This window comes from Heterocephalus glaber, unplaced genomic scaffold (assembly GCF_053883595.1).
Source record: "Heterocephalus glaber isolate CG9 unplaced genomic scaffold, H.glaber_assembly_v1.0 deba00000901, whole genome shotgun sequence".
Taxonomy (NCBI): Eukaryota; Metazoa; Chordata; class Mammalia; order Rodentia; family Bathyergidae; genus Heterocephalus; species Heterocephalus glaber.
Window position 1 is genome coordinate 3,419,734 of NW_028258171.1, and position 288,358 is coordinate 3,708,091.

The 288,358-nt window shown below is 33.8% G+C and overlaps 1 pseudogene; it reads left to right on the forward strand.

The window, feature by feature from the left end:
* Nucleotides 1–165,171: 165,171 nt before the first annotated feature.
* LOC101718527 (non-histone chromosomal protein HMG-14 pseudogene) lies at nucleotides 165,172–165,958 on the forward strand (annotated as a pseudogene).
* The last annotated feature ends 122,400 nt before the right edge of the window (nucleotides 165,959–288,358 follow it).

A 288,358-nucleotide genomic window follows, 5' to 3' on the forward strand; every position in this document is an offset into this window, starting at 1 on the left:
CCCAACAGAAGAACAAAATTCTACAAGCAGTGAGAGAAAAGAAACAAATCACATAAAAGGAAAGACCATCAAAATCACAGCAGACTTCTCAATGCAAACCCTCAAGGCAAAAAGAGCTTGGAGTGATGTTTTTCAAGCCCTAAAGGAAAACAGCCTCCAACCCAGATTGATGTACCCTGCAAAACTATCTTTCAAAATTGATGGAGAAATAAGATACTTTCGTGATAAAGAGAACCTTAGAGACTTCATGAATACCAAACCAGCATTCCAAAAAATTTTAGACAATATCCTAGGAAAAGACAATGAGGATCACAACCCCAGGAAGCCCAGCAGAATGAATCCATTGGGCGTGACAAATTAAATGCAAAGGGGGAGAATCCAACAAAAAGAAAAAGTCATGATAAAGCTTTTAAAACTTTTAATTTTAATTATACACTTTTAATTATATACTAATCTCCCTAATGAGTGTATAATTCAATCTTGTTATTGTACTGATTAGTATTTTTCTGATTCTAGTGTTGCATACCTTTCCTTGTGCTGTATTGGCTATTTATCATCTTATGTCTACTTTTTAATTGGGTTGTCTATTAATGAGGTGTAAGAGTTCTTTATATATTCTGGTCATAGGTTATATGCATTGTAAATATGGTCTGTTTAAGGACTACTTTTCATTTTAATGATGTCATTTAAAGTTCTAAAGTTTGATGGAATCTCATTTATCAATTTTTTTCTTTTATACATCATGTTTTTTGTATCCTAGGAAGTTCTTGCCTACCCTGAATTCATTAACTTTTTCCCTTTTAATTTCATCTTAAAGTTTTATAGTTTTAGTCTTTCATATTTAGGTTCTTAGATCCTTTCAAGTTATTTTTATGTGTGGAAATAAAAGGTTGAGGTTAATATTTTATATACGGATACCAGGTGTTCTAGGACCATTTGCTGCAAAACACTATCTTTTCCTCGTCTCTTGAATTGAGTTTATATTCTATAAAATGTTAATGTTAAATAATCTTTCAAAACTCAGTGGACCATATATGTGTGGTTCTATTTCTAGATTCTCTGTTTTATTCCAATGATCTATAGTCTTTTCTTACACCAACACTGCCTTGATTACTGTAGCTTTACAGGAAGTTTTAAAACTAGGTACTAAACGTCTTCCAACACTTTTTTTTCTTTTTCTTTTTACTTTTTAGGTCCTTTGTGCTCTACATAACTTTTAAATTTCAATATTCAATTCTTCATTTATATGAAGTATACAAGTATACACAGACCTGAATTTTTATATATACCTTGTGTGTTCTAATCCTGCTAAATTCAAACACAAGTTCTAGGGGCTCCCAGAGATTTCTTAGTATTTTCTCTGTAGATGATCATTTCATCTACATATAAAGATTTTGTTTCTACCTTGAAAGTCCTATCCTAATTGTGTCATTTTATTACCAGACTGTTTTGGTTTAGGCCTATGTTTCAAATTTAATGGACAGATGAAGAGTAGGCATATCTGTCCTTGTTCTCCACCTTAGGGAGAAAGCATTGTATCTTCTCCATTCATATAAGGCGTTTTTGCTGAAATTATGGAGTACATGTCTTTAATCTGTTGAGAAGGTTCTGTTCTACTTCTAGTCTCCTGATAGCTTTTACCATGAACAGCTGTAGAATTTAGTATGACACCTTTTCTCCAACTAGTGACAGGATCATATGGTTTTTTACTTTCCACTGTTAAAATGATGACTTTTGGAGGTGGGTCTTCCAGTGCTGAACCAACACTGCCATCCCTGTAATAAAACCACTTTGTACATTCTGCCAGATCTGACTTCTAATAGTTTGTTTTGTTAAACAAATTTCTATCTATGTTCATACTTTTTTCTTCTTTTATCTTTATCCAGTTTTAGTATTATTACAATGTCGATTTCCTAAAATGAGAGGAGACGTATTTCTTCTTTTTTCTGCTTTAAATGTTTGATATAATTTATCAGTTAAAATGTATATGAGCCTGTTGTTTTCATATAGGTAGGTTTTCAAGGTAAAAATATACTTTCTTTAATAGGTGCTATTCAAATTTTATATTTCCTCCTCCAGAGTTAGTTTCATTAATTTGTCTTCCAAGGTACTTCTTAGAAGTTGTCAAATTTATTTCGAAACATTTTTGTAATATGCTTTCTATATCCTTTTAAATTCTGTAAAATCTTTAAAAAATTATTACAGGAGCAAAAATATATCAACTATTTTCCAACATGCTTTAGATTTTAAGTGTTGTTTGGACAGTTCTAGCTTTAACTTGGACCAATATGGATTGTTAGTTTTCCCTTTTTCTCTACCCAAGTTTTCTTTTGGAAGCATCACAAATCTTCTTTGTTGATAAATGAGCCTTTGCTATCATTCCTGTTCTAATTCTCTAAAACCCTAGATATAAATGTCTTCCCTCATTTTCTCCACATACTTTCTTTTGAGGAATTTCAGATTCTGTATTTCTTTCAAAATTGCTTGAAGTTATGAGTTCTCATAGTCACTGGACATCTACTTTTCAGGGAAATGTTCTATGATTGTTCATACATAGAAAATTTCAAAAGTATTGTTCTTCACATCGATATTGTGAGCAGAAGGCTTAACCAGGAGTGGGTTTTTCTTTTGCCTTCTTGTTTGTTTTTCCTTGAAAGGATTTGATCCTGTAGGAAATGCAGAAACTTTTGGTTTGTTTTTTAAAAATTAGAACTTCTGTAATGCTTTTTTGCAATCTCATATTTCCTTGCCTATTTGGAGCCATTAAGAAGAATGCCTTGGTCCTGATCTTCAACTGAAGAGACTTGGGACTCTCCTGTCCCCTGTTGATTGTTTTCTTGAGTTCTCAAAGACCTGTGGCCAGCCCTATCTATCTATCTATCTATCTATCTATCTATCTATCTATCTATCTATCATCTATCCATCCATCTATCTTAAAGTCGTCTGTTTCTCTCTAATTGCATCAACTTGCACACTGATGTCTAACTATGTAGTATTTAGAACTCTTTTCAAATTCTTTTTGAACCATCATTGCCTATAATTTCTCAGCTTTTCCTTGGTTTCCTTATAGGAGCTCATCTGGCAAGGAAATGCAGCTAGCTTGCCCTCTCTCCATATTGGACCATCTACATCAGTATTCTAACTCTTCCCTAATGATCTCTGAGATCTGGAGACTATTACACCAGACTCAGTAGTTACTCTTAAGCAATTTTTAGGTGGAGTTGGTCCTATTAGGAAGAGAATTTTGATGTCAGCTTCCTTATCATCAAAGCAGGTTCCTTCCCTTGAAGTTTTTAATTCTTTGAAAACTTGATACTCTTTCAGCTGAAAAATTAGCAAGATTATTAAAAAGTTAAGTGGTGCTATTGAAGATGCTGAAGAGTAGTTGGAAACTACATTGGATAATTGTGACTTTCAGTTCTGTATCAGTTTAATTTTTGTGCTCTTTTCCCCGTGTACATAGTGGTTCTATTTCTCTTCAATAAAACTTTTATTTAAAAAAGAAAAAAAAAGAAAGATTATCTTAAATTGGTGCTATTATCTACTAGTAGTAACAATGGTCTCTAAACAATTCCAATTTTGTAGCATGCATGTCAATTTTTATTATAAGGCACATTTTAATTATTAGAACATATCACAAATACATAAATTAAAGTTGGGATATGTAGGCAGGAATGGACTTTCCACATATCACATTATTTTCGTAAATCCCTACAAATAGTTAAGCGATACCAGAGACCTCTGCAGTAGGTTACCATCTCCTGCTTGGTGCTATGGTGCAAGGCTGAGAGAAAAACCAAAAGATAGAACTAAAGAGACAGACAAACTGGGAACCAGGACAGCCAATGCTTCTCAACCAGCAAAGGCATGGGTCAGTCTAAGCCATTGATTTTTATTGGCAATCAAATTGGGGTAAAGGCAAACTACATGTGAGGACATGCAATTGTGCAGTTGCTATGGGTACTAATGCAGACAAGACTTGTAAAAGAAAAAAAATCCAAAGCATTCTCAAATTAGGAACAGAATAAACAAAATATTGATTTATAATTAGAACCTTGTCCTTCTAGTTAAGATTTTAGTCATGGGAATGGAATTTGGGTGGGAGTTACTCCCATCTCGGCCACTATATTATCTCATGTTGAAGTGTTTCTATGAGTCACATAAGCTTCAATTGGACTCACTTCTTAAAATGAACCAACTGTGGGGTTAACTCTTTACAACCTGAGGCAAGCTCAGGGGCTTTCGTCTTGCTACCCAGAGCAGCGCTGATCAGGCCCAAAGCTCAGCTGCTTCTCCAAGTCTCAGTTTTTCTACCTTTCCTGTATAATACATAAGTTAATTTGCCTTGTGCTGCTGTGGCTTGCAGGAGACTAGGACTCACTGCAGAGGTTCTGGTAACGTCCCCTTTCCCTGTTCCCTACAGACTGGTATACACTTTGCTGTATTTGATTACATTGGGCTAGAGCACCTTAATCTAGGGTGTATGATATATAACCTTACCTCAGACCCAAAAGCATAACCTATAATGAGAAATTGATGGAAAGCAATTAGATTTTTTCATTTAAGTAACAAAATGTTACAATATTGTATGAAATATCTAATGTATGAAGGAAGCTTGAAATATCTGTAAGCATATTAAATTTATGAAGAGCCAACTAAGTAAGTTGATGCAGTCACACAGAATGAGAACAAGGAAATGGACAAGGAAAGGAGGAATCAAAACCCATGATAGTAAAGTGACACACACGCAAATATATTTAGCCAGATACCCCTTGGTACTATAAAAATTAGCCACTTAATGTTGACATTATTTGGACTTCAGACATGAGTAATAGGCTCCTTTATATAATGAATTGACATTCACTTTAAAAAATTGAAAACTATATTAAATAAACTTCTCGATGAAAAATAACATTCTTTTAAGCCTTTTCTGAGATATATTGTTTCAGAAGGTGTTTATTTCTTTCAACAGTCTTTGCACATTGCCATATCATTTAGCTTATTCTTGACATTCTGACCTTTTCTGATTTTGTAACACTCATCAGTATAGTAACAACTTCATGTCAATGCTTTCCCTGCAACAATACCAGAAAAATTTAAGTGAAAGTTTGATTGTTTTGAGAATAGTCACAATTATCTAAATAATATAAATCTTACATTTTCATTCATGAAGTAATGTTGTTTGTCCAAGGTAATATTTCTAGTTAAGAATATTCAAAACTAAAAGTCTCTTAACAAATGTCAGAATACTCTTCATGCTCTGTATTTTGCTACGGATTCTTTACATCAGTTTTTTGTTTTGTTTTGTTTTTCTCATGGCTAAAAGTAGTCCTTGTGAAACAATGGCCATTTTATAAGAAAAAAATTATAATTTTCTTGTTATTATTAAGAAAATTATCAATGCAGGTGTTAATAGATTGGAGAAGCTATAATGCTCAATATAGTTTATCCTACTCTTTAACATATCTGCTAACAGATACATTTAAAATATAAGAATACAAATTCATAGAATAATATAACAAAACCTTACTCTAACTTCAATATTTAAGGATGTGTAAATTACTTTAATTATTAATTATTAGTTACCCCAATTATTTAATTACTATTAATTACTTTAATTATTATGTGTAAATTACTTTAGTTATTTAATTTGAAAATATACATGTAATAAAACTAATTCAGTATAGCAAAGTATCAGAATACAGGCATGGGCAGTAGGAACAGATGAGAGGCTTACCTCTCTTCCTTGCTCCAGGTCAGAGACCTAGTGCCTTTTTCAGAATCTAGGAAATCACAGTTTAGCTAAGGAATGCATCAGCCTGATGTTTGCCCAGATCATCTTACATAAGAAACCATAAAAATATCACAATAATCCTAGAGCATCATGTGAATGAAAGATAAGAAAAAAGGTTTTTGCTAAACTTTATGTGAATTTTCAGAATATTAGAATAAAAATAATAAAAGGAAAGAACCAATTCCAACAAAAAATATGTTATGAAAAGAAAAGATAAAATTTTCTGATGAGTTGACCTATCAAAGGTTAAACTAGTATGAAAGTTACGGATATCAATAATTATATTCAATATTTAGAAATTTAATTTAGAGGTAAAACATTCCCCAGCATAAAATAATCATAGTGCTGACTACAAATAAAACTTAACTGCAGATTTCTCATCCCTAATAAATCAGTCTAGGAATAGATTGTTGTTTTTAGAAAGATCTTTTATAATAGAGTCTGATATTCAAGCAAAAGAGCATTCAAATATAAAAATGAAATTAAAACAATGGATCATACAGTGATATAAAAATATAATTTACAGTTATGGTTTAAAATATTGCTTGTGAAACAAATGGCCATTTTATAGAAAAAAATTACAATTTTTTCATTGTTAATTATTACTATTTGAAAGAAAATTTCTAGAACACGTAGCAAAATAAAATAGTTGACTAAGTAATCGGAAAAAAGAAAGCAGAAGACATGAGGGAAAACAAGGATTAGAATGCAAAAACATATAATTTACATGAATAATTTTTTATCTCCAGTGAGAATTCAGTAGAGACTGGTACTAAAATAACAGAAGAGAAAGCACAAAAGGAAGAAAAAAGAAGTGATTGTATACTAAAGTTTATGTCTTATTTTTGGCAATATATAAATTCTGGATAAAATTCTATTAAACTATTTTTGAAGCAAAACTTCTATTTGTACAGTTTAGAGATACATAATGATAACATTCATCATAGGAAATTTGTACCTATACATGATATATCATGCTTCTTTTTTTTTCCATCCCTCCCTTTGATCCCTCTCCCTCTCCTTCTTTACAAAAGCTTTTTTTCCATTTTTTCCTTCTATTCTTTTTTTCTTGTTCCTTCTTTCATTTCCCCTTTCTCCCTCCCTGTTCTCTTTTTCATTTTAACACTCTCTTCCCATTTCCCAATATCTGTTATATATTTTGGCCCTTATTTACACTTTCTCTTTCTCACACCAGAGAAACAATGCGATATTTAAACATACTTGTCCAATCTATTTCACTTAAGAGTATGGGTCTCAAGGTGGACCCATTTACCTATAAATGCCTCCTTTATCCTTCTTTATGGCAGAGAAATACTCTATTGTATGAAAATATCACATCTTTTTTATCCATTCATCCATTGATGGGCATTTGGGCTGTTTCCAAGATTTAGCTATTACAAATTGTTCTATTATAAAACATGGGTGTGAATATATCACTGTGGTATGATGCTTTTAATTCTTTTGGGAAGATACGTGAAGAGAGAAAAGGAGGAAGGGAAAAGAAAAAATAGAGAATAGAAGGAAAAAAATGGAAACAGCTTTTGTAAATAAGGAGGGGGAGAGAGGTTGAAAGGAGGGGAGGAGACTGGGGGAAAAAAGAAGAATCAAGATATATTATGCACAAATACAAATTCTTGATGATGAATGTGATCATTATATGTATCTAAAATATACTAATAAAATTAACAAAAATTAAAATTTCTCTTCTGAGGGATAAAAAGACAAAAACCCAAATATATTCTCCTTTGACTATTCACCCCATTGGATTGCTGGTTGGCCCCTAAAGCCTCAGGTAGCTCCAAGCCTATGGCTCTGATGGGCTGAACTCACACACCGAGTCTCACAAGTGGAATTTCAACACGCACGGTGCTCGCTTCAGCAGCACATATACTAAAATTGGGATTTCACATGCACGGCAATCCCAGGCTACCCAGGCTGGGGCATCTGGCTTGGCCTTGCCATACAGCTTCACTAGGTGTAGTGGGAACTCTGCATGGAACCCTGCTGCTGTGAATGCTCTCTACAGCATCAAATCTAGGTAGATGCAGCCTCACCTCCATGGAAGAAGCTTCAGCACTTTCTGCTTGGAGAATTGGCATTATGTTTATTCCTTCGTGGTTTATGGCTGATACTTTCTTGAGCATTGGGTTAAACTGCACCTGAGCCCAGTAAGCCCAGGTAGGGTACTAAGCCCAAGCACAGAGAATAGCCATTTGAGTCAGGAAAGGACAGGAATTTTGAAGTCCCATGTGACCTATGGGGCCTGTCTCTAAAAACCTTTCTGATCTTAAGGCCCTGGCACCATTTAGCGAAGTTCTTTGTCTCTATATAACAAGGATGGCCTTTCCTCCAGTTTCCAGTAATTTATTTTCATTTTTGTCTGAGATCTCTGTAGAATTTTCTTTACTATTCACTTTTCTATTAGCTTCCTGATCACAGCCACACAAGTAATCTCTAATACATTTAGACTTTTTCTACAGGTCTCTACCTCTCTACCTTCATCCGATTAACTTTTAATTTCTGTTAGGTCAATATAGGCTTTTTCAATCTAAATTCTCCAAATTCTAGTGTCTCCCTAACACCAGTTCCAAAACCACTTTACATGTTTAGGTACATTTATAGCAACACCCACTTCTTTCACACCTATTTCTCTCTCATTCTCTTTTGCACTACTATAAACAGAAAACATAAGACAGGGTAAACTATAATAAACACAAGTCTATGATGGACCATACAGGACAGAAGGAAGCAAGGCAAAGAGACAAAAGAGGGCCAAACATGGCCTTTTGTAATGGCACTAATCCCACCTATAAGGCTGGAGTCATCATAATTTATCAGTTTCCAAAGACCACACCTCCTATCACTGCTACAAAAGCAACCAAATGTTAACATGAGTTTTGGATGGAAGAAACAATCTATAGCAGGCTCTTCTTTTATCATTATTATTGTGAGTCAAGTTCTTCCTAAATTGCCAAATTGCCCAGGTTGATCTTGAACTTAAAACACTCCTGTTTCAGCCTCTTAGAACATAAGGATTACAGATGTATGCCACTATGCCCAGTGAGAATCATTCTTATGGGAAAAATTACTTTAAAAATATCAGGGCAGTAAAATCTTTTTTCCATTTCCTTGGCTAATAAATTTAGAGTTAAAATATGTAAAAGAAGAAGAAAGAAGAGGAGAAGGGGGAGGAGGAGGAAGGAGGAGAAGAAAAAGAAAAAAAGAAAAGAGAGGAAAAAAGAAAATGAAAAGAAATGCTCCTGAAGTTACAGCAAAAATTACCCAGAGATAAACTGCTCTGATAGTTCTATCAACAATGCACATTGTACAGTATACAACTCCTGTGTATATTAATTGAAAAGCAGAAATAATATGACTTAGGATGTTATAAAATTAATATCTTTTATTCTATATTTCTATTTATTTTGGTATATTTATATTTTATTTCTACTGCTATGATCACCAGTTCAGTGAATTCATTGCTCACTCCTCATACAATACTTAATCCCTTGGAAACTAAGACCTCTGAATTGGGTTTCTATTGTTGTGCAATATATGACCATAAAGTTGGAAACTTACACTACCCATTTATTATCACAGGTTTGTATATGAGAAGTCTATCATGGCTTGACTGTTCTCTATTTGAGGTTTTCCAATGCTAAAATCCGGGTGTCAGCCAAGCTCTTACATAGAGGATCCTGGGAAAGAAACATGTTCAGGCTTTTTTTCAACTCATCAAAGTGTGTTGTCTACAGCCCAGTATTGCTATGTCAGTGGGGTAGGTTTCCCAGAGGCAAAAGAAAATATATGAAGGTGGTTTGTGAGAGGTAAAACTTATTGGACTTAATAAGAGGTACTAATGATAAGCATTGGGTTAATTGATACAAGGAATGGCTCCAAAGTGTGTACATGTCCAAGACTGCTACTCAGAATGTCTACAAGGGTGAGTACTCTTCAATCCCAACCCCTGGAAAAATCCCAGGAGGGTGCATGCCCAACAAAAGCATTCCTCATCAAAACCCATGAAGGATGCTCCCTCAGCAAGAGTATCACTCAGCAAGTTCACAAGGGGTGATTACTTAAAAATACTATAGACTGAGAAGCCCAGAGGTAAAAGGCTGGGAAATGAACTATCCACAGTACTCAGTTTCTCACCTGGCTACAGCAGGGGAGGGGCTTTATAGATTCAACCACATAGCAGTGACATCAATAACTGTCTTTGTTCTGTGTGACCAGCCTTTCTGAAATAGCTGACTTAGCATATGGGCAGTGTTATGGCTTGTGTTTAGATGCTCCTCCAAAACCTCATGCTTTTTCAGAGGTAGTTGAGTTTAGAGTGTGAGGTTGATGCACGGTGGGGCTAGGCCTGAAGGCACTGGGATTAAGGGTGTGAGTGCTACAAGCCCTAAGAAGTCTGAATAGGATAAAAGGGACAGGAAGATACTGGTATGGCTCTCTTGTTGCTTTTGCTCTCTTCCACTGCCATGAACTGTTGCCCCTCTTCCACCCTGCTTTGGAGCCAGCTGATTATGGACTGATCCCTCTACGAACTGTAAGCCAAAGAAATCTCTTCCCCTTTAACTTTGGGTGTCAGGTATTTTGTCTCAGCAATGAGAGAATAAAGGAAGACAGTTTCTACAGATAATACTAGTTTTCTCAGTTCTCATTGTTCCATACATAATACTTATTATGTTCCTCATCCACTAAAATGTCTCCTTGACTTAGCAGGAGTCTTGGAAACACAAAAAGGTTGTTTCAGGGACATGGTAGTAAATGTCTTATTTTTTGTCAGTGATCATGTAGGAAAAACATGATTTTTTATTGTTTCAGGGTTGAGATTCCCATTTCCTGAGTTGATCAGAGGCTGGGTCCATCTTCCAGTGGCCACCTCATCTCCTTTTCACATGGCCTCTTCTATCCTCCAAGTCAGAAAAATGTATTGCATTTGTCAGATTTTGCTGCTAATTTTTAAAAATATACTTTATTGGATTAGTTATATTCATATAATCATTATATCTCAAAACCAACAGATGTGAGATATTAATTATGTCACACAATAATTTCTCCACAGAAGTGCTTTAACATTGCTCGAATAACCAGGAAAAAAATAAGCCTGAGTGGTGTTACCTTCAAAAGGTTGTCTACCACCTTTTGAATTACAGGGTTCAAAGTTTTAAACAATTGTATTATTTTATAATTATGAAAGGTAGTACTACCAGTTCCATCTTTCTAATCCTAGATCTAAAAAAAAGATTATGAGAAAATCAAGCCAACATTTTGATTATTGATCATAGAATACGCTATGCCAAGGAAGACATCTCAGCCCTATGGTTACAGCACCAATTTGGTATCATATCTAATTCTGGAAATGATCATTCCACCATTTCATAGGGTAATATACAAACTAATAAGATTAGTGAATTTCACAATCAGGACTTCATTAACACACTGCATTTTATAAAAACTGACTTCCCTGACAAAAATTATATTGAGAAAACATAATTTAATAAGATTTTGAAATGCAGTAACAACCAGAACATATTAAGTTTATATATGTATAATTGATAGAAATATTCAAAACTGAGAAAGGAAAATGATATCTAAACTAAATTATCTTTTTCAGTGAGAAGAGATCACTCCAGCTTCCATTATAGAATTGACCTAGTGTGGTCACAATGTCCTTTCTGGGGAATGGTGGTGTAAGTTTCCCTCAAAATTAGTCTCTGTCATGGCAGGCTTTGCTCTCTGTAGTTCTTACAATATGACTGAGGCAGGAGAATAGGGTGTGGCTAAAACTAGCTAGAAAAGAAGGTGTGACAAGTTGATTACAAACTCCGGGGAGACATGTGCAGAGCAGTTCCCAAAGCCCCAGGTTTAAGACAGGATTGCCCAGATCAGAAATCAGCCTGAGGAATGGAAGATACAAAAAGGACAGTTGACGGGGAACTCTGTGCTATGGTGTTCTCTCACTATAGTCTGGGCTTTCCTGTAGGGTATATTTACTTCTTTTTTTACAATTTGCTCTGCAGAGCCTCTTTTATCTTTAATAAATGCAAAACTTTATTGCCATTTGAGCTTGTCTTGACAAATTCTTTGTTCAGAACAGAAAGGACCTAGAAACCACTTCTACAAGATAACTCCGGCACCTCAAAACTTACAACACAATGACTGTGGGGTGGGGGATGTGAGCTGAAGTCTTTGTTGGGGAGCCCATGTGTAACTTCCATCTCTGTTCTCATGATTACTTTAATCATGAGCCCATCAAACAAGGAGAATGATGACTTGGGAAAAGACTAATTAACATTCAAGATACTATTCACCTTGTCCACCTGATTATTACAATTCACTTTAATTTTTTTTTGAGGCATTATCATGGAGCACAGATATCTTTACAGTAAGTCCCTGAGAATGTTCAAAACTTGGATTCATTTGTAAGTCCAACAAAATGAATCTAATACAGTATTAGAAATACTTGTTTACATACCACTTTACTGTTTTTCAACAGTTTTCTAGTTATATTCCTTCTAAGATTTTTACCTCTCAAGCAAAAATGTTACCCATTGCCTGTGGGACTGTACAGATCTGAAATTCTGGTCATTTTTCCTCCTAGTACAAATTAACAACAATGGTGACTCCTTGTTAGGATTTTCTCTGAAAACTGGTTCAGAGCTACCTTTCAGTGATGGGACTCTAATACTGGAGATATTCACTATCAAGTGCTGAATTATTTGTAGACCAAAGTTTTTTTCCTATGTAAACTGGCTACAAGGAACTCTTCATGGACCATAATGCTGGATCAGATGGGGCAACAATATAAAGGCAGTAGGCTTCCCAGAGATCTGCTAACTTTTTCATGCAACTTGTGCTTTCAGTAGCTGCCAGAGTCTTATATGTTTTACTCACCCATTTGATGACTGATTCCTGCTGGTCACACCGCTGCTATGGGCTTATGGGTGAGATTATATCCAGTTTGACTGATATCTTGAATTTCAAGGTAAATTGGTGCCTGAAATAAAATGTTAGTCTTCTCAGAGAAAGCACAAAGCTGCTTCTCCACAGACAAAACTATCTGGAAAGGATAGTGCAAATTAACTCCAAAATCACAAAAGTATAGAGTGTAATTCAACCTCAGGATTACTATATATTCCAGTTATTCCCCAACTTCAAATAACGTCATATCTTCTTGGTCATATGGACAAGTGGCAGAGAAGCTTGCACTCAGTAAAGAATCTGTTCCCTGCATACCACTCAAAACCAGAACACTTTCAGCTAATTAGGCAAATGAATGGGATGGCATGCTCAAATGAAGTACATGTTACTTCCAAAATTTAACTGACAGTGTTTCTCTCTTAAAGGTAGGACATGTTATTATTAAAATCTATAAGCTTAATTGATACCTTTTTAAAAATTGCCGGCATAGTGTTTGCCAGAATACATGACAGGGGCCTCCTTTTCTTTTACCTCTAATAATGGTTCCCTCATTTATCTTTCAGCATCCACTAATCCCAAGGCCCATCCAACTTGCACCTGAAAGCTGGTCACAAAACTGATGCCACATGTTTCAATTTGTTGTCACTTCTGGAACCAATATCCATTTAGGTTATCTGTGCCACATGACAAACCCATTCTAAATTTTAATGGGTCAAACAACAATCCTTTTATTATCTCTCAAGTTTTTATTTGTTGAATGAAGCACAACTGGAGGTTCTTTTGTCCCATGTGATTGTCATCTGGTGTCACAGGTATCTACTTTGTGTCTCTAATGGGCTATAGTGCTTAAGACAGCTCACCTCTGTGGTTTTCATTTATTTTAGTTGTTGACTGGAGCCTCTGTCATGAATGTTGATGAGACCAAAAGTTTTGTGCATTGTGACCTCTCCATGAGGCTTGTACTTTTAAGACCCTGGTGGCAGGTTTCTAAGAAAAGAGGGGAGACTCTACTATTGTTGAATACTAGAAAGTCTCCCTCATTAAATCCCATCTCTGTAGACTAGATACAATATATTTCAAAATGTGTGCATCAAATAGACACAATATTAGTACTCCAAATTCCCTCATCTTGAGTACCACAGCAAAGGGACACTACTTGTCCCTTTTATTAGTTCCATTCTGTCAGATCCTTATTATTTACTGCTCTTAGAATGTTCTGTGTAAACACAAAACATGTTTCTTTCCACTGCTTAACACCATAGAATGACCCCTTCAGATTTTGAATAATATTTATGCTTTATATCTTACAATATTATTTATATATCCCTAAATCAGTGCTTTATAATACTATACAAATGGGTGAATGATAAATGAAGTGTGATATAGTGAAGAATTTTCTAAATGGCAATTTAAGTTTTTAATTTCAAGAAGATATATTAAATTTCTCTACTTTACTTAGGAAAAAATATATCTAATATCCATAAGAAGTTCACAGTGTGTGTAGGAAGAAAGTCATATATGAAAGGAGTAAGGAAAGCACAAAATGGTCAATGTAAGAAAAATATTTTAATATATGTTTAATAGATTAAAAGGAGAATAGTTTAAAAGCATGAGAAAAAAGATGCAGATATTTCTTAAATCTCAAAATTATAATTTTCTTTGAGGACATATTTTTACGTTAAGAATGAAAATTGGATAGACGGATAAGCAAGAATTATTTTATATCATCTATTTACACAAGAATTAATAATTAATGTAGAAATCAAATAGATTAATTTTCATCACATTGGTCAACTGCACATGTTAGTTTCTGTCAGCAAAATAATTATCACTATAATTATTTTGCTACTGTAATGTATACATCTTGTTATCTGAATTAATTTTATCTACACTTCTTAAAAAACAATATTTTGGGCTGGATGTGGTGGCACACACCTCTAATTCCGCATTTAAGAGGTTTAGACAGAAGTATCTCTGCAAGTTCAAGGCGAGCCTGGGCTGCATAGTGAGTGCAAAGCCAGCCAGACTGCAGAGTGAGATGTTGTCTCAAAAGAAAATTAAATAAATAAATAAATAAATAATAATAAATAAATAAATAAGAAAGAAAAAAGATATTGGCTTGCTCTCTGTACAATGTGTTCTAAATATATAACAGGGAGAAAATTTCAAACCTCAACTGAATTCAACAAACTAATTTGTTGAGTTGATGACTTTTCTTAGGAAGTTTATTTAAAAATGATTAGAATGAATAATCAATAATGTAAAATAGGAAGAAAAGGTCCAAATGGGTAGGGGTAGTGGGAGGGGCAGGGGAAAGGAAAGAAGGGAAAGGAAAAATGATGAGAAATGGAAAAAATGGAAATAAAGTCTTTGTAAATAGGGAAGGGTGGAGGGCGTGAAGGGAGGGCTAGGAATGGGGAAAAAATAAGAACCAAGATGCATTATGTAAAGGTACAATTCCCAAAGAGAAATGTAATTGTGTTGTATACCTACAATGTACCAATAAAAGAATTTAATACAAAAAAAATGATTTCTTACTTGCTCCCATTACGTGAAGTTTGAAGTCTTCATTCTTGCGTTTATTTTGTCACTTGAAATGATATGGCTTCATGCTCTAATATCTTATGAGATATTATTTTGGAAAGAGTGAAAAAGAGTTAATCTGATCTGCATGCTGCCTTCTAGACTGAGTTTTAAAACCACCCCTCCAAGATGAACTGCACATATTTTAGATGCACTTAATGCTAGTATTAGAGAACTAAGATAATGCTTTTCCATCTAGATTTTACATGCTGCAGTAATATTTATATATGTGCACAGTCATGGAAACATGACTAACTTCTATACAATCTGGTGAACTAGACTTACTTCAGAAATTATACCATACTATACATTAACTTCTATCTGAGGTAAAGTTTACTTAAGCTCAAAACGCAGATGTGTCTGTGGTCATGTACATGCTCAATGTTGGTATTTTTCCCTTTTTTTACAGATGAGAACTTTTCTTATAATCTTCTAACCACTTACCAGCTCCACTCTCTACTAAATGAACCATATTAACAATGAAATACGTATTATTTCAAATTTTTCTTTTGTGTTCATAGAATAAAAAAGGGAATGCAGACATCAAAGGGCATTCTCTCTAGCACATTAAAACTGTAAATAAGTAGAGTTTAATGCCTTTATGGAATCAAGAGGTAAGTATGGAAATATAACTGAAATGATCTCACCAAAAGGCACAAGAGAAATTGGATCTTTGCCCACTTGCTCCCATCTATCACCAGATGAGCACTGTTGCTCAGAGCATCATTACTGGGTAGCACTTTCAGCCTGCTGTTTGTAGACAGATGGGTTTATATTTATTTCTAAATGTCAAACAAAGCCCTCAGGCAAGTGATGCAGACTCTGGTAATGGAAGCTGGGATAAAATATAGCGTGTTGTTAACTTTCGTGAGGCTGTGAATGGGGCAATGGGAACATCTTCCAATAGAGAAAGCTGGGAAGTAACCTCTTGGCGATGGCAGACTCTTAGGCTGTGTTCCAGAACAACTCTGTGAGACCCCCACACGAGCTGTGCATTGGGTTATACTAGATGGAGAAATACAACCGTAGATGGTAAAGAATGGAGATTAGAGGGTTCACATGGTACAGCAACGATAACAATAACTGGCATTTTTGACTAAAAAACATTCTAAAGATGACCATAGTTTGTTTTTTACAAATATAAACCCAAATTAATTGTACAAATGAATGAAATTTATTGTGATATTTGAATATATGTATATATCATGCATTGAAGATGACATATTTATCTTATTTAAGTCTTATTATTGGTCTATGTGTGGAATACACAATAATCACATCCATCCTGGGGGATTGGCACATATACAGGGGGCGTCTTGATCTTTTGTCCTTCAGCTCATCCACACCCATCCACCCCTTCCCCAGACATTCTTAAAGACCCTGTTCTTTCACTGGAAACCAGAACTCTATCGGCTCCATTTAAAATAGCTTATATAATATTTTCAAAAAACATACAAATAGTCTGTGTAACTCTCATCCTGCATTTCCTTGGAACAGTGCATAAAAATTATCATATGATTTATTTTCATTATGAAAATTTCTTGCTTCTTAATGTATTAAAAGAATCATAAGAACTTTTGAATCTGCACATATCCTCATTAATCACTAAGATGTCAATAAGCCTCATAAATGAACACTTAAATAGAAATATGTTATTTTTAATGACTTAGTCACCTCTTTCAAAATCAATTTAACAAGAAATTTTAAGATGCTCTAACCATTAATGTATGAAAAATCATGAAAATTGAGATCTTAAGGTCTTAAAATATGGAAGATTCTTAGTGACTTTTTCTTTTTTTTTTACTATTTTATGTTTTAATTAATTTTATTAGTGCACTTTAGGTATAAAATATAATGACATTCATCATTGGAAGTTTGCACCTTTACATAATCAATCTTTGTTCTTAATTTTCCCCATTCCCCTGCCCTCCTTTCAACCCCTCCACCCATCCCTATTCACAAAGACTTTGTTTCCATTTTTTCATTTTCTCATATTAATTCCATTCCCTTCTTTCCTGTCCCCTACCCTTCCCACTTCCCCTTCCCCTTTGCCCCTTTTCTTCCTATTTCACATTTTCTATTATACCTTTTAGTCCTTATGTACACTTTCAGTTTCTCACACCAGAGAAACTATTTGGTATTTAAACATGTGTGTCCTATTTAATTCATTTAAGGATACCAACTCAATGTGCATCCATTTGGCCATAAATGTCTCTAGTTTCTCATTTTTTATGGCTAAGTAGTACTCAGTTTTATAAAAAAATCCACATTTTCATTATCCAGTCTCCAGTTGATGGGCAATTGGGCTGCTTCCAAGTTTTAGCTATTACAAACTGTGCTGCTATGAACATGGGTGAGCATATGTCACTGAGGTATGACGCTTTCAATTCTTTCGGGAAGATACCCAGCAGGGGAAGAGCTGAGTCAAATGGGACTTCCAGTCCTAGTTCTTTGAGGTATCTCCATACTGATTTCCACAGTGCTTGCACCAGTCTACACTCTAACCAGCAGTTCAGCAGTGTTTCTCTTTCCCCACAGCCTCACCAGCATTTGTTATTGGTTGATTTCATGACAGCAGCCATTCTTTCCGGGGTGTGTTAGAATCACAGCATTGTTTTCATTTGCAAATCTTGAATGACCAGTGATGTTGAACATTCTTTCATGTTTATTTGCTATTTCTACTTCTTTGTCTGAGAAATGTCTGTTCATTTCAGATGCCCATTTTTGGGTTGAGTCTTTAAATTTAGGAGGTCTGATTTTTTTAAGTTCTTTATAGATTCTAGACAGTAGACCTTTGTCTGAGGAAGAGCAGGTGAAAATTTTTTCCCACATAGTAGGTTGTCTCTTCACACTTGGTGTTTTCTCTTGCTGTGCAGAAGCTTTTTAATAAGAAGAGATCCTACATGTTGATTGTTTGTGCTAGTTCCTGGGCAATGGAGGCTTTGTTCATAAAATCTTTTCGCACACCAATGTCTTCAAGAGTTCTACCTAATCTCTATTCCAACCAGATCAGCATTTCTGTTTTAATATTAGATCTTTAATCCATTTTGATTTTAGTTTAGTGCATGGTGAGAGATATAGGTCTAGTTTTAATCTTTGACGAGTTGAAACCCAATTTTTCCAGCACAATTTATTAAAGAGGATATCTTTCCTCCAAGGAGGGTGGTTGGCTACTTTATCAAAGATGAGGTGGCTGAGTGTGTCTGGAGTTATTTCTACATCTTCTAATCTGTTTCACTGGTCCTCAGGTCTGTTTCTTTGCCAGTACATGCTGTTTATATCACAGTAGCTTTGTAGTATAGTTTCAAGTTGGGGATTGTGATACCCCCTGCCATGTCTCTGTTACCTAGAATTGCTTTTGTTATCCTAGATCTCTTCTGGTTCCAAATGAATTTTTGGATTGTTTTCTGAAGGTCTGTGAAGTATGCTGGTGGAATTTCAATTGAGATTGCATTGAATCTATATAGCAGTTTGGGGAGTATGGCCATTTTCACTATGTTGATTCTTCCTACCTAGACGCAAGGGATGTCTTTCCATTTTCTGATATCATCTTCAATCTCTCTTTTCTGAGTGCAATAGTTTTCAGAGAAGAGATCTTTGATGTCTTTTGTTAGGTTGATGTCTAGGTATTTCAGTATTTTGTATGGTATTTGAAAGGAATTGTTTGTCCTATTTCTCTCTGTGAGTCTGTTGTTTGTGTAGAGGAAAGCTATTGATTTTTGTCTGTTGACCTTGTATCCAACCCCTTGACTGAATTTGGTTATTAAGTCTAGAAGACTTTTGGTGGGGTTCTTGGGGTCTTCTATATAGAGTATCATGTCATCTGCAAATAATGACAATTTGACTTCTTCATTTTCTATCTTTATTACTTTTATTTCTTTCTCTTGTCTAATTGCCATGGCTAATGCTTCCAAAACTATATTGAACAGGAGTGTTGATAGTGGACATCTTTGTCTTGTTCTTGATTTTAGTGTGAAGGATTTCAGTTTTTGACCATTTACTATGATATTGGCTATTGGTTTTTCACAGATGGCTTTTATCAGATCAAGGTAGATATGGTCTATTCCAAATTTTTGTAGGGTTTTTATCATAAATGCATGTTGGATTTCATCAAATGCTTTTTCTGCATCTATTGAGATGATCATATGGTTTTTATCCTTGGCGCTATTGATATAGTGTATTATATTGATTTGATTTGCGTATGTTGAACTATCCCTGCATCCCTGGGATGAATCCCACTTGCTCAAGGTGTATGATCTTCTTGATGATCTTCTGCATTCTATTTGCCAGTATCTTATCAAGGATTTTTGCATCTATGTTCATTAGTGAGATTCCCCTGTAATTGTCTTTTTCAGATGGGTCTTTCTCTGCTTTGGAGTTAAAGGTGATGCTTGCTTCCAGGAATGAATTTGGGGGTATTACTTCCCTTACAATTTCATTGAAGAGTTTAAACAGTAGTGGCAGTAGTTTTTCTCCAAATGTCTTGGAGAATTAAGCAGTGAAGCCATCAGGACCTGGGCTTTTCTTAGTTGTTAAGTTTTTAATTACATTTTCAATTGCATTGATTTATATTGCATTGTTTACAATTTTTAGGTCTTCTTTGTTCAACTTTGATGATTCACATGCATCTAGGAATCTGTCCTTTTCTTCTGTGTTTTCCATCTTATTGGTGTATAGATTCTCAAAGTAGGTATTGATGATCCTCTGTATTTCTGTGGAGTCCCTTGTAATTTCATCCTTTTCATTCCTAACTGCATGGATTTGGGCCTTTTCTTTCCTTTTTTTGATAATATTGGCTAAGGGTTTGTCAATTTTGTTTATTTTTTCAAAGAACCAACTCTTGGCTTCATTGATTTTTTGTGTTGCATTGATGGTTATATGTTGATTTTTATTTTTAATAAAGGTCTCTCTTGAGGGAGACCTGGAATCCCGGAAAGCACTGACTTTTAAAGAAAGAAAAGGAGACAGCCTGGGGGATGAGCAGCAGTTTAATTCCTCTGGCGCTATTTGACAATCACAAAGGAAAGAAGCAAGGCTTTTATACATGTAGGAAGGCAGCTTAGTTATTCTGGCTATTGTCTTTCTGATTTTCACCTCTGATGATAACCAGTGACTTTAAGTGACTCATAAAAGCTACAGGAGAATTCACAAGTCCCCTGTTTTCATTCACCAGTACCGTACATCAAAAGAGCACACCACAGCCCTCTTCTTGTCAGATAGTATCAAGAGAGCAGGACGACTTTAGCCAAAAATCAAGCCCACCGGCCCACCATAAACATCACAGATGTGCATAGTGAGTCATATGGATTCATTCTGCTGGGCTTCCTGGAGTTGCGATCCTGATTGTCTTTTCCTAGGATATTGTCTAAAATTTTTTGGAGTGGTGGTTTGCTATTCATGAAGTTCTTAAGGTACTCTTTGTCATGAAAGTATCTTATTTCTCCATCAATTTTGAAAGATAGTTTTGCAGGGTACATCAATGTAGGTTGGAGGCTGTTTTCCTTTGGGGCTTGAAATATGTCACTCCAAGCTCTTCTTGCCTTGAGGGTTTGCATGGAGAAGTCTGCTGTGATTCTGATGGTCTTTCCTTTGTATGTGATTTGTTTCTTTTCTCTCACTGCTTGTTGAATTTTGTTCTTCTGTTGGGTTTCTGGAATCCTAACTATTATATGCCTATGTATATATATTTTTTGATCAAGGCTAGTTGGAGTCCTATATGCCTCACTTATCTGTATGTTAAGTTCTTTTCCCTTACTTGGGAAGTTTTCTGCCATCACTTCTGTGAACAGTTTTTTTATGTCATCTGCACTCTCTCCTGTTTCTTCATTGACTCCAATCAGTCTTATGTTATTCTTTTTTGCATCATCTAGCAGCTACTCGATTGATTTCTCATGGTCCCTTACTGTTTTAAAGCAATTTTTTTTTCCTGGTCACTAATTGCAATCTTATCTTCTATATCTGAAATTCTGCCCTCACATTGTCTCATCGTGCTGTGTAAACATGCAATGGAGTTTTTAGTCTCTTAGAAATCTGTTTGCATCTGTTTTATGGATTTCATTTCTTTATTATGTTGAGATTCCATCATGTTCCTGAGCGCTTCTATTTTTTTTTATCTGTGTCCACTCTAGATTTATTAATCATGTCTTGCACTATGGGCACAATCTCTGCTGTTACCTGACAAGTTATTTCTGATTTCATTTTTTCCAGATCCTCTTTTGTTGCCAGTTCAGGGCATCCAGGTGTTTGAATATCAGATTGTTCTGTCTCATTTCCCTTTGGGCTTACTTTAGGTGATCTGGAAGTCTGATTTTTAGGCTTGTTTATGTGTCTTCTCATTTAAATTGGAGTCCATGTGCTGCTGGCACCAGTGTGGCTCACCTACTCAGTGCTGGGGGAGCTCTGCTCCTTGGTGCTGGGGATGGTGGTCCTTAGTGACTTTTTATCAACTGAATTTGTAGTACTTCCTATGACTTGTTGACCTTCTTTGCAGTTTTACTTAATTTTTCCATGGTAAGGTTATTTATAAGGCTATTTTCTCCCCCTTTCTTTCTTTGATTGCCTATTCATAAATTCAAATCCAGTAAAATTCTAGATTTTGATTATTATCTTCCTCCTACATTTTCATAAGAATTGGCCACCTAAACATAGAAAACTAAAGCCAACAAGATTTGTAATATATATATATACCAGGGTTTGAACTTGGGTCCTTCTGCTTGTGAGGCAGGTGGTGGAACCACTGAGCTAAATCCCCAGCCCACACTTTATGTATTTTAATCATCAAAAATGCCCTGTAATGCAGGCACTGGTATTTTGATTTGTAGATTAAAATGTGAAAGCTTAGACATATCTGATGCCAAAGATTTCAAAATAGTATGTGACAAAGTGAAGTTTAATGCAAATCTGGGTAGACTAGTACATTCCCTATCATATAGCTACGCCATCACTGTAATTGTTTTATAAGGTGCCTGATGCCTGTTACTGAAAATAAAAAAAGATTTGGAATCCATAATGTAAAGCATTGTTTCAGATACATATAACTGACTTCAAAGTTTAAGAATGTTTTCTAATATTGAATACATTAATTTGTGGAAATTCCCATTTATTTGCATCACCTATGTTAATTTACATCTATAACAAACTGATCAAAAACAAACTGATAAATGAAAAAATTAGCATTATCATGTGTGTTGTCCCAAGATTATAAAAAGGTAAACCATTTGCCATTAGTAATTTATTCTAAGTCTGAATCTGTGGTTATGAAAAACCACATACACATATTTGGCAGAATCCTCTATTTGTTGTTATCTGAAGAAATTCATTAATTTCAAATGTGTGGCATGTTTGAGTAAAGTAAGAAAAAATAATTAATGTAGTGCAACAACATTGTGTGGGATTTACTCACATTACTGCCAAGATTTGAGCAGAATGTAAGAAATTAGCATTGATCATCGGTGTCTCACAATTTCTTTCATCAAGCTAAATCACAGTCACATCTGGAGTCTTTAATTGTGCCTTACAAATAGTTTACAGTGCTGTAAGTGCCAATTAAAAGAGTTGGGAAAGGCAACCTGAGGGTAAGCAATTTCATGAAATAATATATTTCTCACCTACTAGTAGCATACACAATTAGTTAAAAAATTACACTTTCACTTCCATTTCCTTGTAGTTAGAAATATGAATGCAATAAATAGTCCACTAAATAGACATCTTCTCACTTTTTGCTTTTTCATTACTTCAGTGTCATTTTTTAAGCTCTTATTTTTTAAACTCATAATCTGTATTTACATTGTACTTTCTCACATCATTCGTTTTTCTGCTTAAAGAACAAATTCTCAGATGCAGCAAAACATGGTGCAGAAGTTTCCACATTGTTTTTTTTGCTTAAATTCTTTTATTGGTACCTTTTAGGTATACAATACATTTATATTTATCATTGGGTGCTTGTACCTGTACATGATGTATCTTGGTTCTTATTTTTCCCCCCATTACATGTGGACCCTTCCCTATTTACATAGTCTTTGTTTCCATTTTTTCCTTTTCTCATAATTTTTCCTTTCCCTTCTTTCCTTTCCCCTCCCCCTCCCAACTCTCCTACCCCTTTTGATATTTTCTTCCTATTTCAAATTATCAATTATTCATTTTAATCATTTTAATCCCAAAATGATTAAAATAATCATACCACAGTGATATATGTGCACCCACGTTTATAGGGGCACAGTTTGTAATAGCTAAATCTTGGAAAGAGCCCAAGTGCCCATCAACTGGAAACTGGATAAAGGAGATGTGGTTTTTTAATAAAATGGAGTAATACTCACCCATAAAGAATGAGAAACTAGAGACATTTATAGCTAAATGGATGCATATTGAGCCCATACTCTTAAGTGAAATAAATAGGACACACATGTGTAAATACCAAATAGTTTCTCTAGTGTGAGAAACTGAAAGTGTAAATAAGGAAATTTCCACATTTTGGCATGTATTATCTGGGTTATTTTTTTATTCCAAATAGTTATGTATTTTGATAAGTTGCAAATTTTAGTACTCTAGAATAGATATTTTAGTTCCACAACTGGAGAGAGGAACCAGAAAACTGAATTTTAATAAAAAATGGTGAATCTGATTGAAGTAATTTCATATTGAAAAATCATTTTTATAGATTACAAGAATAAAAGATTTCAAAAAAAAATTATTGAAGAGAACCTGAGTTGTGAGTCTGTACTTTTGCCATAGATAGCTGGTGCCTAAGACTTCATGTTTCCTTGAGTTCCAGTGGGTCTGATGTCAGCATGTGACCTTTACTAAAAAAGTCTTTGCTTTGCTGAAACTATGGAATAGACAGCTATTTCTGTCAGTTCCCAGTAATTCCAGCAGTCTTTGCAACTATCAGCCTATCTCATTTCCTCTTACGGCCAGTGGTGATCTCTGGAAAGTCCACAGGATAGTGATGCTCTTCGTCTTGCTTAGAACAGGAAGGCCAGGCACCTCACGTGTCCAGAACCATCCTCAGATTGTTGATTGGTACAGTGGAATGGAAGATTCAAGTATATTGTGAACAGAAGGTGAAAATTAGCTTTACTGGTTATAAACTAATAGCTCTTCATATATATAGGGTAGTATCTTCATTGTGTATTTAACAGTACTGTATTCCTAAATCCAAATGGTAACATTGGATCTAATCATGTCACAGGGTTCTTGCATTGTACTTAACACATTTCTCTTTTTCTAAAGTAGAATTTTATTTTCAGGGGATATAAATAAATACTTTTCTGAAGAACTAATCATCAGAATTTATTTTATATACCTTAAATATGGATTAGCATATGATGAGAGCTTTATATCTTCATTTGATTGTCCATACTGATGCTTCATAATCATGATTCATTGATCAGAAGAATCATCCAGTGACCATACTGCCAACTTTGATTAAGTTCTTGCTAAATAATATAGATATTGTTTGGAAATCTCTTTGATGAATCTTTAATGTAAAAACTTTTGCAGTTATGAAAAACCTTTATTGATATTGACTAATGCTCTTTATAAAGTGCTACAATTTTGGACAGCATTGTTTCTAAACCATAGCATGAAACGTGGCACTTATTATGTATAAGATTGTTTTCCTTTTTTAAATAGTGAAGCATTTATTAAAATACTATAATTTAAAAAACTTAAATAGTATAAACTAAACTGGTTATATTGTTATATGTATCAAACAATAGTCAATGTTTTCTTAGTAGTATGCTTTAGCTAATTTATTATCTATAGCACATAAAAGGCAACAGCTTGAAAAAAAACTTCCTTTTTTGTAAGTCCCTTGTTGAGGATTTTTGCATCTATGTTCACTGAGGAAACTGGTGTGTAGTTTCCTTTTCTTGCTGTTGTTGATCCATTGTCCAGTTTTGGTATCAGGGTGATGCTAACTTGAAGGAATGAGTCCAGCAGTGCTCTGCCCCTTTCAGTTTCATGGAAGAGTTTGAGGAGTACTGTTGTCAGTTTTCCCCTGATGTTTTGGTAAAACTGAGTGTTAAATCCAACAGGTCCTGGACTTTTCTTAGATGGTAAGGTTTTTATTACTGCCTCTATTTTTTCTGTTATTGGTCTACGTGGGATTTTTATATCTTCTTGAATCAATTTTGATAATTCGTATGTGTCTAAGATTTCTTGATTCAATTGTGGTAATTCATATGTGTCTAAGATTTCTTGTAGATTTTCCAACTCATTGGAATAGTTTCTTATCATCCTCTGGATTTCAGTAGTGTCTGATGAGATTTCTCCTTTTCATTTCTAATTGCATTGATATGAATCTTTTCTTTTCAGAAGTTTAGCTAAGGGTTTATTAATCTTGTTTATGTATTTAAAGAGCTAGCTGTGTTATTCATTAATATTTTGTATTTTTTAGATTGATTTCATTAATTTCTGCTATAATGTTTTTAATTCCTTTCCTTCTACAAAATTTGGATTTGGAGTGCTCTTGTTTTTCTAGTACCTTGAGATGTATTGAGAGTTTATTTACTTGGGATGATTCTATTCTTGTAAGCAGGCATTCCCTGCTATAAACTTTCCCCTTATAAGTCCTTTCATTTTGTCCTGTAAGTTTTGGATATGTTGTTCTGCCACTATCATTTTATCCTGAGAAGTTTTTCATTTCTTCTCTGATTTCACCTATAACCCATTGATAATTTCAGAATGTATTATACATTCTCCACATGTTTGTATAGTTTCTGTGGTTTATTTTGCTATTGATTTCTAGTTTCACTTTGCTATGATCCAATAATGTAAGAGATTATTTCAACTATTTTGCATTCACTTAAGCATACTTTATTAAGGTCTCTTTGGAGAAACTGCTCTGTGTTCTGTGAAAAATGTGCATCAGATCTTGTCATATAACATCATTATAGAACAATTTTGCCTTTCTTCTCTTCCTTAAATATGCAATATAATATGCATATAGGAATATGTATGATTTAATTAAAATAATGAAGTGAAGACTCATACAAACTCCAATACTAGATCAAGAAATTAAATTTCAGCACACTTATGTGTGACTCCTTTTTAAATAATTTCATCTCTCTTTCCAACTTAAATATTCTGAATTTTTTTTTTTTATACCAGGGATTGAACTCGGGTCCTTGCACTTGCGAGGTAAATGGGGGAACCACTGAGCTAAATCCTTGGCAACTATTCTGAATTTCATGATAATCACTTTTCATAGCTTTGTTGCTCATGAATTTATCTGGAAAGAACAGTTTGGATTTTCATATCTGTGCCTTTTATTCATTTATTTTATTGATTTTATTTTGGGGATTGAACACAGGACATTTGTACAGAGGTATATAACATATTCAGCCCAGACTAGGCTTGAAGTGTAACTTTTATTATTATTCATATATTTGGTAAATTTCAGATGTACAGATATTTCCCAAGTGGTGAGTTTCTTCAAATGCTTCAACTAAACTAAGTTTTGACAGTTGGCCACAGTTATGCTATTTCAACCTCTTCCCTTTTCTCTTTCTCATTCTCTATATGCTAAATTTTGTCACTGGTTTATCTTGCTTAACATTATAAATTTTGTGAGATATGTCCACATGGTTGCATTAGCTTAATTATTTTCATTGCTTTATAGTAACTCACTTTTGAAAATTCTATTATTATATTATATTCTATAATTCAAAAGTAGTATTTTTTTCATTCTTCTGTTAGTTAAAGATTAGGACTATTTCCATCTTCTAGCTACTGCTATTAGTATCTCAATGGGTATTTTTATATATGATGATAGGGGCACGTGAACATGATTTTATATTGAGCATAGAAATACAACTTCATTAAAAGTTTGTTTCAGTCAAATGTGGTGGCATATGCCTGTAATCCCAGAACTTGGGCAATTTAGCAATTTAGTGAGACTGTCTCAAACAAATTTTAAAAGGACTGGAGGTGTAATTCAATGTAAATGCCCTGGTTTTAGTATCTAATAACACACACACACAGAGTTTATTTCTATAGTTTTTTTTTTTTTTTTTTTTTTTTTTTTGTACCAGGGATTGAACTCGGGTCCTTGTGCTTGCACAGCAGGTGGCGAAACCACTGACCTAAATCCCCGGCCCCTCTATAGTGTTTTAAAAAATAAATTTAATAAATATGGCATATTTTTCTTATATGATGAAGCTTTCATTTGTGAAAATATATGCTGCGTACCCAAGATTTATTTCCCTGGAATTGAATGTAATATACTAATTCATTAGTTTGATTCAGGTTACAATTTTTCAATTTGATAAACATTTATATAATGTGTTGCCTACTGCACTTACAGTGATCAATTTTGAGATCCAGATCGTATTTTTCTCATTTGTATAACCATTTTAGCCATTGTTCCTGCCACTGGTTTATGAGTATGAAAGAAAGAGGCCTAAAAGAAGAATTTTGGTAAAGCAGGTATTAACTTGCTTCTCTCATATTTCTGAAGAGATTCCAAAGTGTCAAAGTAAAGAAGACTTTGAGCAAAATATTGTTCCAAATCAAGGCAGCAAGACGCACCCATATAAAAAAATCTTATTGGACGCCCCCGGGCACACACACCAGCTGACGGCTGGGCCGAACAGAGCTGTCAGGGCCGAGTGGGAACGAGCGGTTGCAGGCTGACCGGGACCTGCTTGCTCTGGCTTGCTCCACCAGCTTTCCAGCAGCCACCAGGACAGGGTGAGGAGGACTTCCCCGGGCAGGCCCAACAGCTGACGGCTGGGGCACGAGGGCGCCTCCAACAATTCCCCCCCCCCCCGGCCTCTGGCCTTTTGGGTGTGTAGCTACTTGGTTACACACTGCAGAGGCACAGGGGGACAAAAGCCATTGTCCTGAGCTCCAGAAGTGAACAACAGAGAGAGGGCCTGTCTCAGGCTCCCTGATGCAAACAAGCCCAATGGAAAAGTGAAGGAAATCTCTGCAATAAAGGCACACCAGAACACTGTGATTGGTAAATTGGAGGGATTATTAGCTCCCATTGGAAACTGGACTTTCTTCAGGGGAAAAGCAGCTGAAACCTGCAGTAGAAATTTGCAGACTGCAACCCTGCAGAAGGACAGGGAGCTCAACTTGGGACTTGCAACCAGAAATCTGTCTGAATCTCACGGGTCTGGGACTAGCTTACTGAGACTCATTGGCTTATATAACTGCACACTGCTGCCCACATTGTCTATTGTGACAGTAGAGACACACCTTGAAGGAGGCCCTTTATTTTTTAAAGGTGATAGATTAATAACTACCACAATTTGTCATTCTTTAAGAGGTATTTGATGCTATGGTGTTGCTGATTGTATGACTTGGGCTAAGATGTTGTGATTGATCTAGACAGTTTTCCTTTCTGGTATAATGAAAATGAGATAGCCTCAGAGTCATTAGAGACTCAAAACCTAAAGACCAGCTATATCTGGTAGACACCTCGGAGAGGCAATCATTCCATAAGGGTTTTAAATAGACCAACAAAGATGCTTACAATAAACAACTTCATAATATCAACCCAGGAACTAAACCAGGGACAGTACCAAAAGAAAAAAATGAGAAGGCATTTAAGCAAGTCACAAACCCAGACTTCCATCTCACAAAAGGCAATTTCTAGGGAAAATGAGGTGCAAAAGTCTGATAATCAACTACCTGGATACCCTGAACTGATAGCACAGGAAGTAACAAAACAGATGAATGAGGCTCTAGAAAAATTCAAAGCAGAAATAATCTCCAAGATAACTACAGAGATGGTGAGCAGAGTGAAAGACATCATTAGAGGCTCTAGAACAGAAATTGATAAAAAAAATAGATGAACTCAGAAACATGCTGGAAGCCAGGAATGCACAGCATAAGAAAGGAATGGAAACCATGATTGCCCAACATAAGAAAGAAATGGAATCCATGAAACATATTCAAACAGATATTCAGGAGATTAAAAACTCCATTGAAAGCATGTAGAACAGATTAAGAGAATCTGAAGATAGAATATCAGATATAGAAGACAGAATTGCTGTGAAGGACCATGAAAACAGAGATTTCTTAAAAATAGTAAGGGACCATGAGAAATCAATTCAACAGCTGCTGGATGATGCAAAGAAAAAGAAAATAGGACTGATAGGAGTCCATGGAAAAACAGGAGAAAGTACAATTGACATAAAAAAAAAAAAGTTCACAGAAGTAATAGTAGAAAACTTCCCAGACAGAGATAGAGAATTGGACATACAGATAAGCAAGGCATATAGAACTCCACCCAGCCATGATCAAAAAAAATCTACACCTAGACATAAAATAGTCAAGATCCCAGATACCCAACAGAAGAACAAAATCCCACAGGCAGTTAGAGAAAAGAAACAAATCAACTATACAGGAAGCCCATCAGAATCAGGGCAGACTTCTCAACACAAACCCTCAACTCAAGGAGAGCCTGGAGTGAAGTATTTCAAGCCCTAAAAGAAAATAACTTCCAACCTAGACTGTTGTATCCTGCAAAATTATCTTTCAAAATTGATGGAGAAATTAGATACTTCGATGACAAAGAACACCTAAGAAATTTCATGAACACCAAACGAGCACTCCAAACAATTATAAGCAATATTCTAGAAAAAGGCAACAAAGGTCACACCTCCATGAGGCTCAACAGAGGGAAGCCACCAGACAAGGTAAGAAACTAAAGGGAAAGGGGGAAAAAGAAATAAGAGCCAACAACAGTAAAACATCATGACAAGGATGAGTCAATATGTCTCAATTATAACTATCAATGTTAATGGCCTCAATTCATCAATCAAAAGAAGTAGACTGACAGAATGGATTAAGAAGCAAAATCCAGCAATATGCTGTATACAAGAAACACACCTAACTCAAAAAGAAATTCATAGACTGAAAGTAAAAGGATGGAAAATGGCTCTCCACATGACAGGAACCCAGAAAAAAGCAGGGGTAGCAGTATTATTTGCAGACAAAGTAGATTTCAAACCAAAACTAATTAAGAGAGACAAAGATGGTCACTACATCCTTGTGAAGGGAACAATCCAAGAGGAAGAGATGACAGTCATAAATATATATGCACCAAGTACGAATGCCTCCAACTATACAAAACAAATATTAATGGACATGAAAAACTAAATAAGCACTAATACAGTTGTATTGAGAGACCTCAATACCCCAATATCACAAATAGACAGATCATCTAGACAAAAAATTAACAACAAAATTCTAGAACTAAACCAAGCTATTGAACAAATGGACTTAATAGATATTTACAGAGTGTTCCACCCCACAAAATCAGAATACACATTCTTTTCATCTGCACACGGGTCATTCTCCAAAATAGACCACATGCTAGCTCATAGGACATGTCTAAGTCAATGGAAAAGAATTGAAATTACACCCTGTATATTATCAGACCACAGTGCAATAAAATTGGAGATCAATAACATGAGAAACTGCAAAACTCCCACAAACACCCGGAAATTGAATAACACCCTCCTGAACAACCAATGGGTCACAGAGGAAATTAAAGAAGAAATTAGTTTCTACAAGTAAATGAAAATGCCAGTACAATATTTAGAAATCTATGGGACACAATGAAAGCAGTTCTATGCAGGAAATTCATAGCAGTGAATGTCCATATTAGGAAAACAGAGAGAACTCAGATAAATAATCTAATGCAGAACCTCAAACTCCTAGAAAAAGAAGAGAATAACAAACCCAAAGCCCACACAAGAGAGGAAATCAGAAAGATCAGAGCAGAAATCAATGCAACGGAGACTAAGAGAACAATACAAAAAAATCAATGAATCAAAGAGTTGGTTTTTTGAAAGAATAAATAAAATCGATAAACCTTTAGCCAACCTTATCAAAAAAAGGAAAGAGAAGACTCAAACTCATCCAATTAAGATGAAGATGGGGAAGTCACAACAGAAGCAGCAGAAATCCAGAGGATCATCAATACATACTTCAAGAACCTGTACTCTAATAAAATGGAAAACACAGAAGAAATGGACAGGTTCCTAAATACATATGAATTGCCAAAGTTAAATTAAGAAGATATAGAAATTCTAAACACCCCGATTACAATGAGTGAAATTGAAAATGTAATAAAATATTTACCAACAAAGAAAAGCCCAGGTCCAGATGTCTTCACTGCTGAATTCTATAAGACATTTAAAGAAGAACTAATGCCATTACTCTTTAAACTCATCAAGGAAATTGAAAGGGAAGCAATACTTCCAAATTCATTCCTGGAAGCAAGTGCTACTTTGATTCCAAACCAGGTAAAGACCCAACCGAAAAAGAGAACTACAGGCCAATCTCCCTAATGAACATAGATGCAAAAATCTTCAACAAGACACTGGCAAACAGAATACAGAGGGTCATCAAGAAGATCATACATCCTGACCAAGTCAGATTTATCCCAGGGATACAAAGATAGTTCAACATCCATAAATCAATAAATGTAATACACTATATTAACAGAGTCAAGGACAAAAACCATATGATCATATCAATAGATACAGAAAAGGCATTCGACAAATTCCAACACCCATTCATGATAAAAACCCTACAGAAAATTGGAATAGAAGGTCTTTCTCTCAACCTGATTAAGGCTATCTATGAAAAACCAACAGCCAACATCATACTAAATGGTCAAAAACTGAAAACTTTCATGCTAAAATCGGGAACAAGACAAGGATGCCCACTATCACCACTACTGTTCAATATAGTTCTGGAAACATTAGCCACAGCAATTAAAAAAGAGAAAGAAATAAAAGGAATAAAGATAGGAAAGGAAGAAATTAAACTCTCATTATTTGCTGATGATATGATACTTTACATAGAAGACCCAAAAAGCTCTACCAAAAGACTTCTAGACTTAATTGACAGATTCAGTAGAGTAGCTGGATATAAGGTCAATTCTCAAAAAACAATAGCCTTCTTATACACAAATAACAGACTCCTTGAGAGAGAAATTAGGAAAACAATTCCTTTTGCAATAGCATCCAAAAAAATGAAATATCTAGGAATCAATCTAACAAAGGAAGCAAAAGACCTCTACACTGAAAACTATAGCACCCTGAAAAAGGAGATCGAGGAGAATATGAAAAAATGGAAAGACATCCCTTGTTCCTGGGTAGGAAGAATCTATATAGTGAAAATGGCCATACTTCAAAACTGCTATATAGAGTTAATGCAATGCCGATTGAAATTCCAATAATATACTTTACAGAGCTAGAGAAAACAATCAAAATTTCGTTTGGAACCAGAAGAGACCTAGAATAGCATAAGAAATTCTAGGCAACAGAGTCATGGCTGAGGGTATCGCAATACCCAACTTGAAGCTTTACTACAAAGCTACTGTGATAAAAACAACATGGTACTGGAAAAGATACAGACCTGAGGATCAGTGAAATAGATTAGAAGATGCAAAAACAACTTCAGACATACTCAGCCACCTCATCTTTAACAAAGGAGCCAACCACCCTCATTGGAGGAAAAATAGCCTATTTAATAAATGGTGTTGGAAAAACTGGATTTCGACCTGTCAGAGATTAAAACTAGACCTATATCTATTACCATGCACTAAACTGAGATCTAAGTGGATTAAAGATCTAAATATTAAGACGGAAACACTAAACTTGCTGGAAGATAAGTTAGGTAGAACTCTTAAAGATATTGGCATAGGAAAAGACTTTATGAACAAAACCTCAGTAGCACGGGAACTAGCAGAAAGAATCAACAAGTGGGATTTCATCTTATTGAAAAGCTTTTGCACTGCAAGAGAAACCACCAACAGAGCTAACAGAAAACCTACAATGTGGGAAAACAATTTTAGCAGCTGTTAGACAAAGGGCTACTATCTAGAATATATAAAGAACTGAGAAAAATCAGACCCCCCAAATTGAAAGACCCAATTCAAAAATGGGCATCTGAAATGAACAGACATTTCTCAGACAAAGAAATAAAAGCAACCAATAAACATATGAAAAAATGTTCAACATCACTGGTCATTTGAGAGATGCAGATGAAAACAACACTGAGATTCCACTTCACCCCAGAAAGAATGGCTGCTATCAAGAAATCAACCAATAACAAATGCTGGCGGGGGTGTGGGGAGAAAGGAACCCTTCTCCATTGTTGGTGGGAGTGCAGACTGGTGCAACCACTATGGAGATCAGTGTGGAAATACCTCAGAGAACTAGGGCTGGAGGTCCCATTTGACCCAGCTATTTCCCTGTTGGGTATTTTCCCAACAGAATTAAAAGAATCATACCACAGTGATATATGTGCACTTATGTTTATTGCAGCACAGTTTGTAATAGCTAAAGCTTGGAAACAGCCCAAGTGCCCATCAACTGGAAACTGGATAAAGAAGATGTGTTTTTTTTATAAAACGGAATACTACTCAGCCATAAAGAATGTGAAACTAGAGTCATTCATAGCTAATTTGATGTATATTGAGGCCATACTCTTAAGTGAAATAAATAAGACACATATGTGTAAATACCAAATAGTTTTTCTAGTGTGAGAAACTGAGAGTGTAAATAAGGACTAAAAGGATTAATAACTAATAAGTGATACTTTGAAATAGGAAAAGGTCCAAAGGGGTAGTGGTGGTGGGAGGGGAAGGGGAAAGGAAAGAATGGAAAGAAAAATTATGAGAAAAGAAAAAAAAATGGAAATGAAGTCTGTAAATAGGAAAGGGTTGAGGGGTGAAGGGCGCACAGGTAATGGGGAAAAAAATGAGAACCAGATACATCATGTACAGGTACAAGAACCCGAAGATAAATGTAAATGTATTGTATACCTACAATGTACCAATAAAAGAATTTAAGAAAAAAAATCTTATTAACTTGCTTCAAATATCTAGGAAAATATATTGCTCCTTTATGAGAATCCAGGTGTCCAACATATGGTCTAAATTAGTTAGCAACTTACCTGAAAATCTTAGTTATAGCACTTTTGAAAGTGTAAGCAAATACAAAATTATCCAATTAGTTAATATACATGTATACGCAAATCAGAAATTTCCCCAAAGCTACCTGCTACTACTTATTGCTGCCAGTTTTGGGGTCGTAATTTACATGAATTTGATTAAGTATTAATTAAATTTGAAACTACATGTAATTTGCTATATGATGAAAATATTTACTCACTTCCTTCCACTAATATGTTAGCACATAAAAGCTTTTATTGATTACTGATACATATTTGAATACTGTGGTCATGTTGTTTCAAAAATTATATAACTTGATACTCATAAAAGGTCAGTCTCAATTGTCTCACCACTCTTACCAATTAAAGATGTCATAAAGTCAATGTTTTGATACTCATTATACAATATTTAGAAAAGAAAAACTAAAGTTCATAAAGCGCAAGTGTGTATCTCTTGCTCAAGGAAGATAATTTCTATTAAGACCTTTACTTACCACATTCAATCACCTGGTAGTTACACTGAAGAATCAGGATGTGAGAACATGGAGCCAGTTAATGATGCAACTGTTGCTGTTCAGGACATGCACTACAAAATCATAACCTTTTGACATTTGAGAAAAGAGTAGAAGCAGAAAGATAACACTCATCTTTCTCCCTTCTTCCAGGAAACATGATAAAAACCTAAGGAGAGTAGCTCTCTGATATTCTTCCACCATTTTCCTCTGAAGCAGATCATAAAACCCTTATTCAAAAGCTACACTTTCTATACACAGAGGCAAAAAGACAAATAGAGACACCAGGAACAATTTCAACTAACAAGCCTTGCTAAGTTCCCACAGATTTACCATCAGATAGTACACTTTTGTCTTCTAATCACACTGTTACACAGCTGTTTATTCTTCATCAATTCTAAACATAAAAATCCTCATATTTACCTGTTTTTTTGTGTCTTTATTTTGTAATAAAATTTCTTTTGTTGGGTAAACTAATATGAAATCAGTTGGCATACCTTCCTCTTCTTAATCTGTCTTAAAGACCTTAGTCTTATAATCCCTACACAGTATTATGAGAATTTAATAAAATTTCTTACTAAGGTAGCTATCACCATTTGTGAATGGACAATTTAATATTAAATTTAAAGAAATCTTAAGGATGTTGCCCATGTGACGGTCACAGCAGTAATATGATTTAATCTTTGTAATCCATATGAATTGTGCCATGTGTCCTGACCACTTATAAACAATTTAAATAACTCAGCAAGTGCGTATAAATTCTCAGGGTTCAAGTCTAAACAATGAGATTTTAATGTAGATTAAGTGCTTACAATGTATACTTGTTAGACAGTATACATAGTTATTCAAATTGTAGTAATCACAAAATATCTACTATAGTTTTACAGTTTATAAAATGATACAGAATTTCATCAATGATCATTTTGCAAAATACATAATCCAGATATTTTCTATTGCAAAAGCTCAACAAATACTCAATAAATTTAATGATCATTTTAATACCCTATCTGAATGTATAAGAAAGAGAACTCTTGGAAATAAGTGTCAAAGAGGAAAATTTAAACAAAAACACTACAAAAATAAAATTTGGCCAATTTTGAGGTAAGGTTGCCTAGTATAATGTTTTAGGGGAAAATGTTTCCCATGGTCTTGTAAATATGGGAAAGAAAGCCTTGAGTAGAAGCTAATGCCATGACTAGAAGCTAGTTGGAGAATGGGAAATGACAGTCCTGAATAAACTCATTGTCCTATGAGAATTACATATTCATGTTAAAGTTTCTAGCAGAGGCAAACAAACAAGTGTCTGTCTGTGGCAGATAATGTGAACAAAGCAGACTGCCTTATACTAGTTTTGAGTGGAAATTTTAAAAAGTTTTTCTTGAGAAATTCTAACAACAAATTTTCTGTGAGGCATGTTTGGGATTTGATTTGCACCCCACTAACTTGAAATAGTACTCTGAACCATGATATCCCTGAAGTGACAAAAAGAAAGAAACACAAACTTATTGGAGAGGGATAGGCTCTTAAATCTCAAGGGAATACTTGTTTTCTATATTACAATAAGTTCAAATTCCAAAATGACATATTTTACCAAGAAAGTGAGCCAGCATGAATCATAATTAGCAGAAAAAATTAGAATTAGACTTTTAAATATAAACTGCATCTGTTATATACAGTTAATAGAAATCAAATATTTAATGAAAATAATTTGTTATTAAAAATGTTCATTTATAAACAACCCAGAATCTTAAAGTAGTAAACAAAATTGTGGTTTCAAAATATTTTAGGGAATGGAAACAGCAGCAGCCAGGCACATTGACCCTCGATCAAATCCATACCCATCAATTTTGTGCCCTGGTCTTAGTCAGTAGCTAACTCTGATCCAGCTCTACATTTTGTTTCTCTTTAGCATGGGGCAGCAGAGGTGCCAACAAACTGACCAACCCATTCCTGAAAGGACACTGCCCAGGGAGGGAAGTCAAGCTCAGAGGGTCAGCAGACCCAGGGAGAAAGTCCTGACCTGGCCATTGCTAGCCCCTAGAAAAATTGATAGCTATTGTAAACTACAAAAACAGTGTGGAGTTTCATGCTGGAAAGTGACTTCTTCATGGTAGGCTAAAATTGGAAAATAAATCCCAGTGCAGTGGGTTTCCAGAGAGTGTTGAATCAGGTGCCATTTGGGGAAAGGGTTTATCCTTTGAAATGGTGCCCCAACTAGAGAACAACTTCACTTAAAGGTCTCCAGCATTTTCCACCCACAGTGACTGGGTGAAAGACAGAAAAGAGTGGGAGGAAGCTGCAGAGAGTGTGTGGGTGAGACATAGACTCTCTGATAAGTTTAAACTGAGGTTAGAAAGGACAATGGGCTTGCCTCCTATAGTGAGGAACCAGGCCTGGTGAGTGTGGCTTTTTGAGGAGGCTGAATGTGAAAATGTTGCCAGTAAATCTAACAGTATGCTTGAAGCCCTTCCTCATGGCCTACATCCAGCAGACATCAGAGGGCTGTTTTTATCATATACCAATGCAAGCAAACACACACTTCAGCTCTTTAATGAAATTAAAAGAGAAAGAATACTCCCAGAGTCTTTTCTGGAAGTAAATATTCCCCTAATTGCAAACTATATAAGGATCCAAGCAAAAGAGAAAATTGTAGACCAATTTCTTCAATGAATATAGATACAAAATCCTCCACAAGATACTGACAAACAAAATTCAACAAATTATAAAAAAAGATTGCATATCATGACCTAGTAAGTTTCATACCAGGAAGCAAGGATGATTCAGCATATGTATAACAATAAACATAATCCATCACAAGGGACTAGTTGTAGAATGGGAAAAATATTTGTTGGTTTGCCTCAGAAGACTAATAGCTAGAATATATAAAAATCTTCAAACATCATACTCCAAATAAAAAACTGAATCAAATAAATTGTCCTCTTAAATGAATACACCCTTCTCAGAGGATGTACAAATGGTTAATAAATACATTAAAAAATGTTCAACATCTCTGACCATTTGAGACATGTAAATTAAAATAATACTGATAATCCATCTTACTCCAGAAAGAATGACTATCATTATAAAATCAAATAATAACATACACTAATGAGGCTGTGGGAAAAAAGGAACATGTCTAATTGTTGTTGGGATTATAAACTACTGTAAGCACTATGGAAGTCAATATGGAAGTTTCTCAAAAACTAAAACTTTATCCTGATAAGTCTTAAAGATACCATATTACAGTCTTACATGTATACTATGTTTATAGCAACACAACTCATAATAGCTAGATATTGGAAGCAGTCTATATATCTATCAACAGATGAGTGGATAAAATTGTGCTGGTCTTACACAGTGGAGTACTACTCTGGCATAAATATAGATAAATTTGAGTCATTTGTAAGAAAACAGATTCACCTTGAGATCATATTTTTAAGTGAAATAAATCAGACACACAAGATTAAATAACACATAGTCTCTCTTCTATAGGAAACCTAAAATATAAATAAAGGCCAAAATATAAGATAGGTAATAGGAAGCAGAAAGATAGATCTTTTGTAAAAAAGGAAGAAAACAGAGATGGAGTGAAGTGGTAGGGGGCTGAGAGAGGAGGGAAAGGATGAAAATAATTGGATATATTATGTTCATGTACCAATTCTCCTTGAGAAATGTAATCACTATGTACTGCAAGCATGTGTTAATAAAAATAAAAATTGAAAAACAATATTTTAGCAAATAATGCCTACAAGTAAAAGAAAAAATTCAATAAATACATTGTGTGTGTGGGGGGATCATAACACAAGTTTGAACATGTGATACAGCAAGAAGAAGAAGACACACCCATGCAAAACTGCAGTAATAAAATGTAATATACCTATCGCTACTGCACTTATCAAAAGCTTAAAGATGATGTTATTAACAACTGTAAGCCACTATCTTTGAAACTTCAGAGGAACTATGTGAATGCTTTAAAAACCTAAATCACTAAAAACTGATTCAAAGAGGAATAAGAAACATAATTATTCTTATAACTCTTAAAGATATGGGGGAAGCAGCTAAAACTATTATCTTACAATAAAAGAAATCAAGGACTTTAACCAGGTCTAGAAGACATTATTCATACTTGTTTTAAAATCATAAAGAAAGACATATTTCTACTACTATCCAAATTATTCCAGATAATTTTAAATAAGAATATTTTTGTCTCATGTGAAACAAGAATCTCTTTGATACCATATTCAAAATGAAAGTTGATAGAATTTTATAGATATGATTTCTAAAAAATAAAGGTTTCACCTGCTAAATCTTGAAATCAGTAAAAAAGAAGCAACAGAAAATTATAATTAACACTAGAAAGGTAATGATATATTGTTTCCTAATGTGTTATATGTAAACTATAGAAAAAGACAAAAAATCATTTTGATATAAAGTCATCTTGAAAGGCAGTAGAAGAGATTTCAACAATTATAAAATATGAGGAAATACTTAGCAATATTGATTATAAGCAAATTCAGAAGTGTAAAAATAAAGTTTCAGTTTTGTTTTAGTTATCCAATGTGTCTCTGAAGAAATATTAGAATTATGTTTTGATTTTTTCACAATAATAAAATAACATAACTGAAATTGCTCATATGCCCTGCAAATTGTAGCTGAAATATTTTATTGACTTTTTATTATAACTATGTTTGATCTTTGAGGGTTTGCACTTTGCTTTTGTAATAGTAATATCCCAGAAATCAGAAATCATTAAATACTTAAAATAACATTAAGAATGTGTATATCCTTTATCTATATACCTGCCTAACAGTTACTATTTAAATTTTATCATAGCTACTGTCCATAAGAAAACCAAACACAGACTCATCACAGCCTGCTTGACTTTTTCAAATACATTTGTAGATTTTATGAAATTAGCTCATATTTTAGCCAAAAGAGCTACACTTATAATGCTGACATTAATTACAATAACTTTGAACGCATACAATATTGTGTATGTGTGTAAGGGATCGAGAGAACATACAAAATCAATGCATCAATTATTTATACTCATAGGTAAAGTATATGTCCATTTTTTATTATTTTAAATAAATTAAATTTCAGCACATAAATTAGATATTTAAAATTGGCATTTTTGATTTTAAAGGAAAGAAACACCTTTTAATATGTCAAAGAGCACAAAAACAAGAATAATAACTATGAATTATCCAGTCCACCAAAGGCAAAAGGCTCCAAGAAATGTATTCTTATTCTAGAAATTTTCTACACATGTGAAGGCAATATTCTCAGTATGATTTTTCATCTTTGTAGTATCTCATTTTTATTTTAGTTCTTATATTTTATGACACATTATTGTTAAATTAGAGCACATACACGGAGAAGAACACAGTCTGAGAGACATTTTCATGAAGTGAACGTACGTGGTTGACACTGCGTACATAGAGAACCAGAATGTTGCTAGCACTTAGAGGTGTGGCCAACTAAAGCTCTGATAGTGCTTTTGAGGGAGCTGTTCAATGTCATTACTGTGCAGTTGTTTGGACCCCATGCATGGAAAGTCAGAGTCAGAACAGCTAATGGTATCGGTTATAGAGAGTGAGGGTGCACAAAAGAAGAAAATGGGATTGCTGCTAAAGTCAAAGGAGAGTGACAAGCAGGTATAGAACTGAGGGTACCCTGCTCATCTACCCAGTGAAAAATCATATTTACTCTAAAGAGACCAAACTGCCAACACCCTGAAATTTTAGAAAGAAGGTCATGTCACCAAATAAATAAACATCTCAAAAGCCAAAAAAGTTGTGGAAAGAAATGAGAATGTTAGATAGATACATGGAATTGCAGATTAAAAATACTGACAATGACTTGTTGATCAGTTTCAAAAATCCAACATCTACCTAAATATAATTTAGGCATTCTAACTAATTTTTGCCTGCCTTTTTCCAACTTCCCACCACTGTTTTATAAAGGATGCTTAGTGAGACTTAAATTCAAATTAAGCTCATAAGAAATGTTACACTGAGAAAGAATTTTGGGGAAACTACAAAAAACAAAGAGGCAAGACACCAGATAAAATGGCATACAATGTTTAAAAATAAAGGAATAGAAACACACAGAGAAAGCATATTTAAGTGAAAATAAAAGAATTGGCAGCAGTAACATAAAATATGTCATAATTTCCTTAAGAAAATTGCTTTGTATTCCTCATAGTTCAAATTCATAATGCAGCCCAAAGTGCACTTTAATCTGTCAAACAGCATATTTAAATGTGAACTCACATTGTAGACAGAATAATCCTCCAGTCCTAGTCCATGCAATTCCATCTGCAGGCAGGCCATTGTTGAGCTGTCCAGTGGGCCTCCTTCAGCGTCTGCGGCCTAACACAGTCATCCACCACTTGCCTGCACTGTACTTACTGAGACCTGTGGAGCTCCTACTACTCCTGTCTTTCCTTCTACTTTTTACTGCATTAGTTACAGCCCTGTAAAACCAAAAGCTTAGCTAAGAAAGGCTGGTGACTTCAGTGCTGAAACCTATACTGTATATTGTCCACTGTTCTGTAAGTTGCCCTATTTACCCACCAGTGAGTCCTTCTTTGGGTTGTTGACACTCTCTCAATTCAGAGGCGAATATTTCTTGTATGTCTCTCTGGGAAATTCATGAAACAAACAAGTAGGCTATCAGTAGAAAGACATATTTGTGAATACTATAAAGGTGTAGTGATCTGTTTTTGTTTAAATGGACATTAAATTGAACCACCATCATTGGTTATAAAAAATACCATTTTCCCATATATTTCCATGTCATAAATTATATGATTTTATATCTTAGTCTTCTGCTGCTGCTATAACAAAACACCTGAGAATGGTCATTTATGAAATAAACTGCATTCAGAAGCTTTCTGTTGTTATAACAAAGTACCTAGTGTGGAACTGCAAAACCTTGTAATCTTAGAATTCTTGTAACCCTGACTGCAATTAAATGTGAGCTAATGATTAAGAAGCTTGTTAGTTCTGGGAAGCTAGATAAAATTTGTAACAGACATAGAGTTTTAAAGGTAAATTACTCAACTCCTTGTTTGCCCGGAGAACGGACGTTCCTGGACCCACTATCTGTAGGACAATCCATCAATGTGTCTGCCGACCATCAGTATGGGACAGTCGACCACTAACCCTTGTTTCTTTTCTCTTAAATCTACATGTTAACCTCCCCCTCAACCCCCTATAAAAACAGCCCCAGACTCTGAGCCAGTTGCCTCTCTAAGCTATTTTGCTTTGGGAGTGCCGTCTGGCCAGACTAATAAAGGTCTGTTTTACTTTCCAACTTGTCCGGTGTGTTCCCTCCCGGGTGTTCTTCGCTGCAGTCAGCTCCTCGGAGCGTTTGGTAAGGCCCACGGTCTTACACCTAGAAAATTAATTCATAAGGAAGAAGATTTATTTATTTATTTATTTATCTATCTATATAATTTGGCTAATAGTTTCAGACATTTTGGTCCATGCTGAGCCAGCTTCTTCACTTTGGAGCCTGTAATGAGGCAGACTATTTTGATGGGGAAAATGTGGTTGGAGCAAAGCTACTCAACTCATAGCCACTGAGAAGCAAAAAGATAGAAGGGGCTTAGGTTCCAACGTCTCCTTCGGGGAAAGCCCTCAGTAACTTCATTTCCTTCTACCAGGCCCAGTGGAAGAGCCTTAAAAGTTCCAACACCTCCTAACAGGAATATCAGCTGGGGACCAAGACTCCAACATGTGGCCTTAGGGGGACATTTAAAACCCAAACCATAACAAACATAAATTCGTTTCTTACAGTTGTGGAGGCTGAATTCCAAGATCAAGGCATAGTGAACTCAATATTTGATGAGGGTTTGGTCTCTGTTTCTGAGAAGACACCATCTTGATATGCTCTCTGGAGGGGACACTGTGTTCTCACAGGACAGAAGGTATAAAAGGCAAAAGGGGAAATGTGGCACACCCACCACTTCCACCCCACTAATTCCACCCATAAAACTGGAGCCCTCCTGACCTAATCAACCAAAGATTCTACCTCTTGACACAGTTTCTTTGGGGATTAAGTTTAAACATGAAATTTGTAGGGACACAAACTTTCAAACCATAGCACCTGACATGAAGATTAGCAGGTCTACTTCTTATCCTTCTACCATTTTATATTGGCCAACTAGTATCCCATTTCCCCCACAACACACTTCCTTAAGTATTATAGTTTGTAACAATTCAATTGACAGTGAGTCCCCTGCTGTTTTTTTTCTGTAAACGCATAGTGCCTAGTCTATATATTTATATTTCTACATAAATATAAGAATAAACTTTTAAATTTTCACAAAAAGGTTTTCAGATTTAGTTTTTTTATAATACAGATCATTCTGAGAAAAATTAATATCTGACTCTATTAGTTCTTGCCATTTATTTACAAGGCATACCTTCTTATGTATTTAAGACTTTTTCATCTTCAAAGGTTTTTCAGTACTTGTGGAACTGCACAGGGTCACCAGAACAACATTGGCAAGGATGAATTATTCCTTTCAATATAAACTTACTTTTTTGAGCATTGTTGCTTTTCTGCTTATTTTTTTTCCCCAAACTGACTGGAGAACAGCATGTCTTATATTTAGCATAAAAATTTCTATATCATATAAGAAATTAATTTAGATTTCTATTATTATTAGTGTATTTGTATATTAGTTTATTTCTAACACTATTTTGGGAGGATCTTTTAAGAGAAACTATATTCATTTTTGCATTCATAATCAGAACAAGCTATTATTTCAAAGTATTTTATATTTTCTCTCTTAGTCCATGTGTGACTGTTTTTCAGTGAAATAGTAGGAAATATTAATTCCAGTTACCTACATTATTGGAAATTTCAAATATCTATATACCTATTTATTTATTTTTCCTCTCTTGTTTCCATATGAATTTTAAAATGTCAAATTCCAAGTTATTTAGACTGTTGGGACTTCCTAATTTCACAATGAAGATATCATTTCCTTAAACCATTTTTATTTCCTCAAATCACAATTTCTTAAAATTAGTGAATCTGAATATTTTTGGCACTTGCTGTATATATATTATTCATGTCATGTTTATCTGTACTTATAAAAACCAACAATCTCAGTGAGAATAATAAAATATTATCATAAAGTACTATATATTATGTACAATTGCTGCTGAATGTTGAAAATATCTTTTGGCAATTGTTATGAACCTTTTAGTGATTTAAAAGTACCTTATCTCTTTAAACAGATTAGAATGCATGTAATGATATAAGATTTCATTTTTGGTCCGTATCAAAGTGAAATAAGAATACTTGGCAAAAATTACCATTGCTTTATTTTATCTAACTTATATAATATGCATGATTTTTAATCAAGACACTTTATCTTTGGCAATGTCTGAATGCAAGGTTTGATACTCATCATTAGTATATCTTTTCTGAGCATTTCAACACCTGGGGTGAATTATGATAATTAAGTTCTATATCATTATGCTCTTACTTTTCCTTTCCAGCCCCTACTGTGAAAATTCAATTTCCAGATGCTTTTGATGTTTCTAGTTTAAAGGTGTAAAAGAGATTTGCCTTTGCTAAGTTCTCAGGTTTGTCATGTTATAGCTTCCCTTTAGAGCACTCTTTTAGTACTTTCTCAGTTCTATGCCCAAAATAATACAAGAATTTTTTTCAGGGGAAAGAATAGTTTCTGCATTTAGAGAATGGATTTTGGTGACTGAATTTTAATATTCAACCTTTCCTAGTTAATAATTATGAGAAGACAAGTAAGCATGTATAGTTTAAAGTACATTACATTTATTGTCTGAACATAATAAAATTACATACTGTTTTATACTGTTATTTAATGAAATGGAAATAATACCTTCTGAAAATAAATGTAATGTTTATTAAATGAGATAAACAATATAATACTGTTGAATTATCAACATGTAAAATACATACCTGCATACAAGTATTGAGGTAATGCTGCTATTACTGCAATTATAATTACTTTTTTAAAAAAGATGTTCTTAACTTGATCTCTGGTATAGAAAAAGCATATTATTGGGGTAGTTTAGTTTTGGAAAATAGACAAAGGAAATTATGTGTAGATGATAAGGAAGAAGCAAAGTATAAACTATTCTAAGATTTTAATTAGTTAAAAAGTTATTTAATTTTCTTAATGTGCTCTTCATTTTCAGAGCAAATAACATTATTTTGATTTGTCTACAAATTTCTTGGGTTTATAAACATGACACTTTGAATGCAAATAATAATTTATAATCATATGGATAAATAAATGTGTTACTTTGTGTTCTGGAATTCCAGAAACAAAACATAATCGACAGCAAAATAATTCTAATTTGTTTGCTACAACAAAACACTTTAATGGAAAGAAAGTCACTACTTCACAGTTTGAGGGTGGTGAGTCCACAATATTTGGTGGCCCCACAAATCTGGCTTCTGGTGAGAGCCTCCTCACTGTATCACTGCATGGAGGACAGGATGTCAGACACTGGGAAAGGGACAGTTTTGCTCTGGTCATAACCACTCATTCTCATATGTACTGTGTAAGACCAGGAGTAATCTCTTGCAAGGACAGTGTCCTCAATGCTCTAACCACCTTCAATTAGACACAACTTCTTAAAATTTGTCTGTCAGTACTACTAGACCATGGTGGTGAACCTATGCACACGTGCTGCAGTGGGCCTACAGAGCACTCACTCTCACCTGGGAGCTGCGTCACCCCAGCATCGGCCCAGCAGCCCAGCATTGGGTCACAGCATGCACAGGGGCCATGTGCATGCTCTGAAAGGAGTGCCAGCACCAGGCGATGATATCACAAGCAGTTTGGGCACATGGTATTTAAAAGGTTCACCACCACTGTACTAGACTATGGACCAATTTTCTATCACATAAACCTTTCAGGAACAAAGCACATCCAAACCATAACAGATACAATCCATGGGTTCTTTCTGTTCTTAAGAATGACATTTTGGCAATTATTTATAATTTGTCTATAGGCTGAAGAGTTTGAGATGGCTGTCAATATTTATAATATAATTTGGAAATTTTATGACAAAAAGTACAGTGATAAACTATAGCAACGGGGATTTAGAATTATTATTTAGTGTGGACATTTAGAAAAAGACAAAAATTCAAAAAGAACCAGATATAAGAGCAAATATTAATGTCACTTCCAGGCAAATATTAACCTCACTCTTCCTGTTCATTTGAGAGAAGTAATGATTAAGTACAATAGCAAAGACTTTGGAGTCAGATTGTTGCTAAAACTCATTTCCATTATATTCAATTGTGTATCCTTGCACATCTAACCTTTCTGTATATTAATTTCTAGTCATCAAATGAGGCTCAATTTAAATAAATTTATATAGGCTCTGTACAAGATAAGATATACTGCCAATCTTTCAGAATTTAACTTATTTTGAATGTTGTGCAAATAAAATTATGCTACATTTATGCTAAACTATTGTTTAATATATCTAACAGAATGGATAAGCCAAAAAAGTTTCATCTAAAAAGATTCACCTAAAGAGTCTATGACTGAAGACCGTAGGTAAACATCAGGGCTGTAGAGTTATTTTGTGTCAACAATTACAGTTATTGAATACTTATGTGATCCTGTTTAGCTCAGGAACTATGTTAAGATTAATCAGTTAATTCAGGGAACAACATGATTCTTCTGTGTTAGAGTTTTATTTTTCCTTCCTGAAGAAAACATAAATTCTAGGAAGTATGTGTGTGACACCTTATGGCCATAAGATTTCCCATTAATTTATTAGGCAAAAGTTTTTACCATCTGTTGATTATTATTGACTTAATTGCAAGTCATAAAACAGTAATATACTCAAATGAGTTTAGAATAACTTCACTGAATATAAATATATAATATCTTCCAACTTCATGTTTAACAGTCTCAATAAATATATTTAAGGAGATGTTAAAAATTATGCAATGTTTGGAGGCTTGTATATACTTTCTCTGAAATTAGTAGGTCAAGCAAACAAACAAATGAAGCAAAAACCAGCTTTTAAAGCATAAATCTTATCTTAGCCATAAACATTAATGAACTATATGAATAAGTTAAGATATATATTATTTCCAAGCACATGTAAGATATTTGTAAATACTGACCATACTAAAAATGTTGACATGAATATAAGAGTTTTTTAATTGTTTCTGTTTTAATTTTTGAACCACAATTACCCTATGATTTTTCTGGCTTACTAGTTTGTCAGCTGTATATCTTGAGATTGATTAGCCTCCACGTTTGCAACAAGAAATTCAATAAAATAAACCTATGTATCATCCACTTAATCTATATACATTCTATTGACTGCTGCTTGGTAGAATCCTGATGTGCTTGTAACAAAAATAAAATGTTTTCTCCACAAAGCAAAAACAAAAATACATACATATGACAAAATAATATTTAAAAATAAAAAAGGAAGGTATACATCAATAATTAAAGAAATGAAACCTATAAGTTATATAGATATATACTGATGCATAAGATTACATTCAACTGTGCAGACATTAGAAATATTGGGTATGAATTTTATAAAAATCTTTTGCAAACAAATTTTTATATAATTACCTAAAATGTAATTTCTTCAAATATATTGATAAAAATGTGTAAAACAGAAAACTAAACAGTATTATAATAATTTTACTTTGCCTGAGGATTTAAATATCTTCCAACAAAGAAAACATCATGCCCACATAGACATGGAGGCTAACTCTTCCAAATAATCCAAAAATAGATTATGTTAATCTTACAGTCTTTACTTTGGAGTTGAGATAAAGAACATCATCTACTGAAACTATTTTTAAAGTGTGATTTTAATTAAATATTATAAACAAATATAAGAATAATTTAAAAACAAAACATGTTTCAAATATTTCTGTTGACTCATTTTAATCCTTATTTACACTTTGAAATAGGAAGAAAAGGTCCAAAGGGGTAGGGAAAGTGGGAGGGGAAGGGGAAAGGAAAGAAGGGGAAAGAAAAAATTCTGAGAAAAGAAAAAAAATGGAAATAAAGTCTTTGTAAATAGGGAAGGGTGGAGGGGGTGAAGGGAGGGCTAGGAATGGGGAAAAAATAAGAACCAAGATACATCATGCACAGGTGATAAATGTAAATGTATTGTATACCTAAAATGTACCAATAAAATTATTTAAGCAAAAAAAAAATTTCTGTTGACTCAAATGAGAAAATAGCAACCACGTGTTGTGGTTTAGATGTGAAACTCCCTCACGAAGCTTCATGTGTTAAGAAGTGGGCTGTTAGACGGTGGTTGGATCGTGAGGCACTGTTCTCCACTGTGGAGCTCAGGCTGAGTGCGGTGTTGGGACAGGGTCAGGTCAGAAGCAAGATGTTTAGATAAAATAATACACACACATATGTATGTATTGTTAATTTTCAACAAAAAAGAAAATAGAATATAAAGGGAGATGCATTTCCTTCACAAGGTTTAAAGATAAACAAGAGCTACATATCTGGATAAAATTATTTAAATCAATATGAATTAAAGAAGAAAATTAAGTCACATTTTGTGATAGGAAAAAGGGAATATTTAAACATTTTTGATCCATAATTCACCTAAAATCCATTAAAATGTCTACCTACTTTGGGTGTTTCATAGAATTTGACATAAATTTCCCAAAACATATTTTATATAACAAATATGATTAAATATTTAAGTCATTATTTTCAGAAAGTCTGATTTGATGTCAGATTTATGAATACAGATTAAGGTAGAAAAAATGATTTGTATTTTAATTTTATTTCAATACATTTTCCATTTAAAACATTTTCTCAAGGTACAGTGGTACCTTGGTTTACAAACTTAATTAGTTTTACACTTTAGAGAAAGGTGGCTGTTTTCGTGTTTGTGTGGGTAAGATGGCCATGGTCGTGTTTGTCACTTGCTGTGGAGTTTGTGAACAGAAGTAGAATTTTGTCAAACACTTTGTGAACTCAATGGTTTGTTCATGAACCCAGGTATTGCTCTATTTTGTTTTTTTTATATTCTTTTATGTCAAATTAAAATATCACCTAATATTTTAAAACTTACCTTTTGACATCAATATTTGTTATGAATTATATCTAAAAATGTATCCCAAAACGCTCATGTATTCAGAAAAAAGGCTTTTGGAATGTGATTAAATCATGGAGTTTTACACTCTGAAATGGATTAATCCATTGTTCAGCTGATAGCTGAATGTGCTATTAGGATGTGACCTAAGTGATGAGTCACTGTAGTTACTGGAAGGGTATGTTCTTGTCCTCATCTTTTTCTTTCTCTCTCTATTTTTTGTCTGTCATGGGGTTGAATAGCTTTTGTCTGTCATACCCTTCCACCGTCTGTTTCTGCTTTGAGCCTGCCAACAATGGACTGAAACATCTGAAACCATAAACCAAAATAAACATCTTTTCCTCTATGTCATGCATCAAGTATTTTGTGCCAAAGATAGGAACACGACTAATACAGAAAATTGGTACTGAGATTAGGGTTATTACTGTGACTGCACCTGACCACATGGTTCAGATACTTTTGGAATTTGTCAGAGGAATTTTAAAAATCTTGGAGATTCAAGATGAGAAGCCCTAAAATGTAATCAGTGCTTGATAGGCAATACTTGTCAGAACTCAGTAGAGCAGAATACTAACAGGAATGCATAAGGGCTGGACTTAGCAGGTTTCAGATATGAATGAGAAATCTATTGGAAATTGGATTAGGGACAATTCATTTCACATTCTGGCCAAGAGTTTGTCTATATTTTGCTTATGTCCTTAGATTTTGTATGAGGCTAAATTTAAAGATGGAAAACTAATTAATTTGGCAGAGAAAATTTCATGATAGACCAATATTCAGGCTGTGGTATGAATACTGCTGGTTGTTTTTTAAGCCAGATCTGTAATGAGAATCAAGAGCAAAAGCAGAGCCTCAAAATATAAAAAAAAAATTGCAATTTTCCCAGAAAGAAAATATATGTAAATTTGGGGCCTAGCCGAGGATGGTTGCTGAAAATATTGATGTCATTACAAACAAAACAAAACAAAACAAAGCAAAAAGTATTTTCCACCAGGACAGTAGGAAAGATGGTTGAGGGCACGTCAGTAATTATCCAGACCCCACTATCACAGACTCAAAGATCTCAAATGTTAAACTCCTTTCAAAGATTTTGTTTTGAGAAAAGAGCTAGTGGGCTCCCAGCTCATTCAAGACTTCCTAAGAAAGTGTAGCTCTAAATTTACACATGCACGTCATGGTCCGTGCAGGTCAGGCTTCTGTTCCAGCAGGCAACAGATCCTGGTGTCATCCACATGGTGCTGGTTTTTAAGGCATACAGAATTCAAGAATTGTGGCATCATAAAATCTTACACCCATATTTCAAAGGAAGACATGGCAGGCCAATCAACCAATGTGCCCCTGAGAAGGCAACACATGAAGCTGTTAATGTAAAGCTGGAGTAGCAGGACATTGGAGACTCAGGACATTGGAGAGACTAAGAATTTTACCAAGTCAGCTGAGGAAAGCTGCAGACACCGAGCTGAGGCATGCCAAGAAGGAAGCTATATGAGCTGTACCATCAAGGCCATAAGGGGTGTGTTGCATAACCCCTTTGAAGCTCACATCTCACCACACAATTCTGTGGGTGCTGACATTTAATGACAAGATTTAATGTTTGTCCTGCTGAGTTTTAGTCTTCTTTAGGTCTGTTTTCTGTCTACTCCTCTATTTTTCCCTTTTAGATTGGGAGTGTTTACCTCAAATGCTATTGTTTGTTGGGTGTGTGAAAGTTTCGATTTTTCCATGGGCTCATAACTAAGAGTTTGCTTTGAGTTTCAGAAGAGATTTTGTACTTGGACTTTTAAAAAATGCTAAAACTCTTAAGATTTTAGTGACTTTTAGAGATGGATTGAATGCATGTCACACTTTGGGGGCCAGGGGTAGAATGTTATGGTTTAGATACAAAACGTCACCCAAAGTCTCATGTTCTTGCCAGGTGACTGGGTCGTGGGAGAATTATACTCATCAGTTGATTCATCCATTGATGAGTTTGATAGCTAAATGCACAGTTTGGAAATAGGGCCTACTTGAAGGGGGGATATTGGGGAATGACCTGTAAAGATGTTTCTTTTCCTTAGCATTTCTGTTTCCACTTTTGCTCCTAGCTGCCATGGTTGAGTAGGTTTTATTTGCTAGGTTCTTCCAGCATGTCATTTCTCCTTTGGGGCCAATCACCCTTGCACTAAACCCTCTGAACCCTGAGCCAAAATAAAGCTCTCCTTTCATTATTGAGTGTCAGCAATTTTGTCTCAGTTACTAGAAATACAATATTATGTACAAATTTAAGTAAAATATCTCATATAATTCAGATACTATTAAGTTTCACAGGCATAACATAATGATGAAAGGTATTTGTATAGGCACTAATGTAGATAAAAGCACAGAAATGTCACAAACTCACTATAAAATCACAATTTATGTTATAATGATAAAAAAGTTTATCTGCAATCTGTCATTAATGTATAGCAAATTTATATTTTATAGACTTTAATATCTACATCAATGTGTCAAAAATCCTTCTGTATATTAAGATATTTCAGAAATTAATACACTAAAGAATGCTAATGGCTTTACAAAATTACTAACAGAGTCACCATAGTTTTATGAAGTTAAGGAATGTTATAGGATTACTACATTTGGTCAAAATGAGCTACTTATTATTTTAGTTTCCTCCTTTAATTATGTTTAGTTTCCATGGAGATTTAATTAAAATCATATACTTGGAAAATATTTGTTCTCAAGTATACTGTAAGTTAAAAATAACAAAATATTCTTTGATTTTTAATTTTAGAAAGTAAGTTACAACAAAATAGCATTAATTTTGAAGTTAGATATTAAGAAAGTTGCCTTTTAAAAAATAAGTGGCATATCTATATCTACTTAAAAATCAAATCCCTGTCTTTTATCAAGAGTAACAAAAAATCATCAAAATTCTAGAAAATTACTTATTACTTTTGAGACAGTTTTGCTTCATGAATAAATGTGAGTTATAAAATAGTCCTAATATACTACTATTATTGAATATCACTAATTTATTTCCTGTTTAATTATCTATGGTGATTAATCATTATATTGAACTTAAAAGACTTTTTCTTCTGCTAGCAAGCTATAAATAGTAACTACTATTCACATATAATTATAAGAATTTCATTCCATCACGGTGATATTTTTTTATTACCATCAGTTCTAAGGCATATTATACCTACTGTTTATGAGTGTACTTAGAACCTGAATTTGAAATTTTTTCCTTCAATGCCAAAGTCCTAAAGACTGAACTTTACATGGAAAACTTATACATTAAATATATTTAACTAACTTTAATTCATATAAATTTCCTATTCATGCACAAGCTCATTGTGTGTGTCTGTTTATACATATATGTTATTTCCTAATCAGTTTTGATAAATTAGAGTTTGCAAATATAAAACATGATAATAAAATGGGTTTATCATTCAAAATATATTTTTCCTAGGTGTATATACAAATATATTTTGGTCAGAGCAATTATGTAAATTTATGTAGTGAAATTATTTCATTAAGTGATTTAGTCATCAAAGCAGAAATTTTTGTTATCACAATATAAATATAAAATTGATTAGAAATCATCAAGGTAGAGCTATTTGCAATGGAAATGTAATTGAGATCATAAGATGAGAAAATTAATGTTGTGCTAAATGAAGTTATTCCAAACACTTTAAGTTGTGATTACATTATTTTAAATTTCACTTTCATTTGAAGAATTTAAATATGTGACAAGATGATCCTTAAGTGATTTTTATTTTTGTGACATTTCTAAAATTTTAAATAAAACATATCTCCAATCAACTTCTTTTTGTGAAACATAACCAAGTGTTAATTTGTAAGAAGAATTTGCACTTAGTTGTGTTGCAATTGTGTTTCTCCACAATAATATCTATACTGTCCTCATAGAAAACTTGAGACAAATCCGCACACTTCCATGATCTCAGCTCAACAATTTATTACTATAAGGTAAAGCCAAATTGTCTTAATATGGCCTCAAGAAACTTCATAAATTAACTTTCTTTTATTTTTTTACATGATGCACCCTTGCCTCACTTTACAATTTATGTAGTAATTTTTTTTCATTTATTCACTACATATTTACTAATGCTCCCTTTATTCTTTGCTTGAAACTGCTTTTGCGCTATGGTTATTCAGCAAATATATTTATTGTCATTATGAAGTGTTTACCTTATCTCTACTAAACCCCTAACTCCCTGAATTTAACATGCTGTTTCATACCTTAATGCATTTGCTGAAGTTTTCCTTCTCTCTACTAGCATACGCTTTACTCTTTACCGTCATACTCACTTGTCAAATCTTCCATAAATTATTCATAACTGGCCAGACATAAAAGCTGTGAAGCTTTTCCTAAGAGAATACAGTATTCACAGGCGTGCATTAATTTCTTGATTTTATGTATACGTACCTAGCCTAAATGGCTCCAGTTCATTGCGACTTTAAGCATAAAAATCTATCTAGGGGGGAAAAAAACACTATTGTAAAGCTGAGTTTCTTCTTCTTAGGGACATATACAACTAAAAGTTTTCAAATTTACTACAGAAAAGAGAGAAAAATCCCTATTGTCCATCATTGTACTATAGTTGCTGCAGCAATTGTTTACTCATGACACACAGTATTATTGTTGTATGTGGTCTTCCTATCTTTGACCAGAAAATCATAGCCCCACAGAGCTAAATCCTGCAGATCCAACTGCCAGCATAGGTCAGTGTGGTGAGTTAGAGAAGACAAACACCACTAAAGATGCTTCCCCTACAGTGGGACACTCTACACAATATGTTCATACCTGAGTTTATTAGTCCATACTTCTAAGGCAATACGATCTTTTCAGTGATTTGTATACACATTGTCTTTTGAGACTCCAACACAAAAAGTGTAGACCCTAAAGTAGTTGAAATGTCTGGCTTTACTAAAATCAGTGCACACTTCCCTGGTTCCAGGTTCTGGATCCCAGCAAGATTTGGGTGGGTTTGCTTTTCAGTCCAAGCAATCCAAAAGGATTGCTACAATTTTCCCACTCCAAACAAGTGCTTCATTTCTCAATTGGAGCCAAAAACGTTTGAAAACCAGTATTATTTTGGCTTGTTTTGGCGTATTTACCTTTACAAAATAATTTTCCTTTTGCCAAGTCACTAAAAGAAGAGGTGATTTTTTTTTAGGCCTTATGTGCCTTATTGTACTCTATTCATGTACCCCCTGAGATACAATCTATGTGTTGGGAAAATTTAAATATGAATCTATATTTTATATATATTTATAACAGACCCATAACCTCACATAGGTAACCAAGTTAACAACTTTGCTATATTAGACAGAAAGAAAAGGTAAATTCCATAGATGTTTAATCTACAAGGCTCCATTATGATATGGATATTTCTGGTTTGTAAATAACAGTTTGAATTGTGTGTTTACGTGCCTAATCATCCTTCTCCAGTTTGAGGCCTTTCTAGCTAGGAGCCACATTTTCTTCATCATTCTATATCATAATGCAGTCATTCATTGTATTGAGAATTATTACTATTTTTCTTCTCTTATTTTATTCATTTTATGGTTAGTCTATCATTATAGGTGCATTAGAAATATTGTTATCAAACTCAGAAGTTTAGATTCCAAATTCATATTTCAGAATGATAGGAACATACATATGATTTAAATTTATTTCTATTGATGAAATAAATATGATGTCAACATCAGTAGAATTAAAAGACAAAGAGGGTCTTGTGAAGCAACAGCTGTGAAAGGAATTTAAGATCCAGGAGAAAATACTGAGTTAGTAATCTTGATAAAATCATGTTTAAAAATGCTGCAGCAGTTGAAATTAATGAAAACTGTTAAGGTAAACAACCAAAGATGCTCAATTTGGCATGTAAGATTCTGTCATAAATATTCAGAGATATACAATAAAAAGTCTGGAAAATATTTTAAGGGACCAAAGTATGACAGACATTAGTAAAATGAAAGAAGCAAAGGAGAACACAAGAAGAATAATTTTAAGCAGGAATCTGAAGAAATACAAAGGTCAGGAAAATGATGTTCTCAGTATGTTACGAATAGAAATTTGCCATTCATGGGAACTTTCCAAGCCCATATCCTTGCTGATAGGGAATAACGTTTTATATATTGCACTACCCATTCCACAGTTATGTCTGATTTCCTCACAGGCAGGAATCAAATATAAAGGAATTCAGTGCTTTTAGTTTTACAGAGAATTTTCACTTCTCTAGACTCACAAAGAGCTCCAGTAAGTAAACTCTTTCTTGAAACGTGAGGTAAACTCTAGGAGACAGCAAAGTAAAACACTGCAGGACGGAACGTCAGGGCACAGAAACTATAAGAGAACAGTGGCTCCTTGTCATCAGGGAGAACAACAACAACACAAATATGTGACCATTGTAAGCTATAATTGGAGTAACCCAGAGGAGCAGATTGTTGTCCTTGGAGAAGAGATTTTTCTTTGGAAGTTTTTGTTTCAGTCTTGCTCAGTCATTAAGAGTAAATTAGTTTGTAACAATTAAGGTAATGCTTATTTCTCTGGAATTGTTTTATTTTTATTTTCATTTACTTTGTTTTTTCCAAAAAGGCCCCAGACACAGTAAGTTATAAATCCACTTAAAAATTCATTTCATTGCTGCCTTAAATATTAGAAATATTATCTAAAGTCACATAAAGGTAGATAGGAGCAGTACACAGATACATGCAGAATATAGGGCAATATAGTCTATAAAAATATGGTATATTTACCCTCCAAAATCAAAAGATGCCTAAAAATATTTTCAGACTTTTTCATAGTAAGCAGTAGGAATGGCAGAATCTTTCAATTCACCTTGGTAAATAAATATCAATATATTCCGAATCAAAGAACTAGAAACTTTATTGATATTAAAATACCCTTGAATTTGGTCAGATTTATATTTAACTGTTTATTTCATATAAGTCTTACTAATTTATTTAATTATTCTGGCTTTCTAACATGCAAATATGCATTATATCATCAATGCAGTGGGCTAATGGTTCAGGTTTTTTAATTTTAAGGTGATAGAAATCTCTGGAGATCATTGCTACATCTAAGACTGCAGATAAAATCTAAAACAACTGTTCAACATTTAATTTCACATATTCAAGGATATGGATATCTGTGGGGGGGGGAACCAACTGAATACATCCTGATATTCCCATAAATTCCCATTTGGAGAGTGTTTTATCTGCATTCCATCTAGTTTTCATTATTCCATGAAAGTGAGAACTTTCCTTTGACTGACACTCTTGTCCCATTTACCGAGATGCAAAATGATCATACTGTTTCCAATAAGTTTAAATGTATCTCAGAAGAAAACTCAATGTATTGGTAAGGATAGGAAATTTTCCACTACTGTACTTCTTCCAGCTGTGATGGATCTGTACAGCTCTCTCAATGTACGGATTGCTTCTCTCTAATGCTCTGTTTGCAGCATCTAGATTCTTTGAGCTCCCAAGGGTTCTCTCATAGCTCAACTCTCTGGTTTGGTTTCCACTTACTTTGCCACAGTAAGAGAACCCATTATACATCATACAAAGAAGGACAATGATCCTCGAAAAACAAGAAAAATTGCTGTGAGATCTAAATTGTCCCAGTTTATTGTCTAGAGAGACATGGTGTTGGAAATAATCCTTTCACCATTACTTAGAAATAAAAACCTTACAATTCATAGAATATTAAGTAACAAGAAAAATTTTTGCCTTGGTAGCCAAGAAATTAATTAGATTAAATAGATTAAACATTGCTTTGGCTCTACTTAACAAATCTTAAAAACTGAAAGACTGAATTATATCCACATAATGCATGACTGACCAAATCTTAAGAATATTTTTAGGAGTGAAAAAATATCCAACATCCAACAATGCATAAATTACTACGTCATCTACTAAAAAATTACCTGTCATTTAAATGCGCAATAAACTATAACTCATAGGAGTAGAATTCATCAATTGTAGGCAACAAAAAATGACACAGATGGTAGATTAATTATATAATTACAGTTAGACAGTTACTATTGCTATCATCCATATGTTCACAAAGTGAAAGGACAGATTGGATACATTAAAAGGAAGTTTTAAAGCTGTAACAACAATCCAGTTGAACTTCTGGACACAAAAATACAGTGTATAGAATAAAATGTTTTATATAGGAATAATGATAGAATAGACATTGCAAATAGTAAAATTAATTAATTAAAATGCATAACAAATAAAATTACCCAACTGAACAAACAAAATATGGCTGAAAATAGTTAGAATATAATTAAGCTGTGAGACAGCTTTAGTCAGCCTAATGTATGTATAACTGGAATCCACAAAGAAATTAAACCAAGTTAAACTACACCAAATGTTAAAAAATCATGTATTTGAATAAGCGATGGCTGAAAATTTTCCAAATATAATGTAAACTATAAACTCTTATTAGTACTCTAGATAAACGGAATCAATAGGAGAAATATATAAAGATACAGCTGAGCAGATATAAGTAGGTATGAGAGAGAAAGAAAGAGAAATTGACCCAAGTAACTGTGAGTACTGGCACGATCAAAGTAGGTGGGATGTTCTGATAACCTAGAAACTGAGACATGAGTTGATTTTAGAGTCCTGAGCCCATAATTGGCAGGATGTGCTAGCAGACAAAGACACACAGTTATTCCTGCTTTTGTCTTTATGCAGAATTTCTGCCTCTCTGAGAAATATCAACTTTTGCTCCTCAGGGCTTCAAATGATTAGATAAAGTCCCTTCTCCCAGTGTTATCAAGGGTAATCTCATTTACATATAAACTCAGTTCAGATGTTTGCTGCATCTCCAAAATACTTTCATAGCATCATTTGTGTTAATTCTGATTATATAACGAGGACTATAGTTTAGCCAGGTTTGACACAAAAATTAAATGTCAATATAAATATTTAAGCAACAAGCCCAGTGTAATAAATATGAATAAAAATTCAAGATGAATAGTTATGAAACATTAAAATAAGTAATAAGGAGAAAATGTAAACATAATACAGAAATAAAAATAAAAAGGAAACATTGCAGAAGTAGATATTAAGAATGATTTATTTTCAGAAACAATTAAAGACAGATTATTATCAGAAACCATCAAAATCTCAAGTTTGTGGAGAAAAAGATTTAACATACAGAAAGGAGAAAAAACGACTGTAGAATTTTATCTCTATCCAAACATTTTTTAAAAGTAAATATGAAAGAACAATTTTTCAGAAATACATAAACTGAAATAATCCTTTACCAGGTAAGTATATGTTAATGAAAAAGTAATTTAAGCATATTTAAAAGGTGAAGGAAAAGATAGAAATCTATACCTGCTTAAAAATGAAGCACTTTGGAAATTTCTTTTATAAATAAGCACAACTCAATTTTTATTTATTAAAACATTTAAAACAAAATGTAGTGTTCTGTAAAACCAATGACCATGTGTTTGGCATTTATCAAAATGTGGGTTTAGTCAATGATATATGTCATGAAACCTGAAAAGACAGAAAGGGAAGCATGATGTTTTAAGATTTTAACACTAAATGTCAAATAGTAGAATATTATACTGTAACAAAAGGCCAAAGCTAGGGAAGATTAAAAGACAAGAAGCAGATTCAGATTCAAATCTAAAAGAAACAAAATTATTTAAAAAAACAGATGGGATAGAGAACAATCAGAAATAGAAAAATGGTAGATTAAATACACAAAACCTTAGCTATAATTACATTAGATATAAACATTCTAAACACCAAGTTAAAAGGTAGACATTATCTGATTGGTAAAAATGCAGACCTAACTTTATTCTGCATATAAGAAAATGACTTTTCTTTTGAAAATAAAAAGTTATATGTAAAGGATGAAATAAAAGTTATGCCTTTGCATTACTGAGCTTTCAGTTACCATAAGGAAACACATGACCCAAGTTATTTATAAAGTCACAAGGTTTACTGATCTCACACTTCTCAAGTTTCAAAGTTCAGACTGCATACTTAGGCTTTGTAAAATGGTTCCTGGCAGATGGTGGGTGGAAGAGTGCATGTAGGAGGAGAGTTGTGTCTCAAAGGGCAGGAGACTGAGTGGGGCCAGTCTTGCTTATTTTATAGCAACAGCCTTGGGAGAACTCAAGTAATCACATGAAAACTACCTTGTAAGAGCACATCACCTATGATAGAAGGCTCTCTCACTAGGTAGGGTACATCTTTGAAAAGTTCCACAGCATGTCCTAATACCTCCATCCTGTTTACTAAGCTTTCAATCCATGTTGATTGTTGGCAGACACTTGAACCATATCCAAACCACTTCAAACATACTACACCCAACTGAAAAAAAATACTCAGTGACTACATTAACCACACAAAGTCAACTGCAAAGCTAAAAACTATTAACAGGAATAAAGAAATAAATTTATAATGAGAGGGACAGTAGTTCACCAAAAAATTACAGAAACTCAAGTTTTTTATATCTAATAATAGAATACCAAAATGCAAAAATAGAAATCTGATATACTTCAATGTAGAGACAGAAACATTCACAATATTAGTTGAATATTCAAACACCCAATTTCAATAATTGATACAACATGCAAATAGAAAGGGCCACAGGAAGAACAGTAAACGACATTATCAACTGACTTCAGCAAACTGACTTTTAGTGAAATTCTTGGTGCAACAGCAGAAAACACATTACTGTTAAGAGCACATGGTACATTTACAAAGACATTCCATGTTTTCTGCCATTAAAAATACTCATAATAATTTAAAAGCATTTAAATTCTCAGAACCAACGAAATATATTCTCAGACTGCAATATAATTAAAAAACAACAAAATATAGTCCAATATTGGACTAACATATTCTAAATACTCAATGGGACATTGATGAAAGACAAATTAGGAAATATTTTTAACTAAAACAAATTAAAATACAACATGATGACTTATTTCAATTAAAATAATGGCTTCTAGTTTCCTCCCTTCTCCTCCAAATAAGATGTTATTTTTTTAAGGCTAGGTATTGTCCCACTCTATTTTTTTCAAGATTTTTGGTTTGGTTTTCTGATATTTTTATATAATATCCCTAGGTGTAATATTTTTGTTTCGTTTTTACTTCTTTATTGTTTACTTCTTTATTGTTCTCTGAGCTTCTAGGATATGTTGTTCAGTATCAGCCATTAATTTTGGGAAATTAGTGGATATTATTATTTCAAATAATTTGTTTCATTCTTCTGATTCTGACATTTCAATTAGTTTAATGTTATTCTTTTACATATTTTTCCACTATCTTTGCATATTCTGTCCTGGCATTAATTTTTTTCTCTTTGCATTTTTTTTAACAAGCATTAAATTTTATTTATATTTTGCAGTACTTTAAAAATTTATTTTATTTTTTATTTATGTTTTTGTTTATTTTAGTTTAAAAAATTTTTATTTTGGTATAATACAAGTAGATATTAATAAAGAAAATATAAAAGCCATTCTATGAAAAACTAACTTTTCATAACAAAAAGTATTAGAGAGTAACAATGGCAAATACACTGTGTATCATGATCTAAAAAGAATATATTTTCATTTACTGAACTCTCAGCTCATTTCCTAACAATATACCTTTTTTGCATAAAATATTTTAAGTATTCGGAAAGTATCTCACATTGTTTATAATTTTGATCAATTTCTTCCTATTTCACTCTATTTATTATTCTTTTTGGTCTTTATTTTCACTTTTAGCTTCTCACAGCAGAGGGACAATTCAATATTTACATATGTGTGTTTGATTTATTTCATTTAAGAGTATGTTCTCGAGATACATTGATTTACTTAGAAATGTCTCAAGTTTGTCCTTCTTTATGGCTGAATAGTACTGCATTACATTAAAAAAAACACATCTTTTTCATCTATTCATCAATTGATGGGTATTTGGGTTGTTTCCAAGATTTAACTATTACAAACTGTGTGTTATGAGCATGGGTGCACATATATCACAGTGGTATGATTCTTTTAATTCTTTTGGAGAGATACACAGCAGGGAAATAGCTGAGTCAAGTGGAACCTCTAGTCCTAGTTCTTTGAGGTATCTCCATACTGATTTCCACAGTGGTTGCACCAGTCTATACTCCCACCAACAGTGAAGAAGGGTTCCTTTCTCTTCATAGCCCTACCAGAATTTGTTGTTATTTGATTTCATTATAGCAGCCATTCTTTCTGGAGTGAAACGGAATCTCAAGGTTGTTTTAATCTGCATCTCTCGAATGACCATTGATTTTGAACATTTTTTCATGTATTTATTTGCTGTGTACTTCTTCATCTGAGAAGTGTGCATTCATCTCAGATGCCCATTTTTGAATTGAATTTTTAAATTTGGGTAGACTGATTTTTTTCAATTCTTTATATGTTCTATATATTAGTCTTTCGTCTGAGGAACTGTGTTTTAATTTCGGAAGTTTCTAGTGACCAATAATCAAGCTGACTAATTCCTTTATTGGCTGTATATAGTCAATAGGACTGATGACTTTATTAAAGGTATCTTTATTTTCATTAAAGTGGTTGAGACCTGGTGTTTCCTAGAATTTCCATATCTCTGCTTACATATTCTTTTGTTCTAGAATGTCACCTACTTTTTATACTAGACAATGTAACATGTTAAACATAGTTGCTTTATATTCCATCTCTGGAATTCTTCATATGGTATTTCTCAGTATAGTTTTATTATTTGCTTAGTCTCTTCAGACAATTGTCCCTTAACTTTAGCATGAGTTGTATATATTTATATGTGTATGTATACATACATGTACACACACATATGTACATAAAGTTTTATAAGCCAAATATGAGGTAGTAATAGGAAAATACATAGATTTGTGTTTAGTGTAAGATTCTGTGTTAATGTGGCTAAGTTTTGGGTTGTGTTAAATGTTTGCTGTAGTTGTTAGTGCTGAGTATTTCAAATCCCATCAGTGTCTCTTCTTCTGTCTTCCCTATTGATTTAGAGCTTCCTAAAGTGTTCCTCAGAGAAAGTCCTCATTGTGGAGTACTTTCAATTGAATCCATTGAAATTATATTACCTCACTTTTCCCTTGCACTCCAAATTATATTAGGATCCAGAGAGTGAACAAGTATCAAGAAATGAGAAGTTTTCTGTAGTATTGTGATTAAATCTGATTTCTTCTTCACATACTTCTGAGATGGACCCTCACAAGTGCTTCCCTATTGATACAGCTGTTGTTTCCTCTGTAGGTTTTGTGGCCAAGAAGGCTCCTGGGGCTGCAGTGGGAGCCATGCTCTTACCTGGTATAAGTCTCTGTTTATGAGGTTATGGCTTTAGCCCTGGAAAGTAACCTTTGTTGTGGAGAGTGCATTAGGATATTTCAAAATGATTATTCTTTCCTTTCCCTGCCAGTAGGGCAGAAAGATTTTTCTTAAATGTACTTGTGAGAGATGCAGAGGTGCCAACTGATAAAACTCATGAAAATTTTGGGAGTCCACCACCCTAGACTGGCACCAGCAGTTTCATAACTCTCTTGCTCAACCACACCCAGAGCCTTCTTTTCCAGCTTCTACAACACACACATTATATTTCTGACTTGTATTTTAACCATGATCTCTTGAATTGATTTTAATTGTATATATCTATGTTTATTCATTTTCAGCTTTCAAACTGATATTTCCAAGCAACTTCATTTTTTTACTTTGAAAATATAATTACATTATTAATTACCAAAGAAGCCAAAAACTCCTACTTCATATCTTATTGAAATCTTTTGCTTCTCATGTTCAATTAATTAAAACCCCATAATACCAGAACATCTTTTTATATGTGAAAACAGTCTATTGTAATGCATCATCTTCTTCCCCCCCCCATTAACTTTATTGGTGCATTTTAGGTATAAAATACAGTTACATTCATCATTGGGATCTTGTACCATTACATGAGTATCTTAGTTTTTATTTTTTTCCCCTTCCCTTACCCTCTGTTCACCCCCTCCACCCTTCCCTATTTGCAAAGACCTTGTTTCCATTCTTTTCCTCTTCTCATATTTTTTCCTTCCCCTTTTTTCCCTTCCCCTACCCCTCCCAATTCCCCTGCTCTTTTAGACCTTTTCTTCCTGTTACACAATATCAGTTATACATTTTTTAAATTACAATATTAAGATCTAGGAGACATTACCACAGATTTTACAGAATTTAAAAGGATATAGAAAGCATATTACAAAAATCTTTTTTGAAATAAATTTGACAACTTCTAAGAAGTAACTTAGAAGACAAATTAATGAAACTAACTCTGGAGGAAATATAAGATTTGAATAGCACCTATAAAAGAAAGTATATTCCTAGCTTGAAAACCTACCTATATGACAACAGCAGGCTCATAAACATTTTAACTGATAAATTATATCAAGCATTTGAAGCAGAAAAAAGAAGGAACACGTCTCCCCTCATTTTAGGAAATCAACCTTGTGTTAATCCTAAAACTGGAAAAAGATATTAGAAGAAAAAAGTATGAACATAGATAGAAATTTGTTTAACAAAACATACTATTAGAAGTCAGATCTGGCAGTATGTAGAAAGTGGTTTTATTATAGGGATGGCAGTGTTGGTTCAGCATTGGAAGATCCACCCCCAAAAGTAATCATTTTAACAGAGGAAAGGAGAAAGCCATATGATCCTGTCACTAGTTGGAGAAAAAGTATTGGACTAAATTCTACAGCTGTTCATGGTAAAAGCTATCAGGAGACTAAAAGTAGAACAGAACCTTCTCAACAGATCAAAGACATGTACTCCATACTTCCAACAAAAACTCCTTGTATGAATGGAGATGATACAATGCTTTCTCCCCTAAAGTGGGGAACAAGGGCATATATGCCTACTGTTCATCTGTTCCTTAGACTTTGAAACATAGGTCTAAACCAAAATAGTCTGGCAATAAAATGGCACAACTAGGATAGGATTGGCATGGCAGAAGCAAAATCTTTATAAGTAGATGAAATGATCATCTACAGAGAAAATATTAAGAAATCTCTGGGAGCCCCTAGAACTTGTACTTGAATTTAGCAGGATTAGAAAACACAAGGTATATATAAAAATTCAGGTCTGTGTATACTTGCTATAAATGAAGAACTGGATATTGAAATTTAAAAGTTATGTAGGAGTACAAAGGACCCAGAAAAGCCAAAAACAAAAACAAAAACATTGTTGGAATATGTTTAGCACCCAATTTTAAGACTTCCTCTAAAGCTACAGTAAAGACCTGTAGATCATTTGAATAAAACAGAGAATCTAGAAATAGAACCACACATATATGGTCCACTGAGTTTTGAAAGATTATTTAACATTAACATTTTATAGAATATAAACTTGATTCAAGAGCCAAGGAAGAGATAGTGTTTTCAGCAAACAGCACTAGAACACCTGGTATCCATATATAAAAAATTAACCTCAACCCTTTTTTTCCATACATGAAAATAACTTGAAGGGATCCATGAACCTAAATAAGAAAGCCTAAAAGTATAAAACTTTAAGAAGAAATTATAAGGGAAAATATTTATGAATTCAGGGTAGGCAAGAACTACCTAGGATACAAAAAACATGATGTATAAAAGAAAAAAATTGATAAATGAGATTCCATCAAAATTTAGAACTTTAAATGACATCATTAAAATGAAAAGTAGTCCTTAAACAGACCATATTTACAATGCATATAACCTATGACCAGAATATATAATGAATTCTTAGAGCTCATTAATAGACAACCCAATTAAAATGTAGACATAAGAAGATGATAAATAGCCAGTATAGCACATGGAATGGTGTGCAACTCTAGAATCAGAAAAACACTAATCAGTACAATAATAAGATTGAATTATACACTCATTAGGGAGATGAAGTCAAAAGTTTTAAAAGCCTTGTCATGTCTTTTTCTTTTTGTTGGATTCTCCCCCTTTACATTTAATTTGTCACACCCAATGGATTCATTCTGCTGGGTTTCCTGGGGTTGTGATCCTCATTGTCTTTTCCTAGGAGGGTATTGTCCAAAATTTTTTTGGAGTGCCAGTTTGGTATTCATGAAGTTCCTGAGGTGCTCTTTATCATGAAAGTATCTTATTTCTCCATCCATTTTGAAAGATAGTTTTGCAGGGTATATCAATCTCGGTTGGAGGCTGTTTTCCTTTAGGGCTTGAAATACATCTCTCCAAGCTCTTCTTGCCTTGAGGGTTTGCATGGAGAAGTCTGCTGTGATTCTGATGGGCTTTCCTTTGTATGTGATTTGTTTCTTTTCTCTCACTGCTTGTAGAATTTTGTTCTTCTGTTGGATTTCTGGAATCCTAACTATTATATGCCTATGTGTAGATTTTTTTTGATTAAGCCTAGCTGGAGTCCTATATGCCTCACTTATCTGTATGTCAAGTTCTTTTCCCATCCTTGGGAAGTTTTCTGCCGTCACTTCTGTGAACAGTTTTTTTATGTCATCTGAACTCTCTCCTCTTTCTTCATTGACTCCAATCAGTCTTGTGTTATTCTTCTTTGCATCGTCTAACAGCTGCTGGATTGATTTCTCATGTTCTCTTACAATTTTAAAGCAATTTTTCTTTTCCTCCTCACTAATTGCAATCTTATTTTCTATATCTGAAATTCTATCCTCATATTGGTTCATTCTGCTGAGCAGACTTTCAATGGAGTTTTTAATCTCTTGGAAATCTGTTTGTATCTGTTTTATGGATTCCATTTGTTTCCTATATTGGGATTCCATCATGTTCCTCAGATCCTCCATTTTTTTTTATCTGTGTCCTCTCTAGATTTATTAATCATGTCTTGCACCATGAGCAAAATCTTTGCTGTTATCTGAGTAATTATTTCTGATTTCATTTTTCCCAGATCCTCTTTTGTTGCCAGTTCAGAGAGTCCAGGTGGTTGAGTATCAGATTGTTCCATCTAATTTCCCTTTGGGGTTGCTGTAGGTGATCTGGAAGTCTGTTTTTGAGGTTTGTTTATGTGTCTTCTCATTTCCACGGTGGGGGGGGGTGCTTCTGGCACCCGCTTGACTCACCTTCTCTGCCCTAGGAGCTTGGGATAGCAGCGGGGGAGCTTCCTTTCAGGTGCTGGGACCGACTGAGCTTCTCTGCCCTAGGAGCTTGGGATGGTGGTGGGGAGCTTCATTCTGGGTGCTGGGACTGGCTCACCTCGGCCCTAGAAGCCTGGGATGGCAGCAGGGGAGCTTCCTTCCAGGTGCTGGGACCAGCTGAGCTTCACTGCCCTAGGAGCCTGGGATGTAGGCAGGCAGCTTCTTTCCAGGTGCTGGGACCAGCTGAGCTTCACTCTGTAATGCATCATCTTAGTACTGTGTACTTTACAATTTAAATGAAAGCCAAAATAATTGCATTTAGACTTCATTTTTCTTCTATTAGTTCGTTATTGATATTATTTTCTTGGTAGTACTAATTTATTTTATATACTACTGTGATATTGCAAAGAGTTAGACCAACTATAAGATGAGAGAACAAAAATCTCAAATATTTCTCTGATGACACATGAATAATAAATTAAAATTCTCTATCAAATATATCAGAATTCAATTCCATTGTAGCATTTGAAATCTACTTCTAGAGATTCCATGGGGATATCAAGTTTAAAAACAATTCATTATTGAAAACATAAGAGCATTTTCATTTTGAAATTTGCACAGGATTTCATTAAATTTATATTTACATTTGTTTGGTTTATTTCAAATTTATTTTCTAAAAGTGGCTGGTGACTTTTGCCTTTAAAACATGGTTTTATATTCTTTATTCCTCATATTAATGTGACTTTTAAGGAAATGAAATAACTTCCTTAAATATTTTTCTATTTTGTCAAAAAAGAAGATTAGTAGAAATGACAACTTAACAATGAAGACCCTGCAGGGAGAGGGAGGTATCCGCACCAGGTGTAACCCTCAGGGAGACAGCGGAGTCTTCTGCTGATGGTGCAGCTATATGTGGGATAAGGGAGTCAGAATGGAGCATAAAGGGAAGTTGAGTCAAAGTGGAGATGAAAGCCTGGCTACATATGGAGATTGAATAAATGAAAAAATAAGGTAGTATTTATATTTATGTACACAATATTTTTAGCTCTGTCCACTGAAGCATTCTAGGAATAGCAAAATTCCAAGATAAATAAGTAGACCAGCAGACATAAGTCTTACTTTCCAAATACCATGCTTTCACTAGACAAGCCAGGTCACCTTGAAAAATGTCTGATTTGAAGGCAGAAGTAATGTAATCGCTGGATGAACGGAGGATCTTGTTCTTCCAGGAAGTGTGCAAAAGGAGGACATCATCACAAAGTGACACAGAAAGCTTCTACTCATCAAATCTGGGAAGTTTAAACAAAAAATTAATAATTTTAACTTGTTATAATTCATGGCTTACAATATAAAACCACAAATCTATTCTGAAATAATGAATAATTTAGAGTTTGATAAAGAACAAAATATAATTCCACGGTGTTTCCCACAAAGTAATAAATCACAAAGGAGGAGAAAGAATAACTTCATAATGGAAAAACATTTCAGGCTTCACCTTAATGAAGTAATCAAAATCAACCTCATCAGTGTGAGGCCAGATTGAAACCTCACCATCTGTTCAGATGCTATAAGAATGGAGAAAAGCACAGTGGTCTTCCTGCTAAATATACACTCCCTCAATCAAATCCAGAGAAAACACTAACACACATGTAAATTGATCAGCATCCACAAAATAAATCTTCTACGACCTTATAATGGTCTCAAAATCAAGGAAAACTGGGAATGATTCCAGACTGCAGGTGGTTGGAGTGCAATGCAGCATTCTGAAGTGAGTTCATTGAGATTGTTGAAATTTGTCCCCATATGTAGGGGTTCAGAAGATCCTACCCTACTATAGTCAAGCACACCAGAGCCTAAAAATCTTCCCTGATACTGCCCTTCTCCTCATTCATGCAGTCAGTTGGCCATTAACTACTCACTGTCATCTACCTTCTCTTCTCCATTGTGCGTGTTGAATTCTAATTAATTAAATTAATCTACCTTTTCTCATTAATTAAATCTATTCTATATCTTGTTTGCTAAATTCTGAAGTGAGATTTTTTAACCTAATTTTTTCATTATTGCATTAATTTTTAGCTGTTATCTCAAGCTCTGAGATACCCTGTATTCTGAGTCAGATTATACAGCACTGCATGACAATTATCCTGAAATATAAACACAAGCATTGCAGTCCATTTATTAAAATTTCTTAATGAATCCTTACACAAATAATAAATTTTGCTGTCCTCATAAATCCAAGAACATCTTTAGTAATGTCTCTTATGTACTCATCCATTCCTACATTTTATAATGTCAATGGATGTTATGAGGAAAGCCTGAAGGAGACGATACATCTATGAATTAATCCTTGATTTTTCAAAAAATTAAAATGGCAAAACATCTCCATGGTAAGGAAACATTTGGGATGAAACCAGAACCCACTGAGGTTCTGAGCCATGTGAATATAGGAGAAAGAAATAACAGTTTTTTCTAGTATAAACAACAGCCTTCACCACCACTTCTTAATGTTCTGCCATTGTTTGTTTGTTTGTTTGATTGTGGTACCAGGGATCAAACTCAGGACCTCACACTTGCCAGGCAGGTGCTGTTCCACTGAGCTAAGTCCCTAGACTTCTGCCATCATTTGACATTGCAGATACCTTAAACTTCCTCAAGTTATAGTAACATAGATTGAATACCTTCAATCTCTTCAATAGAATGTTTTCTTTACCACCAAGTTCTACTCAACTCCTATGTTAATAACAACAAACTCATACTCAATCTTATGCAGACATACTCATGTGACTGGTATCTTAAATAAAAACAAAAACAAGAACAATTCAGGTGGCCCACTATGGTCATTAACGTACCTAGAATCTATGTTCTATGCCATGGGTTAGCTTTGGCTGTTGTTGAATTTCATATGAATGGAGTAATATAGCATTCAGTCTTTTGAACTTGCCTTTTTTGGCTAAACATTAATTATCTGAGTCTCATCTGTACTGCTATGTGTAGTGTTATTCTATCATTCTCACTGCTATTTGTTCCTATGTATGAATTAAAATTTCACAGCAAAGATGTTAAACTGTAAAGACAGAGTAAAACATGATTATCTTTTCTTGTCTGCTTTCATCTAATTTTAATGTTAGATTTACAATATTCTTTTAAGAAAATGTGAGTAACTTCCTTTCTTTTTCTTTTTTCCAGAACACTTGTGTACCACGAATCTCTGCTGGTTTGGAATGGTGACTAAGTTACAGCAAGCTACTGATAAAGCATATTTGACCTAGATAAACTGATGTGCTTTGACTTAGCATAATGTAATTAGTAGAATACTTCAAACTTAAAATATTCATTTGGCAAGAGGTACTATCAAATCACTACCTTTAAAATAAATTTATACTGTATTTTGGAATATTGGATATTTCACTTTACACAAACCTTTGTCAAAATTTCTTGCAACTTTAAAAATAATTAATGTTCATAATGAATTTTTCTTGATGGTATTTTATATCCTGAAAATAATAACAGAGGAACTTCAGGAAAAATAAATTTTACAATTATTCCTTGCAGACATCTATAAAATAAATGACATTACTGATAACTTCAAGTTGAATTTTCACAGGTTTTTGTAATTGTGAGAAATGAATTTTTAATATCTGACTGGTGTATCTTAAAGACTTATTCATTCGTCTGCTTTAACTTCAAATATGCTTTTGATATTTGACATGAATCATAAAAACCAATGACAATTTACATTTTCTTATACACAATTTAACACATTTTTTACTACAGTTTTGTTTTCCATTTCAATGGCTTGGCACTTAGATTATCATATGATTGAATTCAAGAAAGAAATGTTAAAACAGAGTAGGTTCTCACTAGACTTTTTAATAAATAAAGATAATGCGGTCAAAAAAAGATAAATTACAGATATTTAGGTTTTACCTGATTTTTTCACACTCTTAAAATCATTTTTATTATTTATTCATATTTTTAAATTTGTGATTTAATCATTTCGTTTACTTTTAGGGATGTTCATGTTAAATTTCAAGTTTCTAAATATTTTTATTTTCCAATTGTTCTTAATTTACTCTGAGATTGTTTTCTCTTCATTACAAACCTTTAATGGAGTATTGATGTCAATAATTAAATTTATTTCAGAAATTATTCTGGATGTAATTGACATCTATCTCAAATTTTGCTTAAAATCAAAGTTTACAGTTATCTTGGAAGCATGACCTAAAGATTATCATTTATATTTTATGATTTGCCATAATGTGTATCAACTTAGGTAGAAAATAATGAAAACTTGATATAAGGATATATTTTAAGTAACTGTATACAGCACTATTTATTATTATAATAAAAACTGACCATATAACATTTACATAAAATTTAAAATTAATAGTTAACCACTAAAAATTAGCTTAAAGAAACTTCTCATTTTGGTCAAATATTTTCCTTTTTTTTTTTTTTTGTACTGGGGATCAAACTCTGGACATTGTATTTGTGAGGCAGGTGGCGAAGCCACTGAGCTAAATCCCCAGCCCCTATTTTGCTTATTAGTTTAACATTTAGACAACTACTAAGACATACTTCAAAATATGATTGGATTAAGGAACATAAACAGTAAAACTGAAACTAAATTTTCAAAACCCAATTTCCATTTTATAATTACAGCACAACTAAATTTGGACTATTCCCATTTCAAGTATTCAGCACTCACATGTGCTTTGTTGGTTAGCCCTTCTGTACTGGACAATATGGTATAAAATAGGGATCCTTAGAGCATCAGCCTCATGCTTTGGAAATCCAACTTCCAAGGTGTTAAAAGTCAGATACAAGATAATAAAAGATCGAGAGCCAGTCAATTTTTTGGAAGATGGATCAGCATTTGTTGGATCTAACCATATATGTAAGATTTCCAAGTATTCATGGTAGCAAAGCTGTAGTTAAAGAGCACAGACATTTGAGTAAGATTTTAGCTTCACAAGAGAGGTAAAAATATAAAATGTGTGTGTGCTTGTAGGTATGTGTGTCTCTGTACAGTTCTAATATTGTTCTCATTTAAATAAGAGACCTAAGCCTTAAAGAAAGCACAATATCCTTGATATCACATATATAATCACTTTTAAAGCCACATATGTCATTTTTAATATATTTTCTCCAAAGACAGTATTCTTAACAATTGCATTAAATTATTATTACATTATTATAGTTCCTAAAATTCCTCTTTAAGATTGGAAAATTGGAAAGAAGTCAAATTTACTACTGATTTTGATGAATCCATTTTGTGGAAGAAAATGAAGTATATGATATAGGCCTTAGTGATTATGCTACATATTATTCTGATACATTGTGTATTTTCTTTTGTCTTCTTGTTCACTATTATTTAATTATAATATTCATTTCAATATTAATCATATAATTTAGTCCCAATTCTATTGTTTACTTTCAGGAGATTTTGGAATGTTTCACATTTTTGTGCATATGATTCCATTGTGTAATAAACCATATATTTTAAATTTAATGACAGAAACAACTCATATATCTAAATCTTGAAAGTGACCTTTATGTCCATCAACAGATGAATGGATAAAGTAAATGTGGCATTTATACACATTGGAGTACTACTCTGCAATAAAGAGGGATAAACTTGAGTCATATATAGAAAAATGGATACACTTTGACACCACAATGTTAAATGAAATAAATCAGACAAGCTTAAATACTGCATGGTGGTTATATGATAAACCCAAAATATAGATAAAGAATAAAATAAAAGATGCTAACATGATATGAGGAGATGTTTTGCAAAAGAACAGGAGACTAAGAGATGGAGGGATAACAAAGAATTAAGATAGGTTATGTACATGTATCAACTAACTACAAGGAATGTAATCATTATGTACTGCAAACTTGTACCAATAAAAATTTTAAAAGTTTAATGAGATAATGATAACAACAAAAATGTTACATGTAAGTATTTATGTGCATGCATATATGCACATACTATTATTCTTCAAATTATAACTGCATATGAACAATATGCATTTAGATAAATTGATATAATTAAAATTAATTTAAGCCAATTTATAAAGAGCAGTGTGTAGATTAGGCTACTGTTCTGCTATTATATCAATGGGTAGTATAACTAAAAAAGATATGAGAAAAACACATAAGCAAATCTATATAAACAAGTCATATTTACTAGCTTTTCTGGTTTAATATGAAAGATAATTTTTAAGTTTAAACCATCTGGATAATATTCTTTGATATTTTCTTTAAAAAATGCATTTTAAATAGATATGAAAATGTTAAAATATTAATCTTAATATATGCCTGCAAAATAGCTATCTTAGAATGAGCTCTCTGTTAACTTTTAAAATGGTCTTGAATTATTTAATGTATTTCTAAGATCTTCAGTGAATCATAGCACAATAATTTTTTTATGAGCTCAGTCATCACAAAGGTAGAATACTAAGACTTTACATTTTATTCTCTTCTTAGTATAAAGGAGAACAAATAATTTCTCATTTCTAAATTGATAGGAGTATATAATGATTATGATAATGTCTATGATATCACAGTTTTATGTACAAATATGAAGTTATAATATGTTAAACATAAAAAGTGAGAATTTTCTGTTTACTCTTTTAGCTGATGAATTGAAGCAGAAAAAGAAAAGCATATTAATCTAGACAAGAAATCACTTCAAAACCCTATGACCTATAACCAAAGCAAACTTCACAAAAACGTAAAGGGTATCTATGAGATTGTTCAGGGACTTATTCATGGAAAATACTTTGTACCACACTGGCACTGGAAGTTGTGCTTTACCTTTTAAGTCCTCAGTTTACATGACAGTCCTTTCAAGATTTTTATTCCAGTATGTAGTATATGGTTATTGAATCTTGCAGAAATATTAGAACACAGCCACTGATATCCGAGTCACTAATAATTTAAGAAGCAAACAAAACATATCCTAAAGGTAAGAAGCAGAAAGGAATGACTTGTGCTGAGACAAAGTGGTTTAAAAGTACTCAGAAGGAGAGAGAAGATGTATTTTTCTAGGGGCTAAATGGATGTGTTGGGGATAGATCTCAGTCATTATCAAAAGGAACTTCACTCAAGAGACTCTGCATTGTGTTTATGTTGTTGTCTGGATATGTGTTACAGGGGATTGTTCTTGGAACTTTAGGATAATGAAAGTAAAGATAAAGTAATTTTGTATTTCTGCTGTACCCAGAGCTAGCAAATGTCAGATTACCTCAGCCATAGCACGTTCTCAACTTTTCTGTAATTCTTCTGTCCATTGACCTTGTCACCAGAGTTCTAAAATCATACCTGAAAATAAGAAGAGATATTACTTTAGCACATGCTATGACCTATACTATTTACATTTATTAGAGTTTTTCTGCTCCTGTATATGGTGCATCTTTATTCCTCTCATTTCTCCTTCCATTCCCCCTTACCCCCTCCTTGTTCCCTTGGACCATTTCTCTATTGTGTGAAATCTGTCCCCTTGGCCCTTTCTATCCATATTCTAAATTTCTCTTTGTTTGTCCGTTACCTCACTCAAATGAGGGATACCACATGGTATTTAAGCTTGTGGGTCTGATAAATTTCACTGGACTTTATGCTTTTTGGGTGCATCCATTTTCCCTCAAATGCCTTAAATTTGTCAAGTATTAAAGTATCACTGTAGTATGATGACTTAATCTCTTTGGATGAGAGATTGAGACCCAGAAATTCCATAAGACCCAGTTACCAAGAAGGTAACTGGGTCTTATGGAATTTCTCATTTCAGTCTTTTGAAAAATCTCCATACTGACTTTCATAATGGTTGTACTAGTTTGCATTCCTGCTGTGTAGGGGAGTTCCTTTTTCATCACAACTATGTCAGCATTTGTTATTGTTTGATTTCCTAATTATTATTATTCTTTCTGAAGTAAGATGGAATCTCAGTGTTATTTTAATTTGTATTTCTCTAATAGAGATATTGAAAGTTTTTTCATATATTTGTTGACTATTTGTATTTCTTCCTCTGTGAAGTGTCTGTTCATTTCTCTAGCCCATTTCTTGACTGGGTCTTTAATTTTAAAAGGTTTAATTTTTTTATTTCTTTATATATTTTAGATATTAGTCCTCTGTCTGATGAGTAGTCAGAGGAGGATGAGGGAGGGGGAGGGAAGGGGAAGGGGATAAAAGTAACAAGCTGTCATATGTCCTTGTAACCATTCCTTAAGATGATTGTAAACTGCATGAATAACATACATGTACTAATAAAATAAAATAAACAAGAAAAGAAAGAAGAGTGTTATAGATGGAAGAGAAGAGTCCCACCATTCCTCTTATCTGGAGTTGAGCTGAGCTGACCTGGGGGTGGGGGGATGATCCCGTACACCACGGTGGAGGGATGTGGCCAAGGAATCCAGTTCACCTCATGGCAGGAAACAAATGAGAAGAAGCATCTGGGATCCCACCATCCCCTCTGAGAGTATATCCTCAATGACCTAAAACCTGCCACTGAGCCCCATCTGCTAAATCTTCCACCACCCACCTTAATCATGTCACAGACTTGAGCTCAACCCTTTCTCACATGGGCCTTTGGGGAACAACTGAGGTCCAAACCATAATACTCTGTGCCTGACCCCCAAAGGTTCATGTCCATCTCATAACACAAAAGACTTTCAGCCCTTCTCCAAGGGCTACGAAAATCTTAACTCTTCCTGCCATGCTCAGAAGTCCAAGTGCAAAGTTTTACCTAAGACTAAAACAAAGTCATCTTTAAAGTGAGTCATCTGTAAAAATAAAAAGTTAAGTCCTCCTACAACACAATGGAACAAAGTAGGCATTCTCATTTCCAAAGGGAGGGATAGGGGAAGAGAAAGGATGAATCCTACTAAAGCAGGTCTGAAACCTGTTTGGGGTACACCATGGCAGGATGTGGGCTCCCACAGGAGCCATTTCTTACTGCAAATTTGACTAAAAGCAGCAGTAATACCCACACTGTTGCCAGAATGCTATCCTGCCTTAATGCTACAGCTCACCAGATAAACTATTCTGTCACTTTTAAGTTCAGCCTCCCATAAATTTTCAGGACAGGAACAAAATTCAGAAACATTCTTTACCATAGCCTAGCATGGATACCTGTTTTCCCTACGGTCCTCATTCTCACCTGAAACCTCATCAGCATCACCTTTACTGTGTGCATCCTTATCAGCATTCAGATCTGAGCCCTTACAAGATTGCTCACTAAGCTCTACTTACATCTCTTTATGCTTTTTTAAAACCTACTTCTGCAAATTTTTCCAAAGTCTTCCTACAAACCAATTCCAAAGCTTTTTCAGATTTTCAGGTATAGTGCCAATACTTGGGACTAATTGGTACCATTTTTTTTGTATGAATCAGCTTTCATTACTGTTCCATTATTGTAACAAAATCGACTTAAAAAGAAGTCATTTTATTTAAAATAATTAAATACATGTATAGGAGAATATTTTCAATGAAATTTTTTTCTTAATATTGTAGAAGATACATAAGTTTGGAATAAGAAGCTATCTAATAAAAATGTACACAGTATCATTGAATTACATAGGACCCATTGTTACAAGACAGTGTGTTATTAGCTTCCTCTTTGCTCATGAAACCTACATATAATATGTATTTTTATTTGTTGGTAGAATTGTCTAACTTGTACTTTATCAAATAGAATCATATAATTTTATAATAATGTAACTACCTGTACCTGCTGATATTTTAAAAATTAAATGAATTTACAATGAGAATGTATCATATAATTCCTTTTTAGTTACAAACATAAGAACAAGAGAGATTGTATTAGTGTTTGCATAGCAAATAGTAAAAAATATTGATGATATTTTGATTAATTTCTTCATATCCTATAAGTGCCTTGCTGGTTCAGGAGGCAACAACTTGGAAACAAATAATCTAGAATTTTGTGGAGAACGTAACTGAGTATTCAGGTCTCCTATGATATGAAAAAGATTTTAGAATAGCATAGGTGAAATCAGGACAAGGAGATTCATCACAAGGGTACCTAGAACATGCCCTGAACAAGACTCATCTCCTGAAGTTCTGTTGAATAGACACGAAATTGGATTTGGCCGCTACTATGATACCATGCAAACCACCACCACATCTGGGCCCCATCTTGAACAGGAAAAGAAAGAAAGAAATCCCTTTAGAATTGGATACAGGGAAGTTTGCTGACAACTAGTCTCAAAGAACATATTCAAAAGAGAATATGCTACTCTGCTTTTAATTGGCAAGATTAAGAAAATCGGTTGTGTCTGCAGTGAGAATGAGCTGTAATTTGAGCTGTTATAACAGTAAAAAAGAGTTATTTGGTGTTTTTATATCAAAGACTGAATATTCAAATTTAATTTTAGAAATGTGATAAATAACTCAAAAAATTATCATTGAATCCCAGGATGAAAATTACATAAAACGTAATACATAAATAATAGATTACAATTAGAGCAAGAAATAGGAAAGAATCTGAGAAATCAAAATAATATCATCTTTTTTTACATGATACAACATTAATGTCTATAGTTTAAATTGACAAATATATACATTGAAGTATGAGAAACAACATAACTTCAAACTTTGAACAGTTTTCTAACTTTTCTTCTTTCCTGTAGAAGATTCAAGAAACAAACATAACTTTTGGAGAAGAAATAGTTACATATTCTGGCAATTTCTTTGTTCAGTCTTTTACTGTTAAACAAAAGCAAACTATAATATTTTATTATATATGAACATGTGTATGATGTTCATGCATACATGCATACACATACGTGGATATACCTATGTGTGGGTATCAGCGCTTTCCTCTCTGTACATACAATCAAGTATCTATTCATAAATGAGAGTAACATAAGAATTGAGCAGTTAGTTTGTCTAAACTTTTTTTCTGAAAAGCGTATGCTTACTTGGGGCTTTATAATTTGGCCCCCCGTGTTTCACCAGTGTTACCTTGTTACTTTTATCATAATCCTGCTTACAAATACAAAACCCTCTTGGGATCAGAAATGTTAAAAGACAAGCAGATGGAGTCAGGTCCAATTCAAAAGACAGTTTTTACCTGGGTTAGACGAGTGCTCAACAATCATTAAGATGTTTTTAGTTTGCCAAATAGGAAGTTATAGTTTAATATAGGAAACTCAGCATCTCTGACACAGCAGAAATAACCTAACCCTAAAGGTATAAAAAAATAGAAATCTCAGGAATAAATCAAGAAGGGAGGGCATAAATCTAGTTACTTTTATATTCCAGGAATGGCTGACGAGACTGTTTTGGAACAGTCTTCTTTATTGCATGTCAAAGAGGTTTTAGGAAGGAAAATTAAGACTTGTATAAGTTCAGTGTTTCAAAGTGAAAAAGTAAAGAAATTTGAATCTATACAGAAAATAAGCATTTGAATCCTTGCATGAAAAACAAATCTCATCCAAGACTGCTGGTGCCAGCCAGAGATCACTGTGTGTAAGGCAGGCGCAGTGCTTCCCTGAAAGGCTGAAACGACCCACTGCCCCCCCCCAGAAGTCCGCTTCACCTGGGGGGGCTTCACCAGGCTCCTAGAAATCCCAGTCTCCTTAATGGCTGTTAAGCTAACTGGGATTCTCCACCAGAGGCAAGATCGTCTCAAATACTCTTCGCCAAGCGCACGCGCGTGCACACACACACACACAACAACTACAAGAACTACCCTGGTGTAAAGGGTATAAATTTTTCAATGTAGGCTTAATTGGTTCAAACATGAATAAAAACAATGTAGATGGAATTAGATACACAAGCCACTAACTTTTGAGAAATTACCTTCTTCTGAGTAAAGGACAGTCTTTAGGATGGAAGTAGCTTTCCTTTTGAAAACATCCTGAGTTCTGCCTCTTCATTTTCAGACTAGTAACTGTACATCTTAACTGACTAAGTAATGCTGTTTTATTTGTCACTGTGAGTGAGAAAGGTAAAATCGGAGTCTTAATGATGTCAGTACATTTGGCCACACATATGTGAAAACTGGATGAGATTAAATAAGTATTATATCTTACCAAAATTATTTTCAGTGGAGTAAAAAATTAAGTGTGAAAATAAAACTCTAAATCGCTTTTAATATTACTCAGGGTACCTTTCTTATAAATAAGATAAATCTTAACATTTCTTAAATATGCTTAAAGTAAAAATAATAAACAAAAGTAGAATAAATTTAACTACAAATAAACGAAAATGTGTATAAACAAATATTTAAATTGTCAGAAAATGAGATCAAATTTAATGCATGTGTGTAAAATCAAATTAATATAAGACAGAATACATGAAGAGATAAATACTGTTGTGTTCATCACTTTCCCATCGCTAGGAGAAAATATCCAACACCAACAATTTAAAGGAGGAGGCATTTATTTTGCTTCATCGTTTTAACCCATGTTCTGCCTGCTGCAAGGCAAAAACAGCATAGTAAAAGGGAAGCTGCTGAACCTGCGGCAGAAGAAAGTAGAGAGGGATACTTTGGGCATAAGCATACACTTTTCTAGGTCCCACTGCCAGCGACTCACCTCCTGACAGCATGTTCAGCTACTGAATGTATTAATGGATGAATCCACTTATGAACATGCAGTCCTAAGGTCCAAACCTTCTCCCAATACAGGAGATTTTAGGGCCAGGGATTTAGCTAAATGGCACAGTGCCTGCCTGGCAAGTGCGAGGTCCTGAGTTCGATCCCCGGTACCAAAAAATGAAACAAATACAGGACATTTTAGATTTAAACCCTAACAGCCAGTAAAGTAAACACAAACCAATACAACAGAGATATACACAGGCACATAAAGAAGATACCAGATGGTCAATAAATATAGAAAAAGAAAAACCACCCAATATTATAGGTAATCAAGGGACTGTAAATTAAAGCGAAAACAATGAATTGCAATTTTACACCTATTAGCTTGTAAAAATTGTTATCTGATCACACCAAGTGTTGCCTGGGGAGAAACGACGTCTTACATATTACTAATGAGAAAATAACTAATACAATTTCTATGGAGAACAATTTATAAATACCTGGTGGAGTTGAGAAATAGGTACCATAATAGAACAGTTTATTTCAAGGATCTTTCTCAGGGAAATTCTAGCCTGGATCCTTTATAGGAACACAAAAAAATCATGCTCATCACAGCATTATAGTAAAGCTAAAAATGGAAAACAATTGAACAGCTGTCAGACAGGGGAATACCCGAATAGAGATTGGTTTATTCACATAATGGAATATAGTAGAAACGTTTCACTGAATGGATACATCTATGCTTATTTTTATATCAAAGTTTAATAGAAATAATGGTTATTTTGTGAAAAAGGTAGTTTCAAAGGATGACTTGTTATGTGATAGGTTTTATGTATTTAAAAATATCAAATTAATGGATTTTACCTTAGTGGACAAAATGAATTTGCTAACATTTAATAATGTTCTGACTAACATCAATGGTAACCTTTGGCAATCAGTAGTAGTACTTGGAAGTAATCCATCTCAATTTTAGATCATGTTCATCTATAGTGAAAGAGAAACTAAAAAGAAAAAGATTGAGACTTTAGTTGAATAGCAGTATCTTTAATTTTTTATTAATTTAAAAATAAATAAAAATGAGGAAAAATATTCTCATAACACCAAATAAAAGACTTGGAAATACATTTAACCAGGTGGGAAATACATATAACCAAGTGATACACTTAAAATAACTTCTACAGAAAGTACAGTAAGAACTCATTAAAGAAATGGAACATATTCCAAGGTTAAAATTTTAGAATGCTATAAAGAACCTAAAATTAATTTTAGTTTGTAGTTAAGTTCCAATAACATTCCAATAAGAATATTTTTCATTGGAAAAGTGTGGTATTTTTGTAAAATGGAGTACTACTCAGCCATAAACAATGAGAAATTAGACACATTTATAGCTAAATGGATGTACATTGAGGAGATACTCTTAAATGAAATAAACAGGACACATGTGTGTAAATACCAAATAGTTTCTCTGGCATAAGAAACTGAAAGTGTAAATAAGGACTAAAAGGTATACTAGATAATGTGAAATAGGAAGAAAATGGGAAGAGAAAGTGGGAGGGGTAGGGGAAAGAGACACAGAGAATGGAAGTAACATGAGAAAATGAAAAAATGGAAACAAAGTCTTTGTAAATAGGGAAGTGTGGAGGGGTTGAAGGGAGGGGAGGGGAATGGGGGAAAAAATAAGAACCAGGAGAGATTATATAAAGGTAAAGGTACAAATTTCCAATGGTGAGTGTCATTATATTGTATACCTAAAATGTACCAATAAAATTAATTTTTTAAAAAAAGAATATTTTTCATTGTAAAATTTCATATTTATGCATTTCAAATGTGAATATAACAGACACATTTAATAAGTTAGATAAGGTTTTTGTTGTTGTTGTTGTTTTTACCAGGGATCGAACTCGGGACCTTATACTTGTGAGGCAGGCGGCGGAACCACTGAGCTAAATCCCCAGCTCTAGATAAGGTATTTTAATACTGAGTGCATTAGTTATGGCTTTCAAAAGAATCAAAACCAATAGGGTGTGTGTGTGTGTGTGTGTGTGTGTGTTTGTGCAGAGAGATTCATGACAAGGATTGGGCTGCTGCAATTGTAAAGATAAGCAAACATCAATATCTGCAAGGTCTCAGGGCAATTGGAGACCCAGCGGTGCCGAGAGTAAAATTCCTGTCTGTGCCCAAGGTCCTGAGAACGTCCAGGAATGTCAACAGTGTAGGTCTGGTATAAAAGTTGGAAGTCTTGAGGTCGGAAAATACCCATGTTTCATTTTGATTCTGAAGGTAAGAAATAAGGCCAATGTCTCAGTTCAAAAGCTATCAGACAGAAAAATTTCTTTCTCCTCCAGCCCTCAGCCCCTTTGTTCAATTCAGATCTTCCACAGATTGGGCAAGGCCCATCCACATCGGGAAGAGCAATCTGAATTTCTCAGTCTACTAACTAAATGCTGGCTTGCCTGGTGTGATGGCACATGCCTGTGATCCTGCCAGTCTAGAAGGCTTAGGCAGCAGGATCTCAAGTTTGAGTCCTCCCTAGTTAATTTGATGCAACCCTGTGTCAAATTGAGACCGGGGATGTAGCTCAGTGTCAAGGTCTTGATTTCAATCTCCAGTATGGCAGAAACAGAAAATTTAAGCTTTCTCCAAAACACCCTCAAAGACACAACCAGAGCAATCAGTTACTTGGGCACTCCATAACTTCATCATTTTAACAAATAGGATTAACCAAAGCTTTGCACAAAATATGTTTACAATATATACTATGTATTATTCAATATATTAATGAACTACAATAGTTAAAATAGCAATGTACTTGTCTAAAAATTGAAAAATAATTGAATGACTAAAGAAATTTCAGAAATATATGCATGTGTGTGAATTTAAGTTCATATATATTATTTGTGTCCATATTTGATAGTTAAACATATAACTACAAATACATGCAAGATCAATTTGAGGAGAAATGAGTTTGATATTTCAAAAGACATTTAGAGTGGAAGTTTTGTTTCATCAGTAGTCTTTTGAAATGACTTGCCTATTGAAAATTAAGATAGCCATAATAGATACAATCTAGTACAAAACAAGAAAAAATCTGAGATGTCACTAAATGATTTATCTAATAAGTAATTAACAAGTATTTTGATTGCTTTCATTTTTCCCTATAACACATGTAATAAATAACTGTGGAGTATTTGCACATAAATTCACCTATTTATGCATGTAAGATTCAGTGCATTTGTGATTTCCATCAATTAACAACCTGAATTTGCAATTAATAAATGAAAGATCACTGTTTAAAATAGTAAATTTCTCTTCATAAGACAAATTAAAATGGGCTGGTAGCCTAAATAAAATTTACCTTTGTTAGTTGTCATTATGTTATACTGCTTTGGTACTAATATTTTATTTGAAATTAGTTTTTATTAATTTGATTTAATTCATGTTTCAAACACAAATTCCTATAAAAGAATCGTAGGGTATTTTGTTTTTCTAGTTCATATGTAACTAAAGGAATAGTTAGGTATACTTTAATCCCTGTTGATATTAATGTAAGGAGAAATTTTAGCATTTTTTGTGAAAGAAGAAATTTATTAAGTCTCATAATTATATATATTAGATATGAGAATTAATATTTTTGCAAAAAGTCTGCAATTATTGTCTCAGTTTTAAAATAGGTAAAACCAAGACTTGCTCTATGTAATGTTGACAAATATTATCTCATTAAAAATAACCCTTGGGCATCTGAGCCCTCTTTGCTGTGCCTGCCTAGAAACATCTGTTTTACTTAACTCTTAAAGGACACGTCATGCATAAGAAATCAAATTAGTCTCAAATGCTTTAAAGTGTAATTTCAAACATAGAGCTTAACATTTGTTGTATGGCAAGTGGCATTCTTTCAGATCTCATTAAATATCAAAAGCACTCTAAGCACAAATCCTCATGATGTGAACTCAGCCAAAATGGTTTTTACAATTATCTTAGCAGAAATGCAGAAGTTTTTATCTATATATATAGCTTAAATATTTCAAGGAACCCTTTAAATGATTATATTTTTCATTATATTTGTATATCGTTATAGGAGTTATTATGATGCTCTTCTTTGAGTTCAGAATAGCAAGCAAACTAAGAGCATAATAATTAAAAAGCGAGTTCTAAGTTTTCTAAATTCACTCATCCTTGATAATATAATTATTAAAAGAAGAAAATAAAATACACATTTGAGTATTTAAAATTTAACATTTTATTTTGCAACTTCAGACACAAATGATATTTGTTATATTAGATTTTATAAAACTTGATTTTTAAAGTGTTTTTTTATAAGGGGTTTGAGTTAATCATATTGTTAGATAAGCATGTCCTTCAGAAGACAATGCTAAATAAGTCATAATTACCTTTTCTTCTTTCTAAATGTTTAAACAATCTAGAATGTGGGATTCAGTCATGTCAACATGTCTAAAATAAGAGTATATATTTTTCATAAAATAATTATCTATGTATCATATACAGTAAATATATGTTGTTAAGTTTATCACTTTATACAATTGAAAATATACAAATCTACATCTTTCTGTGGCACTGTTAAAAGTATTGAAATCTCCTTACATGTTTTATCTACTTTCAATATTGTTATCTTTAAGATTATGCCATATTACATTTAATGACTAATATTAATGTACTATATACAAACATATAAAAAGTAAATAACATAGTAACTTTGCCTGTTTAAAGTGTTTGACTATAGCAAGCATATACAAAAGTATTCACAACATTATCTAGCTCTTCATCCATGGAAGAATCTCCTGGGAAAATTACATTTGTGTGTTTGCATGTACACATACATTGTTTAAAGCCATGATTTGGACTATCAATTTCTACTTTGACATATAAAGAATTTCCAAATGATTATTCCCATACTTACTACAAGGAAACCCCAAAACATGAAAATCAATGACTTTTCCTGGAGCAAAAATAAACCTTTCCTCATGTAAGTAATGTGTCAAGTATTTAGTTCCAGTGACAAAAATCTGATTAATACAAACCATTAATTCAATTCTACACATTTGTCAAAACCTAAGAGCACAAAAATTACACACACATGCACATACACACACAGAGAGACACACACAAACATATAGAGAGAGCGTATATATTTGTATGTATAGATAAATATAGATACAGGTATAAAGATTAAGGAATTCCATGATGGAATGCAGAACATGACAAAAGAATTCTAACTGTATTACAAATATAGAAAACGGGTTAGTTGAAGTGTATTAATAAGGAAAGGAGAAAGTGGTTATGTAATTTTGCAGATGAAGGGAGTCTGTAAGACTAAAGCCATAACTAAAATGTATACATAATGAATGCATTCTTCTTGCTGATTTTTTCCATCATCTTACTGGTTAGTAATTCTTAAACACTATTCCTTTATACTGGAATTAATTAAATAAATGACTAGCAAATGCTCAAAGCATGGCTTCTCACAGTGAAGTGGGAGGTTGTAGATAAGCCATGGGAGAAAGCAGAATGTTGTGTGCTGTGATAGGTTAATCAAAGGTAACGTCAGTATAAAATTCACATTTAGCTCAATATGGTATGAATGGTTACATATAAGATTATTCATAGATATATGGTTTTTTTTGCTCTGTCACCTGAAAAGACCTAAATGTTACCGAATCTTATTAACATCAGGTGCACTTCACACTCAGAACTTTTTTTCTAATGCTATTCTTCAATAAAATGATCAAGCACTCCTTGAAAAATGGTTGTTTCTAAGACTAGAGCAGGAAACTAATGCTAATGTAAGCATTAGTTATTTTATAGTGCCAGAAAAAGAGGTGAATAAAAAATTAAGAGAAAAAAAATATGATAACATTAATGTGTTGCAGAAACCCAAATTCCAACCAAAAGAACATGAATGGCGAAAGCTGAACTATTCTGGTCAACAAAAGATATCAAGAGGTATTGGAATATTAACAATATAAAATTGTTATTCATGAATCAGTACTATTATAAATAAAAGACTGGATAAAATATGTATAAGAGTAAAAAGACACTTCTCATAATATTTCATTTTTGAATTCATAATAATTCATGTAGATATTCTATCTTCATGTAGATTAAACACACCACCACCCCTTAAATGTGTGTGGGAGTAGTATGCCCAAAGCCATCTGCATATGTACAGAGGTGGAAAATAATTTCTCTGAAGTGTCTTGACATGGAACACAATGCACTACGATTCCAAATCTGCTACTGAATGTCTAAAGATGCTATAATTAGATTGGAAATATGTGCTTATGCTACAGTTGAGTGGTTTATGGTAAAATTTTGGAAGAAAATAGGATTTAGTTGAAATAGATGTTGATCTAGACATTGTGTGACAAGCTGAACTAACTTTTAATGAGGGACAGTATTTAGTAGAAAATTATTTGTTTACCAGAATAAGTAGATTTGAAGCAATTTGTTGCTAGATGGGAAACAACAAACGTAAGTCAACCTGGAAAAATAAGGTTTAATGAAGCAAGACAGACACATTTAACACATAATGCTGGATAATGCTAGGATCAAATGGTACTGACACTAGAGAGGTTCTTTACCATTTTAATACAGGAGAAGGCAGAAGTAGCCATGACACAGTGATTTTCCATCCCAGCTAATTATTCTTCAGGGCATATTTAAAACAATCTTAAAGACCATCAAAATTATGTCTTTCTTACTTCAATGCACTGTGACTGATCTTTCCTTTCCCAAGACTGTATCAACATAAGGCACCTCTTGCAGTATCTTCAACAGGGACAGGATTTACTCTGAAATCTGTGTTCTTCCAATGGAAGCAGGGTTGGTCCTAGTAGTAGAGAACAGAAAAAAATGGAAACCAATCTCAACAAACTTTCTGAGCCAGGGTGACTGGCTTCCCTCCCCAGCTTTCTGGAAATCCAGAAATGACAAAATAATGGCCAATTTTAATGACATTTCTCCACATTGTCTGGCACATGGGTAAGAGCTAATTCTGTTGGATAGTGATAGTGAATACCACTGTAATTCTTACTCTTTTCTGCTATAATACCTAAGTTGTACTAAGGTATTACTGATTTATGGAATAACACTGAAGCTGTTGGTGTACCATTGAATTACCTTATATAAATATGGTAAGTCAGATCATGTAAATGATACTGATAATCAAAGATGTTGAGAGATTGAATAGAGGCTTCCTTAGGGTAATAACACTCATGGAAAATGACTGCTCTGAGCAAGAAGTGGATCTACCTAACCATCAGTTAATTTCCATGCTAAATAGATTGGCACAAATTTACCAAGTTGTAGAAATAACAGATTAGGAGGAAAGAAAGTCATCTCTTTAGTAAGAAATATGAAAATACATGCAATGGCTTCATAGAATAGAAGTAAATATGGTAAATATCACTACTCCAAAAGGGAAAATAATAGAGAAAGAAAATAATCAGACCCACGCAAGACCATAATCACAGCAACAACTCCACTTTTGATGCTAACTTTCTGTATCAGTCATTTTTTTGTTACTGGAACAAAATAAATAATATACACAACCTAAAGGAGTAAAATATTTACTTGGGACACAGTTCTAGAAGTTTCTGTTCATGGGCACCGGGCTCCAACCAAAAGCATCGTTGTGGAAGGACATAATAGATAAAAGATGCTCCTCTCATGGGATTTGGAAAGCAGAAAGAACAAGGAAGAGCCAGAAAAAGAGGAAGGGGCTGCGGATAAGAATGACCCTCCAGTGTCACTCCCCCGTGACCTAATGCATCCAATTAAGTCCCACATTTCAGGTATCCCACGGAGCTATATTAAGCCAATGCTTTCCTAATCCAAGCAACTACTTATCATCTCTGAATATTTTTGCATTTGGGATCAATCCCTCAATATATCACTCTTTGGTGGACACTTTAAATCCAAACCAAAAGAATCTGTTAAAAATGATATATTAAATGCTAATAAACAAACATCATTGTTTTGCTTTAATAGATCCAACCAATAGCATATATCTTTGAAGCATAATTTTTAAAAAATGATGATTCCAATTTATCTTTTTTGGTTGCTTCCACATTTGATACAATACCTTCATAGTTGTAATAAAAAGACTTATGCTTATTTTCATTTACAAGTTTTAGTCTTAGTTGTTATACTTAAGTCATTGATCTTTTTAAAATAACTTCCAGAGCACTGTATTGAAGTTGATACTTTTCCTATTGATTTTTTTTTGCATCCTTGTTGTTATTCCATAGTTCTCTAAGATTTTCTTTATTTCTGTCATTTTTTGATCTTCACACTGGATAATCTTAATAGAACTATCATAAAGTTTCCTCTTTTTTCTCCTTCTGGCTCCTAAATACTGCTATAGTGAATTCTTCTTTTCAGTTGCTGTACTATTCAACTTTAACATTTCTACTTAGTCTAGTTTTTCTTATTTCTAACACTTAGAAATGTTCTCTTTAGATATATAACATTTTTATAACTTCTCTTAATTCTTTAGACATAATGTTCTCTGCATATATTTTAAATAGCCATTTCAAAGGTTTTCCAGTAAGTCCAATTTTTGTTTGTTCCTTCTTAGATACAGTTTCTTATGATAGTTTTATACTACTTGGATTGTATATTGTGGTTTCTTCTTATAGTTTTTCTTGTTGAAACCTGGACAATTCTAAGTAAAACCATTTGCAATAAAAAAAAATAATATTGCCCCATGCCCTATGGTTTGCTGTTTCTATTGTTTTGTGAATTTTTAAACTACTTCTATAAAGTCTATACTTGTGGTGATTAAATTTAATTCTGCTAAATGAAATGGCTTAAGAGCCACTTAGAAGATTATTAAAGCATACTTCTGGTTGTGTCTGTGTGGGTCATGTGGGCAGACCATGGGTTCTATTCCTATACTCTTTTCCTTTCTTCTCTGGCACTGTTCCCCTGCTGTTTCCTGGCTGCCATGAACTAAGGAGATTTGCTGTACTATGTCTTTCTGTCATGATATTTCTGTCTTGGAGCCAGCCAGTCATGGAATGGATCAGCTGAAAAGTTGAGCTGAATTAAACTTTTTCTCTTTTAAATTGTGGTTGCTTACTGTTGTGTCCCAGGAATGGGAAAGCTGACTAACACAGAAAATTGGTACCAAGAGTAAAATGTTTATCATGACTGTACATGGCCATGTAGCTCAGAATACTTTGGAAGACCAAAGTGCTGATAGGAATGCTGACAAGAAAGGTCAGACTTAGGAAGTGGCAATCAAGAGGAAGGACTTCCTTGGCAGCTAGACTAGAGACCATGAGTGTTTAGACTCTGGCAAAAATTTCCCATGTATTTCCCATGTTCTCAGCCCATGGGACACTGAGATTAAAGGTAGTACACTAATTGGTCAGGCATAGAAAATTTCAAAATATCCCAATATTCGGGTGTAGGATAGGTATTACTGCCTATTTATAGTTAGATACATAGTGAGGATCAATGACAAATAGCAGAATAGAAAAATTTGAAAAAATTAAATTTTACCTAAAATGAATCAAGTGTAAATTTGGGACCAAAGTAGATATGGTTGCTGAAGAGAACAGCACCATAAATACGTTCTCAACAGGGGTGTAATTTGTATGCCTCAGTACTGTGCATCTTGAACCACTGGTGGTACATGCACAACTGTACCACTTCTACCACCAAGCCACCCAATGGGAGTCATGCATGTACCACCAGTAGTATAAGCTGCCACTGGGAACATGTTAAATAGAGATTAAGTACTTTGTACAGAGAAAAGAAGAATGATTTCTTGGGGGCATCTTGCAAGAATCAGCATGACCCCACCAATAAGAGGCTCAAAAGTGTAAAAGTGTAAACATTTCATCTGAGAGGAAAGTCCTTGGGGTTCATGTTCAAGAAGAGCCTTCTAGAGACTTGGTTCTATGGGATTCATTTTACTCCTCTCAGCTACCCAGACGCTCACAGGTCACTGTGGCCATAGTACAAGGAACCTAGTTACTGCTAGACCTAGCAGCAGACCTCAGCATCATCCCTGTAATGTTATTTTAGGGGTTTACTGACATGTAGAGTGAAAGAGCTGTGGGGTCAAAAGACTTTCATCTAGATCCCAAAAGAAGGCCGGGCAGGCCAAGCAAGAAGCCTCCAAGAGGGCAGTACATGAAGCTGCAGGAATGCAATCCAGGTGTGATGGAGACCGCAGATTGTTGGAGATTCCAGGAATGTGTACCAGCCCCAAAGAAAGGACGTGGCCATGGAGACAGGCTGTCTGTTCCCTTAAGAACTCACATCTCACCTCCCCATGTCCATGATGACAAGGGTGGGTTTACAGGACAAAATGTTTGCCTTATTAGCTTTTGGTCTTGTCTTGGTCAAGTTCTTTTCTATCTCCTTATTTCTCTCTTTGAGAGTGGGCCTATTTACCCTATGCCATTGCACCTTGGGATTATGCAAGTTGTTTTGATTTTTACATAAGTTCAGAGTTACTAGTTTTCTGTGTCTCAGATGACATTTTGACTTTCATTTTTTTTTTAAATGGTGAAGCTCCTCAGACTTTGAGGAGAAATTATTGCATTCTCAGTTGTATACCAGATAACCTGGAGCATCTTTACCAGAATTATTACCTTGTCATTGTGCTTATTTGGAGCTTAAATGTGGTTTAAGAAGACATATTTGGATGTCAAGAGGTGGAATGTGGTAGTTAATCTTAATTATGTCAACTCCATTGGTTTGCAAGCCACCCAAGGTAATAAATCACACTTCTGTGTGTATCTGGATGGGTCATGGGGACATAACTTTGAGGTCTTCATCTGCTTCCTCACCACTTCCTAGGTAGCATTTGTTCCCCTATTCTGCTTCATGGGCACCGTGAACTAAGCATCTTTCCTCTATCATCTTTTTACCACCATGATGCTTCTGCCTTGGAGCCAACCAAACATGGACTGAATCTCCGGAAACCATGAGCCAAATTAAAACTATTTTCCATTAATTTACATATGTCTGGTATTGTGTTATGGTGATAGGAAAATTGGCTAAAACAATCTTTCAGTTTTGAAGATTTGGTTTGTTTAGCTTATGGGCTCACTAATTCTTGCATATTTCCTTAAGTACCTGGAACAAATAAATATCTCAGACTTTGGCAAGAGGTGGTGTGTGTGTATATGTGTGTGTGTGTGTGTGTGTGTGTGTGCATGTGTGTGTGTGTTTGTTGGGAGCTTAAGTGCTATAAAGAGGTTAGAATATAGGACCTTCCTGTGGATAAAAACAGCCCTACAAATACATATATCCTTCCATATCCAGTCCATGTATGAGAGATTGTTTTGAACCATTCTATGAACACATTATTCTTCAATATTATCTTTTAAACCTTTTTAAATGAACCTATTATTTGCCCCAAATGTTATTCACCACCTCAGGAAATCTGTTTGTTAAATAATTGTCTCTGTTGTTTTGGAAAATGTTCTTCTCACTCTCCTCCATGAGAAAAGCCTCTTTATAGCAGTTGTGTTCTCACCCATGACAAATGTGGACAACCTTGAGAAGGAAAATCTCCAGAAAGATCAATCAATGACACTTTTTTGACTGAATAGACTTTAAAGGAGCTCCAACCCATTTTGCCCCCTTCAGTAGCTGTTTGGCTGCTTGTCATCATATAGATGGTGGCAGTGGGCTTCCAGAGCTACAACAGAACTTAGAAAAGAGGATGGAATGAAGGAGAATTGAAATATCACAAAACTGAACTGGAAGCATTGACTCAGTTGTAGGGTTATAGGAAAAGCGAAGCTATAATTTCATCCTCAGCATGGAGGTGGAGAACAAACATCTTGCTACATGTAGACCTACATCTTGCTATTATTGAGGTTCAGTTGTCTTTCTTAAATTAATAATGCCCAAGTTGTTTTGTTGCTTTGGGTTGTGAAAAAATTGCTTCTAAAAATTTTGCTTGTGGGCCAGTAATGTAACTCAATGGTACAGCACCTGCCTGGCAAGCTCAAAGTCCTGACTTTGGTCCCCAGTACCAAAAAATAAAATTTTTTTTGCTTGTATTTTTATTGGTTTTATTGAAGGAAAGAATTTTCAGAGGTTCTTATCTCATCCTTTCAGCTAGGGTCACTCTCTCAACAACTATTTCTTAGAGATCTAGTAAATAGTAAATTATACTAAGAAAACTGAACAGAACTTGACATTTTCTGGATGCTTATTACCTATTTTTTTCATTTAAACTTTCACTACAGTGTTATCCTTAACTTTCTCCCTAAACAAATATCTTCTTTCATTATGTGAAGTTTTCCAAATCTTGCAGGGATATATCATCCTATATATAAAAACAATTTTCAGAAATGGAATTGGTATTTACCAACTTTATATTTGAAGTCAACTGCATCTCACACATTTTTCTAATGGAAGAAAAGAAAATATCTTCATCACTAAATCTTAACATTTCTTGGTAAATCTTTACTTCCCAAAAATTTCACCATGCTGTCTCCTGATTGTGTCAGCCAACTCACTACATTTTTTTAAGAGTGCTATAGTAATTACAAGTTTAAGTAGATTCAACTCTTTGATGCACATTACCATGGAGAGTCAACTGTGCACGTTAGATACACTTGAAGTAATCTCCCACATTCCCCTAACAGGAAATCATATAGTACCAGAACTCAAATTTCCCTAATGCCTAATTTGTTGTTTCTGTTCATGTAATACTTTTTGCTTGCTTTCAGTACTAATCTTTACACTTCCTCAAAAGAATTGAGTAACCCCTTTTATCCTGAACCTCAAACATACCAAAAGTTACAGTGATATCTAGTGCCTTTTATTTCACTTCTTTTTCTAGCAAGTACAATCATCCTTTTTCCTTGTAACTCAGGCTTATGTTTCCTACCCTCTTTATCAACACATCATATACCAACGCCATACTCTGATAGAATGCTATATCTGTCCCCAAGGAGATCTATATCTGTCCTCAAGGAGTCACCTGTAATATAGACTATTAAATTATATTAGACAATTGCATAATACATGATTGTGTATATCTCTTCCTTGCTACACATTATGGAAATCCAAATTCCATTCTATACAAACAGGTTTTCACTCCTACTTCACAGGCATTAATTTCCTACTACTACTGTAATAAATTATCACAAACTCGGTGTTTTATAACAATACAGATTTAGTCTTACCATTCAAAAATATGAAGTTAGTTTCATTGGGCTGAAGAAAATGTGTCTGCAGTCTTGGTTTTATTATTAATATATCATCCATTTTACATGGAAAACTGTTGGTACTGAACTTAAATTATTCTTAGTATTTTTCCATTTGTCTTTGTTCCAAAACCATAAAGCAGTGCACTTAGGAGAAGTTATGAGGCAAATTATCAAGGACACTCAAATGATTCCCTTTAGAAAGGCCTACAGTAAACCAGAATCAAAGAGAAATTTAACTCAAGTCACATGATTGTCCATTAGGCCTGGACAACACTTTAGAAAATGAATTTTTCCAGACAAAACAATGGGTCTTGAAGGTCTTGCAAATACAATGCACACCAGTATATAACTGTGTTCTTTCATAAAAGAACAAATTCCGTTGGGAGAATCCATTTCTTGGATTGATAAATTGGTACATATTCTTCCAGGAAGCAAGCTTACAGCCAGCCAGTATATTAACTGAAAGTGGTATGCATATACCAGAAGCCAAATTGAGTGTTTCCATAATTTACATTTGGAACGTGTCTGCCATATGTTTGGAAGAAGTCAGTCTATGAAGAGTGTGGGATGGATATTGACAAATACTTTCAATTTTCCATTAGGTTGATTCCCTCCCTGCACACATGATTTTAAAAAAAAATCAAACAGAAGTTGATGAATTATGTTTATATATTGAAAACTAAAATCATACCCATTTTTATTATATTCATGCTATCACAATTACAAATCTTTAAATCTGCTAAACTATTAAGTACTATTCTTCTCACAGTATCTATACTATTTTCCCAATGATTTAAACTTATATAGGAATTTTACTTTTTAAGTCTCAGAATAAAACTTCACTGTTAAAATTTTATTATTCCATATTTCAGAGTAACTTGATTGTCATTCTCAATAACTTGTAATAATAATAATCCAGATTTATCACTGAGAAACTTAAAGTAATTTTGCTGTTTTATTTCACAATGTATGAAATGACTATTTTTCCCTCTAGACCTCAAGAAAAGGAGAGGAAATGTTCCCAGATGTTGTCAGTAAACAGTTTTTCTTATAACAATGATTTTTCTCAGTGTCATAAGGAAATTTCAGAAAATATTTTATTGTATGGTTTTAAAATGAACTTTATGCAGTATAGTTACTATCTTTACTGATTTTGTGCTATTACAGTTTGGAAAAAATACTAAATTAAATTTTCTTTAATTATTGGCTGTAATACTCCAATATTCTATGCTCATTAAATGTACTTCTGTTTGTTTAATCAATTATATGATGATTACTTTTACAGAGGCTTGATTACTTAAAAGCAAGTTAAAATTACAGATTCTATTTAAAAATAATAAAATGACTTCATTAAATCTAATTTTACACATTCTAATAAAAATACTACTGATGATAAAAAGTCAAAGAACCTACCCAATAGATTTACAACATCTTAAAAAAGCACAGTTTGAGTTTAAAAGAGCCATTAAGAAGACTGATATTGAAAAAATAAATTTGAAAATATTTTGTTGACATTCAAGTAAATTTTAATTAATTTCAAAAATATTTAAAAAGATGAAGGAACCAAGTTATTGGGTTTGGCCAAAGAAGAAAGAGCAAGGAAGCTACACTTAATAAGCCAATTTATATGTTCAACACTACCCTTCACTGCCTACTTTTACCTTTGGAAAGCTAAATGAGCTCTTTGTGTTTCAGTTTCTACAGGGATTGCATGGCTACTTGATGTTATTCCTTAGAGAACAGCTGCCTAGCAATGAGACTAATATGCCCTTTTAAATATAAGGAAATTTAAATATAAGAGCAATTATGGTGCATATTGAAGAATGATGGTTTCCTCAAGAAAAATCACAAGAGGCTTCTTTAGCCACTTATTTTTATGTAGCATGATTCTTTATTTGAAACAATGATTTGTAGGAAAATTAAACAATTATGATTTGATATTTTAGAGATAATTGTTGAAATAATATAAACTAAACTCATCTTTCCAGGAAAACAATAGGAAATAATTGTTTCCATTGAGAAAAGGTGAACTTCTAAGCAAAAATAAAATATTTGAAAAATATTATCCATTTCCATTATCTTTACAGCTCTGTACAATTAAAATATCTCTGATGCTATTTATAGTAATGCTACCAAATTTGTTCTCACAATATTGTGTAATTTAAATTTTCAACTTCTGATGATCTCTATGATTGTATATCTCAACATATTTCAAATTACTAATGCATTGCATTGCAAAACCATCATGGGAAATTTATTTATTCAAAACGAAAGACAGACCAAAAGAATTAATGCAATACAGTAGGAAAAACTCACTGGTAAGGCTTCAGATTCCACACTAAAATTAATATTTTAAAGTAACTTTGTAGAAATAACTATTCATAGTTATATAAAATAACTACTAAAATATCTTCCTCTGCTCAAACTACATTTTTAGCTAAGGCTCTGTAATTTTCATATATTCAAAAAAGTATTAAGACACTTTAAATGCAGTACCATATATGTCTTTTATTAAGACAGATATTTAAGAGTATTTTGCATAATTATAAATTAGTGCCATTGATTTCTCTATATAAAACATATTTTTTTCAAAATAATACAATGTGTGTAAACATGAAAGGGTGTGCAATATTTTATTTTTAATTAATTAATAACTGTATGTTTCGGTTAATTTTAAATATGGCAAATAATGGCACATATAATGCACTTACCCAAAATGGTTTTGGCTTTTAAGAGTACAAAAGGCATCTGGAAAAGACAAAACTTCTTGTACTATTAGGTAAAGTATAGTTTACAGAAATTCAATAAAAGAAGCAGGGAAAGAATTGAGGTGAGGATAGGGAGAATATAAATTGGTAACTTAATGAAGGGAACTGGACATATTCAGTGTTATTTAAATATAGATAAAATAAATTGTTCACTGATTCATTATTAAATAGATATAAAAAGATAATTCAAAGATAATTCAGGGATACCAGTATGAGCAATTTGATAGACTGTGAACCTGTGAACCAGTGAGTTTACTGAAACAGAAATTTCAGGGTTTTCCTAGTGGAAGGGCTGGATTTGTTTATTAATTACAAATTCAGATTCCAATGTAGCACATCTTTCTTTTTGTTGGACCCTATTCTTTACTGCTTCTTCATGACCTATTGCATTTATTTCTCAAAATTTAAAACTATACTCACAGTTCAGACTTTCCAACCCATTTTTAGATAAGACCAATTTCTTTCATAGTCATACTTTTAACTAATTCCTATTTTTGGAACCTTGTTTGGAGGTTCTAGCAGGAGAGCGCAGCTACTAATATACCCTTGACTGAGGAAACGGTCCTCCTCTATCGGGGGTGTTCGTCCCCTTGGACTGAGAATGCAGCTTTGGGAGGGACATCGGCCTAGTAAGCCAGATCGGCCCAGTCAACCCTGGCGATCAATGGCGTGACAGATGTTGCAGCCAGATCGCCCTCACATTCACTAATTCCTATTCTTAAAGGCTGTTTTATCTTTTGGTGTTGAGAACGTGCACCCTCTTAGGGACTCTTGGAAGTAATTATCCTCCTCTTCTCACACATCAATTGCTGGGTGTTTTCAAGGCTACAAGTTAGCCTTGTGCTTGACATAGAAATGCAGCTCTTTTCTTTCTTTAAGGAAGAATCTGCTGCCCAGCTGTGGGGGAATGAAGTCAGCAGACAGCCTTCAACTCTCAGCTCTGTCAGTGCATGTCGCAGTTGCAGAGAATCACCTGTCCAGAGATGTCATCCCAAGGAGAATCCTACCTCTGATACCTTAATAAAGCAAAGGTATAAATGCCCAGTCATTTTAGGTTAATGTGGAACTGTGCTGGTGAGCAATTGTTATAGAAGAGTTCCAGGCAAGCTTTTCTGTACCCATTATCTCTGCATTAGATCTCAACTTTTTCCTCTGTTCAACCCTATTTTCTCAGTTTTCTTTCACAGATATCAACTCTTAATCAATATTGTACCAAAAGATACATCTCAAAATCTGCTTCCAGAGAACATAAACTGCAGCAGGTAGTAGTAATTAAAGGCAATGCAAGGAGCAGATTCTAACAGCTTTAGAGTTATAGAGCTGGGACGCATGTTGTCCGGCTTGTACTGATAACCCCATCACCAACAGCCTCTAGTAGAGTGATGACATCCAGTTACTGAAACATACTGCTGGTGAACTGGGAGAGTAGCAGTTGATAGGAAATAAAACAAGTGTGCTCTCAGGCATTTCAAGCTCAGTTGGAGAAATGATAACTGAAAGATCAATAAAATTGGCTTCATCATGCTACACTACACTAATTCTCAATAGAAAATCATAAAATACTGAGGAAAATTAATATGTAACTGAAAACCAAGAGTGAAGGCCAGAGGGTTTTGTTGCAAAGTGAATGAAATCTTTCTCTCCTGGAGCAAGAGAGCTAAGAAATTTGAAAGCTAAGGAGAAGATATAATAATGAATTACAGAAGGATCCTAGTTGGGAAAAGCTTGGGTTTTGATACATGAGATAGAGTTATTTAGGTTCATATCCCTTATTATTTTGACTCCCCTAAATTCCTCTAAAACTTCTGAGGGTGCAGAAATGACCCACCCCTTTTTATGATAACCAAAACTCTCTATTCGCCAGAAAAAAATGCATAGACTTTTCCTGTAAGTCAAGAGTCCCTCTCCTCATATCCATTAAGCAAATGATGAGAATTAATTTGCTGTTTAATATAAATGGAATGCAAAAGATCTGAAAAGAAAAGAACAAAAAACTATTCCAAAAGATCTAGAAAACATAGCCAAGAAATACCAGCAGAGGTAGAAAAGTTATGGGAGTGAGTAGATTCTGAGAATGCATGTCAATGTCACCAGTATATAAAATTGGAAAGGAGAGGTAGTGGATTTCAAAATCTCACTCAAGAATCTGGATTTAGCAAGGCATAGTGGGACAAGCCACCATGTATTTCAAGCACTTGGGAGGCTCAGGCAGTAAGATTCCCATGAGTTCAAGACCAATCTGGACCACATTGTGAGTTCAAGGACAGTCTGAGCTACATAGTAAGACCCTGTCTCAAAAAAAAAAAAAAAAAAAAATCCAGATTTAACATCCTAGGAAAGAGCTCAGGAAATTGTATGGATTTGCTCCTAGAATGTTTCCTAGATTAATGTGAAATGTGATAACTGAATTTGATTAAAGTTGGTTTGACAACATTTTAAGAAGAAATGGTAGGGAAAGAATAAAATGCTTGAGGCTTTGGACATGTTGAGATGCATATTCAGTAGTGGCCCCTTATCCAGGGAGGGCATCATCCCCATTAGATGCCTGAAACCATAGATAATACTGAACCTTCTACTGTTTTTCCTATGCATATCTATGATAAAGCTTAATTTATAAATTAAGCAAATTAAGCCCAACAATAACTAATAGTATATCCTAACAATATACTTCAGGGAAAATATTTCAAAACTTACAAATTATTTCTGCCACTTTTCATTTAGTACTCTTATAGCACAAATGATGGTAGGTAACTGCAAACTTGGAAAGCAAAACTGCAGATACGGCAAGACTATTGCATAAAGTAGGAAGATGCAATAACATATAATGTTCCACCAGCAAGTTCAGAGGACACATTAATCTTAGCACAGTAAAGTTTCCACTGAAGAGAAGAACACTCATATTGCTACAAAGATTAGAGGTTATGTGTCTATATGGACAAAGACTGATCACATTGGGTAGTTATTACTGAACATAGCTTGAGAATAGCAAAATCTATGAGTCCCTGAAATGGTAGCAGTGAGGTGGTATTGCTTAACCACCGAGCGGCAAGTGGATGCCATAATCATAATGAGCGGCAGGGTTTTGTTTTTTACATAGTGGCCTCACCACATTGACATGGTTAATAGAACATACTTTAAGGAGAAAATAAATGGATAGCCAAGAATTTTAAATTTATGTTTAAATCTGTGGGCACCTTGAACATTGGACTAAAGATAGAAAGCCTGATTTTATTAATGTAATTTTTCAGAATATGTTTTTTATTTTTCTGATTGACAGTTGCATAACAAAGTTACATGTCTGAGGTACTATATAGAAAAGGGTTGGGGGCCAGGGATTTAGCTCAGTGGTTCTGCTGCCTGCCTCAAAAACACAAGGTCCTGAGTTCGATCCCTGGTACCAAAAAAAAAAAAAGGAACGGTGAGTAGAAAAAAAGGTTGCCAGTGTTTGGGAATTATAGAGGGGCATGACCAGAGGCATGAAGGACATTCAGGGAGCAAACAAAAATGAAGGTAATGGGAGAAGTGAGCTTACATAACGGCAGGCAAAGGGAATGTAAAAAATGAAAATGTATAAACATTTTATAAAGAAAAATAATTCTGGACTATTTTGCACATTGAAAGTACTGATCAAAAACAGTAATGATGAGTAATGGAAAATAAAATATAGTTAGTTTATTGCAAATTTTACTGAATGGGATAATAAGGTTTGAGTGATAATTGGGCTTTATTCGCTCAAAGAATATTTAGTGTGATTTTACTGCAACTGTTATCGCACGAAAATTTTAATATGGAAATTGCACTCTTTAATGATGAGACAGATGCAAAACATGGGGCAAATACTAGAGGGAAGAATTGGGAAGGAAAATGCCTTTGCCTTTGCTTGAGCAGTTAAGGAACTATTATTTTTTAGGAATAGAATAAAATGTACACTAACAAAATAATGCTAGTACAATGAATGCCATTGAAGAAGACAAAGTCATTGTGCATTAGACATATTGAAAACTTTTCAAATAGCAAAATGCCAACAGAAACATTTCTGCACATATATTGCCTGGCTCATATATATCATCCTTGCTTTAGGTAATACTGCCTATTTCACTGCTTCATTAAATAATACCCTGTTGTCGAAGGCTGAGCCTCCTCAGGGGCACCTGGAGAGGGATCCATTTAGTCCATATAGTCCTTCATGAGTGAGTTAATTAATTCCTCAATAAGAGCAACACACAGAGAGTCAGTCATCAGCAGGATGCTCATCAGGGCAGCATCAGAGCATGAGAGCTGGAGCTGCAGGTCCAGAGCTCAAGAGCTGTGTGTCTCTTTATTCTTTCAGCAAAACAGCTACTAAAAGGTTACAGTGTTCTTTAGTTCACAACAGTTGTTGTCTAATCAGCTTCCTGAGGCATGGTGAGACTAAACACCTGCTGCACAACCTTAGCCATGCTGTGCATGCGTGGTTGAGTATGTTGTCATTCTTAAGGTAACTGTGGCCAGCTATGTGCTTGTCCCTGAAAGCAGAGTTGTAACCTCACATGTACTCAGATGCCCTCAGATGCCTGGGCTTTGAATATAGGCACCCGTATTTTCATTTATAAGTTTGATATGGATTTATTTCTAAATTCCATGAGATATATTTTATATAAGTGATGGAGCTATGTTTTATATCTTGTATTCAACTCATAATCTTCCATGATCCTGGATCTCCTTGTAGTACACATTTATCACACATATAATAAATGATCTGATTACAAGTTAAAATTAAAGGACACTTGTAAAAGTCAACATGTGAAAATAATTGTATCAAATTAGAAAAGAATTATTAATTTGTGTAAAATTATGGCTTTTTGAAATTAATCTATAATTTCTACATTCATGGATTAATGCTGTGCTTTATAGTGTTACAATTTATAGTAGTTATTTTATGCACTATATCACAGGAAGCTTAGTGAAATATCACTTGTGTTGCAGGACAAATTTTCCTGTGACTAATAAAATAAATTACAACTATAATTATAGCAGAAGTAAGGTGTTTGATATGTGTTTTTTAAACTATGTGGCCATTAAAATAGAGCAACAATAAAATACAAGGCTAAGTCATGTTATATTTGTTAGCTTTTCGAATGCTGGGACAAAATATTTGACATCCACAACTCAGAAGAGGAAAGGTTTAATTTGGTGATGGTTTCAAAGGTTTTGGTACATGGCTGGCTGTCTTCAAGGCATAAACATCATGGCAGAAGAGCACGGTAGAGAAAGGCTGCTCAAATAATGGCATCCAAGAAGCACAAAGATGGGTAGAGAAAGAGCCAGCGAGGAAGGCTGCAAGGACCAGATGTAGTTTCCAAGGTCACACCTTCACAGAGACACACCAAGAGTTGTACTTTACTAAGGAGTCTTTCAAACCAGTCAAGCTGACAATCAAGAGTAACCATCACGCAGACTCAGTAGAGAAGGAAACAGAAAAGGAACACATGATTATGCTCACAAAGCTCCAAAGTAAACCATTCCTGCAATATTCATAGCAATACTTTCTGTAGGTGATGAATTTAAGGGAATACTAGGTATTAGCCTCTAAGGACAATTAATTATAATTGCATCAGTTATATTAAAAATGATTTCTATATAATTATTTTATTTTGAGTCTACTGGTATATGTTTCGATACATAATGAATATATTCATTGTGGGGTTTTGGGTCATACGTATGTATCACATTTTGATCCTTTCCAAAAATTATACTTAGCTAACTTTAGTGTTTGAAATGGTTTTGTAAGTTTAGAAATTGTTGTTAGAAATAGTTTTCATTTGTAACACATAATACCATCCAAAGATATTTTGAAAACTTCAGAAATATCACATTATAAAGATAACACAAAGAATAATTTTATTTTATCTTGAATTATTCCTTCAACTTGATAGATATCTTTTTAGTTAAATATGAATTTATTATATTTTAAATTCTTGTTGCAAAAAAAGGGATTTTCTTGCCTGACATACAATTCTTTTTCTTTTAAGATGATTGTATAGAATGTTCATACAATCCTAGGATTAAGAATTGAATAGATTTTCTCTCTCCTTTATATTTATTTGTCTATTATTTAGTTAGAAAACTAGAACCTTGTTATAAATTTTACACAGATAAATAATGTTTCTGGAATTTTGCAAAGTTATCATCAGGCCAAATCTCCTGACCGGGCTTAGAACATCTACTCAAAACTATGAGATCTTTGCATCTAGCATCAAGAAGGTGGTTCGCAATTTCCTCTTACACTTTTCCTCTGAAGCAAGTCCTGAAGCCTCAGCGACCTCTACTCAAGAAGGTTATAAGACTTTCACTCCAGAGGTGTCTACATTTTACCAGGAGATGACAATGTTCTTACCTCTGAAGGTACAGAGACACAGAAGAATCTGGACAAATAGGCCTTGCTAAGTTCCCTTACACAGTGTATAATCATTAAATCACACCCTTTTGTCTTTCAATCATATTTCTCCACAATTATGTACTTCTTCATAAAAAAATCATGAAAATACACAGGTTTCCTTTTCTCATTGAGTTTTCATTTCTGAAGTTTGCTGTGCCATATGAAATTTAAATTAGTTTCTATGCTCTATTCTTGTTCATCTCTTTTTATAAGGGTTTTAGTTATTAATTAAAAGATAAATAAAAAAGAAATCATTTTCATTCTTCTATGTCTTTATCCCCCCAATCATTATATTTCTGTATTCTTCAAAGCTTTTCCAATATCATTCAAAAATTAAGTTGTTCTTTTAAATAGAGCATAAGGCTTAAATTTCCTCTATGAATGGTATAAATGTAAGCTATATATTTTGATTAATAGATTTTCATTTAGCTAAATAAAATTTAAAAGGATTATATATTTTCATTAATTTTTAAAAGTGCACTAATCATAAAATCTATTATGAAATTTGTGTCTACTGTGTGCCAAAACACATAAACATATGTTTCTTTTTTCAGCTCCACTCAAGTAGGTATAATTGTTTAGCAAGCACAGAACTGAACTCTAGAGTTTTATACAACCTGATCATATGAAAAACTTAATAAGTAGCTGGAGTGTCTGTTTTCAAACCCCGCTTATTTAACTGTAGGCATTTATGTTTAAATTACACCAAAAACTATTCGTTAGCAATTATCACTCTACCACTTACTATGAGGAAAGAAACTATTGCCCCAGATTTGAGGAATACAAAATAATAGAGGGAAGGACACCTAAACTCAGAGGCACTGTGGACTTCCTATTTCTATAAATTGGTGATTTCTATAAATAGATGATTTCTATTAGAATTATCTTATATGCTTGTGAACAAATTGATTCTCTAATTCCAAAGAATAAGAATTTCAGAGAGAAAATATGTGGGATTTATGTTGTTATCTTAAGTCCTGAGTGATTTATTATACTTTGAGAACCACTGGAAAACAGAGAATAGGGAAAAAGATGTATACTATAAATAAAACTAAAATATCTTTAATGTTTTAGGCTTCACAGTTTTAGCAAACTGTTAATGCAGCTAGGCTATATTAATGCAAAGTAGGAAACAAATTTAATATTTAGTGAAGACAGACAAATTTAAGTATCAGTATTAGTCATAAGAAAATGAGTAAGGAATACTTTAAAGTTTAATGAATTACATGGTATCTTTGTTCAGATCCTCATAGATTGAAATTCTCATTTGCTAAATTGCTTGAACAATTTCATGATGATGGGAAATGGTGATATTTTGAAGAACTCGGTCTTTTTGATTTTAACTCTTTCACTAGAATGTATTACACAGGCATTATTTGAATAATTGCCTAAGTGTTCAGATGGTTGAATATCTTTTAAAATATCTTTCAAATTTCTTAACTTACAGACATCTGTATTGTTGTGTGTTACCTTTTCAAAACATACACATTTCTTTCCTGACATCTCTGTTAGTTGTTAATTCATCGTGATTCCCAAATGAAAGGATGACTTAGGTGCCCTAATGTAAACACCACAGGAGAATAAAATTACAGCACATTAGAAATCATCAGAGTACTGGAAAAAGGATCATGGATGTTTAGGGAGAATATATATAATACATTATATTAATTCCAGAACAATTTAAACTGCCATTGAATATGGATTAGGATACACCAATGGGGAAAAATAAATTTTAAAACACTGCTAATTACGTAAAAAAAAAATGCCACACAGGAGATAGTGAAAAGTGATGCAGGAACTATTCATTATTTACTACTTGAAGGGTTCTGTGTATCTTCATTTCTCATATGTAGTCTTTCCTTTATATATTTTACATTTTATGAATTTATTAATTCTATAATCAGTATAAGGCATGCTCTTCTATTACTAAGGATTTCTTAGAACGGATGGTAATATTTATTAAAATTAAATCAATTTTCCCATTTAGCAAGTATATTTTTGTAAAATTTTGGGCAAGCAAGTAAATTTTAATCAAATACTTTATTCCTGTATAACTCAGCTTTTCCATTGCTGGGACAAAATATACAACTAAAGGACAGATGGTTTATTTTGGCTCTCAGTTTCAGAGATTTCAGTCCATCTTTGGCTGATTCCAAGGCATAAGCATCCTGACAGGAGAGCATGGTAGAAAAAGGCTTCTCACCTCATGGCAGTCAGGAAACAGAACAGCAGAGGAACAAGAAAGGTAGGAGTGGGACAAGGAAAAGAATATTTCCTTCCACATTACACTGCTGCTGACCATTTCTTCCAGCCAGGCCCCAACCCCAGCAGCACATTAAACTATGCACTTACACATGGATTAATTCATCAGTGATGTTAGCACCCCAATGATCTAGTTACATTCTAAAAGCCTCACCTCTCACCACAGTGAGGGGACATTTTTGATCTAAACCAGAGCATTTTAGCGGTGGACCCCAAAGCCTCATGTTTATGTCACTGTGAAAAATGAATTCAGTTCATCTCCATGAGTTGCCAAACTCTTAAATGTTTCAACATTTTTCTAAAGTCCAAATTCAAAGTCTTTTCTGAGACTCAGGGTAAACTTATCTGTGAGCTCCTGTAAAAACAATCAAAAGAAATTTACATGATTCAAAGATACAACGGCACAGAATAAACATTGGCATTTCAAAAGGGAGAAACAGAGGAATAGAAAGGAATCAAATCTAAACAGAAACAAATCCTAGCGGGACAAACATTAAGTCTGATTACTGCTTTATTAGTCTATTACTAATTATAGACTAATAGAATAATAGTAATAATCTTAGTCTATTATTAGTCTTTATTAGCCTATTACTGCTTTATCCTCCCAACTCTTACTATCAATCTGGCTAAAATCAGCCAGCAATACAACACCACAATGTTAATATTGTGCTGCCTCAGTTTAGCTTTGTAAAAAGTCTTAGGACATTGTACAAAATGTGGGTATGTTCTTTGCTGGACTATAACATGTGTGCCCTCTAGCCCAATTCTCAATAGAATCCCCATTCTCACCTGAAACTGCATGAGCACATTCTTTACTGTCTTAATTCCTCTCAGCATCCTGATCCTCTATGATTTCACCAGAACCATCTATCAAGCTCGTATAGCATTCTAGGGCTTCACTAGCCCTCATTTCCAGACTTTTCTAAAGTTCTAAAAACGAGTTCCAAAGTTTTCCAAACTACACAGTCAGAATCATAGCTATTATTCCCCTTACCTGTACTGATTTTTTGTATTGGTCAGTTTTTCTGTTGATAGAAAAAAATATCTGACATATGGGATTTAAAGGAGAAAAAAATTTTATTTTGGTTCATGGTTTCAGATGTGTCAGTTCATGATCAGCTGGCTCCAAGACACAAACGTCATGGGAGAAGGGCACAACAGAGGAAGGCTGCACAACATATGGCAAGCAGTAAGTAGAGCATGGGGAGAGCCAGGGCAAGTAGAAGAGGCTGGGGATAAGAATACAACTTTTCAAGTTTTGCCCTCCATGACCTACTTTCTTCAAATAAGTCTTAATAGTCATATCTTATCAATAATATTATCCATTGATAAAGGTAGAACCCCCATGACATAATGGTATTTCCAAAGCCCCACCTCTGATCTGAACATGTATACCTTTTATGGACCTTTTTTTTTTTTTAATTTTTGAGACAGGTTCTCACTAGTTGCCTAAGGCTGGCCTAGAACTCATGATCCTTCTGTCTCTCTTTCTTGAGTCTTGGATTGTAGGTTTGTACCCCCACACCCAAGAAGATATATCTTACCCCATAACAACTCCCAAATCTCCAACACACTATATTATTCTTTCATCTTTTAAATGTTTATAAATCTAATGAAGTTGAGGTAAGTAACGCTAAAACGCCAACTATCAATCTTTACAAAATCTTCTAAAATATTAATTGATCTTAGGTATTCTTTACCTTTCAAATTAAAAATCTTAAAAACAATTAAAACAGCAAATATGTTATCTCATTATTATGAAAACAACATCGTTTTAGTAGTTTCTTTAAAATGATGGCTTCTGAGAAAGGTTATGCTTTTAAAAATAGAATCTCTTTGATTCATTTGAAGCCATACTCATCATCTAGTGGTGGACATTTCAATAATTTCAATGTCACAAGGACCTTATCCATGTTTTTATTGTTAGACTTTAAGTATTGAGGTAAGTCAGGAGTTTTTCTCCTCTGGGTTTTCATGTTAATTTAACAGAGCCATAATTTGTAGTGTCTCTCAAAGGATAATGTAGAAAATGAGAAGACTGGTTTAAGGAGAATCTGCACATTAAAATAGAAATGCCAAGAACTTGGATGCTGCTTTCTAAACCTCAGTGAACAGAAAGTCCGCTACTGTAACGCGTTATTTAATGGTTCTTAATATAGCTAAAATATGAATAGTTATTGATATATATGACTCTAAATAAAAATAAAATTTTAATATCTTATTATTTAACTAATCACCATTTTATCAGTCGGTACTGATCTAAGTAAATGACTATTTGACAAAATGGAGTACTCCTTTCTCTTGAACCTCAGGAGAAACAGATATGTGTAATGTTCATTTTTAACTGACTAATTCATTGAAGTTATATAGTAGTCTTTAGAAATACATCTGGACTTAGTAGTTTTCAAGTATGCTGCTATGGCTGTCTTCATGGAAACTAATACTTCCCGAGAAGTAATATGATTTTCTTCTTTGAAATGAGTAAAGGTATAGTTGAAGTCCTCAATCACTGGATAACCAATAAGTAATCACTGAAAATTTATGTAGGCCAAGACTGTTTCATGTACAATGGCAAACTGCTGACACTGTTTCTAACTTACAGTCTTGACTGAAAGAAAACAGGATGACAGAAAGTAGAAAGTCTTGATTCAATGAATATATCCATAATAAATGGTTAATTTTTCCTTTGCCTTCTGACACATGTTCCTTATTCTCCTTGTTTTGCTCAGTCGTTGTACAGTATTTTGTCTATTTTGCTTGATCATATCTTTCAAGTTATATATTCTCGTTTATTAACGTTTTATTTTTTCTCCTTTTTTTTTCTCTTTTTCTCCACTGAAGATTAGGTGAATTGCAACTTTATTTAAACAAAGCTTGCAATTAGAGTATCAAAGCAAATTTAAATTATAACCAAATATAATAATTATTTAAGAACATGTGCTAGTGGAGGCAATATTGCCTGGTAATGACTTTGGAGTGCCAATTAAAAGAATTCCTTAAGACTTTTCAAAGAATGAATATTTTAGAAACAATGTGACGGAACCAGCCGTCACTAGTCGAACAGTACCCGAGCAGAGGGGTGAGGATTAAGAAAGAAAAACACTGACTCAAAGGAAAAGAAAAAGGAGAGAGGAGGAGAGACCGAGGGCCTTCTTCTTCCCACTTTATTGAGCCTTTTATATATCCTCCTTCATTACCCACAGCCTCCCTCCCTTCCTCCCCTCATGATCTCGTGACTAATTATTTTTACAGAGAAAAGGTCAAATATATCTTTACAATTCCGGGAATGTTACTTTCTTGTCCAGCAGACATTCAAATCCTTTCTATATTCGTTGTTTTCTTTAAAAGTCAACATCCTTGTTTTTGTGCCAGTTTCATATCCTGGCTCATTATGTTCTTATCTGACTCAAGAATCTCAAGGGGCTTAGGAGTCTTTCAGGGTTGTTTCAACCCTTCGCTCTCCACAGCAATACACTAATTGTAGCTAGCAGATGGACTTATTTCCTCATGGAAAGTCTTCCGGGATCATATGACAAGTCTAAATGTACCTTAACTGGGATCTTCATGCTTTATTGGAAAAACAATACAAAATTACTGAAAAATATATTTATTTTAGTTCTCAGCCCCAATCTGTTTGTTTACAGCAAGGTATCCTTTTTTACCTGGTTGTTGCTTAGCGATAGGCTAAATGTCACTTTAATGACAGAAATTAAACATCACTTTTAATTCTCAATGTAGTAATTTAATACTAAAATGGAGTGGTCAATTAAGTAATTTGCTTTAGAAAAGAGGAAGTGGAAAAGAATTAGAGGTTGTACTTGATGAATGCTTGCTACATTGCATGCCAGAAAATACATAAAGTGAGATTTCCTTCAAATTTGCTTCAGCTGAAAAATGAGAACATAGGATGGTTAATTGTTACAAGAAAAACTATTCACTTTATTAGTAATCATTATTTAATAGGTAAAAACTACTACAAAATTTAGGACTTAAATGAACACATATTTATTATCTTACCATTTGTGTCAATCAGAAAACTGAACCAGGTTTTCTGCTTTAAGGTCTCTGACTGCATTAATATATAAACCAAAGCTAAAGTGTCATCTGGTGCCTCCACTGGGGAAGGTTACATTCACATGGTGGTTAGTAGAGTTAGGTTTCTTGAGGAATGTTGGAATACGAGCCTCAGTATTAAGCTTCCTGATGACTAGTGGCCAGCCTCAGCTCCTTGCCATTCACCTATCCAACGTGGCACCAGTTTCATCAAAGTAGGTCATGAAGGTGCTGGAAGTTGGCCAGCAATATAGAAATCATAATCTTTTGTAATCTAGTCATAGAAGTTATAGTCCATCAATGTTTCTGTACTTTATTTATAAGAAGCAAATAATAAAACCATGGGAACAAAGAGATGGGAAACATTAGGAGTTATTCTATACAGTGGACCATTGACTTATGAACTCAATTTGTTCCCGAGAGCTGATTGTAACCCAAGTTGGTCAATGAAGGTACAGGCTCCTCTACACAGCCTTCAAATTCTCTTTCCTTTATACAGGTAGATCTCAGTGTCCTTAAAGAGATACTGGTCCAGTATTTCTCAATTAACCCCACCCAGGAAAGGATGTTGTAATGTTCCTTCCAGAGCATTTTAGGGCCAGTATTCAGGTCATAACTCAAGATTGTGGTCATAAGTTAAAACTAAAATTCCAGTCATAACACAAGTTGCTCGCATGTCAGGCCAGTTGTAACTTGAGGGTCCACTGTAGGCTGTGCACATTGATTCACAAAATTTTCTGGGTGTAATTGGATTCTACGTTTTCTGGTGTGATGCTTGCAGCATCCACTCAAAAATCATATTGGTATAAGATGTTGTTTTATGCCTTTAAATCTTTTTGTCAGTATCCTCTATGGAAATCCATAGATGACTCTGCAAGGACACAGGAGGACAGTAACATTTTGTGTAGCATAGAAGAGGGAGACCTTCATTTTCTTATACCTCTTCTATTGGACAATTCAATATCTGAAATAGATGGCAGGGAAAGGAGTGTTGCAGCTATTCCTTTGAAATTTTGGAAGAAAATTTCTAAATTCTATCCAGGGTGGGATATTACGTACAGATCTGTAGAAAATTTGAGAAAGAGGAAAGCTATAACTGAATTACAAGATTCAAAATGTTGGTGAAAACACTGACATAATGCTATTCATTTTATGTTTAAAACCTTCCCAAATCCACAACTTCCCTACTTGTGTCCCTTCGGTGGCAAGGAAGTGAGCAACATTATTTTCTCCTCTAAATGTGATTGGACTGAAAATAACTTTGTGAGCTTTGAATGATAACTTAAGTGATAATTTGACTAATTTAACTAAAGAATGGATTATCAGTGCAATTTCAGGCCTTTTCAGGAAGTCTGAAGGAGGTTTTACCTCTGAATTCCATTGTTAGCCCAGAGAATATATAACCGGGCAACTGTATCATTACACTTTGTTGAGCTGGTGCATGGCTCTGCTAGATAATGTTTTGCTACAGCTTTTCTACTATGCCAACCATGCTCTGCTTTACAAATCATAAAATACAAAAGCAGATGGAGAGCAAGAGGAAACTCAAGGAAGATACTGTATAAAATTAAAATAAGGGTAAGAATGAGAGCTATGTATCCCAGCCACATCTACAGAAGGAACAATTACATGGCTTCCCAGAGGAAGTATAATACCTTTCCCTAGGGAATATAGGATTTTTAGTTACATATTCAGTGTATAATTGACAGCAATGTGCACTCCTATTTTTAGTATATAAAGAAATCATAGAAGAAGGAAGAGGCAATGCAAATATCATTAAACTTATCGTCCTTTTTTTAGGGTGCTTGTGATTGGTCCTAGGGGCTTACACACGTGAGGAATGTTGTGGTGTCTTGTTACAGTTTCAAAAGCAAGTCAACCATCTGACCATGGACTGAAACCTCTAAAAATGTGAGCCAAAATAAACCTCTCATCTTTTAAAAAATATTATTTTTGAAATTTTGTTACATTAATGAAAAGCTGGGCATTACAACAGTATTGTAATTTCTCCATCAAAACAGAGGGAATAAGACAAAAGAACATTTTGTTTGTAAAGGCATTAGTAGAAATTTATGATGTGGATCTGCAGAAGTAAATTCATACGCTTAGGTGAGTAGAGCAGAGGTTAAAGTTTTTAATGGTAAATCTACTCACTCTTGTTGCCTGGCAGGGAAGTAAAGGATATTTAGTTGCTGTCTTAGTCACCTTCTTCATTGCTGAGGCACTAGTAGCTTACAGCCACACCTTAAAGGAGGAAAGGTTTATTTTGGCTCACAATCTGTGGAGGTTTCAGTCCACAGGTGACTGGCTCCAAGGGAAGACAGCATGGCGAAGGAGCATGGCAGAGGAAAGCTGCTTCATGGCAGAGGAACAGGGAAGCAGAGAGAGTTGAGGGAGGAGCCTGGGTGGGAGAGAAACTCAAGCCCCCATTAGCCACCTGTTTGGACCAGACCCCATGTATCAATAGCAAGTCAGCTACACTGTCTCCATATCCAGTCACTTCCAAAGACCCATCTACGATCACAAGAGGGTTTTGGAAGACATCTATATATAAACCATAACAGTTGTTTGTGTAGTTGCAGTGGGTTTTATGGCAGAGAGCTCAGAGCTTAGCAGCAGGGGCCTTTGCTTCTCATGATAGGCTTAAGAGCTTTATTTCTGTAGACCACTCAGGGAATTGTTTTTTCAGATCTTCTGCTCATCCATCCTTCCTGTGGAGGCTCACAATGAGTTGGTAGGTGAGGCCTCCACTGATGTCTAGGACTGTCAGATTCTAAGCCTACTATGGACCACACAGTGCCTTTAAAAGTTCATTAAAATTTTACTTGCTCTTTTTATACCACTTATCTTGCTGACAACTCTGTTTCCTACACTGTTCTGTGCGTGAAGTACTCTCTCCTGGGAATTGCTGGTTATCCCTTTGGAATTCAGTTTAAAGGATGCCTTGAAATCCCACCTGTATGATGAGCTCTAAAATATTCATGATTTTTGAGATTACATAGTTCCTCTTTTTGTCTCATAAAAGTACATTCTTTTGAATTTTCAGAATCCCAAAACTACAAGGTTTTATTTTGCAGAAAAAACAAGTATTTTTACATTCAGTTTATTAATTATCCTCGTGATAATCCAATTAGCCATAATTTTCCCCTTTAAAACAGAACAGGCTGGTTTTCAGGAAGGTTAAGTAATTTGCCTCAAGGTTAACCCACAGACATTGATATAGCTGGAATGCAGATCTTGCTGTGATGCCCATGTAAACTGCACAATACTGTGCAGGCCTCACTGATGTTTGTGAGCCCTGCTTCTACCATTCATAAGCCCCAGACTAACCCTTCACCCACGTGAATTCCATTTCCTCATGCCTTCTTTTTCCGTATCGATTTTTTGTCATAAAACAATATAAAGGTTTAAAATTGTAATATGTACACAATCAAGGGTTACAATACTGCACCATTTTTCTTAAAGAATTTGCCTGAAATTGGGTGGTAGACTTCCAAAAATCCTGCACCTCTGTAATTTCATACTAATTGAGAATCTAAATGTCCAGTTAGGAATATGCACCCAATCTTTTTCACATAACCATAGCAAAATAGACATCAAATATACATACATGATAAGAGGCTAGTTAGAAGATGTTATGATAATAAACACTTAAAATATTTACTTTAGAAAAAGATATTTTCATTCTGAAGGGCATACTAATTCACACCTGCAAAGAGGAATCTCTGAAACACAGAACCACTCTGACATAAAAAAATAGGTCTTATTTCTGTTTTAACTATAATAGAATTATGTTTTAAATGATGGATGTTTTAAACTTTTAGTCAAATTTACCCAATGGAGCAGTCATAGCTTAGTTTTTGAAAAGTGTCAAGTGTTGCATTGTAGATATTAGAATATTTTGTAGAAGAATTGAAGAAAAGTGATCCACCTTAGAGCTCCTTTTCAGCCAGGTAATGCTTTATATGCCTGTCTCTTTATAATAGAGATGCTGTCTCCAAATGAAAAAGAGAATCACAGAGAATAAGAGTTCTATGTGATTCCCATCAATGACTCTGGCTCATTTTATGTGTTTAATGATGCCTGTAGGAAAGCTTCCTACTCTGACATGATATTTTCATTAGCAGCCTTGAGATGAGAAGAATAATCATGAAGCAAAGATCATGCACTTGAGTGGTTGTTCTTTATGTGATATTTTAAACTATACATTTCCATATTACAATTTATAACAGATAGTGTACATACCTAGGAAGGTGGTACAAATAAGCACAATAACTGCTTTGTCTTTCATCTAGAGTTTAGGAATCTCACAGGGCCTCATATCAACAAAATGAAATCATCAGGTGCTAAAGGCATCCTAAAAGCCTGTATACATTCATAAAGACTTTGGACTCCTTGTCTCTGTATTTTTTGACTTAAGAATTTTGGACAACAAAAGTATTTGGTTAAGTAACTTAATACAGCATCAACATTAGTTCATTGTTCAGAAAATCACCCTTGTGTTCTAACTGAGTCATCTTTGTTATCATAATGATAATACTAACAATCTATACAGGATGATTCCAAACAGTATTGGGCACAATCAAAGATATATTGTTTATTAACAAGTTTATAGACAGGGATTTGGACAAAATTATCTAGTAAAATAATCTGTTATTTCTCATTAGACACATCCTCTCTGCCTCTCAGTTTCTCCCTCCTCTACTCCCTCTTTCTTCTTTCCTTTCTTCCTTTTTTTCCATTTTCTGTTATTTTTTAAAATTCTTGAAAACTATTTGAGAGTAAGCAGCAGTCATAATTCCTCACTATCTTTAAATACTTTTATGTATTTCATAAAAATAAAGAAATCATACATATTGGAAAACTAGCCTTGATTCTTTTTATAAGATGCATCTTCTTTTATTCTTTGGATTTTAGTCTATTACTAACATTATTTATTTTGCAGTATAGGTAAAGTACATTCTGCCAATGGTGCTTTAACTTGGCCACCTGGAACTCTGTTGGTCTCCCTACCATTTTCTTATGATATGGTCCATTTGTAATTTGAAGATTTTCTTACTTTCTGGAAAAACATGTTTTCCTAAGCTTCATTGTACTGTTCGTGCCTGAGATTTAGAGTAAGCCATTTATGTCAGAAATTCTGGGTTTGTTTAAGTGGAGAATAATATTTAGTAACTATATTAGTCAGCTTTCCTGTTGCAGAATACCAGACACCCACATTATAAAGAAGGAAACCTTACATTTATGTCATGCTTTCAGGGGATTGAGAAGATGGTGGCTGGCTACAAAGCAGGAATATCATAGTAGAATGTCATGGTGGAGCAAAGATGCTTGCTTTGTGGCAGCAAGGAACCAGTGCCAGAGAGGAAGGGGCAAGGGATTAAACATAGGCCCCATGGCCATGCCTGCCTGTCCCACCTGGACACAACCAGAAGTGTGCACCACCAGTCCCCTGGGGAGATGCCAAGTCAATCAAGTTGATGCTCTAACTGCCACATCCCATCACTTGTCAACCTGATACCCAAGCACATTTCCTCAAATCATACGTAATCTTCAAATAAAGACAGCAATTTCACAATATCAGTCTATATAAAACAATGGTCCTACATAGAACCAAAAATACAAAAAATAGCTTCCATGAAGTTTCAAAACTTACAAGAATTTTTAAAAGTCCAAGTTAAAGTCTTATATGAAACACCAGGCAAATGCTTAGCTATGAAACTTTAGGGAAAAAAAAAAGTTACATAATCTCAAGTTACAATGGAACAGGGTAAGCAGGATAACCATGCCCATTTCAAAAGAAAAGAAGCAGAAGATAGAAAAGAATTAGTCCAAAGCAAGACTGACTAGCAGGGCAAATATTAAGTCTCATAGCTCCATATCCAGCATCTGGGGCACTTGGATGTGAGATGCGAACTCTACAGGGCTGAGGTAGCTGCACACCTATATCCTTGCCAGTTGCAGCTCACAGAAATCTCCTTAGGGCTGGCTCCTTTCCTGGCCTACAGCTTTATTCAGCAGACATTCCACATTCCTGGCATTTCCAATTTCCTGAAATGCCCTGAAAACATCCTCTTGTACATAGGACTTAGTTTCTTTTTAATCATGATAATCTCTTCAGCAACTTCATCTCCTTTGGAGCCAACTTTATACATAGCTCTTTCTGGGCCCAAATTTAGGTTTTCCAATTTTTCTTCTCAGCCTTTTACCTCTATCATGACTATAAATCTAGCCAAAAGCAGTACTCATGATAGGGCTTGAATGTAAGGGTGTGTTGAAGTTTCCTTCACCAGATTAATAAGTTCAGTGCCTTAATGTCAGTGTCCTGCAATGTTTCTGGTCATTGGTGAAATGTAGCCAAGTTTCCTGCCATAATATAACATTCACAGTGTTTAGTCCACTCATCAATGGAGTGCTTGCCCCCATCTGAAACTTCCCACACCTCTGCTTTATTGTCTGTGGTCCTGCCAACATTCTGGTCTTCAAATTCCAAATCAAATCACCCACCATGCTCCGTATACTACACTCTAGAGCTTCTGCAGCCTGCATCTCTCCTTTTCCAAACTTCTTTTGGATACAAGTTCCAAGGACTTCTGAACCTCACAGTCAGGAACAGCCACAACAATGACTCCACTTCTCTGGCACATTTTCTGTATTAACGAGATTTCCCATTGCTGGAAAAAATACTCAACACTCACAATATAAAAGAGGTTTAATTTGCCCATGGTTTTGGTACATGGTTGACTGGCTCCAAAGCAGATATATTATGGTGGAAGAGTGTGGAGGAGCAAATATCTTTAGTTTGTGGTGACTGGGAATTAAAGAAGCAAAAGAGTGCCAGAGCTCAAAGGGTGAGGGGCCAGATATAGATTCTAATTCTGCACCTCTCTGGCCCACTCAGACACATTTGGAAATATGTTCCACCAATCTCTAGCCTAGGTGGCACCCAAAACCTGTCAGGTTGACACTCACATCATTTTCCACACTGCAATAAGTGTGAAATTTCCAGGTCACCAATGTCCACACTGATGGAATTTGCTGGGACCTCCTTTTTTACTCTTACCCTTGCAAAAAGTACTATGCCCGGACTTTTACTATGAGCTGTGATGTCGGTGGGTGGAGTGCTTTATTTCTTTTTCTATGATTTCATCACTGGTCTTAGAATTCTGGTCTCATCCTTGCTGAGTTCCAGTGATCTCCTGCTACCTCAAAATGCAGCTAACCAGATCTTGCTCCAGTTCTTTGTGAAGGTGGAACACATGAGTCTTAGGCACTTCTATTTATTTGTCCTCATCCTTCATTTTTTCATTGTTTTTTTCTTTGAGTTTCATTATAGTGTTTCTTCATGCTTAAGGGTTTTTTTGGTCACATAAAAGATTGACGTCTTTTTCTATACAAAATTATATAAATGACATATTGAAAAGATCTCAATTCTGTCCTTATACATTCACTATCAATTTAACTCTTCTTGGTAAATAACATCATTACTTTTGAATAATCATTCTGAAATATTTTAAATAAAAGCTCACAGATCTGACTTCATATTCTCCTTCCCTTTTCTCTTATTCAGTCACACATGCCCATACGTAGACTTCGTGTTTTCATCTTTCTTGATTATATACAAATGTATACACAAAATGTGTACATATTTCAAATAGGTGTATATTAATTTGTATTTTGTTTTTACTAGTGACCTCTATGATTTATGTTGCAAATGGTTTTATTGTGATTTATTGAATTTCACTACTGATCCTTTCCTTCTTCCTTTTCTTTCTTTATGTTTTTTAAAGTTTTTAGTTTAAAGTTTGGTTTAAAGTCTAAAGTTTTTAAAATTTTAAAGTTACAATATTGATATTATTGTATTATGATTTCACTTCATAGAAAACTTTTCCTCTAAATTATAAAGAACTCTGTTTTCATCTAGTCATTGCACAAATTCTTTCATATTTCCATTTCTTCTTTCCCTTTAATATACATATTTTTAAATTTAGATCTCATCCACATTTTGAGGTCATGTTGTAATATATTTGAATTGTTGAACCATTTTTATTTTCATTTTCAAAATCTATCTAGTTAATGTCATTGATATAAGATGCATATTATTTGCTCAGCAATTGGAGATTCCAATTTTATTAGTATAAAATTTTCTCATATATTCAAATCTCTTTCTGGACTTTTGAATTTGCTTTTTACTCTATCAAGTGTGCACTAGAATGTACCATTTTAATTACAGAGATTGAAATATTTTTGATATTTGATGTAAATAAATCTCTATAATTTAAAGATTTTTCACCCATTACTTCAATGTTTATATTTTTATAGCTATTTAAATGTATTTACTTTCCCCAAAGTAAGACTTGCTTAATTAGCTATTGTGAAACTATTGTCGATTCACTAGGGTAAAATTGATATATTTACAATATTAATTTATTTTGTCTAAAAAAAAGTCTGAATTTTTGTGTTTGTGGAGTATTTTAAAGTTTCCTTATTAATGTGTTGGTCATGTAAAATTTTACTCTGAAGTGTTTTATACTTGTTATTTTAAATGTTGCTTTATTTTCTTATGATGTTGAATGTTATACTTGTAGGACACAATGGAAAATGGGAAAAATGAATACAAAGGTTTAGTTTTGAACTAATCATGATGTTATTATCAAACTCAACTTGGAAATTATCTTGTGATAGTTTCTTCCAAGATTTGTACACCAATTATATTTATGATGAAGAAATTAGAAGAATTTTCTGCCATGTCCTTTTTTGCTAGTCAAAATTTCACTCCATATATATTAGTTGTCCTTCAGTCTGGTTGCATTTGAATTTGATGAATAACACTGTGTCCTTTAAAGTTAACAAAGATGTTCTGAGATTGTAAGATAAAGGTACGGTACTTTTGTTTGGTCCTAGGTGAAGTTACTTGGAATTCAGGATTGATGATAGAGTAGGTTGTCACCAACACTGGAAAATATTGGCAAGACTCTAATGAAAATTGAGAGTCAAAATATATGAAGAAAACACTCCTAATATAATTCACTTCTTGCATCACAAAATTTCAAGTTTTTCCTTCTGTTGCATCTAATGCACCTACTATAATATGGTATTGCTATATTAATAAAGACAAGATCTCTAATTCTGAATCCAAAATGTTAGTAAAGTACTAGCAATTATCTTAAAAATGTTAACCTTCCTCAAGTTAGTTTAGAAATGCCTAAAGACAGAAAATTTAGTAGCTAAAAGCCATTCCTTTACAGTTGCTACCAAGATCAAAATTCATTTTAATCTTTATTCTCCACAACTCTAATTTTTCTGATTTGATCAGCATTTTGATTGGTCTTGGATTTGGGGAAGGTCATTAATTCATTTATGAATGACCTTCATCATTAGAGTCCTCACACTTTTTTATTGGGTTTTTGATTGCTTATTGCCATTATTACTGTTCATGGAAATACAAAGAGCCATACCCATTAAATTTTGAGTTTGGTCATAGTTCTTCCTATTTTTTAGTGTAGTAGTCATTTTGTGAGTTGAGATAGAAATCTCAAAGTATCCAGTAGACAGCCTCATCTTCAAGATAGTGGAAAATTAATCCAGTCTCAGAGAAAGCATTTTAGTTTTTCGAAATGATCAACTCAAGCTAATAGATTCTATGGCTGTGTGAAAGATAGGTGGGCTATTAAAGATTGGCTTTGGGATTTACTCTGGGAAATCATGGAAGCATTATTCTAGGTGTGTCCAGGTGGGTCATGGAGGCACAGCCTCCATGTGGTGGTCCCTCACCCCTCCCACTGCTTCCCAGTGATCATGGACTAAGGATATTTGCTCATCTAAGTTCTTCTACCATGATGTGTCTGCCTTAGAATCAGCCAATTCGTAGACTGGAACTGTGAGCAAATTAAACATGTCCTCCTTTATGTTGTGGGTCTTAAGTACTGTTTCATGGACAAGAAAAGCTGAATAATCACGATTGTGTGAAAGGACACACAAATCTAAGTATTGTGCCATGCAAGAGTAATGATGGGGAAGTCTGTATCACCTCTTCTTTCTGGTGGCTACTCCTGTGTATTCCAGTACTCTAAATTATCCGGTGTCCAGAAAATATGCTGCAAATTGGAGGGTACCTTAGCCGAGCCTTTATCAGGCCACTCCATTATGACCAAATGGTTTTGAATGTTGTGGTATATAATAATACAATATGATACCATTGTCAAGAACTCATTTTCACATCTACTTTTAGTGTGAGTTATTGCATGATAATAATGGGTGGATTTTATAATAATGCAGAGATGATACCAGAGGAAGACTCTGGTTAAGGATGCTAGACCTATATGCACAGCAGTTATCTATTCTGGTAAGGAGGAATCAATGTCCATCAATGTCCAATATAATTTCTATGCTCCTTAATAGCTTGGTAGCTTCCTTGGCCAACTTGCCATTTGAGAGGCTTAGAGTGGCCTGTCACCAGCAGATGGGGCATTCTTAGTGCAATAGTTAATTCCTGATGATAACTAGTCCTTATTTTTAGATTTGCAAATATTTTATCATTATCTCATTTGCCAATATTGGAAAACTGATGAAAGAGTCCTTTTCTACAGCCAAAAGACAAAAGACATCTACCTGTTCTTTGAAAATTTATATTAGATTTCTGTAATGGTTTCAATCATTTGCAATAAATTTAAGTTACAAACTTAAATTTTAATTTGTTCCTGAAAACAATGAAAATTTGTTCTCTTCCATTTCCTGGGGTCTCCATGGAAGAGTTGTTCTCCTACAGTTTCTGATGGTTATTGGTGTTCCTTGGCCTCCTGTGCTTATGGCCCCATCACTCAAATCTTTGTCTACCTCTTCACATTGACACCTCCTCTTGTTTCTCACCTTTATATGTTTTTCAAAAGCCCGTTGTTGTTAAATTTGACTGCCTTGCATAATCCAGAATGGTATCCTCATTTCGAATTGCTTAATATATTTCCATCTGAAAACATTGTTTTCCTGGGTTTTGACATGAACTTATCATTTTGGGGGTAATCAGACAACTCACTACATGCAGAAAGTGCAAAACATTTTTGATTGAAAGTATTGATATCAATCATGTGTCATTCATCTCTTCTCAGATGTGAATTAATTGCACACTGATAACGTCATTTTGGAGAGCAAGTTTAAAACAATCAGTAGCAATAACAAATGCATGCAATGTTAAAATCTTCAGACAATTTCATTATTATTTACAAGATATTTATTCTAAGATTTATCATATTTGAAATATGACACAAAATGAAAGATGTCCTAAAATTCTTATTGATCCTGAGCTGAAAATAATTACATTTCAAGTGATTAAGAATTTTTTCCTGTACTTCTATAAAACATAGTTTAAACAAAAATTAATAATACCAAAATTCAAAATAATGCATTATCCAATGATATAACCAGTACAAAATTTATAAGGATTTATCTACAATAAAAATATGCCAAGCACATATTTCATGTCTTTAACACACTTGTTTAAGTATAATTTATTTTAAAAGGGTCATCTAATTTTCATCAAGTATATTTATGTCCTGGTTTTCAATTGTCATTATTTTTAAATGTAATTCATCACCAACATTAAATCCTAATAAAATTTCATAAATTGTCTCAGAACAGAGCACATTTTTGTCCCTTCATTAACAGACATTTAGTCATATTCCTAACATATTGATGGAATATTTGCATTTAAAATGATTAGTTTTAAATCTGGCCTAGGGGTAAATATCAATTATGCAGTATTTATTACTTAAACTAAGATTTTTCAATGAATAATTAATTTTGTCCTCATATTCTAGAAAAAATTTTGATATCTTTCAAATTGATCAGCTCAGAATAAGTAAATTTATTTTTAGGAAAGTATAGTCTCATTTGACAATCTTGGGTTTCAATCCTAGCATTCATAAAAGAAAAAGCAAGGATCAAGAAAATGGAAACTGAAAAGAAGGCAAATATTTATAGCTTTTTAATTTTTATGAAGTTTATGGTGCCTCTTACAGAATAAAGCCAGAGAAAATACATTATATACCTGAGTAAAGCATGCATGTATCTCAAATGAGAATCCTACATCAGATGGAGATATTTACATATTACTTTCTACCTGCCTACCTTTCCCCAGTGTTCAATAAAGATTTACAAGTATGGAGATTTTTAGGATGTTTATAAAGTTTAACTCCTATCCACTTATGTGATAAGTGTACTGGTGTTTCCTGTCACGGGATTGAAGTAAATATTGAATAAATGACCCTAAGAACTTGCATGCTACAACCCCAGTATTACAAATGATTAAATAAATTGTTTCAATATATGAAATATATCAATGACATTATTGGTGTTTTTATTGGCTCTGTGTTTTATGCCTTGCAGGTTCTGCTCAATTTCAATTTCATATTGAGACCATTCTCTTCTCAGTGCTTCTGCTAGTCCATTTTGACTGAAAATCATTTATTGCCATCTATATCCCTCTCAATTAAAATTTAAATATCTTGAGACCTAGAATAGCAAAAGCAATTCTAGGTAACAGAGACATGGCTGAGGGTCTCACAATCCCCAACATGAAACTATACTACAAAGCCACTGTGATAAACACAGTATGATACTGGCAAAGAAACAGACCTGAGGACTAGTGCAACAGATTAGAAGATGCAGAAACATCTCCAGACACACTCAGCCACCTCATCTTCGACAAAGGAGCTAAACACCCTCACTGGAGGAAAGATAGCCTCTTTAATAAATGGTGTTGGAAAAACTGGATTTAAACCTGCCAAAGATTAAAATTCAACCCCTATTGTTCTCCATGCACTAAACTAAAATCAAAGTGGATTAAATGTCTAAATATTAAAACAGAAACACTAAACTTACAGGAAGATAATTTAGGTATAACTCTCGAAGACATTGGCATAGGAAAGGATTTTATGGGCAAATCCTCAGTAGCACAGGAACTAACTAGCACAAAGAATCAATACCTGGGATCTCATCTTATTAAAAAGCTTCTGCACTCCAAGAGAGAACACTAACAAAGCTAAGAGTCAACCTACAAAGTGGGAAAAATTTTTACAAGCTGTTCCTCAGGCAAAGGTCTGCTATTTAGAATATACAAAGAACTGAAAAAAAATCAGACCCTCCCCAAATATAAAAACCCAACTCAAAAATGAGCATCTGAAATGAACAGACATTTCTCAGACAAAGAAGTAAAAGCAGCAAATAAATGTGAAAAAATGTTCAACATCACTAGTCATTCAAGAGATGCAGATGAGATTCCACCTCACCCCAGACAACACTGAGATTCCACCTCACCCCACAAAGAATGGCTGCTATGAAGAAATCAACCAATAGCAAATGCTGGTGGGGTTGTGGGGAGAAAGGAACCCTTCTTCATTGTTGGTGGGAGTGCAGACTGATGCAACCACTGTGGAAATCAATATGGAGATACCTCAAACAACTAGGATTAGAAGTCAAATTTGACCCAGCTATTCCTCTGCTAGATGTCTTCCCAAAAGAATTAAAAGAATCATGCCACAGTGACATGTGCTCACCCATGTTTATAGTGGCACAGTTTGTAATAGCTAAAACTTGGAAGTAACCTAATTGCCCATCAACTGGAGACTGGATAAAGAAGATGTGTTTTTTTCAAATGGAGTACTACTCAGCCATAAAAAAGGAGAAACTAGAGACATTTATTGAGGCCATACTCTTAAGTGAAATAAATAGGACACCTGTGTAAATAACAAATAGTTTCCCTGGTATGAAAAAACAGAAGTGTAAATAAAGATCAAAATGTATAACTGATATTGTGAAATAGGAAGAAAAGGTCTGAAGGAGTAGGGGAAGTGGGAGGGGTAGGGGAAGGAAAGAAGGAAAAAGAAAAAAATATGAGGAAAGGAAAAAAATGGAAACAAAGTCTTTGCAAATAGGGAAGGGTAGAGGGGGTGAAGGGAGGGCAGGAGAATGAGGAAAAAATAAAAAACCAAGATACATCATGTAAAGGAACAAAATCCCAATGATTAATGTAACTGTATTGTATAGCTACAATGCACCAATAAACTTAATGGAAAAAAATTTAAGTAGCTTGAGAATGAAATTTTTTAAGCTTTGTTGACTACACTTTTCTCAATAACTATATTTGAGACTCTAGAACCTGGCCTAACAAAAAGGACATGAATAAATGGCCTTGAGTGAATCAATATTATTAAGCTATTTTGAACATCACATCATAAACATTTTGAAGCCAGGAGAATGCTCATTTCACATTTAAAATTTATATCTTTGGACTTGTTTCAGAGAGTGGCTTATCTAAAGTAAAAGTGGAATTTGGCAGAAGAATATAGCTCATTCCTCTAATTGCCAGATATTTCTTATTTTAAAAAAACCCCAAATCTTTTGAGGTTATTGCTTGTCAAGTATCTAGCACATAACTTCTATTTGTAGGTAAAATTCTAAATCTAACATTCATATTAAAATATAGGTATCATATTTCTCATTTTTAATATAGAATCACACTACAAGTGATATCTTCCTTCTTTCTTCAATTTTTACCCTATTAACTACCATCTTGGAACAATTCTTGCATCTTTTTGCTATAAGCCTTGTTTCACAGAGATCTTGCCATTTTCAGAAACTGCTATTGTCTTCCATCAGTTCCCATAGCTTACAGTCAATAAGCTACTTTGCAAATCTTCCAACCATCTCTTCCTTTCCTGCTGCATCTTTCAGCATTACAAGCTATCCAATGTATACTCTAATAGATGCAGAATTTAAGTTTGTATCACTAATTTACAGGATTATGTATACACAACAATGCAGTGACCATTAAGCTATTATGGTTCTTTGAGAATTTCTTCTCTTTTAGCAAATAAAGCTCTGCCTGAATTTGGACTACAAGTTTCTAGATTGGTCAATGAAGTTGTTCAAATTGTACCAATTTTTTCCATTTAGTCTAATTATTGGACAATATATTTGACATAAAATGCTTTCTTACAAAATAAGAAATCATGTATTTTTTTAAAAATCCTGGAATTTACAGATTGTGTACCAAAACTTCATTAGTCCCTCTATATACATGATTTCTGAAAGGTAAGAATTTTTCATTTCTTTTTGGAAAAATAATGCCCATGGTGTATAAGTTATTTGAAAATGTTTCAAAGAGTTGATCATTCAGATCTTTTTATGTAAAAGAAATCAATGCTTTTTCATGTATGGTATAGTTTTGCTACACCAGAACAACTAACATTAAAATAAGTGTTATTTCTGACAGTACTGCACTTTACATCCAACCAACCCTCCTCTCTGATAGATATTGAGGGGAAATTAAAGGATGGTTGATGGATTATTTGTTTTACATTTTATGTAATTCAGAGAGTAGGAAATACTCTATCTCTAGCAAAACTCAAGTCAATAAAGCTCTACAAAGTTTTATGGAAGTTAAAATATATTGAAAAACATTCTCCTTTGCTTATTCTTCACTAATGATCATAAAAATCCACATTCAATGTGAATGCTATGAGAATATTACCATGGTGTGGAAGAACACAATATTGATTATGCCCAAAGCAGGCTGTAAAGAGCTAACCTCACAACTGGCTTGTTTAAAAAAGTGAGTCTGGCCAAAACTATGTGAGTCAGAGGAGCATTGCAGATAACATTCAGTTCAGTGCCAACACCTCTGCCAAGGGCCACAGCAGAGGCCAGAGAAGTGGCCATAAAGTTGTGGGGCTTAATATGAGTCAATACGGAAGCTGAGGTCAGGGTGATTCACACCCAAATTCTGTTCCCAAAATTAAAACCTTCTTAACTGAAAAGACCAGGTTTTTATTAACCTGCATCTTATCTTCTCTGTTCCTAACATAGTAATGCTTTGGCGTATCTTTTACAAGCCTTGCCTGCATCAACAGTGTATCCCCAGCAACCACATGCAGCTCCCTTACCCTAATTTAACAATGATTGTGTCACCAATAAATATCAGCAGTTTGGGCTGTTCCAGGTCTTTGGGGCTTGCTCAACATTGACTATCACAGTTCTCTGTTTAATTTTTTAATTCTGTCACTAAGTGTTTCTTCTCATCTTGAATTTTAGCACTGAGCAGATCAAGATCCTCTGCAGGGATCTTTGATATCATGGGAAATAAGTGGAAAAAAATAACAATGGTAATTCAGAGACCTTTTTCTTTGATATTTACTCTACCATTCTGTGTACAAATTTGGTATCTTAAATTATATCATAAACACTATATACATAATACAGTAATGAATTGTAATCTTGGCCATGAGTTTTTCCTATATGGTCTGTATCAGCAAGCATAGTTTTTTTAATTTCTAGTTTAATAATTTTTTTTTCTTTTAAGGAAAAGAGGTTAAATTGTGTCAAATGGTTTTCTGCATCTCAAGATAATCATGTTTTATTGACTAGTTTAGAATATGTTGAAAATATTGAGAGATTTTTCAAGTGATAAACCACTGTTGCATTCCTTCGATAAATCTTTTATAAAATACATTATTGTTTTTATGTAATATTGGATGCAAAACACCAGTATTCTGTGAATTCATTCTCTATACTCACATGGGATATAGTTTCCAACTCTTTGTTTGGATTTCATATTGATGTAATACTCATCCAATAAAATGAACTTGGAAGCATTCCAATCAACATTTTGTGTAGCATTCCAGATAATTTGTGTAGGATTATTAGTCTTTCTTTTAAGATGACTTCCAGAACAACTTCACACACTGAAATTGCAGATATTATTCAGATTAAAAGAAGAAGGGAAAGAAAAACATGAGAAAAGAGAGATAAAATGGAAACACAGCTTTTGTAAATAAGTGGAAGAGGAATAGAAGGGAGGCGAATGGGACAAAATAAAAATCAAGATATATCTTGTACAGGTACAAATTCCATATGATGAATGTGATCAATATGTATATCTAAATTATACCAAAATTAAACTTAATTAAGGATAAAAAGAAAAAATAGCATAGGTTGCATATAAGATGAGGCAGGCCCATTATAATTTATTTTGCTTAGTGATATTTTGGTTTAAAAAGAAGTAAGTTATGACTGATAATTTGAAATCATCAAAAATTGAGTGAAATCAGACAAATTTACTGGAAACAGCAACAATGACAGAGATTATTGAAAATTAATATTCAAAAAAATTATATTTTGGTGGTAAAAATTCACATATACACATATATAATTCATTTGAATAAAAATGCATGTTCCATTAAATACACTAGGTAAATTATGAACATGGTTTTAAAAATTATATCATAGTTTTGCATGTGATAATTCATAAATTTACATTAATACAATTTCATTTTCTTTTAGAAGTAACATTGATAACTTCAATTGTTTATATTCTTGCCAAAAATTACTACATCTGCACTGTATAAAGGCTAATTAAATTTTATGATTATGCTTTTATCTCTTAGAAATCATTCCATGACCAAGATAAACAATACAAGAAGTACAATATTTAGTCATTTCCTTTACAATTAGTTATGCATTATGCATAATTTTGTGTTGTTGAATTTATAATAAAATTAATGCTAAAAATCATTTTGTGTATCTCTCACATTAAAATATTTTCACCCACATTAAATTTCATTTGAAAATTTCTGTCACCAATTATATTTCTATAATTTTGTATTTGTAATCATACATTATTAGATATTAAAATATTTTTCACGATGCATCTTTTCAAATCAAATAAAACTAACAAAAATCAACTCAATGTAGAGCATTATTTTATATTATTTTCATGTATCAAGTAAATAAAAATATCTTATCCTCACTAAAATACTGAAAACATGCTCTGTCATTTTCTGAGGGAAACATTGAGGTAACATTTTATTAAAGTACTACTTTATTGAAAAAGGCATAAATCCCAAGTCACTTATTTTAGCTAACATAATTCTAATAGATGTGTCTACTGTTGCAAACACCTAATTATATTACTGAATTTCCATGCGATAATTAAAAACTAACTCCCCATTTTAATATTTCAATCATTAAACATATTTGATCTTTAGATATCTTATCTGACCCTCTTATTTCTCATATTTGTTTACTCACGAAATATATCATTCTTTCTTAGCTTTTATCAACAATATGGAAATAAATATAGAGTGAATAAATTAATATTTCTGTTGTTTTCATGATCAGAAACATGTTCTCAATTTATACTAGTACTGTGTTCATAAAATTATTAATTATTTGAAAAATAATTGTAATCATTCTGTAAACAATTATTCAGTGATACCTATTATTAGTTCATCAACAAATCATGCTTAATCTTTCTGTCAATCTTTATAATGAAGCCAACTCCTGATTTTTTTCTCTGTTTTTAGTCTCTTTTTAAATCTATTTTCCCAATATTTTTATTAAGACAGTTCACAATGTGTGATGAAAATTTTCTTCATGAGCTATTGGTACATATATGTATCACATTTTGATCCTTAATCCCATTCCCTTCCCCTTTTTTAGTGCCCCCCCTCCCAGATCTCCTTTCAGTCTCCACAAAGTCTACCTTGAATTGGTGTAAATTGGTGTCTCTTCTGGTTCTGTGCTTTCTCTTTAGAAGCATTTATAGAGTCAAGGAGCTGGTGGAACATTTCTAAATGACAACGCACAAATCAACAACTTTACAACTATTCTTCTTTCCTGGGAATATAATTGTCTTAGTTACTTTCTCTCGTTGCTGAGACAAAATACCTTACACCCAAAATTAAAGGAGGAAAGGTTTATTTTATTCACAATTTCTAGATGTTTCAGCCTATAATCCAGTTGGCTCCAAGGCAAGTGGGCATGGCAGATAGGAACTGCAGATGAGAAACAGTCCATGGCAGAGCAGGCAGGAGGCAATGAGCAAACCTACCTTTCCCTTTTATACTAATCAAGGTAAAAACCTTTGGAGTGGTGGCACCCATACCCAAGGTGGGCCTTCCCATAATCCACACCCATAACTATGATAAACTAATTAGTGAGCTAATTTAGCACTGCCCCCTTAATCCCAGTATCACACACCCTAGATCCAGCCTGCTCCAAAAAGCCCCACCCATGACCCCATGAGGCTTTAGAGGGCTATCTAGATAACAATAATCATATATTCATCTGCCTGTTTGGAATTTCAACATTGTTTCCCAAATTAGAGCTCTGAAATTCATCTTAGAATCAACACCTTTTTTTCTCATATGAATTCTCACAAATTTTGCTTCTAAATTATTTTCTGATAACTTCAATTCTCTTCATCTCCACTGCTACCTTTCTAGTCCACCGTTGCCTCTGAAACTTACTGCTTCAGTTTCTAGGCTTCCAGTTCCACATATTCGTCCTGCTAATGCATTGTAGAGCTAAAAAGGAACACTGAAATTACCAACTTAGGTGTGAGGGACAAAAGCATAGAATCATCAGACGGAAGGTAAAATAGTGGACAAGTAGAAATGTGGAGTTGCTTCTACTTTCCTTGAAGCACTCCTAGTCATAATTTTGGTCAACATCACACCCATCATTTAGAATATAATCGTGAAATTTCATTTGTTTTGAGATACACCATAATGACAACATATTTACACAAAAGATAGAAAGCTTAAAGATCTCAAGGACAAAGATGCATCTTTGTCCCAAAGAAACCAAAAAAAAAAAATTTGCATCATTTCTGCAGTCTCAGATTGCGTGTGTGTGTGTGTGTGTGTGTGTGTGTGCAGGTATGCATGTGGGTAGGGTGGTGTATATGTGTGTATGTGTTTGTGTGTAGCTGTGTGTATGTATATGTTTATGCCCATGTCATTTTTGTCTTCTCCGAGAATTAGTTATCTCTTCTTTTGTATGCTGAAGCTGAATAAACTTAATAAAATGATTTATGAGAACATATTTCATATTTCCACAACTCTTTTCATACTTCTCCTCAGGGCTGCCACTAGGAAATTTTATTTATGTCTGCTCTAACATATCAAACTGTGCCATGTTTCTTAATTATCTGTCTTCCAATTAAATCATTTATTCCCTACAGAAATTTATCTCAGCTCGATTTTGAGGAGAAAACTAATGTTAAATAATAAGATCTAAATAGAGTGAAATGCCTTGTGGTCATACTAGTTGATGTTTAATGGTTAGGGTAAGTTATAACAAAATACATATTTTTATACTAGGAAGTAGGAGTTTGGATAATTTAGGTTATGTGCAGTAAACTTTTAATTTATTCTGATTTGAAAAATGCTCAGTGTTTTAGATAGTACTTGAAATATAGACCCACAATAGATTTTTTGGAGGATTTTCTTAATTTCTGAGTAAGGGGAAATTACAAACTATTGAATATATTGGAACCTGAACTTGATGATGAAAGAATGTGAAAACATTTGTTAAGCAAAATGATTGCAGATATTAGAGATATTTAATCTTGACTCAGTGTAGGCTTTTTAAATTTTCTATTTTTGTGATTCTCTTGTTTTTAGTCCTTGGGCTATATATTATATATTATATATATATATATTTAATATATGTATTAGAGTAATTTAAATCCTTTTCTCTTTTTTAAAGGTAGCTCATTTGGACCATCAAGAAATTATTCAAGAAATTATTCAAAAATTATTCAAGAAATAGTTGCCTCTGTGGCTGAGCTTCTTTGAATTTCTTTGCTGAAGTGCAAGAACTTGAGCACCACTACCATTGTCCCCAAAGCTGCAGTCCTGGGTCCCAGAGGTGGGCCAGGTGCTGGTTGTGATACTACGGTAATTCAGTTGAGTAATGTCTTCTTGAGTGCTAGAACTCAGGAAGTGATGTCTCTCTTGGGTTCTCTAAGTAAGGCTGATGAATCATGCCTCTTTCTGATGGCTGATTCACCTTTACCAGTCTCCTCTCCTGTTGTTTCCTGAGCTAGACCCTGCAGTTGTGGCCCAGCATCTGACAATCACAGTATTCTTTCAGAGAGCTTTGATAGTTGTGCCACATGCAGAAGTAATTATTCCTCTGAGACCAAGGCTTTGTCTCTGTGAGTGCCAGCTAATGCAGTGGTGGGTATTCTGACAAGTGGTGGACTCCTGCCAAATCAAAACCATTTGTCCTGATTGGAACTATTCTATTGACTGCTTTGGGAGTTCCTACTCCTAATCCTGTCTTTGCTGTGCTTTGGCTTCCTGGATCAAACTTAAACTCTCAGTATCTTGGAACAAATTAGTTGCTGAAGTTTGTAGGTACTGCTGGTCCCAAGTTGAATCATGTAGATGGTGGCCTTGTTTCACCAGGTCTGATATCATATACCTGTAGTAAAGTAATGGTGTAAGCTATGAAGAGTACAAGAAACACAGTCCTTCATATCTTCTGCTATACAACCATGCAAGAGATGATGAAACACAATACATTCAAAATTAAGATCACATTCTATGAGGAAGAGGACAGTGTCATTCTCTAGTTATAGATGGAGTAAGCAATCACATTCTAAGTCAAAGAGTGGATTTGAAAGTCCAAGGTGCAGAAATCTTATTCCAGAGAAAGAAAGGTAAGTCAAGGAAGATATCAAAGGTAAATAAAAAGAGATAAAAAGAAAGACCACAAAGCAAAGAAATGTCCTGAAACATCACAAGCAAATTGTAGCACAGCCAGACATGCTAGGAGTACAGAGATCTCTATGAAGCAAAAGTGGAACACGATCTACTAAAAAAGCTTAAGCAAGAAAATTTTCTTGCTCACTATCACCTAGAAGATACAAAAAGAAAAAGAAGAAACATAAAGATGAAGGAAGCAGAGATGAAAGGGAATAAGTAACAAGCCAATGAGAAAAAGAGCAGAAATAAGGAAAAATACTGAAAAAGAAAACTAGATTATAATACATTTATGAAGTAGATTGCATGGAATTAGGATAAAGAACAGGAGTACATCAGGAAGAAAGAGGAAAAAGAGAACAAACTAATAGAAGCACAAAAGGAGTTTGCTGTGGAGAAAGGAAATGGTGATTCCTTAAAGGAATCCAAAGTGAATGGAAATGATCACCTTGAAGACATGTATGAGGGACAGCATTTCATCTTTGAGAATCCAGTGTATGTATGTATCAGTATCATTTCATTGTGTTATTTCTTAATGCCATATTTGTTCATCTCAAGCTTAGATCTCTATATTTCTGAGTCATAGTTATAAAGCTCCTGGTATTCACATCAGTTATTTATATAACAAGTTTTTGAGAATAATACGTTGGTAACCAACTCTTGTAATGGTAAAATCTGGTTGAGTAACAAACCAAGCAGTTTTACTTGGTTCTTAAAAAAATTATGAGCTGCAACCATCTAGAGCAGGAATAGATTGTTTGTTTTATGATCTCTTTTGTTAATTTCACTTACAGTATTTCTAGAATTTGGTTCATTGCCACAGTTGAGCCATGTAGAGAGTGTGCTATTTGCATTTTATTGTGACAAGAATATCCGGAATGTCGTGAAAATCCTTCAACATGGTGGGCCTACTTATGGTCTTATTTATTAACATAACAAATTGACATTCTCAGAGTTACATCTAGAAATAAGCATTTGAAATAGATAATCCTTTAAGGTTTGTTGCTCAATTTTCGTGACTTTTGTTTAACTTTCAAAAGTTATATGTTTTTGATAGTTAATTAGGCTTTAATTACAGAAACAAGATTTTAAATAAAATTGTCTTTTGTAATGAGTAAACAGCTTGACATTTTGAAGTAGAGTTTTATACTTTTTTGTAAATGTTTGGAAATGTTTTGTAAAATAATAATTTATTCTACATCAATAGTGCTGAAAGTTGTTGGTCTAACCTGAGTTGATCTGTTAGACATTTATCTATAGCTCTAATTTTTAATTTTCCATTTTTATTGTTTTAAGCTCACTCTTGTAAAAAAGAGGGGTAGAGCATTTGAAATTAATTTCAAAATAAGATAAATATATTTAATAATACACTTTGATTTCAAGCTGTTTATTTTTTTTCAAGCTGTTTAATATCAATAAATCTGTGTTATTTATTACTGCAGTAGAAATCTTAATGCACAGGATGATTCCATCTTATGTACAAAGTAGTTAAGAATTAGTTACAGGAATTTTAAGATGTACTTTTGTACAATAAAAAAAAGTACAGTACAGGCTGGGGATTTAGCTCAGTGGTTCTGCCTTCTGCCTCACAAGTGCAAGGTCCTGAGTTCGATCCCCAGTAGCAACAACAAGAAAAAGTAGGGTACAGTCTATGCCGTGTTGAAGTACAGTTTCTAAAATAGTTTTACAAGTCTTTGATAATAATACATTTAGGGCCAGGGATTTAGCTCAGTGGTTCTGTTGCCTGCCACACAAGCACAAGGTCCCGAGCTTGATCCCTGCTACCAAATAAATAAATAAATTTATGTTCATGTTCTTTTAAAAAAGAAATTATTTGAGAAATAACTGCATAAATGATAATCATAATTACATCATTACTTTGCTATGTGCATAGAGATCCAAATATTACATTAGAAAGCTTTTTAGAAGATGGTATGAGGTTTTATTGAAAAATATGATGATCCTTAAACAAAAAAATTATTACTGTACAAGAAACATTTTAATCTTCATCAGAAGACTTCCACTCACTTTGAACACACTTATCCCATCATTCTTGCCACGTTCTGAAGAAGTTCCTGAAATCTTTCACGAGTGTCTTTAGTTTTGGAGTTGTGGCTGAGTTAATATCCTGAATCAATTCAAAATGTGTATCTTTCATGGTCATTTTGACTTTGGCAAAGAGGCAGAAATCAGACAGTGCCAGATCCAGTGAATAAGATCAACAAGGATGCACTGTAATGAGTGTTCAAAGTGAGGGAGAATATTTTGAGGGATATTAATGCAAGATTTTTTTATTGCAACATTTTTAATATAAGGATTCATAAAATAGTTTAATTACATCTTGTAAATGGGTCATGTATATTTTTGTCATGGCAAAATCTGACTGAATAACAAAGCGGTTTTACTATTCTGATGCTGCTTCATAACAAAAGTGAATATCTGGATGCATCTACCACAGCCAAGGATTTTTTACATGTATGATTTTAGATATTGAAGTTTCAATGCAATATATAATGACTTTTACATATGCTTAGAATATTATATTGAAACTTAGAAATGACACAAATATCACATGAAAACTTAGAAATCACTATCATTTATACTATTGCTGCATGAATAATTTATCTTTTCTTTACAGAAACACAGCATCCCAGCCTGAGGCAAATGTTATACAAGTTTTAGTCCAGCCTGGGAAATTTAGAGACTTAGTAAGACTCTTGTCTCAAAATGAAAAAAAAAAAAGAAAAAATAAAAATTACACGTAAAAACATACTGGGCATAAAGCTCAGGGTGAAAGCTCTAGGTTCCATTGCAGAACCACAAAAAAAGTCAGAATAAACTGAAATAAAAATGAATGACAGGGCTGAGGAATTACCTCAGTGGTTCTGACACCTGCCTCACAAGCACAAGGTCCCAAGTTTGATTCCCAGTACCCCCCCCCCAAAAAAAATGACAAACACCTCACTAACCTTACTAGGAAAAATAAATACATTTACTTAACACTCATTACTGCCTTTCCGACTTCTTATACCTTTCAGAGCAAACCTAATTGTTTCTGCCACCTTGACATTTTTACTACCTGCTATGCCTCATCAGTTTAAAACATTTACTTCTGGGACTGCAGAACCATTGAGCAAATTGTTTCATGAGATCAATATCATTGCTCCAAAACCCAAGAAGTCATACACAAGTGTCCAGTGATGTTTATTCAGCGAAGGTAGTTCATTTTCTACTGTTGATAGTTGGCAAAGTGACACTCCATTTTAGGGCTTTAATTATTTAAACCAGTTCTTAAGAAAGCTACAACTTGAAAAAGAAAGAAAGCTCAATGTACTATCAATTAAAAATGGCCAATCAGTCAACACAGGTGCCCTCTCTCCACAGCAATCAGCAGCAGCTGTAGTCGAATTAAGGCTATGATTTTGCAGGTGTTTGTAGGAGACTATGTCAAAATAAATCCACTTATTTAAGATGTTTCAAAGCTCTATAAATCTCCATAGAGGAGTTGAGGTAAAAAAAAATACTAGATTTTTGCAGATAATTTATTTGTGAATGTCAATATTCTTGGGTAGAAGAAAAGCAGATCAAAACAAGATGTCTTTTGAAAAACATCATTCTGATATTATCTGTCGAGACAAGCCAGGATGGAATTTAAGCAGCATTAGGCATATGGGTAGAAACAGATGCCACCCTATTCAATATATTTCTCCACTGCTTATAGGGAAGATTTCATTTATAACTATCAAGTTCAGTCTGTCTCTGTATGATACATACATATACATATACATGATTGTTCCTCTTGAGTCATATTAAATGGATATAATACACATTATTTACATATCAAATTTAAGACATTTTAAAGTTTTGTTGCATAAAAATTGCATGTTATATATTTATATTCCTTGGCACTGCTTTAAGATTATGATTTTTGTAAATGTAGAATTAATTTGGCCATCATTTATATTTTTGCAAACACACCCAGTAATTACAATATAGATAAATTGCACAGACAGTATTTTGAGAAAATCTGCTTTGAACTCTTGGGCATAAAAATGGAGCCAAAACTTTTAAATTTTCTTTCAAATATTTATTTTTTTTAATAGCGATTTCTGAATCAACATTCGCCTACTCTGACAGTGCATAGCTTTTCTTCTCTCTGAATCCTTTCACTGTATTTAAATGTATCTTTTTTATTAAACAGATTTATCATGAATATTTATTCACCTATGGCACTAGGGACTTGTAAAATGTAATCATTTTATGTTTTCATAATGCTTTGAATGTTAGATTTTATGTGTAAGAACTAAGCATCATTGTAGTTACTAAACTTCAGGATTAGCAACATTTGACAGCCAATTATTAAAATATTTTCCTAATATGTTAGAAATTATCTGAGTTGAAAATCTTCTATAAGGTGAAAAGATGTTGTTTTCTTAAGAGGAGAAAAGCTTTGGTTGCCCCTATGAATTTTTATAAGTGTATGTATTAAGAGAAATGTCAAATAAATTTGATTAGAATCAGATGAGAAACAATTTGGCTGCCATCTCATTTCTCAACAGAAATGACAGAAAGTAGAAAAAAATAGAATCGTTTCATTGATGTTCTGAGACAAGATAACTGCTAATAAATTATTATAATTACTTATTCAATTCATATTTTAATTAACCTATAACAACTTTTATTAAAATACAAATCGCAACAAGAGTAAATACAAAGCCTGATGATATTTTATAAACACTTCCATATAAGCCAAGGCTAGATCAATCTGTAGTGTATGTATAGTGTCTTAGAAACCTGTGGATCATTAGTTTCTCCTTCCCATCTGGGACAACAATTGTGTGTGTGTGTGTGTGTGCATGTGTGTGTGTGTCTGTGTACATGATAGAACTACTATAATTGTATGTTTCCTTTCTACCTTTAAGAATCAAAGAAATTCTAGTTTTCATGAAAAATAAATTTCTCATTTTCAGAATGTTTTTTATAATCATATGACATAATACATTTTTCCCAGTTAATGAGAATTTTTCTTTCACATGAACATTTAAGAATCAATGCTTTTCATTTTCCTGTTCTCATATTTTTTCCTTTCTCTTCTTTCTTTTTGCCTGCCCCTCCTACTTCCCCTTCCCATTCCCCTTTGGACCTTTTCTTCCTATTTCACATTATCTGTTATACATTTTGATCCTCATTTACACTTTCAGTTTCTCACACCAGAGAAACAATTCAGTATTTATACATGTGTGTCCTATTTATTTCACTTAAGAGTATGGCCTCAATATGCATCCATTTAGCTATAAATGTCCCTAGTTTCTCATTCTTTATGGCTGAGTAGTACTCCATTTTATAAAAAAACACATCTGCTTTATCCAGTCACCAGTGGCTCTGGCATCACGCAGCACAGAAATCCTGTACTTTTCTAATATTTTCTTTCATAAAACTTAGCCTGGGTGTGGCAAGTATACTTTCACTTGTGTTGAATTGGCTAGCATGATAGTTACCCATAGATGAAAGAAGACTGGGAATCGCTGCCTCAGAATAGTCGGCTAAAGCACTGAGGCTTCTCCATGTGAGCAAATGGGAAGAAGAGCTTGGTTTCTTAAAAAAATATATTTTTATTGTCTTTCTATATAATACTAAAAATAAACTGAAGCTGATGTGAATCAGAGGAGGATCAAACAATACATTGGGGAATGTAATTTAGAGGTCGAGGACCAAAAGATAAAAATCATAGTTAAGGAAATGGGGTTCCCTGGTGGGGTTGGTGTAGAGTTGTAGATTATGATTACATGTATAGATATCTAGAAAACACAGCAAAATGAGTAAAAATGAACAACAAAAAAGCACCACTAGAAAAATATTATGCTCTAATCCTACATTAATAAAACTATACACACACAGCTATTATAAAATACAATTAGAATTTTTTTATCTGAATTTAAATGTTAAATAAAATTCTAAGTAAGAGCATATATTTATTTCATTTTTAAATTGACTAAATAAAAGCTGTATGATATTTGAAATTAGACTGATTTTTAGCAAAAATTCAAGATTTCACTCAATTGTCATTTCATTCCTATACATTTATCCTGAAACGTATAATGTATCTAAACATATTTAATCCTTGTATTTTGGTCATGCCTTTTAGGAAGGGGAATATAATATTCACATCTCTAGGACTTAGCATTTTGGTCATGTTAGATATTGGTCATTCCATAGATATTGAAGTAAAGTACTGAACTTTGAAATTTTCAGCACTTAACCAACATAATGAGCATGCCTTTGTACATTTTATTTCATTATTTAAAAGATAGGGTATACAAGCACAAATTGTTTTGCCCTTCGACAAATAAGAATGACAGGTCATTAATTTTACTCTAACTTATAAAATATAGTCAAGATTACTATCTTTTTTTTTGTAAAAGCATTTCATTTGTTTTACAAATAAAACATTTATATGCATATGATGATTTTTAGATTGTACTTGAGAAGATTATTTTGGAAACAATTCTGTGTCTTTAGTAGATTTCATCACAATATTTAAATATTTTAATGACTTTCAATGATAAATGTTTTCCCTAAAGAGAGTAGATGGCAACTCTAAGTACTAAAATAAACTGTTGATGGCCAGAGTACTATTTTTAGTAAAAGATATCCCACATGACTTGAAATTTGGCAGTAATCCAACAATCAATATGAAGGACTACTGGCAAAGGCTGAGGATTTTGAGGCTTTATCATAAACATTCTCTATTTTTTTTTAGTAACTGTGTAACGGGTAAATGGAGAAACAATGACATGACACATTATTTTTAAAATGCTTATTGAAATATGCATATTTCTTATCTCCTGCTAGTATTTGTGAAAAATTAAAGATGTGTATGTTTTCATCAAAATCATTAGTATAGTTTTGATTCCAAGAAAAGAGAATACCAGGAATAGGAAATAATATGTTTCAATATAGAAAAAAAATTGGGTGAGGAGCATTTATGGACTTCAAGAGAAGAAATATGAACTGAATCACACAAATAGACTTTATTTTTGTTTTTTGTTTTTGTTTCTTTTTGGTACCCTGGGAATTGAACTCAGGGCCTTGAGCTCGGTGAGGCCCCACACAAGTAGATTTCAAAAAGAAAATTAAATCAAACATTTGATTCATAGTAAACCATGCCTAACTCATTCCCAATAAATACATGTTTCTCTTTTGGACATTGACATATTAAATATTTCTAAAATTTATTTTTCTGACAGGATTATATCTAAACCAGTCATTGATTTTCTGAAAATAATTTTTAAATCATCTCCTTTTGCCTTGAGTTAGGCCATTTTACTGTTTGTCTGACATACAGAAATTTAAAAATGCACCAATTTGAAATAACATTGTGAGTTTCAATAATATTATGGAAAAAATTATTTTTCACTTCCAAATATTTTGAGTTCATCTGATAATTTTAAAATTCTGTTTACTGCCAATGAGTTTCTGGGCTTTTAAGACATATTCATATAAGCCAGTCATGGTGGTGCATGCCTGTAATCCTAGCACTCGAGAGGCTGAGCCAGGAGGATCGTTCTTAGTTCGAGGCCAGCCTGAACTATACAGTGAGACCCTGTCTCAAAAAAAAAACAAAACAAAAAACAACATACAGTTTCTGTAATGGGTGTGAATGATCATAATAAAAGGACTGATAACAATAAAGAGGAGGGTAACACAAATAAAGTTGAAGGTTGAATTTTCTTAGCTTTGCAGTGCTGAGGCCCAAACCCCAAGCCTTATGCATGCATGCTAGGAAGAGTTATAAGCGCTGAGCTACAATGCCATCCCCAGGTTGAAACTGTCAAAATTTTCTCGAAGAATTCATTGAAATAGTGACCCTGTAGCCAGGCTTTGGGTCTTTGCTCTGAGACAATGAAGAAGGATGGACCAAACAGGGAACGGTGGGGAACAACCCGGTGCAAGATTTATTAGAACGAATAGAAAGAAAAGGTTCCCTCTGTTGGCCGTGGGGAGTTTTAGAACTCCAATTCGAAAGTAAAAGTTGGCACACCATGGGAGAAGGAAGAATGATAATAAGTGAGGCTTTTGGATTTTAAAAGATGTGTACCCCACCGCGGGTGCCTCTCATCGGATCGTTCTGGATATGATTGACAGAAATGATTGACAGGGTGCTGAGTCATCTCAGGGGCTAAGAGTACTATGACTCTCCCAGAATGCACTCTGTTTTAATCACAGGCCTGACCTACCAGGTCCCTATGTATGATCTGCTAGTGAAGTTTGAGTGGGGAAGAAGATTCCTGTAGGCAAGCTAACACGCATGCCCTCCTGGCTGGAATTTTAGAGATTTTCTAGGTCTTTTTTATTATTGCTTCTCTTAGGACAGTGAAGAGACGACTGGCCCTGGAGTGCCGTTCAAATTGAGGGGAGTGGTCTCTCAGTCCCAGCTCTGCTACCTGAGCTCTTAGTACAATGAAAAAGTTTAAGCCCTGTGACTGTTAACAACTCACTGTGTCCTACTATTGTTGCTAGAGGAAATGTCCTACTATTTCTGATTTTAACTTTCCTTCTTTATTTCTTAAAAATAATTACTTTGGTAAAAGCCATGATACATCATATTAGGTTTATTTAAATTTAAATTTCAAATTTATCATTTAATTTTTAAATATTCTATAGAAATAGAAAAAACTTTTTTTCTTATAATAAATATTATCTATGACTATGAATATTTTTCTGCTTAATTTTTTTTTAAGACTAGTTAAGAATCCTCAAAATCGATCTACAATGTAATCTGAAAAAATAATGAATTTCTGCTCTGGAACTATGTATTTACCATTTTTCTATTTAAACAAAAATATGGCAGAATATTTTCTTTACATAAGATTTTTATTTTCATAATTTTGGTTTATTGCCTAATAAACATTTTAAATTAACTTTTTTCAATAAGCAAGACCAAGTTTTAAATTTATAGGTACGTTTCTAAATTATTTAAAAATGACAATATTATGCTCTATCTCACAGATATTATTTTGTTGACTTTTTTTTTTTCTTTTTTTGTTTTTGGTACCAGGGATCGAACTTGGGTCCTTGTGCTTGCGAGGCAGGCAACAGAACCACTGAGCTAAATCCCCAGGCCCTATTTTGTTGACTTTTAATGGAGTTCATTATTTTTGTTATCACAATATTTCTTCATTGATAACCAAACTTGGAGGAAAAATCCCAAACCCTATTTTTCATGTTCATTTAATTAGGGAAGTTAAAATTTTCCCATGGAGTTTTGTATTTTTTCTTTTTTTTTCTGGAAACTATCAGTGTAAGATGTATTCATTTTGAATAAATATGAACACCTACCAACACACAGCATGGTTTATTCATCTAGCTAATATTGATGAGTATCTTTCCCATGTAGAAGATGCTATTGCAGGAGATATCTTTACATAAAGCAGTGAAAAAATAGATAAAAGTTTTGCCAACATGAAAGTTATAAACTAAGCACAGTGTTATTTAAATTAGATGTTAATATGTGCTATTAAATATAAACATTTACTGTAATAAGTAAATCCTATAGCTTTTGGTGGATTTAAGTATAAGATAGAAAGCTATGTGGATATCTATGGAAAGAACATTTTAGACCAAGTCGAGAACGTGTGCAAAAAAAAAAAAGAAAGAAAGAAAAAAAAAAGGTACAATTGTAGTTAATGTAACACATACACAACAAACATTCCAATATATCTGAGTGACAATTAAGTATGAAGTGTTAGGTAGTGAAATCAATGAAGTAACATACAACAAAACATTGTAGTTATCATCTAAAGTGGCATAGCTGTTCTACCAAAACTTGGTTCAGATACTAAACTAAGGGTTTTACCTAGCAAGTCTAAAATGATTACTGGCCTAGAGTTGCCCCCACACCCCAGGGTAGATCTGAAAATATCCTGAGGGAGAAGAAAAGCAATTGGCCTAGTTTTGTGCTGATTAAGAAATAGGTCTGTAAAGTTCCTGTTTATGATGTCAGGGTTTGCATCTTTTGAATTCCTTCCCTCCTGTGTCTCAGAGAGGGAGCATGTGGCTTGCTTATGGGCATGCCCAGTTGTGGAACAAGTGGGTAAGAAGCATGAAGATGGAAATCTGTCAGTAGTCAAATACCAAAAATGAAGCCAAACAATTAATTACTTCAAGCTGTATTGATTTTCAGTCATAATTAGAAAGGAAGCAATTGAAGATTCATATTATGTAAACAGAGTTATGATGTAATCTGATTTACTTCTACCTGAAAGACTGTGAGGGTTGTGTTGAGAAGTGGAAGATGAGTGGATGTCAGGTACAAGGTCTTGCCTTAATTTAGGGATGGATGGCAGTGGATCACAACAAAATGTTAATTATAGAAATGATTGGGGCCGGGGATTTAGCTCAGGGGTCCTGCACCTGCCTGGCAAGGCCAAGGTCCTGAGTTCAATACCCCGTACAAAAAAAAATTATAGAAATGATGGGGACAGATTAGATTAAGGATGTATTTCAAATATATAAATAGAAGAAAAAGTAGATACTAATGAGCTAACAAAGAAACTGAGTAGAGGGATTTTGTTTTGGGAGTAAGGGAAGATCATAGCTTGCCTAGCATATCAAGAAGAGAAGGTATATCATGGAGGGAACTTAATTGTGTCCTATACTGCTACCATCTTATGAAGACAGATAATTCACTGTGGATTGAAGTAGAAAGTTGGGGACCTTGACAAAAATAATTTCACTGGAATGATGGGAGCAACCTTTTTTAAGAAATGGAGAATAGGCACACTCTACTGAGGTCACGAGTTGCATGGAACACGCCAAATCAGCCAGCGCCCCGGCAACAATCCACTGAAACCCCACCCCCGCTCCTCTGTACAGCCACCTGGTTCCACACTACAAAGATGAAGAGGACACTGGACCACCAGAACACGGTACTGAGTCCTGCTGCTCCCAGCCAGAGGTAGGGGCTTCTGAGCCACCATCTCACTGCTCCCAGTCCAGAGGAAGGGGCTTCCTGGCCACCATCTCTCCCACCACTCCCAGCCCATAGGAAAGGGCTATGGGGCCACCATCCCTACCGCTGCTCCTGGCCCCCGTCCCACCTCTCCCAGCTCAGAGGAGGTAATCCATGCAGGCGACAACAGCCTCCCCAAGTCGAAATGAGAAAACATGTAAATAAGTCTCAAAACCAGACTTCCAGATCACCTACAGCAAACTCAAAGGGAAATGAGATGGAACACTCTGATATTCAACCACCTGGAACCACTGAACTGGCAACAAAAGGGGATCTGGAAAAAATGAAATCAGAAATAATTTCTCAGATAACAGGAGAAATTGTGCTCCTAGTGCAAGATATGATTAATAAATCTAGAGAGGAGCTCAGAAACATGATGGAATCCCAATATAGGAAACAAATGGAATCCATAAAACAGATGCAAATAGATTTTCAGGACATGAAAAACTCCACTGAAAGTCTACACAGCAGAAGGAGCCAATGTGAGGACAGAATTTCAAATATAGAAGATAAGATTGCAATTAGTGACCAGGAAAAGAAAAATTGCTTCAAAATTATAAGGGACCATGAGAAATCAATCCAGCAGCTGCTAGATGATGCAAAGAAGAATAACATAAGACTGATTGGACTCAATGAAGAAACAGGAGAGAATACAGATGACATAAAAAACTCTTCACAGAAGTAATGGCAGAAAACTTCCCAAGCAGGGGAAAAGAGCTTCACATACAGATAAGTGAGGCATATAGGACTCCAAATAGCCTTGATCAAAAAAAATCTACACGTAGGCATATAATCGTTAAGATTCCAGAAACACAACAGAAGAACAAAGTTCTACAAGGAGTTAGAGAAAAGAAACAAATCACATACAAAGGAAAACCCATCAGAATCACAGCAGACTTCTCAACACAAACTATCAAGGCAAGAAGATCATGGAGTGATATATTCCAAGCCCTAAAAGAAAACAGCCTCCAACCCAGATTGGTGTACCCTGCTAAAATGTCTTTCAAAATTGATGGAGAAATAAGATACTTTCATGACAAAGAGCACCTTAGGAACTTTGTGAATACCAAACCAGCACTCCAAAGAATTTTACACAATATCTTAGGAACAGACATTGAGGATCACAACCCCAGGAAGCAAAGCAGAATGAACCCATCTGGGATGACAAGAAATTAAATGGAAAGGGGGAGAACCCAACAAAAAGAAAAAGTCATGGCAATGACAAGTCAATACGTTTCAGTTAAAACCATCAACGTTAATGATCTCAATTCACCAATCAAAACAAATAGACTGGCAGAATGGGTCAAGAAGCAAAATCCAACAATATGCTGCATACAAGAAACACACTTCATTCAAACAGAAACTCATAGACTGAAAGTTAAAGGGTGGAAAACAGTACTCCATGTGACAGGAACAAGAAAAAAAGCAGGAGTAGCTATCCTCTTTGCAGATCAAGTAGATTTTAAACCAACACTGATTAAGAGAGACAAAGAAGGACACTATATCCTTGTAAAGGGAAGAATCCAAGAGGAAGAGATGACAATCATAAATATCTATGCACCAAACACTAGTGTGCCCAACTATATAAAACAAATACCAACGGACATGAAAAGTCATTTATGCACTAATAATTGTAGTGGGGGACCTCAACACCCCACTGTCACAAAGAGATAGATCAACTAGACTAAAAATAAGTAATGAAATACTAGAACTCAATCGAACTCTTGAACAAATGAACTTAACAGATGTTTACAGAGTCTTCCACCCCACAAAATCAGAATACACATTCTTCTCAGCTGCACATGGGTCATTCTCCAAAATAGACCACATACTCACACATAGAACATATTTAAGTAAGTGCAAAGGAATTGAAGTTATCCCCTGTATATTATCAGACCATAGTGCGATGAAATTGGAGAACCATAGCAAAAGAAACTCAAAAAATTTCATAAACACTTGGAAATTGAACAACACATTTCTGAATAACCAATGGGCCACAGAGGAAATTAAAGAAGAAATCAGACAGTTCCTTCAATTAAATGACAATGACAATACAACATATCAGAATCTATGGGACACAATGAAAGCTGTCTTATGAGGGAAATTCATAGCAGTGAATAAGCATATTAGGAAAACAGAATGAGCCCAATTAAACAACCTGATGCTGAACCTCAAGCTTCTAGAAAAAGAAGAGCAGGACAATCCCAAAGTTCATACAAGGGAGGAATTTATAAAGATCAGAGGAGAAATCAATGCAATGGAGACTAAGAGAATGATACAAAAAATCAATGAAGCCAAGAGTTGGTTCTTTGAAAGAATCAACAAAATCGACAAACCCTTAGCCCAACTTATCAGAAAAAGGAGAGAAAAGGCCCAAATCCATGCAATTAGGAATGAAAAGGGTGAAATTACAACAGACCCAGCAGAAATCCAGAGGATCATCAACACCTACTTCCAGAACCTATACGCCAGTAAGATGGAAAACACAGAAGAAATGGACAGATTCCTAGATACATATGAATTAACAAAGTTGAACGAAGAAGACGTAAAAATTCTGAACAACCCAATATCAACCAATGAAATTGAAAATGTAATTAAAAACTTATCAACTAAGAGAAGCCCAGGCCCTGCTGGCTTCACTGCTGAATTCTACAAGACATTTAGAGAGGAACTGCTGCTACTACTGTTTAAACTCTTCAATGAAATTGAAAGGGAAGCAATACTCCCAAATTCATTCCTGGAAGCAAGCATCACCTTGATCCCCAAAGCAGAGAAAGACCCAACTGAAAAGGAGAACTATAGGCCAATCTCACTAATGAACATAGATGCAAAAAATCCTTAATAAGATACTGGCAAATAGAATGCAGAAGATCATCAAGAAGATCATACACCCTGATCAAGTGGGATTCATCCCAGGGATGCAGGGATGGTTCAATATATGCAAATCAATCAATGTAATACACTATATCAATAGAGCCAAGGACAAAAACCATAGGATTATCTCCATAGATGCAGAAAAAGCATTTGACAAAATCCAACATGCATTTATGATAAAAACCCTGCAAAAAATTGGAATAGATGGTCTCTACCTCAAACTGATAGAAGCCATCTGTGAAAAACCAACAGCCAATACCATACTAAATTGTCAAAAACTGAAATCCTTCACACTAAAATCAGGAACAAGACAAGGATGTTCACTATCACCACTCTTGTCCAATATAGTTCTGGAAACATTAGCCATGGCAATTAGGTAAGAGAAAAATACAAAAGGAATAAAGATAGGTAATGAAGAAGTCAAATTGTCATTATTTGAAGATGACATGGTACTGTATATAGTAGACTCGAAGAACTCCACCAAAAGTCTTCTAGACTTAATAACCAAACTTAGTCAAGTAGCTGGTTACAAAGTCAACACACAAAAATCAATAGCTTTCCTCTACACCAATGACAGACTCAATGAGAGAGAAATAGGGAAAATAATTCCTTTCACAATAGCATCCAAAAAACTGAAATTCCTAGGAATCAACCTAATGAAAGAAATCAAAGACCTCTTCTCTGAAAACTATGGCACTCTGAAAAGAGAGATTGAAGATGATATCAGAAAATGGACAGACATCCCCTGATCCTGGGTTGGAAGGATTAATATAGTGAAAATGGCCATACTTCCAAAACTGCTATATAGATTTAATGCAATTCCAATTGAGATCTCTGCAGCATACTTCATGGACCTTGAGAAAACAATACAAAAATTCATTTGGAACAAGAAGAGACCCAGAATAGCAAAAGCAATTCTTGGTAACAGAGACATGGCAGGGGGTATCACAATCCCCAACCTGCAACTCTATTACAAAGCTACTGTTAAAAAAAAACAAAAAAAACAGCATGGTACTGGCAAAGAAACAGACCTGAGGACCAGTGGAACAGATTAGAAGATGCAGAAACAATGTCAGACACACTCAGCCGTCTCATCTTCCATAAAGGAGCCAAACACCCTCAATGGAGGAAAGGTAGCCTCTTTAATCAATGGTGTTGGAAAAATTGGGCTTCAACTTGCCAAAGATTAAAACTAGACCTATGTCTCTCGCCATGCACTAAACTAAAATCAAAATGGATTAAAGATCTAAATATTAAAATAGAAACTCTGAAGCAGTTGGAACAGAGGTTAGGTAGAACCCTTGAAGACATCGGTGTAGGAAAAGATTTTATAAACAAAACCTCAGTTGCCCGGGAACTAGCACAAACACTCAACTAGTGGGATCTCTTCTTATTAAAAGGCTTCTGCACAGCAAGAGAAACCACCAGCAGTGTGAAGAGACAACCCACATTGTGGGAAAAAAATCTTCACTGCTCTTCCTCAGACAAAGGTCTACTATCTCGAATCTATAAAGAACTTCAAAAGATCAGACCTCCCATATTTAAAGACCCAATCCAAAAATGGGCATCTGAAATGAACAGACATTTCTCAGACAAAGAAGTAGAAATAGCAAATAAATACATGAAAAAATATTCAACATCACTGGTCATTCGAGAGATGGAAATGAAAACAATGGTGAGATTCCACTTCACTCCAGAAAGAATGGCTGCTATCATGAAATCAACCAATTACAAATGCTGGTGGGGCTGTGGCGATAGAGGAACCCTTCTCCACTGCTGGTGAGAGTGTAGACTGGTGCGAGTGTAGACTGGTGCAAGTACTGTGGAAATCAGTACGGAGATACCTCAAGGAAATAGGACTGGACGTCCCATTTGACCCCGCTATTCCACTGCTGGGGATCTTCCCCAAAGAATTAAAAGAATCATACCACAGTGATATATGTGCACCCATGTTCATAGCAGCACAGTTTCCAATAGCTAAAACTTGGAAACAGCCCAAATGCCCATCAACTGGAGACTGGATAAAGAAAATGTGGTTTTTTAAAAATAAAATGGAGTACTACTCAGCCATAAAAAATGAGAAATTAGAGACATTTCTAGCTAAGTGGATGCACATTGAGGTGATACTCTCAAGTGAAATAAATAGGACACTCATGTACAAATACTGAATAGTTTCTCTGGTGTGAGAAACTGAAAATGTAAATAAGGACTAAAATGTATAATGGGTAATGTGAAATAGGAAGAAAAGGGGCAAAGGGGAAGCAAGTGGGAGGGGTAGGGGAAAGGATAGAAGGGAATGGGATTAATATGAGAAAATGGAGAAATAGAAACAAAATCTTTGTAAATAGGGAGGAATGGAGGGGTTGAAGGGAGGGCTGGGCAAAGGTGAAAAATAAGAACCAAGAGAGACTATGTAAAGGTGCAAATTTCTAATGATGAATGCCATTATATTGTATACCTGAAATGTACCAATGATTAGAATGAATAATCGATAATGTAAAATAGGAAGTAAAGGTCCAAAGGGGTAGGGGTAGTGGGAGGGGCAGGGGAAAGAAAGAAGGGAAAGGAAAAATGCTGAGAAATGGAAAAAATGGAAATAAAGTCTTTGTAAATAGGGAAGGGTGGAGGGGGTGAAGGGAGGGTTAAGAAAAGGGGGGGGGGGAGAAACGGAGAATACAGAACTTGAAGCCAGATGTGAACAACTGTTTTTGAGGAGGCGTTTTACTCTATAATAAAGACTAACATAGGTGGTAGCTAAAACAAAAATGTATTATTTTTAAGCAGTAAGAGAAATGACAACATATTTTTTGCTAATATGAAATACTAAGTGGAGAAAATATATGATAAATGAAAGAACAGAAATACTGGGATTGAATCTAGACACAAATATTTACTAAAAGTATAGTATTAATTGTAGTAGGAAATTGTAGTAGGAAAATGAAGCAAAGGACATCATTATAATTTCAGGAGAGGGAGATAATATATTTGTAGGAATTTGTAAAAATTTTCCTCTTTTCTGAGAGACATAAGCATCAAAATAATTAGCTAAATGCAGGTAGGGCAAGAATGTTTCCAAGTTTGAAAAGAGAGAAAGACACTATGTAGTCCCACAGTTCTAATACTGTACACCAAAGAATGCCCAACCTTTACAATGAACTCAAAGAGAAACATGGATTTTTAAAAATTTCTGAGAGGTCCAGTGTGATTGCAGAAATGTAGTAAATTTTCTGCAAATCAACAGATGAGGTAGTTCAACATAATATCATACTTTATTCCTTTGAATGATGTCGTTCTTTTTGCAGTTTGGATTTTGGTTGCTGTGAATTAAAAAAAAAATCTACTGCAAGAAGATCAGTATAGAATAGGAAAAATAGGAGGTGGTACCTAATTTAATTTCAAGGTTTCAAATATCATGTCATACACAACAAATACTCGTATCTCTTTAGTAAGTAATTGTGCTCATTTAAAGTTAAAAATATTTTCTTTAAATGAATAATTTTTCAAGTATCTGCTATGTTATTTTATATAAATTCATATTATATTGCTTAACTCAGTCATTTAATAAACAGAAATATTCACTCTTCCTGTTAATCTATGGGTGCCAAGTAAAAAAACAGGGAGACACCAAGGGTGCTAAGAGCTGAGGAAGATTATGTAACTCGTATATGCATGTGAGGAAGGCAGAGGATTATGTGGAACAGGTGAATTGTAATATGACAGCTGAGGCAGCACTAATAGCACACTTCATGCTCCCAGTCTTAAGCACCGTGATTTTGAGTTTATCCTCACTGTTTAGGTGCACAGATGTGGTGTATCAAGGGGATTAAAATTTAAGTCTGTGAATGTTTCAACCACTAAACATAAGTCACAAAAAAAGAAAATTGAAGATGTACTGCAAGGCAGTGACTGCAATGCTACTGGTCATGTTGCTCGAGGTGAATTGAAGAAAAATGAGAATGTGAAATAAGTAGAACCCAGTAAATAAGAAGTCCTAGGATGGGTATAGAAGAAATTTCTTTCTACTAGTGCCTTCGTCAAAGTGGTTGCAGTTGGAATTTAAGTACTTATCACAGTTATCAAAAACCACATTTCAGAAAAAAAAGTAGGTAATAAATTTTTTTGATAATCATGTTTGTGGCTATCAAGAAGGGGAAGCAGCAGGGTTAATACATTCTAGAAGATTAAAATTAAATATTATCATCATATATGTAATTTAATAGTGTCAAAATAATCTATATATCTCAGATGATAGACTAACATGTTGGCCTCGCTCATGTAGACTATTTTCTATACATATTTCTACCATTTTTATGTAAGTTAAAGAACATTTTTGCTCCACAACTAAATGAGTTCATTGCAATCAATATTTTTAAAAATTACAGAAAAGGAGAAAAATTCTTTTGTTTGATATAATGTCCTTTTCAGTACATCTAATTGCAGTGGTAATTTTGAGATAATTTGTTGACCATGAAAAATCTTTCCAAATAGAAAATATTATCTATTTGAATATTCCTTTAATTTAGAAACATAAAAAAAAACATTGAAACAATTTAAATGTAGAAGAGTGATATCATTGTAATACAAGGTGTTTTGAAGTATTTGCAATTTCAGAATACTAATGTTATTTCCTAATATTAAATTCCATAGCTAGAATTATTTTACCAGTTAACCTATTTGTGTTCATGAAGTGTATGTGTTACCTCCATCTATAGCGAAATTTAATGAAATTAAGTAAAATACGTTAATGATTGTATATAAATTAATCTATTACAATTTACATTTTAAAAAGAACATATACAAACACTAATTTTTTTCCAAATATCATATTTTCCTTATAATCTAAAAAATTTCAAATTTTTTCTTTTTTGTACATTAAAATCTTTTGGGAATTGTTAAGCTGTTATTCATTTTCATAGTTAAATGAACTTTATTTTTATTTGCAAAATTTTATATTCATTGAATACATTAAAATTTTTCACTTCCATAATTGTGGAAGAGATTTTTATCATGTTTTTGCTTTTCTTTTTAGCTAAATAAGTAGTTTCTGAATATTAGAAAGATATTTGGACTTCTTATCAACATAAAAAACTGAGTAAAATAACTTTTATCCTTAATTATATAATTGTATACAACATCTCTAATGTATTATTAGATGAATCCACGTGAGAAACTATAAAATAAAGTATTGCAATATCAGAATTTGACACTTTTACTTTTTTATAATTTACAAAATGGAAAGTACTAGAATAAATGGGGCGAATAAAACAAGATAAGTACATTACATAACATTACATAAATAATAAAACCCAATAGAATTAATGTTTATGTAGACAAATTCAGGACATTGAGTTGGCATGATGACAAACTTTATCTTTAACAATTTAATATGTAAACTACATAGAAAATTATACAAGAGATAAATATTTTAAAACATTCTACTAAAATTATAGACTCCAAGTGATTTTATTATCTCAAAGACGTATCTCTGATTATAAGCATTTCCTCATGATATTTAATTTAAAAATCATCTGAAAATACATTTAATCCAAAATATCTTCCATTTTAGAAGGATTTTTGAATTCTCTTTTGCTCTACAATCTTATTTTTGTAAGTTTAGAATGGTGACACACAAAGATATAAAATACATGAAATATATTGCAAGTGAAAATTTGACCAGCTCAGAAAAACATCTAGGGTGGGTCAGAGTTTCCAGAGTTTAATGTGTGGCAAGAAAGAGTAGTTTTAGGTGATAATTATTAAAACGAGCAGATACAGTTTCTGAAGTGGAACATATGGGCACTAGATTAGAATCAAGTGGTAATTAAGAATAACACAGAAAGAGAGGAAAGATCAAGTTAAAAATAACATATCCTACTGCATGATTTGCCTGAGTGCACAAATATACTGACCTCTTGCAAAATAACCATTTTTTCTTGTATGTGAAAAACACAGATCAGAGTGCATTTATTTTGAAACTTTCTGATTTTCATCAGCATTCTAGACTTAGAAATAAGCTCTTAAATTGTCAGAATGATATTGAAATTTTATATTTCTAAACACACCACAAATTCCAAGTTGTATCATGACTTCAATGGAGTAAGAGTTTAGATTTTATAATAGGAGCATATGTAAATGACTGACAAATGAAAAATAAACTTTAGAAGTTTTGCAAACAGAGAATGTATCAATCGTATCTGAAGATGTATTGAAGATCAGTTCTTCAGTTGGTAGTAAGTAAAGACAACAGCTTTTTTATTGAGGACAGTGAGATTTAAATTGTAGCACTCTATTATACATCTATTAAAGAATGGCAAGAATGTCTTCATTTAAATATCCATAATAAAAAAATGAAATGTTATTGTATGTTGTTGTTTTGGGGAACTACCTAAGAAACATAAATAATTTAAATTTAAATTAAAAATTTTTAATTTGTATATGTTTCCATCACTCATATACAATATACAAATAGTGTATTTTTATCATTCTATAGGTCAATTTGTTAATGAATAATTTGTAAAATGTCAGATACAAGAGTATTAGAACTGACATTACCTTAGATGGTTTTAAAAATGTGAATTCTTGAATAATTTTAATACAATCTTCTAATACTAGCTTCTAAATACTAGCTTCTAAAATTTATTAGGGCAAATTCTCATTGATGAAAGAGAAAGGAAACAGGAGACTTCATGAAGGCAAATTTCTTAATCTATTTTATACTTTGATCCATATGTCATCCCAAGATGGAAATAACATGAACAACATTGTTTTCTTTTTTTCTTTTTTGGTACTAGGGATCAAACTTGGGACCTTGTGCTTCGGAGGCAGGTGGCAGAACGACTGAGCTAAATCCCCAGCCCACGAACATTTTTGACTGACACATTTTACCATAAAATTCTCTCTGACAAGTTTCTGATGAGCCTACAAACTTATTAATTCTTTCCAAATCTGAATTTCTTTGATGTACTATTTTGTGAGAATTACTTTCTGTAAATCTTATCACAGCTGTAAGATTTTCAGTTTCAGGAAGATGCACAATGAAGAGATCGGAACTACTATAGAAAATGATTTACAATGTAAAATCTAGTAGCTTTAGAAAATTCTACATTTAAACACCGAATAGGTAATGGAATTGGGGGAAATTATTATTGAGTTTTGGGATTGCTTCCTTGCATCTTTTTATCTGGGTAGCTATAATATGTGTGGAAAATAGATTGGTTTCACATATAGATATATTCTGAGGTGTTCTGACAAAATGTAATTAAGAATGTCACCACCACAGAAGCAGTTGTCTAAAATATTTACAACCTGAGAATTTTCCTCAGGTTCATTAGTAGCAAAAATAAATCACATTCCCACAATACAACTACTTTTGGTGTTTTTTTGGACATAGAAATAAATGAACCAGACACTGTAATATGTATTTAGCCCTCCCATATTGTTTCATGCACCCAGATGGACATCCTACAAATGACCTAAGCAGCGTTCTTCAAAAACAATAGTGGTGAAGTGCAAATAAAGAATAAGCAATGCGATAGATGAGGACACATGTTAAGTGGAGCATGATATAGATTGTCTCTTGGGACAGGAAAAGAGGATTAGTTAAAAAATTCATGTCTGTAGTTTATCTAGTACTACGTCTAAGTCAAGCTCTTTGATAAGCAAATCACAAATTATATAAGATTTTAAGATTGGGGAAACTGATTAAGGGAATATGGGAATCTCTTAATGATCTTCTATAAATCCAAAATTATTTGAAAATAAAATGTAAAAAGTAAATGAACATTGTATTAAAATAGGAATCTTTTATAAGATAATATTTTACATGTCCTCACTATATATTCTATGATTACTATATGACTTTGATTTTCTTCTGTTTATAGAGAATCAAAATATTTATTAAGGTTATCACAAATTCCCTTAAAATCTAATCCCATAAATCTTTTTCCCTAGTGTATATGTTCCTTGATTATGACTTATTTTGCAATACCTTGGTTTATTAGGTTGTGATGGTTGATCTTGATTGCTACCTCGATCAGTTCAGGAGCTTATCTAAGGATTAGGAAAGCACAGTTCTGAATGTGTCGTCCTAGGTTATGGAGTGTGACATTTGGCCTCTTCCTCTCTGTTTTTTCCTGCTCTCTGCTTCCAGTCTCCACAAGGTGAACGGCTTTTCTTTGCCAGGCCTCTCCTCCTCCATGACACTTACATCTTGAAGCTAGATGGTTATGGATTGAAACTTCTCAAACTAAGAGCAAAATAATGCTTCCTTCCTCCTTAGGTTGTGGATGTCAGGAATGTTGCCTCAGCAATGCAAAGGTGACTAACACATAGTTATAATGTATTTCAAAATATAATTTGAGAGAACATTGGTTGCAAAGAATATATAGAAATATCATGGAAAACCTTGATGTTATTTCTTGTTCCAATATTTCTCTGATTTGTTTTCTTTTTACCTTTATGTTATAGACTTTAACATTTTTTGTTGTCATTTTACATTCTGTCTGACGATTTTTGTATCTGACTATAATTTTGATAATTTGACTCTTCGGACTGATTTTCTTGCCCATTTATTTACTTGTTAAGGGGTGCAGAGGACCGTAATATTGATTATGTCCAAAGCAAGCTGTAAAGAGTTAACCCCACAAATGGCTTGTTTATGCCAGGTAAAAATGCCTAAAACCAAGACCAGACCAGGCCACAACAAGCCTTTATTGCAGGGACGACCTGCTGGGCTTTCCCTGAACAAAGGAGAGACAAAAGCAATGTGGTCAGGACAGGGAGTGCCTTTTATAAGGGCTGGGGTGGGGCTTGTAGGAGGTGGGGTGGGGTTGAGTGAGGTAGTGGCTAGGGACTGGAGTAGCCTGTGATGTCACTAGCTGGTAGGAGGAGAGCAAGTATTAGGTTACTCTTTTGGTGGGAGTAGGGGCATGTTGGGAAGAAGAAGGTTATCCTTTGGTGGGAGAAGCCATCTTGGGGTGGCTTTAGGTGGGGAGCAGGGCATTATGGGAAGAGGAAGACAGCTATTATATATAGCAGCCACCCTAAATCGGAGGGAAATCTATCAGTTTATAGAAGTGAATCCCACCAAAACCTATGTGCCAAGGTCAGAGTAACTTGCACCCAAATTCCATTCCCACAACTAAAACTTTCTAACTAGAAGTTTTAATTACAACCATATATTTTGTCTATTCTGTTTCTAATTTGAGAATGTTTTGTCTTGCCCTGCACAAGTCTTATTTACATTAATTTCTATAGAAACTCCATGATTGTGTGTCCTCACACATAGTCCTGTCCTTGCATTTAGCTAGCCTTTACCCCATTTGATTACCAATTAAAATCAGTGGCTAATCCTGGCATGCACCTTTATTGGTTGCACAGCATCGGTGGTCCTGGCACCCTGCTTTCTGTCTCCCTTAGCTCTGTCCTTTAGTGTACTTTTTTCTTAGGCCTGCATAATATACTAAGCAGGAAACTGAAACCAAACTGCAGGGGTCTCCAGCAAATGTTTCTCTTTTAAATCCAGCAGAATTCGCAGGGTTACATGTGACTCAAATCTCCTCAGCCTAATGATAAAATTTTGGGCAGTGATGAAGTGTGTGTGTGTGTGTGTGTGTGTGTGTGTGTGGCAAGTTGCATGTTCTTTAGTTCTGCTTAAATCTCATTCTGATCAGACACTATCATTCTGAATTTGGTGTCACGACACTCCCATGTTTCTGACACATTTCTGGCTATAATTCCAGGCTCAACTTTTGTATTCCTGTCATTCTCCCTTTTTATTACAGCATTTGGAACTGGTTAGTCTCATAGATAAGTTTTGATTCCATATCTCCAAATGTCCATTGCAAAACAGCCCTACCTCAACTTTGTACTAGCAATCCATAGCAGGGCAGGCAGGAAGCAGCAAGAAGTGATCCTCCTTTGCCCTTTTATCCCATCCAGGGTACAAATCTATTTATTGGTTGTTGCCACTGAACCAGGGTGGGCCTTTACACTACCCACACCCAGAATTCTGCTAAAAGGAATGTGGACTAATTTAGTTATTACACACTTAATATATATTCACACCCCCTAGATCCAGCCACTTCCAAAAAGCCCCACCTATGAACACATGAGGCTTTGGAGGGACATCTAAATACAAGCCATAACAATAAATAAGTTTTTATTCATGAAGTTTATTGGTACATTTTAGGTATACATTATGATCATATTCATCATTGGGAATTTGTACCTGTACATGATATATTTTGGTTCTTGCTTTTTCCCCATTTCCCTTCCCTCCCTCCCACTCCTCCAACTCTCCCTACTTACAAAAGCTTTGTTTCCATTTCACCTTTCTTTTCTCATTTTTTGGCATTTATAGCTAAATGGATGGACCTTGAGACTATGCTCTTAAGTGAAATAAATAGGACACACATGTGTATATATCAAAGTGTTTCTCTGGGGTAGAGAAAGTGAAAGTGTAAATGAAGACCAAAAAATATTATTGATATTGTGAAATAGGAAGAAAAGATTCAAAGGGGAAGGAGAACTAGGGAGAGGGATGGGGGAAAGGAAAGAAGGGAAAGAAAAGAGAATAAGTAAATTTTTAATGTTTTTTTGGTATACACATATTTTGATTTTACTACGCATATAAACTGAAATTAGGACAAAGGTAAATTATACAGACACTTTTTAATGAAAAATAACTTTTTCTGGACCTCATTTAATAATATAAGCAGAATAAATGGATTTTTATAATCAGTTATCTTATTATATATATATTTAATAGAAGCTAAAATAAGAAAGAATGTTTTTTGACCTTTAGTGATAGCTATCTTTCTTTCATTTATAAAAGTTTCAGTCTCTCTATTTACTGACTTTGGAGCCTGGAAACATGCAGTTCTTTTCCCATGGATTTCAATGTGCAGAGAGCAGGGCTAATCTAAATACACTGCCATTCCACTGCAGTGAACCTAGAAAAAGAAAAGTGAAGGAAACACTTTATGAGCAAGAAAATGACATTCCATGATTCACTTTATGCAGTTATATGAAGGTTTCTTAGTTGCAGGGATTCAGCTATATCTTAAGAAATAAAAAATGTCACATAAAACATACAGTACAATGTTCTATGCAATGAGTAAAAATTTAGGAAATTAAATTAATGATCTAGTTGGGAGATGGTAAGAGGTTTTCCAAAGTTGAAATATTGGTGATCTCAAATACATACTATTATACTATATGTATTTTGGGGGCTTACATACTATTTTAAGCAATAAAACTGAACTTTATGAAGAGTATGGGACTCTTCCTAAGTACTAAAGATGTATATATCTAGGAATAGATTTTTATTTGTGGAAAATAATTCTAGAAGAGATGTGAAGGATATTGTGGTTTAGGAAGAGAATACATGTGTCCAGGTATCTGCCCTCGGAAATAACATATTTCTCCAAAGATAATAGTCCAATCTGATCCTTAGTGTTTCCATAGCTACTCCAAATCATCTTTCCTTTTGCAATCATCAAGCTGTTGATAAGTAAACACCATTACTAATTTTCATTCTGTATAATGAGTTCAAAATGTTTAATTTTGAAAAGTATGTGTCATCAAAACCAGTTTTTACAAAGTCTGTTTGTAGGGTGGAAATTTGGCTCTGTGGCAGAATTCTTGCCTAGCATATATGAGGCCTTGTGTTCAGTTCCAAGCACCATATCAAAAGAATTTTTGTTGTTGTTGTTATTGTTGTACTGGTATCAATTTTAGAGTCAATTGTCTATTATTCTACTAATTTAAAAATAATACCTATGCTTCTGGCATTGTAGGTGGTGTGCTTTATTTTAAAATTAAAGTTTTTTAAAGTTTAAAATGTATAACTTTATTATCATTCACTAAACACACACATATATAAAAATTAAAATTATTCAAAGGAAAGCAATGCAAGGGAAAAAACTATAATAATATTCAAATATATTAGAACTCAACTAAAGCAAAACTGAAAAGTACTTAAACATTTTTCCATATAATTTAAGAAAACATCCCAAGCATTAACAAGACATCAAAGAATGTGATTTGTTTTAGAAAGATTTTCAAAACTAATATTGAACAAATAGTGGTCTGAAAAAAATTCTAATTAGCTAGTAGACTCCACATAGGCCAAATTTTTTTAAATTTAAATTTCAATACAGTCATATGACACATGATGGAAATATAATCTGAGAAATATGCTATTAGGCAATTTTATCCATGTGTATCACAAAGTACCACACAGAGTGCCAACTTCTAAATGCAAACTGAGAAGGTATACATCAGTCATCTGTGATGGCCCCTTGATATTATCCAAATATGCAGTTAAACACGAAATACATGAGGCCACCACTGGCATAGCAGCACAATGTTTTACAGCAAACTCTTTTCTATAAGTAGGATTAAGCTCTAAAGGTTGAAAAGCACAGCATGTTATGATAAGTACCTAAAACAGTAACAGTCATTTATCACACTATCGAGTACTGTGTACAGTACAAAGTTGTATGTGCTTCTTCTGTAAATACACCCTTCTCTCCTTTGACCTCAGTGACTCGTCCTTCCCAACCCACTGAGGAGCTGCAGGTTAGTCTCTATCTACATCTCTTCCTACAGTTTTAAACACAATCTATATATGGATTCTTTCCAGATTCCAGCCTGTAACTCTGATCTCCCCGCTTCCCCTCCTACCACTCCTACCCCTTTGAACCTTCTCTGCCCATTTCAAATTATCAATTATTCATTTTAGTCATTTTAATCCTTACTTACACTTTCAGTTTCTCACACTAGAGAAACTATTCGGTATTTACACATGTGTGTCCTATTTATTTCACTTAAGAAGATGGTCTCAATATGCATCCATTTAGCTATAAATGTCTCTAGTTTCTCATTCTTTATGGCTGAGTAGTACTCCATTTTGTTAAAAAAAACAACACATCTTCTTCATCCAGTTTCCAGTTGATGGGCACTTGGGCTGTTTCCAAGCTTTAGCTATTACAAACAGTGCCACTATAAACATGGGTGCACAGATATCACTGTGGTATGATTCTTATAATTCTTTGGGGGAAGATCCCCAGAAGGGGAATAGCTGGGTCAAATGGGACCTCTAGCCCTAGTTCTTTGAGGTATCTCCATACTGATTTCCACAATGGTTGCACCAGTCTGCACTCCCACCAACAATGGAGAAGGGTTCCTTTCTCCCCATAACCCCACCAGCATTTGTTATTGGATGATTTCTTGATAACAGCCATTCTTTCTGGGGTGAGGTGGAATCTCAGGGCTGTTTTCATCTGCTTCTCTTGAATGACCAGTGACGTTGAACATTTTTTCCTATATTTATTTGCTGCTTTTACTTCTTTCTCTGAGAAATGTCTGTTCATTTCAGATGCCCATTTTTGAATTGGGTTTTTGAATTTGAGGGGGTCTGATTTTTTTCATTTCTTTATATATTCTAGATAGTAGCTCTTTGTCTAAGGTACAGATGCTAAATTTTTTTTCCCACATTGTAGGTTGTCTCTTAGCTCTGTTGGTAGTTTCTTTTGCAGTGCAGAAGCTTTTTAATAAGATGAGATCCTAGTTGTGGATTCTTTGTGCTAGTTCCCACGCTACTGAGGTTTTGTTCATAAAGTCTTTTCTTATGCCAATGTTAAAATAAAGGTTTTTTAAAATTTATTTTTGATCTAAGTAGTATGCAGATGAAATACATGAATAATCAAGAAGTTAAAATACAGCAATATATGCTGTGATGTGAATAAAAAGATACATGTCTTTCTAATGTTAATTTATGATACTTTCAAAATATCTTATTTGTGCTTATTTTTCTTTAAATTAGTTCATCTTTAAGAATCAGGTTTACAGTTAAAAATACTTTTATGCAGTATGAAGAAGGGTGAGAACATCCCAACACCAAACAAAATCTTCATGCCACTTCATCTCCCTGCTCAATGCTTGTCCTGTGACTGTTGCCACCATGCCCAAAAGGAAAGTTGAAGTGGATACTAAGGGAGATAAAGACAAGTTGAAGGATGGACCACAGCAAGTTTGTCCTGCTAACCTTGTTCCCTCAAAGCTACCCCTCATGCCTAAACAGGCCTTTCAAACAAAGAAAGAAGGAGTTACTTATTACCTTTCTTGTTGCTGAGACAAAATGTCTGACACCCAAAGTTAAAGGAGGGAAGGTTTATTGTAGCTCACAGTTTGTAGAGGTTTCAGTTCATAGTTGGCTGGCTCCAAAGCAGGGTGGCAGGGCAGAAGGCCATCACAGTGGAGAAACTGTTCATGACAGGCAGAAGGCAGCAAAGCAGCAAAGAAACAGCAGCAAACAACAACAGCAGCCTTCTTTCTGTCCCTTATATTTTATCTAGACTATAGACCCTGGGAAAGTAGCACTCACACCTAGAGTGGAGCAATCTTAATTCTATCTTTGCACCATAAATCAATCCCGCCATCACACACTCTAGATCCAGCCACTTCCGATTAAGTCCCATCTAAGACCACACTAGGCTTTGGGGGAACATCTAGACATAAGCCATAGCAGAATCCAAAAGAAAGAACTAAATTGCCAAAGATGGGAATAATCTATTTTGGGAGTTTATGTACTATTTTAAGCAATAAAACTGAACTTGGTGAAGGGTAAGGGAGTCTTCCTAAGTACTAATGATGTATATATCTAGGAATAGATTTTTATTTGTGGAAAATAATTCTATTAGAAATGTGAAGGATATTGTGATTTAGGAAGAGAATACATGTGTTGAATGAAAGTAAAGATACCAAAACAGGCAAGGTACAGAAAGCTGAAGATGTTAGAGGTGCAGAGTGAAGTGTGTGCATATTTGATAACTCAGTTATTCTGGTGACAATACAGATTGGAACACTATTGTCAAATATTATGGAAATTCATGATTTTATTTTTATTTCATAAACTAAGTAGTTAACACACAGAACCATTCATTTTTTTTTTTTGAGGAAGAAGTGTATAGCACTGATAGAATGTCTGCAAAGCTCTATTGATATGTGGAGAAAGATCTGTCCCTTCTAGTTTTGTGATATTTCCCATTGACTCCTAGTAAGAGGGATTCTCTGATATTGACACACATAGCCACTTTGCCATTAACATCTGTAGGGTGGAAAAACTACAATTTATTTTTATATCCTCCTCTACATTCTTCACCTTCAGCATAGACTGAAGTCCTTTACCCAAGAGACTTGTTGGGAAAGACAGTCTGGATTTCCCCAGTGACCTCATTGAGGTGTGTATCTCCGAAGAGCAGTGATTCACTTCCCTTTCTAAATTGTAACCTTTCTGATTGATAATTCTGCCATTTTCATTTCATTTCCTGAAAGTCAGAATGGGCTCATGAAAAGTTGTTAAACAACATGTGAAATGTGAAATGTCAACCACTGCTCTAAAGTTCCCCTGTTCGGAATATCAAATGAAGACTTTATTGGATTTTATAGTGGCTTTTTGACTCTTCTAGTCTATTGAAGAAGAGAGTTTGAAAATTTTATATTGTTGTGTACTGTTAACTATTGCCCTCCCATGGCCTGCCTAAAATATGATTGCTTATTGAAGGCATTCATAATAAAGATACTTTTAATCTTTATATTAATTTTAATAAAGATACTTTTAAAATAAAGTTGGATATAGTTTGGATTGAAAAAATAAAAAAAACTTTTCATATTCCCTGAAAATATGTGCTTTGACCTATTTGAATATGGTTTCTTTAACATTCAAAATGTCATTATATTAAAAATAGCTAGAATAATTAACACCATTTAATAATGCTACAGAATGAATATCGTCCATTAAAGCCTAAGTGATTATTCACAGGCAAGGTTAGATTGCATCTAGAACTCTGATTCTCTGACTTTGAGAGACATAATGTAAAGGAAACTCTTGATATCAAATATAGAAGATGGTTTTTCATGTAATATCATTGGACAATTTAAATTCTTTTGAGAAAGATGTACACTAATGGATGTATCATTTTCTACTATTCAGTTGCACTATCACTTTTTAAATGATCTCTACTTAGTCAGGGAATATGTTAATAAATTAAAATCTTCAAATACTTTGTAACAAAAAATATATTTTGAGAATGACTAGATAAAAGAATATCCTATTGAGAATCGTGTAAACCTGGTGTTCCATTTTACAAAGACCACAGTACAAGATAGTTTTGGGAAAAAAGATAGGCATTGCCTCCGAAATGATTGGTTACATTTTCATTTTAATTTAGTACATGCTCCTTTGCTTACAGTATGTGAAATGGCAGGTTACAAAGCCTTTTAAAAAAATGTGTCTAATGATCTGGGAGAACACAAATTTATCTATTGTAACTTGCTGTGCAGCTCTGTGTGATAGCTGGAGGCAAGAGTGATCTTGTGAAAATCTACTATTTACTGACAGACCAGAATATATCTTAAAGAAAGTGGCCATTATTTCCTTTCCAGATGAAATCAAAGATCCTTGAAGCAGACACTGTAGCTGCAGCTGTGTATGAATCCCATTCAAAGCAAGAAGAGAAATAGGATTCTAGACTGCAAACAGTGCTGTTGAGAGACAATTACTTAGTTTTCTTAAACTTTTTTTTTCTTGTGGCATTTGATATTACAAGTACATTGGGGGAATATGGGTGTATATATCATCCAATTAAAATAAAGATTTATAACTTAGGCAATAGAATAGCTCATTTCAAAAGGGTGCTTTTAATCAGGCTTGAATAGAACTGAAGTAAAACACCTCATGGGGAAGAAAGAAAAAGTATGGAATGAATGGCTAAAAGGAAAAACACAGAATAAGTAAATAATACAAAAAATCAAAACAAAACAAAATAAAAACTTGACCTTAACATTAGAACATAAAATTAGGCTATAGAGACTAGGCATAAAATAGCTGAAATAAACATAATAAAGCTCAATTAAACCTGCACATCTTATGGATCCTGAGAGCCTGGATATTCCCTTACCTTCACACAATGATGGCATTGACACAAGTACATGAATATATCAGAGAAATGAGACATTATCATCACCACATGATTATATTTGAGTGATTAAACATTTTTCATGACCAAAGCATTGAATTGAGAAGTATTCTTTTTACTGAAAAATAAAAAGATATTGAAAGAAAAATTTAATAACATGGCTTTCAATTTACTGTGTGTTTGGATGCAAGCAAGATAGAATTTTACTTTAAATGTTCCATAAGATAAATTGAGAGTATTGTCCAAGAAGTGGCTTTCCTGTCCCTCATTTTCTGATATGGGGAACAGCTGAAGAAGGAATCCATCTCTAGGATTCATGGCAACTAGTATGGAGCAAATAAAGCCAGTGTAAATTTTACCTTACGTTCCATACAGATTCTGTTCTAAGAAAACAATTGGAATAAATATGGACTAAACTACCAAATTTAAGAATTTTTCTGTCTTTAATTGGTAAATAATGCATTTGACAAATTTTTAAAATGAGAAATAATTTATACTAAATATATTTTATTTAAACACTCTCCTTGTTTGATGATTATTTATGAATACTACAAGAAATTCTATAATGCACTTGATAAAAAAATACAAGTATCATATCAATTACTGCAAATGAGCTCCCTAAAGCTAAAAGAGTATTTCAAAACAAAAACTTTCTGCATGGAAATGTTGTTTCTGGTAGATATGATGGACCAAAAGTAGGTGTTTAATTAGGTTTAATAATCAGGTTACTAAATTTATTATATATATATCACATAACATTTTCCTATTTTGTTCAATAACATGGCTATATCAAATAACATCTCCTAATTTTATTCCTTGTTTCAAAATATTTCTTTTACTGTTAGGAACTGTCATATTGAACTGTTTTCCTCAGTAATGTAGCTTTGGATAAATAGAAAATTACTTAGTATATTTTATAATAACCTTTCTTAATTGAATAATTTATTTGCATTATTATTTTTCAGTTGTATTTTAAAACTGTTTGCATTACAATAATAATACGTGAAATCTGAGGGCAATAACTTTTCATCTATATTCCCTGGCTGCTGAATGTCTGAAGAGAATATAAGCTTGCAGTTGCTAAATTTTGTTTCAACAGTAAGTGAAGATGGCTAAGGGGGAGATATGGATGGTGAATTTGACAACTGGGGTAAGTAGGAGTTTCTGGGACCAGAAAGGTGAATGAATATCAGGATGAATAGAAAGCAGGCTGTATGCCTGGGGCATGTCTTCTGAGAAGGAGATAGCTAAACATCATGTACCTTTAAGATGATTTTTGGTTTGTGTCCCAAGTAACCTGATTCCATCTCAACACCTCTTTTGATGAATACACTCTAGGGAAACTATCCTATGCATATAAACTGAAGAGGATGAAATAAAAGATATAGAGAAATATAATTCCACTCATCCTCTTCTCTCATGCTGCCCATCTCCCTCTACAGCTCTAGTATATCATAAATTAAGTTTAAGAAATAAACTATACAGTATAACACATCCAATGTTACTTCACCTTTTTATACACACTATAAATAAGTGAGATGAGATCTCACTCACATAGTGTTTCACCTGATTCACTGATGCAAACATTAACCATTGTTCTGAATTGTCTCTCAAGGTCTCCTCCTTCTGTAATCAGTCCCATTGGGCCATTTACCTTTAGTTCTTTATGGAACCTTTTATAGATCTCTTTGTAGCTAAATAGTCTTCTCTATACGTTCAGCTTTTTCAGAGACATTCTTTGTGTAAATGTGGTAACCTGTGTCACTGAATTTGAAAATTTACTCTATCCAGAGGTGGGGTTAGGGAAAGGGGGCTCTTTGTTGTGTGGTGGCTTCATTTATTTCTGGCTTGAACGGAGATTTGTATTGGAAATCTTAGAGAGCTCAAAGCAGAAATTCCAACATGGGTTTCATGCCCTTCTAATCACACAGGCTATTTCACCTCTTATGCCAGAAGAAAACCATTAACAAAATAACCCTGGGGGTTAGCAGGGAAATTTCAGATCTCGAACAAAAATTAATAAATCCCACTGACCTTATCTTAACCATAATCAAAACTAGACACATGGGTTTCCAAGTGATAATTAGTGAGCTTTTAAGTCTATTTATAAATCAGTTCTTTCCTGTACAAGTGCATGTTCGTTTATAAGTTAAAATTTCACCAAATGTATGCTATACTTCTTAGGAAACTTAGTGTTCTTCTCTATACTAATAATTTGACAGGGTTATAATTACTGTTAAAAGTGATCATAAGCAATATTTAACATAAATCCTTACCCAGAAGTCAAATGCTATACACACACACACACACACACACACACACACACACACATAAAACTTTCTTTTTAAAAAAATATTGGTTTTTAAAAACATTGTGATGAGGTCTTCTTGTCCTTTAAATTTTGAGTTATTGATGAATTAACAATTATTACTGTAATCTGAATGTGTGGCCCCAACATAAATTCCTAGGTTGAATGGTTAACCCTTAAGACACTGAGAAGATGAGGCCTCTGGGACTAGATCACTCCTACAGGCAGAATCATCAGGCATGAGATTAGCCTTACAAAAGAGGCCCCAGACAGACCTTTGATCTCTTCCACCAAATGAAGGCAGAGGTTAAAGACATTGTTTAGATGTAAAAAGTAGATGCTCACCAAATACTAAATGTGTTCCTTGTTCTTGGATGCCCAAACTATAAAAACTTTGACAAATATATCAGCCTAAAGAGTCTATGACAGTAATAGACATAATTAGTAAAAATTAGATCTGTCATAATCCAGAAGCGCCAACTATACAATAGTTCTGTAAACATATCATCAAATTTTCCTCCAGTTTTTCTAATGGAAAGATGCTGATCCAGTTTTAAGCATAATGAAAATTATTTAGCTACATTAAAATTCTCAGTTTTCTTCTAATATATTGTTCTTTTCTCTCTGCACACTCAAAATACCCACAATAACACAAAATCATCAGCAAACTCAAAACTAAAAGAAGTTAAGGTACCACATGTGCATGAGAAATACTCTTTACATTCAAATATGAGTTCAGTTCCCCTGGGGTGAGAGCAGGCCTGAAAGTGAAAATAAAATTTGAGCCATGTTATAGAAAACAACTGAATGTTACTATTATTGATGAACTACTACAAGAGGTTATTGGACCTACTGTTATTTAATTGAGCAACTTTTTATGTGTCCTCCTTTAAAAGCTAACTTTTAAAACTGAAAACTCTGTACTCCATGGAAGTGGTTATTTATCCAAAATGACACATTTGACAAGTTCTTGAGTGACACGACACTATCTGTTTTTTATTGTGAGAGTTGACTTTTTATGAAAACAATGTTACCATTTGACTTAAAATGTTTGACAATTGTATATGCTCAGGTTAAATAAATCAAATAATGAAAAAAGGGAAATTTATGTTGATCTCTTCTACAAAAATAAAGTAACTAAATTCTAGTAACGTGACACACTCAATGCCAATATAAAATGTATTTCATATTTTCCTAATTCAAGAATAACAATTTCATGAATTCTGAGGAAATAATACATGTTACATTTTAATTTTTATTTCCAAAGAATGCCTTGAAATGTGTAATTATTTTCAAAATTGTTGCTTAGTGCCAGCCAATTTATTTCCTTTCCATGAAAAGTTGAAAGAAACAAATCTCAGAAGAGTTCTAGAATTTTCAAAATGATTTTAATCCATTTATAGTTCTATTGTTGCCATGTCAATGGAAATGCCTTTCAAGCTTAAGTAGCAAGCTGGATGAATGAGCCAAATGCTAAGTGAGAATTAGGGTTTGTTGTGATTATATTTTAACTTAAGAGGAAAAAGTGCCTCTAGAGGAGACAGATATGGGAAATAAGGAATGAGGGCTTTTATTTCATTTATTCATATTTTATTCAATCAATTAATTTTTGATATTCTCTGCATCAATTACTGTTTTCATATGGTAAGTGTGGTAAAATTATAATATATTCATTGATTTAATGTACGCTGATGTGCAAAAGTTATTGTCTTCTTTTAACAGAGTATTTCTATTTGCCTTCCTTAAAACTGAGTTTTCTTACTCTAAAAAAAAAATCAGAAAAATATAAACTGAAGAAACCTTTTCCTTTTGTGTGTAATATGCTCCTAAACATTGATCATTATCTTACTGATAGAGTGGGAGTCCAGAACTATGGAAACAACACCCAAATACACTGAATAAATACTCAATGGGCAATGTGAATATATTCCATTGCACTGAAAACATGATCTTCATCTTCACAACAACCCAGTTTAATGAAATACCAACTAAACGATGTAGAGGAATTGATTTTCTTATATCCATTTCAAATGTCAGTACTGAAATTTAGAAAACTTTAGAAACTTTTCTCAATAAAATGAATGATTTTGCATTAGTATGTCACTTCAGTGATTTGTTTCATAGTTGCTTTTTAAAGTGTGTATAGGTGTGTTTGTGTGAGTGTGTGTGGATGTGTGAAGGGGCAGGGAGAAGGATGGGTTAATAAAACACTTATTTTGTATGTTTTCAACAAACAGTTTAATTTTAAAATATTTTTTGAAATTATAAAATTAGAAAGTATTTCATCATGCATTCATTCATCTCTGAATTTCAAAGAGAACTTTCTCCTGTGTTCCAGAATTTTGCATCCTGCTGAAAATTTAATACACATAAAACTAACAATTCTTCTAAATCCCATATTCTGGATAATAAGAGTTAATATGAAAAAGATTGATGAGAAGAGTTTGTTATTTTAAGTAAGATGTCCAACAAAGACCTTTAAAATGTGATCTAATTCAAGACTTGAGCCTGGTGATGGAGAAGCCGCTAACGGATATGTAAAAAAGGAATTCCAGGTTACGCTGCCTGCCTTGCAAACGCAAGGACCAGAGTTCAATCACCGGTATCGAAAAAAAAAAAGGAATTCCAGGAGCATACCGATTACAATTTAGGAAAAGCAAAGCACTCAGTGTGCCTGGATATAGTAACTAAGGAGTAAACTTGTAGGAAAAGGAGGCACATGGGAGCAGTACATATCATAGTCAGAAATTTGGGAAATATTCTCCAGTGAGAGAAAAAGATTTTGTAACACCATTGAGCTGTGAAGAAAATAAGTGTAAAGCAATTTTTATAAGATTATTCCAATTATGTTGAAGAATGGGTTCTAGGGGAACAGGAGTGGAAACTTGCAAGAGAATTTGGCGGCTCCTCCAAGTGTGATGGAGAGAGGAGATGGTTTAGCAATGAATGTGATGCTACATAATTAGGTTTAGGATATATTTCAGGAATAAAAAGTAAAAGATAATTTCTGATGTTTGAGCTCTTGAACATAATAAAAATGTATTTAAGGATGATTGGATGGCTTTTAATTTGAGTACTTGGTACTATTTATTGACGCGAGGAAGCAGCAAGTGAGGTTTAAAAGTAAAGACATGGGTGGGTCCCAGCAGCTCTGGCGGCGGGAGGAGCGGCAGCGGCCGAGCAGCATAGCTCCTCAAGGCTGCCGTGCGCCGCGGCCCGCAGCTTCCGCACGAACACCCCGCGACCCCAAGATGCCCAAGAGCAAGGTCAGCTCCGCCGAAGGGGCGGCGAAGGAGGAGCCCAAGAGGAGATCGGCGAGGCTGTCTGCTAAACCTGCTCCTTCGAAAGTGGAAACGAAGCCAAAAAAGACAGCGGGAAAGGATAAACCTTCCGACAAAAAAGTGCAAGCAAACAGGAAAAGGGGACCAAAAGGAAAACAGGCTGAAGTGGCCAATCAAGAAACTAAGGAAGATTTACCCACGGAAAACGGAAAAACTGAAAAGGAGGAGAGCGGAGCCTGTGAGGAAACAGAAGAGAAAGAAGCCAGGTCTGATTAAGCACGCACCGCGTCTCATCAGTGCTCCCTGTCTCCCTTCTTGAACAATCCGGAGGAATATTTTTATCAACTGTTTTGTAAATGAAAGTTTTTTAGTAGCTCTAGAAACACTTTTTAAAAGGAGGGAATCCCACCTCATCTCATTTTTTAAGTGTAAATGATTTTTTTTAGAGATGAAATCATTTGCTGGTTGTTTATTTTTTGGTACAACTAGAAAATAGTAGGATATTGAATTATGGCAGGCTTTGACTGTCCTGGGTGTCAGCTTAACATTCCACAGGCCGGGGTTAGTTTTATATCCTGCAGTATAAAACATACTAAATGGTAATTTGGAGTCACAGTTGTGCATTTAATATGTCTTGGATATTTTAAATGACTTCTATTCCCATGTTTTTAGTAGAATTGTTTCCTAAAGAAAACTACTTCCTGATTGTTGCCTTGTCAGAATTGTGTGGGCTCAGTTTGCCTAATTTTGCTAATGTGCTGTGAAAGATCGAAAACTTGAGTATGTAGTGTATATGATAAGAAATTGTGAATTGATGAGACTTAAGTAACACTTCATCAGCATTCAAAGATACTGGTACTTAATCCTTTGATGGAAAATTTGCCTCCGAATTTGAAGCTGGAAAGTCACTGGAATAACTGAAAACTAAACAATACACAGTTTTTTAGATTTTCAGTATGTGTCTTAAAAATTGTGTACAAAGTGAAGTGTCTGTACTGATCCTCAACACAACCAATACAATCTCAAATGTGGAAAAGAAAAATAAAGACAAGGACTTTGAAAATGCTAGGTGTTTATTAGTCATACAAATAGAATGTTAGCAAATCAGTTGAAAATTATGTTGCACACCACACAATGGCGTCTTTTTAAGGATGGAATGCATATACAGAGGCATGTGCCATGTGGCCCGAATAGGATGTCCATCCAGCTTTATGTGAAAAAAGTTTATTATATTCATACATCTTTGATCAACATCTCCTCTTTATGGAAACCCAATTTTATCAGATAGCTGTGGAGCCATTTTCTAAAATTCCAAGTAAGAGGCAGAATTTCCAGTGGGCTTTGGGAATCAAATAATATTTTGGGGGTAATGTTAATGTGGAGGCATAGGAAGAGGGGCAGAGAATAATGAACAGTTGTGTAAAATAGAGTATAGGAGATGGTGGCTCTCGTAGATTGTCTGTGAAGATAATATAATTATTTCCTTCCTTCTTTGTATCTTGGACATCCTTGCAACTTGACTCAAGCAATGGAATGCCTTCCTTTACTTTCATCATCATGGAAATACATCTGAATCTCTCTGCTACAAAAAGAAGATCCATGTTCAGGCCCTGAAGGATGTGCGACCATAAGGAGATAAAGGAACAACCAAACTCCAGATATTTTAGTCACTGTGCCTACAACCACATATGGAAATAAAGTCAGATAGGGCCCCTTATCACATTAAATTGCTAATACCACAAGAAGAGGTAAGCCACATCTCAGGAGGCCTGCTCAGTTCTTGACCCACAGAATCATGAGCAGTAAAATGATTGATTTAAGCTCTAACTTTCGTGTAGTTATTATTATGCAGAAGCCGTAACCGATCCAATAATTGATTCTGAATCATAATAAAGTATTATTTGAGTTATCATGAGATTTGAAATTATCTTTTCTAAAAAAACAAGATAAATATTCCAAGAAATCACTCTATATCATATATTTGTTTATGACATACAGAGTTAAAAAATAGAATGGACCCTTTGACTTATGAATGCAATTCATTCCCAAGGGCTGACTATAACTTAGATTGGTCAGTTGCCTTCAAAACTTCTCTCCTGTATAATTTTAGGCCACACTTTCTTCCAGGCAGATCTCAGTGTCTTTAGAAAGACATTGGCCCAGGATTCCTCAATTAACCACACACAGAAAAGGATGTTGTAATGTTCTTTCCAGATCTCTCGAAGGGTTAAATTGGTGTCTGAGACCATCTAGAAGCATAAGTGGCTGGCATTGGAGTCATAACTCAAGGACTTTCTTAGTAAGTCAAAACTAAAATTCTGGTCGTAGTCCATGTTGTTCATTGGTTAGGGCAATCATAATTCAAGGGTCCACTATATGCTGAAAGTTTTAAAGGATTGAAGAAAAAGAAAGCACAATAAAAGTTAAAACAAGTGACAATGTCTAAGTATTTTAAATCTGCGCCAAAAGACAATATATTAAAATTAGTGCACAAAAGTTTTTGAATAATTGGAGACTATGAATAATGTCTATGCAGATTGAGAAAATAAATTCAAGTTTTGGCTATTTGTAAAGTATTTTGGCTTTCTTAAATGAAGTGAACCCATTGTTACTGTTGAATACATTATTTATCTGTCTATATAAACAGAAAAACTATTCAAAATGACCATCTGCATGTATAATTATAGAGATTATATAAAAAGTGTCAATTTTATGAAAATTTCATTACATAAAAGTAGTACATTTTTGTAATTTAAGCAAGTGGTATGGAGCTAAGTTTTTTGTATGTCTTTTTTTTTTTTTTTTTTTTGTACCGGGGATTGAACTCAGGTCCTTCCGCTTGTGAGGCAGGCACTGGAACCACTGAGCTACATCCCCAGCCGCATTTTGTATGTCATTTTATAAGTCAATATACGTGAGAATTTCTCTTTTTCCCTTTTCTTTATACAAAATAGCTCTTCTCTAAAACTGAAAACAATATTGTTTTCCTACAAAGAATGTTGGACAGGTACTCAGCCCTTGCTTCTTGAAAGGGTGTTGCTTCCCACAATCGGATGACTCCTAAAGCTGCAATTTTTATACGTGATCACATTGTGCATCTTATGGAACAGCAAGATTAAACACAATCACAACTTAATCTTTTGTTATTTTTGTATAGAATCCTAATATGCTATCTCCCAAAAGCCTTTTTAATGTGGGAACTTACACTGAAATGATCAACTAAGCAGAGGGAAGAAATCAATAAGAAATGATGAAAACATAAAATCTAATTTTTCCCCTAGACTTGATGTTCCCAGCATGTTCTCACAATTGGATTTTTATTTTGAACAAAGATCTCAAAGTCTTCATATAGTAAACAACTCTACTGAATAAGAATGGAGGTAAACATTAGTACAATTTTAAAACATCGATTTGATCCTTCTGGCAAAGAAGGAACATCTGACTCACTTCACTGAAGTGCACTAAATTAGGCCACCTGTTAATAAAATACCATTTTTGCTAAGGAAATGGCCACAGAATGAGTTAGGATCTCTTGAAATGTGGTATCTTCAAGATGAACAATATTAGCAAGGTGATTTTTCATTGATCGTCTGTAAATTAAACTGCACGCTAAGCGAACATGGGCATTTGGAGTAATAGGAAAAAGCTGAGGTGATTTTTCCTCTACATAACACCTTTCGTGTTCCTGAACAAAGATATTTTATATAGCACACCTCATATAATTGATAAACATGGTGTACTTTCCACTCTTTCCTATCAGGTTGTGAGTACTTATTTCCCACATGACTGACTCTTCTAGAGCCCAAGTGAAAGACAAACAACTTTCCATAATCACAAACCTTTCTTTTGAACTTTTTTTTTGCTTAAATTCTTTTATTGGTACATTTTAGGTATATAATACATTTACTTTGAGGCCATACTCTTAAGTGAAATAAATAGGACACACGTGTAAATACCAAATGGTTTCTCCAGTGTGAGAAACTGAAAGTGTAAATAAGGATTAAAATGATGAAAATGAAAAATTGATAATTTGAAATAGGAAGAAAAGGCCCGAAAGGGTAGGGGAAGTGGGAGGGGAAGGGGAAAGGAAAGAAAGGAAAGGAAAAATTATGAGAAAAGGAAAAAATGGAAACAAAATCTTTTGAATTTTAAAAAATTTTATTAGCACATGTTTACCGTACATGCAGCTTAGAATCATCTTGAGGAGTGGGTACATGTACATACTACAGTTTGATTCTTTTTAAATCATTTTTCCCTTTTCTTCCCCATTCTTCCTTTCTTCTCTAATTCCCCTATCCCAATTTTCATTCTTATTGGTATTATTCATAGCAGCTCATGTTATGTCACATAATATTTACATTCACTGAGATTATTAGGTTCTTGCATGTTGAATATTTTTATTCTACTTATTTCCCCTTTCCCTCCTCCTTACCCCTTGCCCTTGCTACCTTGGGCCCCTTCCAGGAAATCCATTCCCTTGTCTCCTTCCAACCATCCTTCATTATTGTCTTTGTACTTTGCCTTGCTCATATAAGAGATACCATATGGTATTCAAGCTTGTGTGTCTGGTTTATTTCACTCAATATTATATTTTCCAGGTGCACCCATTTTCCTATTAATGTGTCAAATTTGTCATTCTTTATAGCCCAAAGTATTCTGTTATGTATAGATACCACATTTTCTTTATCCAATCGTCTATTGATGGGTGTACAGGCTGCTTCCAGGATTTAGCTATTAAGAATTGTGCTGCTATAAATATTGGTATGCATGTATAACCTTATGAGAGGTCTTAAAATACTTGATAAATAACAACCAACTAGTCCCAAACCAAAATTAAGGAGAGAAATTATAAAGAAGAGAACAAAAATCGATGGAATCGAAACTTTAAAAAGTACAAAAAATCAATGAATCAATGATCTGGTTCTTTGAAAGAATAAATAAAATAGATAAGGCCTCGGTTAGCCAAACTTATCAAGTGAAAGAGGGGAAAGGTGCACAGAAATGTGATTAGAAATGAAAAAGGTAAAATGACAACAGACACTCTCAAAATCCAGAAGATAGTAACTTCTTTGAAAAACTGTAATCACAGAGCCTTTCTGTTACGAATGGCTCTTCCTGCCAGGACAGAGGTCATTAGAATACAAACTCAACAGCTCCAGTACCAATTGCTCTTATGCATGCATCTAAGTTATCAGTGAAAATGTGCCTGTATTATCAACCAAATGCCACATAAGAATGTTGTAGGGTGAGAGGTTTAGAGTTGACCACATTACTTTGGACACAAATATGTAACTGACATTTGACTGCAGTAAACTATGATATCTTTTCTTATATTCTAAAACAACTTGATCTATTCATCATGGGTTTTACCTGGCCTAATTATATGTTATAATTATCTGATCATCAAATGAACTCATTTTAGTGATAAGTAAAGATATCAACTGGGTATTTTCCTTTTGTGCAAAGCTCATTTACTGATAGAGAAGGAGAAACAGATGGGGGGATGAATTTTATTATTCCTGGTTTTTTGGAAGTAAATACTGATGGCAAACCATCTGATTCAAAAATACATCCTTGGGCTGTGGATGTAGCTCAGTGGTGCCATGCCTGCTGGGGAAGCACAAGGTCCCGAGTTCAATCCCCTGGACCAAAATAATAAAATTTTTTTAAAATATCCTTTTTCTAGTTCACATTGACTCTTCACTTTTTTTTCTAAGTTACCCCAGCACTTCCACTTTAGTAAAAGGTCACAATAACCTTTAAACTCAGCCATATCTTGCACCAATTTGATAATTTTGGGCATCCAGGCCTGGCCCTGATTCTTACATTAAGATTTTACTATTGAGTCTCATAGAGGTGACTATGTCTTAAACACATAGTGGAATGTTTAATTTCAACTCCTTTGAAATATTGTCTATGGATTAATCCTGAGTTCCTTTTCTCTTAAACTACGTTGTGTTGTCCACGCTTTCCTTATCACATTCAAGTCTATTGTCATTGATTTTCCAAACTGCTATCACATAAAATTTCAACAGAATCATTGACATATAATAATTTCTTAGAGATTTCCATCTGATTAGTTCCATACTGGTAATCATTACCCTGAGCTACTCACATGATAATATTATTTAAAAACAATATTCTATAATGCCCTTCATTAACTTTTACACTCCATCCACTTGAGGAACATATTAAGCATTTAAAATATGGCTAATCAATATGTGTTACACCTAAGTGTATAATACACAATGCAGATCCCAGGCTCCTAGGGCAGAGAAGGTGAGCTGGTCCCAGCACCCAGAAGGAAGCTCCCCACCTCCATCCCAGGCTCCTAGGGCAGAGAGGCTGAGCCGGTCCCACAACCCGGAAGGAAGCTCCCCCACTGCCATCACAAGATCCTGGGGCAGAGAAGGTGAGCCGGTCCCAGGACCCAGAAGGAAGCTCCCCTGCTGCCATCCCAAGCTTCTAGGGCAGAGAAGGTGAGCCACCTGGGCGCCAGAAGCAACCCCGCCCCCCCCCACACACCTTGGAAATGAGAAGACACATAAACAAGCCTCAAAAACAGACTTCCAGATCATCTACAGCAACCCCAAAGGGAAATGAGATGGAACAATCAGATACTGAACCACCTGGACTCTGAACTGGCAACAAAAGAGGATCTGGGAAAAATGAAATGAGAAATAATTACTCAGATAACAGCAAAGATTTTGCTCATGGTACAAGACATGATTAATAAATCTAGAGAGGACACAGATAAAAAAATAGAGGCTCTGAGGAACATGATGGAATCCCAACATAGGAAACAAATGGAATCCAAAAAACAGATACAAACAGTTTTCCAAGAGATTAAAAACTCCATCGAAAGTCTGCACAGCAGAATGAACCAATATGAGGATAGAATTTCACATATAGAAGACAAGATTGCAATTAGTGAGGAGAAAAAGAAAAATTGCTTTAGAATTGTAAGGGAACATGAGAAATCAATCCAGGAGCTGCTAGATGATGCAAAGAAGAATAACATAAGACTGATTGGAGTCAATGAAGAAAGAGGAGAGAGTGCAGATGACATAAAAAAACTCTTCACAGAAGTGATGGCAGAAAACTTCTCAAGGAGGGGAAAAGAACTTGACATACAGATAAGTGAGGCATATAGGACTCCAGCTAGCCTTAATCAAAAAGAATCTACACACAAGCATATAATAGTTAGGATTCCAGAAATCCAACAGAAGAATAAAATTCTACAAGCAGTGAGAGAAAAGAAATAAATCACATACAAAGGAAAGCCCATCAGAATCACAGCAGACTTCTCAACACAAGCCCTCAAGGCAAGAAGAGCTTGGAGTGATGTATTTCAAGCTCTAAAGGAAAACAGCCTCCAACCCAGATTGATGTACCCTGCAAAACTATCTTTCAAAATTGATGGAGAAATAAGATACTTTCATGATAAAGAGCACCTCAGGAACTTCATGAATACCAAACCGCCACTCCAAAAAATTTTAGACAGTACCCTAGGAAAAGACAATGAGGATCACAACCCCAGGAAACCCAGCAGAATGAATCCATTGGGCATGACAAATTAAACACAAAGGGGGAGAATCCAACAAAAAGTAAAAGTCATGACAAGGCTTTTAAAACTTTTAACTTCATCTCCCTGAGTGTATAATTCAATCTTATTATTGCACTGATTAGTATTTTTCTGATTCTAGAGTTGCACACCATTTCATGTGCTATACTGGCTATTTATCATCTTCTTCTGTCTACTTTTTAATTGGGCTGTCTATTAATGAGCTCTAATAATTGTTTATATATTCTGGTCATAGGTTATATGCATTGTAAATATGGTCTGTTTAAGGACTACTTTTCATTTTAATGATGTCATTTAAAGTTCTAAATTTTGATAGAATCTCATTTATCATTTTTTTTCTTCCATACATTGTATTTTTTGTATTCTAGGTAGTTCTTGCCTACCCTGAATTCATAAATATTTTCCCTTATAATTTCTTCTTAAAGTTTTATACTTTTAGGCTTTCTTATTTAGGTTCATGGATCCCTTCAAGTTATTTTCATGTATGGAAAAAAAGGGTTGAGGTTAATTTTTTATATACGGATACCAGGTGTTCTAGTGTCCTTTGCTGAAAACACTATATCTTCCTTGGCTCTTGAATTGAGTTTATATTCTATAAAATGCTAATGTGAAATAATCTTTCAAAACTCAGTGGACCATGTAGGTGTGGTTCTATTTCTAGATTCTCTGTTTTATTCAAATGATCTATATGTCTTTCCTTACACCAACACTGCCTTGATAACTGTAGCTTCAGAAGAAGTCTTAAAATTAGGTACTAAACGTCTTCCAACACTGTTTGTGTTTTTGTTTTTGTTTTTAACTTTTCTAGGTCCTTTGTACTCCTAGATTACTTTTAAATTTCAATATCCATTTCTTCATTTATAGCAAGTATATACAGACCTGAACTTTTATATATACCTTGTGCTTTCTAATTCTACTAAATTCAAGTATAAGTTTTAGGGGCTCCTAGAGATTTCTTTGTATTTTCTCTGTAGATGATAATTTCATCTACATATAAAGATTTTTCTTCTGCCGTGCCAATCCTATCCTGGTTGTGCCATTTTATTTCCAGACTATTTTGGTGGGGACTAGGTTTCAAAGTTTAATGGACAGATAAAGAGGAAGCATATCTGCCCTTGTTCCCCACCTTAAGGAGAAAGCATTGTATCTTCTCTATTCATATAAGGTGTTCTCGCTCAAAGTATGGAGTACATATCTTTAATCTGTTGAGAAGTTTCTGTTCTACTTCTAGTCTCCTGATAGCTTTTACCATGAACAGCTGTAGAATTTAGTCCAATACTTTTTCTCCAACTAGTGTCAGGATCATATGGCTTTTTCCTTTCCTCTGTTAAAATGATGACTTTTGGGGGTGGATCTTCCAATGCTGAACCAACACTGCCATCCCTATAACAAAACCACTTTCTACATCCTGCCAGATCTGACTTCTAAGAGTTTGTTTTGTGAAACAAATTTCTATGTTCATACTTTTTTCTTCTATTATCTTTATCCAGTTTTAGGATTAGCACAATGTTAATTTCCTAGAATGAGGGGAGAAGTGTTCCTTCTATTTTCTGCTTTAATTGTTTGATATAATTTATTGGTTAAAATGTTTATGATATAAACATCTGCTGTTGTCATATAGGTAGGTTTTCAAGCTAGGAATATACTTTCTTTAATAGGTGCTGTTCAAATCTTATATTTCCTCCAGAGTTAGTGTCATTAATTTGTCTTCCAAGGTACTTCTTAGAAGTTGTCAAAATTATTTCAATAAAGATTTTTGTAATATGCTTTCTATATCCTTTTAAATTCTGTAAAATCTATGGTAATGTCTCCTAGATCTTAATATTTTAATTATAAAAATGTGTAACTGATATTGTGTAACAGGAAGAAAAGGTCTAAAAGAGCAGGGTAATTGGGAGGGATAGTGGAAGGGAAAAAAGGGAAGGGAAAAATATGAGAAGAGGAAAAAAGTGGAAACAAGGTCTTTGCAAATAGGGAGGGGTGGAGAGGGTGAAGGGAGGGCAAGTGAAGAGGAAAAAAAATAAGAACCAAGGGACTCATGTAATGGTACAAGATCCCAATGATGAATGTAACTGTATTTTATACCTAAAATGTACCAATAAAGTTAATGGAGAAAAAAAATAATAAAATACATATGCTTTTTCTCCTGTAAAAAAAATACACAATGCAAAATTTCTAATAGATATATTTTCATATTGATTATTATTTAATATTGTATTAAATGAAATATGTTGTTAAATTTATTTTACCTATTTATGTTATTTTTTAGTCTAATCAGTAGGAAATTTAATAATATAAACTGTAATTTTTACGTTTGGCCATCTTATATTTCTCTAGAGCTTCATATTGAGAATTACATGAAATTATGAAGATGCGTGATATACACACTATATTAGAGACAAAAGTCAGAAGAAAAATGAGAGGAAAATTATTTGGAGGTTTTTACTGTTAGAAATGCTGGTAAATGCTAGAAAAGTTGATGGTAACTTTGCACACACCACAATATAGACACGTAAAACTTTATGTCTACTTTCTCTAAACTATAGTTCTGAACACTCAGGAAAATTATTACCAAGGTAGCTCCAGATATATAATAGTTTCCCAATAAATATGCAGCTAGTCGAATTCAATTGAATCAGAGAAAAATGAGACATGTAAATGCCTATGAGGTGAGATTGTAGCAGTATTAAGTTGCATTGTGTAAAGCTACTTCCTAACATATTTTAAGTTTGGACTAAAAGTTTATTTGCACATAGTAAACTACGACCTAACTTATGTGTGAACAACCTGTAACCTCCTTTTGTAAGTAGGAGACCAGTCTCAACCAATGACAAGTGCCCACCTGTTCAAACCATATTTTATATGACAGACATGAGCTGTAAACCAACTTTAGCCAGCTGGGCACCTTTTGCACCTTACTTTTTTTTTTTTTTTCCTGGTTGTAAATGTAATTTGCCCCTGTGGTGGGTGGGTACACTTTTGAACCTGCCTACTCCCTGATGCTAGCATCATATCTAGTTAAGAAATGAGAAATTTTGTTTTAATTTTCTCTTTTAATATTAATAAGAGGGCAAATGTGACAAAACTAAACTCTCATTCTTCTCTGTCTAGGTAAGGAAAACACTATCCTCTCCGGAGTCAGAGCAAGAAATTCCTTTGATTCCTCCATTTCCCTCACCATCCTCACCTAACTTATCACAAATCTGTGGACTTTAACTGTAAATATCACCGGGCCATCCTCTTTTCTCCAATTTTTCTAAACTCTCCAGTGTGGGTGTCCTTTCATGTCTTCTTTGAATTTATTTCTCATGGAGAAGCCACAGTGATCATAATTTCTGTCATTCTTTCTTTTTCTACTTCCTTTCTTATTCCTTTTTAAAAACTTACTTCCTTTTAGTGTGTATCCACTATACAGAATAGTGTGTTTTACTTTAGCCCATTCATATAGTATACCTTGAGCATTTCACTTCCACATTACCCCATTACTCTCTCTCTCTACCCCCCTGCATCCCCTTTTTCTCTAATAGCCTACCTTCTACTTTCACAGCGTCTCTTTTTATTTTTTAATATTTTGTTCTACATATTAAAGAAAACATGCAATATGTGACCAAGTCCGGCTTATTTCACTAAACATAATGATCTCCAGTTCCATCCATTTTCTTGAAAATCATCTAATTTTGTTGTTTTAGGGTTGAAAAATAAACCATTGTATAAATATAACCATATTTTTATCCACTCTTCTGTTGATGGGCATCTAAGCAGTTTCTATATTTTAACTGTTGTGAATTGCTTTGCAATAAACATAAGTATGCTGGTATCTCTATGCTTGCTGACTTTAATTTATTTGGGAATATACCAAGGAATGGTAAAGCTGCTTCAGCCAGGGATTTAGCTCAGTGGCACTGCGGCTGCCTTGCAAGCACAAGATCCTGAGTTCAATCCCTGGTACTGAAAAAAAAAATTAAAAAACAAATAGAGATAAAGCTGCTTCAAATGGCAGCTCCACTTTTTTTTTTGTTAAATTTCATAGTGATTTTGATAGTGGCTATACTAATTTACAGTCATATGAGCAATGCAGAAGGATATATTTTTCCTTTGCATCTGCATTAGCACTTATTCTCTTTTTATTGTTTTGTAGCTCTTTATATATTACCCAGATCCCTCTTGTGGCTTGATATTGAATTGGGATTAAGATGCCAATCCATTGTGCCAGATCCTAAGGTGCATACACGTACCAATGTCTACTTAATTCTCCACTCTCAGGTCTTCTCCCTCATCTTCCTCACTATGTTCCACCACCTTTCCTGTGTTTCCCAAAGATTCTATGTGTATCCCTGGTTACAGCTTTACTTTTGGAAGTAAAGCTACAGATCTTTTGGCAATGGATGCTATTCAATGGTATTTCTTCACAGTGGGTTTCCTACACATCTATGTGCCTCTACGACTAGACACTTCAAGATTTAAAACTATTCTTTTATAATGTATTACAACCTGAAATTATCTCCATAACTTATGGAGCTATTCTTTTAGTATATGTCTCCCTTCCAGTAAATTGAAATCCCAATTAGTGATTTTCTTTCTTTTGCATTCTCACCAAACTTAATAGTCCCAGATTCATAGTCGGTGCTGATATGAGCTAAATGAATTATGCAGAATGTCAAAATAAAGTGATCATTAGGACATAATAAAGGAGTTTAGAAGTGAAATTGAAACACTGATAGAAAGATACCAAAACAAATCTAACATTTATAATTTTTGATGAGTCATTGTGTGCTGCTGGATTTACTTTCTGAATTGTGTATGATGTTGGAAGAGATAATATCCTTTTAGGTATTAGCAGTAAGAGAATTAAGTTGTAAGAATTAATTGTATATCATTACAATTTAGACACATGTTTATGAAAAAGTTCTAATTCCTTAAACTAGACCCAACCTTATTAAAATAATAAACAATTTAAACTATAACCTACTAAGCATATTGCCCAAAAAATCTTTTGGACTAATCTTATGGGTGATTCAAATGATACTTTATAATTATTTGGAGTAGTTATTCATACATGTATTGTAATTTTAAAGGACCGTGAGAAAGACTACCTTATGAAAATTTTTGTCACCAATTGACTGAAAAAGGCAATATTTTATGTTAATCCATTATGTCATTAGCAGTAATATTTTATAATGGTTTAAGTCTACTGTTAGCCTCATGAGATTTGATAAAGAGCACAAGGATTGCTAGATAAAAAGAAGAGCATCAAGGAATGAGATTTTGTCCAAGCAAGCTGAAGGGATTTGATTTGCTGTTTAACATGTTGCTATGGGTGGCTCATGAAATACAGTGGTAACATGAAAGTATCTGAAAGCTGAACACTGATCATTTCAGACATGACCAGAGATAAGAAGAGGGAAAAAAAATCTAGATACACAAAATAGATGATTGCAGTATTTTTATTTATATACTGTATGTTTGGAATTTTATTTAAAAAGAAAAAGTCACAGACAGGGATTTAGCTCAGTGGTTCCACCACCTGCCTCGCAAGCACAAGGTCCAGAGTTCGATCCTCGGTACCAAAAAAACACAACACAACAAAACAAACAAACAAAAAACACTCATCATACTTGGAGTGTGGTAGAAAAAGAAAAATTCATGATCGTGAAAATTGTTGCAGTTAGTGGCCCCCTTGATGCTCCACCCTGATACTGAGATGACAAGGAATTTCCTTTGCCAAGTCTATAAACAACTTTTTAAAAAAACCCAATAATCTTTCGTCACGCTACCATTTACCTTGCTTTAATGTTCCTTCATAAATGGCTAAAAATATGAAGTGCAAACAAAAATAATCTCAATGGTGTGGAAAACTTTATAAATATTGAATTTAAAATATTTTTTCACAAAAACTAAATCGGAGAGCCAATGCCTTTTGTGGGTCTTTGAATCCAGTAGAGCCAGTGTCTGTGTCCCTACCAGTGTGCATTTTCCTCTGAGTTGTTCACCTCTACTTCTTCCTCTCTTCTGTTCCCTTGAGAGTTGGGATTCCCTCCAGTAGGTCTCTCTGGGTCTGTGCCCCACAGCACAGTAGCCATTCCTGCATCCTTCATGGCCCCCTCTGAACGCTCCACTGGGACTGTGACAATCCGGGAAGCCACCGGTCTCTCCCCACTTGGCTCTGTCATCATCTCCATGGTGGAGGGATGGTTGTTAGGAAGCCTTGGGGCTTTACACAGACTGCTCTCTGGTCTCCTGGTCAAGTGCTGGTTTTTATAACCTAGACTGAGACACTGCCAGTCTCCAGTTGGGTGCAGGATGCTTGTTCCTTTTGGAGGGACTCTGTTGGGAACTCTGGGGCCTTCTTTGAGGGGGAACTTTTGTTTCTTATATGATTCCCTGGGTGACTCGTGGGTCCTCCAGTACCTCCTGGGTCAACTACAGTTGGTGCTAGTGTTGCTCTGCCCTCACAGTGTGACAATCCACTCAACACACAGTTCAGCAAAAGTGGCTTTCAGTTTGCACCTTTGAAAATCTTTCCCACTAAACCATTCCGAGGTAGCCTTGGTAATCAGCAGTTCTCCATAGCACATTGCAACTCACCTTTGGGCTTTCTTATTAACTTTTGCAGGAGAATGTGGATCATGTGTTGCCCAGTTCTCCTACCAATTTTCACAACTCCAGATTACTTAAGGAAATCCACAAGATTATCTAAGCAAAAATTGCAGTTTAATCCTGGCACATCTCACTGGTTAATTTGGAGTGTCCTCTTGAATGAATTGAGAGAGTACTGGAGAGGTGATTGGATTGTGAGGATGCTGATTTCATCAACAGATGAATCCATGGAAGTGGGTCATATCTGGTCCTTGAAGACTATATCTGGTCCTTGGCCCTTTCCTCTTGGGTCCCTTCCTTGCTCTCTTTTTCCCTGTGACCATGATTTGAGGAGCTTTCCTCTGCCACACCCTTCTTTTGATGCTTCTGCCTTGAAGTATCTTGATCATAGACTGAAATCTCTAAAACCAAGTATGAGCCAGAATAAACCATTTCCTCATTTAAATTGTAGGAATCAGGTATTTTTTTCCTAGTAATAGAACACCAACTAATCCACACATAAATTGCACTGCTACCAAAATTTTCATAAGGTTCTAGGGAGGGCCTAGACCAAAATTTGGTCCTCCATCCATGGGTCCACCAGGTTTATTGATGCTTCTTTCCTCTCCAGAGCTGCTCGTTCTACCCTATTCTCCTCCCTACTCACCTCCATTTATACCTGCACAGTCAAACTCCCTACCATACTCATCATAACTACTCATGATCCAGTTCTCTACCACACCAGAAAATTCTGCAGACTCCTGACTATAAATACCCACATTACTAGAATGGCTCTGTGGTAATGAATTCTGCTGCCTTTATCTCCTGCTCCATTGGTTTACTAAGGTGGAGCCCAACTATATGGTCCAGTGGGGGCAGGTAACTTTGTGGAGGCTGCTGTCTATAACTGTATTAACCATAGCTACTCTGCTGCTTCATTACCACAGGTGTTCTGCTAAGACTAACTGCTCTGATCAAAATTAATGAGCTATGCAGAGGAAAAGCTGGTGGAAATATACTTGAAAGTGTGGTGACCAGCTGTGTAGAGAAGACCTGAAGAAGCCAGGGATAACTAGTTATTTTGACAGTCTTCTAGACTAGGCTGATTGTAACCCTCTGTGCTAAAGTGGTGTTGAATAGTCTCCATACAGTTGTTACTCTTGTGTTCTCTTGCCATGTGGTGGCTGTCAGCTACTTCCCACCAGCTGTTAAATACAATGCGTGCCATATGAACACTGAGTTACACAGGTGGTCTGAGTATTGGTGACTGAGTGGTAGTGATTGCTACCAGTGGTGGTATTATAAGAATGAGGGCTGTGGCCCTGGACAAAGGTCCTACACTGTTGGTGTATTTTAGCTAGTGGGAGACTGTCCTTAAGAAGTTACAAATACTGTTTGCCCATATGTGGCAGTGGCTTAAGCCTGAGTATTACTGACATCAATGATCAATGCATAGACCAATCCAATCCATATGCCTCTGTGGTCTGTGCATATCCTTGAGTGGGGTGAGCCATGTTAGCGCTTCAGCCCTGCCTGGGTGTGGCTTGGCTGTTGATACTGTAAATTCTTGGAGGTAATTTTCTGATGTAAGGATTTTAACAGTAACCAAGTGGAATAACATAAGGTCATTGCTGTTGTTAATGTGATAAAATGAAGGAACAGGATTTACTAATTTACCAAAATTGTACAATTGCAGATATCAAAGCTACTATTCAAAACCAAGCAAATCCATCTCAAAACATCTAATTTAAAAGACTTTCATTTCTGTACACATCTTTCTTAGCAATTCACTCAGGATACAACTGCTTGAACTATGTTGAAAGGAACTGGTGAGAATGAGCATCCTTGTCCTGTGCCTGATCTTAGAGAAAAAGTTTGAAATTTTTGCCATTGAGAATGATGTTTGCTATGGGACTGATGTTCATTCACTGAGGCATTATTCACAATAACCAAGATATGAAAAAAATCTAAATGCCCATTAGTGGAAGAATGAACAAAATGTGTATATATACAATATAGTACTAGACTGCCTTGAAAGGTGAAGGGGGATTTTGCCATTTCTAACAACATGGATGAATCTGGAGGAAATTATACTGAATGAAATAATCCATGAACAAAAAGACAAATAAATATCACATTACTTCTCCAAATAGGTTTGGAGAAGTATTGCATAGCAAAATGACTAAGATCAATGATGATGTATTATTTATTTCAAAATAACAGAGAATAAACTTTAAATATTTTGTCATAAGGTAAGGAAGGTTATGGGCATATTAGTTAATAATATAATGTGAACTATTGAATTATACTATATTCTATGCTTCAAAACATTAGGTTGTGGGGCCAGAGATTTAGCTCAGTGGTTTTGCCACCTGCTGTGCAAGTGGAAGGACCCGAGTTCAATCCTCGGTACCAAAAAAACAAAACAAAAACAAAAACAAGAAAACATTGTACCCAATAAATGTATACAATTATGATCCATCAATCAAAACAATACTAACTTTTTAAATGTAGAAAAAAGTTAACTGCAATGGAATGACATGGGTAGTATGAAAATAGAAAATAGAAAAATTATCTTATTAAATGATGCCAAGAAATGTCTAACAAATGATAATATAGTTATACAGAAGATTAGAAGCATTCACTAAGGCAAAGTGAAGGGTAAGGACAAAATAGCCATTAATGATAAACAAATTCAAAATATATGATAATTATTGAGAATTTAATTGTTTGGAAAATATTGCTATGATGAGTTGCCTGCAACTTTTGTAAATTGATAAGAATCTTATCATATTGGCTGGGAAATATACTGGAAATTATTAAAGGAAGAAACAAAAGAAGATATAAAAGAAAATTCATCAAGTCTGTTTAACAGATCTCATCCTGTGTGCTTTGTTATACTCTGGGCATGTGGCAATGAGAATAAATAAGTTCTAATGCCGTAAGTAAACACTGTCAAATTTTATCTGAGATGTTCTATTTTATAAAAGAGTAAAAGTGAAGACATAGTATGCTCTGTTGTTTCGTCATCTCACATAAGTAATAGTGATCAAATGAATCATTCTTAAAACTTGGTATTGTTCAGTTATATGTGATCTAAATTAATTTATTATTAAAGAGTTACAACTCAGTTGTGTAATTGTATTATAACAGTTATAGTATTTGGTTATGATAAATGTGCACTTATTTAAGATAATTAATTTTTTAGGAAAAATGCATTAGGGTTTGGAAACAGGAAATACATCAGCCTGAAAGCAATTAATTAGGATTTTTTTTCTTAGAAAATCTGTTGTACATGTGGACTAGGACAATGTAAAATAGCCATATTGCCATTATTAGAATAATACTAGATCAGAAATAATCCAAGTATAAAAACAGGAGTTGAATAAATTATTTATATTTATCCAATAGTATGTTATACAGCTGAAACATAAATACAATAGAGATATAGGTATGAGCTCATTTGAATCTCTCAAATGACATTAAATAAAAAGGAAATCAAGAGAATGTAAATAGTGCAATTTCACTTTATGATGCTCACAAACAAGCAAAATAAAATACTTAGGTATACACATATTTGGCCAAAAATATGAAAAGCATGAATATTTAGAATAAAATTTAATGGTATGGTTTTGAGACACAAGGCTACTGCTTCGAGGAACAGAGAAACAGTTTGAAAGGTACGGATAACACTTCATTTCCAAAGATGAGTGATAAGTGCATGTTTATAGATTTATTATTAGTTTGTGTAATGCATATTTGTTTACTTAAGAATTTCTTAATTTTAAAGTGGCAAAATACATTTTAATAAATATATAAAATGAATAAATTAACAACTAGCATTACCATTTTCTTCTATAACTTAAGACAGCTTAAAATGATTATAATTAGTTATAGCAATTATTCTCTATAGATAGTTAATACCTGAGTCTAAGAAACATGCAATTATTCCTGTATATCTTCCAAGATGCATAAATATTTTTAAGTAATTTTTTGTTTATTTGAATGCAAAGTAAAATTTTAACAAACTATTAAATAATATCATTGGACAGGAATTTCAAAATATTCCTAAACCAGAGATATTATGTAAAAGTGCCTCTGTCTCACTTAGCAATCTTTACACTAATGTTAGTGAGAAAATAAAGTCAAAATCACATTTTGTTTGTATTTTTCTGTTCATTCATTACCTTCGTAAACATTTCAAAACCTTTGCCATTTGGAATCTCACAGACTATGTTGAGATTAAACTATGTACCCATGTATTGTACTAGGAAGTAGGAATTGATGTGAGATGCTTCACTTGAACATACCTAGTACATGTTATGTTGCGTTACGTTATGTTATGTTAATGGAGATTTCCACGGTCAGAACACTAATCAGTTTATGCAAACTCCTGCGTAACATCAAAGGTCCCTGGAAGAAATGAATCATGGCTCTAAATACTCAAGTAGGTGAAAAAGTTCAGGCAGATGGTGTTACATAGCTTTAGACATCAGCTATATCATAGCTGTCACAAGAGAGACACCCACAGGTGACCACTCTGGCAGAGATAGGGGATATATATCAGGTCAAGATCATGGTCTTCTCTTCATTTAGTTGATCTTAGTGCATTTCCTGAAGGTCCAACCTATCCTTACCAATGCTTGCTATCTTTTGTCTTTTTGATAATATTCTATAAATATTAAAATATTACCACCATTATCTGCTGTTGTACGTATAAGGCAAACAATGTGGAATAGTACTAAAGAGTATAGAGTGACTGGATTTGATTATTCCGTCTTCAACTCTTACCAGTTGTATAAACTCTGTGGTTGTACTTCACTAAATTCTCTCTAAATTCGAAATTATTATAATAACTACCTCAAAGGTTTTTTTTGAAAGTAAATAAAAACATATACTAAAGGCTTTTATGCTTGCTATTTTTCTTAGATATTTCTCTTTTCTTCTTTATCGTCAATAAACTGATGTAGAAATTGAAAAAACATACAAAAATCACACACTTTGATTCTTGGCAGATTATTCATTGTAGCACTGCATATTCATCATTAGATGGAACTCTGTGGAAATAAGGTGAACCTGGCTCATATTTTCTTCCTTTCTCATAGGATGTCAGCTCAAACATGTACCAGTGTTTTCTGAAACAAATGAACTATAGTGCACTGATCACAACAGAAAAGACCCTGAGACTATTCATTTAACTAAAGTTCTACTTCTATTAGCATGTTGAAGTGTCTCCTCTCTCTCTTTTTCTTTATGGATTTTCATTTTGTTTCTAAAAATAACAAAGAGAATCATTGTATGATATTCACACTCTTCACGTTATAGTATCATATTTGTTCCATTTTAATGACTCTATTTGTCTACGTACAGGACTTTCCTTTTAGAGATTGCTGGCTTGTTTATAGTATAGCTGTATTTGGCCCAGTTGAAAACTCTTACACGATAACAGCACAGCCATGTGGTACCAACATGATGGCCTACAGATGGGGCTACAGTCAGGATTCTTGTACATTTTAATGGAATATATAAAATCCAATCTTATAGTCCAATCGTTTTAGACATGTTTTAAAGATGTGAATGACTGGATTAGAATCTCAGCCCAGCCATATCCCTGACACAGGAATACCTCGGGTCACGAATGTTTCTGATTACAAACAATTGGTTCATAAGTAGATGCTTTTAGCAAAATTTTGCTTCCATTTGCAAACTCCGCATCAAGGCACATACAGTAAGTACTGCATAGCGTCATCCAATCCAGCATGACTCGAAAGAGAGTGGACGGCAAGCATGGTAAAAAGAAAAAGCAGAGCAGTAATGAAAGTGACCAGAATGTGCAGAGAAGTAAAGAAAGTGACAAGAATGTGCAGAGCATGAATGGTAAAAAGGTGTCGAAGAAAATATTGAATCGAAGAAGGAAATTGCAGAAAAGCATGTGCATGGTATTTGTGTGATTGATATGACCTCGAAGTACAAGATGGTAAAGTTGACAATCTCGACTATTTTGAAGAATAAAGATGCCATGAAAGGACCTGATGTGGAAAGGGTGAAACAATGTTAATCAAGGAGAGCACGTAAATGCTGGAAGAGGTAGAAAAACTTTTGTTAGTGTGGTCGAATGAGAAACAGCTGGCAAGTGATAGTTTTAGTGAGGCTATGATCTGTGAAAAAAAAAACCAACAGAAAATTGCAGTAATTTACTGCAAGTAAAATCCTTCTACAAGTGCAACAATTGATCAGTTTAAAGCCAGTAGAGGATGGTTTGATACATTTTGCAGAAGTGGCATCCACAGTGTTATAAAGCATGGTGAGGCTTCTAGTTCTGACAAGGCCACTGCAGAAGCCTACAAGAAAGAATTTGTGAATTCATGAAGGCCAGAAGGTTATGGAGTTCAGCAAGTATTCAACTCCAATGAAACAGGGCTTTTCTGGAAGAAGATGCGAAACAGAACCCATATGATGCCAGAGGAAAAGGCACTGCCAGGATAGAAGCCCATGAAGGACAGATTGACACTTTTGCTGTGTGCAAACACAAGTGCCAATCTGAAAATTGAGCCACTACTTGTGTACCTTTCCCAGAAAGTTTATGTATTCAAGGAACAGAATGTGAAGAAGGGCAAGCTGCCTGTCATATGGAGGGCCACTATGAAAGCTTAGGACACAAGGCAATTGCTCATGGAATGGCTGCACAAGGTGTTTGCACTGACCATTTAGAAATGTCTTTCTGACAACCAGCTGCCTGCAAGGTGTATAACTGAGTGTCGAATCTGGTGAACAATAATGTGCCCTCTCATTTCAAGAAGGTGCAGGAGAAGCAAGTAAAATTTGACAGATTTTTTTGGTCAAAATTGACCCTCCAGCTAAGAGACAAAGAAGAGAGAAAAGTCCTGAAGGAGAGTTGCCCAAAGTCCTTATGGAGGGGGACTCTCTCTCCAAAGCACCCCCCCCACCTTCCTGTTCCCTGTGTCAGAAGTAGCTTCAAGCAAGGTTAGTGTTCTCTCTCTTCATACCGTGCTTTACTTTGTTTCATATTTTTGTGGTTTAAGAAAATACATATGTTACAGAACAAAGTAAGTTCATGAACTCGGGTACCATGGTACTTCAGTGCTCTGAGCTTAATGAGTTTAGTTATTTTATTTTTCATTAGTACATGTTCGCAGTGCATGAGATTTCAATCATCTTTGGGAGAGTATACATATACATAATAAAACTTGCTTCCTTTTAAAAATCCACTTCCCCATCCCTTCTTCCTCCTCTAATTCTCCTTCCCCTATTTTCCTTCTTATTGATGTTATTAATCTTAGCTCATGTTTGGATAAAGAAAATGTAATATCTCTATATGATGGAATACTAAGCAGCTATAAGAAGGACAAGTTTGAGACACTTGTAGAAAAATGGATGCACCTGGAAAATATAATGTTGAGTGAAATAAGCCAAACACACAAGCTTTAATACTATATGGTAACTCTCATTTGAGTGAGCCAAAGTACAAACAAAGAAATCAATTGAGGCTGGATAGAAGAAGTGGATCTCTTGCTAATGGGAAGAGATCCAAGAGATCAATGGTGAGAATGAGGGAGTGCAGAGGGGAAATGAGCAGGATAAAGATATGCCATGTACAGGAACCTAATAGCCTCAATGAGCATGAGCTTTCTCATTAAAAATGACCCTGGTGACAGGACTTACAAAAAGAAGTCTGAGATTTTTCAGACCTGAAAAAAGACTGCACAGATTAGTATTTATTAGATTAGGAGATCCTCTGTTTTGTGATTCATCTCAAAATCCCAGTGATTCCAATGTATCACTTAAATTTCTTACTCCAGTAGCAACTAACCTTTTCAGTTGTCTAGAATCAATTTTAGACTCCAGAAGGTCAGTACTTTTTATGGACTTGTACACTTTTGGAGGACAGGATTAGTTTTTAATTCTGTTTGATTCTAGTTATCTTCAAGTGACAGCTAGACTTCCCTATATAGAATCAGATTCAAAATATGTTATAGTTATGATATTCTGTGTAAGGAGATCATATATCCAAGTTAGACCTAGTGTAGCTTCAAGCATACTATTGTCAATTTTCATAAAATTTAGAGGTATTTTGATTCATAATTCTGCATTTTGGCTTTAGAAAGTAGCACTACCAAGATACAGTGAACTAAATATCTGCTCTCTTTTAGAGATATTGCTCAGGTTTCAATTTCTCTGTGAAGTTTCCCTGGACAGTTGAGTCAACAAATATTAATTGACCATTATATATATTTTATACTCTGTAGTAAACACTAGGTTAGAAAAAGATAGTCAATAAATATGACAATGTATTTCTGAGGTAATGCATTAGACAAGGCCATTATAAACATATTCATGAGGTAAAAAAATGTGTGTTTTTAATATACAAATATTGGTTGCACAGGAAAATTCTAAACCCTTCCTAATTGGAGTACAACTGGCCCATGTTGAGAAATAATCAAAATAAATATATTGTCATTGTGTGGTTTTGGAAACAGAAGAAAAACTGAGAAAGGTTATAAAACTGACATTTTCAGCTTGTATTTTTTTTTTGGTGGCAGAATATAAACAAGATTAAATCTGAAGATATTGCCTGAGATATGACAATTCAGAAGTTCACTGGAAACAATATAATAGAATTTCCAATAATAACAACAGCATAGAGCAAGAATATAGTTCACTGAGAAGTGGGATATAAATAAGTGGAGATCTAAAAAATTTTGAATGAAAAAGCAGAACCGATTGGTTAGAGGGAGATACTGAGGCAAAGGTTGCTTTAAAGAAATGCAAATATAAGCACACTTAGTGAATAAGAGAAAGATGTTTAGTAAATAATTTAACTATGTCTAAAAGAGTTACTCCAAGCCCTTGAATGTCTGGAATAAAAGACAAGTTTTTATTCGCATGCAAGCCTTGAGTCAGACCATGTAGAATAACAGTATCATTTAGGGTATGGTCTTGGACTCAAATTTTTTTGACTTAAAATCCAGATAATTTATAAACTGCGGGGAAACACATGGGCAGTCAATCATGTAGCCCCAATAAAAATTTTGTTTATGAAGGTTCAGGTGAAATTTTCTGGATGGTGGTGCTATTTCATGTGCTTTGTCATTCACAAGTGTCAAGAAATTAATAGTCTTCTACAGAGAGAGGACAATGAAAGCCACATATTTAGTACTTTCTTGAATTCTTTGCTATGTGCTTTTTCCCTTTGCAGGTTTTCATTTGTACCTTTTCCCTGTAACTTCTCATAAAAGTATATATAGCAGCTTTCAGTGAGTTGCGGTACTCCTTCTAGTGAACTGGAAAGCCTGAGATTTTTGGGGACGAATCCCTCGTTCCCAAACCTGAGCTGGTACCAGGTGTGAAGGCAGTTTTATGGACTGTTTGCATTCTCCATCTATGTAGAAAGAAGTTGATTCCTAGCAAGAATGACAGACTAAAGATCAGTGTAATGAAAGAAAACGCAATAAAGATAAGAATTATGGAGATTATCTTTGTCCAGATGAGGTAAAATAATTTGATTTGGATATGGATGAGTAATGTTAGCAAAATGATAGAAGCTCTGTTAATTTATATTTGAGAGACCCATTGTTCTTCATGAATAGAAGAGGTTTTTCTAATTAGCGATTTTTTGAGTGGTTTTACATGAAATTTTAAATAAGGCTACTAAATAATCGTGAAAATTTTTAAATGCTGCTAAAGGAACTTGAAAGTGTTGTACTCTTATGTGAGCTCAAAGTCAATAAAAGTGGTAGTCACACTCATCCGTACAGTGTCTTCCCAGCATTATTTTATTCTTCCTTTTTTGCTCCTTTCAAAGTGAACCGTGAGCTCTAACATGATCTCTGGTGTAGACAGGAATCATGGAAGCAGAGTATGGGCAGATTGTACTCTATGTGAGCAGAGAGAGCCTGCGGAGGGCTTCTTATTCAGAAAGGAAAAGATATCCAGGTAATGAACAATTGGGACCGGTTTGCAGGTTGTTTCTTCTAACATTTTAATGTCACTAACAGGGGAAATCATACACAATTGACTCTGACAATCAAAAAGTAAAAATATGCACAATAAACAGTGGGACAGGGAGAAGAATCCACAGACCCAGTAGATTTTCTTGGCTCAGTAGTTGCTTATCCAGAGACAGAAGTAAAGGTAAAACTACAACAATCCAAAATAAGAAAGACCAATAATGACAAGGCCTCCTTAGCAGTATGTGTTTAGATGTTTCTGCCAAATAGTTATTGGACCATGATAAATACAGCCATGATCAGATGCTAGATGAATGTAAAAGAAATACTTAACTAGTGCCTGCAAAACAAAGTTATGAATCCCCACACTAGCCACATAAACAGTTGACAATAGGAAGACTATAGTGATCATGCATATTTCTTCTCCTTTTGATATATATTATTATTCTTTTTCATTTGTATTTTCCTCTAATACATGTAAATTTTGTCAACTTTCATCTCTATAATTCAACATTCAAGTTACTGTATATATGCAGGAAATGTGACTGAACTAAGGAGGAGGAAAGTGTGCTTCTAGTTGTATGAAGAACAATTCCATCATTCCAGGCCGAGGTGTGATGCTGTTATTTTCTTCCTTTCCAAAACTGTGTGTTGAAGTGCTGGATACAAATGCAGAGTTGGCAATGATATCGGTTTTCTGGGTTGTCTTCTGTCGATAAATCCTCTTCCACAGTATCCTCTATATGATGAAAAATAATGCAGGGTTTAATTTTGCAAAATCTTCCACTTATGGTTTTGGATTAGAATTTTTCATGGCAAAACATTCACAAATAATTTAGAAGGTGACAGATAATTCTGTTCTTTACTGATGGTTGAATCTCTGATTTCCTAGCAAGCTTCTGAGAATGTACTTAGCTGCTACAGATTGAAGGGAGTGGTTGGTGGAAGCTTATCAGAGATTGTCAAGAATTGTACCAACTTTCTTTCGAGTTTTTGAGAACCATACTCTTTAGGATATGAGGCAGAGACATTTGCTGGAGGCCTCTACATTTTTTATTTCTCAGTTGCTTTCAAAGTTTAGGTGAGCTCCTTATTCCATCATTAAACACTTCATATCTGGAATACTTGTACTGACTTTTATTTTCCTGATGAAATGCTGACTGAAAAGCACATAATCAGATTATGCATATGTGGAAATGTGGTAAAATCTTATTTAGTAAGTTTTAGTGTGAATTCAATCACATGAAATTTTCACCAGAGTTAAAGAAAATTAAATTTACTTGAGAATTACTTAAAAATATGCATGCTAGTCATTTGCCATTCAGTTAGCTTAATATTAAATTCTCTAGTAGTTGCACAGAACTATTGGGAAGCTGATAATATTTATATGTCATTAAAAAGGAAAATTGCAAGAAAAATCAAGTAAAGTTAGCAGAATATAGGTATATACATGCATATAAAACATAAATTTAGTATATGTCTTTCTTGCAAATTATAAAAATAATTAATGAAAGAGTGATTTTTTAAGGTTTTTCCCCCCCTCTGATGAATCTATTCTCCCAACTTCCTCTACAGAATGTTTTCAAATTAGGGAAGAGTTGTTGCACCAGTGAGATTAGAAAATTAAAAAAAAAATTCTGCCATTGCTATGTATTTAATGTGGAAGAAGTAACAATCTTTTAAAAATCAGCACCTCTTTTTTTTTTTTTTTTGGTACCTGGGATTGAACTCAGGTCCTTGCGATTGCAAGGTAGGTGGCAAAACCACTGAGCTAAATCCCCAGCCCAAAATCAGCACCTCTTATACATCTTTCCCAAAGTGTAGGAAAGGCCATTCATTCTCAATGTGCTAAACCAAGCAGTAGTTCTTCCCCTAAAATCCTCTTCAGCTTCCATGGGTCGAAAACCTATCAAGTACTTCCTTTTCAGAGCTCCACTAACTTTTCTCATTTTCTCCCATAAATGCTATGGGATTCTGATATCAATTTTTTGTGCACTTTGGGTAAACAGTGTAAGGACACAAGTTGTTACCATTAGTTTTGAGGTTCATCACATTACTTGAAACTTCCCAAATGAGTTCTAACTGTTCTTGAACTAGATATTAATAGAGGTGGCCACTTTTATAATTGAAAAGCACTTTAATAATTAAGTGCAAAAATAGAATAACATGAATAAACTTATGTCAGTAAAGTTAGAAAAAATATTGAAAACAGTTTCAACACTCTTTAATAGAAAAGATATGTCATGTGAAATGCTATTCCAAGGGCAAACATAGGGAAAGGATATATTTGAGCTGATGTAGAAATAAGCTAAAGGATTATTGCTAAGTTAAATAAGTATATTGTGATACAATAGTAAATATTATACAATTTACAAAAAAGTCACACATCAGAATGGCTTCTAAGTATGTACATGTAACCATATATGCATATGTGTATAACAAGAGAGCAGACACATACAAGCTATGATGTTAATAGTTATATTCTCTGAAAAGCATGAATGAGCCATGTATTTGGGGAAATACTGCATTACTGTAAGATATGTGTGTAATACAAAAATGTGTATATACAATATTTGTACAAATAAGCATGAAAATACATAAATTTAACTCTTAGTCATTAACTCTGGATGATGAGATTGCAGATAATTTACCCTTTGTAACTGTATACCTGGAGTTCATCTGAAAAATTTCTTTGTTTGATCATGTTATAAAAGGAAAGAGATACTCTGATTTAAAATTTGTATGTATGGTTACATACACAAATATTCTCTTTTATAAATGTACCATTCACATTTACTTTTTGAGTTGAAAATAATTACTAAATTTGGCAAGTTTTATCACTCTATTGACTGATTTTACATGCTCTTTGCTCAGAAATGAAAATCCCTTTCAGAACTTGAACAGATCATTCACTTTTCTCATTTCAATTAATGTTCTGAAGAGGGTAGTTTTATTTACATTTTAAAGTAAGAGTGTTGGCTTATCTCTGACATTTTAAGCTGTTGGGAGTGCTCATTTTTGCCCTCACAACATAAAAATAACTGCTTTTATTCTACCCATCAAAATCTTGAGCTCATAGAGCACACTCTCATCTTGAAATCCAGAGAAATGAATGAATCTAGAAAGTCATAGATAAAATCTGCTTATGTGGAGCAGAAGCTCCAAGAGCTACAATTTGGTGGGTACATTTAAATGGTTACTTTTACTAATTGCTAGAAACCTAGTGGGCACTGTCTTGAAAGTGAGAGGCTTCTAAGGAAATACAGCCCTGCAGATGCTCTCATTCATTTCTGGGGGTTGCTCCCTGGAATCCTAATAGCTTCCCAATGTGAAGAGCCAAAAAGAACACTTGTAAAGCAACAATTTTCAATATGATCAGAATTTTTGCAGAATAAAGGCATACTCAGAATAGAAACTATCTGAAGGAGAGCCTTTTCCAACCCTAAAGGAAGCAAGTTTTCTCAATTTCAGCTGTGTATAGTTTTTCTGTCCTATCTGAAATAAAGGTCTGAGCTGACCATTGTGGTATATGCCTGCAATCTCAATATTCAGGAGGCTGTGGCAGTAGGATCACCATGAGTTTGAGGCCAGCCTGGGCTATATAGTGTTGCAGGCCAGTCCAAACTATCTAGTGAAACCCTATCTCAAAAGACCAAAATTAATTAATTAATGTGGAGGTTTGAATGCTAAGAAATACATTTGAAAGACACAGGCAGGAACATGGGGACACTAAAACATTAATTATCAGAGGATTATACCATGGTTTTGTATTCCTCACATTATCATCTTATCAGTAGGCTCAACTGTAATAATACTGAATTACTGTTAAAAGAGCTAACAGGCACAGAACCTATCTTTCTCCTTCTTGAAGAGTATCTTAGTCACCCTTTCCACCACTGAGACAATACCCAATTCCCACAACTGAAGGAGATTTTTATTTTGACTCCTGTTTTCAGAAGATTCAGTCCATAATCAGCTGGCTCCAAAGTAGAAACATCTTGGAAGAAGGGCATAGTGGAACAAATTTGCTGAGTGTGTGGTAGTAGGGAAGCAGAGTAGGGGAACAGTGTTAGAAAGGAAGGGACAAGGAACCAAATATAGAGTTCAAGTTCATGTCTCCATGATCCACTCAGGTACATCCACAAGTGTGTACCACCAATCCCCTGAGTGACGGTTGGGTGCATTAAACTGGCACAATTAGGTATAACCATCCTACTCTACCCCTAGTCAACTTGAAACCCAAATACAGTGGACCCTTGGCTTGCAAACGCAATTCATTCTAGAGACCTGGTTGTAACCAAGTTGGTCAATTGAAGGCTCAGTCTCTTTACACAGCCTTCAAGGTATCTCTCTTATATACAGGCAGATTTCAGCATCCTTAGAGAGACATTGGCCTAGGATTTTGCAATTAGCTCCATACAGGAAAATAATGTTTCTTCCGGAACTCTTTAGGGGCTAAATGTGTATCTGAGACTGTCTGGAAGCAGAAGCAGCCAACATTCAGGTCATAATTCAATACTTTGGTCAGAAGTTAAAACTAAAACTCTGGTCATAACCCAAGTTGTTCATATGTCAAGCTGGTCATAACTCCAGGGTCCATTGTATACCTCTTTTAATAATACTTAATTTCCAAATAAACATAGCAACAAGTTCTCAATTCTTCCTAACATGATATAACTATCCTACATTAATGAAGAATACAATAATCCCTTCTCCAAATTCTCAGGCATTTTTCTAGCATTTTTTTATCAGTCTGAGTCAATTTCCAACCTAAAGTTCCTGAGCCTGGTGTTTACTATTCACATTCCTACCAGAATTCTGGTTTTCTAAACTCTGACCAGAATCCTCCATCAAGCTTCAAATGCTTCAATAGTTCCCACCTCCAAACCTTTCCAATCTGCTCCTACTTCCCAATGTGACCATGACACATAATCAGGTGCATCCATTGCAGTGACTCCACATCTCCAGCATCAATTTTCTGTATTAGTCAGTTTCATGTTGGTGGGACACAATATCCAACATTCAGGACTTACAAACAGCTTTAATTTAGCTTGTGGTTTCAGGAGATTCAGTGAATGATCAGAAGTCTGCAAGGCAGGAACATCTTGGTGAAATGGTGTGGGAGAACAAAGCTGCCTTGTTCTTAGCTGTGAGGAAGCAAAGCAGGGGAGCAGCACCTGAGAGGACGATGGGAGCCACTAGAGCACAAGGTCCATGACCCATCAGGGCACACCCAGAAATAAGCTTTGCTAATACCCCACGTGGCTCCAAAGCCTATCAAGTTGACACAATTTAGCATAAAGCTACAGAGAGCTCAGGGGCAGTGTGTCAAGAGACCAGGGGGGAAAAACAAGTCACCAGAGAAAATTGAAATCTAAGGATAAAGGAAGAATTTAACCCAAACTAATTCCTACACAAATTAATTAGAAGCTTATGTACACTAAGGGGTTATTTTTTCCAGTTACTATAATGTGATACATCACAAAATACTTTCAAGGCAAAAATATAAAGTATATTAAGGGCCAAAAGAAAACATAGTCTAAAGTTACAAAGTAAATAGCAGAACTCATTAAATTATGGTATATATTTTGGAATTATCAGGCAGGGAATATACAATCACTATGATTAATGTGTTAGGGGCTCTTGCACAACACATTAACAATATGTAAGAACAGATGTGTAAGACAAACAAAATGATACAAATGACAGGATGTAGCTCTGTGAAAAGCAATTGCCTAGCATGCATGAGGCTGTGGATACTATACCTGGCATTGCAAAAAAAAAAAAAGAGAGAGAAATACAAATGTTAAGAAAGAATCAAAAGAAAATACTGGATATAAAAACACAGTAACAAGAAATAAAATAAACAATCCCTTTGACAGATTTATCAGTAAACTAAGAAACAAATCAATAAAATGCAGGATATGTCAAATAGAAACATCCCTAATGAAATGTAGAATAGAAAGAATGAAAATTGACAGAATATTCAAAACTGTGAGATAATTTCCAAACATATAACATATGTGGCATCAGAAAGGCAGGTGAAAAAAGAATGAGGCAGATTAAGTATTTCAAGCCATAATGCCCAAGAATTTTCTAAAATTTCTAACAGACTCTAAACCACAGATTCAGGAAACATAAAACAGAGTGAATACCAAACCAAGCAAACAACAACAACAAAACCCCAGGCACTATCTATGCTTCATGTATTCCAAACACAGAAAATCAAAGCAAAGGAAAAAGCTGAAATACACTGGTGGAAATAAAAACTTGCCAACAGAGAAATAAGGACAAAAATTACATCAGACTTCTTGTTTGAAATTGCGCAAATTAAGAGCAGCTTGCAATGTTGAAAATGAAGAAAGAAAAAAAAAGACAAATACCTTAATATTTGATATTCACAATTAACTTCCAAAAGTGAAGAGAAATAAAGTCCATCTCAGACAAATAAAAACTCATAGATTTCATCGTCGATAGTTGGTAGTTCTTCCCTGAATAAAACATGTTTAAAGTAATTCTTTGGGGAGAATCTTCCTCTCTTTTCCTTATTACTCTGTTTTAACGAGAATCACATGATTCTACTTTCTTTTTACTTTTACCATATCCTTTTCCTTATTTGTTAACCTAGACATTGCAAAGTTTAAAAAAATGGAAATAAGTATAAGAACATATACAACAAAGAAATAATTACAACATGGTAGATATTAATGCAACTACATCAACAATCACAGTAAATATTAATAGCCTAAATTTACCAGTTAAAGACAGAGAATGTCAGAATGATATTTTAAAAATCTATGTCTTGTGTTATGAATCTCCCTTTAAATATACACGTGGAGACAGGTTAAATGCAAATGGTGGCAAAAAGACATATCATTTAACTTTTTGTCAGTAATATGATCTTTACTAAATGGAATAATGCAGCATTTTATAGAAAGCCTTTTTAAACCTAAAGAAGTGTCTTAAAATCTCCTTCTCCAATGTCTTTGTATCAATATAATCTTTTTATTTAGGTTTATATATATCAAAGAACTTACATTTATTCATAGAAAACTCTTTAGTGACTTAATGTCCCCTTTCATAGTGGTATCCATAGATTATACAAAAGAAAAGTGATTTGCTTTATTTCATACTCATGCTGATCCATGAAACACAACATACAGCATAGCAAGGTCTCAGATAGCTTATACAAAAGCAAAATAACTGAAAGTAATATTCATAAATTCATATATGATACTTTAGTTTTGAAGTTAAGAGTGAAACACACCAACAAAAGGTATCCCTTAACAAGAAAGAGGGTTCTGAGGAAGTGACAATATTTTTCAGCCTTTCTTTTTCCATAAAAGCATCCTCAGAAATAAATAATCTGTAGCATATGTTTCTTCTCTCCATTTTGTTACAAGGATAAATTAAACAAAATTCAAGCAAGATAAAATGACTACATCTATTCCTTTTCCAGTTGGAACTTTGTTATAAGACCTTAACAAGCCATTCTTATTTAAATCTGTAGATTATAAGATGGTATACTTTTATTAGTATCACATCGTATCTCACATTTTCTTATATTTACTTGAATTTAATGGATTACTAATTTCTTATAATTGTGAAAACATGCAAATATTTGAATATTGTAATGGAAAGAAATATTCATATATGTCATTCTCAAGTAGATTAATACTATCCTAATAACTAGATTTTTGAAATGTATCCAAATAATATTATAGCTACTTAATTATGCCATAATTCAGTATGGCTTATAAAATAATTAGTTTTATCCATGTGTACGGCAACTCATTTGACATCCTATTTATTTCAATTTTCAGGTACATAGTATTTTAATTGTAATCTCAAAGTCACACACACAAATTTTTTATCCAGAACTTGTAATTCATTTGTAAAATGCTAATACTTTGCCACTGTTGCTCACTTTATTCAAAAGAGTTATCACATTATAATTAAATGAACAAGAATCTGCTGGGCCTGTGTAAATATTGTAATTAGTTCATAAATATGTAATGTCACTAATTTATATGCAGTCCCTAGTGGTATTAAAATAAGTACTGCTGTCTCTGATGACCATTTTATACAGGAAATATTTTATCTCTCAAGAATAAATTTTGAAAACAAACTCAAAGTTTATTTGAATAGAGCTTTCTTGAATTTGATATTCACAATTATCTTTCAAAAGTGAAAAAAATAAAGTATATCTCAGACAAATAAAAATTGGCAGATTTCATTGTCAGTAGTTCTGCCCTGAAAACACTGGAAAAAATGTTAGAAATTATGGGGTATATTGTCATGCAAATGCATCTCCTTTGAGGATATCATTTTGTGTCTCTTGTTTGGGAGGCAGGAGCTACCACAGTGCCCCTCCAATGAAATTGCTACAGTTCTTTCTATTAGAAAAACCTGAGAAAATATGGCAAGTTCTGCTCAATTCTTTATCAACTCTAAGTTTTACAACATTTATAAAACTTCTCTTCAAAAACAAGGTCCATTTGTTATCATTTACAAACAGAATACATGTTTTTCATCTTACAAGTAAAAAAATATATAAAATAAGGCCTCACATTGATTTTCTCTTTCATTTTGATTTTTATTAACTTTATACCAAATGCTAGTTGTCTTTTTTTCTGTATTTCAAACATTCTTTAAAGACCAAATTAATTTTAAATAGAAAAAAATTTAAGAATAAGGTGTTTTATTTTTACAGATTTTTTTCCTCTGTGCAGATTTTAAGAGAGCAAAAAGAAGCATGTAAACCAATTGGATATTTTCTTATCCAGAGATCACTAATTATTCCTTCATAAAGGTTAACCCCTTTTAAAAGTCTTTTTATTTTACTTTCTCCAAATCAGCTGTATTAATTAATCAGCTTGCATCTTGCTGAGACATAATACCTGGCACCTGCAATTTAAAGGGATGGAGGTTTAACTTGACTTGCATTTGGGAGGGATTCATTCCACAGTCGGCTGACTTCAAGGTGGAACTATTACGGAAGAGCATGGAGGAGTAAAGTTGCTTAGTTCATGGCTGCCAAGAAACAGAGAAAGGAACGGAACGGTGCTGGCGATGAAAGGGCTGGGAACCATATACTGTACTCAAAGTCACACCTCCAGGACCCATTCAGACACACCTAGGAGCTCTACTAATCTTCTAGACATTCCTTAATCCAATGAAGTTGACATATGGACACTAATGGCCACAGCAGCTCATTCATGACTCCTCCTCAAATTTTATCCAATCTTCCAAATAACAATAATAATTCAGGGCTTTAAAAACTGAATTATATCCTTCTTACATGTTGGCAACAGTTATAAAGGAAAAAAAGGGTGAAGAAATGAATATGTTAAGTTCACATATTAAAAGGTTGAAGTAATGCATACTTTGTTGGGTGTAAAGGTTAATTTTCCTTTAGGAAACTTAACTTGGTGTTTTAAAATAAGCAAATCTTTTCAGGAATCTTCTGGCATTCGATACTATACTGATAAATTATTCATTCATTTGCAGATTTCATTTGTGTCAAATCTTGTTAGAACAGTTAATTTTACATGAAAGTTATTCTCTGAGGAAGCTCTTAACAATTGAACATTAGCATTTTTTAGTAAGTCAGCACTTTTAATGTAACAAGATTCCTGTCTTATTCTGAATAATAGCATCTGAAGAATTTAATCACTGTACAGTTTAACATAAGTCTAAGAATGTCACTTTTTAACATCATATATACAAATTCTGTATATAGTAACATAGTAATGTACAATAAAGAATAGCAAATTTTAAACACATAAAATCAATCTATCACATTAGAGAATTAAGAAGTGAAATATATCCTTTATTAAGCTATTGATTCATAATGAAAAATTATTTGAGTCATAGAAAGTGAAGGTTGTATCTCGCAGAGGTGGACACCACAAATTCTAAAGAATTACTTGAGTTATACAAAGACAACACAAAGACTATAATAACCTTTGTACATCTGAATTAGTATAACCATTTACCATGTAACATTAATTGCCATTACATTTAGAGTTGTAGCTACTAGAAACATAGCCACTAAAACTATAGTGTAGCAACTAGCCACCAGGAAAAAAAAAAAAAAGCTTTAATTAGAAAGTAAGAGAAAATGGTGAAGCATTTAATTTGATGCTGTAACAAAGGTCAGGCCAGCCCAAACCAGAAGAGTAAAAGTAAGTAAGAAAGGATCCAGTTTGTTCCTCTAGAGGGGCCATACTATGTTGAAGAAGATCAGATGGGTCACTGTATTCTGAAAAGAAAAATAAAGACAAAGACAGGGTCTGGGATTTAGCTCAATGGTTTCACTGTCTGCTGCACAAGGGCAAGGACTGGAGTTCGAACCCCGGTCAAAAAAAAAAAAAGACAGATTTGTAGTTGCATGAATACTTAGGATTTTTATCAAATGGCACTTTAAATCCACCATTTTATTACTAATTCTAAATATTTGCTTCTGGTTTGATGCTATTTTAATATTAGATGAGAATTTAGTCCTAACAGGATGTCTTCAATGTTTGCCTCAGCTGGATTAACTTTAGACAGACTGTTGCTGCCCTCTGGACCTGAGTTCCCTTTAATCCAAACCCTTATGGAACTCAGATTTGAAGGTCCAAGTACACAAAAAGTTATAAATTTGCTACACAGGTGTTAAAATGTATGTTCCAATTGAAATTTTCATAATAAAAATGGATAATAAGGAAAATGTGTACAGATTTTTCAAAGAAAATTTGTAAATTGTGATTTATGTTCACAGAGATAGATACTATTAATTTGTTCCAAAGAGCATCGCAGTTACTTGCGAAAGACAACAGTATATTGTCAGTGCAGACTTTGTGGCAGGTTAAACGTGGACTTTTGTATAACTGCACTCTCAATATTGTCCTTACCTCAAGAATTTTCATACTACACTTAATCTATGTCCTTGTATTTCTTGTGACACTATGTATTTAACATCTCTCTGTTTGATAGTAACATTCTCTTATTAATTTTTCTAAATAAGTATCTAAAATTATTTATTGGAGTTCTACATGTTCCATGAACTCAAACACATTGTCATAGTCACTTTCCTTGTTGTTGCTACAAAATACTCCACACCTACAACTTAAAGGTGGAGAAATTTATTGTAGCTCATGTTTTTAGTCCATTGCAAGCTAGCTCCTCTCTAGGCATAGCGTAAGGGTCAGGGCCAGGGAAAGCTGCTCAGGTCGTGGAAGCCAGGAGGTAGAAAGTGTGGGGAGGAATTGGGGAGGGAGATCTATCCTGCCAGGTCAGGCCTGCAGCGACCCTCCTCTTCTGACCAGGGTCCACCTTCCAATATCGCACAGAGATATTGTACCCCTGTGATTCAATCACCTTTCAAAAGCCTCACCTATAAGTGCAGGAAGCTTTCTTGGGACATCTAGATATAAACCAAATAAGGCACTTTGCTTTCTGTAAGAACATTTCATTTTAATCATTACTTTTCATATTCATATTTATTCAAGCAAGAATTTGTGAATGTATTATCTTCTCCTGTATCTATGTGTCAAACTAATAATTTTCTAGTTATCAGTCAGACCATAATTCTAATAGAGGGAATGAAAAACAGCATAGAATATTTCAAAATTACTTATTAGTTCCAGGGATGTGGTTTCTGTGACCCCTCAAGAACTCCCACCATGTGGCCCACAAAAAACTCATTGTTCAACACTATTTTTACAAATGAAAAATCATCTCTGTCAAATACTCTGTATTATAACAATTGTTTTTAGAGGTTCAAGAGCCCCTAACATAAGGTTAAGACTTAACAAACAAAAATTTTTGCCATGAAAATGAGAGATATTTTTTCTAAATCATAGTGGTAAATGCTTATGAAAACTCTCCAATGATTTGAGATATAAATTGTTCATTTCCTCTCATTAGACACTTTTTAAAATTCATCATATTTTCTTTCCTTCTACCACCATTTCCAGACTCTGGTTTTCATTTGTGTATGTTTGTGTGTGGATACCATATATGTTATATATAATGTTTATATTATATTAATTATATACATATATGAGTATTATACTTATAAATATATGAATGCATATGTATACTATATTGTATTGATTAGAGAACCCATATTAGAAACAGGGCAATAAAATACTTTAAGAAGGACAGTTAATAAACTTCATGTACTCTTTATGTTTCTACCCTGCATAAATCCAATTGAGTTATTTTGTAAAAGATTTTTTTTTTTTGGTACGGGGGATCGAACTCAGGAACTTGTGCTTGTGAGGCAGGTGGCAGAACCACTGAGCTAAATCCTCAGCCCATATTTTGTAATAGATTCTTAGTGACCAGATGCAATAGCTACTGGAGAAGCAGAACTAAATTTTCATGGCTGAAAATACACTGTTGAAATAATGTTCATTGGGATTTGTTGAAATCTGGAATAATATGTTTTATAACATAGAATACATATTTTTCTTATTCTTTGAGAAGAAATTAAAGAATGACTTTCAGTAAAGATATTTATTCCTAGCATAATATTCTCATTGATCATGATTTTCAAAGTTGGAAAAGAGAGTTACATCAGTTTTCTGAATCTTCTCCCTACAGTGACACCAAGACTATATAGTCACATTGATTTACTCTCTCATACTAACAAAAGGCGTAAAACAATTATCTTTATATTGTGGATAAGGATTGGAGTGAAAAATATCCCAAGCCAATTTCTTTTATAAGCTCAAGATAATTTCTTCATTAAGGCTTCAAAGAGTAAGCTGTGTAATACATCTTGCATATAAGCTTTGCTTCTTCCCATGCACAAAATAATTTTCTACATACCAGTTTGAGGCTCAGTGGCATGACAATAACGTGGAACTTTCCATGAATAGTCTAAGGTTTTCTCATTTTATTTCCTCTTAAAGGAAAAAAGGATGCTAAAAGTTACTCTTTTACTCTAGTATAGCTTTGTAAGATTTTAACATAATAAGACTCTCACAAATAATATCACACAGGACACAAAGACTATAAAAGGTACTTGGTTAATAAAACAAAGTAGATAGACTTTGGAGGACAGTTGGATTTTGGAACATAAGGTTGGCATGAGATGAGATAAAGTTGTAGCTCCGTATAAGGAGGAAATGCAGGTGTGACACATGGTGGCTAAAAGTCCCATAAATGTCATCATCCTTCTGACATGAAGCATGTGGGACCAAAGCTCAGAATCTTTATAGCTCATAGAGGATGAGGGATTTCTCAGGGCCAAAATGCCTGCTGTGGCAGCCCCAATTCTACTGTCAACTCTATGTAAGCCTTTGACAAACCTTGAATCAAACACATGCAAGAAAGGGTCAAAATAGTTTGAGGAAAATGATTAAATTGCCACTTCAACAAAACCACCTAAGTGAAACAGGCCATGCAGTTTAAATATAGCCTGTTTAGCGACTTGCTTAAGTAAAAGAATCAACATTCTTCTAAGGACTACATCAGATATCTACATGATAGAATACCGACAAAGTCTGTGGGGCAGTCCACATCAATGGTCATAAAGAGGAGCAAAAATGCGACTCATTCTAAAGAGAAAATAAAATCAACAGAGGCCAATTCTAAGATGTCTCAATGTTAAAATTATAAGGCAAAAATATTAAGGTAACTACAACAAATACACTCATTGAGGTAAATGAAAAATGCATATAAAAGATAAAAGGTGAGTAATTACCATAGAGGATACAAAATAAAGAAAGGAACTACATACAAATTTATAAGTGAAAATTATAATATTAAACTAAAACTGACTGGCTTTATTAAATGGAAAGAATAGAAGAAAAATTTGTCAACTTTAGGATAAGCTACTACAAAATATTGGGTGATGATTTTTTCATGATGTCTGAGGTACCTTGCATGGCATTATTGCTCTTATAAAAGAATCCTGAGGGAGTTTATTCCCTTATGCCATAAGAGAAGACAGTGAAAAGGTGCCATAAACCAAAAGGGAACCACACCACACAGCAAATCCAACGGTGCCTTAATCTTGACCTTCTAGGTCTCTACAATTGTAAGATGTTAATTTTTGTGTTTTATAAAGTACCTTCTTTATAGTAGCCCACGAATACTAAGACATAGAACCTTGTTAAACAGTATTAGTCACAATAGTCAAGAAGTGGCAAACATCTCTGTTATCTACTAACAGGGAATATATAAACAAAATGTGGTATATACATACATACAGTGGGATTTTATTCTTGTTAAAGGAGAAGGAATTATGACACTTAGAAACACAGTTGAACCTTGATAGCATTATATTAAGTATAATAACCCAAAATCTGTAGGATGAATACTGCGTGATTTCACCTACATAGGGAAGCTACAGTAGTCAAATTCATAAAAACAGAAAGTAGAGTGCAGTAGAATTCTATGTTCTAGTGGTTAGTGAGCGGAGAAGGGAGTTGGGGAGCCATGTAATAGAGAGTTTTACTTTTGCAAGATAAAATGTAAGGGGCGCTGGTTGCAAGACAATGTAAACATTCTTGAGATTAACAAATGACATGCTTAGAAACGGTTCAGTTGTTAAATTTTATGTTATGTATTTTTTTCCATTTTTCAAATAATTCAAGCTAACAGATTTTACCCTAGGAGATCCGCATTTGGAGAAATACTAAGTTCTCTAGGATGAAGTGAAATGATTTCAGAGGGAAGGAGACTCTCAAGGGATGAAAGAATCCAGAAATACTAATGATAAACTATTGGTACCTCAATTAAACACAATATAACTCTTTAAAATAACATTTTAATATTGTTTTATAGAATTTATGTTTGTATATAATGTAAATGAAAGTGAAAGGGTAAAGGATGAAAGTGAGGTAAAAGGAAACATAATGTTTTTAAATAACCACAATTTACATACAGTGTCAAAGCTGTACAATCAATGCTGTCTACACATTGCAAAGGGATTTCTAAACAAAAACTAATATAAAAATCAAATAACTAAAAAATGAGAAATAGAAGAGACCATGTATAAACAAGAAATGGCTCTTTTCATCACCTCACATTCTATATGTATATGTAAAATCTTTGGAATACATGCTATACATATATATAATCTGTTATATATATTATATATATATATGTATATTCTTATATTGCACTGGAATGTAAAATACTTGAAAGCAGGAATAATGTTTTGTTTTATTTATATGTTTTTTAAGGCCAGTTTGAAATTTATATCCTAGAGTACCTGACATGTATTAGATGCTTGACAACTTTAGCGAGAAGATAAATATTCCTCCTTTTTAATATACAGTAGTTTGAGTCTATTAATGTGGAAGTACAACTCAATGGAAACCAAACATACTGATTCAGAGAATAACTAGGGATCATTTATATTCTTTACTTGAGTGCTATGTTCAATTTCATGGCTTCTAAAACTCCTATTTCTATAATTACATATCCTTAGTTTTTGATTTTGGTTGGTTGGCAACTGAAGTTATCATTTTAAATCCTATCAAGACAAGTGTGAGTAAAGACAAATGATTCTCAGTGGTGTCTCATTGGACTCAGATCAGTAACAGTGCCAGATGCTTCCTGCTGATAAAATGCTATAAGAATTTCTTAAACTACACAGATCATTTGAGCTACATAGTTCTTGAGAGGCCCTAGATATGATAGAATGTTGATATTTTCACATCTGATCCTAGAAACAAACTTTCAACTATGGAGACTCTTGAGATGTTGTGTAGGAGCTTTACATGAATTTAAGGATATTGTATACATTTATATCTAAGGATATTTATATTTTTCTGACATTTCATATTGGCATGTGCTGTGCACTTAGATGGCATAAGTAGATACATTACTTTATAAGGTCTCTGGCACTTATTTCTCTTTAAAGTTTTAGTAATTATGAATAGATGAAATTAAAATATCACATTATCTTACCTCAGACTAGCCTCATTTCCTTATCTGGAAAATCCTTTAGGTTTCATCTGTGTTTGCTAAAGATTTTTTCATTTTTAAAAATTGATACCTGAAATTATACATATCAATGGGTATCATGTGATATTTCAATAGCATTCATATAAAATGAGAATATCTAATCCTCAAAGGTTATTTTTGTGATGAAAATACTCAAAAATTTTGCAGTGTGATTTTTTTAATGATACGTAATAAAATATCTATAGTGACTCTGATGTGCAATAACACACCATAATACTATTTTCTTCTACTTAAATTTAGTACCGATTGACCAAACTATTCTCATCTTTCCTTTCTCTCCATTCTCCCTAGGATTTTATTCATTTTTAAAACTAAATGTATCTAATTATATACGTACCACACTTCATTCATCAGTTGATAGACATGTGTTAGTTTTTTTCCTTGGTTATTGTCAATAGTGTTGAAATGAACACAAGAATGCAAACATCCACTGAGGCGCTTATTTCATTTCTTTTGGATGGATAACCAGCTGAGTGCTTGCTGGATTGTATGATAGATTTATTAATTATCATTTGAAGAATCTATATATTCTTTTCCATAATGGTTATATTAATTTAAAATTCCACCAACAGTACGCAAGTGTTCTCATTTCACCACACTATCACCAACACTTGTTATCTTTTTATATTTTTAATTATAACTACCATAAATTTTCTATAAATTTTCTAACTGGCATAAAGAGTAAGGTGATAGTTCCTTTTGTTTTAATTTCTTCATACACTTCTTAGCCATTTTGTATGTGTTCTTTTGAGAAATGTCTATTCCAGCCTAATTCTCTTTTTGAAGTTTTGTTTTATTTTTGTTTGCAGTTCAGTTTCTTCTCTTCTTTATATATTCTAGATATTAACTCCTTGGCAGATGTATATTTGCAAGTACTTGCTCCCATTTTGAAGGTTGTCTCTGCACACTGTTGATTGCTCCCAACTATGTAGAAGCTTTTTAGTTTTGACCTAATCTCCTACATTTGAAATGTCTATTTACTTTTGTTTCTTGTGCTTTTGGGTATCATGCAAAATTCCTTGCTCAACATTCAAGGTGTTTCTCCTGTTTTCTTCTAGCATTTTCATACTTTCAGATCATGTATGTAAGTATGTGATTCACTTTGAGTTTATTTTTGTAATTAGTGAGGAATTGTAATCCAATTTTATTCTTTTGTCTATAGATATAAAATTTTCCAAAATTTATTGAAGAGATTATCCTTTCTCCAGTGCATTTTCTTAGTACTTTTGTTGAAAATCAGTTATTGGTATAAGTATGGGTTTATTTTACCTACCTCTTCTGTTCCATTGGTCATGCGTTTATGTTTTTGTGACACCTTGCTGATTTTGATTATTACAGTTTTGAAGTCAGGTAATAAAATGAAGCCCGCTGTTCTCTTTTTGCTCAATGTCTTTGGCTATTCAGGTTTTGTTGTTGTTGTTGTTGTTCCATACAGAGGTTAGAATCATTTTTAGTTCTGTGAGTAATTTCCTTGATATTTGAAAGTGGACTGCATTGCATCTGTATATTGCTTTGGGTAGTATGGGAATTATAATTGTACTGCTTCTTCCAACCCATAAACAGAGAATGTCTTCACAATTCGTTTTGTGCCTTCTTTAATTTCTTTCATCAATGTTTCATAGTTTTCATTACGGAGATCATTTTTCCTTTCAACTTAAATTAGTTCTTTGGGGTTTTGCTTTGTTTGTTTGATTTTTTGTTTGTTTGTTTATTTTTGTTTTTGCTATTATAAAAGGTACTTCTTTTTTATCCTTTTTGTATCATTTATTATTGAAATGAATTGATTTTCAGAAGTGGATTTTCTCCCCTGACCCTTGGCTGAATTTGTTTATTACTATCAATTTTAATTGAGTCTTTGTGGTTTAGTATATATAAGATTATGTCATTTATAAATATTAATAATGGACCTCCTTTTTTCCAGGTTGGATACCCATTATTTCACTTGTCTGATATCTGTGGCTAGGACTTTAAGCACTGTGCTATATACAAGTGGGCCTCGATGTGCCAAATGTTGGAGAAAAAGTTTCAGCTATTTCTCATTCAATTTGATGTTAGCTGAGTATTTATTATATGTGGCCTTTCTTATGTTGAGATATATTCCTGGTATACCTAATATTTTCAGAGTTTTTATCATAAAGGGAAGTTCAATTTTATCAAATAGCATTCCTGACTATATTGAGGTGATGATATGGCTTTTGCCCTTTATTACATTCATTGGTATATTACTTGTTTTTTGGTTTCTATGTCAAATCATCTTGCATCCCTATAATGAGTCTCACTGGATTACAATGAACATTTTTAATGTACTATTAGATTCAGTTTTGCTACTATTTTGCTGGGGATTTTTGCAACAATGTTCAACAAGAATATATTCCTATCTTTCTCTTTTGTTGTTGCCTTTTCTTGGTTTAGTATCAGGTTAATGCTTACATCATAGTATAAATTTTAAAGAATTCTTTCCTCTTAAATTGTTTGGAATAACTTAAACAGAATTGCTATTAAATTTTCTTTGAAGGTAGAATGGAATGTTTTTGGCTTGCACATTTTTATGAAATTTTTTCTATTATTTTAATCTCATTACTCATTATTTGTCTATTCAGCTTTTTTGAGTCTTCATGATTCAATTTTCACATTGTGTATGAATCCTGGCTTAGTCCATCCCTTCTATATTTGAATGTTTTAGGTGTGTAATTGTTCACAATAATCTCTACTTCTTTTATTTCTGTGATTTCCATTGTAATGTCTCCTTTTCATCTTTGATTTCATTTTTTGAGTTTTCTATCTTTTTTAGCTCAGTGTTTGCCAAATTTATCTGTCTGAAAAAGTAGATTGATCTTTTCTGTTTTCATTGATCTTTTCTGTTTTTATTTTAGTGTCTATTTCATTTTTCTCTACTTTCATCATTATTTCTGCTACCAACTTTGAGTTTTGTTTGCTATTTTGCTTGTTCTTTGAGATGTTATTATTAGTTGCTTATTTGAGTTGTTTTTGCTTTGTTGATGTAAGTACTGACTGATGTGAGCTTCCTTCTTAATACTGCTTCTGCTATCTCCCCTGTTTTAGTATGTTGTCTTTCCACAATCGATCCTTTTAAAGTTTTTAATTTCCTTCTTAATTTTTCCATTGATCCATTGCTTGTTCAAAGCTAGGACGTTTTAAAATTTCCATGTATTTGTAGTTTCTAAACTTTTCTATTTTTGATTTCTAGTTTTATGTCACTGTGATTGGAAATACAGTCAATATGATAACAATTTCATAAAAAATGCATAGACTTGTTTGTGTCCTACTTTATTACCTATTTTTCATCTGGATTTCAGTAATTTGTGGCTTTTCCTAAATAATGCATCAAATAAAAACAGATGTACAATACTCTAAAATATTTTTAATCACATTTCCACAATTTTTCACACATTACAGTATGTATCATTAAATTATTCTTTCTAATAAAATGTCTTAACATATTTTCCTTCTTAAATATTTATGTTATAATCTTATTATCCAGTTGAATAAAACAATGTATCACACACCAGATAATTTCATTTAAGTTAAAAACAGGCTCCAAATATAAATGTGATTCTGTAGGGCTATGACGGAACTGAAAAATTCCTATTGCTTAGTATTTTTACTATACATTTCCTATTGTTCAATAAGTTTAGATATCATTATGTTATAATTTTCTATAGTATCCAGTATGTTAGCATGTTATACAGATGTGCTGCCTACTAGCAATAAGCTATTCCATATACTTTAGGTCTGGAGTAGGTTGTACTACCTAGGTTTGTGTAAGCACACTCAAAGATTTTTGTACAATGATAAATTGCCTAATGATCAATTTCTCATAGTGTATCCCTATTCTTAAGTCATATGTGACTGCACTATGGATCTCTAAGTCAATAATACAGTATCTTATGTAAGAACCATGTCCTAAAAATAACTTCAGATTATTCAAAAATTTTAAATAATCTGAAGTAATATATAAAGTTAAATATGTATAACCAGAACAGAATCTGTTACCAGAAAGAATGATTTGATAACTTTTCAATATACTTTATATTCTGGAGCCACACTACTCTGGTTTAAATCTTGCTCTATCATTTCATGCCACATTAGAAAGATTTTACCAATATCCTTCAGTAACCTCTGTAAAGTGGTTATAGTAATAATGGTCCATCACTTTGATGTTGTTTGGATATTAAATGAAATATTTAATCTGAGTACTTTGCATTTCATCTATCTTTTAGAAAATATACAGCATTTTACTTGTGATTTTAATGTTTAGGACAATTTTATGTTCAGGTAATGTAAATGGTTTTAGAGTTGGCGTTCTCAAAAACAATTGCTAGGGAAGTAAATACTAACTTTCTGTAACCAAATCAGTATTCTAAAGAGTAAATAAAATGACATTTAGATTTTCCTTTTCTTAGCATTTGTTTTAAAGCTTTCCTGCATTGGCTTGAAAGAGGAAAATCATCTTTTATCTCATTGTTTCTGCCCCATGAACAATTGACTTTTAGAATACAGAAAAATAATTTGGTAATGATTGCAGATTTTCTAGTATTTTTTATATATTTATATCCTGTGTGCAAATTTTACATGCACTTCTGCAAGAAGTCTACACTAGAATCTAACATTACAAATGGCATATCAGCAAGTAGACTAAAGCACATTTGACTTTTTTCTCTTACATTTATTCATTTACTTCAGCACTAGAGAAAAATAAAAATGCAAAAGCTCTGTCCATAATGAATGTCAATGTTTGGGTTACTAGACCTTAGCACGTCTCTGACTGTCACAAATTTTATAGTTGCTGTTTTTTCTCTCAGAGCCTGAGTAAAGGCAAGAGATAGTATTCCTCTAATTATACTTTTGTTCAGTATATTGATAACCTTTAATCTCAGCTAGATTGTTGAGAACTAAACAAGAACCAGAAAAAAGAAATTTAGGACATAGATTCACTTTCCAAATATTGCTAGCAAATAAGAAAGACATCTCATATGACTTGTTTTAAAATGATCTCAAATGTTTTAAACTAACTTGTTTTATTTATTTGATATTCAGTATTCAGTCTAAAATAAAATTATGATAAAATATTAACAACTTCCAAGTATTTATAAATCTTTATTGATTTAATCAATGTTTTTTAGTATTATATTCAAAGTACTTTGCTAACTAAATGTCATGAAAGATGAAGTTTGATAATATTCTTTTTAAAAATAATAAACATAGTTTAGATAATTTAAGTGTCAAACTAGGAAAGGTTATTTTCCCCTTTACTTTGCATTCCTTTAAAAGAAAACTAAAAGTTCTTTGCACGATTCAATCTATGGCCAAAAAGGAAGACAGGTTTTTAATAGTTGTGTTTTTCTTCAGAGAAATAAGACTGATAAATTTTACTTAAAGAAGAATGATTCTTTTTGTTCTTTGTTTTGAATGTATAAATTTAGAGTAGGATAAATTTAAACAAGTGATCATTAGAAAATAAATATACTTCACTGGAGTGTGTACTATTTTTTCCATTTTATAATTTTTTATGGGTTATGCCTAAATATCCTCCCAAGCCCTCATGTGTTCATGGGGGAGACATTTTGGAGGTGACTAGATCATGGGTATGGACAATTGGATCAGTACATTGATTGGATTAGGATGGTTTTAGGTGTGGTTGAATAGATGCACTAAAGATAGAAGCCCCATCTTGGGTATTGGTGGCATAAACCAATAGGCATATAGTCTGGATGAAATATAAAGGGAGCCTTACTGCTGCTGCTTGCTGCCTCCTGCCTGCCATGTCAAGGACTGTTTCTTCTCTGCCATGCCCCTCTTCCATGATGGTCTACCTTGGAGCCAACCACTGTGAACTAAAACCTCTACAGACTGTGAGGAATAAACATTTCCTCCTTAACTTGTGGGTGTTGGATATTTTGTACTAGTAATGAGAAAATAACTATGAAGAATGCATAATTATTATTAAAAATCTGATTCATAATATAACTTTTCAAAAATAATTAATCCATTTGATGTAGTCAATAATATTAAAAGACTAATGGCTTATATATATATTTTTTCTACTAATAAGTACACACACAGCTAATTTAGAAATATAATTTAGGTTATATCTCCAATCTAATCCAAGAACCTACTAAATGCAGATCAAATAAATGTCTCAAATTCTTTATAATTTGTATTTGGAAGATATAAATTGTCATACAGTGATGCAAATGATATATTTTAAGTACAATTTATTAACATATAATTACAAGTATGCATTAAGGTAATGCAATTTATGAATGTCCACTTTGATACAGAATTAGAAATTATGAAAAGAGGCTGGGGATTTAGCGCAGTGATTCTGCTGCCTGCCTCACAAATGGAAGGTCCCGAGTTCAATACCCGGTACGAAAAAGAAAAAAAAAATGAAAAGAAAAACCCAAGATGTGAAAAATTCAGTGGAAATATGGGTAAGAAGATCTGACCAATGGGTGGACAAAGTGTTAGAACTTCAGGATAAAGTTTGTGTACTGATCATCTACTAAGTTATACACAAAAATCAAGATAGCAAAAGCTTACTTTTAATCTTTTTGTTGGCATAGCTATTATCTCCCTTAAAATTAGTTTACTAGAGGGGCCAGGAATTTAGCTCAGTGGTTTGGCCACCTACTGTTCAAGCACAAGGACCCAAGTTCAATCCCTGGTACAAAAAAAAAAAAAAATAGTTTACTAGAGTTAACATTATAAGGTTATTATTTTAAAAGAAATTCTGCACATAACTGTACCTTTGTAGTACTAACATAATTTTTTCTCCATAAGATACTTTGATATTCAAGTTTTAGCTACGATACATTTCAAACATCTAGAAGAGTAGAAAATAATATTGCCTATGCCAATGTTCCTTCATGTTATATTATATTTAGGTGATTTTATTTTTTCTTTTAGAACAAAACCTTGTAGACACAAGCAAAAGTCCAACTACTCTTCCTTTGCTTTCCCATTCACCACAGCTAATCACATTCTTAAAATTGGCACAATTTCCATCTTTCCTGTTATTTCATTGTGTTTTGATAGATAATATATGGAACATATAATGATTGCATCGTTCTGCTCCTTCAAATGGTACATACTAACAGACTGAAGAAGCCATATGAATTTACAACTTTATTGGTCACTGTATAAGATGTAGAACTGTCCAGTATTATTCCATCTATATATTGCCCTTTTTGGTCTTACTGTAAAATAAAGCAGTTGAGTTCAAGTTCTAGTTAAGATTTATAAGCACACACTACCTCTGTGACATAATGAATCTTGAAAACGCTAACAAGCAAAAGGAGCAGGTAGATTAGAGGAGAAGATAAGAGTTTCCAAAACTGACATCAAAGCTGCAAGAATTTCCCATTGGCCCAAACCACCTGCAAATCACCCGGCTTGACTCTATGCACCAGAAGAGGCCCCAGGGGAACAAACAGAGAGAATTCTAAAGAACTCTTCAGTTTCTGCTCAAGGAAAGTGGAAGGCAGCCCTTATCCCTCAGTGCAAGCAAACTTTCTTTCCCTTTTCTTTCCCCCATTGTCCTCTGCTCCAGTCTATAAGTCTTATGATAGCAGCAGCATCTATTGGCGAGAGTGCCTGAAAGAGTCAAAATTCTAAGGGACAAAAGGCCTCTTCTTTCAACAGAACTGAATTTCCCAAAGAATGGGCAAAATTGCACTAATTAATTAACTCACTTATGTGTTGTTCTTTTTCTTGGCTTTAGATGCAGAACCAGTTGAGAAAGTGCACAGACAGACAGATGTTTAAAGTCTCAGATTTCTGTATAAAGTTACAAAACATGAGCACAGAAAACTAGTACATTAAAAAGGGATGTTGGAGAAAAATGATTTGATGTAGAAAATAAAATTGATACAAATTTCTGAGTTCATCCTAAAAGCTCAAAGTTATGAATATAATCTCATTCAGCATACCCCATATTTAAAGAATTGAACAAACTAAATATAGTGAATATAATATAATATAAATATAATATGAACCAACTGGATATAGCCTGGTGCACATGCTGATTAGATTTGAATTAAGAAATAAGACACTTTAGACAAGAATTAATTTTGAAACTGTAACAAAATTCCATTAATTACTGGAGATTAACAACATTTTCCATATGAAAACATCAGGATCTGTAACCCATTATGTAATATTTAAAATTTTCTAGCCTGCTCCAGACAGGCAGGGCTGCTCATGCCCTACTGAGGTCCCAAGTCGTGCAGAACAGGCAGAATCAGCCTGTGCCCCAACAACAATCCACTGGACCCCCACCCCTGCTCCTCTGTACAGCCACCTGGTTCCATGCTACAAAGACGCAGAGGACACCGGACCACTAGACCATGGTACTGAGTCCCGCTGCTCCCAGCCCAGACGTAGGGGCTTCTGAGCTGCCATCCCACTGCTTCTGGTCCAGAGAAAGGGGCTTCCCAGGCACTATCCCTCCTGGTGCTCCCAGCCCAGAGAATAGGGCTTTTGGGCCAGCTTCTGTCCTGCCACTCCTGGCCCAGAGGAAGGGGCTTCCTGGCCACCATCCCCCCCGCTGCTCCCAGCACAGAGGAAAGGGCTTTGGGGCCACCACCCCTACCGCTGCTCCCCACCCTTGTCCCACCTCACCCAGCTCAGAGGAGGTAATCCGTGCAGGTGCCAACAGCCCCCGCAAGTCAAGTCAAAATGAGAAAACATGTAAATAAGTCTCAAAACCAGACTTCCAGATCACCTACAGCAAACTCAAAGGGAAATGAGATGGAACACTCTGATACTCAACCACCTGGACCCACTGAACTGGCAACAAAAGGGGATCTGGAAAAAATGAAATCAGAAATAATTTCTCAGATAACAGAAGAAATTGTGCCCCTAGTGTAAGACATGATTAATAAATCTAGAGAGGAGCTCAGGAACATGATGGAATCCCAACACAGGAAACAAATGGATCCATAAAACAGATGTAAATAGATTTCCAGGACATGAAAAACTCCACTGAAAGTCTACACAGCAGAATGAGCCAATATGAGGACAGAATTTCAGATATAGAAGATAAGATTGCAATTAGTGACCAGGAAAAGAAAAATTGCTTCAAAATTATAAGGGAACATGAGAAATCAATCCAGCAGCTGCTAGATGATGCAAAGAAGAATAACATAAGACTGATTGGACTCAATGAAGAAACAGGAGAGAGTGCAGATGACATAAAAAATATCTTCACAGAAATAATGGCAAAAAACTTCCCAAGCAGGGGAAAATATATTGAAATACAGATAAGTGAGGCATATAGTACTCCAAATAGCCTTGATCAAAAAAATTTACATATAGGCATATAATTGTTAAGATTCCAGAAACTCAACAGAAGAACATCATCTACAAGGAGTTAGAGGAAAGAAACAAATCACATACAAAGGAAAGCCCATCAGAATGACAGCAGACTTCTCAACACAAACCATCAAGGCAAGAAGAGCTTGGAGTGACATATTCCAAGCCCTAAAAGAAAACAGCCTGCAACCTCCAACCCAGATTGATGTACTCTGCAAAAATGTCTTTCAAAATTGATGGAGAAATAAGATACTTTCATGACAAAGAGCACCTTAGGAACTTTGTGAATACCAAACCAGCACTCCAAAGAATTTTACACAATATCTTAGGAACAGACATTGAGGATCACAACCCCAGGAAGCAAAGCAGAATGAACCCATCTGGGATGACAAGAAATTAAATGGAAAGGGGGAGAACCCAACAAAAAGAAAAAGTCATGGCAATGACAAGTCAATATGTTTCAATTATAACCATCAATGTTAATGATCTCAATTCACCAATCAAAACAAATAGACTGGCAGAATGGGTCAAGAAGCAAAATCCAACAATATGTTGCATACAAGAAACACACTTAATTCAAAAGGAAACTCATAGACTGAAAGTTAAAGGGTGGAAAACAGTACTCCATGTGACAGGAACAAGAAAAAAAGCAGGAGTAGCTATCCTCTTTGCAGATCAAGTAGATTTCAAACCAACTCTGATTAAGAGAGATGAAGAAGGGCATTAAATCCTTGTAAAGGGAAGAATCCAAGAGGAAGAGATGACAATCATAAATATCTATGCCCCAAACACTAGTGCACCCAACTATATAAAACAAATACTAACGGACATTAAAAGTCATTTATGCACTAATAATTGTAGTGGGGGACCTCAACACCCCACTGTCACAAAGAAATAGATCAATTAGACAAAAAATAAGTAATGAAATACTAGAACTCAATCGAACTCTTGAACAAACGAACTTAACAGATGTTTACAGAGTCTTCCACCCCACAAAATCAGAATACACATTCTTCTCAGCTGCACATGGGTCATTCTCCAAAATAGACCACATACTCACACATAGAACATATTTAAGTAAGTGCAAAGGAATTGAAGTTATCCCCTGTATATTATCAGACCATAGTGCAATGAAATTGGAGATCCATAGTAAAAGAAACTCAAAAACTTTCATAAGCATGTAGAAATTGAACAACACACTTCTGAATAACCAATGGGTCACACAGGAAATTAAAGAAGAAATCAGACAGTTCCTTCAATTAAATGACAATGACAATACAACATATCAGAATCTATAGGACACAATGAAAGCAGTCTTACGAGGGAAATTCATAGCAGTGAATACGCATATTAGGAAAGCAGAACGAGCCCAATTAAACAACCTGATGCTGAACCTCAAGCTTCTAGAAAAAGAAGAGCAGGACAACCTCAAAGCTCATACAAGGGAGGAATTTATAAAGATCAGAGGAGAAATCAATGCAATGGAGACTAAGAGAATGATACAAAAAATCAATGAAGCCAAGAGTTGGTTCTTTGAAAGAATCAACAAAATTGACAAACCCTTAGCCAAACTTATCAGAAAAAGGAAAGAAAAGGCCCAAATCCATGCAATTAGGAATGAAAAGGGTGAAATTACAACAGACCCAGCAGAAATCCAGAGGATCATCAACACCTACTTCCAGAACCTATACGCCAATAAGATGGACAACACAGAAGAAATGGACAGATTCCTAGATACATATGAATTACCAAAGTTGAATGAAGGAGACCTAAAAATGCTGAACAGCCCAATATCAACCAATGAAATTGAAAATGTAATTAAAAACTTAACAACTAAGAAAAGCCTGGGCCCTGATGGCTTCACTGCTGAATTCTTCAAGACATTTAGAGAGGAACTGCTGCCACTACTGTTTAAACTATTCAATGAAATTGAAAGGGAAATTCATTCCTGGAAGCAAGCATCACCTTGATCCCCAAAGCAGAGAAAGACCCAACTGAAAAGAAGAACTATTGGCCAATCTCACTAATGAACATAGATGCAAAAATCCTTAATAAGATACTGGCAAACAGAATGCAGAAGATCATCAAGAAGATCATACACCCTGATCAAGTAGGATTCATCCCAGGGATGCAGGGATGGTTCTATATATGCAAATCAATCAATGTAATACACTATATCAATAGAGCCAAGGACAAAAACCATATGATTATCTCCATAGATGCAGAAAAAGCATTTGACAAAATCCAACATGCATTTATGATAAAACCCTACAAAGAATTGGAATAGATAGTCTCTACCTCAAACTGATAGAAGCCATCTATGAAAAACCAACAGCCAATATCATACTAAATGGTCAAAAACTGAAATCCTTCACACTCAAATCAGGAACAAGACAAGAATGTCCACTATCACCACTCTTGTTCAATATAGTTCTGGAAATATTAGCCACGGCAATTAGATAAGAGAAAACAATAAAAGGAATAAAGATAGGAAATGACGAAGTCAAATTGTCATTATTTGCAGATGACATGGTACTGTATGTAGAAGATCACAAGAACTCCACCAAAAGTCTTCTAGACTTAATAACCAAATTCAGTCAAGTAGCTGGTTACAAGGTCAACACACAAAAATCAATAGCTTTCCTCTACACGAATGACAAACTCACTGAGAGAGAAATAGGGCAAATAATTCCTTTCAGAATAGCATCCAAAAAACTGAAATACCTAGGAATCATCCTAACGATTGAAATCAAAGACCTCTTCTCTGAAAACTATGGCACTCTGAAAAGAGAGATTGAAGATGATATCAGAAAATGGACAGACATCCCCTGCTCCTAGGCAGGAAGGATTAATATAGTGAAAATGACCATACCTCCAAAACTGCTATATAGATTTAATGCAATTCCAATTGAGATCCCAGCAGCATACTTCATAGACCTTGAGAAAACAAGCCAAAAATTCATTTGGAACAAGAAGAGACCAAGAATAGCAAAAGCAATTCTAGGTAACAGAGATATGGCAGGGAGTATCACAATCCCCAACCCGCAACTCTACTACAAACCTACCGTGATAAAAATAGCATGGTACTGCAAAGAAACAGAGCTGAGAACCAGTGGAACAGATTAGAAGATGCAGAAACAACACCAGACACACTCAGCCATCTCATCTTCAATAAAGGAGCCGAAAACCCTCACTGGAGGAAAGATAGCCTCTTTAATAAATGGTGCTGGAAAAATTGGGCTTCAACTTGCCAAAGATTATAACTAGACATATATATCTCTCACCATGCACTAAACTAAAATCAAAATGGATTAAAGATCTTAATATTAAAATACAAACTCTGAATCAGTTGGAACAGAGGTTAGGTAGAACCGTTGAAGACATCGGTGTAGGAAAAGATGTTATGAACAAAACCTCAGTTGCCCATGAACTAGTACAATAAACAAGTTTGATCTCTTCTTATTAAAAGGCTTCTGCACAGCAAGAGAAACCACCAGCAGTGTGAAGAGACAACCCACAATGTGGGAAAAAATCTTCACCTGCTCTTCCTCAAATAAAGGTCTACAATCTCGAATCTATAAAGATCTTAAAAAGATCAGACCTCCCAAATTTAAAGACCCAATGCAAAAATGGGCATCTGAAATGAACTGACATTTCTCAGACAAGGAAGTAGAAATAGCAAATAAATACATGAAAAAATATTCAACATCACTGGTCATTCGAGAGATGCAAATGAAAACAACACTGAGATTCCACTTCACTCCAGAAAGAATGGCTGCTGTCATGAAATCAACCAATAACAAATGCTGGCGGGGCTGTGGGGAAAGAGGAACCCTTCTCCACTGCTGGTGGGAGTGTAGACTGGTGCAAGCACTGTGGAAATCAGTATGAAGATACCTCAAAGAACTAGGACTGCAAGTCCCATTTGACCCTGCTATTCCACTGCTGGGGATCTTCCCCAAAGAATTAAAAGAATCGTACCACAGTGATATATGTGTGCCCATATTCATAGCAGCACAGTTTGTAATAGCTAAAACTTGGAAACAGCCCAAATGCCCATCAACTGGAGACTGGATAAAGAAAATGTGCTTTTTATATAAAATGAAGTACTGCTGAGCCATCAAAAATGAGAAATTAGAGACATTTCTAGCTAAGTGGATGCACATTGAGGCAATACTCTTAAGTGAAATAAATAGGACACACATGTATAAATACCGAGTAGTTTCACTCCTGTGAGAAACTGAAAGTGTAAATAACGACTAAATGCATAATAGGTCATGTGAAATAGGAAGAAAAGGGGCAAAGGGGAAGGAAGTGGGAGGGCTAGGGGAAAGGATAGAAGGGAATGGGATTAATATGAGAAAATGGAAAAATAGGAACCAAATCTTTGTAAATAGAGAGGAATGGAGGGGTTGAAGGGAGGGCTGGGGAAGGGTGAAAAATAAGAGCCAAGAGAGACTATGTAAAGGTGCAAATTTCTAATGATGAATGTCATTATATTGTATACCTAAAATGTACTAATGATTAGAATGAATAATCGATAATGCAATATAGGAAGAAAAGGTCCAAAGGGGTAGGGGTAGTGGGAGGGGCAGGGGAAAGGAAAGAAGGGAAAGGAAAAATACTGACAAATGGAAAAAATGGAAATAAAGTCTTTGTAAATAGAGAAGGGTGGAGGGCATGAAGGGAGGGCTAGGAATGGGGAAAAAATAAGAACCAAGATGCATTATGTAAAGGTACAATTCCCAATGAGAAATGTAATTGTGTTGTATATCTACAATGTACCAATAAATGAATTTAATAAAAACTTTTTCTAGGCCACAATTCAAAATTATCTGTAACATGAAAAATATAAAGAATCTTAACTTAGATGAAAAAGAAAATTACAAGGCACCAATGCTGACATGACTCATATGTTGAAATTAATTGACAAAGAGATACTACTATCATTCAAACACCAGAAAATACATTAAAAATTCTTGAAACCAATAAGGAAGTAATTTCAGAAAAGGAAAGATGCATATTACTCTAAAAAATTAAACCTCAACTTCCTATGAGGACTCTTGAACAAAATGGAGACACAGAGGAAAGAGCAATGATTTTGAAGATAAATCAAGGCAAATTGTACAGTCTCAACACAGAGTAAAAACCAGACAATTGAATAATCATAGCCTTAGAGTTCTGTTATAAAATCAATACTTATATAATATTTATGTGTTAGGAGCCTTAGAGGCGAAATTAAGGTGCTGAAAAAATATTTGAAAAAAATTATTGAAAGAAACTTTCCAAATTTGGTATAAGATGAAACCTGCAATTTGGTAATGAATACCAAATAGGATAAGTCTAAAGAACTCCTGACCAGAAACTTTATGATACTGGAGGAAACTAAAGACAATGGAAAAAATCTTAAAGCATTCGGGTACAGAAATACAGCAACAATAACAAAACATTGCCAAAAGGGAATAATAATTCAAGTGACTGCACATTTCTCACCAGGAACCATGGCTGCCAGAAAGTAGAAGCACAGATTCTATATTCCACACAAATATCTCCTAAACAAGGGTGACATAACATTGTTAGATAAAGAAAAACTAAACCAACTCATTGTAACAGAACTGATCTAAAAAATTAAGAAATTCTCGACATAGAGGATGTCAAGGTTGAATTTTGTTTTTCTTTCATCCCCAAAAAAGATAACATTGAAGTTTCTTAGGGTCTGACAAAAAGAACAAAATTAAATTGAGTTCTTTTTTAAAATTAGTTTTATTGGTACATTTTAGATACTGAATATAATGACATTCACGTTGGGAATTTGCACCTTTATGTGATCTATCTTGGTTCTTATTTTTTCCCTATTCCTTTGCCCTCCTTTCAACCCCTCCAACCCTCCCTATCGGCATACATTTTGTTTTCATTTTTTTCATTTTCTCATATAAATTTCATTTCCTTCTTTCCTTTCCTCTAACCCTCTCACTTCCCCTTCCCATTTACCCTTTTTCTTTGAATTTCACATTACTTTTTATACCTTTTAGTCCTTATTTACACTTTTAGTTTTTCACACCAAGAAACTATTTGGTATTTACACATGTGTGTCCTATTTATTTCACTTAAGAGTACGGCCTCAATGTGGATCCATTTAGCGATAAATGTTTTGTTTCTCATGCTTTATGGCTGAGTAGGTGCTCCATTTTATTTTTTAAAAAACCCACATTTTCTTTATCCAGTCTCCATTTGATAGGTAACACACAAAAATCAACAGCCTTCCTATACACGAACAACAGACTCACTGATAAACAAGTGGGGCAAACAATTCCTTTCACAATACCATCCAAAAAATTGAAATACCTAGGAATCAACCCAATGAAAGAAATCAAATACTTCAACTCTGAAAACTAGAGCATTCTGAAAAGAGAGATCAAAGAAGGTATCAGAAAATGGAAAGACATCCTTTCCCCCTGGGTAGGAAGGACCAATATAGTGAAAATGGCTATACTTCCCAAACTACTATATAGATTCAATGCAATCCCAATTGAAATTCCAGGAGCATACTTCATGGACCTTGAGAAAACAATTCAACAATTCATTTGGAACAAGAAGAAATCTAGAATAGCAAAAGCAATTCTAGGAAACAAAGACAAGGTAGGGGGTATCACAATCCCCAACTTGAAACTATACTACAAACCTACCATGATAAAAATAGCATGGTACTGGCAAAGAAACAGAGCTGAGGACCAGTGGAACAGATTAGAAGATGCAGAAACAATTCCAGACACACTCAGCCACCTCATCTTTGACAAAGGAGCCAAACACCCTCACTGGAGGAAAGATAGCCTTTTTAATAAATGGTGCTGGAAAAACTGGGTTTCAACTTGCCAAGGATTAAAACTAGACCTATATCTCTCACTGTGCATTAAACTATAATTGAAATGGAATAAGATCTAAATATTAAAACAGAAACAATAAACCACCTGGAAGATAGGTAGAATTCTTGAAGACACTGGCGTAGGAAAAGATTTCTAGGAAGAAAACCTCAGTTGCACCTGAACTAGCACAAACAATAAACAAGTAGGATCTCTTCTTCTTCTTCTTCTTCTTCTTCTTCTTCTTCTTCTTCTTCTTCTTCTTCTTCTTCTTCTTCTTCTTCTTCTTCTTCTTCTTCTTCTTCTTCTTCTTCTCCTTCTCCTCCTCCTCCTCCTCCTCCTCCTCCTCCTTCTTTCTCTTTACAGGGAATCAAACTCAGGACCTTGCTCTTGTGAGGCAGGCAATGGAACCACTGAGCTAAATCCCTGGCCTGGGATCTCTTCCTATTAAAAAACTTCTGCACAGCAAGAAAAGCCACCAACAGTGTGAAGGGACAACCCACAGTGTGGGAAAAAATTTTCACCAGCTGTCCCTCAGGCAAAGGTCTACTATATAGAATATATAAAGAACTTAAAAAAATCAGACCTCCCAAATGTAAAGACTCAATTCAAAAATGGGTATCTGAAATGAACAGACATTTCTCAGACAAAAAAATAGAAATAGCAAATAACCATATGAAAAAATGTTCAACATCACTTGTCATTAGAGAGATGCAAATGAAAACAATGTTGAGATTCCACCTCACACCAGAAAGAACGGTTGCTATCATGAAATCAACCAATAACAAATGCTGATGGGGCTGTGGGAAAAGAGGAACCCTTCTCCACTGCTGGTGGGAGTGTAGACTTGGGCAACCACTGTGGAAATCAGTATGGAGATACCTCAAAGAACTAGGATTGGAAGTCCCATTTGACCCAGGTATTGCCCTGCTGGGTATCATCCCCAAAGAATTAAAAGAATCATATCACAGTGATATATGCTCATCTATGATTATAGTGACACAGTTTGTAATAGCCAAAACTTGGAAACAGCCCAATTCCCCATCAACTAAATTGAGTTCTTAAAATGGGTTTGAATGTAATATCCCCAGTGTCAAACAATATGGAGAAGATGGGAAGACAAGAAGCTAAGAGAAAAGCATAATACAAGTTGTTGTTTACAACCTTCAGAAGGAACACCACCACTAACACCTTGATTTTGGACTGTGAGTCCCTAGAAATGTAAGGAAATGAATTTCTGACTTTCTAAGCCACCCAGAAATGCTTTGCTACAACAGCCTTGGGGAACTGACACAGAGGAGCAATAATACAGAAAGAAATTTGTAACATCGGTAATGAAGAAAAAGATTATTGCCTAATGAGGTTTGTAAAATATCAAATTTGTCTTAGTCTTTTTTCTCTTTGAAACCTGAAACTTAAAGGAAGAAAGACTTATTTTGGCTCAGGGTTTAGTCCACAGTCTGCTGGAGGCACGGTGGAAGACATGGCAGAAAGAAGCTGCCTAGAAGCAGAGAGAGGAGAGCAGCCAGGAAAGAAGATGTACCCTTCTAGTCAACCCCAAGAGACCTGCCTCTGCCCACCAGACCTCACCACCTAACAACACATCCATCTAGAATTCATCAGTGTGTTATTCCACTGATGAGCATGGTGCCCATGATCCAGTCATTTTCTCAAAGCCCCACCTCTGAACACGTGAGAATTTTTGAAGGACAACCTAGTTCTAAACCACTTTAACACACTGAATCAAAATAGAGTGTAGGAAGTAGGTGTTCATGTCTGAATGCTGAAACTTGTGAAAAGTGAAAAAGGAAATTAAAATAACGAAGAAATAAGTTGGGATATGAAAAATGTTCAAATAACTCAAAGGAAAAGGAAAGTAGAAAACCAGAAAGCAGAATGGGCAAGCAGAAAATTAATAATAAAATGATAAATTTAAATCCAAATATAATGACTCCATTAAATGTCAGTGATCCAAATGTAGCACTCAAAGATGGTGTTGAAAAATATTAATATAAAATGGAGCTATCCTTAAAAACGCACTTCAAATAGGAAGTCATAGGTAAATAAACAGTAAAAGGAATGAAGATATATATATATATAATTAGTAATTGCAATTATATATTACAAGATATGTATAATATATAATAATTATATAATAATTATATATTAATCATATATATAATATATAGGATGTATATATTATATATAATTAGTAATTGCATATATATAGTATAGTATATATAATATATTGCCTATAAATGTAGTAATTGCATATATATAGTAACTGCAATATATATATGTTGCAATTAGTAATTTTTAAATATATATATCTTATGATGAAAATACTAGTTTTAAAAAATTTAGGGTGTTTATATTAAAATTATACAAAATAGACTTCTGAACAAAGAAAATACCATGAATAAATGTAAGTATTAAAAACATGATCTAATAATGAATTGGTCAATAATATTATTAATCCCAAATGTTCTGGGAAACTAGACCGATAACATTCATGAAAATTTATACAAAAACCCTCAACAAAGTATTACCAAATTAAATCCAAAAAATTTACATAAAGTATACAACATGGCCAAGTTATATTTATCTATCATATCAATATAATAAAGAAGAAAAATTAATTAATCATATCCATTGTTGCAAGACAACTATTCGACAACATCCACATCAATTTTTCAAAAATAAAATCTTCAAACAAAGGCAGGGTAAGCAGAAACTACATCAAATTGGTGAACAAAGAAGAAAGTCTTTTGCCAAAACTACAGGTAACATAAAATGGGGAAAAACAATATGCTTTCCTCACCTTACTCGGAATAATTTATCACAGGAATTTGTAGATAATGATGTGAGGTAAGAAATGAAATAAAATGAATGCAGATTAAAAAGAAATAAACCAGTGTTTGGAGAAGGTAAGTTTTATATATGCAAATGTCCCCAGGGTAAAGGTTCTTGAACCAATGAGTATTATAACTTCTCTAGGAAGATATAAAATATATACAGAAGTCAATTCCTATGTTATAATCAATTAATGATACAAATGCAATTATAATTCACACCATTTAAAATGATCCCTCAAAATTAAATGTCTAGGTGCAAATGTAACATAATATTAACATACTCAAAGTGCAGGCAATTTTGAAATTTGATGAAAAGAAGCAATGATCTTAATAAACTGAGAGCTATTCTATGCATATGGATTGGAAGACTGTATTATTAAAATTACAAAATGTTTAACTTAATTTATAATTTAAGTGCAATCCAATTAAAACACTAACAAGCTATTTTATATCAACAGTGAAGTTTTTATGGAAAAATAATGTATCTATAGTGGATAATTTAACAATAATGAAATGAGAAGAATCCTGAAAGGCAAAGAAACATATAAAAGGAAAAATGATGAGAAATGGAAATAAAGTCTTTGTAAATAGGGAAGGGTGGAGGGGGTGAAGGGAGGGCTAGGAATGGGGAAAAATTAAGAACCAAGATGCATCATGTAAAGGTACAAGATCCCAATGAGAAATGTAAATGTGTTGTATACCTAAAATGTACCAATAAAATAATTTAAGAAAAAAAAGAAAAACATAAAGCTATATTAATCACTATGTTTTTGATATAAGAATCCATAAATTGATTGGAACAGAATAGACCTCAGAAATAGGGGCTACACAAATACAGTCAACTGATTGGCACAGAATTGAAGATAATTCAATGGAGAAAATATACTCTTTAAACAAATGATACTTGAATAATCACATACCTATGTACATGCAAACTAACATAATGAGTTAATGAGTGACCTTGCACCTTTTACCACAATTAATTAAAAATGAATCATAATTCACAAAATGCAAAATTAGACAACTTATGAAGAAAATAAAGTATCACTTTGGGTTGGTGTGAAGATTATAATAAAGCATCAAAAACTTAATCCATGAACAAACTTAGTTGGATTTTATAAAAAATATAATTCCTTCTAAAAAGGGAATTTTAACAGAAAAAGAACACAAACCACTCACAAAGAGGAAATATTTGTAGAATACATATCAGATAAAATAGATGAAAATACTTAAAATTCAAAAATTCATCCTCCCAATTGAACAGTACAGAAATGATCTGAACATAAATCTCAACAGAACATATAAACTTTGAAAATATACATATGAAAAAATAACCTAACATTGTTTTTTAGCAGAGAAATGTAAATTAAAATATCACTGCATACCTATTAGATTGGCTAAAATCCCCCAAATTAATAATGCCAAATACTAGTTGTAGATGCAGAAAAACAGATATTCCTACTTATTACTTGTAGGGTCTTATAATCATGCTACCATTCTTGATAATAGTTTGCCGAGTTCTTACAAAAGTAAAGTCTTAATCATATTTTTTAAACTTATTTGAAAGTATGTATATGCAAAAATCTGTATGCTACAGTTATAACAAAATTATCCTTAAGCATGAAGAACTGAAGCAACAATAGTGTATTTTGAGGTAAAAGGATAAACAAAATATGGAAAATCTGTATAATGTAATAGTATCCAATGATAAAATGAAATAAGCTAATAAGTTATATAAAACATCTTAGTAACATTAAATTCACATGTCATAAAAGAATTTTGATGAGTTACACATGTTTGAAACAACTTCCTTGAAGAGGCATTGAGAGAAAACTATCTACCTAAGTTATTCAGGAAATACATGCATTCTATAAAACTAAGGGCAAAATTACTGTTTGAAAGCCCTGTACTCTAGATAGTAAAATATATCTCACAAAAATAAATCTTAACAACCCAGGAAACATGAAACACGTGTACTGAAATTGAATTACATTAGTGCAGGAAGGGTGGTACAGAGCAGGATTTGGAGGTTACAAATAAACATAGGGAGAAAAGTAGAATGATAAATTTCACAATAAATTAGAATTGCAGACATCATGCAAAGGTATGTTTAGCTTAATATTTATAGAGATGGTTACGTATAAAAATATTTACAGAGTGTGTATGTACATTCATGAGTTGGCATACCCACACATATTTACTTGTTTTATCAACTGAAAAAATTCTAGGAACAATTAAATCCTAGTAATATTCAGGACATTTAATCCTCAAATTTTGTTTTAAATGCTAATTTTATTTTGAAAATTTAGGAATGAAAAATAAAGTATTAATGAGGTACCACTCAAAAATATACTCAATACTATGTAGTCATCTAATATAAAAATGCTATATGAATAAGCATGTGAGGTAAAATAATAAAACTGCCAGGCAGAATTCCAAATAGTTTATGAGGATTTTTCACTTTCAAAGAGATGAAGAACAATCCCTTACTCCTTAATTGGGAGCTGCATATATTAACTTTCTGAAATTGATTTTTAAAAATAGAGTGATACTGCTGGGTTAAAAACAAACAAACAAACAAACAGCACATTCGCCAGGTAATCAAAGTTAATCTCAAGAACCTACCATTGTTATGATGTGATGAAAAAGCCATCTAATATCTGTGATTTTCCCCAGTAACCAGGAAAACCTAATAGTACTCAGAAGATTTATACTCTACAAAGATATGTAACAAACATTTTCTGTTGTAAAAACTACTCCACTTATGACATTTTATTTGCCTAGTATTTATAAGAAATGGAGAACAAGTCAAGCATTAACAAGTAGTAAAGGCCTTGGATAGTCAAGCAAAGGAGCAGTGAAGTAATCTTGGGCTGCAATAATCAAAGTCACATGTTGTCCACATATATGTTAGTCACTGAACATACGGTAAAATAAACAACAAAAGGAAAAATGAGATAGAAGATTGACTACCAAAAATTTAAAAAGACTCAAAATGACAGGGAAAGAAAGAATAAGAAAAATATAAAGTAATTTAAGATGATGTCTTTAAATGTAAACACACAATAAATCACCTGAAACATAAATTTAATAAAGGTGCCAATAAAAAAAAATATGGTCAGGTCAGATATAAGGAGAAAAAAAGCCCACAAAGATGCTATGCCAATCTTAATGAAAAAAGGGTGATATAGCTAAATTATTATCAGACAAGGTAGATTTTAAGTAATTTACTATTAATATTTGAACAAGCAAGAAATATTCAGTTATTCCAAGCCATGGAAAAATTTTAGATGTGAATATACACGATTATAAAATGAAATATAATTCAAAAAGCTGTGTAGGAGAAACAGGCAAATAAAAAATGTAATGGAGTTTTTGTGACTCTTGTAGAAAATGACAACATTCTGGAAAGCATAATTAAAATCTAAAAAATTGAAAGAAAACCAAAAATTTTGATCTAGTAGATACTTGAATCCCAAACAGAAGAATGCAATATGGGTTATAAAGAAAATCTCAAAACTTTCAAAAGACTGAAATCACAGAAATTATGCTATCCAACTGAAATTAATAAGTAAATAAAAGACTAATAAATTGAATGCAAATAATGTACTTCTATATGAGTGAGAGTTCAAGCAAAATCACAATGGATATTAAGATTTTTAATTTAAAGATAGAAAGTACTATGCATTAAAATGAGAGTTGTAGCTAAGGGTATTTATAAAAGAAAGTGTATGCCCATAAATACATATATTTTATAACAGAGCAAGCGATAAAATTCAATGAGCTAAATATTCATCTTTGGAAGATAGAAAAAACAATAAATGCAAAGATATAGAAATTAGGAAATGTAAAACAATATGCAATGAATACATCAGCAGAACCAACATTTTTTTCTTTTAAAAAGTCTATTAAGGATCAAAATGTATAATTGATATTATGAAATAGAAGAAAGGGTCTAGAGGGGTAGAGGAAGTGGGAGTGGTTGGGGAAAGGAAAGAAGGGAAAAGAAAAAATATGAGAAAAGAAAAAAAATGGAAACAAAGTCTTTGTAAATAGGGAAGGGTGGAGGGGGTGAAGGGAGGGCAGGGAAGGGGAAAAAATAATCAAGATAGATCATATAAAGGTACAAGATCCCAATGAATGTAACTATACTGTATACCTAAAATGTATCAATAAAGTTAATGGAAAAAAATTGCTGAAACCAAAGAGGCACAAATACAATGAGGTATTTTAATTCATGGTATTATTAAAATCATAACATCATATAGTCTTCAGATTTAAAAAATATAGGATGAGGGACAACTTTACCATAGCAAATTTAAAATTTTACAGAAAGTGGATCCATTGCGAAGAAATATAAATACAAGTGTGGAACTTTGGCTGACAAACGTTGATATGTTTTTAATCTTGATTCTAATTCTTCTGCTCACACCTTGCCTGGGTCCTAATGTCAGATCACAAGCTCACTGCTTCCTCGTGACCTCGCTGCACCTGATGCATCTGTTGCGCGGATTCATCCTCTTGATCTCACTTCTGAATGCAGCTCTAACTGCAGTGGGAAATTCCATGTGGGATTTGACTGAATCTGAATTGACAGCTTCTCATTTCAACTATGCTCTGCTTTTCCCCTGGGGCTCCTCTGCTAGCGCATGTATCTCTCAGACTTGCTGAGTAGGTGCAGATAAAATTCAAAAGTGTGAGGATTTAACACCCCAGGGAAAATCTTGAAGTGTTTTGCAGGTTAGGAGACTGAAAAGATGTGCTAAATGCTCCTGCACGCCTTCCCCATCCTTCAGGTAGAGAATAATGACAGGCATTTGCAAGCTCCTAGGAGTCTCCAGCAGAATCCACCACTAATTGCCCATAGCAGTAATGCTCGCAGCGCACACTTAGACTGTCTTTTCTCCTCTTTTGCATCTTTATGTATCAACTCTCCACGAGGAGTTTAACATTATATGCTGCAAACATGTACTAATAAAAAATAAAAAATGAATAAACAACATTTGTGTAAGTTCTTAGAATAGAGTTTGTATTTCTAAACCTCAGCAAATACCAGATTCTTGAAATCTTTCTTTTTTAAATAAATGCTTCAAAATACATAACAGAATCTCAGCTATAGGAAATTTTTGTTGTACATAGAACCTTTGTGAACACGAGTGGAAAATAGCTAATACTGCTGAATTTCATGTAACATCCTTTGAAATTGAACTGCAAATAAAGCTCCTGCACTTTTGTAGGGCAAATTATTCTGACAAGATAACAAATGTGATTATGATATGCGTACCAATAGGAATATTGTGACTGGGTCTATGAAAGTAATACAATTGAATTTTAAAATCCATAATTATAATACAAAGGTAATTCTATGATAATAACATTGTGCCTTCACAATTTTGATGGTAACAATGTCAATGGCCATATTGAAGTAAAATTTTAAAACATTCATTTTGAGCAACAACCTCTCTTGACTTACATCTTCCATTTATGGTCAATGAAATACTGTGATATAATTATGAACATATCCTTATGATTACCTGATTACCTGATTAGTAGATTACCTGATTTTCTTTGAATATAAAATAGTTTATTAAGGATATTTGATTTCATATGGTATCCAAACTAGGTTTTGATCTTAATTCCAGTTGAATTTGATTAACAGATACATTTTGATTATTTTAACTTTCAAGAAGTCTAGTTATAGTGCTGTTGGCTTAGGTAAGACATAATACAACAAGCACTGCATGTGATGTATGGTTCCTATTTCCCAAATTCCACTGATCATTTTGACAAAAGTTCTGAGCCAACATTTTAGTGCCAGTATTTATATTTGAAGCTAAATATTTTATAATAAATTCTGCATAAAATAATGTCATATAATATATTGTAACCTTGAAGCTACAGAAGTACTTAAAATTATAATGCAGGATGTAATTTCCTCAATTTTGATTCCATTTCAATTACCAAAGGGAGATAAAAGTCACTGACATATATATGTGTATATATATTTAACATATCAATGTATTATATTGAATAGTAAATATGTATTGAATAGCAAATTATATGATTTATCTCAGTAATTGGTAAAGCAAATATATATATACACACACACATATATATACACATACATTATATATATACACACATACATATACATATTATATATATATATATGGCTTTCCTATATAATTCATCACAACAAACTCCTAGGGTCCAGAATGGTTATATTAACTTCTTGCAATTACTTTTTTAAATAGTCTAGAATTCAAACAGGTCAACATTTCACCGGAAAAAAAAAATTACCTGCTACACATAATGTACTCTGAAAGAGTTTAATATTCAAAGTATCTAAAAAAAACTATTCATTTTACATATAAAATTTAGATTTATGGTAGTCATATTTTGGTGGTCATTTTTGATGATATAAGGGATAGCTATTATGATTATTATTGTTAGTTGCAGTGAACTAATGGGAATCATTAACAAAAATTAGTATCCTAATCAGGGCCTTTTAGGGGCGGGATTGAACTCAGTGGTAGAGCTTACCTAGTAGGGACAAGGCTAAGGAATCCATCCCAAGAAGCAAGCGAGAGAGAGAGAGAGAGAGAGAGAGAGAGAGAGAGAGAGAGAGAGAAAGAGAAAGGAAAGAAAGAAAGAAACTTAGAATCGATTTTATAGAGCTGTTGAAACTTACAAGGTGTAATCACACTGACAAATCTTTGTTTAGTCCTTATGTAAAGTGCACAGTGGCTTACCAATTATTAATTATTTTTTAAATTGTTATTTAACCAACTTAAAAGGTTCTACTCTTCTCCACTTTTGGAGATGAGGTGAACAAAGGCGCTCAGGCTATTCAATTCTTAATCATTATGTTTATTGCTACCCAAACCCTGAAAACTATCACACCTTCATGACTCGTGTGCACACATGTATACACAGAGTAACAATATCATCATTGTCTCATTATCCTGCTGTCCACCACTTGACAAAATCTGAATAACAAATTGCATGATGTTTCTTACTAGTTGAAATGTGAGAAGGTCTTAAAAGAGAGAAGATAGAAGTGTTTATTGGTAGTCAACATTATGTCAATAGACCTATAGAGAAGAAAGAGTATGAAATGATATATTTTTATGAAGTGGAAAGCTACTCCACTCTAGTGAATGCTCAATAGGTACAAGGCATATTGCGCACATCATCTTGCCAGCTGCAATTAACTTGTCATTTATTATTATAAGGATGACTGATTCAGAAATGTAACGTTAATTTGTGAAGAATAGCCCAGATAGTCAATGTTACAGGCACAATTAAATCTTGAGAAGAAAGAAGTTTTATTTGCCTGCTTATGTTGATTTATTTAAAAACTAAGATTTATTTGATGAGATTTTACTAAATCAAATGATTACGGTTAAAAATAAAGTTGATATTAAATGGTGGTCAGAAAAAAAATACAAGACAATCAATATGATTTAGACTGTGAGTGGCTATATCTTCCTCTAATTAAAAACACTAAAAATATTAGCAAATATTCCAGCTTTTCCATTATATGCAAGCTTCTCCAAGTTGTTTAAGAAGAAAAGACATTGGTAAAAGAAAGCAACTAAGCCAAGTGTAGTGATGCATGCCTGTAATCCCAGCACTATAGAGGCTGAGCCAGGAGGATTTCCTCAAGTTCCAGGTCAGCTTGGGCTACACAGTAAGTTCAAGGCCAGTCCAAACAAATAGCAAGAAGCTATCTCAAGAAAAAAAAATCAACCAAGAACATAAAAGAGAAGAAGGAAATTAAGATTTATTCATTGCTAAAGTTGAGACAAATGTATGAATAATAAAAGAAACTTTAATAAACTAAGGGAAAAGAATTATACTTTCATATATTATATTGCAAAATATCAGGTAATTATTTTGCTTTGTACATTTTTGATAATGTGATGCTTTACTGACATAAAAGAGACTCAAAAAATGATTTTCTCTTTCTAAAAACTAAGTGTAGTTAAATGAGTAGAAATTAAAGTGGATAATAAGAACATTATAATATTTTGGTGATAGTGGTAAGTTATTACTCCTTATCAAGTGCATAGTATAAACTTTGCCATATACATTATTTGTTATATTCAAAGCATTGTCTATCTTATATCTTCTCCTGCCCTCACTTTTTGTTGAAGCAAGTAGTGTCCTTATCCTGTCTTCCTGTCTTCTTTTGAGGAAGGTCATAAAGAAATTAAACTAGAAGAGGAAAAGCCTTTTGCTTTCTCTTTTCCTATTAAATAATGAATTATTTGCTTGTTAGTGAAGGTAGAGTTCTGTGGTTGCATTTTTATTTCTTAACTTCATGTTTAATATCTTTCTCGATTATAGATTCCTTTTGTTCTTTTATTCCCTTGTTCCTGGAAATCTCGACTTGACTTTGCTGTGTCCTTTGTTCTCCAGTTAAGCTGCTGCAGGTGCTGGTCAGCAAGCCTGTGTCCTTGTCCCCTTCTCTTTCAATGTCTTATGTAGTGACAGCTTGTCTCTGATACCACCTGCCCTTGCATTTTCAAATTACAGGTGTCACTTTCCTGAGTGACACTTCTTGAGTTGCTTATACTCTACTTGAAAAACAATAGAGGTCTTGATTTATGGAAATTGAAGCAACTTTGTACTTACCCACCTGAGCCAAAATTTATGTTCTCCTCATGTCTGAAAAATTCAACTTCTTGCTGTTATAATTGCATATAAGCAACCTAAACAGAATCTGTATGGTTAATTAAGAGCTGGAGAAGGGACACAGTTATTAAATGAATCTGACCAACATATTGTAATTGCTTGCATGTTTAAACTTCATTGCAATCACTTCTTGGCCTTTTGGCTAAGATCAACTGTAAACTTCATTGCATGTTGTAAACAATTTATTAACATTCCTTTATTTAATCATTAAAAATACCCAATGAGATAAATTTTTAAATTGCTTCAGTTTGTTTCATGGGAAAAGATCTGAGACACAAAGAATTAAGTGACTTCTTTAAATATAGTCATTTGTGGCTCAAAGCTTCAAAAGCAGATATTTTTGATTCTAGAATCCACGTTATTATCAACATGTTTACTATTGCTGTATATGAAAAGTACTGTATTACTGGTTTTGATTCTACTAGCAAGTGAATTCCTGAAGTTAATTATAATCAATCTCTCTCTATAAAGTAACTGCATAATTGTTTTGTGTTTCATAAGATTCTAACCAGTTAGCTTTTTTTTACAAGGAGAGTGGGAGAAAATACCTTATGAAGCCTTCTAATTATTTTCAAAGCTACTGTAAAAGTAAGACCAGATAGTAAAGGCTAAAAATACATAGAAACAAGCTGAGAAAAAGAATTGCTTAAAAAATTAATGAGTTTAAGGTCACTTTTGGGCTATATGATTTTCAAGATCTTAGTCTTTATTATGTTTCATAACTCATCTAAACCTGTACCTAACTTGTTTTGGCCTTTTGTTTTAATTGACATATTTAAGGGTTAACAGTCTTACCTCACACTCTATGGCAAGTTAATGTTTTGAAAAAGTTCCAAATGGGCTGCCCCTTAGTACTCTGATCCTTAGCATAAGAGAACAAATAAGAGAAATAAATATTCTGTGGTATGAGATTTTCTTTAACTCAGATTTTCTTTAATTCTTTAATTTCCTTGTCCTCCAGTTAGGGACAAAAAGATCTTTCACTTATGAATTTTATGCTTTCTTATATGCCAAAGTAAAATAAAATACATAAATTGTAGTTTAGTATCTCAACATCTTAATGACTTTGTAGGAAAGTTTACTGTCTTCATTTTTATAAATATGATTTTTATATAAAACACATCTTGAGATCCAGAAACCACTTAACACAAAAAACTTTCTGAGGATTACTGTACAAAAAAAATAGGTCACTGATCATAATCTAATATTTTTTACATTTCAAAATGCACATTTACATTAAATTTTAAACTGGAACCTTATTTTTTTGTTAGTATACATTCTATGACTTAATTTGAACAAACTGATTAACAATTTTGTATTTTATTAGATGAGATTGAAGAATATACATGATGATTACCAAGGTATACTGTATAGAAATAAAATTTCAAGTTGCTACTCAAAGCTCTAAATATCTTCGTAACCTAACACTAGATTTAGTGTTATTTTAGAATCACATTCTAAATAAAACAGTTAATTTTAAAAAGAATTTATTATAATGAATAAATATTCAAGCTGAATTTATTTTGACAAGTTTGATATAACTGCACTATAGCCAATTTAATCTCATTACATGAGAGGTAAATTATTTGGTAAGAAAATACATATTTTAAACTAAGCTTATTGAAAATAGGTATATTGCACTAGTTTTTGAAGAGAAAAATAGATATTTTGTCTTTTTTTTGGGGGGGGGGTTCTGGGAATCGAACTCGGGTCCTTGCACTTGTGCAGCAGGCGGCAAAACCACTGAGCTAAATCCCCGGGCCAAAAATAGATATTTTGGATGAGAATTTTTTCTTTTTCATCTACAAAATAAATTTAAAATGTTTCATCAAATTGTATATCATCAAAATTCAGTTCTTCCAAAGAATAGAAACAGAAAATATTTCCCAATTTGTTTTATGATTCCACCTATCAAAAAGAAACTGGTGTCACAAATAACAAAGGAATCATAAAAAATTTATTCATTACATTTTCTCCTACATCTATAAGTAAAAAATGTTGTCATTTCAAATCCAGCTTTGCTACACCACAACTAAAATGGTTGTATTTCAGAGTGGCCTAAAATTAGAAGATATGTGGACTGGGTTAGTATATACATTTGTCAAACATTCAGAAAACTCAATGCCCAGTACTGCAAAAAAAAAAAAAAAAAAAAAAAAAAAAAAGAAAGAAAAAGAAAAAGAAAAAGAAAGAGGAAGAGGAAGAGGAGGAAAATATGTAAGTATGAGTTACATATAAACTGTCACATTTCCATTTCAATATCTACAGAAAAGTCATAGGATTTATTCAACATGAATTCATGACAAATAATCTTACAGAACAAAAAAAGATGTTTTCAATTAAAATATAGTGAAGAACCCTACCAAAAAGTTGGGAAAAGTTGAAAATTTAGAATACTGCAGAAAAGTTACTAAATCACAAAGTTAGAAGCTTCTCTTTAATTTTTACTCATATTAGAAAGCCCATAGTCTCATGCAACTAGATAATGCTTGCTAAGTATCATCAGTGTTGTCTGGATAGCTTGGTATGCCACGGGACTCAGGCCATACAAAGGCATGACTATTAATATTTTATTGTATGTGAATATAGTGCAATGTAATGAGGCCCAGTGCACAAAATCTGTAGGTCTAATTTGTTTTGCAAATATCCATGACTCCACTTAATTTTCGGTCTTTGTTTTACTTTAGTTAAATTTCTTTTGGCATGTTGTTTTAGGAGTCACCAGGAGAGGCCACTGGGCAAAGGTATGCATTGTAGTTGGATGTGTGGAAGAAATTATGCTTTAATCCATTTGACACTTTTAATTGAAGTTCAATTTGTTGAAGTAAAGTACAAGTAGAAAATAATAATATTCATTGAAATTTATTGAATGCTTACTAAGTTTTATTAAACTTCCAGATCATCTTATGTGGGAAGTACTATTATCCCCAATTTGCAACTATTTAAGACATTTACATGAAAATCACTTGCCCCCAAATCATACAGATAGTATATATAATGGAGATGTAATATTTCAATTTAGTAATGTGTTGCTATGGGAGGAACACTAAAGAATTTTTGTGCCTTTGTTGTGTCATAGCTTATTTACCCTTATGCCTTCAGCATAAGGAGATGCTTTATTCACATACGTTTATCCAGAATCTGATATTGCCTGGCTCACAGTCAAATACTCAACAAATATATTGATGTAAGTATTAAACAAATAATTTCTAAGTACAAAGATTCATATCTTTACAGTGGTAATATTTAAATGAGAGAAATATCCAGTAAATAAAAAAGTCCTTCTTTTGTACAAAAAAAGTCTAGCACGTCATGCTTTTGTGGTGATATAGACTAATGAATGAAGAAGAGAAACAGATTTGATGTGGTGGCAGGAAGGTGAGAAATGATTTCTATGATAAAATGGGTTCACAGAGTCTATGTCCTTGAAAACAAGGCTTTGGAGTTGGATTTATTCATCATTTTTTAAAAGCCATAGAAATTTAAACTGGTGAGTAACGTGATATAATATATTTTTAAGAAGACCTTTGTGACTGCTAAGTTGAGAATTTAGTAGAGAATATAAGAGAAAATTCATACTTCAGTGTTCAGTGAATTACATATTTTATTGAAACTAGCATATGAGGTCTGATAAAACTATCTGAGAAGTGGCAGATATTTCCTGACACTTAAGAAATAACTAGCAAATGAAAACCGAAGAATCCATTTTAGATTCATAAAGGGAAGAATATTAGCTTTAAGAAGAAAAGTGCACAGAACAATCAAAATTATTAACAAGAAAAGATAAAATAAGAGATACTGATTTAGAGATAAATTAGTAAAATGATGTGATAGTTTAACTGAATTTAGAACTTAATTGGCTTGGGCACAGCCTAGGGGATTAGGAAAACAGACTTTAGGGTGTGTCTGGGTGGGTCTTGGAGGTCTGACCTTGGTAATATATCTAGTTCCCAAATCTTCCCCAATCACTATTTCCCTGCTGTGTTTACTAGCTGCCATGATATCAGCATTTTTCCACCATTATGTCCCTCTGCCATGATTTCCCTGTCTTGGAGACAAGGGATTACGGACTGAAACCTCTGAAACCTTGAGCAAAAATAAACCCTTTCTCTTTCAAATTGTGTATGTTGAATATTTTGCTCCAATGACAAAAAACTAATATCAAAATTTGTTTCTTTAGAAGGTTTCTTGTTGTAACTGTACCTGTTCATATTGGTTTAGGAGCATTTGGAACTAGTCTGTGGGGGGTATTTGGAAAAGCTGGGAGAAGAGGCCTGGGAAAGCCCTAAAATATAAGCAGAGCCTGATATGTGATTCTATTCTGATCTCAGAAGATCATAATGCTCATAGGAATATGAAAAGTCAGTGCTCATGAGGTTTCAGTTGGGATCAAGAATTCTTCTAGGGAATGGACTACAGGCCATGGATGACTCTGCCAAAAAAATTGTCTATGTTTTGCTCATGTCCTAAGCCATTGCATGAAGCTGAATTTAAAGAAAGTGGACTAATTAATCTACTGGAAGAAATACCAAGGCACCCTAACATTCAGGTTGCAACGTGAGTACTGCTGGATGCTTTTTGCCAGATTTATAGGGAGAATTAAGGACTAAAGCAGAGCCACAATATTTGAAAAACGTACATTTTGGCCAAAAAGAACCACATACTTTGGCTGGGCCCAAAGGGAGTGTGGTTGTTACCGAAATTAGTGCTACTAAAAAGAAGTCAGTTATTTTGAACAGAAACAGGAAAAGCCTATCCACAGGAATCTCAAGTGTGCAAAAGTGAAAATATTTTATTTGAGAAGAGAATCCCTGGACCTCCTACTTAATAAGGGTCTTATGGAAAATTGATTCCCTGGATTCATTTCACTCTGTGCATCCATTCTAGGTATTTAGAGGATGTTGCAGCCATGATTCAAGGTGGCCCAGTGACTACCAGTGAGCCAGTAGTGGGCATTGGTATCATTCATTTAATGCTGGCTTTATAGGAATATAAGAGTTGTGAGGTCATGGAGGCTTACATTCAAATTTAAAAGGAAAGCATGGAAGTCCAGGCAAGGAGCCCCTATGAAGGCAATATACAAGGTAAGGGAGTGAAGCCAAAGGTGGAGTGGAGAATCCAGGAAAATAGAGCTGCCAGGAACATGGAAAGTCAGCTAAAGAAAGCTTTAAGACATGAATGGAGTCAGTCCAAGAGAGAGGCCTTTTGGGCTGCAGCAAGCAAGGTCACAGACATAGGAGTCCACAAGCTCTCTGGAACCCACATCTCATCACCGTACCTCCCAGACACCTGATACGGAGCTTCAGAATGTTTGTCCTGATGGGTTTCAGTATTGCTTTTATGCTATTCTTTTTTTTTTTAATCTCCCTATTTATCCTGTGTCATCATACCTTGGGTTTAAGCACTTGTTTTTTTTATTTTTACAGAGGTTCACAGCTGGGAGTTCGCTTTAAGTCTCTGAACAGTCTCTGACTTGTGTATTTGAAAAATTCTGGCACTATTTAGTCTTTGGGGAAGGGATTATTTATTGTGTACTTTGTACACAAAATAATTGTATCATGTTAGGTGAAATTAGAAACTTATTTTGTTTCAGGAGATGTGTTTTGATGTCAACTGCACAGAGATAAATGTGAAGTTTAACAATAGTTATCAACTTGATTGGTTTAGAAGCTGTCTAGGAGACTAGTAAAGCACACTTTAGGAGATATCGGAGTGGGTCATAAAAACATGACCCTGGGTGTTGCTTTCAGTCCTAGCCCCTTCCTTTCTGGTCCTGTTCTCCTGCTCTGATTCCCGGTCACCGTAACGGAGCAGCTTGGCTCTAATTAGGCCTTCCTCTGTGATCTTCCTTGCTTAGAGCCAGCCATCCAAGCACTAAAAACTATAGAACCACAGCAAAATTTCTTCTTTAAGTTGTGAATGTCAGACATTTGGTTTCAGAGATGAAAAGCTGAGTAATAAACATGGGTAACATTATTTATGAAAAAATTATTTGTTTACTAAAATTTTAATAATTATAATGTAAGATAATTCTTTCCTAGAGATTAAATTCTGTCTTGCAATTATTTTTAATTTAACCCAATATACAACTCTTCTATTATGGATAACTAAACAAACAGACAAACAAAATGTTAACAATTTGAGCTGTCAGTATCATTTTGACAATGTTTATGAAAACATGGAAACATTTAAACATGATATTCTATTTCATATTTTAGATTGAATATGAATACAAAGAGATGAATAGATTCACAATATTGACATATATTAATCAGTAATAAATGAGCACAAGATCTTTCTTGACTTGGGGCAAAAATATGGTATTCCTTACAGCACTATTCCCTAGGATAACAAATGTTCTCATGCATAAAAAGAAATCATTTTTCTACCATAACTTCACAAATTTTAATTAAGCTACATGTATACAAAGGCATTTGTGAATTTCATCTGTCAGTTTTGACATCTGGAAATATTCAGGTAAATAAAATGGAGTTATAAGATAAATTTGCCTTGTTTATTAATATGTTCTACATGTCATACAAGAAGCTTTAAATAGATTCCAGTTAGCAGTAATTTTGAGAATTTTTTCTGTTTTTAAATTATTTTCTGAGAAAACTTAAACTATAATTGAATTTTATTTAGGCAATAAAGTTAATTTAAAAAATCTTTAAAACCTTGAAAATCTAAGCGATTTAATTTATTGTTCCACAAAGATTCTTCTTTGAGAACAAATGTATAGTTAGTGGATGGACTATGCATCTTAAAGTCAGAGAGAATTGATTTTGTAACTGTGCTTCTTCATTTACTAATTAGACAGAATTCAGCAAGTGATTTAATCTCTCATTTCTTGAATATTTGTTTATAAAATGAGAGAGAGAGAGACTATACAATAGCAACAACAACAAAAACATTGAAAGATCTATCTGTATGTGTACTAGGCTTCTAAGTCAGCTTATTTAATTCTCTAGGACCTTCTACTCGCAAGTATATTTAGCAGAGCAACTACAATGATATTATACCACAATTTTTACATAATTGGTAAATAATGATGGGCATGTACTGAATTCTCAACTGATATATTTGGTTATCAAATAACTAGTAAATCTTGAACCTCTAAATAATGATTTATGACATGTTGTAAATTCAAATAATGTCAGAGAAAAGCTGTGTCTTTCTACAGCATGTATCTTTGCAAAGAAAAAGAATGTCCATATAGATTAGTGGTGGTTGTACACTATTAGAGGAGAATGACTCTCTTTCAATAGATTGAGCTACAGAAAGATAGATACATAGATGCAGATATGAAGCCAATACTCAGAGTAAAAAACATTATTTGAATACTCAGACATGAAATTTGAAGTCAATTCTTCTCCACTCTTGAAGGAAATACTCTCACTGATCTATCTGTAATATACTATATATTTTTATAGGTTTCTTGCAAAACCAGTATCATATTGTCAGTGTTTATGTGATCCAAACATGTAGAGGTCTTATGAACAACAAGGACATCCATTCTACTCCTTAACATGATCATCACCTAGTTTTTATAAACTGTTGCTATGTAAAGAGTCACCCTTACATTATACACCTCAATAGGGGATTCCATTTTTATAAAGTTTGATTTCTTAGCTGCTGAAATTAATTCATCTAAAATATTCAGTTTTCAAATCTGTGTGAATTCCTTTTCTATGAGCTATGGGCTAGAAATTGTCTTCTGAAAAGAACTGTGTTAAATTGATAAATTTGGCCTGATCTGATTTCTAGGCTTTAGTTTTCAGATTTGGTCCAATGAGGGTGCTTTATAACTTGAACAATAATTTAGCTTGATGTGTAAGCAAGTTATAATTGAAGGTCATACCCTTGAAGCCAAACCACTGAGTAGAAACAAATTACAGTCATCAAAGTTTAGTAAATCATAGGCTGACATCTGATCACACCATATCCATACATGGCAAATGCCTTACCATACATACCATGCCTATATAAGGAAAATGCTGACTGCAGCCAATCAGGATATTTCTGTCTGTCATTGCTTTTCTCTAGGTATAAATATGATCTGCATGTATTGTGGAGTAAGGCCTTATGAAATATATTTGGGCTGGAATACTGCCAAATCTAGAGCCTTTTCTTGTTTGAGTAAACTTTATTAAATGTACCTGGTCTTGGTATTTTTCTTCTATCAATTTTAATCTTTTGTGTTACATTTTGCTTGCACATTAAGTTAGATTTCAGGTATATTCAAACAGTAATAATGCAGAGGATATTCGGGGAAAATGTTATCAGACTAAGTTCACAATATAATGACATACAGATACTTAAAATATTCAAAATGTCTAGAAATAGAAAAAGCTAATTTTGAGAAATGCATTGCTCTGCTAATGATAAGCCAACAGAGCAAAAGTTATTACAGGAGACCTGAAAAAATCTGGAAGGAAATCTGATGTATTTATATTTATTTATCTGTGAATATTGACATTACTTCCAATGTCTTATTTTCTAAACGTTAATAAACCTATCCTCCTTTTGCTTAATTTATTTCATCTTTCCATCTACTTTTCTCATGGTACACTTATACAATCTAGAGTTAACACTCTTAAAAAAACATGACTAAGGAGAAAATATCTTAAAACCTTTCTGCTGTTAGCATTTAAAATTTTCTTTTTGATTTGCTTATTGTTGTAAAAAAGTACTCAGAAGCCATTTTTAAACTATCTGTTCTCAGATAATCCACTTTTAGGATGCTAGGAATTAAATTTCTCAGAATAATTTTCAAATTGTACCAGCCCATCAAAATCAAGAAAATTCATAAATTTCCCTAGATGAGACTATAAAAGGAAATTATTATATAATAAATGTTAAAGTGAAAAATCGCCAACAGAAGCAAATGTCTCTCAAGGGAACTAAAGCAGGGTGCTCGTAATAACTGGAATTTACAAGATTGTTTTACAGTAGATAGAGCTTGGAAAAATAAAAACCATCATGAATAAAAGATGTCATATTAAATTTTACTGTTTTAAAATGTATCACATTTGAAAACAATTAAATATATTCTTAGGTAGTTCCTCTGGCAGGCACCAAAATTATGGTGTGACAAATGTGCCTTTATATCCAAAATAAATAGTACAAATAATATTTGAATATCCCTACTGGTTTATTTTACACTTTATGGAAATAAAGCTGAATTCATAATTTCCACAAATCAACCAATAATCTTTTGTCTCTGATATGATTAAATAAGGCCGGCTTGTAGGGAAAATCATGTTTAAAGATAAATGTGATTTTGCTAGATATGACAAAACTGCTTCCACAGAACAAGATTCACTCTTTATTTGGGACATCTAATTTCCTAAGATGTCATTAAATTGGTCCAGTATCTGCTGTGGTTTAGTTAGATTCCAACTCAAGCAACATGAATTTACATTAACCAATTTGTAGAACTACCTTCAGATAAAGCATTGAAATTTTTACCCTCTAAATTTGACATATATTAAGGCAGTAAAATATAATTTCTGGGAATATGTAAATAAACAAAAATGTAGCTTTTGACTTTTTAAATGAATTTTAATGACAAAAGTTAACTCCTTTTGCTTTAGTTGGTATGTATAACCTATGTTAAAACCAAATCTGAGGGTTTATGTACATTAAATAATGTCCTCCAGCAAACTTTCACAGAGATAGAAAGACAGAGAGAGAGACAGAAACAGAGACAGAGATAGAGACAGAGACAGAGGGAAGCATGGGGAGGGAGAAGAGGAATAGAAGCCAAAGCAAATAACTTCAAGTATACACAATACAAAAGTTCAGGCTCAGTGACGTGAACGACTCATCAAGAAAAATGAATCACAATGTGATTTTGTTTGGAAAGAAATCGTATCATTGGGTGAATAAATATTACTGTTAGTTATGAGTGTAAATTTATTGTATAAATTAGCCATTGGCTGATTTTTAATATCTATATGAAATCTGAAAGCAATCAAATAAATAATAAATTCAATAATAATTTTTTTCACCAAATCATAATTAAGCAGATTTTTTTAGCTGGACTAAATGAAGAAAATTAGCCCAAAGCTCACTGGTGCACAGCATTTTCCTGCTATGTAATGCAGCCCTTTGTAGGCACAATTAGTATTCAGAATTAAACACTTGAAAGCCATTCTGATAGACTTTAATGAGATTAAGAACTGCTGGGAAGTTAGGATTCCTTGTTCAATTGATTGACTAGCTTAACAATTTTTAGGCAAATTGTTCTCTGTTGTATTACCTCCTATTCTGTCTCCCACCTGCTAAGGTCTTTTTTTTCCTTTTTTCTCTATCTCCCTGTCTGTCTCTATCTCTATTTCTCTCTCTCTTTGTCTCTCTCTCTCTGTCTCTCTCTCTCTCAATGTAAGTTACAAGTAATTCTGATATATGATTGTAATATTTCTTTTTTTCTGACAAATGTGTGTAATATTAAATTCATCTCAATAAACAAGAATATATACATATATTCAGAAATGAAAACATTACTATGAACTAACATTTTCAGAATTGGGGACACTATAGATGCATTAGTGAAAATATGTGCAGCTAATGGTACAAGAATAGTCTATACTTTATTATCTCTTTAGTTCTCCAAATAACCCTGACATAAAAGTGTTACTTTTATTTTGTAAATGAGCACTCTGAAGTATAATGAAATTAGGAAATGGGATCAAGTCCTCACAATAATGAGAAACACCACATATGTTATATAATACAAATTTGATTCAAACAATCACAAAAATAAAGGTTTCCAATAAGAATAAACACAGCTATCATGAAATGTAATTCCAATAAGGAAAATTTATCTAATCATAAAAGATAAATCATATAATTTCTTATTTATGAAATCACTTTACAGTAAGAGATTTCAATGTGATTACACATGCACAAGGATTTTATAGAAAAATATCTCTTCAATGGGCATGGGAACTCAGCTTCTTTAGAATGTTATGTTAATTAAAATATCTTAAAAATTAAGTGTTACTTAATTTAATTAGGTTTTAGTATGTTAACTTTTATAACTTTAAGTATCATATATTTAATCAAAAATATAAATATAAATATACATGTTAGGTTTTCAAATTACTTTACATATTAATAATTTACCCTTTTCTCCAGAAATAACATGAACTATTAAAATTTTTAGAATCTACTGAAAAAGATTATTCACACACATGTATTTAAATATTGGTAGTTATTTTACCCAAAAGGCAGTAACATGATTGGTAAAATATGTAGCTCATTTACCTTGGAAGTTCTATTAGTTATATTACATATTATTGCCCTGGATCGTGAAATTCTTCTGTAGTTAATAAAAGAAAATACCAGCGTTAAGCTCTTGTTATTGCTTACAACTAGAATGTCCCCTCAAAATCTCTTGTTTAGAAGTGGGGTTTTTAAGAGGTAATTGGGTTGGGAAATGCTCTACTCATAGGTGGATTAATCTAAATGTGTTGTTAGGAGGTGGGGCCTAGTTGGAAGATGTATGTCCCTGGGGATGCCTTTGAGAATACATTTCCTTCAAAAGCTCTTGTCCTCTCTCTCTCTGGTTCCTAAATACAATGAGGTAACAGTTTTTCTCCATCACACCCTTCCATGATGCCATTTCTGCCTTGGAGACAACAAACCATAGACTGAACCCTCCAAAACCCATGAGACAAAATAACCTTTCCTCTTTTAAGTTTTGGGTATCAGGTATTTTGTTTCTGTGAGGAGAAAGTGGATAATACAAAAAATTGATACCGGAATTGTGAGTCCATTGATGAGACTGTGCCTGACCATATGGTTCAGAGATCTTTTAAATTGATTTGCAGGTGGAGTTTGGAATGGTTTACAAATCTGGAGTAGACAAGACCCAGGATGCAGTGGTTGATGGGTGATTCTAGTCAGAGCTCAGAAGACGAGAATGTTAATAGCAATTTGGACAATGAAGTCTGAGCTTCAGAGAAAGGACCCTCCTGGAAACTGCAGCAGAAGCCATGCATATTACATTCTGCCAAGAAACTAGTTGCTTGTGTCCTGAGACTTTGTGGGATACTGAGATTAAGGGTGGTGGACTAATTCATCCAGTAGTGGAAATTTTAAAACAGTAAATCTATGACATGAGTACTGTTGGATACTTTTAGATAGATTTATAGTGAGAATCAGGGGCAAGAGGCCAAGCAGAAAAATTGAGAAACTTACATTTCAATCGGAAAGGAAGCACATGTAAAGCTGGGGCCAAAGAAAGCGTGATTGCTGAAAAGATTAGTACTTTAATAACCAAAATCAGTAAAACATTGGATTGTGAGTAGTTTGTTCTGCAAGTGTTCTAGAAGATAAGCAAACATTTCTAATAAATTTTAGCTTGATAAATGAGTGATGTCTTGCAATATAAGTAGTACATGGTTCATAACAATTCAGAATCACAGCTGAGCCAATGGTTCTTTTCTCTCTCCCTTTCTCTCTCTCTCTCTCTCTCTCTCTCTCTCTCTCTCTCTCTCTCTCTCTGTCTTACTACAGGATTGTGAGTGATCATCTCCCAACTGCAAGAGGTTATTGAGGAGATCTCATCTGCAGAGGAGGAAGATGTGGAAAAAGGGGAAGGAATCCCTCACTTCAAATGAGATTAGGGAAATGTTTAAAACGTGGGAAATAATGCAATATTTTGTAGAAAAGCATCACCAAAATAAGGGTGTAGCACTACAAGTGACAAATCTGTTTAATGTCACATAATATAATGTCATATTTCTGCAAAATCCTCAAAAGGAGGCAAAAGCAAGTATCATAGGACAGCTTTCTCATTAAAGTTTCATGGAAAGAAAAAGATTCTGTTGACCCAAAAGATAGGAGTGATTCCATCAGTGATAGTGCAAATTCTCCCTATGCAATAACCCTCCTCTCTCTTGTCTCTTACACACCATCCTGGAAGGTTTTCAAAACTAAGTGCAGATTAGTTTGCTTATTTTTATTTATATTTTGTATTTTCTTTATCATTTTGTATCCTATTACAGTATTGAAGTCATTTTATATGACTATTTTTGGGTTGTGGAATGTTTCATGTTTCCACCATTTCTTATGGGGAAATTCACTTCAATATACAAATGCTTTGGGTTATAAGTATGTTTCTAGAATTAATTGTGCTACCAAACCAAGGTTTTATTGTACTTTACATCAGACCCATAAGGAATATGGCTTGAAGGCATCTCAGGAAATGTTTCTTACAGTATGATGTTTGAGATAACCCTGGATTCGTCCAATAAAATGTCAGAACTGCTGACCTACTAGCCCTGGTAATCAAGTGTTTTGGTACTTGTAAATGCCCTAAAATTTGGAATAAAGAGATAAAGTTTCCCCAAATTAAAAATGACTAGGTTAATGATCATTTCATGGAGAAAAACAAAGGACTAGGAATAGGAACAGATTGGATGGTAGGAGGGGTAATTGAGACCTAAACACCTCCCTAAGTGCCATCGTGTGGAGAAATCAGAAACCAAACTTGTCTGTCCATGCAGTGCTCCTTGAATTCAGGTCTCTGTCCAGCTGTGTGTACTTGTGAGACATCCCATCTAGTGCCACCCATCCTGCTTAGATGAGGAGAGATTTTTCTAGGACAGGGTTATGCAAAAACTCATACTTGGAAAATACCTTAATGACTGCATTTTACATTTCCATGGGAATCTGATCAGGAGATTCCTGATCCAATCAGGTTGTATGAGGCCCACATCTAAGACTGTGCTGTCTCCATGGGATCCAACATCTTCTTGCCCCACATACATACTTAACCATGCGGATTTGGTCAGCCATCAATATCATCAGTACTCATTAGATGGAATTTTAAGCAGTCTGTATGGAATATCTCATTTAACCTCTCAATAATGATATGCCCTTGCCATGTTATTCTTCTGTCATACTAGTTTCCTGTGACTGTCAATGAAAATTACTATGAACTTGGTGGGTAAACTAAGGCAAACCTATTCTTCTAGAGTTGTTAGGTCCAGAAACTTGAAATCAAAGTTTCTGAGGGATAATGCTCTCTCCAAAGTTTCTATGTGAGAATCCATTACTTATTTCTTCCAGCTTCTGGTGGCTCTAGGTTCTTCTAATTGTTGTTTGGTCTTTGACCACATCACTTCAATTTTTGCCTCTGTCTTCACATCACCTTCTCTATGTGTCTTATCTTCCTTTTCATCACTCTTTCAGGGAAACTTCCTCTAGGGCCCATCTAGATAAAGCCAGACATTTTCCTCATATGAGATCCTTAGTTCAACTGTATCTCCTAACTAATCAGCTAACATTTACACTTTCTAACAATAACTTACTATGCTCCAATGACTAAAACATGGCATTTGGGTAACCACTACTCATCACGCAACGTTCTCCATCTTATGACTTGTACCATGCCAATACCCCTCTTAGAATGTGTTTGCTAGAACAATTTCCCTGAGACAGACATTTGCAATCTTTTTGGGCTTCTACTAACAGCAATCCCCAAGAAAACACCCAAGTCTGAAGAAAACATTTTAGAACAAAATGCAAATCTAATTCATGAGATTAAATAAGATGCTCTTACAACTAAATTGGAGAAATAAAGTGAAGATAATTTGAAGATGATAATAAATCATCACTAAGTGATGCTGTTCATAAGAAGGTCAGTTTATTGAAACCAATTTCATCACAAAATGTATCCAGTGGGTAAAACAATATCAATAAGTGCAGAAATACTTTTGAGTAAAAATTGTCACCAGTGTTCAGTTAAACAATCAAATTAAAAACAGGGAAATATGTAGTTCTCAAAAGTTATTCAAGAAAAATATCTTCAGCTGAAATTATGCTTCATGGTGAATATGGAATATCTTCCACTAAAGAGCAGAAAAAGACAAGTATGTTTTCCTTACATAACATTTACTGCTGGTTCTATCATATGCATAAATGAAGAAAATGTAATAAATTAAATTATGTTTTGAAGGAAGAAAAATTACTTGTAGAAAATGATTACTTACAAAGAAAATGCAATGGAATATGCAACAAAAATGGCTTAAAAAGAAAATATCATAGCTACATGATTACACAAAAAAATCAGTTTCATTGGTCTTTCTAAAAGATTTTCATACTATATCACACACACATGCACACACACACATATACACACACAATAACTATGGTGTGTGTTTAAAAATATGCTAATTAGCTTAGCCATAGTAGTCATATATATATGTATATATATTCAGAAAGATATACAGAAGAGTAGAAGTTTAGAATCATAAGTGGAAATAATGTATATATGCATTAATACAAGAAATTTCATCAAATTATTATAAATTCCAATAATGGAAAAACAATCAACAAAAAAAGAATGAACTAGTGTTGCACACAGAAGCATAATTTTCAAAAATATTTAATTGTGTAACAGAAAAAATACACACATTTATTTGAAGTTTAAGAACAGATTAAACTATTACAATACAAAGCTTAAGTAGATATTTGCTACATGTGGGAACTTTCAGAGATAATGAAAATGCTCTATATCTTTATGGAAAGTCAGTTATATTGATGAAGTCACTTGTCACAAATCATTGAATAGTTTATTTAAGTTATATAAACACTTTTTTACACAAGTTGAAAAAATATTATAAATATTTAAATTTTTAAAAATTCAAGTAAAAGACACATTGTCATTAATTCTTCTCAGAATACTTCCCTTCATCTGGAGTACACTTATCCCATCATTCTTGTCATTCTCCAACCCCACTGGCCTAAAGAGGAAAAATGTATCTGAGTTGACAAATGCCAACAGTTTTTATTTCAATATTTCCTAAGTGATTTCCACCATGAAAGGAATGTAGGGACAGTAAACAAAGAGATTAAATAATTATTGCAAATCACAGTGGCTAAAACGTTGCCATGATCAATTCATTTCTCTCTAAACTCTGAGTACATACACACAGAATTGTGTAAGAAAGTTAATTTTGACTTACAATCTACAAGCAGTTCAGAGGAGAATGTAATGTTAGTGCCACAAAATTGATTTCTTTTATTTTTTCATTTTAATTAGTTTATATTTGTGATACATAATTGTTATATTCATTTTGAAAAATTGGTACATACATATATCCTATCTGATCATTTCTGATTTCCTTTCCCCTTTCTAAATCTCTCTGCTTCCTCTTCCCATAATCCCCTTCATCTCCAAAAATTCTCCCTCTCTGCTTCTTACCATCTCTCCTTTATTTAATCTCTAACTTATTTAGATCTTTGGTTTCTCATATAAGAGAACCTATGTGAGATTTAACCTTCTGTGTCTGGCTTATTTCACTTATTTCACATAAGCTCTCAAGATCTATACATTTTCTTGCAAATAATGCCTTTACAAATATGAAAATAGATTTTTTTATTGTTTGTCTTCCTTTGGTATCTTTGCTCAAGTTTCACTTTCCCCATTATTACCTTTAAGGGAAATTTTTTGGACTCTGGTGTCCATCCACTATTAGAATATAAAATGTATCCAAGATGCTCAGCTCTATCGACAAAAATGAAGTCTGAGAATACCTGCAGGACCTAAACACAGATATGACAGACTAATGACTTGTCTGACAGGCAAGACTTCTTCTGTCTCTAATAAAGAGAATTTGATGTCGTGCTTGCAAGTCTTAAGCTGCCATATTTTCAACTTGTCATCTTCAGCAAGGTTTTTCAAATTATTTCTTCCTCTGGAAGGAATTTTCCTATGTTTTTCTTTGATAAAAAGTTAATCTGGTCTCATAAAGGAAATACACCTTAAAAAAGCATTTCCTAATTTATATTTGGCAAGTATTTTTAGTGAATAAAATATACTGTATATATTTATATAAAAAGTATATTAGGCATTCATAGTATTTTTCTCCATATCAGTCTGTTTATTCTGAAATATTTCTATAATTCCTATTATGCAAGACAGAAATGATAGTAGTCGTTAATCCATTGCTGTTATCTAACTAAAATATGTGATCAGCATTACATTCATATATATACATTTATCTAAAGGTATGTATATGATTTTTAAAGTAAGTGGAAGCCTAAAAACTATTCCTAAAGTTCTTTAGGTCACAAAATCTGTCATTATTATTAAATTATAAATTCTGTCAATCAAAGAGAATAAATAGGTGATACATTGAGTGTTATTACATCAAAATTGGGGACATTAGGTACAAATGGGAATTTGCAAATGAGGACAGTTTTTACAATGCTAACTAACTGAATAGCTTTGCTTTTCTGATAAAGCTCTTGCTTCTCATTCACACAGAATCATTTCAGAAGATGAATTAGGTCTTCATTAATAAATAATTAAGCATTTTATCCATGCAATGCCTGAAAGCAGTAGCAAATTATACCTTTCCTATGTTGCTAATTTGGTGTCCATCCAGCAAACAGATTTGCCTGTGGAAATGTAACTCAAGCTTATGATATATTGGCCATAGTTTGCTTGACTTTTTATTTCTTAGTTACTGATAATGCAAATCAAAGTCATGAGTGATCAGTGACCTGTCAGGAGATACTGGTTTGGAAAACCATACTAACATTAATATAAACTATTCAGAGTTGTTATATGGAACATTTCTCTTTATAATTAAGAAGACAAACAGGGCTAAGAATATGCTGCTTCATCAAGTTTTACATGTGAAGCACTCCCAAAATGAACTTTTAAAAAGAACTCCATAAATTCTGTTAAGAAATAAAGAGATATAAAACAACATGATCCTTACTATAGTGAAGTCAGCAAAATAAACATGGAAAATGAAAAATTAACATTATTTAATTATATATATTATAAAGCTTATAGATCAAACTCTAATTAGAGATAAAGAAGTGTATATGATTTTATAAGATGATAAATGAGTCTAGTATGTGAGTCGATAGTATAAAATTCTGGCCACAGTTTTCTATCCAAAAGTGACATCAACTCACTTGAAACATGTTTTTTCACTGATCTTCTAGCCTTTATATTGACCCTTGTACAAAGAAAGCATTTAGTAAAACTTACACTTAATCAAATAATCTTGGTAAAATAATTAATATTGCAAATGAGTTTTTTTTAGTCCTTTATCATTTATTTCAAGTCAGTCATTTCTGTTCAGAGAAACCAGTGGTATCTTGGAAAGGTCACTTAATTGGAGAAAAGGAACTTGAGGAAATATCCAAATAAGCATTTCTTTGTCTCAGAAGAACAGCAGTGGAGAAAAGGAAGGTGGCCAATACTACAGTTTAATCCATTGAAGATTTCTGACTGCAGCATAGACAATACAAGCAAATAATACCTGCCAATCTTCTGTGGAAGACACCTGACCGCTCAAACTTTTGAATGTTGCAAATGAACTTCCTGTATAGCATTTGCCCTAATACTTCCTGAGTATATTGTATAAGATGGACTTCTGTAAAAGTTTGATTTACTTAATAGTTGAAAAAAGGGAGCCTAAACTCACCATATTACTAGGAAAATTTTTCATGTGAATTGGCATAATTCTTAAGAAAAAATAATTTTATAACAGTCATAGCACCTAATAACTCTTCATGACTCAAAATAGAAATTATTTTAGGCTTATAATTTAGGTAACTACTTTTAATAAAGCTTAGCAATGCCTCTTTAATAAATATTCTGTATTATATGTTTTATCTTATATGTTCTGTAATTTTCTGCATTATTGTTCTACAATCATTTCCCTTTGCCTAATATCAGCCTTTCACAAGGAATAAAATCAATAAGTAAAATACAAGCTGATTAGTATTTGTCTCTGGACTTTCATTTCACCATGAAGAATTTTAACACGATGCTTTATACCATAAAATGACTCTAATGACCTAACAAGTAGGAGGATATTTTAAAAGGTTATATATTTCTAACAAAGTTTTTACTTAAATAATCTTTATGTAGCTGAAAGTAGAAGACAAGCAATGAAAAAATTTGCATTTAATAATGGTTACCAAGCTTAATTTTAAATTAGTTTCTTAAAAGAGAAATGAATTTCTAAAGACAAAGTCTAAGTGTTAAGTTACTAGAAAATTGGATATATTTGACATACTTATTTATGTACAGAAGTATAGTTGTCTAAGAGAAAATGAAGCTCTTGGGACGGACCAAATCCACCTGTGAAGGGTTCTAATGCTCAGTAGCCCAATGGATATACAGTACCCTCTACTTACAGCTGGTCTCACCTTTGCAACCGAAAAGGCACCACAAGACACAAGGAAAAGAAAGACTGACAGATTGTTTTTGCCAATTCTTTCATGTGATGGGCCCTGACACTTTCTGAGGATTTTAGATAACATTTAATTGTTCTTTAGTCTTTAATTCTCTTTCATATGTCATTGTTACAGAATTTGCTACCATGAATCCAAGATACCTTTACTTTCCCTTCCTTTCTTCCTTCCTTCCTTCCTTCCTTTCTTATTTCCTTTTTCTCTTTCTTTCCTTCTTTCTCTTTCTTCTTTCTTTCTCTCTCTCTCTCTTTCTTTCTTTCTTTCTTTCTTTCTTTCTTTCTTTCTTTCTTTCTTTCTTTCTTTCCTCTCCCATCCCTTTGTCTCTCTCTCTCTCTTTTCGTCTTTCTCTGGCACTTTAACAGAAAGGAATGAACTGTTAAACCAGACCTAATAAATAGCTTCCTATAGCTTCCTTTTCCTTCATGAACAAATTACTGCATATTTATGAGGTTTCCTGGATATTACGTGTAGCTGACAGTAAGAAACAGCCTTAGAATAGTAATAATAAAATCCTTGTCCATTCCAAAGCATAACAATGGAAATGTGTACAAATGCAACCTGAATTTCTTTCATACACTAGAATATTCTAAGAAAGTACTTATGAATTCCATACCATTCTCATTTTATATTAAAGATGCATTAATTTCACATCAATAACCATTGATTTAATTATTCAGATTTTACATCATACTATGCCCAACATATGGAACACACTGTGCTGATAAAGAAAATGTTGTTATTATAAACAAATGATTATTTATGTTCTCTATCCATTAATAATATATTTCAGAATATGAAGGTATTGGTACATGTTTTTATTGGTTGCTTTTGTTTGTTTGTTTTTCAGAATAAATGCTCTATTGCTGGAGACTGCAATATTGATTATCCCCAAAGCAGGCTGTAAGCAGTGCAGGCTGTAAGGAGTTAACCCCACAATTGGCTTGTTTAAACAAGTGAGTCCAGCCAAAGCCTACATGCTGAGGTCAGATTAACTCACACCCAAATTTGGTTCCCACAACTAAAACTTTCTTTACTAGAAGGACAATGTTCTAATTACAACCATATATTTTGCCTATTTTGTTCCTAATGCGAGAATGCTTTGTCTTGCCCTTCACAAGCCTTCTTACATTCATTTCCATAGAAACTGCATGGACTGCGCACCTTTACAGGTAGTGCTATCCTTGCACATAGCTTGCCTTTACCTCAATTGATTACCAATAAAATTCAGTGGCTTGGATTGACCACTGCCTTTGTTGGTTGCACTGGTATTGGTCATTCTGGCATCCTGCTTTCTGTCACTCAGTTCTGTGTTTTAGTTTGATTTCTCAGGCCTGCATTTTACACTGAGCAGAAGACTGGAGTCTACTACAGAGGTTTCCAGTAACTTTTCAGGGGTCCCTAGTACTCTATGACTGTCCTCTTTATAGTTCCTTCTTGTGCAATAAACTCTTACACCTCAAACTAACATTTATTAAAATTTTCAAAGTAATACAACTAGCCAGATTGAAGTTTCATTCTTTTGGCCATTGATACATCTAGATTCTATCACTTAAGGTGTCCATACAGCTAAAAGTAACATTATTAATACATTGCTGTAATGTATGACATGTACTAACATATTGAAATATATTGAAAAGAAATATTCTGGGAATTTTTGTAATAACTTCCTTTCTATGGAAACATATGTGTACTTAAACATAACTTCTGTCAAATTTTGTGGTTAAAATAGTTTTGTAGAAATTTTCTCTTTGTAAAACAATAATTTTAGACCACCTTATTAAATGCAGTACCACATCCAACATTTACAGATTTGTCCAAATGTGTGGTATTTAGACACAAATTATTGTCATTAAATTAAACTATTTTATGTAATATATCCACTGAGATTAATTATGTACAGTGATTTTCATTGATTATTTTCTACCACAGCTCTCTCATTCTCACATTCTAAATTTTGGTTTCTTTTTGCCTCAGGTAGAGATGCAATATATTCTCTTAATGCACACATTTATACATCTTATTTTTTGTTTTTATTTATGTAAGTAGTAAATTTTGGCTTTACATTTTGGAAAAGGAATTATAGCATTGTGAGTCTAAGATGCCTGGCTTCCCAGCTATAATTCTGCATCCATCCCTTTACTAACTTCCCGACTTGACCCCATGCTGACTTCTGCTATTTCCTCCTGAAAACAGAGAAATCAAGTCAATCAGAATTTAATAATACAATCAGTAATATTCTTTCCCTGATTTAATGTCTGTAACTTTTAATTCTTCTTATAATAATGAAAATTACAATTTGGCTTTTGTTTCACTGATTTTACTTTGAAATGTTGAGTTCTTTTGAACCTATTTTTCAGATTATTTTGCAACTAGGAAAATAGATTAAATCAGTGTTCCATATTACATTTAGCAATAGATAACACTTATTCTCCAGCTATTTTTACTTAGTTAGTAGACATATCTCCTCCTCAAATTAGTAATTATATCCAGAGTCAGGTATTCATGGCAGGTTCTAGTTCCCTGTGATTAATGTAGTTCTGCTCTCTTGAGAAATTTCCAGCCCCAATTCCTGATCTTCTGACATATAGCAGAGTACAAAGACCGGATTCTGCCATTGTACACTGCTCATCGTTGTCTCTACCTCCATCAAAAATATGCAACTGTCAATTCTCTGTCCAGCTGTTCCAATCCTTATTAAGTCCTACTTTTGTTCCAGGTTCTCTCTACTTGATTTAAGGGATAAAAACATTCTGTGAGGCCATGTGTTAAAGTAAAGGGGCATCTTCAGAAAATACTACCCACGCAGAAGAGAAAAGGCTCACTTTTCTCATGTACAATTGTATTTAAAAACCCATTGGCCATGAAATGGAGAATAAACTAAAGATTTGTTTTATTAAATCTTCTGAGAGCAGTTTCCTTTTCACTTTGTCAGGATATACAGGGTAATTGACTTTCTTTGATCCAGACCACAAATTATGGAAATAGTACCAAACTCTACAAGTCCTCAATTTGAGATGTTAGCAATGATGGTTGATTTATTTCTTTCTAAAGGTATTTACAGAGGCACTGGTAAGTGGCTTTCTCATTTTGCTATAATCAGTTAAATTTAAATGGAATCAAGTGAATTTAATTATTTATTAATATTCTGTGTTGTTCATCATTATAGATGACTATGTTTAGGATTAGAAAGCATCAGATAAGTTATGTATTTCTCAAAGTGCTATTCTAATAAAAATGGTCTAGCAGGTGTTAACAAATGTGCTCAAGGACAAAAACAAAAGAAAACAGCAATAAGCCTATGCTATAAAATATTATACCTCAGTACATGGTGATACATGCTTGAAATCTCAGTCCTCTGGGGGCTGAGGCAGGAGGATCATGTGTTCCAGCCCATGTGACTTAGTGAGGCTCTGTCTCAAAATATTTAAAAAGGGTTTAAGGGACTGGGGTTAAGAGGAGTCTCAGTGAGACTCCCTGAGTAAGTCCAGAATTTATCTCCAGTTCTGAAAACAAACAAAAAAACCCACCCAACTAATGAAAATTAACTGACAATTCATTATGCCATAATTGCACATAATGCCTCTATGTGGCTAATGGCATTTGATGCTCACAGTAGAAATGCAGAATCCAGTATCAACCTTGCAGGTAAGTAAAAATAACCACACATTGAAAGTGAAATCTAAAGTAGATCTAGTAAGAACTTGTGGTTAGCAAATAACATCCCATTCTTGCTCAGATTTTCCTAAAACTCCACCTTCTGCAACTTTGGATGCTGTAGATTAAAGAGATAGTTGAGCTGAAGAATTTCTCAGAGCATGTGAAGATCATCCCGCATCGTAGCGTCCACCCTGTTCTACAACTTACTCCCTCTCAACACGAGGAGACTTTCCCTATACCCAGAAATGATCAAATTAAATGATTTCAACTGCTAATTTCCATGTTCATTTTCATATAGCTGAGAAACACGGTAGTGTAGCATTTCTGACATTAGTTTTTTACTCCCTATTTTGAGAAATGAATATTTAGCTAATTTTCAGTGGTCCTGTCCTTCTACTGTCCTACACCTGCCAGCTTCCTTTTCCCATGTTCCTTTTGTACACATGTGTAAATTAATCAGTATTTCCATTATTAGAAACAGATAAATATGATTCACAGCTAATCTATACTTTATACTCTGATTACTTTTCATTCCTTCAAAACTTTCAACTTTCTCTTGGGTTAATAAATTCCTCATAGTTGTTTGTTTTTTTCTATTTTTTTCCTGAAGTCATATGTACCTGAGTTACCCTAGAGATTTTCTGTGTAACTGCCATTTAAGGAGTGCCTTTAGCTGTCATCCAGAGAATGTCCTTTACTTCTGTTGGTTGGACTAATTGCTTGTTGGATTCTAAGTTTTCTCTTGTTTTATTCCTATTAGGGAAACACCTATTCAAATTGTTTCTTGAAAAGTAGAAGCAGCAAGTGCAGGCAAAATCTATTGAAATTTTTCATATTTTAAAAACCTTAATTTTCTAGAGCCAGGTATGGTGGCACATACCTATAATCCCAGCACTCAGGAGGCTGAGCCAGGAGGATTTCTGTGAGTTCGAGGCCAGGCTGGTCTATGTAGTGAGCTCAGGGCCAGCCTGAACTACAAAGGGAGACCCTTCTTCAAAAAAACAAAAGCAAAAAAAAATCACCTTAAACATCATAAGTAGATTAAATATAGAAAATATCACAAAATAAGTGGAAGTAGGTGGAAAACCCTTTTCCCCCTCAGACTTTTGAAAGACTGTTTCATTATCATTTGTCTCTAGTATTGCTTTTAAAATATCTCAATTCATTCTGTGGTGGTCATTTGTAAATAACTTTTCATTTGTAGAATATTCAGTATCTTTTTTTTTTTCTTGGTACTGGGGATCGAACTTGGCACCTTGCACTTGCGAGGCAGGCGCCGGAACCACTGAGCTAAACCCCTGGCCCTCAGTATCTTTTTTTTAACTCCATCATTTTGTGGTGACATATAACTTTGATATTTATCTATTCATACCCACCATCCAGGACACTTGATAGTCACTTTCTCTCAGAAACTCAATCTAAACCTGTAATATTTTTCTTCTATATTAATGACACCCCAGATATTTTCATCTCTAAATCTCTTCTAATTAAGAAATTGCAGTTCCTGAAGTAATCTTAAAGTTATTTTTGGCTTAAATTTTTTTCTTTTGTTTTCTGATTAATTTCTGATGTTTCTTCAAATTTATCTAAGAAATGCTTACTGAATTTTTCCATAGTTTTATTTTAGTATCTTGAGATTTTTTTTCTATTGGACTTTTTTCAAAATTTCTTTTTTTTGCACTTGTGCAATATATTGTCTTATTTATTGAGAAATGCTGGAATTATTTTCATAGCTTTTAAAAATTTTTCCAAATTCCCCTCATCCCTTTGATTTGATTGCATTATTTATGCATACACACTTCTTTCAGATGCTGTGCTGTGCTTGAATGTCCCCTTAGAAATGAAGGCAGCAGGGGACATTGAAGGGAGTCTTGGTACATGTTGCCTCTGGCCATCAGTGTAGAATGACATAGATGGTCTATTTCACTTGAGAATTCTTTATCTACAGGTTACTTCCCCTGGATGTTCAGATTCCATAAAAAAGGCTCTTTCAAGCTCCCTCTTAGCACTTAGAGGGGATAAAATTTGCTGCCAGTGATCTCGAGGTAAAGGTGGGAAGAGGGCCAGTGCTTACCAAAACTATTTCACATAAGCTTAGTTTTCACTGTTTTTCTTTAACTGGATTTTAATTGTCCGCCTATCACATAGCTTTCTTTTGCTATCACCAAAGTTATTCAGTCTTCTAATGGTTGTGTTAAATGGGTAATTGCTGCTTAAAATCTTTCAGGCTACATTTCCTTTGTAGGTCCCTTTTAAACTCTACTTCCACAGACAGACATCAAATATCCCTCAGTGTTTTGATGTTCTCTAGTAATACTATTTTTCAGTTTCCTCTATGGAAGGTTTAGGGTAGCTAGATGAGATACAGGTCTCCCAGTTCAGTTTGAACAAAAATATTCAACAGAATTATTCATTACCTGAGATTCAAATCTAACAGGTCATCCTGTATTTGCATTTGACAAATTTTTCAATCTAATTTAAACATAATCCTTTGGGTTTGCTCAAGAGCCACCACCTATTTGTTACTTTACATTTTCTGAATGTTCTCCCTATCATTCCTTTTGTTCTCTTTGTACTTATGTATTTATGACTTAAAAATTGTCTTAATCATTTTTTTCATTGCTGAGACAAAAGACCTGATACCTACAAGTTAAAGGACAAAAGCTTTATTTCAGCTCACTGTTTGTAAAGGTTTCATTCCGTAGTCAGCAGGTTCCGAGAAGGATGGCATGGCAGAGGGGTATCACAGAGAAAAACAGTCCATGGCATAGCAGGCAGCAGGCAGCCAGGCAGCAAGCCTACCTTTCCTTTCTATCCTATCTAGGCTACAAGCTTCTTGGGTGGTGCAAACAATACCAAGGGTGGAATTTTTATTTTCAGTAAATCCATTCTGCCACACCCAGAACTATGCTAATTTAGTACCACAAACCCTTAATCCCAGTATCACATGCCTTAGATCCTCTTAGCTCTGAAAAGTCCCACCTATGAGTTGAAGAGGATTTGGAGGGACATGGAGATAGAAGCCATGACAAAAATCATTTCATTGTCATTTTAATGTGAGCTGAAAAGCAAGCCAGTTTCTTTTGTTCTGTCTCTTATCTAATCAAATGCAGTTCTTTTCATCACAAATCCTGGGATTTCTTGTTACTAAGAGAAGCCAATTCCATTTGATTTCATCATATTTAGAAACACTTTAACCATTATATAGTCATGAATTTGTTATAAATTGGACATCATCGTTGTCACTGAAATGTTTCTAAGTACAACTGAAGCATTTTTGAGCTATGAATGTGAACCTTGACATAGAATCTGAAAAATGTTTTTATGTTCACTTTTGTCACATAAACAAGTACTTACATAAAGCAAGAAAGATGAAAATCTAAAGTTCTTTGGGAATTACTGTTCATTCATTGATCTGCTTGACATTTACAACAGTGATGAGTGAGTTACACATAATAAGGTTAACCTATTCATTATATAAAATTCAGGCCAAATTTAATTTGTAATCTAGCCCATAAAGTGGTGTAAAGGATATAGGTTTGAACATTTTCTAGAACTGAAATGTAAATGTCATTTTTCCTGTCTCCTGATGGTCTATATGACACTTGTCTCCTTTAAGGTTTTAACTTTTCTGCTGACTTCTTAAATCATGTACACTTTAAAATAAAGTCTTTAAAATATCATAATATACAATACACCAATTGAGTTTTCTTTGACTGTATTTTAATAGATATATTTAAATTCAAAATAACCTGACCTTATATATAAAAATTAAACCCTTGATTTTTCTATACCTCTGACACAATACTTATTTTTGAAATTAAATGTGAAATCAAGCATGAAATATTTCAATATAAATAATGTAGTTTAACCTAATATTTTATTCTCTATCTGGGGGCAGTTTTGGTGCACCATGATAATTGTGGATAATCAAATGCACATTGAGAGATTTACAAGTTCTGTGAAATTGTCAAAACTGTTTGTTTCTCTAAAATCATTTTGCATACAATTTTAAGTTATCTCTTTCAGTGAACTTTCTGCAACACTGTTTAACTGTAGTGTTCATTAGCTTCTAGTCTTAAGGACGATAGCTTAATTACATGAACTTTTTATATACAGCTTAGTATAGTGTGTGTGTGTGCGTGCGTGTGTGTGTCTAAAACAGGGATCTTTGATGTTTCTTTACCATTTCTGACAGCTAGCATTACTGAACTCTGCCAGTTGGGTCTGTTTTACCATCTGTCACTTGGGGAACATGCTGTCAATTAACACTTCTACAAACCTGTCTGTCGACCTACAAAAGTTACCAGGAAAATAACGAAAGCTACTGTCAGGAAAAAAATAAACTAGGTATCAAGTTCTTTGAAAGTGTATTTATTTCACAACCTCTGTATGTCAAGTAGTGATAAATGCCCTTTTTAACGAGGTGAGAAAGTGAAATTTGTCTTTTTAAAGAAACTTCTATAAAGTAGGTTATGTATTCTTAGCAATTCAATTGATCTATAAAAAGATTTTTTATATTTATTCATTTATACATATACAATTTAAATGTATATTCACAAAAACCTCATCATAAGAAAAATGTAAACTTAAAATAATTTATACCTATCTTTAGAAAATATGATATAAAAATGTCTGGTATTCCATTTATCCTACTGCAATCTAAGCTATATTATATTGAGGTTAAAGTATTGACTGTGAATGTATTTTTATAACTTTTTTCTCTGCATTTTAGTGTCTACATGTTTTTCTAATGCTCATTTTAGGAAATGATTTCCAATAACTCTACTGTCTATAAAAATACCATACCTTTTAAATAACAGAGTTATAAACCTAAACACACCTGAGAACATTTGTGAAGGTAGATGTGCAAATGACTTCTCAATTGCCTCATAATGGTTGGGTTGCTTTAACTGCAGACTCTAGTTATACATTTTTAGACCTTATAAATAAAATTTATTTAGTCCAGGACCTTTAAAAGTTAGCTTTGCTTTTTGGTTTTCCAAAACTGAACAGAATTAATGGACTTATAATTTACTGTACATTTATGTTATGTGCTTATATATATACAAATATATATATAAATACACATATATGTATGACTGTTTTTTATGTATATATATATGTGTGTGTGTGTGTACACATAAACCTACCTACTTGTGCCTTAATCTGCAGCATACTGTGTTACAAAAAAATAATGCATTACAAAAATAGATCATGTTAAAAGCACAGAAACAGAGTCAATTCAACATTAGAATTATATCCACACTAGTTAATGTATAAACACTTTTGTATCAAAATGTGGCCTTGACTCAGCAATGAAATAGCAATTTTGTTTTGTATTTATATCTCTCAGTCTTAGGTCTCTAATCTATAATGTAAAAGTGGAATATTTTAATGAGTGCTTCATAAAGAAATAAGTAGAACGTAGCTAGCTAGACAATGGCCTAAGACAAGTACTTACTAAAACTTCGCTAAAATTAGGAAAACTGTTTTACATATCTTGAGAACTTCCAAATCATGTATGTCTAAACTTTTGGGCTGCCTGGGTGAAGCAGAATGATAAAATATTGTCTTGGGCCACATAGAAAATACATAATATTCTTTTTTTTGGTATTAAATTCTTTTATTGGTACATTGTAGGTATACAACACAATTACGTTTCTCATTGGGAAGTGTACCTTTGCATAATGCATCTTGGTTCTTATTTTTTCCCCATTCCTAGCCTTCCCTTCACGCCCTCCACCCTTCCCTATTTACAAAGACTTTATTTCCATTTTTTCCATTTCTCAGCATTTTTCCTTTCCCTTCTTTTCTTTCCCCTGCCCCTCCCACTACCCCTACCCCTTTGGACCTTTTCTTCCTATTTTACATTATCGATTATTCATTCTAATCATTGGTACATTTTAGGTATACAATATAATGACATTCATCATTGGAAATTTGCACCTTTACGTAGTTTGCACCTTTACATACATACATTTTCACCGTTGCCCACCCCTCCCTTCAACCCTTCCAGTCCTCCCTATTTACAAAGATTTTGTTCCTATTTTTCCATTTTCTCATATTAATCCCATTCCCTTCTATCCTTTCCCCTAGCCCTCCCACTTCCTTCCCCTTTGCCCCTTTTCTTCCCATTTCACATTACCTATTATACATTTTAGTCCTTATTTACATTTTCGGTTTCTCACACCAGAGGAACTATTTGGTATTTACACATGTGTGTCTTATTTATTTCACTTAAGAGTATTGCCTCAATGTGCATCCACTTAGCTATAATACATAATATTCTTAATGTTTGTACATAAAAAAATTTTATTTATTTTTAATTTTGTATTAAAACATCAGAAATGACAGCCATTAAACATAAAATTGTGGGATATTTGACTTTGTTTCTGTGAAAGTAACATATCAACTTCTAATTCAGTGGAAGTGGTTGCAACTCTTAGGGTATTCTCAATATGATCCTCAGAAGTTTTTGATCTGATTTTACTCTAGTTGTTCATCACTGAAAATAGTTCTTCATGATTATATTCAGTGCCGAAATGTAATGCCCTACACAAAGGATCATTGTGAAGTGAGGGCCATTTTTCTCTGAAAAAAATAGATCTTATAGAAGTCTAGTGAAGAGATTTGATCAATTTTTTCTTAGAGTTGAATGTGTGCCTGAATCTATACATTCCACAGGTTTAGTGATTTTGTATTTGTAATGGTATCAATAATATAAACAAAAAATTATTTGATTCATTTTGTGTTACATATAACACAGATCTAAAAACCAATTTTAACTTTTAAAATTATTTAATCATATAAACAAAACAACTCCAACTTAAAAATTAAATAAGAAAATTTACATGTCTGCTTAGTAACCAATAATGTCTGTCGTGAGAGGCACCATATGCCAGTAGGTTGAAGGAAACAGTCAACAAATGTGATGAGTGTAACTGGTATAAATTTGCCTAATATACCTCAGAAGTTTCTACTGGAAAAAAACATTGGTAATCACTGCATTTTACTTGCCAAATGGCCCGAGTTCATAAAACATCTGATACACACAGGTTTTCATTTAACAGAATTTGACTGCAGTATGCCCTTCCCTACACATTGTTCTACTGTTGCTTTCTTAGATCATTAAAACCACATAAGAATGTCCAAAGTTTAGAATCTTGTGGGGCCACATGTACAAGGCTGCCTGTGCCCTGTGGACACAATTCGGACATACCTGCTCTGAAAAGATTACTGTTTTCTAACACAGTAAAATATTTTCATAATAATAGTAGCTCATCTGAGTCATATGTAACTTTAGATTTTATAATGGGCAAAAACTTTAAAAATTATTCATTCTCTTCTCACATGCATAAGAAAATTAACCCTCAAAATCCTTGACAGAGGAAAATTTAATTATTTTCATTTTCCTATGTTACCTAAGTTATAAAAGGAATAATAAATCCTTTACAACTCCTTATATGATATTTAATATTTTATAGTTGTCTAGCTTGACATCAGTCCTTGGAATGACTAGGATGCTATGTTTTGTAGTATATTTGTTATGAGTAACGGGCTCTGTGTGCATGTAATCTGCTCATCTTTATGTGTGCAAATATGATGTTTGTAATCATAAAAAAATCATACTTAAGCTAGGGTTCAGATGATGTTTCAGGGAAATATGAAAACTTTGCTGATTCAAAACTTGGTATATGACATTGTTGTTACAAAGTCAGGTATATATTTCCAGGAAAACGTTCTGAGGTGGATTAGGGAAAATTTATACCAGTCACACTTGGAGCTGAGTTCTCGAGAGTGCTTCTTTCAAATTTTTCAAAGTAAATTTAAATTTTTATAAATTTTTCATATTTCAGAGCTCTCCAGGCCTATCCTCCATGGCAATCCCTGACATGTCTACTCCATGAATGGTACCAGAGAAAATATTTATATTTTTCAAAATTTATTTGAGAAAATATTTCAAAAAAAATGAGAGAATAGTTGCCTTCCATGTCAGCTTGAAATTCTCCCTCATCATTACTAAAAATAGCCCTCAATTCTGGATGTTCTTTTGTGGCTTGAGTTTCTTCCTCCAAACCATTTTAATGCCAATTAATACAGGAATTCCAAAAGATATTTTACTTGACAAGGAAAAAATTACCATAAAATAACAGAAATGTTTATGATCAGAATACGTGCATGCCATTATTGTATGTCATGTCTCTTTCAAGATAACTAATTCTAAACTTTCTTTTTTGTCTCCTTTGTTTGGTGATTGGAGCAGTCATCTCACAGAACATGGTTTTTGACAGATACAGAAGACATCAAATAAACTCATAATCTGGAAGAGACAAAGAAAATCATATGGCTTGAAGGGTAAATGATTGATCAAGTATTAATTTCTCAGTCCTCTTTCAATGCAGCTTGGCAAGTTCCTTAAATATAGATGCATTAAACATCAGGAAAACAGTATTGTTTTGACTAATTCAATTTGCAGTTTTGAAGCTACTAAAGTGTACATTCCCTTGAATCAAGAAGGTAGGAAAATAAACCATTTCTTTGCATATTAGTATATATAAAGGAAATTGAAATGTAAAAATGAAATTTTTGAACTATCCATTATGGTCTTTTTATCATATAACTTTATGATATAGTCATTATAATTTTTTCCATTTCCTATCTTTTAACTTGCTTTTAATCCTACCTTTATTATAGGTATCTTTCTCATTATAAAAAGGAAGAACCCACAAATTGTCAGCAATTATTAGATGTGGTGAAGCGTAATGAATCAGAGCAAAATGTCATTCATGGGAGGGCAGGCAAAGCGCCAGCCTGGCATCAGTGAGAAATTCCCTGGCCCTGATGCTGTATGGAGAGTACAGTGAACCCAGACAGAGGACATGAATGTTTTGGATTGTGCTCCAGCTGATAAATGCAAGACCAATTGTAGTATCTTCATAGCAAGCTGGAAACAAGAAATTACATGATATTCATGTTGTAATTGCCTTCACTTAGCTATTTAACTATGTGAATATTTACTGAAATTCTTAAGTCTCGGGGCAGAGATAAACTTTGTGGCTTAGCACATTAATCAAAAGTATATAGCAGTGTTCAGCAAGATGCTCCTTGTGTCTGCACATGTTCAGATGCACAGAATTGAGTAAAACACAATGTTTACCCAGAGTCCAGTATTTTGGTTGAACACTCTCACAGCCATAGGCATTGACTGGTTATATTGTGCTCTCTAAGTAAGCATGCCATTTAAAATTTTATAAATGGTGTTCTATACTCGTCATTCAAAATGATAAATGTTATATTTAGGGTTCTCTATTGAAGACAACATACTTTTCAAATAATGACAATTCTCTCTTCGCTTCTAAGCCCCGTACAGTATATTTGCTTAGTATGTTCACTACAAATATGAAAGTATTTATGTTGATAACCAGTGTGATTATCTTGTTCCTGACTGTCAGGACAAAAATGCTCTATGGATTTTTCTAATTTCTCCATGTCTGGCAAAGTAAGGAATTAATTACACTTTGGTCTACAATCTAATTTCAAGGATGTCTACACAACAAAACAGCTCACTAAAACAAAGGGCAGGAATTCTTATTTTCTGATATAATAAAACAATGTCTCAACTGAGAGCTAAAGGTAGCCATGAGACTAAACATTTTCAAGCACTCAATTTCAAATATCCCACGTGTCCTGGAATAAACTTTGATGGTACATGTCCTGATCCATGTTGGTCCATCTGCCTTGCCCCATAGGTCTTGGGAACAAGTTGAACAATCACAAGCTCTGACTTACTGTACCATGAAAAATGAGAAGCTTTCTAACTCAGAAATTACATTTCTTCTATCAAAATTCATGACATTGTGACACACTGATTTATAAACTTAACTTTTGGATAAAGTCTCAGATCCTTCACACTGCTTGATAGTACTGGTGAGGGTACATTCTGTCATAGATGTGTCTTTGTGGAAGAATAAAGACAAGGCTCTGGGCTAGTTTCAGTGTGTGAGATGATTCCCTGAGACCTTGTAGTGTATGCTGTCACGAGTGATGGTATTGGTGGTGAGGTACAGGATTCCTTCCTACTTACCTGCTAATAAATGTTTGCAGATCAAGCACCCAAAGAAGATCTGAAGCAAACTGTCTAGGTTGCTCTTGGATTCTCTCTCTCCTTTATACAGGCAGGGAAAGAGCCATTTCTCTGAGAATAGACAATATATCTTCCATCCCTCCTGGAGATAACTGAGTTGTGTCTGCTGAGACAGGAAGCCCTAAAATTATTTCAAAAACTGTCAACCTCTGAGTGTCCATCCCATGGCCCATTCCATAGCCATTACTCACTGATTTTATGAGGCAAGTGAACTCCACCTGAACTGGGACATACAAAGAAGGCAAGTAAAACCAAGTGTGCTTAGACAGTTACTTTACAAACAAGACCTAGACTCTAAGACCTACCAAAAATTAGGAGCCTATGCTAAAGCAGTGACAACCTGATATTCCTCTAAGAAACATGAGGAGAAAAAAACAAAACAAAACTGTGAGCAATGTTTCCTTTCACAGGGCACTCGGAATGTTTGTTTTTGTGTGAAAGCCAAGCAATCACTTCTAATTTGTCCTCCTTTCAAAAACATGGTAACTTCTACTACAGGAGTAATTACAAAAGACTTTCCAGTATATAAAGAAATTACCCTATAGACTACCTGATTTTCAAATGTTGGCAAAATAGCTCTAATATAAGGTTACCCTTGTTTACTCAGCAGAGCTTATCAGAGAGATAAATGACTCATTGTCTTTAAAATAGAAATTATCTAATTAGAAAGGGTGGATGAAATTTGTCCCTGACATTAGCTAAAGTGATCAATGAAACTGACTCAGGCCGAGGAGTTATTCAAGTCAGCTGCAGCTCACTGGCCAAGGTTGTTCTGGGTGATAAAATTGCTCTACATTTCCAGCTTCAGTGTCAAGACAGCGTCTGTGCAATAGCTAATGCAATTAATGCATCAGACCAAGTGGAAAGATCCATTTAAAAACTTACTCAAGGAGAAATGCCCTGTTACTTTACTTTGATGGCTTGGATCTAGAACCCTAGGGATATGGTTGAGTTTAAAATTACAGGTCAGGCCTTTCATGCTGTTTGGAGTCCTGTTAATGGTATCCTTATTTACATGCTATATGAGACAAATTGAATGGATTTGTTACCAGCCTCTGTTGGTCAGATTAATCAGAGTAGTCAATAGAGTGAAATACTAGAGTGGAATACAGTAGAAACTGATATAGTGTAGGATTAAGGGATAAGTATTGTTAGGAGACCATTCTTCATAGTCTCTCATTTTTCTAAATGTATTGTAAGGTGGAACTGTGACTGTCTTTTCTCAGAACTATATTTTAAGAATTTATAATGCAAGCAGCCTTGGAAGCTAGAGGTAGTACTTCCCCATAGGGTTAAGTACTGGCATAGAGCCTTGATATAGTGATAGTATCTTCTCTATTGTAAAGGGCATTCTGATTGTTCAATGTAATATATATTGTCTCATGCTGGTGCAAAGGACAAAAGTGCTTACTGAATATTATAAAAACCTAGGTTTCTGAGTTAAGAGTTCCCCTGTAGCTAAGCCTTATATATAAAAGTATCCATTTAGGCCTATGTAGTTTCCCATGTGGGACTTTGGACTGCAGGAATGATACAGAATGCTGATGTGTGCAGTGTTTGCCACACTGTGACTGATACAGTCCTCTTTAACTGATGTAAGAGGCTCATTTCTTTTATCAGCTTTCCTGAAACTGTCATGCTAAAATATTGGTTTGCAAGTAGACTAAATCACAGATGTTTCACAGTTCCTAATGCTTTTCTAAATTAAAGAGGAAAGTGTTTTCTCTTAAAATATCTTGTGACAACTTTTTTAAATTGACCATTTCTATTTTTAGTTTGAACAGTAGAAATCACTGAATGCTTTTTCTGTATCACTTGAAATTTTTCTCTTAAGTCACTGGAAAATTTCTGATATTAAATCACTCATTCCTTTCTAGGATAAAACTAAATTTATTTTGTTTTGTGAATTCACAGTTGATTTTACTTTATTAATATGTTATTTCCTAATTGTGTTCCTTCTGTGTAAAATTTGTACCATTAAAACATTGGCCTTTTGGCCAGAGGGCCACTCAGACACCATCTGTAAGTATGCACAGACCCAGCCAGAAGTCTGCCTGGACAACAGCTGTGTGCAGGCCCCAGCCAGAGGCTCACCCAGATACCATCAGTAAGTGTGTGTAGGCCCTAACCACAAGCATGCTTGGACAAGAGCACAGCATGTGGATCCAGAAGGTCATCGTTCTGAGCCCAGAAATTGGTGGAGTGGTAAGCACAAGAGAATACCTCTCCAAGACTTGTTGAAAATTGAACCCTACTGGGAGAGCAAAGTCACCTCAACAAAGGTTCCATAGATTGCAATGATTGAAATGAGAAGACACTTAAACAAGATGCAAAACCATAACTCCAGATCATCAAAGGGAACCCCAAGGGGCAATAAGATGGAAAAATCTGAAACTCAACCATCTGGACTCCCTGAACTGGCAATGAAAGAGGATCTGGAAAAAATAAAATCAGAAATAATTTCTCAGATAACAACAGAGATACTGTTCATAGAAAAAGACATGATTAATAACTCTACAGCAGATGCAGATTAAAAAAAATTAGAGGAGCTCAGAAATATGATGGAATCCCAGCATAAGAAACAAATGGAATCCATAAAACAGATGCAAGCGGATAACTCCATTGAAAGTTTACACAGCAGAATGAGCCAATCTGAGGACAGAATATCAGGTATAGAAGACAGGATTATGATTAGTGACTGGGAAAAGAAAAATTTCTTAAAAATAACAAGAAAACATGAGAAATCAATCCAGCAGCTGCAAGATAATACCCAGAAGAATAACATAAGACTGATCAGAATCAATGAAGTAATAGGAGAGAGTGTAAATGATAAAATAAAATGGTTCACAGAAGTAATGGCAGAAAACCTCACAAGCAGGGGAAAATAATTTGACATACAGATAAGTGAAGCACATAGGGCTCCAACTAGCTGTGATAAAAGGAAATCTACACCTAGGCATATAATAGTTAAGATTACATATTTACATGTTCAGTTTCTCACACCAGAGAAACTAGGGACTAAAAGGTATAATAGATAAGGTGAAATAGGAAGAAAAGGGGAAAGGGGGAAGGGCATTGGGAGGGGTAGGAGAAAGGAAAGAAGGGAATGGAATTAATATGAGAGAATGAAAAAATGGAAACAAAGTTTTTGTAAAGAGGGAGGGGTTGAGGGGTTGAAGGAATGGCAGAGAATGGGGAAAAATAAGAGCCAAGATAGAATACCTAAAAGGTACAAATTTTCAATAATGAATGTCATTATATTGTATACCTAAAATGTACCAATAAAATTAGTTAAAAAAATGATTCCAGAAATGCAACAAAAGAACAAAATATGACAAGCAGTAAGAAAAGAGAAAAAAATCACATACAAAGGAAAGCCCATCAGAATCATAACAAATTTCTCAACACAAAAATCAAGAAGACCTGGAGGGAAGTATTTTAAACCCCAAAACCAAACAACCTGCTACCCAGATTTATGTACCGTGCAAAACTATCTTTCAAAATCCATTGAGAAACAAGATGCTTTCATGATAAAGAACACCTGGGGAACATCATGAATACCAAACCAGCATTCCAAAAATTTTTAAACAATATCCTAGTAATAGACAATGAGTGTCACAACCCCACAAAGGCCAGAAGAATGAATCCAACAGGCAAGACAAAAACTTAAATGCAAAGGAGGAGACTCCAGCAACAGCAAAAGGGCATGACATCAATAAGTCTATACAAATCATTTATAACCATCAATGTTAATCATCTCGATTCACCAATCAAAAGAAATAGACTGGCAGAATGGTTCAAGAAGCAAGATCCAACAATATGCTGCATACAAGAAACACACTTAATTCAAAACAAAACTCATAGACTAAAAGTTAAAGGGTGGAAAACAATACCCAATGAAACAGGAACCTGAAAAAAAGCAGGAGTAGCTATCCTCTTTGCAGATGAAGTGGATTTCAAACCAACACTGATTAAGAAAGACAAAGAAGGACATTACATCCTTGTAAAGGGAAGAATCCAAGAGGAAGAGATGACATTCATAAATATCTATGCACCAAACACTAGTGCACCCAACTATATAAAACAAATACTAATGGACATGAAAAGTCATATATGCACTAATGCAATAGTAGTGGGGGACCTCAATACCCCACTGTCACAAATAGATAGATCAACTAGACAAAAAATAAACAATGAAATACTAGAACTCAATCAAACTCTTGAACAAATTGACCTAACAGATATTTACACTTTTCCATCCCATAAAATCAAAATACACATTCTTTTCAACTGCACATGGGCTATTCTCCAAAATAGACCACATACTTGCTCATAGAACATGTTTAAGTAAAGACAAAGGAATTGAAGTTATCTCCTGCATATTATCAGGTCATATTGCAATGAGATTGGAGATCAAGAGCAAAAGAAACCACAAGAACTTCATAAACACACAGAAATTGAACAGCACATTCCTGAACAACCAATAGGCCACAGAGGAAATTAGAGAAGAAATTAGACACTTTCTACAATTAAATGCCAATGCCAATACAACATATTAGAATTTATGAGACACAGTGAAAGCATTCTTACCAAGGAAATTCATAGCAGTGAATACTAATGTTAGGAAAACAAAGTGAGCTCAAATAAACAGTCTAATGCTGAGCCTCAAGCTTCTAGAGAAAGAAGAACAAGATAAACACAAAGCTCATACAAGGGAGGAAATTATAAAGATCAGAGCAGAAATCAATTCAATGGAGACTAAGAGAATGATAGAAGAAATCAATGAAGCAAGCAGTTGGTCCTTCAAAAGAATAAACAAAATTTGACAAAACCTTAGGCAACTGTATCAAAAAACAAAAGAAAAGGCCCAAATTCAAGCAATTAGGAATGAAACAGGTGAAATTACAATGGACCCAGCAAAAATCCAGAGGTTCAATACCTACATTGAGAACCTATAAACCAGTAAGATGAATAGCATACAAGAAATGGACAGACTTATAGGAAAATATGAATTACCAAAGTTGAACGAAGAAGACCTACAAATTCTAAACAACCCAGTATGAATCAATGAAATTGAAAATGTAATTAAAAATTTATCAACAAAGAAAAGCTTGGGTCCTGATGGGTTCACTGCTGAATCCTACAAGACATTTAGAAAATAATTATTGCCACTACTGTTTAAATTCTTCAATGATATTGAAAGAGAAGTAATACTCCCAAATTCATTCCTGGAAGCAAGCATCACCTTGATCCCCAAAGCAGAGAAAGACTCAACTGAAAGCGAGAACTATAGGCCAATCTCATAAATGAATAGATGCAAAAATCTTTAATAAGATACTAGCAAAAAGAATGTAGAAGATCATCAAGAAGATCATACACTTTGACCAAGTGGGATTCATCCCAGGGATGTAGGGATGGTTCAATACACACAAATCAATAAATGTTATACACTACAATAACAGAGCCAATGACAAAAAACATATGATCATCTCAGTAGATGCAGAAAAAGCATTTGACAAAATTCAACACCCATTCATAGTAAAAACCCTACAGAAAATCAGAATAGATTGTCTCTATCTCAACTTGATGAAAGCCATCTATGAAAAGCCAACAGCCAACATCATACTAAATTGTCAAAACCTGAAATTCTTCATGCAAAAATCAGGAGCAAAACCAGGATGCCCACTATCATCACTCCTGCTCAATAGAGTTCTTGAAACATTAGACACAGAAATTAAACAAGAGAGGGCCGGGTATTTAGCTTAGTGGTACTGTGCCTGTCTGGCAATTACAAGGTCCTGAGTTCAATCCCTGGTACCAAGAAAAAAAAAAGATAAATTAGACAAGATAAAGAAATAAAAAGAAAAGGTAGAAAATGAAGAAGTTAAATTGTCATTATTGGCAGATGACATAATAATCTACATAGAAGACTCCAAGAACTCCATCAAAAATCTCCTAGACTTAATAACCAAATTCAGTAGAGCAGCTGGATGCAAGGCCAACACATAAAAATCAATGGCCTTCTTGTACACGAATTACAGACTCACTGAGAGATGAACTGGAGAAACAACTACTTTCACAATAGCATCCAAAAAAATGAAATACATAGGAATCAATCTGATGAAAGAAATAAAGGATCTCTACTCTGAAAACTATAGCACTCTGAAGAAAAGAGATTGGAATGGATATTAGAGAATGGAAAGACATCCTTTGCTCCTGGGTAGGAAGAACCAATATAGTGAAAATGGCCATACTTCCAAAACTGCTATATATATATATATATATATATATATATATATATATATATATATATATATATATTTAATGCAATCCCAATTGAAATATCAACAGCTTACCTCAGAGAACTTGAGAAAACAATCCAAAAATGCATTTGGAACACAAAGAGACCTAGAAGAGCAAAAGCAATTCTAGGCAACAAAGAAGAAGTAGGGAGTATCACAATCCCTTACTTGAAACTATACTATAAAGCCACTGTAATAAAAACAGCATGGTACTGGCAAAGTAACAGACCTGAGAACCAGTGGAACAGATTAGAAGATGCAGAAGCAACTCCACATATACTCAGTTACCTCATGTTTGACAAGGGAGCCAAACATTCTCACTGGAGGAAAGATAGCCTCTTTAATAAGTGGTGCTCAAAAAATTGAGTTTTAACTTGCCAAAGATTAAAACTAGACCTATATCTCTTATCATGCACTAAACTAAATGAAAATGGATCAAACATCTAAATATTAAAACAGAAACACTAAACCGGCTGGAAGAGAGGTTAGGTAGAACTCTTGAAGACATTGGCATAGGAAAAGATTTCATGATCAAAACCTCAGCTGAATGTGAACCAGTGTAAAGAATCAACAACAGGGATTTTGTCTTATTGAAAAGGTTCTGCACAGCAAGAGAAACCACCAGCAGTGTGAAGAAACAACCCACAATGTGGGAAAAATGTTTTTACCAGCTGTTCCTCAGAAAAAAGTCTATTATCTAGAACATACAAAGAAAATTTAAAAATCAGTCCTTCCAAATTTAAAGATCCAATCCAAAAATGAGCATCTGAAATGAACAGATATTTATCAGACAAAGAAGTAGAAATAGAAAATAAACATATGAAAAAATGTTCAACATCACTTGCCATTGGAGAGATGCAAATGAAAATAATGCTGGGATTCCACCTCACTCCAGAAAGAAAGGCTGCTTTCAAGAAATCAACCATTAACAAATGTTGGCAGGGTTGTGGGGAAAAAGGAACCCTGCTCCACTGATGGTAGAAGTGTGTACTGGTGTAACCACTGTGGAAATCAGTATGGAGATACCTCAAAAACCTAGGATTAGAGGTCCCATTTGACCCATCTATTCCCCTGCTGGGTATCTTTCCAAAAGAATTAGAAGAATCATACCACAGTGATACATGTGCACCCATGTTTACAGTGGCTCAGTTCGTAATAGATAAAACTTGGAAACAGCCCAAGTGCCCATCAACTGTAGACTAAAGAAGATGTGGGGGTTTTTAAAAATATAAAATGGAATACTACTCAGCCATAAATAATGAGAAACTAGAGACATTTATAGCTAAATGGATGCACATTGAGGCAATACTCTTAAGCGAAATAAATAGGACACACATTGTAAATACCAAATAGTTTCTCTGGTGTGAGAAACTGAAAATGTAAATAAGTATCAAATATATAATAGATAATATGAAATAGAAAGATAAGGCCCAAAGGAAAAGAGAAAGTGGGAGGGGTAGAGAAAGGGATAGAAATAAATATGAGAAAAGGAAAAACTGAAACAAAGACTGTAAATTTGGAAGAGTGGAGGGGTTCAATGGAGGGGAGGGGAATGGGGGAAAACTAAGAACCAAGATATATCATGTGAAGATGCAAATTCCCAATGATAAATGTCATCATATTGTATACCTAAAATGTACCAATAAACTTAATGAATTAAAAAACATTGGTCTCTCAACTGATGGAACCCTAGTTTTTGTGGTGGGAAAAGTAAGTTAATATCCTGTGGAACTTGACTATTCTTCCAAAGAAAACTTTTCCTACTTGAGGGAATTTAAAATAGATTTGCTACCATTCATGACTTAAAATCAACAGAAATGGGGACCTCTATGACCTTCTTTTGTATTTCATGAGGTTAATCTTTGAATGTACACAGATTTTTATAGCCCTGTAGCTGCTGTTCAAAGACTTACTTCATGTCTGGAAGAAAAATAATCACCTCCTGAAATTTTGTATGTTACCATTTATTGCCAAATATTTTTCTCTCAAATCCTTTGCATTCTTCAGGATGTTCCAGAGAAAGAGTATCAATAGGTTATTTCACATATAGCCTTATCTTTAAATTAAAAAGCCTTCATATGCAAAACCTATCAACATATGGAATTGGCTTATGTGATTACAGAGGCATTATCTCCTCATCTTCAGTAAGAAAACTAGATACCTAGAAGAGCTGTCGGTAGTGTTATAGTCTGTGACCAGGGTCTTAAAAGCCAGGGGAGATAATAGCTAAGTCTGATTCTACGGACAAGTGAAGATGAAAATTCCATTTGAATGAGCCAGGCAGATTAAGCAATTGCAAATTCTCCTTTCTGCTACCCTTTTCTATTCAGGTTCTCAAATGATTGGATTATGTCCACCCTTATTTGGGGGTCCAATTTCCTTTCTTCAATCTGCCCATCCAAATGCTGGTCTCATTCAGAAACAACCCCACAGACACACTGAGAAATAATGCTTAATGAAAACTTGAGTAGGTCGTTCCCCAGTCAAATTGTTATGTGTAATTAACCACTACATCTGTTAAAAAGAAAAGCTAGTCAGTTTTACATGACAGAGAAAGGTACAGTTTCACAGAAATATATTTCTAAGTCTTACTTTGGAGACCTATCAACTATTTTGATTTTTGCCAGGTTTTATGCAAAAAAAGATATTCCTCTAATGTACCGTACTTTAGGAAACTTGCTTCTTAGACTTAGTGAGCAGAAAGTAGTAGTTATCCTAGAAGAAACTAAATAAATCACATGAATGAATGTTGAATGAAAGGTCTTAGTAAAAAAAATTGCAGACTAGCTTCCACAGTGAAGTTTCACCAGTCTGCAAGCTGAACTTGCACCATCTTTCAGCAAAAAAATGTCAGTGTTTGTAGGGAATTTGGATGTATCTTTAAGAAACCTGTACAAATCTGAATATAATTTTCTGAACTGTTCACCAAGTAGCTCATAAAACTTGTAGTTTTGAGGGGCAAAACGTAGGAGACCATTCTGCAGGGAGTCCGGACTTCAGAGCAAGATAACTTCATTTGACAGACTAGGTCCAAATGTTCTGTTTTCTTTTTTTTCCTTAGAATTTTTTCCTAAGGAAACATTAAGTTCACATCCATCTTGGGGAGTAGGTATATGTACAAAATGGAGCTTATTTCTTCTTATAATCCCCTTCCTATCCACCTCTTTCCTTTTGCCTCTAAATTCCCTTTCTCCAATTTTATTCTTCTTATTATTATTCTTAGTCCATGTTTATGACATATAATGTTTACGACATATAATGTTTACTGCAATGAAATTAATAAGTTCCTATTTGTGGCATATCATACTTTTTTGCTCAACACCCGCCCCTTCAGTCTCCTAGACCTCCTTCAAATGTTTTTTAAGGGTCTGTGGCAGAACTTGGAAAATGACAATGTGTTGGACAAATCCAATTCATCTCACTTTTTGTGCAAAAAGTTTTACTGACACACACTCCTTTGAGTCCTTATTGTCTGTCTGCTTTTTTATTACAATTGTAGAGTTGAGTTGTGACAGAAACCAAACCTCAAAATCTGACGTTTTGCTCTCTGTATTTTACTAAACATATTTTCTCATTTCTGTCCTGTGATATTTAGGCCTTTAGAGAGAATTAATGGAATCTACTGCTAAATATATTACTGTGTGAATGGGCCCTGAAAAAGTCTAATCTCAGAACATTAAATAACATTGTAACCTGAATTGTTCAACACAGATTGTGCAGTTTGGATCTCTTAACCAAAATGTTTTACACCTTTAGCAGTGCCATATTATCAACTGGTAATGGAAGACATAAATGCCACAGGAAGACAGGTCAAATTATCAAAGCATCTATTTCTACTGTTCATATATCTCCTTCCACTAATATCTACATTTTATAAATACACTTAGAAATTCTCTGTATAAAATTGGTGCAGGAAGAAACACTGTGCTTTTGTTTAGAGATGGTTTTGTGCTACATCTTGATACAAACTAGAAGGCACTTTTTCAGGATTAAAGAGTTTGCCTTTGGTCTTGACAGATAAGGGAGAAAGAGGTCACCTGCTGCTCTCCATTTATAGTCCCTCCCATGCCTCCCCTTCACCCCTCAGTGAGTAATATTTTTAACTTGCATTTGGGTGTCCAGTTTGTGTGGATAGAGACAGGATCAAAGGAACAGATTTGCCCTAAATCATAGATGGTGTCAAAGAATTTGGCAGGATGGACAAGGACTGGATAAGAATAAGTTTGGAGAATTGGTCTCATGGAAGGTAGATAAGAATAGGACAGTGGTTCGGAATGGATTTAGATTAGCCTAATATATGTGCTCTCTAAGAGATGTGCAGCAGATTTCAGGACAAAGGGAATGCTAGATAGGCTTTTTAAATATCGTGACTACATTACTATCTGGAAATACTGATATCCAGATATTAACCAAGTCAACTAAAATTTTGTTAGTAAATATAGTTGATCAAAAGTAATATTTTAATTATAAATTCTATTATAATTGCAGTTTTTAAATTTTCCTTCTTTATTTTATTTGTGTTAACTTTATGTTTATCCTTTTTGCCTTATATTTAACCATGTTATTAGCTCTTTGTTCAAATTGTAGATGTTAATGAACAATTTTATAGGACTTTTAACTATCTGATATGTATTTCTAATTAAACTGTGACTTGGTCAGAGAATAATGGCTCCCTGATGCTGAATTCTGTGTTCTGATCTAGTTAATAGTTCATCTTTAGTAATAATTCATGTAAATTAGATCAGAGTTCAACCAGAAAAGCAGAATTACTGGGAGATAATTATGATAATTATTGTCAGAATTTGGCCTTTGCCATCCTGGGGCAGCGTGAGTAGATAAGTTTTAGTCCCTAGAGCAGGTCATCAATAAAGATACCCTGAAACACATGGGAAAAAGCTGAGGTTGGTGACCACGGGCACAATATTTTATTCAAGGAAGCCTCAGCCCTTCTCTAATTGTGTCAGGCCTACCCAGATTATCAAGGGAGACCTCCTTCACTTAAAGTCAATTCAGTGTAGATTTTAATCACATCTATGTTTGTCATGATCTCTGAATTAGTATTTAATTGAATAACTGGAGACTGTAGCCAAATCAAGTTAGGACATAAAAATAATCATCTCATATGGTTAAAACAAGAAAATAAAGAAATCATGCATTCCATTTTATTTGGATGCAAATTTTATCCTTGTATATTTATGTAATAACTTCATGGCTACTAATTCATGACATTAACTTAGCTATAAAATCTGTTATTCTTACTCATCATACCTTCCTTATGTAGTCTAATGTTTTTCATATTATATTCTTATTTTTCACATGAAAATTACCACTTTAGGTGTGTTGATGTTGGTCTAGATTGTCATTTTCTATACCTATATCATTTAACAAGGAAATGAAAAACAAACCAGAAATTAACACCAATAACAAATACTGTTTGTTGTTATCTTAATGCAGCTTTCATAAGCAATGTGTTTCTGACTATATCTTAACTAAGAATCTTGGGATTTTATTTCTCATTGTCCACTCTAATGCATGATGAGCTCAGGTATGGCAGAGGATATTTCAGTTGAAAAGAGTCTTCCCAAAGGTTACTGAGTTGCTGCATGTTAAACAGGAGCTCAAACTCTCAGACTTCCCCACATACACCAGAGCACTTCACTTTACACATAACACCAAAGCTGTTTTTTTCCCCTCAGAAGGTCACCACTTTTAGCAGTGATTACATTGCTTAACAGGTAAATGGAAGAGAATGGACAACATGCCAAGGAACTTTAGTAGTCCTGATACTGTGCCAGGTCTTGGCTACTTAGCTCACCTTTGCTGCTGTGATCCATGTAGGAATGTAGGAGAAAAGATGATGCACTAAAAGTTCTTTATTACCCTACTTGTTAGAGCATCCCGCTGTCTCATTTCCCAAATTCCTTCAGGTTTCTAGAGGACAAAACATCTTATTCAATCATAAGCCAGCATTTAATATTATATTTTAAGTAAAGTCAAGAATAAACCTAATCGTACTAGCGAGAAAGTTAAAATTTTGAATAAAATTTACACAATATACACTTTTAGTACTGTAAGTTACTCTATGACTACAATATTTCAATGATATTTATAGACATCTCAAAATATTACATAGAGTGACAAGACTGATTTGAAAGTGGCCCTTTGCCAATATATTTCTACCTTGCTGAATTGTGGAATATTGTGTACTTCCAAAGACACACTGAAAATATATTCAATTTAAAATAAATCAAAAGAAGCATTAATATCTCAGTTCTCTTCAAGGAAAAAATCCATCCATTTTCTTAGGAAGATAAAGTATACTTTAATGCATATATATTGATGAATTATTATGGGTCACGACTAAGAATGGCTGTACAATAACATGCATAAAAATGTGATCATCCTTTCTTCATACTCACCTACATTCTTTTACTCTCTCCCTGTCCCCCCGACTCAGCACTCAAACCCACACACACCCCATGTTTCTTTCTCACTTCTGTCTCTTTGACACCTTAATTGTTGTTTCTTTTCCACTTTAAAGTTTTTTAACTCTGGTATTCAAACATTTAAGATTCTGCTATGGGTCAGAACACACCTAAACCATCTTTTATAAATGTTTAAATTTCTATTAATATTAAATATTGGTAAAATAACACATGTTATGGTTTGTGATTAGATGTCCCCCAAAGCCTCATGGGGATGGGGAGGGATTTTCTTTTTCAGAGGTAGATGAATCTGAAATGTGTGATGCTGTGGTTAACAGCATGGCGTGTGATTACTAAATCACTATGTCTGAGTGATTAGTTTGATACCAACCTAATCCCGGTAGTCTGACTAAGATAAAAGGGACAAAAAGACACTGTTAAACTCTCTTGTTACCTTTGCTACCTTATGTGCACCGTGTTGTTTCTCCTCTGCAATGTCTGTTTGCCATCTCTGCCTTGGAGCCAGCTGACTATGGACTGAAATCTCTGCCAACTGTAAGCCAAATAAACCCCTTCCCCTCTAACTTTAGGTGTCGGGTATTTTGTCTCAGCAATGAGAGAAAAGAAATTAATACAACACATAATGGCAAAATAAAAATAATTTATGCAAATGTGAGATGTTCTGGGATCAAAATTGCAGCAAGGCTGATGTGGCTTTTTCTTCAAAGTGCTTTCAGTAACAGTGATGATACAATGTTACTCTTCACAGTACTAAATCTGTGAACCATACAAAGTGAAACACAGTTCATTATAACATAGATAGGCTAGTAAAGGAGTAAGCTATATTGTAACTGAAGAATCACTGTTGGATGATAATTGTAAAACATTAGTGCTAACATTTTAAAGACTGCATTCAATTTGAGATAACACAGTTGCTTCAAAGACAGCTACAGACGTGAACGTCATATTGATGTTTTCTGGAGGCAGTAAATTAATACACTAGGTGAATTAATAGCAGTATAATCAAGTCACCTGTGGTACACAAACTTGACAAGAATGATTTCCTTGTTGAAACTATTTCACTGCAGAAACATATACTAATATAAGGCTATATATTTATATTCCTGGCATAAAAATATGAATGTGACACACAAGATATTTACTCAACAGTTGTTGGTAAAATTATTTGTAAATTTTAATGAAGATTAAATTTAAATAAGTACCTAATTTATTAAATTTGAATTGTATAATACATGGCTTTTTTCTTCATTATAATATATGCATATTATTATTAAAATTAAATCATTTCTTAGTCACCATACTACAACCTAGTCACTTTCCTTCCTCACCAGAGATGATTGCTGTTTCTTGTACTATTCTTGATTGATTTTTGAAATTTTACATATATTAAACATAAACATCACAATATTTACATAATTCTCTGTACTTTTTCAAATCAATAGTGTCATGCTTTCATATCTTCAGAAACTTGCTCTTTGTTGATCATCCTTTTCTCTTGATATTACCTATATTAAAATATATAGATCTAGCCAAACATGGTGGCACACACCTATAAGCTCAGCACTGGGGAGGCTGAGGCACAGGAGAGTCACCATGAGTTTGACACCAGCCTGGGCTACTTAATTCAAGGCCAGACTGAATTAAAGAGTGGGACCCTGTCTGAAAATTTAAAAAAAGATAAAACATATTGATCTAACAATTCCTTTTAAATGCTTTGTATTAAATTGTATTATTTTCTACATTTTATTTAGGCATTAATTTTTGGTGAACATTTAAATTCTAATTATTTTAATGCTAAATGATATGATAACATATAGGAGATTTTGTAGACGGTAGAAAGTGTTTCTCAAGGTCAGATGCTTGAGGCACAAGTGCTGGGGCATGAGAAGAAGTCTTAATTTTGTAAGTAATTCTACCAATCTACTCACTACATTGATGCATAAATCCTTACTCTCACAAAAAGAATTAAAATACCACTTCCTACACTGTTGTTAATCAAGTGTATTATTGTCTCTGGTTCATATATCTGATGAGTAAAATTGAAATGTATTTTTTAATATCAAGAAATTTGTTTTAACTTGGAATCCCCTAAAATGTTATCTCAGTGAAGAATGACAATTTTTGTCATAGATATCAAATCCCTTCTTAAAAGCTGACTCAGGATGTACACATGTTGGCTGTCTCTAATGCCATTGTAGAGTGAAATAGGAACCACTTGCTAGGCTCTCAAAATAGTAAGTCACAAGGATGATGGTTCCCCTCTGCTTCCACGCATGGGTCCAAGGTAGAAAGGGTCTCTGGTAGAGGCAGGAAAAAACACAGGAAGAAAGTAGGCTACACTTGAATTTAAAATCAATTCAAAAAGCACCAGCACAATTTATTAGATCATCATCAACAGATCATTTCAATTTTAAGGAAACAGTTTCTAAATCCGAAATGTCATCAAATTAACAATGAAAATTTAATCCAAATTTTTAGATTGTATCAAAGGGAGTGTACCCTTAATTTTATTTTGTATCATATAGACACTACCTTCTTTGGGTCATTAAAATAAAAATCACAACAGACTTTCTTTATTAGAGAAAAAAACATTGTATTTGTTTGGCGTACAGGGACTTTGGTGAGATCCTTTTTTCCAACAAAGCCAGTTAATGGAATGTCATTGAAAAATATTCTGATTTAACTACATGATGGTACATTTGGGAGTCCTCAGAAACAGACACCTTTGTTTCTGTTAGACATACAGACATTTTAATGTAAGACCTTCACTGGAGATTTACACATATTCTCTTCCTATGGCTAATGAACGCATTTTGCTTTATTCTTTCATTTTAATTATGTTTTCTTCCTTTGATCTTCTCCAGAGATTCTTGTACTTTATAATATTGGCTCCAATTGATATTTTGCATGGTGTTTTACAGATAAATGAGAAAAAAAGTAGAGACTTCATTTGTAATTTGGAAAAATAATTAGCAAGCTATCATCACCTACCAGGAGAGGACAGCGTGTCCCGGGCATAGGAACACACAGTTTGCTTCAGGCCCACGGCTCTTCTCTCCATTCTTCATGGTCCCTTTTCAGAGTTCCCAAGTGATCAATCCATGTTGAGAAATAGTTCACAGAATGCCACTTAAGAATTGCAAATACACATGGTACCAAGACATTAAAATTTCAAAATGAGATACTCCTGAACCTTATAAAGTGACCTCACAGAGTTAAATTTTTAGTTTACTTCAATTTAAGTGACTGAATCTAATTAGAAGGCCACTTCTTATCTCACACAGCTGTTAAAGAAAAATTATCTGTGCACTTAATACATGCGTGTTACACATATGAAAGGAAATTTTGTAATCCATAGTGATTTTTAAAAGAAAATTGTGTAGATATTTAAGCAATCTAACATTTTAAAAGAATAATTCTGCTAACTTTGCCGGTGATATTTCAAAATATTCTGATGAACAGATCTATGGAATTTTATGTCAAATGCAGGAAAATAGCAAAGGCTGTTGTTATAAAAAAGATAAAAGAAGTAGAGAAACAGAACACACACAGAGCACAATAGTTTACCAGTTTTGGCTCAGAAATCAATTAAGGAGTATGTGTGTGTGTTTGTGTGTGTGTGAGTGTGTAGAAAGAAAAAGAGAGAAAATGAGCAAATACTAGCCAGGAAAATGATTCAGTAAGTTTCAAATGGCCATTTAAATAGAACAAATGCAAATCAAGCTCAGCATCATTATTAGCTTAGAAATAGAAATTCACCCACACTGAAATACCTCTAAATATACACTAGAATTGCTATAACCAAAAGGAATAACAGTAGTGTTGGTGAGGGCTTGGAAAAGCTAGAATTCTGTAATTTTTATAAGTACATACATTAGTGCTTTCTCTTTGGAAAACTGGTCTTAAAAAAAATAAAGTTATGTATGTAATCCTCCAATTTCTCTTCTTCATAGCTAGCCAGTGAATATAGAAATATATATCCACAAAACACAGGGATGTCTCACAGACTTAAACTAATAACAAAAAAATAAAATAATGATATCCCCACAAAAACAAGGGAATAACAATAAAATGGCTTTGTACACAACACCAACAAAAATATAGGGATGTGAATTTTTGTAGAAGCATCATTCATAACATCTAAAAACTGAGACCAACCCAAATGTCCACAACTATGTGATAGATAATTCAACTCTGACATATCCATACAATGGACTACTATTCAACAATAAAAAGGGAATGAAATAATAATGATGATGCGCCATGCATGAACCTCAAAAATACTATGCTAAGTAAAATAAATCAAATGCAAAAGACAGAACATGTTGTATTAATCAACTTAATTAAAAATATCCAGAAAATAAAAATCTGTTTAGACAGAAAATGAATTATTGATTGCATGCCCAGGCCTGGAATTGGAAGCACAGATTGTCTGCTAAGAGAAAGGAATAGTCAATGGGGTAATGAAAATACTCTAAAACAGGATTTTGGTGATTTTTGAACTTTGTAAATTTACCAAAATCATTGAGTTGGGCATTTCAATGTAAAATGAAAAGATTTTATGGTATATGAAGGTCAACTCAAGAAGTCTGTTAAAATTAGCACAAGGGACATTTTTGGCATCGCCAAGTAAGAGATGAAACACACAGAATATTAATGACAAAACTAACAAACCATTCAGACTCTCAGCAGTGTTTCATAAACCATGTACTCTTTCATCTCTTTTCCAACCAAAGTGCACTAGCCTGGAGCTCGCTGTTTTAGTTCATCATAAAATCCTAGTTAATTGACTGAGCAGTAGAGGGCAAAGATGGACAACAAAGAAAGCAAGGCATATATGTGAAAGCACTTACGTTCTGAAGGATAGCAAAAACTCGATGAACCCCTTGAATTTTCATGGCCTTGAAATTTCAGCACCACTGAATAAGATTGCTGATTTAAAGACCCTTTTGGAGGAGGCTTGGAGACACAGGAAACTGGTTCATTGTTTTAATGAGCAGTTTCTCTCCATTTTTAATCTTTTTTTTTTTTTTTGGTACTGAGGATCGAATTCAGGACCTTGTGCTTGCAAGCTAAGCATGGTGCCCTTGAGGTACAGTTTCCCTACATTTTTAGATAACTGACTGGTGGCAACTCCTAAGCCCTAAGCCTCCCTCTTCTCATTTGGCAAGGGACAAGAAAGGCTGGACCTCCTTCCTTTGGAGTTGGAACAGTCAAACCAGGTGAGTCCCTTCTCTCTGATCAAGAACTATAGCTGCAATTAATTAGTGGGGCAGTCTAAATGACTTGCATAATAAACCTTTCATCCCTTTTGGTGTGTACACACTCATTAGGCTTGTTAGCAAAGCAAAAAGTTGGATGAAGATTCATCTGCCTATATGTACGAAGTCATAAAACTTGTCTTCTGTAATACAGAGTCTGCTGAAAATTTGTGAAAAAAGAGAAAAGCTTAACTTGGACTATGATATCATGTGTAGAAGTTCAGGATTATTTTCTTACTTGATATCTCTTTTTCCTTTCACATGTAGAAAAATAATTTAATTTTTTGATAGGATGGAAATATATCTAATTATAAAAGAAAAACGTCTTACATTGGCAGATCCCCTTACATTAAGGAAGTCCTTTTAGTCAAGTCCTGACTAATGATATCTAAGCAGAATTTCAAGGAATAAGATTTCTGGAAATGTATTATTTGCTAATTAATATATGGTTTTCTTATTTTAGGAGAAAGATGAAAAGCAAGATGATGATTTACAGTTGTTGAAGCGAGGTTAGTTGTTGAATCAAACTAGTGGCAAGAGAATTCAAATATGCTTGTCCCTGAGGAAAAGAAAGTACATCAGAGAAATTTGGAGCCAGGAAAAATAGTTAAAGGATTTAGAAAACCAATTAAAAAAGAAGTGTGATGGATAAGGCAAAAATTCTGTATCCTGATTATTTGTGAATATGAAAAGAACTATAGCTGCTAACTTAGATAACTTAGACTCAGTAATCTTGTCTATAAAGAAAGAAACATGCTGCAAAAAATGTGTGTGTGTGTATGTGTATGTGTGTACTTAAAATATAAAACTTGAAAGTGACTCCCATCTCACTGAAATCACGAAAATTATTGTGTATGTTACAGTGGCATACATCAAATCAAATGACAACTGAAACCAATATCCATTCAAAAAGCAGAGTAATGTTGTGGAATGATATAAACAATTTCCTGAGGAGCCACTGATTAAGTGGATTTAACTCATCAGTGTCTAAAAATATCTTCCCTTTCACAAGACCCTGCTGAATGCAAGGGGATGCTCAATTGTTTTAGGCTCCTCAATTAACAGCAACTTTTGCAAAAATGTGACCCACTCTATTATGCAGTTTATTGAAAATATGTAAAATAAACCAGAAAAAGGATGATTTTCCAACTTCCCCATTCAATGTGAAAAGTTTTATCCCTTGTGAGGCTTCAGAAGCATTGAGAATTCAAGTTGCTTTGAAATGGCTATTTGATACTGAAGGCTTTCCTCATTTGAACAAAGGTCAAATTGATGACTGACGCTGCATTTTCTATTTTTTGTGTCCTATTCATTTTTTTAAATTTTAGTTTATATGTATGTAATACATGATGTTTACCTTTCATGTGGGAAATTAGCATGTGTACATAACACTTGTTAATTTCTTTTTTCTGTCCTCTTTCTTCCTTCCTCCTCCCTCTACCTATCCTTTGATTCCCTTCCATTTTTTCTTTTCTGTACATGTTTGCAATACACAGTATTTACATTCCTTGTGTGAAGCTGTTACACGCACATAGCACATCCCGGTTCCTTTTTTCATGCCTTTTCTCTTTCCTCTCTCCCCTTTCTCTGCATCTCTTGATCGCCTTCCCCTTGGAGAACAACCTATCTCCCCATTTCCTATTATCTATCTCTTATTCTGCTCTTTGTTTTTACTCTGGGTTTCCCATATAAGAGAAACAATACAACAATCAAGTGTGTATGTCTGATTTATTATATTCAACATTATCCTTTCAAGATTCATCCATTTTCCCCAAATGACTAAAGTTTGTCTTTATTTATGGCAGAATACTGCTCCATGGTGTGTAAACACCACATTTTCTTCATCCATGCATGTGATGTTGGATATATGGGCTGATTCCAAGTTTTAGCTATTATGAATTACCCTGCTATAAACAAGGGTGTGTATGTATCCCTGTAATATGATGCCTTTAACTATTTCAAGAAGATACCTAGAAGGGGAATAGCTAGATCAAATGGAATTTCTTCTTTTAGATTTTTGAGGAATATCCATACTGATTTCCACAGTGGTTGTACTAATTTACATTCCCACCAACAGTATAGAAGGGTTCCTTGTAACCTGCATCCTCTCCAGCATTTGTTATTATTTGATGTCTTGATTATGACCGTTCTTTCTCGAGTAAGATGGAATCTCAGTGCTGTTTTCATTTGTATTTCCCTAATAGCCAGTGATGTTGAACAATTCTTCATGTATTTATTGGCCATTTGTATCACTTTTATGAAGTGTCTACTCATTTTTCTTGCTGATTTTTTGATTGAATCTTTTATTTAGGTGGGATTAATTTTTTTGTAGTTCTTTATATATTCTAGCTATGGGGAATTGCTGGCAAAATTTTTTGCCCATTCTGTTGTAGTCTTTTCACTCTGTTAATTGCTTCCTTTCTGTACAGAAGCTTTTTAATTTAATGTGATTCCATGTGTTGATTGTCCGAATTATTTCCTGTGCAACTCGGGCTCTATTCAGAAAGTCCTTGACTGAATTCAAAAGTTATGTGTATCTTGTCTTTCAATGGGTTGTGTTTGAGGTGTGATATTTAGTTCTTTAGTTTATTTTAATTTTAGTTTAGTACAAGGCGAGAGATATGGATCTACATTTAATCTTCTGCAATGTGGATAGCCAGTTTTCTCAACACCATTTATTAAAGAGGCTATCTTTCTTCTAGTGCTTGTTGTTGGCCCTTTGGTCAAAGATCAAATAATTGAATGTACTTGGAATAATGTCTGCATCCTTTGTTGCATTGAGCCTTATGTCTGTTTTTGTGCCTGTACCATGCTATTTTTATTACTGTAGCTTTGTAATATAACTTCAAGTTCAGCATTTGATGCTCCCTGCTTTACTCTTTTCACCCAGAATTTCTTTGGGTATTCTGAATCCCTTCTGGTTCCATATAAACTTGCAATTGTTTTCTCCAGTTCTGTGAAGAACGCTGTTGGAATTTTTATTGGGATTGTGTTAAATCTATATTATCAGTTTTAGAAATATGACCATTTTGACTATATTGGTTCTGCCTATCCAGAAACAGGGAATATCTTTCCATTTTCTGATGTTCACTTCAATTTCCTTCTTCAGAGTACTATAGCTTTTGTTGTAGTGGTATTTCACTTCCATAGTTACATTTATCCCATGTATTCAAATTTCTTGGTGCTATTGTCAATGGCATTTTCCCCTAATTTCTTTCTCATAGGATTCGTTATTAGTATACAGAAACACTATTGATTTTATGGGTTGATTTTGTATCCTACTACATTGCTGAATTTTTTTTTATTAAGTCTAAGAGTCTTTTGGTGGATTTTTTGAGATTGTATATGTAAAGGATCATGTTATTTGTAAATAATGATAAGTGGAATTCTTCCTTTCCTATACATATGCCTTTTAATTTTTTTTCTTACATCATTGCTCTTGCTAATATTTCGTGTACTATGTTGAACAGGAGTGATGACAGAAGACAGCCTGATCTTGTTTCAGATTTTGAAGGGAAAGCTTTCAGTTTTTCTCCACTTACTATTGTGTTGGTATTAGGTTTGTCATCAATGGCTCTTATCAGCTTGAGATAAAGTCTTCCTATATCTATTTTCTTCAGTGTTTTTTTTAATCATGAAAGGATGTTAGATTTTTGTCAAAAGCTTATTCTGCATTCATTGAGATGATCACATACCTTTTGTCCTTTCTTCTTTCATTACATTTATTGATTTTTATATGTTGAACCCTCTTTGTATCCCTTGGGTAAAAGCTACTTGGTTGTGATGTATGATGTTTTGGTGATTCATTTTATTCTGTTTCCTGGTATTGTGGTTGAGGATGTTTTTAAATCTATATTGATTAAAGTGATTGGTCTACAGTTCTCTTTTTGGATTGTATCCTTTTCTGGCTTTGGAATCAGGGCAGTGGTAGCTTCCAGGAATGGCTTTGGAAATACTTCTTCTCTTTTAATTTTATTGAAGAACTTTAGGAGTATTGCATTAAATCTTCTCTGAAGTTTTTGTAGAGTTCAACAATGAATCCCTCTGGACTTGAGCTTTTTTAATTTGTAGGGGTTTTTTTTATTACTGCTTCAATTTCATTGCTTAATAGTGGATTATTTAAGGTTTTTAAATCTTCTTAATTGTTTGTTAATTCATATGTATCTAGAAATCTATCCATTTCTTATGAATTCTCCAATTCAATGGCATGCAGGGTTGAAAAGTAGTTGTTATTAATCTTTTTATTTTG